Source organism: Sciurus vulgaris, assembly GCF_902686455.1.
Source record: "Sciurus vulgaris genome assembly, chromosome: 4".
NCBI lineage: Eukaryota > Metazoa > Chordata > Mammalia > Rodentia > Sciuridae > Sciurus > Sciurus vulgaris.
This window is the reverse complement of record NC_136464.1, coordinates 86,720,689-87,009,046: the sequence shown is the minus strand read 5'-3', so window position 1 is coordinate 87,009,046 and position 288,358 is coordinate 86,720,689. Positions and strand designations below refer to the sequence as shown.

Genomic DNA, 288,358 nt, shown 5'->3' with positions numbered 1-288,358 from the left:
ATGAAGAGGTAAACATTGTTATTGCAGTACCAGATAATTAACTTTTAGATCAGTGGAAAGTTGTTGATGTGACTTTATAGAGACTCATACAGTAGAAAAGGTGATGGGGAAGCAGTCATGTTCCCTGCAACTCAAACAAAAATATGTTTGGGGAAACTCTTTAAGTTTTCCTAGCTATACATTGAGGAGGATGTTAAGACTTCTGAACCAGGTGTTTTTTGTTTGTTTTGTTGGTTGGTTATTTTTTGGTACTAGGGTTGAACCCAGGGCCTTGTGTGTGCTAGGCAAGCATTCCGCCACTGAGCTACATCCTCAATCCCCAGTCTAATTCTTAAAGAAAACTCAGTAGATTTCATTTTTCTCTGCATTTGAGAAATACTTTTTAGAGATTGAATCTGTGTTATACTCAAGTGAAAAGAGAATGACCATGTCCCCAGTTTGCCTTTCTCTCCCATCTGAATGGGGAGAGCAGAGTGGCAGAGATAAATGAACAGGGAAATAAACCAAACCTTAATCCTTATGCAGTATCATGCAGTGGCTAAGCTTATGGGTTATTGCCTCAGACCTAGCTCTCATCATTGAAGACAAGGGACCTTCAATAAATAACTTAACTTTCTGCAGTCTCATATGGCTTAAAGGTAAATGAGATTGTTGTGGGAGCTAAAACAACTAATGTAAAACCCTTGCACAGTGCCCAGCACAGAGTAAGTAATATGAATGTTCACTTTTGTCTTTAGTTCTCTTATTGGATACCCAATCATGATTCTCATGTCCTTTTCTACCTTACCACACTCTCCTTAGTGCTCCATTCATTAATTTTTATGGTTCAGGATGGTCCGTCTGCTGTACCATACTGTTAAGGGTTTTTCCAATCTAACCTAGTCCCAGACCCTCTGACAGTTTTGTTCCATTGGCTTAACAAGAGATACTTTTGGATGCTTGACTACACAATAATTTATAAATGCCGTTGAGCCCATAATCATCAGCATTTATGATGCCAGGAATTTATTTCTTAACTTTGTATTTTTTTTTTTTTTAATGACCTGAAACACAAGTCATTCCTCCCCTCTTTCCGAGATCTGTGTGTCTTTCTTAGCTCTAAAAGAATGGAGAAATCCCCCTTGTTCTCTCTTTTTATCCTTTGCTCCAGTTTCTAATTCACAAAAAGAGATGTGAGTTGCTGTCTGACTGCTGCTGGGGCTCTCATGCCCATAGGAGCACCAGGTGGGGTCACTGAATGGTCCTCCATTCCCCCTCCTCCCACCTTGTCCTCAAGTTGCCCTTCCCTTGCTCCTTTCCAGTATTCTGTCTTCAAGTTCAGTGGTAATCTGTTTCCCTTCCAGAGGTAGAGAATGTAGTTAGAAAGGCTCTTATGGAGTGGGATCTCCTAGCAGTTAATGACTTTTTTCCCCCCAGATATGTTGTTTTCTGTTCTCGATGGAGACTTAACTCCCTTTGACATGGGAAAACAAATTTACATTTTCTGTTTTATGTATATGAAGCCATCATACCTCTCCAACCTTTGTATTTCTAGGATAATCTTTTTGGGGCTCCAGCTGCTACAAAGCAGACATCATCTCTACAAACTCATAGTCAAGAGAAAGTAAAACCTTTGGAGCAGTCCAAAAAGAAAGCATCTACTTTGTTGTTCAGCAGTGATGAAGAGGTGGGTTAAGATTTTGCCTGAAGAGGAGGAAGATAGTATCTGATGGGATTTAAGAGTTACAGCTAACCTGAACATTGTTGTTGTTATTATTGTTTTTACCTGCCTATTTCATACCTAGTGAAGTTCATTTACCAAAAAATGATGTTTATAAGGTTGTGTCTTTTCTTAAAGAAAGATATTTAGGGACTGGGGTCGTAGCTTGGTGGAGCACTTGCCTCTCATGTAAGGCATTGGGGGTTCGATCCTCAGCACCACATAAAAATAAAATAAAGGTATTTTGTTCATCTGCAATTAAAAATATATTTTTTTATAAAAAGAAAGATATTTAATATGTCTAATGCAATAATTTAAAATTACTCTGTTCAAAATGGCTAGAATAAGTGTGGCCCCTAAATTATAATACATGCTAATTCAGATGAGTTAGACCATGTAGAGAAGTAAAGATTTCTCACCCATTACAAGGTTTATGTCTGAGACCCTGTACCAAAAGAAAGATCAACAAGGGAAAAGCAAACAAGTTATTTAAATAAGTTTTAGGCTTCTTTAGAAGCCATCAAAAATAAAGACTCAGAGAAACAGGAAAACCTGCTAAGTGTGAGGAAGACATGCATAATTGTGAAGACGCATGATTGGGCAAAGACATATGATCTAGTGGTAATAAGCTGGGGAGAGTTTAGCAAGAACTGTTCATTCAGAGTTTTCTCTAGGATAGGCAAGCGCTCTACTCTTGAGCTCAACCTCAACCTCCCTGGATTTTTAATGTGTTTTATGTTTCAAGGACCAGTGGAATATCACTGATTCACAGACCAAGTCAGCATCTGACAGCAGGTCCAAAGGAGAACTCAGGGACTCAGGGACCAACCAGGGCCAGGAGGCCAAGGCAGTGAAAAAGACCAGTCTCTTTGAAGAGGATGATGAAGATGATCTGTTTTCTATTGCCAAAGACAGGTGAGACAGTCATTGTAAGAAATCATTCACTTAGTGTCTGTAGCAGTAAGGAAAGACTTTCAGTGCCCAAGATGTTCGGTGCTTCCATTCTTAATGGTTGCACCTCCTAGTCCCAACACAAGTGCAAGTGTAAATGTCCTTGCCTGTGAGAAATACTGAGAAATGTTTGTCTTGGATCCTTACTTGATTTTATCCATCATTTTTTTTAACCTTGAAATATTCTTTTACTTAGTTTGTCAGGGGTTTAAGTGTCTTTTTTGTGTTTGTTTTTTCTATGGATTACCCTAAAGATTCTATAGTTTGGTCAAGATTACATAAAAGTTTGTCATTTCCATAGAAATCACTTAGCACTGGAAAAACATCCTGTTAAGGGGATAGTTCTCTGCAGAACTCTGGTATCCTACTAGATGTCAGGAACCTTTACTGGACTGTGTGACTCTCCACATCGATACTTGAACAGAAACTGGCAGGAAAATTGGAACAAACATGGGCTGTGTTGATGTAACATGCTTCCTGATTAGTCGTAGATTCAGAATAAAACTCTTGCTAGTAATACTTTTTTCTCTTAAAAACTTTAAATGATAAATTTGAAATTAACATGACTGGCAGTAGCATAAAGAGGCAATTGATTGGACCTGTCAATCCTGTACCTTATGTGATTATGCTTTTAGGTAGATTTAAAAGTACCTCAGGCTCAGTGGTCGAGCACTCAGCTAGCATGAGACACTGGGTTTGATCTTTAGCACCACATAAAAATAAATAAATAAAATAAAGGTATTTTATCCAGCTGCAACTAAAAGTTTTAAAAAAATAAAAATATCTCATATTTCTATCTCCAAATATTATCCTCTCTTTAAGATTTCACCAGTTCTGCTTTAGGCTCCCATGTCTTGACCTCATTGGCTTCTGGTTCAGAATATAAGCTCTAGAATCCCAGTACCTGATGATAAATTCTGGCCTTGCCATCTGTTTGAATAGCCTTGGGCAAGTTGACCTAATTTCTTTGTGCCTCGGTTTCCTCATTTCTTGTCAAGTTTTTGAAATGAATTAAATGAAAATCAAATGCAAAATGCTGAGCACAATAGCTGGTATGTTGCCAACACTTGAATGTTGTCATTCATCATGATAAATGCAGGGGAAATATTTCATTCCTTTCTTTTTGATGCTCTCTCTCTCCTGGCACACTGTTCTTCCTTTTTAATCTGGCCAGCTTCTTTCAGAATATAGTGTAAGTCCTCTCTTTTAAGAAGCCTTCCTTGACCTGAACAGATAAGAATTAGGGTGGAGAGTGTAGAGCAGACTCAGCTCTACCTTCATGTTCTTCTCCATGACTCCACTGCAGTTGAGTGTTCTGTGTACTTTGGAGAAGTTACCTGTTTATCAGCATGCCCCCTGACACATTCATAGTCATAATGTGATCACAGTTATAAACTGAGCATCTCATTTATAGATTCTGGTGCCAGCCATGTACATTATCTGGTTTTCATTAATGCTTTCTCTACCCTACACTCATTCCATCTTCAGTTGTTCCTTAAGTTGTCTGTTGAATTTTATATGTGGGAAGTAATGCATAGCTTTCATCAGATTTCAGAAGAAAGTTTTACAGACAATAAGTGTAGGTGAGGATGTGGAAGAGTTATAAACCTCATATACTGCTGGTAGGAATGTAAAGTGGTACAAATTAGTTTGGAAAAAAAATTAGCACTTCCTCAAAAGGTTAAACAGGGCTGGGGTTGTAGCTCAGTGGTAGAGTGCTTGCCTTAGCACATGTGAGGCACTGAGTTCAATCCTCAGCACCACATGAAAATAAATAAATAAATTAATAAAATAAAGGCATTGTGTCAGTCTACCACTAAAAAAAAATTTATGAAATAAAACCCCCCAAAATGTTAGCGTTAACCATATGACCCAATAAATTCATTCCTAGGTATATACCTTAGAGAAGTGAAAATGTTAATTCAGACAGAAACTTTGACATGAATGTTCCTTGTAGCATTATTCACAGTAGCCCCAAAGTAAAAACAACCCAGATATTCATCAACAGATGGATGGATAAACAAAATGTTGCATAACCATACAGTGGACATTTTACTCATGAATAAAAAGGAATAAAGTAGTGATACTTGCTTAAGATGTGGATAAACTAGAAAATGTTATATTAACTGAAAGAAGCCAGTCATAGAAGACCAGAGATTCTATAATTCCACTTATATGAAATGTCCAGAGTAGATAACTCCAGAGAAACAGAACATAGAATGGTAGTTAACAGGGTTTGTGGGGAGAAGGGAATGGTGAGTGACTGCTGAAGGGCATGAACTTTCTCTTTTTGGGATGAAGCGTACACTGAGATTGGGGTGATAGTTACACAGTGAAAATATGAAAATATTGATGTGTATATACTTTGAGAGGGTAAATTTTTGAAAAAAGTAGAAAGCAGACCACAAGACCACTTCCCAAAGCTGGCTCTGGCCCTGTGATATGGCTAAGCAGTTGTCTCTTTGTCCTGGGAAGTAGGTATGTATACTCCCCGATTCTTCCTCTGCTGTAGGAGGTGGTGAATGCCAAAAGTGTTGGGTGTCTTGCAGAGCTAACAGCTAGTGCACCTTCACTGACTGAAAGTGACTGACAAGGGTCAAGATGATAAGGACCCTGGACTTAACTAACTTAAGTGACTCTTTATCATAGGTGATGAGGTAGAGACAAATTTCTCCTATTTAAAGTTTTTCTTATTTGCTTTCAACTGTATAAGATCAACAGAAGATGGTAGGTGGGTTGCTTTAGGTGTGGATTTAGAAGGAATATTGTTTTTGTTTTTAAATCACTTTTGCCCTGAGTTTGACATTTTGTTTGTTTGTATAGTCAAAAGAAGACCCAGAGAGCATCACTCCTCTTTGAAGATGACGCTGATAGTGGAAGCTCTCTGTTTGGCTCTCCTCCTGCATCTGTTCCTCCTGCAGTAACGGTATTCTTAACCTTGTAGACCCAGGAAATAGCCTTAAAGTTATGCTACATAAATAGTAATACCACCCTGAGTCAGCTCTGAAACTCTGACTTTGGAGGTTGAGTCTTAGGGAAGAACTTGTTTGCCTAGTTTATAAAGAGCTTTTTTGGTTAGCAGTGTTTTCCACATGAAGCACACATGCAAAGCCTAAAGAAAAGGATCCCTCCATGTCATGTAGCCCATTCAGTCAAGAGTAGGAATAAGAAATTGCCAGGAGAGACAGAGTTTAGTGGCATGGAGTTCTGCAGACATTAGACTAGGCCAGTTAAGGCATGTGTTAGTCGAGTTTCTTTCACTATGTCAAAAATATCTGAGATATTGAACTTACAAGGAGGGAATGTTTGTTTTTGCTTATGGTTTCAGTCCATGACCATTTGGCCCATTTGGCCCATTTTGCATGTGGAACTGTGGTGGCACAGTTCATGATCACGGGAGCACCAGGCAGAGGAAGCTGCTTACCTCATGGCAGCCTAGAAGCAAAAAGAAAGAGGAAGGGACTGGAGTCCCACTCTCTCCTCCAAGGATACATCCTGGTGACCTAACTTCCTCCCACTAGGTCCCCTAAAGGTTCCACCACCTCTCAAGAGTGTCACATGAGAATCTAAACCTTTTAACACATGGATCTTCAGGGAACATTCCAGATCCAAACTGTAGCAAGGCATAAATTACAAATTACCCTTTTGGGAACATGTTTCAAGGACTAGCTACCTCTTTGGTCCTATTTATGTTAATAGCTGATCAATAAAAAGCAAGAAAATTCTCTCATGTGCTACAAACAACATGTGTGAATCTTGACATTATGCTAAATGTAATAAACTAATCACAAAAAAAGATACTGTATGATTGTACTTATATGGAATAGCTGAAGTAGTCAGATTCAAAGATATAGAAAGTATAGTGGTGGTTGTCAGTAACTAAAGGGAGAGAGAAATGGGAAGTTGTTTAATGGTGTTGAGTTTCAGTGTTGCATGATGAAAAAATTCTGGAGATTGGCTGTACAACAGTGTGGATACACTTAAAATCTGTTGAACTATGCACTTCAAATTGGAAGAGGGCAAAATTATGTATTATGTGTTTTTTGTCACTGTATAAGTTTTTTTTTAGTTAAAGTATGTGATAAGGGGGGAGAAGAGCCATCAGTGGCTATCTGGTCTAACTACCCTTCCAGTGATTACTTCTGAATGGTATTACTCCCATAATCATGTAAGCTAAAAAATTTGACCATCTTTGATGTTAGTTATATCAAAAAAGACTATTAAAAAAAGAAGGGAAGGTGCCATTAGGATGTATTTGTCCAGGGAACCAAGGTATACTGGAATCCTGCCACTGGGCCATTGTTCACCCTTCCCCAGCACATTCTCTTTGTGTGGGTATCCATATTTGCACATAGGAAAAGGTGAGGACAAGCACTATCTTAATTTCAACTTATGATTAACAACCCCCAAAGGGAAATGTGGAGCTTCTTAGGCTAAGCTTTATGGAGACCGCCCCCAGCCTGAGCTATAGTGACCTGAAAGATCAAGAATCACTGCACCCAGAGCCTCCACCTTAGCCCCAGCCCACTTTGATGTGGCATGTATTAGAGGTGGAAAAACATACACAACAGGGAAGGAGGGAGAGCTCACACGCTTCCCATGTAGGAGTAGCCAGCTTCTCAAGTGGAATCCTCTGTACCTCCACTCCAGTGTTTGATGTTTGTTACCACCCTAGTTATGGGCGCCCAAATCCCTAGCTGCTAGGGACATTGCTGCTTCTCAGGGGTGCAGGTGAGGAAGGATAGAGTGATAGAAGAGCCTGGGGCTTCCTGGATTCTAAGGGTGGACATTTGACTCTTTTTCCATACCTCCAGATATTTTTGTTCAAAGTTTAAATTCCAAAGTAATGCATATCTTTTGATAATGCATATCTTTAAAAGGTTTAAAAAATGATGGGCAGTATGAAATTCCCATTCCATCCCCTTTCCACATGTAATTTTGGTAACATGTTGTCGATACTTTCATTCTGGTTTCTAGGCATCCACTTGTATTTTTTATTTAAATGAGATTACATTATATATTCTTATGCATCTTTCTTTATCCTGAGCATATTTTCATCCATAAATAGCACCTGTTCTTTTTTTACTACTTTATAATATTCCACAATAGAACTACTAGGACCCATGTAACCATTTCTCCATTGTTGGTGTAATCAGTTGGTCACTGTTTTCCTCTTATGGTAGGGATGTTTCTTGCCTTCCTTACTACCTTGCCGTCTGTAATGTGATTGTGAAGAGAATTTCTAACCTGGCGTCAAGGAGTTCACTAACTCCTTGTTGTTACCATAGTTCTCTCCATTTTTTTTTTAACTTATTTTTATTTGTCCATAGTTCTCTTTTTAAAGACAGATCTAGTCTTGCCATTTCCTTGTCTATCCACCTTAACTTAACCTGTGGTGCCATCTCATTACATTAGACTCTTCTTTTCCAGCCTCTCTCACATTGCACTCTACTTCCATGTTCTCTAGGTAACCCAGTCTGTTCCAGTGGTTTTTGACTCTTTTGTTTGGAAAATTCTTCATACTTACAGATGCAGTATGAATGTTAACGTGTCCTGTGAAAGGTACTCAGGGAAAGCCTGTACCAATTAATAGCTTTATTACTCTTATCTTCTTCAGCACCATCCTGTCAAGTGGGTTTGCACAGTCATGCTAGAAACTTCTAGCCCTGGAGAATCACAATGCCTCCTTTGACCCCTGGGCATCTGAGGAACTCATAATTATATCTTTGCTTCATGCATGCTTACGTGGTTAAAAGAGCCAGGAGATCTGGGAAGTTTTCTACCTGCAGTAGAGGATAAATGAACAATGATTCAGTGAATTTTGAAAGCTCTTCCAATCTATGGTAATTACGATCGTTAAGTAAACAGAAGGTCAAACTGGGCGCAGTGGCACACACCTGTAATCTTGGTTACCTGAAGGGCTTATGCAGGAAGAGCGTGAGTTTGAGACTGACCTGGAAAACTTAGACTTTCCCTCAAAATAAATAACAGGGCTGGAATATAGCTCAGTAATAGAGAGCTTGCCTAGCATGAGCAAAACCCTGGGTTCAGTCACCAGCATCATACACCACAAAGAAAACAAACAAAAAAAGAAGCTTAAGACATAAATGTTGAGAAGCTGAGTAATGTATGTAGCCTACACACTGTTTTTCTACCATTTGTAAAATAATCATCTTTAGACAATAGTAGATATGTATGTAGTTTTTGTTTCTTTGAATTTTGTTTAGACATCTTACGGTACAGAGGGGGGAAAAGGCAAATAGGTGTCCCTCCCCCAAAGAAGATATTTTAAAGTAAATTAAATGTGAGTTATTTGTAAATCTATCAAGAAAATAAATTTCAACTGGGAATGTTGGCTCAGAGGACTTGTCTCGCATTTATGAGGCCCTGGGTTCAATTCCCAACACCACAAAAGACAAAAATTTCATCTTGAGGATTAAGAGTGAGCTCATTTGCAAGAAGCTTTTAAAACCAATACCTTGGGTGGCATGTACCTTAAAGACCCGAGTTATGAAGGGAGAATGTTTTGCCCTACTTAAGTCTGTTCTTTCTTTCCAGTCAACTTACAGCAGAAATTTATGTAGTTTCTAGTGAGTCCAGCGTGTTTGATAACACTTCTTTCTTTCCTTTAATGCCTTAGGTATTGGCTTATCTTTTCTGAACTTTTTGTGAACTTCCAGTCTTATTTCAAGTTGAAATCACTTTGCATTTTAAGTTCTTGTCCTAACAATAACTAAAAATCATCCCTTTCTTAGTTTCTTAATTTGTAACATTTTTCTGATGTGGGTAGTAATGTCCTTCATTAGTTTTCCATATCTGCATTCCTTGCTTCAAAGCTCACTTTCTTACAGCATCTAATCTTGTTAGCATAATGGAGTTTCAGTTTTTTCCTTAAAAATCTGCTAATAATTTAGTTGCCCAAAAGGTGCTGATAACTCTAGGTGAATCACATAACTTTGGTTCCTAATCTATGAGAATCCCTGCCTCCCAAATAAGGAAGAGATGAGAGATAAACCAAAGGGCTTGCAAACTTGAGCACCTACTTGGTTTAAGATGTCATAATTAGCTATATGGTGTATGGTTCTTTCAAATGAACAGATTAGTAAATGTACGTTAGCAGTTAGAAAGAAAGTAAAGCAAGTGCCAGGTAGAGAAATAATGTTTATTCAATGAAGCAGCTGATTTACTGAAGAACAGGGAAACCATCATGTGTGACATGTGAGCTGGACCCTGTTGCAAATATGAGGATTTGCTTCTGCAGGCAAAGAGGGGAGTGTGGTATGGAAGTGTGGAAGTGTGCAGTAAATTTAAGAAATGTTGAGGAATGGGGAGGCACAGATGAGGAGAGGAATACAGACTAGAGTGTCTGTTGATTATCATTTGCTCAACGCTCCAGTTTTGGGCTGGAAGATGAAGTAATCTGCAGGGATTTTTATTTTAGCAGGACAGCTCTGGGTGATACTTAAGAGTTGAAATGTAGGAGAAGGGAGGCACACAGGCATCAGTGGCAAGGTCTCTTTTTAAGAGAGGACAAGGTGGGGTTGTCAGACAAAGGAGATAAAACAAATGTTTATCACAGCAGAAATGGAAGTGTGGTGGCCAGAGTGTAAGGGAGTAGTGTTTGTTGTTTCTCCCTGTTTTTGCCACCCCCACTGTTGTGTTCACTCTCCTTCCACATTTTACTTCTGTTCTAAGAGGACTGTTTTTGGTCTTTCTGTACATTGCCAAGCTCGTTGGGCTTTTTTTTTTTTTTTTTTTGGTGCTGTTGGTGCAAATTTAACTCTTCTCTTGGCAGAAAAAAGAGACCATCTCTGAGGTGCCACCTTTGCTGTTCAGTGATGAAGATGAGAAGGAGACACAAGTCAGAGTGAAACCCACAGATAAGAATGTCGTGAGTGCCAGAGCATCATCAGACTTGGGGAAAATTGACATGGCTGAGACGGCAGAAAAGGTAGCCTTTGTTCTTTTGTTTTCTAATATGTTTGTGTCTCTTACGTTGTAATGCACACAAACCCTTACATCTTTCCACCATAGGAAATAAATGACTCATTTCTGTGAAGACTTGAAAACAATGAAAAGTTTGAAGAAGACAGTCTGTGCTCTCATCCCTAGGGCACTTGATTTTTGTTTCCTTTTTTAGACACACATGTGCACACAGTGGTGTGCAGGCTTCTTGTTCTGTGTTATTGACATGTCATGTCATTGTTCATTTCTCAAGGGGGCTCTTCCACATCTTTCTTGTTTTTCATTTTGCCTTTCTCTTTGCATGTTTATTGTTTCTGGCTTCTCCTGTGTGCTGTTCCTATTTCCACTGGTTTTCTTCTAGTCCTTACCTGTACTTGAATTAAGATGCCAGAAGATTTTAGTTCATTCTTTTACATCTGGTTAATGTTGGCTGTGAATTACAGAGTAGTCAAATGTGTACTTTTTCTCAAACAGCTTTTGCCATCTCTTGCTGGAGGCCTTATGGCTTATGGCCACATCTGGAAACCCAGTACCAGCACTTGCCTTTGGTTTCTGTTTGTCTTATCTTTTTTCTAACTCTTCTTAAACTTTGTGTCCAAGCATTCAGATTTAGTAACTCTCTCAGGGTCTGTGTGAAGAACATTACATTTACTTTTCCCATGGAGGCTCCTTGGAGCTACAGTAACACAACTATGTATTTGTACCCAACCACTGGGAAGAGAAGATCTGAATTACCTGATCCTATCCTGTTCTACACTTGATACTGTCCTCTTCATTACTTGATTTTGTTGATAGCACTTAGCATGTTACCTTACACATGATAGGTGCTATTTTATAAAGTACATATTTCTTCAAAGAAGCATGTTTTTTCACAGTTCAGCCACTCTGAAATTATAATGCACCTCACAGTTAATGGCATGTGTAATTGGGAGTTGTTTTTCTTTCTTGGTGATACATAAATGATAGGATAATAGTGATACTTTTTTTAAATGTCTTTAAAAAATTCTTTTAGTTGTAGATGGACACAATATCTTTATTTTATTTATTTATTTTAATGTGGTGCTAAGGATCGAACCCAGTACCTCACAAATGCTAGCATGCTCTCTACCACTGAGCTACAACTGCAGCCCATAATAATGGTTCTTATGATCAGTGGTATCTTGCTTGAATTATGATACTATTCAACAAATAAATGTTGCATTTTATGATTATTTTAGAGATTGACCTAATTGCATATACAGTGTATTCCTTATACAATTTGAGTGTCTGGTTTTGCTGAGTACATTTCCCCTTGGGACTGCATAATACTTAAATACTAGGAAATACATGGTTTATTCCCAGTGATTGACATTTGTTGCTTCTGTGACTTAGAAGTTCTTTTCTAACTCATGAGCAACCTGTCTGCCTCAGGGTTCTAACTGTATGTCTACTAGCAGAGGGGCAGGGCCTGTGGTCTTAAAGTGATTGGAAAAATTACCTTTGATGGTAGATTATCTATACAAGACTTAATTTGAGCAGTCAATCAAGAACTGACCTCACTCAGCATTCTGTCACATAGGAGTAGGTACAATTAGCTCTAGGTCCCTGAGTCATGTTAATATGGCAGTTACTCATTGAGGACCTTGTGAGGCCAAAAGTAGGGTATTTATTCACAGTTATTGCTTTTTTTTTTTTTTTAATTGTAATTTTCCATTTTCAGGAAGGAATTTTGACTTCATCTGCTCAGGATGTAGCCAAGCATTCTGATTTATTTTCTTCATCATCTCCATTGGACAAAGGAACCAAGGGTAGAACCAAAACTGTTCTTAGCTTGTTTGATGATGAAGAGGATAAAATGGAAGATCAAAACAACATCCATACTCCACAGAAAGTAGGAAAGGTGAGCAAAAATGATAGTTTCACATCTTAAACAAAAGAATCTCATTTTATGGTATTCATTTTGTGTGAGTTACTGAAAAAACCTTAGCTTTCAGTAGAGAATATAAATGACTCTCTTGAGTTATTTAGATATTCAGGAATCCAAATCGGTGACTTTCAGGTAACACTATTGGGTAGGAGATTAGAATTTCACCTGCCTCTCTTGGGATTTATAGACCTTGTTTCACTTAGCAAACCTTTGCCCCTTGGCCAGTTATAGGATATATGAGCAATAGGAAAGGAAAGATAGGCCATATCTGTACACTCACATATGTCTGGCATTCAGTTTTAGATATATATGTTGTCGATGGACATTTTGTGTTTATCATGTGTCAGCATACTTTCTTTTTGTAAAGGGCTATATGGTGACTCTTCTAGCTGTTGCAGGCCATATGGGTTCTCTCATCGCTGCTCAGCTCTGCCATTGGTAGTGTGAAAGCAGCCCTAAAAAATACAAAAAGGATTGGACATGATTATGTTCCAGTAAATTTTATTCAAAGTAAGTAACAGTCATTCTGTGAGACTTATTAGTATCCAGATATTAAAACTAGAGTGAGACATCACAAGAAAACTATAGACCAGTATCTTTAATGAATATAGATACTAACGTCCTCAATAAAATGCTATAGTCAACCCTGTATATAAAAATATGAAAAGGATTACACAGCATGACAAGAGGGATTTCTCCCAAAAATTAAGGTTGGTCGAACATTTGAAAATTAACTGATAGTAATATATTGTATCAGTAAAATATAGGTTAAAAAGCACATGGTCACCCCAGTAAAGGCAGAAAATGTGCTTGGTAAAATAAAAACCTGTTCATGATAAAAACCCTCAATAAATTAAGCATGGAAGGAAACTTCCTCAACTTGATAAAGGACATCTGTGAAAACCCATAAATGACGATATACTTAATAGTGAAAGACTAAAAGATTTTGCTTTAAGATCACAAGTAGATAAGGATATTCACTCTTGACAATTCCAGTCAACTTTCTGCTGGAAATTCTAGGCAGGACAAGAAACTGAATTAAAATGCATCCAGGGCGATCCAAGATGGCGGACTAGAGGGTGACTGCATCTCCAGTCGCTCCAGAACCCAGGATTCAAGAAGGGGAGGCATTGAGAGACTCAGACTAAAATAGAACCACGGGGTGAGTCTCCCCCACCCAGTGAAGCTTAGCTGGGCAGCAGGCCCGGATTCGAGCAGCTTATTAGAGTAGGACAGGGCAGATAGAGTCTCCCCCAGGCAGCTCTGTGCACTCTGGCGGTGGGCTCCTCCCACAGGGACAGAATCTCCAGCCTCGCGGAGCAGGCCCCCCCGCCTGCCCCGGCCAGCTCCGGCCTGCCGACAGGTTGCTTCAGTGACCAGCACAAGGCGCCAGGGACTTCCCCATGCAGCCCAGCCCCCTCCGACGGGAAGCGCCTCTCTAGGCTAGCTTCTCGGGGCAAACCGCCCAGTGAGAGCCTGTCTACACAGAGCCAGCCACAAGTCCCCAAGCCAGTGGAGACCTCTGCCTGCAACCAGCCTCTGGGACCAGGGCTGGGCAGCAAGAGACCTCTCCAGGTCTCTCTCCCTGGAACCAGTAGCGGCCTAGGGGCAGCGTTCTTCGGAAGCACTACATTATCAAGTTAATCCAAGACTTCAGGCTACTGAAGGCTGGTAGGTGATACACTAGAAATCTACAGGGATACTATAAGCCAAGAGAGGAAATCTACAATATCACAGAGTCCCACTGACATCTGACCAATATGAGAAAACAAGGGAAGAAAATGTCTGAAACAAACCTAGATACTATATCAATAAAACGCAATAACCTATTTGCCTTTTCCCCCATCTGTACCGTAAGATGTCTAAACAAAAATCAAAGGAACAAAAACTACATACATATCTACTATTGTCTAAAGATGATTATTTTACAAATGGTAGAAAAACAGTGTGTAGGCTACGTACATTACTCAGCTTCTCAACATTTATGTCTTAAGCTTCTTTTTTTTGGTTGTTTTTTTGTGGTGTATGATGCTGGTGATTGAACCCAGGGTTTTGCTCATGCTAGGCAAGCTCTCTATTACTGAGCTATAAGTGAAGCAAAAGAACATTTCAATAAAGAGTTAGAGATACTGGAAAAAAAAAAAAACCAAACAGAAATCCTTGAAATGAAGGAAACAATAAACCAAGTTAAAAACTCCATAGAAAGCGTAACCAATAGGATAGATCACCTGGAAGAAAGAACTTCAGATGTTGAAGACAAAATATTTAATCTTGAAAACAAGGTTGACCAAATAGAAAAGATGGTAAGAAATCATGAACAGAATCTACAAGAAGTATGGGATATCATGAAGAGGCCAAATTTAAGAATTATTGGGATTGAGGAAGGCTTAGAGAAACAAACCAAAGGAATGAACAATCTATTCAATGAAATAATATCAGAAAATTTTCCAAATCTGAAGAATGAAATGGAAAACCAAGTGCAAGAGGCTTGTAGGACTCCAAATATGCAAAATTACAACAGACCTACACCAAGGCACATTATTATGAAAATACCTAACATACAAAATAAAGACAGAATTTTAAAGGCCACGAGAGAAAAGAATCAGATTACATTCAGGGGGGGAACCAGATTTTTCAATCCAGACGCTAAAAGCTACAAGGGCCTAGAACAACATTTACCAAGCCCTGAAAGAAAATGGATGCCAACCAAGAATTTTATACCCAGCAAAAACTTACTTTTCAGATTTGACGATGAGATAAGATCCTTCCATGATAAACAAAAGCTAAAGGAATTTACAAAAAGAAAGCCAGCATTACAGAACATTCTCAGCAAAATATTCCATGAGGAAGAGATAAAAACAACGTTGTAAATCAGCAACGGGAGGAACTAGCCTAAAGGAGTAGCCAAATAAAGGAGAAACCAAATCATGTCAAAAAACAAAAATGAGTCCAATGACTAGGAATACAAATCATATCACAATAATAACCGTGAATGTTTTTTGTTTTTTTTTTTATTGTAAACAAATGGGATACATGTTGTTTCTCTGTTTGTACATGGCGTAAAGGCATACCATTTGTGTAATCATAAATTTACATAGAGTAATCTTGTTTGATTCATTCTGTTATTTTTCCCCTTCCCCCCACCCCCCCACCCCTCTTTATCCTCTATACAGTACTTCCTTCCTCCATACTTGCCCCCCTTCCTAACCCTAACTCTAACCCTAACACTAACCCTTCCCTCCCCCCATTATGTGTCATCCTCCACTTATTAGCGATATCATTCGTCCTTTGGCTTTTTGAGATTGGCTTATCTCACTTAGCATGATATTCTCCAATTTCATCCATTTGCCTGCAAATGCCATAATTTTATCATTCTTTATGGCTGAGTAATATTCCATTGTATATATATACCACAGTTTCTTTATCCACTCATCAATTGAAGGGCATCTAGGTTGGTTCCACAGTCTGGCTATTGTGAATTGAGCAGCTATGAACATTGATGTGGCTGTGTCTCTGTAGTATGCTGATTTTAAGTCCTTTGGGTATAGGCCAAGGAGTGGGATAGCTGGGTCAAATGGAGGGTCCATTCCAAGTTTTCTAAGGAATCTCCACACTGCTTTCCAGAGTGGCTGCACTAATTTGCAGCCCCACCAGCAATGTATGAGTGTACCTTTCTCCCCACCTCCTCGCCAACACCTGTTGTTGCTCGTATTCTTGATAATCGCCATTCTAATTGGGGTGAGATGGAATCTTAGGGTGGTTTTGATTTGCATTTCTCTTATTACTAAAGATGTTGAACATTTTTCCATATGTTTGTTGATTGCTTGTAGATCTTCTTCTGTGAAGTGTCTATTCATTTCCTTAGCCCATTTGTCGACTGGATTATTTGAATTCTTGGAGTAGAGTTTTTTGAGTTCTTTATAGATTCTGGAGATTAGTGCTCTATCTGAAGTGATTGGCAAAGATATTCTCCCACTCTGTAGGCTCTTTCTTCGCATTGCTGATAGTTTCCTTTGCTGAGAGAAAGCTTTTTAGTTTGAATCTATCCCAGTGGTTGATTCTAGCTTTTATTTCTTGTGCTATGGGAGTCCTGTTGAGGAAGTCTGATCCTAGACCAACAAGGTGAAGATTTGGACCTACTTTTTCTTCTATAATCTGCAGGGTCTCTGGTCTGATTCCGAGGTCCTTAATCCATTTTGAGTTTAGTTTCGTGCATGGTGAGAGATATGGGTTTAGTTTCATTCTGTTGCATATGGATTTCCAGTTCTCCCAGCACCATTTGTTGAAGAGGCTATCTTTTCTCCATTGCTTATTTTTGGCACCTTTGTCTAGTATGAGAAAATTGTATTTATTTGGGTTTGTGTCCGTGTCCTCTATTCTGTACCATTGATCTACCTGTCTATTTTGGTACCAATACCATGACGTTTTTGTTACTATTGCTTTGTAATAGAGTTGAAGATCTGGTAATTCAATACCCCCTGCTTCGCTCTTTCTACTGAGGATTGCTTTAGCTATTCTGGGTTTTTTATTCTTCCAGATGAATTTCATAATTGCTTGCTCTATTTCTGTAATGTACATCATTGGGATTTTAATTGGAATTGCATTGAATCTGTATAGCACTTTTAGTAGTATGGCCATTTTGACAATATTAATTCTGCCTATCCAAGAATGTGGGAGATCTTTCCATCTTCTAAGGTTTTCTTTAATTTCTTTCTTTAGTGTTCTGTAGTTCTTATTGTAGAGGTCTTTCACCTCTTTTGTGAGATTGATTCCCAAGTATTTTATTTTTTTCGATGCTATTGTGAATGGGGTAGTTTTCCTAATTTCTCTTTCTGAAGATTCATCACTTATGTATAAAAATGCGTTGGATTTATGGGCATTGATCTTGTAACCTGCTACTTTACTGAATTCACTTATGAGTTCTAAGAGTTTTCTGGTGGAATTTCCAGGTTCCTCTAAATATATAATCATGTCATCAGCGAACAGGGATAGTTTGAGTTCTTCTTTTCCAATTCGTATCCCTTTAATTTCTTTGGTTTGTCTAATTGCTCTGGCCAGAGTCTCAAGAACGATGTTGAATAGAAGTGGTGAAAGAGGGCATCCTGCCTTGTTCCAGTTTTTAGGGGGAATGCTTTCAGTTTTTCACCATTTAGAATGATATTAGCCATGGGCTTAGCATGAATGGCCTTTACAATGTTAAGGAATGTTCCCACTATCCCTGTTTTTTCTAGTGTTTTGAGCATGAAGGAGTGCTGTATTTTATCAAATGCTTTTTCTGCATCTATTGAAATAATCATGTGATTCTTGACTTTAAGTCTATTAATATGGTGAATTACGTTTATTGATTTCCTGATGTTGAACCAACCTTGCATCCCTGGGATGAAACCCACTTGATCATGGTGCACTATCTTTTTAATATGTTTTTGTATGTGATTTGCTAAAATTTTGTTGAGAATTTTTGCGTCGATGTTCATTAAGGATATTGGTCTGAAATTTTCTTTCCTTGATGAGTCTCTGTCTGGTTTAGGTATCAGTGATATTGGCTTCATAGAATGAGTTTGGGAGGGTTCCCTCCTCTTCTATTTTATGGAATACTTTGAGAAGTATTGGAATGAGCTCTTCTTTAAAGGTTTTGTAGAACTCGGCTGAGAACCCATCTGGTCCCGGACTTTTCTTTGTTGGTAGGCTTTTGATGACTTCTTCTATTTCAGTACTTGAAATTGGTCTATTTAAATTGTTTATGTCCTCCTCGTTCAGTTTCGGCAATTCATATGTCTCTGGAAACCTGTTGATGTTTTCGAAATTTTCTATTTTGTTGGAGTATAGATTTTCAAAATAGCTTCTAATTATGTTTTGTATTTCAATCCTGTCTGTTGTGATATTTCCTTGTTCATTCCAAATTTTAGTGATTTGGGTTTTCTCTCGTCTTCTCTTTGTTAGTGTGGCTAAAGGTTTATCAATTTTGTTTATTTTTTCGAAGAACCAACTATTTATTTTGTCAATTTTTTGTATTGTTTCTTTTGTTTCAATTTCATTGATTTCAGCTCTGAGTTTAACTATTTCCTGTCTTCTACTACTTTTGGTGCTGTTCTGTTCTTCTTTTTCTAGGGCTTTGACCTGTAGTGTTAGGTCGTTTATTTGTTGAGTTTTACTTCTTTTATTAAATGCGCTCCATGAAATAAATTTCCCTCTAAGTACTGCTTTCATAGTGTCCCAGAGATTTTGATATGATGTTTCTTTGTTCTCATTTACCTCTAAGAATTTTTTAATTTCCTTCCTAAAATCTTCTGTTATCCATTCATCATATAATAGCATATTATTTAATCTCCAGATGTTGGAATAGTTTCTGTGTTTTACTCTTTCATTTATTTCTAACTTCAATCCATTATGATCTGATAGAATACATGGTAGTGTCTCTATCTTCTTGTATTTGCTAACATTAGCTTTGTGGCATAATATATGGTCTATTTTAGAGAAGGATCCATGTGCTGCTGAGAACAAAGTGTATTCGCTCTTGGTTGGATGGTATATTCTATAAATGTCCGTTAAGTCTAAATTATTGATAGTGTTATTGAGATCTATGGTTTCTTTGTTCAATTTTTGTCTGGAAGATCTGTCCAGTGGTGAGAGAGACGTGTTAAAATCACCTAGTATTATTGTGTTATGGTCTATTTGATTTCTGGAATTGAGAAGGATTTGTTTGACATACATGGATGAGCCACTGTTTGGGGCATAGATGTTTATGATTGTTATATCTTGCTGATTTATGCTTCCCTTAAGCAGTATGAAATGACCTTCTTTATCCCTTCTGACTAACTTTGGCTTGAAGTCCACATTATCGGAAATGAGGATGGATACTCCAGCTTTTTTGCTGAGTCCATGTGCATGGTATGTTTTTCCCCATCCTTTCACCTTTAGTCTATGGGTATCTTTTTCTATGAGGTGAGTCTCTTGTAGGCAACATATTGTTGGATCTTTCTTTTTAATCCAATCTGCCAGTCTATGTCTTTTGATTGATGAATTCAGGCCATTAACATTCAGAGTTATTATAGAGATATGATTCGGTTTCCCGGTCATTTGGTTCATTTTTAAAATTTTATTTATTTATTTGTTTGACACAACTTGTTTCCTCCTTTATTTGACAATTCCTTTAGGATAATTCCTCCCTTTGCTGATTTGCTTCTTTGTTTTTCATCTCTTCCTCATGGAATATTTTGCTGAGAATGTTCTGTAATGCTGGCTTTCTTTTTGTAAATTCTTTTAGCTTTTGTTTATCATGGAAGGATTTTATTTCATCATCAAATTTGAAGGTAAGTTTTGCTGGGTATAAGATTCTTGGTTGGCATCCATTTTCTTTCAGGGCTTGAAAAATGTTGTTCCAGGCCCTTCTAGCTTTTAGGGTCTGGATTGAAAAATCTGCTGATATCCGTATTGGTTTCCCCCTGAATGTAATTTGGTTCTTTTCTCTCACAGCCTTTAAAATTCTGTCTTTATTTTGTATGTTAGGTATTTTCATTATAATGTGCCTTGGTGTGGGTCTGTTGTAATTTTGTGTATTTGGAGTCCTATAAGCCTCTTGTACTTGATTTTCCATTTCATTCTTCAGATTTGGGAAATTTTCTGATATTATTTCATTGAATAAATTGTTCATTCCTTTGGCTTGTTTCTCTAGGCCTTCCTCAATCCCAATAATTCTTAAATTTGGCCTTTTCATGATATCCCATAATTCTTGTAGATTCTGTTCATGATTTCTTACCATCTTCTCTGTTTGTTCAACTTTGTTTTCAAGGTTAAATATTTTGTCTTCAGTGTCTGAGGTTCTGTCTTCCAGGTGTTTTATCCTATTGGATATGCTTTCTATGGAGTTCTTAATTTGGTTTATTGTTTCCTTCATTTCAAGGATTTCTGTTTGGTTCTTTTTCAATATCTCTAACTCTTTATTGAAATGATCTTTTGCTTCCTGTATTTGCTCTTTTAACTGTCGATTGGTGCGATCATTCAATGCTTGCATTTGCTCTTTCATCTCATCATTCAGTGCATGCATTTGCTCTTTCATCTCATCATTTGCTTCTCTGATCATTTCAATTACATACATTCTGAACTCCTTTTCTGTCATTTCTTCTGCCATGCTGTCATTGGGTTTTATTGATGTAACATCTAGATTTGTTTGCAGCATTTTCTTTCCTTGTTTTCTCATATTGTTCAGGTATCAGTGGACCGCTGAGATATTGCAGATTTCCTCTATTGACTTACAATGTCCCTGAAGATTTCTATATATATCCCCCCTTAGCCTTCAATAGGCTAAAGTCTTGGAGGAAGTTGATAATGCGGTGCTCCACAAGGAAGCTGCCTCTCTAGGAGTGGTGGCCTTCAGGTGGGGTATAATCACTGCTAGTGGGCAGAGGTGCCTCCACTTGTTGACCAATGGTCATCCAAAGGGGACCTAGGCTGCGGGCTGAGGCAAGGCCTGTTTGGGCCTGAGTCTCTGGTTTTACCGTCCTTGTGGGGAAACCTCACCCGGCAGGGAAGACTCACCCGGTGGGGAGGTCTTGCTGGTCAGTTCCCTCCTAGAGGTTCCCCTCAATTTACAGCTATCGCCTGGGCTGGGCTGCCTTCCTCTGCAAAGTTTCCAGGGGCCCGGCCCTACCTCCTGTGCCTGGGAGCCTCACCCTTCGCAGATGAATCTCCTTAGGCTGCCCCTCCTCAGAGAATCTGCCCGCAGGCCTGGAACCTTCGCTCCGCCCTAAGCCTGTCTCTGTGCAGCTCTTTCACCAAGAAGCCTCCTAGATCCTGGGACCCTGCTCTGCACCTAATCGCCTGGCTATGCGGCCCCTCCTCTGAGCAGCCACCTGGGGCCCCGTACAATCGCTCTGAGTCCCAGAGACCCGCCACACGCCTCTTCCTCCAGACAGCCGCCCAGTATTCCGGTGCGGTCATTAGGAGTCCAAGAAACTCACTGCGTGCCTCCACCTCCCACCAACCACCCGTAGCCCTGGGCAATCAATCACTCTGAGTCGAAATGACCCTCCCCATTCCTCCTCCTCCTCCTGGTAACCCCCCGGGTGTTCAGGAGCGGTCGCTCTGAGTGGCTCTGAATCCATGTGACCCGCTGCCCGGGTCCTCTGGGCAACCGCCCGGAGCTCTGGTGCGGCCACTCAAGACCAAGCGACCCACCACGCTTCTCCTCTAGGCAGCCCCCCTGTGTTCAGGCGCTGTCACTTTAAGTCCAAACAACTCACCACTCGCCTTCTCCTCTGAGCAGCCGCCTGGAGCTCTAATGCAGTCACTGCGAGTCCAAACGACCCGCTGCGCTCCTCTTCCTCCTCCTCCTCCTACTCCTCCGGGCAGGCCCCGGCGTTCAGAAGTGGTCTGAGTCCAAACAGCTCGCCACGCAGCCCCTCCTCTGGCAACCGCCTGTAGCTCTGGTGTGGTCACTCCGAATCTAAGCGGCCGCGCTCCTCTTCCTCCTCCTCGTCCTCAGGGCAGGCTCCGGTGTTCAGAAGCAGTCGTTCTGAGTCCAAACAGCTCGCCGCGGAGCTTCTCCTCTGGCAACCGCCTGTAGCTCTGGTGCAGTCACTCCGAATCCAAGTGGCCACGCTCCTCCTCCTCCTCCTCCTCAGGGCAGGCCCTGGTGTTCTGAGTCCACCCAGCTCTCCTCGCCACTCCTCCTCTGGGCAGCCGCCCATAACCGTGAATGTTAATGGCCTGAACTCATCAATCAAAAGACATAGACTGGCAGATTGGATTAAAAAGAAAGATCCAACAATATGCTGCCTGCAAGAGACCCATCTCATAGAAAGAGATACCCGTAGACTAAAGGTGAAAGGATGGGAAAAAACATACCATGCACATGGACACAGCAAAAAAGCTGGAGTATCCATCCTCATTTCAGATAATGTGCACTTCAAGCCAAAACTAGTCAGAAGGGATAAAGAAGGACATTACATACTGCTTAAGGGAAGCATAAATCAGCAAGATATAACAATCATAAATATCTATGCCCCAAACATTGGCTCATCCATGTACGTCAAACAAATCCTTCTCAATTCCAGAAATCAAATAGACCATAACACAATAATACTAGGTGATTTTAACACACCTCTCTCACCGTTGGATAGATCGTCCAAACAAAAATTGAATAAAGAAGCCATAGATCTCAATAACACAAATCAACGATTTAGACTTAACCGACTTATATAGAATATACCATCCAACAAAGAACGAATACACTTTCTTCTCAGCAGCACATGGATCCTTCTCTAAAATACACCATGTTTTATGCCACAAAGCTACTGTTAGCAAATACCAGAAGATAGAGATAGTACCTTGTATTCTATCAGATCATAATGGACTGAAATTAGAAATAAATGACAGAATAAAAAACAGAAACTTCTCCAATACTTGGAGATTAAATAATACACTATTATATGATGAATGGATAACAGAAGACATCAGGAGGGAAATTAAAAAATTCTTAGAAGTAAATGAGAACAAAGACATCATATCAAAATCTCTGGGACACTATGAAAGCAGTACTTAGAGGAAGATTTATTTCATGGGGCACATTCAACAAAAGAAGTAGACATCAACAAATAAACGACTTAACACTACAGCTCAAAGCCCTAGAAAAAGAAGAGCAGACCAACACCAAAATTAGTAGAAGACAGGAAATAGTTAAAATCGGAGCCGAAATCAACGAAATTGAACCAAAAGAAACAATCGGAAAAATTAACAAAATAAATAGTTGGTTCTTTGAAAAAATAAACAAAATTGATAAACCCTTACCCACACTAACAAAGAGAAAGAGGGAGAAAACTCAAATCACTAAAATTTGGAATGAACAAGGAAATATCACAACAGACATGAGTGAAATACAAAACATAATTAGAAGCTATTTTGAAAATCTATACTCCAACAAAACAGAAAAACTCGAAGACATCAACAAGTTTCTAAAGACATATAAATTACCTAAACTGAACAAGGAGGACATACACAACTTAAATAAATCAATTTCAAGCAATGAAATAGAAGAGGTCATCAAAAGCCTACCAACAAAGAAAAGTCCGGGACCAGATGAGTTCTGAGCCGAGTTCTACAAAACCTTTAAAGAAGAGCTCATTCCAATACTCCTCAAAGTATTCCATGAAATAGAAGAGGAGGGAACCCTCCCAAACTCATTCTATGAAGCCAATATCACCCTGATACCTAAACCAGACAGAGACACATCGAGGAAAGAAAAATTTCAGACCAATATCCTTAATGAACATCGATGCAAAAATTCTCAACAAAATTTTAGCAAATCGCATATATAAATATATTAAAAAGATAGTGCACCACGATCAAGTGGGTTTTATCCCAGGGATGCAAGGTTGGTTCAACATCCGGAAATCAATAAATGTCATTCACCATATCAACAGACTAAAAGTTAAGAATCACATGATTATTTCAATAGATGCAGAGAAAGCATTTGATAAAATACAGCATCCCTTCATGCTCAAAACACTAGAAAAAATTGGGGTAGTGGGATCATTCCTTAACATTGTGAAGACCATCTATGCTAAGCCTATGGCCAATATCATTCTAAATGGTGAAAGGGATACGAATTGGAAAAGAGGAACTCAAACTATCCCTGTTCGCTGATGACATGATTATATATTTAGAGGAACCAGGAAATTCCACCAGAAAACTCTTAGAACTCATAAGTGAATTCAGTAAAGTAGCAGGTTACAAGGTCAATGCTCATTAATCCAATGCATTTTTTTTTTTTTTTTTTTTTTTTTTTTTATTGTAAACAAATGGGATACATGTTGTTTCTCTGTTTGTACATGGCGTAAAGGCATACCATTTGTGTAATCATAAATTTACATAGAGCAATGTTGTTTGATTCATTCTGTTATTTTTTTCCCTTCCCCCCACCCCTCCCACCCCTCTTTACCCTCTATACAGTAGTTCCTTCCTCTATACTTGCCCCCCTCCCTAACCCTAACTCTAACCCTTCCCTCCCCCCCATTATGTGTCAACCTCCACTTATTAGCGATATCATTCGTCCTTTGGCTTTTTGAGATTGGCTTATCTCACTTAGCATGATATTCTCCAATTTCATCCATTTGCCTGCAAATGTCATAATTTTATCATTCTTTATGGCTGAGTAATATTCCATAGTATATATATACCACAGTTTCTTTATCCACTCATCAATTGAAGGGCATCTAGGTTGGTTCCACAGTCTGGCTATTGTGAATTGAGCAGCTATGAACATTGATGTGGCTGTATTTCTGTAGTATGCAGATTTTAAGTCCTTTGGGTATAGGCCAAGGAGTGGGATAGCTGGGTCAAATGGTGGTTCCATTCCAAGTTTTCTAAGGAATCTCCACACTGCTTTCCATAGCGGCTGCACTAATTTGCAGCCCCACCAGCAGTGTATGAGTGTACCTTTCTCCCCACATCCTCGCCAACACCTGTTGTTGCTCGTATTCTTGATAATCGCCATTCTAATTGGGGTGAGATGGAACCTTAGGGTGGTTTTGATTTGCATTTCTCTTATTACTAGAGATGTTGAACATTTTTCCATATGTTTGTTGATTGCTTGTAGATCTTCTTCTGTGAAGTGTCTATTCATTTCCTTAGCCCATTTGTTGACTGGACTGTTTGAATTCTTGGAGTAGAGTTTTTTGAGTTCTTTATAGATTCTGGAGATTAGTGCTCTATCTGAAGTATGATTGGCAAAGATATTCTCCCACTCTGTAGGCTCTTTCTTCGCATTGCTGATAGTTTCCTTTGCTGAGAGAAAGCTTTTTAGTTTGAATCTATCCCAGTGGTTGATTCTAGCTTTTATTTCTTGTGCTATGGGAGTCCTGTTAAGGAAGTCTGGTCCTAGACCAACAAGGTGAAGATTTGGACCTACTTTTTCTTCTATAATCTGCAGGGTCTCTGGTCTGATTCCGAGGTCCTTAATCCATTTTGAGTTTAGTTTCGTGCATGGTGAGAGATATGGGTTTAGTTTCATTCTGTTGCATATGGATTTCCAATTCTCCCAGCACCATTTGTTGAAGAGGCTATCTTTTCTCCATTGCATATTTTTGGCCCCTTTGTCTAGTATGAGAAAATTGTATTTATTTGGGTTTGTGTCCGTGTCCTCTATTCTGTACCATTGATCTACCTTTCTATTTTGGTACCAATACCATGCCGTTTTTGTTACTATTGCTTTGTAGTAGAGTTGAAGATCTGGTATTGCAATACCCCCTGTTTCGCTCTTCCTGCTAAGGATTGCTTTAGCTATTCTGGGTTTCTTATTCTTCCAGATGAATTTCATAATTGCCTGCTCTATTTCTGTAAGGTACGTCATTGGGATTTTAATTGGAATTGCATTGAATTTGTATAGCACTTTAGGTAGTATGGCCATTTTGACAATATTAATTCTTCCTATCCAAGAACATGGAAGATCTTTCCATCTTCTAAGGTGTTCTTTAATTTCTTTCTTTAGTGTTGTATAGTTCTCATTGTAGAGGTCTTTCACCTCTTTTGTGAGATTGATTCCCAAGTATTTTATTTTTTTCGAGGCTATTGTGAATGGGGTAGTTTTCCTAATTTCTCTTTCTGAAGATTCATCACTTATGTATAAAAATGCGTTGGATTTATGGGCATTGATCTTGTAACCTGCTACTTTACTGAAATCACTTATGAGTTCTAAGAGTTTTCTGGTGGAATTTCCAGGTTCCTCTAAATATATAATCATGTCATCAGCGAACAGGGATAGTTTGAGTTCTTCTTTTCCAATTCGTATCCCTTTAATTTCTTTGGTTTGTCTAATTGCTCTGGCCAGAGTCTCAAGAACGATGTTGAATAGAAGTGGTGAAAGAGGGCATCCCTGCCTTGTTCCAGTTTTTAGGGGGAATGCTTTCAGCTTTTCACCATTTAGAATGATATTAGCCATGGGCTTAGCATAAATGGCCTTTACAATATTAAGGAATGTTCCCACTATCCCTATTTGTTCTAGTGTTTTGAGCATGAAGGGGTGCTGTATTTTATCAAATGCTTTTTCTGCGTCTATTGAAATAATCATGTGATTCTTGACTTTAAGTCTATTAATATGGTGAATTACGTTTATTGATTTCCTGATGTTGAACCAACCTTGCATCCCTGGGATGAAACCCACTTGATCATGGTGCACTATCTTTTTAATATGTTTTTGTATGCGATTTGCTAAAATTTTGTTGAGAATTTTTGCGTCGATGTTCATTAAGGATATTGGTCTGAAATTTTCTTTCCTTGATGAGTCTCTGTCTGGTTTAGGTATCAGTGTGATATTGGCTTCATAGAATGAGTTTGGGAGGGTTCCCTCCTCTTCTATTTTATGGAATACTTTGAGAAGTATTGGAATGAGCTCTTCCTTAAAGGTTTTGTAGAACTCGGCTGAGAACCCATCTGGTCCCGGACTTTTCTTTGTTGGTAGGCTTTTGATGACTTCTTCTATTTCAGTACTTGAAATTGGTCTATTTAAATTGTTTATGTCCTCCTCATTCAGTTTAGGCAATTCATATGTCTCTAGAAACCTGTTGATGTCTTCGAAATTTTCTATTTTGTTGGAGTATAGATTTTCAAAATAGCTTCTAATTATGTTTTGTATTTCCATCCTGTCTGTAGTGATATTTCCTTGTTCATTCCGAATTTTAGTGATTTGGGTTTTCTCTCGTCTTCTCTTTGTTAGTGTTGCTAAAGGTTTATCAATTTTGTTTATTTTTTCGAAGAACCAACTATTTATTTTGTCAATTTTTTGTATTGTTTCTTTTGTTTCAATTTCATTGATTTCAGCTCTGAGTTTAACAATTTCCTGTCTTCTACTACTTTTGGTGCTGTTCTGTTCTTCTTTTTCTAAGGCTTTGAGCTGTAGTGTTAGGTTGTTTATTTGTTGAGTTTTACTTCTTTTATTAAATGCGCTCCATGAAATAAATTTCCCTCTAAGTACTGCTTTCATAGTGTCCCAGAGGTTTTGATATGATGTTTCTTTGTTCTCATTTACCTCTAAGAATTTTTTAATTTCCTTCTTAATATCTTCTGTTATCCATTCATCATATAATAGCATATTGTTTAACCTCCAGATGTTGGAATAGTTTCTGTGTTTTACTCTTTCATTTATTTCTAACTTCAATCCATTATGATCTGATAGAATACATGCTAGTGTCTCTATCTTCTTGTATTTGCTAACATTAGCTTTGTGGCATAATATATGGTCTATTTTAGAGAAGGATCCATGTGCTGCTGAGAAGAAAGTGTATTCACTCTTGGTTGGATGGAATATTCTATAAATGTCCGTTAAGTCTAAATTATTGATTGTGTTGTTGAGATCTATGGTTTCTTTGCTCAATTTTTGTCTGGAAGATCTGTCCAGTGGTGAGAGCGGCGTGTTAAAATCACCTAGTATTATTGTGTTGTGGTCTATTTGGTTTCTGAAATTGAGAAGGATTTGTTTGACATACATAGATGAGCCACTGTTTGGGGCATAGATGTTTATGATTGTTATATCTTGCTGATTTATGCTTCCCTTAAGCAGTATGAAATAACCTTCTTTATCCCTTCTGACTAACTTTGGCTTGAAGTCCACATTATCGGAAATGAGGATGGATACTCCAGCTTTTTTGCTGAGTCCATGTGCATGGTATGTTTTTCCCCATCCTTTCACCTTTAATCTATGGGTATCTTTTTCTATGAGGTGAGTCTCTTGCAGGCAACATATTGTTGGATCTTTCTTTTTAATCCAGTCTGCCAGTCTATGTCTTTTGATTGATGAATTCAGGCCATTAACGTTCAGGGTTATTATAGAGAAATGATTTGGTTTCCCGGTCATTTGGTTCATTTTTAAAATTTTGTTTATTTATTTGTTTGACACAACTTGTTTCCTCCTTTATTTGACAATTCCTTTAGGATAATTCCTCCCTTTGCTGATTTGCTTCTTTGTTTTTCATCTCTTCCTCATGGAATATTTTGTTGAGAATGTTCTGTAATGCTGGCTTTCTTTTTGTAAATTCTTTTAGCTTTTGTTTATCATGGAAGGATTTTATTTCATCGTCAAATTTGAAGGTAAGTTTTGCTGGGTATAAGATTCTTGGTTGGCATCCATTTTCTTTCAGGGCTTGAAAAATGTTGTTCCAGGCCCTTCTAGCTTTTAGGGTCTGGATTGAAAAATCTGCTGATATGCGTATTGGTTTCCCCCTGAATGTAATTTGGTTCTTTTCTCTCACAGCCTTTAAAATTCTGTCTTTATTTTGTATGTTAGGTATTTTCATTATAATGTGCCTTGGTGTGGGTCTGTTGTAATTTTGTGTATTTGGAGTCCTGTAAGCCTCTTGAACTTGATTTTCCATTTCATTCTTCAGATTTGGGAAATTTTCTGATATTATTTCATTGAATAGGTTGTTCATTCCTTTGGCTTGTTTCTCTAGGCCTTCCTCAATCCCAATAATTCTTAAATTTGGCCTTTTCATGATATCCCATAGTTCTTGTAGATTCTGTTCATGATTTCTTACCATCTTCTCTGTTTGTTCAGCTTTGTTTTCAAGGTTAAATATTTTGTCTTCAATGTCTGAGGTTCTGTCTTCCAGGTGTTCTATCCTATTGGATATGCTTTCTATGGAGTTCTTAATTTGGTTTATTGTTTCCTTCATGTCAAGGATTTCTGTTTGGTTTTTTTTCAATATCTCTAACTCTTTATTGAAATGATCTTTTGCTTCCTGTATTTGCTCTTTTAACTGTCGATTGGTGCGATCAATCAATGCTTGCATTTGCTCTTTCATCTCATCATTCAATGCTTGCATTTGCTCTTTCATCTCCTCGTTTGCTTCTCTGATCATTTTAATTATGTACATTCTGAACTCCTTTTCTGTCATTTCTTCTGCCATGCTGTCATTGGGTTTTATTGATGTAACATCTAGATTTGTTTGCAGCATTTTCTTTCCTTGTTTTCTCATGTTGTTCAGATATCAGTGGACCGCTGAGATATTGCAGATTTCCTCTGTTGATTTACAATGACCCTGAAGATTTCTATATATCCCCTCTTAGCCTTCAGTAGGCTGAAGTCTTGGAGGAGGTTGATAATGCGGTGCTCCACAAGGAAGCTGCCTCTCTAGGAGTGGTGGCCTTCAGGTGGGGTATATTCCCTGCTAGTGGGCAGAGGTGCCTCCACTTGTTGACCAATGGTCATCCAAAGGGGACCTAGGCTGTGGGCTGAGGCAAGGCCTGTTTGGGCCTGAGCCTCTGGTTTTACTGTCCTTGTGGGAAACCTCACCCAGCAGGGAAGACTCACCCGGTGGGGAGGTCTCGCTGGTCAGTTTCCTCCTAGAGGTTCCCCTCAATTTACATCTACTGCCTGGGCTGGGCTGCCTTCCTCTGCAAAGTTTCCAGGGGCCCGGCCCTACCTCCTGGGCCTGGGAGCCTCACCCTTCGCAGATGAATCTCCTTAGGCTGCCCCTCCTCAGAGAATTTGCCCATAGGCCTGGAACCTTCGCTCCGCCCTAAGCCTGTCTCTGTGCGGCTCTTCCACCCAGAAGCCTCCTAGATCCTGGGACCCTGTTCAGCACCTAATCGCCTGGCTGCGTGGCCCCTCCTCTGAGCAGCCACCTGTGGCCCCGAACAATCGCTCTGAGACCCAGAGACCCGCCACAGGCCTCTTCCTCCAGACAGCTGCCCAGTATGCCGGTGCGGTCACTAGGAGTCCAAGAAACTCACTTCGTGCCTCCTCCTCCCACCAACCACCCGTAGCCCGGGGCAATCAATCACTCCGAGTCGAAGTGACCCTGCCCGTTCCTCCTCCTTCTCCAGATAACCCCCCGGGTGTTCAGGCGCAGTCCCTCTGAGTGGCTCTGAATCCACGTGACCCGCTGCACGGGTCCTCTGGGCCACCGCCCGGAGCTCTGGTGTGGTCCTTCAAGACCAAGCGTCCCACCACGCTTCTCCTCCAGGCAGCCCCCCTGTGTTCAGGAGCTGTCACTTTAAGACCAAATAACTCACCACTCGCCTTCTCCTCTGAGCAGCCGCCTGGAGCGCTAATGCAGTCACTGCGAGTCCAAAGGACCCGCCGCGCTCCTTCTCCTCCTTCTCCTACTCCTCCGGGCAGGCCCCGGGGTTCAGAAGTGGTCAGAGTCCAAACAGCTCGCCACGCAGCCCCTACTCTGGCAACCGCCTGTAGTTCCCGTATAGTCGCCCGAATCCAAGCGGCTGCTCCTCTTCCTCCTCGTCCTCAGGGCAGGCCCCGGGGTTCAGAAGCGTCGTTCTGATTCCAAACAGCTCGCCGCGCGGCTTCTCCTCTGGTAACCGCCTGCAGCTCTGGCGCAGTCTCTCCGAATCCAAGTGGCCACGCTCCTCTCCTCCTCCTCAGGGCAGGCCCTGGTGTCCTGAGTCCACACAGTTCTCCCCGCCTCTCCTCCCCCGGGCAGCCGCCGGAGCCCCAGTGGCTGCTCCGAGTCCCAGCGCTGTGCCGACCGGCCTCCTCTATGGCGCTCCAGCGGGGGGAGGGGCGTCTCGCCGGCAGTTCTACTTCACAAAGTTTCCTGCGTTCCGGGACCCCCCGTCCCATCCGGGATGCCCCCCCAGGGGGTGAGAGTCACCCGGCTACTTTGAGTTGGTCCCAAGCGTCTCAATATCTCCTCTCTTGAATCCTGAGTTCTGGAGCAACACGCAATGCAGCCACCCTCTAGGCCGCCATCTTGAAAACCTGATCCAATGCATTTTTATACGTAAGTGATGAATCTTCAGAAAGAAAAATTAGGAAAACTACCCCATTCACAGTAGCATCAAAAAAAAAAAAAATAAAATACTTGGGAATCAATCTCACAAAAGAGGTGAAAGACCTCTACAATGAGAACTACAGATCACTAAAGAAAGAAATTAAAGAAAATCTTAGAAGATGGAAAGATCTCCCACATTCTTGGATAGGCAGAATTAATATTGTCAAAATGGCCATACTACCAAAAGTGCTATATAGATTCAATGCAATTCCTATTAAAATCCCAATGATGTACCTTACAGAAATAGAGCAAGCAGTCATGAAATTCATCTGGAAGAATAAGAAACCCAGAATAGCTAAAGCAATCCTCAGTAGAAAGAGCGAAGGAGGGAGTATCGCAATACCAGATCTTACACTGTATTACAAAGCAATAGTAACAAAAACGTCATGGTATTGGTACCAAAATAGACAGGTAGATCAATGATACAGATTAGAGGAAACGGACACAAACCCAAATAAATACAATTTTCTCATACTAGACAAAGGTGCAAAAATATGTAATGGAGAAAAGATAGCCTCTTCAACAAATGGTGCTGGGAAAACTGGGAAACCATATGCAACAGAATGAAATTAAATCCCTGTCTCTCACCCTGCACAAAACTCAACTCAAAATGGATCAAGGACCTCAGAATCAGACCAGAGACCCTGCATCTTATAGAAGGAAAAGTAGGTCCAAACCTTCAACTTGTTGGCTTAGGAGCAGACTTCCTTAACAGGACTCCCATAGCACAAGAAATAAAAGCAAGAATCAACAACTGGGATAGATTCAAACTAAAAAGCTTTCTCTCAGCAAAGGAGACCATCAGTCTAGTGAAGACAGAGTGGGAGAATATCTTTGTCACTCATCCTTCAGATAGAGCGCTAATATCCCGAATCTATAAAGAACTCAAAAAACTCTACACCAAGAATACAAATAATCCAATCAACAAATGGGCTAAGGAAATGAACAGACACGTCACAGAAGATGTACAAGCAATCAACAGATATATGAAAAAATGTTCAACATCTCTAGTAATAAGAGAAATGCAAATCAAAACTACACTAAGATTTCATCTCACCCCAATTAGAATGGGGATTATCAAGAACAGAAGCAACAGTAGGTGTTGGCGAGGATGTGGGGAAAAAGATACGCTCATACATTGCTGGTGGGTTGCAAATTAGTGCAGCCACTCTGGAAAGCAGTATGGAGATTCCTCAGAAAGCTTGGAATGGAACCACCATTTGACCCAGCTTTCCCACTCCTTGGCCCATATCCAAAGGACTTAAAACCAGCATACTACAGAGATACAGCCACATCAATGTTCATAGTTGCTCAATTCACTATAGCCAGATTGTGGAACCAACCTAGATGCCCTTCAGTTGATGAATGGATAAAGAAACTGTGGCATACATATACAATGGAATATTACTCCGCCATGAAGAATGACAAAATTATGGCATTTGCAGGCAAATGGGTGAAATTGGAGGATATCATGCTAAGTGAGATAAGCCAATCTCAAAAAACTAAAGGACGAATGATCTCACTGATAAGTGGATGAGGACTTATAAGGGTGGGGTAGGTGGGGTTAGTGTTAGGGTTATGGTTAGGTTTAGGGTTAGGGATAAGGAGGGTGGTAAGAATGGAGGAAGAAAGGACTCATAGAGGTAAAAGAGGGGTGGGAGGGGAGGGGGGGAAGGGAAAAAAATAACAGAATGAATCAACATTGCCCTATGTAAATTTATGATTTTTAATTAAAAAAAAAGACTATTACAGGCATCAGTTTCTATTAAAATTTTGGTATATGTATTTTTTCTAAATTGACAAAAAAAGTATTGTGTATAAAAGGTGACTTAAATTTTATTAGTTATGTTTGTATCATAAAAAAAAAATGCATCCAGGTTGGAAAGGAAGAGTTAAACTATCTCTATTTGTATATGGCACAACCTTATGTGTAGTATGCCCTAAAGAATCTACAAAGTGTCTGTTGTCTATTCAAAATAATTAATCTTAGCCAAGATTATAGAATATAAAATCAATATTTGAAAACCAGTTGTAATTTTATATGCCAGAAACAGTCTGAAAATGAAATTAAGAAATTAGTTCCATTAACAGTATCAAGAGAATAAGTAAAGTACTTAGGATTAAATTTATCAAAAGAATTGCAAGACCTGTATATTAAGAACTACAACATAGTATTGAGAGAAGTTAGAGACCTAAAATAGATGGAAAGTCATCTCATTTATGGATTGGAAGACTTAATAGTGTTAAGATGATAGTAGTCCCCAAATTTACCTACAGATTGAGTTTAGTCCATATCAGAATTCCACATTGTTTTTGCAGAAATGGATATGCTGATCCTAAAATTTTTATAGAAGTGCAAAGAACCCAGAATAGCCAGCAGTCTTGGAAAAGAACAAGGTTAGACTTATACTTTCTGATTTCAAAACCTACTTCATGACAGTACAGTACTGACATAAGATTAAAATATATAGATCAGTGGAAGAGAATTGAGAATTCTGAAATAAACCCTTTAGTGGTCAGTTGTTTTATTAAATAAATAGTGCTGAGACATGATAAGCCACATGTAAAAGAAAGAGGTTGAGTTGTTACATCATACTACATACAAAAATAAACTCAGAATGGTTCATATATATAAATGTAAGAACTAAAACAGTAATATATGAGTAAATGATTATGACCTTAGATTAGGCAAAGCTTTCTTGGATATGACATCAAAAGTATAAGTGACAAAAAAATAAATAGCCAAATTGGACTTCATTGAAATTAAAAATAGCTGTGCTTCAAAAAACACCATCAAAGCCAGGCATGGTGGCACATGCCTATAATCCCAGTGGCTCAGGAGGCTGAGGCAGGAGGATTGCAAGTTCAAAGCCAGCCTCAGCAACAGCGAGGTGATTAGCAACTCATACCCTGTTCTTTAACTAAAATACGAAGTAGGACTGGGGATGTGGCTCAGTGATTTGAGTGTCCCTGAGTTCAATCCCTGGTACCATTTCCCCCTCGCCCCAAAAAAACACTTATTAAGAAAGTGAAAAATTGTAACTCAATAAGATGACCCAATTTTTAAAAAAACAAAGGATGTGAATAGACATTCTACAAAGAAAATTCACAGATTGTCAAAACACGTGAGAAGATACTCTGCATCATCATTTGTTAGGGTAGTACTAATCAAAACCACAATGAGATGCCCATCAGGAAGGCTACTAGTAAAAAAAGGGAAAGTTACAAGTGTTGATGAGGGTGTGAAGAAACTGAAACCCTTATTTATTACTTCTGAGAACATGAAATTGTTCAACCAGTTTGAAAAACCATTAGGTGGTTCCTCAACTCGTTAAAATCTGGAGTTACCACATGACCCATCTGTTCCACTCGTGGACATCTATCCAAGATGAATGAAAGCATGTTCACACAAAAATGTGAGTGTGAATGTTCCCAGCAGCATTGTTCATAGGAACCAAAAGGTGGAAATAACCTGAATGTGTATCCACTGATGAATAAGCACACACAATGCTGTCTACCCATACGATGAATTATAACAGTCCCTCCTTTTCCAAGATTTTTCTTTCCATGTTTGTTACCACAGTCAGCTATATCCTGGAAATCTTAAATGGGAAATTCCAGAAATCTGTAAGTTTTAAGTTGTGCCTCATTGTGCATAACATGAAGCTCCATCACCCTTGTGATGCTCCATCCCCCCTCGATGTAGTTCGTCCCTTTGTTCAATTTATCCACACTGGATAGGATACTACCTGCCCAGTAATCCCTTAGAAGCCATCTTGGTTAACAGGTCAACTCTTACCATCTTGTATTGTTGCAGTGTTTGTATTTAAGGAACTTTTATTTTACTTAATATTACCCCCAAAACACAAAAGCAGTGATACGGGCAATTTGAATATGCCAAAAAGAAGTAATAGGAGTACTTCCTTTTGGGGAAGATGTAAGTATTACTTAAGAAGAGGAAAAAAGGGCTGGGGATATAGCTCAGTTGGTAGAGTGCTTGCCTTGTGTGCACAAGGCCCTGGGTTCAATCCCCAACACCGCAAAAAAAAAAAAAAAAAAAAAAAGGAAAAAAATCTTGTGCAGAGGTTGCTAAGATCTATGGTAAGAATGAATTTTCTGTCAAATTGTGAAGAAGGAAAAAAATTCATGCTGGTTTTGTTCTATATCTTAAACTGTAGAAGTTATGGCCACAGTGGGTGATAAGTGCTTATTTAAGATGGAAATAGCATTAGATTATAGACTTCCATACTCAAGAGGTTTTTGAGGCATTTACGGGGGACCAGGTCTTGGTGTGTATACCCCACAGATAGAGGAAAGCTGCTGATTTATTTGGCAACAAGAAGTATGAAGTAAATAGGTGGAATGAGTTCTAATTCTCTGTAGCACACTAGGGTGACTATAGTTCACAACAATTCATTACATATTTTACAAAGAACTTTAGGAAGGGTTTGAAGTTTTCTGATACATAGAAGTGGTAAATGTTCAAGGAAATGGAAATACTAATTACCCTTTTTTCATCATTGCATATCATATACAGTTATCCGGTTATCACATGGTGCACCATTAAGACAGAAAGTAGATGAGTGGTTGCTTGGGGCTGAGTGAAGTGGGTGGGCAGGAATGGAAAGTGACCTCTAATGGTTTGGGGTATCTTTGGGTGATAAGAATGTTCTTAGATTGTGATGATAGTGTTTGCACACCTGTCATGTGACTTTTATCTCAACAGAGATGTTCGGGGGAAAAAACTGGTTCGGCATCTTGTAGATTGCCAATCCTTTTTTATATCTAACTGAATAGTCCATACTGATTTCTACAAAAAGTTTTATTAATTCTTTGTTATAACAGCAGACTAACCCTATTTGTAAATGAGAGCTGCATATAGTGAATATAAATGATTTACTGTATTTACTCTATTTACTATATTAAACTGATTCTTCTATATTAATAATAATTGATTAATTAGTGTAATTTACTTTGACAAAAGTGGGATTTTCTTTGTCTGAATCTTTTAAGTTGTCATAGTAAAGAAATAGGGATGAATTCTACAATGTCAGATCTGAAGCATGGTATCTTCAAACCAAGTAATGTGAACAGTAATTTTTAAGTGTCTGTTATCCTAGCAGACAAAAAATAATTTTTACAGAGTCTGAACATAGTGGGATAGAAGTGAACAGGCATAGGAGATGGCTTGCTGGTCATACCTCTGCCAGTTCTTTGGAGTAGGGATACATGCTTGATCCATTCTGGTGTTTCGGGATTAAGTCACTGATGTCTCCTGTTCCTTTTTGGAATGAGATTGAACTTACTTAATATTGTTTGTATTCCAAAGTATTTCTCATGGAACTCATGGATTTAAAAAAAAAAAAAAAAGTTCAGGTACTACACAAAGGTTGAAAGATTATTTTTTCCAGATGTGCTTTCTGTATTCATAAATTTACTTTCCCCTATTTTTTTTTTATTGTAAACAAATGGGATACATGCTGTTTCTCTGTTTGTACATGGAGTAAAGGCATACCATTTGTGTAATCATACATTTACATAGGGTAATGTTGTTTGATTCATTCTGTTATTTTTTCCCTTCCCCCCACCCCTCTTTTCCCTTTATACAGTCCTTCCTTCCTCCATTCTTGCCCCGCTCCCTAATCCTAACCCTAACCCTAACACTAACACTAAACCTTCCCACCCCCCATTATGTGTCATCATCCGCTTATCAGCAAGATCATTCATCCTTTGGTTTTTTGAGATTGGCTTATCTCACTTAGCATGATATTCTCCAATTTCATCCATTTGCCTGCAAATGCCATAATTTTATCATTCTTAATGCGGAGTAATATACCATTGTATATATATACCACAATTTCTTTATCCATTCATCAATTGAAGGACATCTAGGTTGGTTCCACAGTCTGGCTATTGTGAATTGAGAAGCTATGAACATTGATGTGGCTGTATCTCTGTAGTATGCTGATTTTAAGTCCTTTGGGTATAGGCCAAGTAGTGGGAAAGCTGGGACAAATGGTTATTTTTGATAGCTCCATAGTATTCTTTTTTTGTAAATAAAATGGTTCAACCTTTTGCCAGCATAAGCGGAGCTGCAGGGGACATCTTTGTTTCGTCCATCTTTGCACTTGTGACTTTTGCTTAATAAATCCTTGGAAATATAATCATACATGATCTTTTCTGTTTTATCCAGGGTCAAGATTCTGATGCCCGTCCTAAGAGCACAGGTGTGTTCCAGGATGAAGAGCTCCTTTTTAGTCACAAGCTCCAAAAGGACAATGACCCTGATGTTGACCTTTTTGCTGGCACCAAAAAAACCAGGGTCAGTTTCTAGTGGATTCCTACATTATATGTTTGTTTGTGTTAGATATTCTTTCAGTGGCTCACCTAGCTCTGTTTGTAAATTGCTTTTGTTTTCTTTTGGATATTGAATCTAAATGTTGTCTATTGTAGTTGTCAGAGCCAAGCCCTGGAAGCCTGTTTGGTGATGATGAAGATGATGATCTGTTCAGCTCTGCTAAGTCCCAGCCTGTGGTACCAAACTTTGTTCTCAGTATCGGGGAGTGTGGGAAAGGAAACTAATACCCAGTTATAGGATGAAGGAAAATCATATTGTTCCCTAATATCAGAACATTAACTGACCCAGGCCCTCTGAATGTATTAAAAACGTCTTTGATTTTTTTAAATAAATGACTTCTTGAAAGGTCATTGCATACAATATGGTGACTACATTTTTGTGCCTTTTAGATAGAAAAATTTAAACCTGAGTTTAGCCCCTGTGTGTCATTTTTGCCTTCTGCCCTGCTCATTTTTTTATATACTATTTTCTTCTTTTTTTTTTAGTCGTCGTCTTCTGTTTTTTTTTTTTTTTGGTGATGCTGGGAATTGAACACAGGGCCCTTGCTCATGCTAGGCAAGTACTGTACCACTGAGCTATATCACCAGCCCTAGAAAATCTTTAGAATACTATTTTATTTTTAGCTAGTTCAACCCTCATTTGAAAAGGGACTTGTAAAACCCAGAAGCTAGGTTCCTTTTTTGCATTATGATTTTTCTTTAAAATTTTCAATACATGACAGACTTTGGTTCTTTTTCTTTTGAAGGTTTCAGAAAAAAAGAAGGTAATGAAAAAAGACCACTATGTTTCCTCTCTCAAGAACCAAAAACATCCAGAGTCCTCTCAAGGTAGCAAAGAGAAAAGCATATGGAAACCAGAAACACCACAGGTTAGAATTGCTCTCTCTAAGGACCTCCAGCGCTTATTTGCATCCCAGTACAGACCAATTCCATCATTCAGATCCAGAGTTATTCAGAGTTCTTTTAGCTGAGGAAACAAGTAGGACCTCTCTTTTTTTTTCTGCTGTGTTCTTTTATCCCCTATCGTCTCTTTTCTCCTTTCACATTCCAGAGTCTTATGATTCTGTATTTAATCATTATTATTTTTTGACTCAATTCCAAATTGAGTTCCAAGGTAAAGTTAAGTTAGGGTGAAGCCACCTTTTTCCCACTAGAGACCCATTTCTCCTCTGGGATCTCTTGGGAGTAGAATGAAATTTGAGTTAATATAAATCACATGTGATTTCCTTAATGACACTTGTTCTGAGATGGCCTTCTCATCAGCAGTCCTCTCAGAATTCCGTGGCGCTCCTTCTGAGAATAGGCCAGAAGTCTGGCCGGAACGTGTCCCTAGATATCTCACTGAGGCCACCGTGTCCTGAGCTCAGAAAAAGTAGGCACGTCTCCACTCACTCTCACCCCCAAACTCCACTTCTTTAGTGTTAGAAGTGGTGTGAGGCTGGGGGAGAGGTCCAATGTGCTCCTCTATGCCATTGTGATGGGTAGCCAGCAGGTCAATGATGCCAGCTGGTCAGGCTTTGCTGTTTTGATAGACAGCTCTTACAAATCCTATTCCTCATCTCTGTCTCCCTCTTCTTCATGTATATTCTGAGCCTCTCTACCTACATGCCAGAGGAAGGGGCACAGGTGAAGTGAGGCTAGTGAAGGTTTTTGAGGGCCTGGGAGGGATTTGAATGAATGACAGAGAGTGACAGGTTTGCTCTATCACAGATTTATGTACAGGCATGAATATAATCCCAGAGACACTTTGCTCCCTCTTTCCCCAATGAATTTTTAACTGAATGTAATTTCACACAGGATTCGTCAGGTCTCGCTCCATTTAAAACCAAAGAACCATCCACTCGGATCGGGAGAATACAAGTAATTATAATACATCTGGATCTTCATTGCTTGCCTTGTGGCATCTATAAACCTTTTTGGAATTTTCACTTTTTTCAGCTGCTGCCAAACGTTTCCTCATCTTTCCCCCCACTCCAACCACACCCCCCACTCCACCTAGTTGTTGCTTCTTGTGTGCTGTGTCTTTAACGTCTTTTCTTTGATCACAGTGGTGGGCACAGTTGTATGACCCTCTGTTCTAATTCTGAGACTAGATCAGGTGATTTTCCTACATTATTTTTCTCCTCTTGTATTCTACATTGTGTACACTGAATCTCATCATGTCACAGAAATAGTAAGAGACTGCTGTGTTAAATGAATACTGAGTTTCATTTTTCTTCTTTAGGCAAATTTAGCAATTAACCCAGCAGCCTTGCTGCCTTCAGCGGTTCCCCAGATCTTGGGAGCAAAACCTGTTTCGCCAGAATTGGTTTTTCCTTCATCTGAACCTGGAAGGAGCCACGGTCTGGAAAGTATGCCCTCTCTTCCTGGCAGTGGGGAGGCTGGTGTGAGTTTCGATCTTCCAGCTCAGGCAGACACCTTACACAGTGCAAACAAGGTGATGAAAATATCTTTGCCTACGCCTGCTTGCTTTTAGCCAGAACCTGGCTGCTTCTTTCTAGTCCATTGATAGAAATGCATCCTCAGTTCCACACTGAAGGAGATAACTCCTCCTTCCTTCAGCCCCTCCTACTTTTCTCCACCTCCCTAATTTTGTTTCCATTGTACGCTTTTGGCTTTTGTTCCATTTACAATGCACAGAAGCCACAGTGAAGTCTCACCTCTACCCCCATCTCACTTTGGTGTCTGCCATCTGGGACTTCTCACTGTGCAGAGAACATTCTAGTTTCTGGTTTGGTGTGAAAGCCCCTTTACAGGTGATGCTAAGCCTTGCCTCCAGCTTTCCTGCCAATCTTCCCACACTGCAGCCTGAACTCCAGACACGAGGCCCCATTCCCTGAGTACACATACTTTGTCCTGCTGATGCCTGCCAGTCATGCTGCTTCCTCACGTGGAATGTTCTTCCCCACCTGCAACTCCATGCAAACCTCTCACTTCTGTGGCATTCCCCTCCTGTCCCCATGTCCTGGGCTTCTTTTGAGAACCCATGGTAATTCCTTCTCAGGTAAAAAAAATCTGTCATACTGTTTCACCGAATCTCTGATAGACTCTGAACTCTTAGAGCTTTTCCTTCTATTTTAATGAGTTTTCTTTTTTCTATCCAGTCTCCCTTATCTTGAAAATCTTAGCTGATCTCTAAAGTGATGAGACCTAGAATGATTTAATCTTAGCAAATAAATTGTGTTTGCAGACCTGTTTCCTCTGTGCAAAGTAAAGTATCATTTTGTTGTAGTTTCTAGTAGCTTTTTTTGGTGTGTGGGGGGTAAGTTTAAATTAGCCACTTCCTAAAATTAATTGTGAAATTTCCTTGAAGTAGGCAGATAGAGTTAAATACTTGGCCCTAAATAGGTTGTACTTTATAGAACTTGACTTGATTGTGTATTTTGGAACATATCACAAATATTAAATCATAGCTATTGAGATACTAATGTTTCAGTGTTATATTGAGGGCTCTGGTTTCAGAACCATGTTTTTTACACATAATATTTAATGTTTGAATTTAGCGTTTGTTGACTTGAAGAAAACAACCTCAGGTTACCTCTCTTTGCTTATTGTGTCATACCTCCTTTTCCCTGAAGCCTGATTTAGATTAGCACCTAATAAAGGTTGACTCCAGAATCTCCCAATTCTATCTTGTTTTGAAAGATGCCCACATTTGAATTGAGAAAAGAAGAGATGCCTGAGAAGGTTTTGAGTCACAGAGCATCAATTTGCCTACTTTCTGGGGTCCCAACAACCACTGAAACTGAACCAAAAACTGCTGTCAAAAGACTCAGAAATGGGGGCTAGAGTTGTGGCTCAGTGGTGGGGCGCTTGCCTGACATGCATGAGGCCCTGGGTTCGATACTTAGCACCACATATAAATAAATAAAAGATCCATTGACAACTAAAAAAATGTTTAAAAGGCTCAAATGAAGAACACTAAAGGATTAAAAATTACTTAGTCTTGGAGGAATAGGAGCTAGCAAACTCCTTTGGAAATCTCTAAGAAATAACTTATTTTGTATTTCAGATAATGATTGATGGAGAACAGATAACCGTACAGTACTTCGTGTTACTGATTCTTTGCTATGTTAGCTTTTAACACTTTTTACTTTATCATCAGATCAGCGTGTGATTTTTTTTTTTCTTTCTCTCTCTCTCTCTCTCTCTGTCTCTCTCTCTCTCTTTTTTTTTGGTGCAATTGCAGAGCCGTGTCAAAGTGAGAGGGAAGCGTAGACCGCAGACCCGTGCAGCCAGGCGACTGGCTGCCCAGGAATCCAGTGAGGCTGAGGACATGAGTGTACCCAGGAGACCCCTTGCACACTTGGCAGATGGTGCCATTTCACCAAATGGCTGGCAACCCCAGCCCAGAGCAGCCAGTGGAGAAGTCTTTGAGGAGGCAGTGGCTGCTGCTGCTGCTCCACCTTGGGAAAACAGCCCTGTGCTTGCAATGGACAGAAGCCCCTTTGCAAAGTCCCTGGGTCAGTCCAGAGGCGAGGTTGACCTGTTCGATTCTGGGGACATATTTTCTAGGGGCCCAGGACCTCAGTCTATGGAGAGATCAAAAACTAAGGGGAAGGCAGCAGAGACCCTGGCCCACCCATCCGGGGAAGGTAAAGAAAAGAGCCCCCTCTTTCCTGCTCTCGTTGAGGCCAGCAGTGATGATGATCTCTTTCAGTCTGTTAAACCAAGACCAGCAAAGAAAACAAATCCCTTTCCCCTCCTGGAAGATGAGGATGATCTCTTTACAGATCAGAAAGGCAAGAAGAATGAGTCAAAATCTAATAACCAGCAGGACATCATATCAAAAACACAAGATATTTTTGAGGTAATAAAATATTTCATTCCTGTTTCTCTGTTAAGGAAAATAGCTGATTGACTCTTGTGCTATAGATTACATTAAGCTAGTTTTGTATATACCTGGATATTTAATGATTATAATTAGGATTTCCTATTAATAACTGAAATTTGCACAGAAATGTTTGAGTTTTTTGTTGTTTTGTTGTTGTATGTATGGGTAGTTCTTGACTGGTCATGATCCTTGATGAAAGTCTTGATTTTATTCATTCTTCATTCATTTTCTGGTACTGGGTATCAAACCCAGAGCCTCTAACATATTGGGCAAGTATTCTACCACTGAGATGTGCTCTGAGCCCCAGATCTAGATTTTGATAATTTTGATTATTTCATAGAATGTTGCTGCAGTCAGCTTCCTCAGCATGCCACTCTGTGACGTATATAAAGTCTATTGGTGCAGCTTGAATGTTTAACAACTGGTTTTGAGGAAATAGGCCCTGGTTAGACCTGCTAATTTAGCAAAGGCACTTGCAGCAAGGCCTTCAGTGACTGTTGCTCAGCAGGGTTTTTTTTTTTTTTTTTTTTTAATCATTTATTTATATGTGATGCTGAGAATCAAACCCAGTGCCTCACACCTGCTTGGCAAGTGCTCTACCCCTGAGCCATAACCCCAGCCCCCTCAGAAGATATTTGTTGAGCATCTGGGTCCTATAGGCAGAGTGAACTGAGACCATAAGAGCTCTGCTTCTCAGAGGTCTTAGGGAGGACAGCCAGATACAAACAGGGAGAGAGATAGTTAAGAAGTTTTTAAATAGCAAAAAGTGCCATGAAGAAAATTACCTAGGGAAGTGTGATAAATAGGGGTAGGAGACTGTCCTTTCAGGTAGAGCCTCACCATAGGGCTGATGTTGAATATGATAGAATAATGTGAAAGACCAAGGCTAAGTAGAGGAGTGCATTCATTAAGAAAATTTTTTAAAATTTAAAATTGTTTTGCTTGTTGTTTGTTTTGGTTTAACAAGGATGATATATTTGCTACAGAAGCAATTAAACCCTCACATAAAAAAAGAGAGAAGGAGAAAACTTTGGAATCCAACTTATTTGATGATAACATCGATATCTTTGCTGACCTAACTATAAAGCCCAAAGAAAAATCCAAAAAGAAAGTAGAAGCTAAGTCTATATTTGATGATGATATGGGTAAGTTTGTTTTTCTGTTTGATTTAGAGAATTGTTCCTATTCAGTTGCTTGTTCTGTCTCCTATTCCTTGTCTTGGCCCTTTCCTAGAAACTGTTCCCCAGTTGATTTTAGTTTGCTATGTAATCCTGAGTTAGGCTGAATATGGAAAAGTAATGGATAGTCATTTTGGTGAAACAGCTTTTTGGCAAGATAGACATTAAGGAATGTGAAAGTACCCAGAATTTAACCTTTATGTATATAACTAACTTTTATCTTAGTGTGCCCCTCCCAACCATCTGACAAACACTGTGATGTTATGAAATCAGGAACTGCCCCATGTGCTGATGCAGGCTGAGGTAGCCACCTTGGGTACCATGCAGTTGATTGAGTCAGAGTTCCAGATAGAGAGTAAGGGTCTTATTTCAGACTTGGGCAGTATATGAGGAGAGTAGGATTGCAGGGAAGTAGAATATACAGCAGACTTGGCATCTCGTTGTTTGTGAACATGCTACAACTTCTGTTTGGTTAATGGGCAAGCCAGATGCCTGGTAGTTATAAATGTTGGACTTCCTATGTATCCTGTGTCTAAGAGTTGGGGGTTAAGGCCAAATATATGCTTCCTATACTTTCCCTTCTTTCCTTCCCAAATCTAGACCTTGAGACTACCAGGGAGACAGTTGCTATTGCAGAGCCACATTGGGCATACTGCCCCAGCAAACTGTGTGCTGTCTCCCACCATGTGGAGTGCAGGAGACATCATTTGTTTATTACCAAAAATGTAATACATGCTTATGGTAACAGTCATATAATTTAGAAAATGTAAAAAGCAAAAAAGCCTCCGATTTAACCAATATTAGTAGTTTGGTTTGAGTCCTTTCAGACATGGTGATATTAATGTATATTTGTATACATATAAACATACACATTCTTTTTCCTGTTCTGCTGTTCCTTTTAGTCACCCCTTTTTTTTTTTTTTTTTTAACCCTTGGTGCTGGGGATCACACTCAAGGCCTCACACATACTAGACACCTACTCTCACATACTCTACCACTGAACCACATCCTCAGAGCCTTCTAACCACTTTGTAAATATCTTTCCTTGTCAGCACATGGAAATCTTCCTTGATTTTAGTGGTTGTGTAATACTGCTTTGTATTTAGCCATTAGCCTTTTAGTAATGGTCTCAGTCATTTCTGAATTTTCTCTGTTACCAATAATGGCTGTGGTCTTTGTCATTTGTGTGTACCTGTCTTTATATCCACATGTTGGAATCTTGGTGTTATGGTATCCAAGAAGTAATATTACTGGGTAAGCAGTATAATTAAGATAAGCTTTGGAGTGAGTAAAACAACATGGACATAGTCACAAAGACTTTACTCTTACCATTGATATACCTTGAATTAATGTATTTATTCTGAAAGAGAATGAATCCTATATTGGATTCGTTTGCATATTCTTAGTCACCTCTTTCCTTTTAAAATCTAAAGTGAAAAGAATATAGAAATAAGTTCATTGTCCCCCCAGATGGTAAGTTTCTGGTCTAGGTTAGAGATCCAGTCATCCTTTTTTCTTTGTTTTCAGACACATATACACACTTTTGTAGCTAAGATAACCTGTGCTCAAAGCAACCTGTGATTTATATTTAATTAATAACTAAACCAGAACTTCTTTATTTGTGTTTCTTGATACCTTGTACTGTTACCAGAAATGGTTCTTTGGTGGTTTGTGTGTGTCTTTTAAAAGCACCCATTTTCTTGCCTGTTCAGCAAATTTCTTTTTCTTTCTTTTTCTTTCTTTCTTTCTTTACTTATTTATTTATTTGTTTATTTATTTTTCTTTCTTTCTTTCTTTTTTAGATGATATCTTCTCCTCTGGTCTCCAGGCTAAGACAACCAAGCCAAAAATCCAATCTGCACAGGCAGCACCTGAACCAAGACGTGAACACAAGGGATCTAACATATTTGATGATCCCCTGAATGCCTTTGGAGGCCAGTAAAGCATTCAGAGTATCCATGTCTCACCCTTCAGCTCATTCTTCAGTAAAGGATGCTGTCTTAATGCTTATTGTTTTAACCTGATTATACACAAAGCAAACAGTGAAACAGTTAGCTCACCTTTTACCCAATATACTTAGTATTTTCTGCTGGGATTTTAACCATGATTAAAACTGTAAAACACAAATAAATGTTTCATGGTGGTTGGTGTGTTGTTTTTTTTTAATTAGCCTCAGCAGGGTCCTAAGATTAGAAGAAATCTATTTGTGGCTTTTATAGGTCTATAGGGAATCTGAAAGTAGCAAATGCTAGACAATGACCTTCAAGTGTTTGTTACATGGCAGGAAGTCCTAGCTTAGGAAAGGCCTTGGCAGAAGAAAGGGAAAGGAGATGAGAGATTATACTTCATGAGTCTTAGCTTCAGAGGTTTCTACTGAATTCCAAAGATTGCTCTGCAGGTCCTTTAAGGAAACTTTTGGCAAACTATGGCCCTCAACCATGTGGTTTTATAAAGTTTTATTGGAAACAGTTTCTGTATTGTCTATGGTTACATTCAACCTACCTGCAATGCTAGCATTGAGTAGCTGCAGCAGAGACTGAATGGTCCATGGAGCCTAAAATGTTTTTTATTTGCAAACATAAACAGTTTGCTGACCTTTGCTTTAAGTCATCCATTTCTATCCTTGGAGGTTTGCATTTTCTTGTGGAGTCAGCAGGGTGAACCCAGGTAATATTAGCAGGGAGATATACTTGAAACGGAAATGTCAGCCTCCAGAGCAGCAGTGTGCTGCAGAATTCTGCACTGATGGATATGTTCTGTGTCTCCATCAGCCAGTGTGGTAGCTACTTGCCACATGAATGGCTCACCCCTCCCCCACCTCCTAGCCACGTTTTGCTGTGCCATGTCTGGCATGATCTTACAGGCTAGCCAGGCCTCGCAAATGCTAACGCCATTAGCAGGTTCCTTGGACATGTTAAGATTGGACTGGGAAACTGGGCAGTGTTGCATGCTTATAATCCCAGCTATTTGGGACACTGAGGCAGGAGGATCACAAGTTTGAGATCAGCCTTGGCAACCTAACAGGACCTTAGACTGGGGGAGTTCCTCAGACCCACACAGCCAAAGATTTTGTATGGCTCTCACAGGCCAGCAGTGTGCTGTGCCCTTCTGAGAGTGGCTTGATGGCAGAAGAGGCACTTACCAATTGCCTTCTCCTCTTATACCTTTTATTTGTTTACCTTGTGTTCTTTAGGTTGTATGTTCAGTTTTCCTGCTCTAAGTTCAAGCCCAGTGTAGGACCTGACTCAGCAAGATTTGTCACCAAATCTATTCACCAGTCATTAGGATTGATTCTAGCGGTTCATGAAATTAGAGTTAAAAACATGCAAACTGCTATATTGAGAAGTTTGTAAAAGGAATGGCAAAAAAAAAAAAAAAAAATTCCTACAGTAGGCACTTTTCATGCTATTTTATTTAGTCTGTGTACTACCAGATCAGTAACGTCCTAATTTCATAGATAAGACTAAAATCTGGGAGAAAAAGTGGAATTATGGAACAAGGTTGGATTTTTAATTTTTTCTGAGATTCAAATTTGGCTCTTGTACTTAGAGCTGTTTAATTGTAAGAAACTCTTTCCTTCCTTAGCTTTATACTTCCTTAGCTTTATAGCTTCCTTAGCTTTTCAGAATTATGATTGGGGAGAAAATATATGAAGCCCCCTGTAACTATGTGGCACTCAAAAAATAGTACATGACACAAAATGAATGACTTAATCAGATTGTGGAGCTTCCAGTATTAGAAACCAAGACAAGTCTGCCTGACTCCAAAGCCTATGTTGTCAGTTCTCTGAATTTGGAATTAGGGTTGATAAAGTTTTTTATTAAAGTCTATCAGCGGCACTAGTACTTGGTTCTGTATATGAGGATAATGATCATGCCTCTGTCTTCAAGAAGTTTCAACCTATTCAGCATTAAGCAAGTGTGGAGTTTTAGAACCCAACCAATGGTGAGAATGACAAATGAAGGGCCTTACCATACACGCCCCAGTGTAATATCAGTAGTTTGGTGGATTGTGGAGGTTTTGAGAAGGAGAGTCTGGTTAGGTAGGTGTTGGATTCATCCTTGGCTGGTTCCTGAATCATAAAATGAGGATGAGTGAACCAGAAGTGGGAGTAAGATTATTTCCTTGTCAGTTGAATAATCCACTAGTGAAGTGGGTCAATGAGGTTGGAAGTTTTGTTAGGAACCACCTATGTGGAGAATGAAGCAGTGGGGCCCATGTTGGGTTCAAAGATTCATGTTGTCTTGAAGCTGGTTATTGCTTACACCCCAATTCAGCAGCTTGGAAAGTGGAACAGGAAAAAAAAAAAAAAAGAAAAAAGGTGGCTGGGATTTGGAATCTGCACTGCCCACTCTACAACCTGGTTTGCAGCCTTCCTAAGGTGGATGAGCTGTAAACAAATAAAGCCTACAGAAAGTTATCTGCTTTCGCCCTTGTCTTCAGCCAAGCATAATGTCCCCACTTCTCAGATGAGGCAACTGAGGCCAGAAATGCTAGGATGCGTTTAGGTTAAAGGAGGGAGATTTGTTGAACGTCCAGGATGTATTAGTAGTGTCCCAGGCTCTGGAAAAGCTACCACTGGACAGTGCCTGTCCGGGATCCACCTATCGCCTGAGGGTCATTAGCGGGTCCCAGGGAAGGCGCTCCAAGGCCCTGTTACATGCATGTTCCAGCCCCGCCTTTCGCCGCAGACCGTGTGGCCGGTGGCCAGCTGCTGGCTTGAACTCTAGTCAGGTGTTCACTGTTGTTGGTAATAAAGGCTCAACATCCGGGCCTCTCCTAACCGACAATCATCACTGAACGCAGAGGCCCCGGCGTCCGAGCAACCGCCGAGTTGGGCGGCAAGTCCCCACCCACTTCCCCACTGATTGGAGGGAGGCGTAAGCGCCGGCGAGCGATTGGCAGGCGGTGTCACAAAGGGCGGAGACGCGGTGGCCGCGGAGCGTTGCAGGTCGCGCCTGCTGCGGCGACGCTTGCGGACCTGCGCGTCCTCGTCGGCCTGCGTACGAGCGAGGGAACGGACCAGACAGCCGGTGAGGGCGAGCGGGCGAGCGTGCTGGATGGGGAGGGCGCCCTGGGCCGCGGGCCGCTGAACTGGGGCGCGCCGTCGCCGCCCTTCGCGGGGCTGGAGCGGCGTGCCAGGCAGCCGGGCCGCGCCCGGTCCGCAGCCCCCACTGTGCTGCCCGACTCCAGCCGTCGCCGCTGCCCTGGGATCGGCGCAGAGTGCCGCCTTTGCGCAGGGCACACACTCGCGGGTTGGTCCCTCCGCTGGCCGAAGCGGGCCACCCCGCTCTCCTGCCCCTAGGGGTGCTGTTCTCCAAGTCGCTGTTCCCACGGGGAGCGCGGCCACAGCCCTCCAGATTGAGGCCGGGGCGTCTCGGTAGCACCGAGGAGCAAGGGCTGCGCAGGTGATTTGTGAGCGTGCAGCGTGTATGTATATTGAAGGCTTGCGTAGGCGCAAACCCCGAGTTATTTCCCAGTTCCACTCGCCAATCTACTCCAGGCTGGAATTAGGTTACAGAGGTATCGTGGGGTTGATGTAATTTTGTAGCTTGCTTTTAAAACGTTAGGGATGTTTTCACACACCAGTAAATATAGATCTGGGTCTGTAATTAATGCACATCACATTGTGGGTATCTTTAAGTTGGGGGAAAAATTTAAAAGGTAACTACTCTTAGGTGATAAGCTTCTTAGAGCAGAGAGTGAAGCACATTCCAAGTCACTGACACATTTATTCAGTGCCATTATTTCTTTATGTATCTTTAACTTCCCTTTCATGTTTGGAGGTTGTTTTCAGAACTTTTTCAGAAAAGATGACATGTTTGGGGAATTTATTTAGAAATGGCTTCTAAATCATTACTCTTAATAGCTAGGTATGTTTTTTGAATTATTTGTAAAAATTCTGGACTACCTTTTTCTCCACCTGTCTCCTTTCTTTTCTACTTTTAAAGCTATTCTTGCATCATTTTCCATCTTTGAATCTTCATTGCACCCCTCCTTTTCCAACATCATGTAGCCCCCAAGATGATTAGTCACGCATAACCACATGGAGATGCCCTCTGTGGACTCAGCTTTTAGTACTGGGTAGGTCTGTGGCCCACTAGATTTTTTCATTTGCTCTGCTAATTCTCCAGTCTGGTTTAACCGAGTACATGATTTCATTATGTTTCTTCTAATGAAAAGTATGACTGTTTTCAAGAGGAAGCATTTTCAGTTGTGGGTACCATTCTTGGTTCTTTTTGTATATTACAAATAATTCCATTGACTGGGCCTAAATTACCATGGAAGTTCCAGCATAATTAATGCTTGTACTTTATTGCTCTTTTTTCTTATAATCTATAGTCACTATGTATTCTTGTTCTAGATGAAGGACTTCTAAATCTGTTACTTTCTACTCTCTCCCCAGATGGTTTATTATTTTCAGGGTATTGCTGTGCAAGAGCACTGTGCTGAAAGAAATACTCCTTGTATATTCTCTGTATCTAAATTCCTGAGATAGGCACTACTCACCTATGCCTTTCTTTCTGTAATGTTCATTTCAGCATACCTGACTTCTGTTGCCAGAGCTGCTACTTTGTAGGTGTAGGGAGTGTTGTTGTCCTTGAGCTAACAGACACTGATCATTCTGTAGTACACTCTTAGTTGATGTATCATGATAAGTATGTTTTTTGTTTTTTTGTTTTTGATACTACGGATTGAACCCAGGAACACTTAACACTTAACCACTGAGCCACATCCAGCCCATTTTGTATTTTATTTTGAGACAGGGTCTTGCTAGGTTGCTTAGGGCCTCACTAGGTTGCTGAGACTGCCTTTGAACTTGCAATTCTCTTGCCTCAGCCTCCTAAGTCACTTGGATTACAGTCGTGTGCCACCACACCCTACTAAGTATGTTTTTAAGAATCAACATGTTAACCAAAATCATATTTTAAAAGCAATTGTTTCAATGAGGGAACAAAAAGAGATTGCAGTTCTAGAGCTCCATATTGTCATTTTTCCTATAGACATTTTACTACCCTTTCCCTTTTTTTAAATTGATGCATTATAATTATAGATAATATTGGAGCTCATTTGGACAGTCATACAAACATGAAATGTAATTTCCTCCACTTCAGTCCCAGTCCCCAGTACTTTCCTCCTTCCCTCCCCTTCCTGTTTCTCTTCCTCTACTGATCTTCTATTTATAGTCTTTTAAAATATACATAAAGTAGAAATTCATTGTGGTATATTCATATATGTACATAGCATAGTTTCATTGATTTCATTTCACTATTTTTCTCCTTTCCCATCCCTTCCTCCTTCCCCTTTCTCCTTAATCCCCTTCTGCTTTGCTGATCTCCCTTCTGTTTTCATGGAATTCCACCCCCCCCCCCCTTTTTTTCTTTGAGGTATAGTGGGAATTAAACTTTGGACCTCACACTTACTAGGCAGGTGCTCCACTACTGAGCTATATCTCCAGCCAACATTTCACTGAAAAAGATATAAGAATAAATAATAAACCTGGGCAGCACAGTTCATTATTTAAAGCTTTTCTTTAATAATAATGGGCTTTTGCTAGTATTGCCAGCAATAACAGTAGCATAACAGCACTCAGAACAACTGCTGTTAGCAACAGCTTTTCTTCCTGTGATGCCATTTCTTTAGGAGCATTTGCAATTTGCCCAATGTATTTCAGGTTCCTTAGTAAATGAAATTTATTTCCTATTAGTATTATGAAAGCTCACACTATAACAAAATACATATATGTGCAGATCTGTCATGAATTGGGTACATTTTGGTGGGATCAGTACATCATTTCTGTGGGAAACCAATGTCCCTTCAAACAAACTTTTGGAGCATAACCAATATTTTATCTTTAAGATAAAATAATGCCTTACATATATCATAGTTTTTTTTTTTCTAAGGATCAATTGAGGAAGTGTTTTTCTTATTTAATTCAACAAACTTTCAGTTAGTACCAATATGTGAAAAACACTGCTAGATGATGGAGAGGTAAATCAAAAGTCTTTCCTCTCTTAAATAGCTTATAATTTAAAAGGGCAAGAAGACCATGTAAACAATAAAATTAATTGTTATATAATATAGGTAGTGGTGCAAAAGAGAATATAACTGGGCCTTCTGACACTCACCTATAATCTCAGTGACTCAGGAGGCTAAGGCAGGAGGATTGCAAGTTTGAGGACAGCCTGAGCAAAAAGGAAGACCCTAAACAGTTTAGTGAGACCCTGTCTTAAAAAAACACAAAAGCTTTGGGGATGTGGCACCCCAGAATTCAATCCCCAGTAACCCCCCCCCAAAAAAAAAAAAAAAAAAAAAAGAGAGAGAGAGAGAGAGCAAGCAAGAGAAACTAGATATAAAAGGTTTTGTGGGGTAGTTTATGTTAGAACTAAGTTTAATTTATGTATTTTGGGTGGCACTGGGGTTTAAACCCAGAGCCTCTTGTATGGTCCTTAAGATATATCCCCAGTCCCTTGAACTGAGCCACAGAGATGAGTAGGTCCTTCTTAGGTAGTAATGTGTGGGTATGTAGTGAACAGAGCAGAACAGGAGCAAAGATACAGAAGCTGGTATGTTCCAAAGCTGTAAGTGAAATGATTATAGAGGATAAATTACCAGAGGGTTTGGGGTGAGATATGCAGATAAGTAAAAAGGGGCTAGAAGGTGAGACCTTAGGAGCCTTTCTAGGGAGTCTGTATGTTATCCCATACCCACCTAACCCTCCCAGGGTACTGGGGATTTAATCAAGGAGCACTTTACCATGGAGCTACATCCACAGCCCTTTTAATTTTTTTTTTTTTTTTAATTTTGAGACAGGGCCTGGCCACATTGCCAAGGCTGGCCTTGAACTTGAGATCCTCCTGCCGCAGTCTCCTGAGTAGTAGGGGATACAGTTGTGTGCCACCACATTCCAGCCTGAATGTTAGTCTGTAGATGCCATCATAGGACCTTGTACTAAGAACTAACAGAATTAGTTCCATATTTTCAAAATAAACTATATTCCTCATCATATTTTATTAGGGAAACATAAAATAAGACACTACTACATGACTGCTTAGGATGACCAAAATTCAGAACAATGATAGTGTCATAGAGAATGTGATGGGGATGTGGAGCAACAGAAATTCTCATTCATTCTTGTGGGAATGCCAAAATGATATAGACAGTTTGGAATATTATTTAGTGTCTTCCTAAAAAAACTTAACATACTCTTATCATACAGTCCACAGTTGCACTTTTTGGGATTTGCCCAATTGTGTTGAAAACATATCCTTACAAAAACATGAATACAATGCCTATAGAAGCTTGTGTTCATAATTGCCAAAACTTGGAAGTATCTAAGATATCCATTAGGAGGTGAATGGATAAACTCTGTGGTACATCTAGACAATACAGTATCATTTAATATTAAAAGAAATAAGCCATCAAGTCATGAAATGATGTGGAAGAACCTTAAATGCATATTACTAAGTGAAAGAAGTCAATCTGAAAAGACTGTATATTGTATAATTACAACTATATGATATCCTGGAAAAGATAGGCTATGAATACTTTTAAAAGATAAGAAGTTGCTAGAAGTTGGGAGAAAGGAGGGATCAATAGGCAGACCACAGGATTTTTTGGGGGCAGTGTAACTACTCTAATGCTATCATTACAAATATGTCTTTATACATTTGTCCAAACCTGTAGTTTATAAATCAACAGTGAACCCTAATGTAAACAATGAATTTGGGGTGGTAATGATGTGTAGGTTCATCAGTTATAACAAATTTACTATGCTGGCACAGGATGTAGCTAGGAGGAGGGAGGGAAGGAGGATGGGTGAGCTCTTCTGTACTTTCTGCTCAATTTTGCTGTGTACCTACATATGCTCTTTAAAAAAAATAAAGTATTTAAAAGGAGAAAAATTTGTGTCTTTAACTTAGATTCATTTCTGTCATTGGTAAGATTTCACTTCGGTGCATTCTAAAGTCAAGAATAAACATTTTAGAACTTCGACCTTTTCTCCTGCGTAAACACAGATAATAGAGAGTACAGTAATTACTGAACAGTGTGATAAAGTGACACCCTATTCCAATTTTCATGAACTTTATTTCCAAAAGTTGTTTTAAAAGAAAATTGATGTATTGGAAGAATGAAGCACAGGAATCAAGGGTAATAGCTAGGCTTTGAAAATGGCTCAGTTGAGAGCTAATGAACTCCTGAAATTAAGTTGAAACTAAGTCCTAACCCATGTGAATGGAAAGGGTAACATAACAACATACAGAAATATTAAGAAGTCATATTGTCAAGATTGGTCACTTCCAGATGTCATGGGGTTGAAGGAAAAATCCAAAATGATTCCTAAATTTCTGGCCTGAGTGACTGAATGAACGGTGGTACTATTTAACAAGGTAAAGACTACAGAACAGAAGGAAGGTTTGTGGGAAAGATAATTATTTTTGGATACGTTGGATTTCAGGTATCTTTGTAATATCCAGAGTTCAGATGCCTGTCATGCTTTTAGAGTGGTGATTATTGATTATTATCAAAACCACAATTTTTAGATAACTAAACACATTTCTATTAAGATTATGATTTCAGTGATAGCTCATATCCATTTGGTAGAAAAAATGTATGTATAACACATTTTTTATTCTTAAAATCTTTAATGTTCACCTTGACCTGCTTACTCTGAGGCTTTACCCATCCTGAAATATATCCAGAAATTTACCCATCTTTAGGGGAACATTTCCCAACTGATTCTATAAAGCCAGTATTACCCTGATTACAGAATCAGAAAAATACAAAACTACAAATTATTATCTTGTGATTATAAACACAAATCCTCAGTAAATTGTACCAAACCAAATCCAACATATATGAAGGATTATGAATACGAATACAATTTAACCTGGAAATGCAAGTTTAATTCAACATACAAAAAATGTAATATATTAAATCATTAGTAATAATGAAAGTAATAACAGTAATTATAAAAAAACGATGATTATTTAAGTGGATACAGGAAAAAAGCATTTGACAAAATCTATACCCCTTCATGGTGTAAACAAAAACCCCAAATGCTAAAAAAGCAGGAATAGAAGGGAAACTCTGATCTGAGAAAGATTATCTATGAAAACCTCAGTAAACAGCATATCTAGTAGCAAAACTTAATGCTTTCCTCCTACAATCAGGAATAATACAAGGATATCAAACCATTCCTAGTCAGCTTTATAATGTAGATTCAAAGGACTTACTATAACCAAGAAAAGGAAATAAAGAGCATCTAGATTGGAAAGGAAGAAGTAAAACTATATTTACAGATAACATGATCTGGAATGTAGAGCTTATATATAGAAAACATTAAGGAATCCACTACAAAACTATTAGAACTAAAATAGTTATGCAAGTTGCAGGGCATAAAATTAATATATTAAATGAATTTTATTCCTGTATACTAGCAATGTAAAAAATAGGATAATTCCATTTATAATAGCACCAAAAAGAATAAAATACTTAGGAATAAACTAAAGTATACAATTTATATTCTAAAAAACAAAATACTTGAAAGAAATTAAGACAGACTGAAAGACTGGAAGACAATGTTGTTAATATGGAAATACTCCCCAAGAATTTTTATGTACAGACTCAGTATAATTCCTATCAAAATCTCAGCTGACTTTTTTGTAAACTAGGCATATTCATCCTAAAATTCACATGGAAATTTCAGGGGTATTAGAGTAGTGGTCTGGAAAGAGAAGAACAAATTGGAGGACTCAACATTTCCTGTTTCAGAACTTAAAGCCACAATAATCAAGAGAGTATTGCTGAAATAAGGATAGATATATAGACCAATGAAATAGAATTAAAAGTCTGAAATTAAACATATTTATAGTCAGTTGATTTTCTACAAGGGATGCAAGGCAATGGGGATAGGACAGCCATTCCAATAAATGTTACTGAAACAACTGGTTAAACACATGCAAAAGGATCAAGTTGGACTCCTACCTCACACCATACACAAAAATAAATTCGGAGTAACCAATAACTATAAATTAAAAGGTAAAGCTATACATTTCTTAAGAAAGTATATGTGAGTGAATCTGTTACCTTGGGTAAAGCTAAAGTTTTTAAATATGACCACAAAAGAAAAAATAGACAAATTGGAATTTATAAAAATTGATGACTTCTGAAATTGATAACATCAAGAAAGTAAAAGACAACTCACAAAATGAGAGAAAACATTTGCTAATAATATACAGGGTAAAGGGCTTTTATCTAGGATATTTAAACTCTTACAACTCAATAATTAAAAAAAATTTAAAAATGGACAAAGGATGCAAATTGAGAAATCTCTGTAGAAGATGTACCAATGGACAATAATCACATAAAAAGATGTCCAAAATTATTAGCCATTAGAGAAATGCAAATCATAGCCATGACATACTACTACACAACCACAGGATTGCCTTAATCAAAAAGACCAGAAGTATTGACAAGAATGTGGAGAATTTGGTACCCTCATTCATTGTTGATGGAACTGTAAAATGGTTCAGACCGCTTTGGAAAACAGTTCTATAAATTGCTAAACATAGAGTTACTACTGCAAAACTCAGCAAACCTATTCTTAGAAACACACACACATAAGAAAGGAAAATATGTCCACACAAAAATGTAATTGAATGTTCATCAGTAGCATTATTTGTAATAGCCAAAGACAGGAAACAACCCAAATGCCCATCAGCTGATGACTGGAAAAACATGATGTGTATCCACACAAGGGAATATTATGTACCCTAGAACATAAACGGACTTTGAAAACATGCTAAATAAAAGAAGCATTTCACAAAAGATTGCATATCGTGTAATTTTGCTTATGTCAACTGTCCAGAATAGGCCAATTACGGAGACAAAAAAAGTAGATTTGTGGTTGCCTTGGGCTGAGGGGCAAAATGGGGAAATTTGGGAAATATGGCTACAGGCATGAGGTTCCTTTTCAGGGTGATGAAAATGCTCTAAAAGTGATTGTGAGGAACTGGGGTATAGCTCGGTTGGAGACAAGTGCAAGGCTCTAGATTCAATCCCTAATCCCCACAACACATACACAAAAGTTGTCTTGATGATAGTTGCACAACTCTCAAATATGCTAAAAACCAATGAATTTTAAACAATGAATTTTGTAATGTATAAATTATATCTCAATAAAGCTATTTTATAAAAAAGTTTTCCTGACCGATCCAAGAAGATGTGTTTTATCCTTACAGTTTAAGGGCTTCCCCCTTTACCCAAGAGTTCATTGAGTAATATCATTTTATCAATTTGATTATTCCTGTGTTCCTAATTCCACACTTATAATTTTTTGGGGGGTGTTATTAAACCCAGGGGTTGATTTCCAATGAGATACATCCCCAGTTCTTATGTTTTATTTAGAGACAAGGTCTCCCTAAGTTGCTGAGACTGACCTTGAACTTGAGATCCTCCTACCTCAACCTCCAGATTGCTGTATTACACACATGTGCCACTGTGCCTGGCCCATACTTGTAATTATCTTACTACTTCTGTTTGATGTCTTTGCCTCTTCTACTTATTAGCCATTGTAGATTTTTAAAAAACCTTTTTTAGTTTTAGATGGACACAACACCTTTATTTTATTTATTTTTATGTGGTGCTGAGGATTGAACCCAGTGCCTCACATGTGATAGTTGAGCACTCTACCACTGAGCCACAATTCCAGCCCTCATTGTATGTTTTAAGTAGAGATCATCTAATATCTTTATTTTAAATTACAGTGCTGGGGATTGAACCCAGGGTCTTGTGCTTGCAACGCAAGCACTCTACTGACTGAGCTATATCCCCAACCCTCTTATCTAATGTTTTTTTTACCAATATTAAACTCCTTTTAATGTTATTTGTAGATATTCTCTGGAAATCCAAATGCTCATTGGTTATTTAGTGGTTCCTATTTTTAAACAATCTATTAAGATTCTTGTGATTCCTTTTGTCATGATTCAAATATGCAATGGCTGTGAAGTTAAGCTTTATAGATTTAGATGACATAATTTACATATTTTTTGGAAAAGGATATGCATACATTTTTGAAAATCTTATAAAACTAAGTTGATATGTTGAGTTTAAATATCAACATTAAAATGATTGTTTACCATACACTATATGTTAGGAATTGTTTTTAAGCTCTAGTAAGATACATTAAAGTATCAAAAACATACCTATTCTGCCTGATATGGTTAAACATGCCTGTAATCCCAGCAATTCAGGAGTAAGGAGGATCACAAGTCTGGGCAATTTAGTGAGATCCTGCCTCAAAATAAAATTAAAAAGGACGAGGGATATTGTCAGTGGTAAAGTGCCCCTGGGTTCAATCCTCAGTGAGACAGACATATGCACATACAAAAACATCTATATCTACGTATGCCTATTCTTAATTTTACAGTCTACTTTGAAGAGTGGTTTCAGAGGCAAGTGTGAAAAGTTCAGGATTAGTCATAAAGCATGAATTATGGTCTGGAAGATTCATGTGGGCCAGAGTTATTAAGACAATCTTTATGGAAGAATGAAACTTTCAGACTTGTTTAAAAAATTATTCTTTCTTTTTAGGTACAAAACTCAAAACATGAACAACAGTACATATTACCAATGTTCAAAGTTGATTTGGCTAGAACTGCAATACAGTTGCCTACGACATATTCTAGAGGAATTAGAAAAGTCAAAGTGATGGACAACAGAAAAGAGCCTCCATTCTTCAATGAAGATAACGTGGGACCATATTACTACAAACTCTCTTTCTGTGATACCATGGAACTCTTCATTGAAACATTAACTGGAACTTGTTTTGAGCTGAGAGTTTCACCCTTTGAAGCTGTTATTTCTGTGAAAGCCAAAATTCAAAGATTGGAAGGTACTAGTCTTTCTATATTTTTAGGATATGAGGATTAAATTTGCTCATCAGGAAAGTATAAAGTTTTTTTAATGGAGAAAATTTCAAGCATATGTTAGAAAGAATAGTATAATGAACCCCAGTGTGAACCTGTTTCCTTTCCATTCCTGTTTTCTCTCCACCTTGTTTCCTTTCCCCCAAATTCCTTTGAAGCAGATCTCTAGCATCATGTTAATGGTGTGATATCATATTTTAAAATAGTTTTTAGCAGGTTAAAAGGACATGTAAATTTTGTCATAACTATCTTAGGTAATTTTAATGGGAAATGCTTTTCTGGAAAATTGTCTATTTGCCTATATTTACTACCTTATTACATGAATATTTTTAAGGTAGTCTCATGTTTTCAAATTTCTGTTGCATCTGTTGTCATGGTGCTTTTTTATTCTAGATTTGTGACTTCTCTCTTTGGCAGTCTTGCCAGGAGTTTTTCTGTTTTATTGGTCTTTCCAAAGACAGCTTTCATCTGTGTTATAGCTGTTTATTTTATTAATGTCTGCGTTTGGCCTGCCTTTGACTTCTTTGCGCATAATCTCTACCTTTTCTTAGTATTAATTCATTAATTTTTTCCTGCTTACTTGAGGTTTAAATCACTCTTCTTTCCCTATGTTTCTGAGGAGAAAACTTAGACTTGGTATAAGATCATCTCTTCTAAAACATATATTCAATGCTACAATTTCTTCCTAGGCATTGCTTTTGCTGCATCCCACAAATTTTAATGTTGTATCTTCATTTTCATTTAGTTAAAATATTTTAATTTTTTCTCTTGAAACTTTTTCCTTGACCCATGCATTATTTCAAAATGTATTATTTCAATTCCAGACATTTTATTTTTTCCAGCTGTCTTTTTGTACTGATTTCTAGTTTAACTCTATTGTGATCAGAGACAATTCTATTCTTTTGAATTTGTTAATGTGTGTTTTGTGGCCTTGGATTGTGTTTGATGTTTGCTATAGTTGAAAGTGTCAGAGGCTTCAGATTCCTTAGCTTTATATTTTGTCTCCTCTGTTGTCTTTGGGTTACCTTAAGAACTCCTTAGAGTCTGTGTGTTGACGGACCTTTCCATTGCAATCTACAGTTAGTTTTCTGGTACCTTTTTAGTTTGGTGGTGAGGTTTTGGGGAGGGGAAATAGTCTATAATTTTATTATTAAATATTATTCTTTTAGTGAGTCTAAGTCCCTGGGCTTCAGCCTTCAAAATGTATATTGGCATCTGCCTTCCCTCCACTACCTAATCTCATAGGAAAGCTTGAAGGGCCTGGTCTCCAGTAAAGGTAATAGACTTTTGTTATGTATAGTGTTCTGGTTGTTTTACAGTGTTTATTTTCCCCCTGCCTGTGTCTAAGCTACAAGGGAGTCTTTCTTGGCTCTTCACAATGAGAACCTGGTAGAGTTGTGTAGAGATAAAACTCATGAAAATATGGAGCTCTCCCTAAGATTGTGGTCCTCAGGAATTTCTCAGTCTCCTGGTGGAGCTTACTTTTTATCTACCAGTCATCAAAATTACCATTTGAGTGTTCCTTCCAGTTTATGACTTCAGAGGCTTCTGCTTCAGGTAAGTAGCTTTTGGCTGTGAGTCTGTACATCTCTACAGATTTTAAGGTAGTAGTTTGCTTAATATCTTATTTCTGTGATGGTTCCAAGAAACCTTGTTGGTGTCAGTTCGTTCAGCTATTTTTTGGTATAGATAGGATTAACTCTGTACAAGCCCATATTTATGTGTTGGAGCTGAAATTGAGAATCTCGGCTTGTAATCATTTGTTTTACAATTCCTTTCAAAAACTGTGTTAGCTCTGCCCTAAAAGTTGAATTTCATCTTCATTAAATTCTTTGTTGGCAAAATATTTTTATTTTAAAGAATCATTGTCATTTGGGGGCTCTGCAACCATGGCAATATATAATATTAAATAACTTGATCACTTTTTATAGTTCATACACACTCAATATTCCAACTGGTAACATTGAACATGTTTTCATTTGTTTTTTAAATGAAAGTATAATTTACATATCATAAAATGTACATATTTGTTTACTCTGGCTGCCACATCAAAGTACCACAAACTGGATAGCCTAAGCAACAGAAATTTATTGTCTTACAGTTCGGGCCAGAAATCCAGGATTTTAGTGTGGATTCCTTAGTATGGGTTCCTTTTGTAGGCTATTAGAAGCTTTCCATGCCGTTCATTTAGTTTATGGTGGTTGTCTGTCAGTCTTTCTCATTTATTAATTGATCATACCATCTCCTTGCCCATTATGCACATCTTCTCACACCATCTCCATATTTTTGTCTTCAATTTTCCCTTTTTATAAGGACATATCATATTAGATTAGGGCCACCTTCCCTAATTCATTTGAACTTCATTGCATCTGCCTTTGACTAAGGTCACATGCTCAGGTTCTAATGATTAGGAATTTAACCTATGAATTTTGAGGGGACACAATTCAACCCTTAACAAGTGGATCGTTCTGCCAATATTGGCAAACATTTACAGCTGTGTCACCACCACCAGTGGTTAGTACATGTACATAGTACAGGCTGGGACCTGGTGGCAGGAGGCTGAAGTGGGAGGATCACTTGAGCCCACAAACTCAAGACCATCTGGGCAACACAGTGAGGCCCTATTTCAAAAAAACCAAAAACCAAAAACCAAGCAAACAAAAACCCGTACAGAACAATTCTCTTACCCATCAAAATTATCCTGTGTCCTTGCTTTTGTGGTCAACCCTTCTTTTGTACACAGCTCCTGTCAACCACTCTCCTATTTCTATTCCTGTATTTTGCCTTCCAAGAATTTCATATAAATGGAATAATATATACTGTCTTTTAAGTCTGCTTTCTTTCCCTTATTTTACCTTTTCTGAGATTTCTGCATATCGGTACATTTATCAAAACTATCCTGTTTATGGCCAAGTAATGGTCCAGCGTATGGTATCAATAGTTACTCATTCCCAAATTAAAGGACATTTGTATAGTTTTCAGGTTTTGACAATTATAAATAAAGCCTTATGAGCCTTCATATTTACATGGGAGCATAGGTTTTCATTTCTTTTGGGTAAATTCTTAGGAATGGAATCGCTGAGTTATGTAATGTGTATATTTAATTCCATAAGAAACTGCCAAACTGTTTTCCATAAACTGTACCACTTTGTATGAATAATATACAGTCATATGCCCTATAAGGTTTCAGTTAACAACAGTAGGTCTCATCACCTAGTAATGTCATAGCTGTCTTAATTTTAGGTATACTCTATGAAATTGCCCAATGACAAATCTCATAGAATATATCCCCATTGTTAAGCAACACATGAAAGTCCTAGTTACTCTGCTTCGTCATCAGTACTTATTATCTTCTGAGTTGTTTTTGTTTCTTTTTTATCATTCTAATAGATATTGGCACTATTTCACTGTAGTTTTAATTTGCATTTCGCTAATGATGTTAAACATCTTTTAATTTCCTTTCTTGTTATCTCCTAAAAAGTTCAGGCTGCTATAACAGAATACAATAAACTGGGTAGCTTAAACAATAGAAATTTATTTCTGAAAGTTCTAGAGGCTGGAAATACAAGTTCAGGGAACCAGTAGATCCAGCATCTGGTGAGGGCACTTTCTTGAGAAAAAAGAAAAAGAAGGTTTAATGCTTTGCTAGCAAAGGAGAAACACAGGGGACTCTTGTCCCAAAGGCTGTGATATTAGTCTGTGGTTTTCTTTTTCTATTTATCTTTGGCTTTAATATCCCAGGAATATTGGCCTGATGGAATGAGTTGGGAAGTATTCCATTCGCTTTCATTTTTAGGAAGAATTTCCGAAGGATTGTGTTAATTAATTGTGCTGTAGAATTCAGAAGTGAAGGCATCCAGTAAGATTTTTTGATTATTGGCTCAATCTCTTTACTTTTTATACGTTTAATTCTGATATTCTGTTTCTTCTTGAATCAGTTTTAATAGTTCTGTGTTTCCAGGAATGTGTTCATTTCTTCTAAGTTATATAGTTTGTTGTTATATAATTATTCATACTATTACTTTATAAGTAAGCATTTTTATTTTTTGAACTCAATGGTAATGTCTCACTTTCATTACTTATTTTTGTAATTTGAGTTCTCTCTTTCTTGGTCAGTCAGCTATAGTTTTGTCTATTTTGTTGTGTTTCAAAGTGCCAACTTTTTATTTCATTGTTTTTCTCCTTTTCATATTACTTATCTCAACTTTTATTGTTTGTTTCCTTCTTGCTTTGGGTTTAGTTTGGTTTTACTTTTTAATTTCTTAAGGTAGAAAACTTGATTTGAGATTTTCTTTTAATGTAACAATTTATAGTTATAAATGTCCTTCTGGGCACAGTCTCTGTATCCCGTTGTTTTATGGAGATTCAGAAGTACTCAGGAATAATCAGCTGCTTTAATAAGCCAAGTAGAAAGAGAGCTGAGAATTGAGTGTTGGATTTAGTAATCAGAGTTAATTGGTGATCTTAACCAATTATTTGGATGGAGTGGTAAAAGTGAAACCTGATTAGCAGTGAATTCTAGGGATACCAAAGAAGAAAAATTGGAGATAACTAATATGTACACATCTGGGGGATTTTTGCTATACAGAGAAGGCTAGAAAACAGGGCAAACAGGGGACTCAAATTCAAAAGTCTTCTTTTACATTATGGAAGAAGTAATAGTACTTTTTGTGTATTGATGTTTTAGTCAACTTTTTCACTGCTGTGACTAAGACACAACCAGAATAATTTTAGAATAGGAAAAGTTCATTTAGGGGGACTCATTGGTTTCAGAGGTCTCAGTCCAGCTGGCTCCATTCATCAGGGCTCAAGGTGAGGCAGAATATGGTGAAGAAAAGCAGCTCAGGTGATGATCAGAAAGCAGAGAGACTCTACTCATCAGATTCAAAAGATATACCCGGAAGGCATACCCCCAATGACCTACCTCCTCCAGCCACACCCTACCCGACTGCAGTTAACCACTTAGTTAATCCCCCTCAGGGAGTTAACTCACTAATTGGTTTAAGGCTTTCATAACCCAATCACTTCTCCTCTAAACCTTGCATCATCTCACACATGAGCTTTTGGAGAACACTTCACATCAAAACTATAACAACTGATAAGAATACACAAGTAAAAATGGAAAAAATGGAGTTAAAAAAGAAAACAAACTTTGGGACTGGGGGTATATACTCAGTGATACAGTACTTGCCTAGAATACACAAGGCTCTGGGCTTGGGCCCCAGCACTGCAACAAAACAAAACAATTTTGACCTACTTGTTCTATTTTTTAAAAAGATTTTTATATTGAAATAAATTTAGATTTACAAAAAAGTTGCAAAAATAGCACAAAATTTCCATGTACCCTTCACCCAGCTTCACCAATAATTGCCTAATAGTATAATTATTGAAACCATGAGATTAATTTCTCAGCCATGTAAGCACATCTTGTTTTCCCACTCTTGTCTTTCTTAGAGCCCAGAATCCAATCGTGCTTTTCACTTCTGTGAATCCTTAGTCTCCTTCCATCTGTCACAGTTACTCACTGTGCTTTCTTTTGCCTTTCTTGACTGACACTTCTGAAGACGCTGGTCAGATATTTCCTAGAATGTCTGTCAGTTTGGACTTGATACTTATTATTTGATTGAGGTCATACAGAAGAGGTATTATACTTTCCTTGTGATGTCAAAAGGTACGATGTCAATATGTAATCATATTTATAATGTTAACTTTGCATGATTAAGTTGATATCCACTAGTTTTCACACTGTAAAATTACTGTTTTTACTTTCGTAATTAATAAGCATCTTGTGGGAGTTAATCTGATACTACTACCCAAATATTCTGTTTTTTATCATTTTGCCCCATAATTTTAGCATCCACTGATGGTTCTTGCCATCATCCATTTCTCTAAGGGTACTTTAATTGAAATGGTATTTAGAAACCAAGATATAGATACTAGGTACTTTGACTATTGGATGCTATTGCTCCCAGGCAATGACAAGAATGTGAAGGACATTGTGTAAGGGACAGAGCTAAGAAATGTGATTATTTACTAAAACACATACACGTCCACACGCTTCTGTATCTATCCAAATGTGTATTTGTTAAAAACCATGAATTAATACTGATACCTCTGATTCCAGTCTAACACCCATGAGTTCATTTTAGCCTTTTTCCTTGTTTTTAACCTCTTTCTCTGATAAACTTGGTTCCATTATTTGTACTACTTAATTGTTCAATGTAAATTAATTAATTTACTATAAACATTAATTAATTCAGAATTGTTAACTGACATTCCTGTAAGCAACAAATTTTCTAGTAGTACAATATTTGCATATGATTCTTTTTGTCCTAGCTTACGATATATAGCCAGGACATTGTTTAGTTACCTCAGTTATTTTTTCTCTTACCCAGACCTTAAATTTCAATTCATTTATACTCACTTGTTACTGTTTATATACCATTTGGGGTTCCCCCACAGGCTTAATGATTTTAATTATTCATTTAAGGGTGCAGGTTGAAGTTGATGTAAAACATCAATTTGGTGCTGAGTCAGAACTACACAAACATTTCCTCATCCCTACTATTTTTTTCCCTTTCCCATATTCTCTGCCCCACTCTAGTCATCCCCTGTGCATAATCAGTCTTGTTGGTTTCTGATTTATCCTTTCTGTCTTTATTTTGCACAAACCAGTAAATATTTTATATAGCCTCTTATTTGTAACATGGGTGGTAATATGCTATAGTCTTTTGTACTTTGATTTTTACATTTAATAATTTATCCTGATATTATACCAAACTGGTTCATGGAAGTCTTTCTCATTCATTTTTCTTCACAGCATTTTTTCTTCATATCTGTATGAACTCCATTATGTGACTATATCATTGTTTTTTCAATCATTTTCTTATGTGTGGCATTTAGGTCATTTGTAGTATTTTACAACTTTAAATGGTGCTGCAGTGGATAGCCTTGTGCATATTTTTGTACATTGTAGGCATATCTTCAGGGTAGATTAAAAATATTGGAATTGCTGGGTCAAAAGGTAAATAAATGCACATGTAGTTTAGTTCTTAGGTCTCATCAAATAATTCCTCTCCAGAATGACTGTAGCAGTTTATTCTCACAACGATATCCGAAAATGCCTGTTGATGCACCACCTTGATATCAGAAAGTGTTGTTCTTTAAAATTTCCACCAACATATGTGTCATTTTAATTCTCTAATTATAAATGAATTGGAACATTTTAGTCATATGTATAAGGGCTTTTTTATCTTTTATGATAAATTGTTTATGTCTTTTACATATTTTTAAAATTAGAATTTATATAGCTTATTATATAGTAAGTTGCTTAGGGCCTTGCCAAGGTGATGAGGCTGGCCTTAAACTTGGCAATCTTCCTGCCTCAACCTCCCAAATTGCTGAGATTTTAGGCGTGCACCGCCACATCTGACTGTCCTCCAATTTTTAAGAATTTTTTTATATTAGGGGTATTAGTTTTTTGTGTGTGTAATGTCATACATATTTTCTCCTGGCTTGTCAGTTCTTTTAACTTTGGTTATATGGGTTTCTTTCTCATGAAATTTAAAACTTTTTTTTTTTTTTTAACCAGGTGAGGTGACACACACCTATAAACACAGTTACTCAGGATGCTGAGGCAGGAAGATTTCAAGTTCAAGGCCAGCCTCAGCAACTTAGTGAGACCATCTCAAATTTTTTAAAAAATTTTGGGCTGGGGCTGGGTGTGGTACATACTTGAAATCCCAGCAACTTGGGAGACTGAGGCAGGAGAATCACAAGTTTGAGGTAAGCTTCAGCAACTTAGTGAGGCCCTTAGCAATTTAGCAAGACCCCATCTTCAAATAAAATAAAAAGGAGTAGGGATGTAATTTAGCGGTAGAACCCTGCTAGATTCAACCCCTGGTACTGCAAACAAACAAAACAAAAAAAATTTTTTCACGCATAAAATACAAATTTTAAAGCAAAATTATCAACCTTTTATTGTCTTTTGCTTTTTGAGTAATAGAAATCCTTTCCCTGAACCAAAGTTAGAGGTATTCATCCATGTTTTCTTTTTCTTTTTGTAAGGTCTCAGTTTTTACATTTAGCTTTTTAATCCATTTGGAGTTCTTATGTATGGCATTAGGTATGTATCTAATTTTATCTTTTCCCATGTGACTACTCAGTTCCAATACCATTTATTTAAAAAGTTCATTTTGGGCTCAGTAGTTTGAGAGCCCACTTTTATTATCTGTGCATGGGTCTGTTTCTGTTTTTTTTTTTTTTTTTTAATGTGTCAGTCAGTACCACACTTTTGTAATTATAGAGACTTGATGCTAGGTTTTCATGTCTGGTAGGACTAGCAGTCACTGATTTTCTTTTATAGTGTTTCTAGCTATTCTTCATGTTTGTTTTCCATTTAACTTTAATATCACCTTGCCTCTTCTTTTTAAAGTTGATATTTTAGTACGATTGCATTACATTTAGAAATTAACTTAGGTAGAACTGACAGTGTTAGAATGTTGAATCATTCTAAGAACAGGGTTATCTCTCCTTTTCTTTTAAGCCTTTTTTTTTTTTTTTTTCGGTACTGGGCATTGAACCCATCGTTGCTTTGCCACTGAGCTACATTACCAAGTCTTTTGAGACCAGGTTTGCTAAGTTGCTGATAGTCTTGCTAAATTGCTGAGACTGGCCTTGAACTTGCAATGCTTCTGCCTCAGCCTCCTTAGTCACTGGGATTACAGGTATATGCCACTGTGCTAAGCTCTAAGTCTGCTTTTATGTAGATGTATTTAAAATTTTGTAGAAATTCATATTAAGTTTATTTCTAAGTATTAAATATGTTTATTGCTATTGTAGTAGAGATTTTTCTACCAGTGTCCTTTAATAGTTTGCTTTTTGCTTATTTGAAGGTTATTGATATTCATGTGTTAATTTTATAGCCTTTCATTTTACTGAAAAGTTTTCTTAGTTTTATTAAGGTTTCGCCAGGGTTTTTCAGATTAATTACATCTACCATATTATCTGGAGTAGAAATAGTTTTACTACTTAACATTTTTGGCCTCTAATTGATTTATTTTTTAAATTACATTAATATCTCTAGTGCTGTGTTCAGTAAGATAGTGGTCATCCTTACCATGTTTCTGATCTTAATAGAAGTGCTTCTAGTATTTCCTTATTAAGTTACATACTGGCTTTAGACCTATTTGGTACTACTTTAATACACAACTGTAATTCCATCTACTCAGGAGGCTGAGGTAGGAGGATCACAGGCTCAAGGGCAGCCTGGACAATTTAGTGAGATGCTGTCTCAAAATAAAATAATTTAAAAGGGCTGGGGATGTAGCCCAGTGGTTGAGCATCCTGGGTTCAATCCCCAGTACCACAAACAAACAAACAAAATCCCACTAATTCCTATTTTCTTGAATTTTTAAAATTATCATGAATGGAGGCATCTCAGTCTCCACTGGCCCCCCTCTGCAAATTTATCCCCAATAAACTTGTGTTGCTGAGCCACCTCTCCTCTCTGTGTCCTTTGTTTGGTTCTTACATGTTGGCGCTGAAACCCAAGACCAGTGTTTGAGGTTCCCACCAAGGACGGCCTCTTTGGGTCTTCCCTTTGACCTCTGTCTGGTCTCTTTCTTTCCCTCTCTCTTTCTACCACTTCCCCCTCTGGCAGCTCCAGTAAGGACCACTCACATTGTTGGACTTCACATCCACCACTGGCCATCGCTTATTGGGTGAGTGACCCCCTCTGACTCCTCTGGATTTCTAGAATCCCTGCTACAGTTTTTCTCTCCATGGATACTATTTCTGTGATAAATTCTAGCACCCAGTGAGAGAAACCTCCACCATCACTGAGTGGCAGCAACTTGCTTTCTTTGGGGATACCTATCAATTGTCATTTTATTGGTTGTTCCTGAAACAGCCTCAGAGAAAACAAAATTCTTGTGAGGATGCCTCTTGATTTGGGCTTTTCTCTCTGCCAGAGTCCTTAGAGGCCCTCCTTACCCCTTTTTTTCCAGGATAGGCCAGACCCCATCAAAGTCTCCTTGAGACACTCCGTTAGGGTACCTTTCCAAACATATCCAGACCCTGGGTCTTCAAGAAATAGTCAGACCTACTGCTTGGCACCAATACAAGCTGGACAGTAGCAGTCACTGGCCTGAAAGTAGCACATTTGACTTCCAGATTCTCTGAGATCTTGAAAACTTTCTCTACCATGATGGCAAATGGTCTGAGTTTCCCTATATCCAGGCTTCTGTCTAGGCCTGGTACCTCCACTCCTTCTCTCTGCTAAAACTGCTCAACTTCTCAAGGCATCCCTCTCTTGGGACCCCTCTCTCTTTGTGAGCTCTGCTTTCTTTCTATTACTTTAATAAACCCTGTTACTTTGCTCTATCTGATACTTGTGTTCATGAATTTCATTCTTTGAATTCATGAGACAAAGAACCCACCCATCCATCCACCCTGTTGCATTTATGAGGGTTTCCTTGGGATCTACAGAAGGGTGAGTAATATGGAAAGAAGAACTCTCATCTCTCTTTTCTGTTCTCTTTCTTAGTGAACAAACTGTCTTTAAACACCAGGTACCTGTCAACCAGTTAAAAATGACTAACATGGTTGCCAGTCTTAAGACTAGGGGCAGGCACGCTGGGCAGACTGGGCCCACTTTCCTTTGCTTAGGCCTTGGAAATGTCAGTCCTGACTTGCTTCGGTTTCTTTTCTGTGGGAGAGAATTGGTGTGGAACAGAGGAAGGCTTGAGACAACTGATGGTAGAAGACCAGAGAGCCTCCCTGACGCTGCATGAAGGTCTCAGGTCCAGAGTCTGACCAGGACAGCCCTCAGGGATAAAGTAACAACCATATCTGCCTTTCTGCTTCTGACTGACCCCAATGATGAAGGGCAACCTAACCTAATGGATTGTGAATTCCGAGATGGAGTCTTAGTTTGATCCAAGCTCTTTGAGAAAGAGGTGACCCCTTAATCACCAGAGTGTAAACAAAACATTCTCTCTCCTCTGCAGAAATGCTTCTTCTACATGTGTGTCCTGGTGTTCTAGCTACTACCAAACTACTGTATTTGTCCAACTGATCTTCAATTCTTTCACCTTCTCTCAAGTGTCTAAATGGAGTCTCTAGGGACCTTCAGGCTTTCAAATGCTTTCTGGGACCTAAACCCCAAGCCCATCCCCACCTATGGTCTTGCATGGATAAATTAATATATTTTGCTCCAGTTAACCTTGTTTTGTCTAACTGGAGTTTCTTTTTTTGTTCCTCTCTGTTTTTTTTTCTGCTGTCTTTAGTTAGAGACCAAGGGTTAACTCTCAAATAATGATAGAAAGGAAAAAGAACTGCTTCTTTGGAGAATACTAAAGAGGGAGATAAACAGTGAGGATGGTGGGAGTAGATATGTCTTCTTGGAGAATGGGTGGCCACCTGAACCTTTGATTTCTGCATCCACCAGGGTTGAAAGACCCTACTTCTAACATTACCAATTGTATAGGCTAACCTCATGCCTAGGTCATACTGTAACAATCTGTGACAAGCTCTCTTTTAATTTCTCTCTCTTTTTTTTTTTTTTTTTCAGTGCTGGGGATTGAACCCAGGGCCTTGTGCTTGCGAGGCAAGTACTCTACCAACTGAGCTATATCTCCAGTCCTTTATTTCAATTTCTAAATAGGCTAAATCTAATACACTTATATTATAACTTTTGTCCCTTACCTGTGGGGCATAGGATTGTTTCAGAATATGAATTTAAGAGTATACAAACTTGAAGGAAAAAGATTTGATGCTAAAGTCCAAGGTGAAAGGACACATTGAGGATGTAAACAAGTTATAGAATGTAAGTAAGTTGCAAAAGGTTTGTGGAAGGTAAATCTGAAAAATCTCTTACATGTGATTAAGTTGGCTATAATCAGCACAGTTAAAGTTATACAATAGTTTTTTTCTAAGGTTAACCTTTAATATGCAAATTCTCTATGTTTAGAAACAAGAAACGTTCCTTAAAGCATTGATCTGCTCTTATTTATCAAGATAATTTCTTATGTCTGTTAGGTTTCATTACTTACGGAAACTAAGTCTTAAATGGATTAGGGTTTGTACCTGTTTTAAAATCATTTAAATGATTACTTTGTAACTGATTAAATAAACAACTGTTATTTTAGGTTATTACAATATAGTTGACATCCTAAATATATGTGGCCAGAGATATATCTGAAAACTGTTTGAGCCTTGTCTAAGTGTTAATGTAAAAGTTTGTGGAATGTTAGTTTATGGAGGTTTATAGGCAATATAACCAGTAAGTACTTTCTTTTATACATTAAATCTAACATAGAATGCTATTGCCATTTGAATATCTGTTTCTAATCATTAACACTGTTTTCCAAATGTGTAACAGATTTAAGGCTATCCTATGATTTTTGCCAGTACTACTAACCCATGCAGACCTGTGATTATTGTTACTCTACACTATAGATTCTAAATTTTACTTTAAAAGTTAAACTTAGTTGGACTGGGGTTGTGGCTCAGTGGTAGAGTGCTTGCCTAGCACATGTGAGGCACTGGGTTAGATCCTCAGCACCACATAAAAATAAATAAATAAAGTTATAAAAAAGCACATGATTTCAGGCTAAAAAACGTTAAACTTATTTAATATAAGAACATCTGTATAATTGTGATTCTAACCATTACTGACTTCTCTGCATATTAGTTGTATTCATGTTCTTCAACTATACAAGCGTTTTAAAATATAAAGCTTAGGAGAGCATTTTACCAAGTTGGTATTCTCCAAATTGTAATTGTTGGTAGCAATAGTCTCCTTCAGATTTACATTGAAATAAGAAATTTGATTGGTATTATCATTTAATGTTTTGTAACTGGATAAAGCTAACCCGTTATCTGTAAGTTATATATAAAATTTTGTGTTACTCTTTACATTGTAATGGGAATTTAAATTTATTTTTGAAAGGCAAAAACTTTAATGAATATATATGGAATTTTATAAAGGTGTTTTTTCAACATCTCTGAAAGGTTTTTCTCTCAAACTTATAACCATTATTGTGATATATGATATTAATAGATTTCTTAGTATTGAACCAACTGGCATTCCTCAAATACATTCCACTTGGTTATAGTAAAAGACTTGCTTTATGTGCTTGTGGAGTCTGTTTGCTAATTTATATAGATACATATATATAAAATTGTGTATGAATATGTATGAGTGAGACTGGTCTGTAGTTTTTTTTAATTCTCTTAGATTTCATAGTTAATGGCATTTTCTTCTTTGTAGGTTAGGAAGTTTTCATTTATGTGCTTTGAAAAATTTTAGATCTTAGAGTTTACTTTATCTCATTGAAATTTTGTTGAAATCCTGTGAGCCCATCTGGGCCTGCTGCTTTTAATTGTGGTGTAGTTCCTGAATAACAACCCCTAGTTCTTCTAAGGAAATTTATCTGTTTAAACTTTCTAACTTTAACTTTGTTAATCTAACATTTCCTATGATATTATCTCCTTGATATTTATTATTATTATTATGTATTTTTTTATTTCTCTCCTTTTTTTCTGTTAAAGTTTGCTGAAAGTGTTTTACTTTGTTTTTTTAAAAAATAGGATTTTCCTTTTACTCCTTTTCTGTTTTCTGCCTCATTATGTTCTGTTTTCATCTGTATTGTTTCTTTTCTTATGTTTTTGGTTTACTTTGTTTTTTTTTGTTTTTTTTTTTAGATAAGAATTTAATTTATTTTTATTCTTTTATTTATATTTGTTTAATACTGGTAATTTTCTTCTAATAACTGTCGTTGATATTATTTGGTACTGGGGATTGAACCTAGGGACACTATACCACTAAGCTACATCCCCAGCCCTTTTAAGTTTTTATTTTGAGACAGTGTCTTACTAAATTGTTGAGGCTAACCTTGAACTTGTGATCTTCCTGCTTTAACCTTCTAAATCAGTTGGATTACAGATGTGTGTCACTGTGCCTGGCGCATTATTTTTAAATTCTTCAATCTTTATATATATTCTTTCAACCAATTTGTTAATTTTTGAATTTTGGATGCAAATGTGGTTGTTTTTCATGTATACAAATGCTTGAGTATTTTTAACTCTGAATGAGGTGTGGACTTAACAGTCTTCTTCTGCTTCATGGTTTCTTTTTCAGGTTGAAATTTTCCTTGGTTGATATGTGTGGGATTTCATTTTCTTGTTTTTACCATTAACTCTTATAGATCTGTTTTTTTTTTCCTTGCTTATTTTTGTGATCTTGGAGTGTTTAAAACAGTCTTTAAGATTGTTTGATGATGCGTTTTCTGTCAGTCTAGTATTGATCAGCTATCAAATAGATGTCTGTAAGATACCTTCCAATGATTTGGTGTTTATGGTGGTGGTGTGAGTCCCTTAATTTTATGGCTTTCTCTTGTCTTACAGGACTGTCTACATTTTCACCCTTTGTTTCTTTTCCCTCTGACCATCAATCTCTAAGAGGTTTGCAGGAAACTTCTCCAAGTAATCTTGGACCAACCCAGTTCTTACTCTTTCTCACATGTAGCTCTCAAAAATGACTGTAGAACATACTGGGGATAGAAAAGCCTGGGTTCATTCCAGGCCCTTGGGGCCCTTCAGTGCTTGAGCATGTCATGGCCCTAGGTTTAAAAAGTCAGGACAGGCTGCTGTGTGGAGCCCCTCAACTGCGGTCCAGGTGTGAGGCATACTTAGTCAAGACTCCATTTGCCCCAGGCAGCTTTTGTGATCTGTGAGGGACTGGTTGGAGATGAATACCAGGTTGCTAGGTTTTGCCGCCCAGCAAGTAAAATCCCACTTCCTGTAACTTGTGTGTGGGTGTTCTGACTCACTGAACTCTGGTAAGTTGGTAGCTAATACACAGTGAAACAGCTTCACAGGTTGCTCTCCTTATCTGTTTGTTTGTTTTGCCACCTAAAGAAGCTTCTTCAAATTGTAATTAGTGCCCTGATCTACATTTTGTAAATGTTCATATTTAGAGTGACCTTTATCTTCCTGGTGATGGTTTATATTGAGCTTAGAACTAATACTAATTCCCCCCTTGGTCTAAACCATGGTTTTTCTCAAATTGACCTTGTAAGGGTGGGAGCATGAGGCATTCTGCACTGAGATGGGGTGATTGATCCTTTTTATTTACAGTTATCTTGAAGTTTGGATATTCTGTATCTTCAAGTTATAATGTCTGATGACAGTTTCCATACAGATTTATTTTTCTTCAGACTATTCTTTTATTTGGAAGAAAATATTGACAAATGGGAACTATGGTCCCTTTTTCTTTAATTACCCAGAAGTTCTACTGATTCTCCTTCTATGGTTTATTCTAAATGCAGTTATGAACATGTTCTAACACACATCTGTCTGAAAAATTCTTTTAAAAGGCACAAGAAACACCATTGAGTCATTACAATATGCATAAAAACACATATACTGTTACAGATAAATATTTGTGTTGCCCCTTCTGACATACCACATTCTTGTGTTAAAGCTTTAACCCCCAATTGGAGTCTTTGGGAGGTAAATAGGGTCATAAACATCGTGCCCTCATGATGGGTATTATGCTTTAAATATATGTTCCCCAAAAGCTTGTGTGTAGGGCAATGCAAAAAGGCTTAGAGATGAAATGTTTGGGCTTTGAGAGCCTTAACCCAATCAGAGAATTAATCCCCTGATAGGGATTAACTGAGTGGAAACTGAGGTAGGCAGGGTGTGACTGAAGGAGGTGGGTCATTGGGATGTGCCTTTGGGGTATATATTTTGTCTTTTTTGAGAAAATCTCTCTCTCTGCTTCTTGGTGCAATGTTCTGAGCCACTTTGCTCCACCACACTCTTCTTCCATGATGTTCTGCTTCATCTCAGGCCCTGAGCAATGGAATCAGTTATCTATGGACTGAGATCTCTGAAACCATGAGCCCCAAAATAAACTTTTCCTCCTTTAATTGTTCTTGTCAGGTCTTTTGGTCACAGCATGAAAAAGCTGACTTAAACAATGAGATTAATGTTTTTATAAGAAGAGGCACCAGAGAGATCCCCATCTGTCTGCTCTTACACAAATAAAGTCACAAGTGTGCACAATGAGATGGCAGCTGCCTTCATGCCCAGAAAAGAAGGCTCAGAGTAAAACCTGCCTTGCACCTTGATTTGGGGCTTCTAGTCTTCAGAGCTGTGGAAAATAAATTTCTGTTGTTTAAACCACCTGGTCTGTGGTGTTTTGTTTTGGCAGCCTGAGCAGTAAGTTATATGTGTGTACACACACACACACACACACACACACACACACACGCAAACTTACATATTCTCAAATGCATGCACATTCACATGTTGCTTAATTATGTCAATCTAAAAGAGAACTAGGGAGATTTTCTAAAGATTAATTCGATTTATTTGGGAATAGAATAGCATTGCAATGAAAATATGCATGTCATACTGAACTGTGAGTATATTCAAAGAGGTTGAGACAAGGGGAAGTGTCTAAAACTTCAGAAATAAGGATTACATAAAATATTTTGAAATCATTATCCTTAGCCACAAAGATTTCTAACAAGTGTGGTGCTGGTCCTAGGTTAAACCAGGTAGTTGCTTGGCAGAAGTCTTTTAACGGAAGTATTTTTCATGTAAGGTTGTGGTTCTGGCAATCTTCTGTAATGGTTATCATCAGGCAATTGTGTGAGAACCCTTATTTCATAACATCCTGCCTTTATTTATCCTTTTGTTGTTGTTGTTAGGGTTGATAGAAGCAACTTCATTTTTATTCTGATAAAATTTACCAGTCACAAATTTGTTTTTAATAGTGGAAAAATTGAATAGATAAAAATAATCTCATAGCAGAGGATTGGGTAAATCATTTATGACAAATATATCTTGGAGTACCATCTAGTTATTTTAAAAATGTATATTTTTGACATGAAAAATGAATATAATGTAAAAAAAGTTAAAAAAAGTTAAAAAGTTAAGTGAAAAAAGTTTATTAAACAATTTTACAAAATACAATCCAACTCCATTAAAAAATAGACTTTACTAGATTTAGAATTGCACATACTTTTTATTTTCTGTATAATTTTTATATTATCTATTTTTTCACCAGTGACTTTTTATGATAGATATTTTTCTTTGGAAGAAACTTAAAACACTGCTGAATGGCAAAGTGCTTCCTGGAATGTGCAAGGATCTGGGTTTAATTCCCAGGACTACAAAAAAAAAAGTAAATTAATGAAAAAAATTATATGCATGCTGTCTCTTTAAGGGAAAATTTGTTTTATAGAATGAGTATCTAGACTTAGGCTTGCCATAAGTATTGAGGGTTAAAGACAAAGACCCATTCTATAATAGGGTTGCCAGATTTAGCAAATAAAAATACAGTAACTCTCTCTTAGAGCAAAATTGGTTTGTTTTATATATTTTAGATTCAGAAGGTGCTAATGGTAGAGGAACTCTAGTCTTTTTCAACATGCAAGAAAAAAAGCAGAAACTCAGAGTTTGATGACTTTCTCAGTCATCCACCAAGTGGCAGTCAGGAACTCAGCTCAGTCATGGACATTTTATTGCCTGCTAAAGGATGACTAGGTCTATTAAAAATAGAGTAGTTGAGTTTAGGCAGTGTTATTAACTGTCTCTTCAATCCAGCTCTAAAGCTTCAGTTACAAAATAATGTTCTAAATGTTGATTGAATGTAAACATGGTGTTACTTGCCCAAATTGCTTTATCTACTTATGCTGATGAAATTCTGGAAATTTGATTGAAAAAATGATCTTGGTGCATTAAATATTTGATATGATAATACTTTCAGAGTGAAATAATTTCTAGCTTAGAAATCTTTCTTTACTGGCATTCTCTTTTGCTGAGTATTTAGTTGATATTCACATCTACTGACAGCCAACACTTCTGAAGCATATTCCTCAGCAGCTGCTTTTGTTTTATGGAGGTTGATTTCTTAGAGATAAATCAGCATAAAGATTGAGTGCAATCTCTGAGGTACCCTTCACACTTCTGACCCACCACATACTCTCAGTGTGTCAATTTCTCTGTTCTTGGGTATTATTGCCCGTGAAATGGGGATTCTATTGGTGCCCACTTCACAAGCTTTCTGATACAGTTAAATTATGATAACATAGGTCAAGTGCATATAATAGTGCTTGGCTCATAGTAATAAAATCTAACACATTATTTCTGGTCTCCTTATTTCATAGCATCATGAGCAAAAGCAACTTGATACGTATGTTAGATATTTGAAAAATATTTTCATCAATTTCAATAAGAAGTGTTCTATAAAGTAGATAATGCTCATTCCTTAAATAATTTAAAGTTGCTTGGGACATTTAAATGTGGAGTTTATTAAAAAATAATAATTGAATTATTATGCTTAAGCATAGAATCTGCCTTAATTTTTTTTTTTTTTTTTTTTTTTTTGGTGCCAGGGATTGAGCGCTTAACCACACGTAACCACTGAGCCACATCCCCAGCCCTTTATATTTTTTATTTTGAAAAAGGGTCTCCCTAAGTTTCTAAGGACCTCACTTAAATTGCTGAGGCTAGTTTTGAACTTATAATCCTCCTGCCTCAGCCTCTCAAGTCACGGGGATTACAAGCATGTGCTACCACATCTGGCAGCCTTAATATTCTTTTAACATCATAGAAATGTAAAGAAAAGGTCTTGTGGACTATCACTTCAACATTAAAAATTACCAATAATTTACCTTTTTTTTTCAACATTAAAAATTATCAATAATTTACCTTTTTTTTTTTGGTGGGAATAGGGGATTGGACCCAGAGGCTCCATAGGCAAGTACTGTATGTACCACTGAGCTACACCCCAACCCCCATCCATAAGATACTTTTAACTCTGAATATAACCGAATGAATACTGTCTTTTGCAGATTTAGAACTATCTTTTAGGCCTTATACTCTTCAGGAATGACTCATGATATTTTGCCTTTTAATAGGGCTCACTAATTTTATACTTTGTTTTAGGGCCAGAGTGTTACTACAACATACTCTTCCAAAGTGAATGGATTAGACTTCATCTACTTTAACCATGATTTTTACCAATGATTCTATAAACTTTAGCTAAGCACCTAGCATTTAATTTAGAAATGTGTTTAATTTATTAGTACTCTTAGTGTTTTAATGGAATAGCTTTGTATCATACTCATTTAGAGATACTATTAAATTGTTAACATTCTTTATTATCACCTTCCCCTAAGGTATTCCCATCTGTCAGCAGCACTTAATTTGGAATAACATGGAACTCGAAGATGATTATTGCTTGAATGATTACAAGTGAGTGTAATTGCATATTAGCTGATTTGTAGGCATTCTGTTTTATGACTCCACACACCAGTGTTTTCTTCTGAATCCTTGGATTGTCTCTTTTGAATAGCTCCGATTTCTGGCTTTCACTATAAAATTCTGAACTATAGATATGTTGGGATGGTACCCCATCTTTGTCCTTTGATACTTGTGTTTTGTCTTTTCATTTTTTCGTCAAGCTGTTTATTTCCTGCATTTATACATCTTGCCTTCTTTAATTCTTTCTTTGAATATTGACCCATTCTCGTCTGGCCATGTTCCTTTTCCTTCCATTTTCCCAAGTTTTAGGAATGAGAGAATTGCTCTCCACCGTCTTTTCTCATTAAGCCCTGCTTCTGTTACTAAGCAACACTGTGCACTGGTGATGCCAAACACTTTCTGGCTTTTTGAGTCTTATTCTTCTTCATCTCACATAAATCATTATTCTTTTCTTAAGAAAAGAAGCAAAAAGATGAAAGGTGGTATATAATGGCTGGAAGAGCACTGGGAGTTAGAGACATGGTAGATTTGCCATTTTTCTATTTTCTATTATACTGAATAGATTTGTCATTGCCCAACACTTTGGGTCTTGGGTAAGCCTCTTTTCTTACCTGGGCCTCCTTCTCTCCCTACATGTAGAATGAAGAGGCTAAGCTACATGATTATGTAGAGGTCCCTTCCCATACTTTGAATTTCACATCATGTTTAAGGCTTATGAGAACTTGTAAACATTTTTGTTATTTATACAAGTAAATACATTAACATTTTATATTTAATAATATTGTTGTATCTTTTTATATTTTGTAGAGTAGGTACTGTGGCTAATAAACTGGCACATAATTAGTGTTATATTTAAGCTGAGTATTTTGATTATTATAGTTTGTTTTTGTGTTAACTATTCACAGCATTTCAGAAGGTTGTACCTTGAAGCTGGTATTGGCTATGCGTGGTGGACCTATAAATACTAGAAAAGGTAGGCATATAGTAAAGCAATGTGACAATCATTCTTCAAGCAATTTGACAATAAGAAACTTCAAGTCAACATTTTTAGCCAAGTTCATTTTATGCTTTATGTCTTAGAAGAATCACATTTGTTTCTCTAGGCATTATTTTCTAAAACCTAAATATGTAGAGCTTGGAACTCTGAAATATATTCTAGAAAGTGTAATGACTCCTGATCAATCCAGGGAGATTAAAAATAAATCTCACCAATATAGGAAAGAGAAATAGAATGATACCATATAAATATTATATTATCATTGTCTTTAGATTCATATTAGTCTTGCTTTGTTTTATCTACTGAGTCTTCAATTTCTGGGCTAATGATTTGCTATGGAAAATTCCAAAGTTACCTCTTGACCTGGTTTGAGAGGCAAACCAGGGTTTCATGAATATTCTCCTGGCCTTGGTTGAATCCTTTCTCAGAATGTGGGTGGTCTTCAGAGTCCATTTTTTCATTCAACAAATATATAGTGAGCATCTATAATATTTAGTGCCAAGTCCCAAGTGCAGTAAACATGGGAGACAAAGTGCATGCTTCATGACACTGCCTCAAATAAATGTATAAGAACTGATATAATTTCAAGTGGTTGTAAGTGCTATGCAGGAAACAAGATGATATGATAATGTCTATGGAAGTAGGATAGTAGGAAGATCCCTTGGAAAATATGACATGGGTAGAAATTTGATTAACAAGAAGATTCTAGGCACAGGAAAAGCTGGGTGTGTTCACACTGACCCTTGATTGAGGTATGTCACATCCCTATTAAATTGAATTCAGACCACTCCTGCTCCTCATCCTCTTGTGCACCTTCTTTTGGGGAAGGCCTTCACATTTGTTTGGTTTTTCATAAACCAGAGAACTGAAGGTTAAGTAATGATTATACTGCTAGATTACTTCCACATATCAAATTATATATTGCCTGTGCTTCATAACTTTGGTTAAAAAATAGAATTATTGGGCTGGGGATGTGGTTCAGTAGTAGAGTACTTGCCTAGCATGCATAAGGCCCTGTAATTTTAAGAAAACCAACAACAACAATAACAAAAAATTCAAAGATTATTACCACCCTTTTCTTAGCTACCTCAAGGGAATTTTATGAGAGCTGTTCAACTGTTTTGCTTAGGTTAGAGAAAACAAAGGTAGTAACTTTAGGAATGGTTAATTAGCACTCCTGGCCTTAGGGACTTTCTATGAATTAGATTTAAGAAATACTTTTAAGTAACTTTAGTGATGTTTATAGTAACAATTCTGAGGGTAGTATAAGAACCCTGTTTACGGAGCCATTATGTTGATACAGTTACATAGTGTTTAATGGCATGTGAATTCCATTGTTAATGTATTTTTTAAAATATTTTTATTAGTTGTTGATAAACTTTTATTTATTTATTTGTATGTGGTGCCAAGAATTAAACCCAGTGCCTCACACATGCTAGGCAAGTGCTCTACAACTGAGCCACAATCCCAGCCTGATTGTTAATGTATTTTTAAAAATTGATTATTTGTGTATAGTACTATCTTTAAACCAATGTATTTAATCAAAACATTTACTTTTTCTACTGAGACTAAAGTTATTTTATATGTGTATGAGAATGAGTATAAGTACTACCGATAGTGTTTTTTATATATGTATATATAATATTTATATTTCATATAGAGAATATTTATATATAAAATATATAAAGATATTTCTTTTTAAAAGCAAAAATGAAAGGCATTATATCACTACCCTTTATTAGTTGAACTTTTTATTTAATAAAGTTTTATTTTTCCAAATGTACAGTTGATTGGACCTGTTCATACATCTTCACCAGCAGCTGGGGCATCTCCACCCTTGTTATTTTTTGGTGTAAATTACTTGAGCTCTGTGCTTTGAAACCAGTTTGATAAATTCTTTACTGAGGAGGTCTGAAGGGTTTCCCTGGCCAGTCTCTGAGACCACAGCTGGGGATACAAGCTTATAGTTGGAAACTTCCTTACAGAGTTTGTCATGAGTAGTTTTGTTCAACAAGACTAGATTGTTGAGCTTTTCCCAAATTTTGCCTTTGAATTACTTCTTCTTTTTGGCCTTGTCCCCACATTTGTTCATTGGGTCCTTATGATTCTTGATCAACTTTTCAGCATCTTCTTTTGTCATACTTGGGCTCCATTGTGAAGCTCAGAGAGCAGAGACCACTCCTGGAGCCTCTTTGAAATGTCAGACAAAAAAGAAGCTCTGCTCACAAACAGGCCCAGAAACCTCTGCCCATTGTGCCTCTAGTAGTTGAAGCTTTGTAATAAAGTCTTCCTAATAATTTTTCCTGCAACTTTCTTTGCTGTGTTTGTGAATTTTAAAAAATCAGTATATTTAAAATTAAGTTTTTCATAATTTTACCTTTATTGAATTAACTTTTTTAAAATTGAAAGCTTGATATTTCCCACTGTGTGTCATTAAAAACTTTGCAAAAAGGAAAACTGGACCCAGATTTAGGACTTCTCCCTGTTGTACTCAAGAAATCATATTTTTATTGCATTTTTAATTTGTTCTTTTTAGTTACACATGACAGTAGAGTCAATTTTTATAAATTTATACAAACATGGAGTGTATCTTACTCCAATTAGGATCCCAGTGTTGTGGATGTACAAGTAATCATATTTGTAAAGGTAATTTAGTCTTGCTATTTCAAACTCATAATTTAGAAAGTACCTTTATCATTTGAGTTCCAGTAGTATTTAGCATTGTAATAATACTTTCTTTTCTAGAATTAAATTGTACCCTAAGTCTATAAGTGTTACTTTATAGCATATAAAATGCAAATGACTTTTCTTTTATGAAAGATGTGCACATACATGTGCACATCCACTGGTGCTTGTTCAGGAAAGTTTTCAATGTGGCTGTAGTAACAGTGTAGCAATGCCTACTATATTGGTATCTTAATTTTTACTTCTTAGTAATGTAATGTACAACATTACTAAACTTAAAAAGGGCAAGGACTTATTGGAAAATGTGTTTAATATTTATATATTTTGTGCCTGTCAAAGAGCTAATCAGAACATTCATAACAATTATTTTTATAAAATAAGCTAAATCATATTTCTGCAATTTTTATGTTTTATCAGTAGTGGTATTAAATTTAGAATATGGGAACATCTTTGATGTTTTACCTAATTACATTCAGATTTTAATTTTTTTTAAGCTGGTTTCACTTCTTTTTATTTGATATTTATTTATTTAGTACTGGGGATTGAACTCAGGGGCACTTTACCACTGAGCTATGTCTCCAGCCCTTTTTAAGTTTGGAGATAGTGTCTCACTAAGTTGTTGAGGGCTTTGCTAAATTGTTGAGGTTGCTGGCCTCAAACTTTCAATCCTCCTACCCAGCCTCCCAGGTTGCTGGGATTATAGGAATGTGACACCATACCTGGCTCACTTATTTTTAAAGAGTAGTAAAACATTCTGATTCTGTTAATAATAAAAGTTGTGCAGCTTACAAAATTGTTGCGTCTTTTAGGAGAGAACAAAAGTTTCTGCAGTATGACATGGGACAGGACGGGACTTTCCCCACTCAAACAGTTCTTAGACTTCCAAGTCTACTGGAACATTCATCCTATGAGCCAGCAATCTTTTGATACCCATTTCCACCACCAGGGGTAAACTCAGTGACTGCTCTGGAGGTGATCAGGTTGTAATGATGGCTGCAATATTATTCAAACCTGAGGATAACTCTGGACCACTAGAACCTACTAATTGTGGGGGCCTTCAGAGTGCCTTGTGTGTGCTCTGACTGGACACATCTGGACACACGGATACCTTTTAGGACAACTGTGGTCCTGGGAGGATCCTCTTCAGAAATAATATATTGATCATTCACACATTTCAGTTTACTATACTAAGTGACCCCTAATGTCTGAGTTCTAGTGTGTACTTTTAATTACCTGAATTTACATTAAGTAACAGATCTGGGACTGGGGATGTAGCGCAGTTGATCTGGGACTGGGGATATAGCTCAGTTGGTAGAGTGCTTAACTAACATGCCAAAGCCCTGGTTCAATCCTCAGCACTACCAAAAAGAAATAAAGGAAAAAAAAAAAAAGGGAACAGATCTAAGAATAAGTCAGCCATTATATAAAACTAGAAAAAAAGAGAACTTTGTGTGCTTCTAATTTCTTAGATACATCTTTTCCAGTTGTGCATGTGTACATGTTTATTTTTAATCTAAAATAAGTTGATTATGTTGCTCTTTAATCATTTACTGTTGGAATCAATATTTGAAAATACAGGAAGTGAAGGTTTACAGTGAAAATAACCATAGATAATGATGTCATAGAATCAACAAATATGTGGACTCCAGTAGCACACACATACACATGCACTCACACAAAACTCTTGTTTTAGTTAAACCCTGTCTTTGGACATAGCAGTATAATTATGTATTTTGTTTTTTCATATAATACAACATAGGAAATTCTGTATTAATATAAAAACATTAAATACTTATCCAAGGATGTCATGTACATATTATATGCACAGGGTGGTTGTTCTAATTCAATACATTATATCCTGTCCCTGTATCAAGATGCACAAAAGTTGATGTAAATTGAAAACTTGTTTATCAATTTTTCCATTTGTAGTTCCTGTGGAAGATCCACTTAGGGAGATGGCTGAGTACATGGATTCCAGTCGAGATGAGGTCTGGGAGAAGACCTCCTGCAACAAACAAGTTACATATTTGGTATACCGAGAAGGAGATCAATTGAATTTCTTTCGTGTAGTAGATAGGGGAGATGGCACTTTAACACCATTATCTGAATCTTTAAGGTAAATAGGTTTTCATTTGATGTCTCACTTAGAAAAGGAGAAGATTAGATGTCATACTCCATAAAATTTTATGTTTATCTTATGTTGTCAAAATGTTCTGGGTATATAACAAAATTGACTAAGTGTCATGATCTTTCCTCACCCCTCCCCCTAATATGTAATTCTGACATTATCCTTCATATGATTGATACTTAAAAAGTGATTTCTAAAACTGTGGTCTCTTTACATAATAGGATTTTTTTCTATTACTTTATGAAATTCTGAGATGCCTACTAGGTTATAGTCTTGTGGTAATGTGTTATTATGTAGCTGTAGAAAGTGTTAAACCTGATGTTGGTATGTTTTTTTCAAAATTTAACTTCACTACTTGAAGATGGATAAATCTCTTCTTTGTTTTTATGTTCCTACTCTAGAAGGGAGAGAAACACTACTTGTAAAATCAGAAAGGAAACCTCTGCAGGTATTTAGCTAGGCAATAGAAAAATCAGGAAATTGGACAAAGTATCTTCTAATTTTCTGCACATTCCAATTTACTCTGATTCTTTTTCTCCTTTTACTTTAAGTCATTAAATTTTACTGAAATTTTATCTAGTCATTAAGCTAGGCACTGCTGTATAAAGATGATTATACCTATTCTTCATTGAGCATACAATCTTTAATTAATAGTGTTGGTGATATAATCTTCATATTCTGGGAAAACAGATGAAAGGACCTTCACTTTACCTGAAACATGGAGGGTTAGGAACAACCTCTGAGAAGACGAGAACTTAATGAGGAGTAGAGGTTTGCCAAATAAAGGAAGAAAGGTATTATAGGCAACTAAAGTACATCTTACTCATCCCTCACTCAAAAAACAAGGAGGCAGAAGAGGAGGGGACGAGGGAAGGATGTGGGGAGGGGAGGAAGAGGATGGGGAGGAAGAGAAAACTTTTTTTTGGGGGGGTGGTCCTGGGGATTGAACTCACGGTCTTGTGCTTGTAAGACAAGTACTCTACCTACTGAGCTATATCCCCAGCCCCTGAGAAAACTTTTAAAGAAAAAAACAACTTGTATTTTGGAGAACAGTATCTGGGTCAGGAGCACAATACAGCTGGTACTCTGCTAAGAGTCTCATGTGCTGTACACAAGGTGTCAGCAAGACTAAATTGGCGATAAGAATCTGCTTTCAAACTCATTCATTCACATTGTTGACATAATTCATCTCCTTTCATTACATGATGGAAGGCCATAGTTTTTGTTGGCTCTTGGCTAGCAACTATCCTCAGATTCCATTTGATTAACTCAAGATGAATTCTTTTGGAGCCTATATTGTCACAAACTCCCTTTACCTTTGTCATAGCTAGTCATAGGTCATGTCCATACCAGATGGTAAGACTGTACAGGGTAGGAACACCAGAACTGGGAACCACAGAGGTTTCCTTAGGATTCTTCCCACCACAGAGCACACATGGAAGAAGGATTTTTGTATGTGTGTGTGTGGTGACAGAGAGAAGACTGTGACAAATGGGTACTGACTGTCCTCTGATGTATCAGGGTCTGGTTAGCACTCTAAACCATGGCATCCACATATAGGCTAGAAGTAGAGAGAGGGTTGCAATGAGGGCAGCTGTCTTGGGTCTTAGTAGAATTTATTTACATCTATTTCTCCACATGCTGGCTCACCATTGTTTTAGTTTTTTCCCTTAGTTCACTCTCTTTTGACTTTCCTAAAGAAGGAAATCTGGCTCCTCAGCTTAGCGTGAGGCTGGACAGCCTGGCATCCTGTTTTCCAGGCCTCTTCATTATATCATGTTTTCACATACCTTTTCCTCTTTGCTTAAAATGTCATCTCTTCTTCTTGCTTCAGATTTTCCCTAGCCAACTTTTAGTCCAAATTTCTTCATCAAATTTGATTAAAAATGTGTAATTGTTCCTCTCAAGATAATTCTGTTAGTTTTTTTTTTTTTTCTTCCTTTTTCCTTACCTAACACAATGGACAAAGAAGGATAAGGAGTAGATAGAAAGAGTAGTAGAAAACTGTCTTGTCATACCTGAAGGATATTTATCTTGTGTATTCCAGAAGGGGCTTAATTACTCTTCGACAGGGGCCACAAACTTTTTCTGTAAAAGTCCCAATAGTAACTGTTTTGGGATTGTTGGGCCAAGAGATAAAATAAAAGATATTATGTAGGTAGTTTTGTAACAAGAGAGGAAACAAATCTCCACAAAAGTTTACTGGCAAAATTCAAAAGATAAGAATAATAATTGTTCTAGGCATGGTGGCCCCATACCTTTAATCCCAGTAACTCAGGAGGCTGAGGCAGAAGGATGGCAAGTTTGAGGCCAGCCTCAGCAACTTAGAGAGACCCTGTTTCACCCTGTTTAAAAGGTTGGGGATGTAGGTCAGTGGTAAGCCCCCTGGGTTCAAAACCCAGTTCAAGAAAAAACAATAATCAAGCACTTTTTTTTAGTAATATAGGTCTACTTCTGAGAAGAAATTATTTTTAAGAGAGTATTTTACTTGATTGAGGGTGAATATTAGTGTTGCCTATCAAATTTGTAAAATCAGTCGCTAACATTCACCTCTTAATGTTGACTTGTAATGAGATTTTGTGATTTTATCTTTGAAATTTTTTTCACACAGATAAATACTGCCAGATATTGATATCAGTCTATGAGCATATGATTTTAATTGCATGTATTAATAGCATAATAATTAATAGTATAAGTTCTGTTAGATCTTCTCTTTGCTGTTTGCCTTTAGCATGTCATTATGTTGCAGTTTAATCACTTCCAATTGAAGACAGGTAGAAGTCCTCTATTGCACATTTAAATGGATTTTGAAATATGGGAGATTGCCTTTAAACTTGTACCATGGTGTAAAAACTTCTCTAGAGCTAGAGTTTGAGCTTAGAAAATGTATCTGCTGTAAATTTGTGTGGGAACATCGTTCTCACTTCATTTTAACTTTTGAAAGCACCAGGAAGTATTGCAACTTGTCCTTACATGTGATTCAGGCAACACAAGTTGTTGAAATGCCATTACTGCAGTTTAAGTTTCACATGTAAGCATTGTTTTGTCTTGTCATTTTAGGTTGAATTTGTTAGGAAACATTATCAAGTCCACAACAAAAATTAATTTCTAAGGCATTCAGTGTCTGATATTATGGGTTAAAGATGGTTCTTCTCATTCAAAAATGCTAGAGCTTAAAAGAATAATGTTAAGATCTGGAGGCAAAATAGTGGTAGAGCATGCACCTAGCGTGCATTAGGGCCTGGGTTTAATCCCTAGGGGGAAAAAAAAACAGGGAAAAAAAACAGTAAACCTCACAGTAAAACTTTATTACTGCTAAGCCATCAAACTAATCATGAGTAAGTTCATGGAACAAGTAAAGTTTACCATCTACACTACTGGTTTAATAATATATGGTAGCTTCAGATATTTACTGCAGAATACCTGCTGATGAATAATAAGGTTACATGTTCAGTAACTTTATTATTTTCCCAGCTTTTAACTTTTAAGCTTTTTCTCTGTTCCATACATGTTGCAGAAGATTTCACTTCAAGTTATACTGATTTAGTGTTTTAACCACTACTTATACAGGTGGAATATTCTCACCTGTAATCATTTCACAGTCTATTCAGAGAGACTAACTCTTCACTTTATACTTTGGTATTGATACCTCAAGTAAACAATAACACATGAGTAATATTGGTAACAAATGTATACTTATCAGAAGCCAAGGAAGATGGCTCAAAATCATTAGTTTGATTTTAAATTGAGTATTGTGATTGTTTCTGATATTGTGAGCTCTTCAAGAAATTGTTCTTCCTGGAAAAGTAGTCTTTAAAGAAGTTTATTTTCTCTGTACACATTTATTCAGCTGTTGTGATCAAACATCATTGCATCAGTTCATTATTGATAAACACCTTTTCTTGCTTGGCTAACAAACCACTTTGTTGGTTGTAACCTCATCTTCATCTTTTATTTTGTGAAGAAATTGTACTGTAATGAGATATTTCACTGTAAATTTCCTAATTTGTTCTACTGTTGCTTCCCTGCAAGTTGGGAATATTGCAATGAGTGCTTACTGTCATAATGTCTATAACATATGCTATGTCTTTTAGCATAGCTGTAGTGTCACTGCATCATAAACAAGACTTTACCATATAACTGATAACAAATGATCTCCTCTCCACTATGCCTTAAAATTGCAGCATTTAAAATCTACTTTTCTTGTTTTTACATTTTGGTATACATAAAAAAGTTATAGTGTAGCCGTACACATAGTACTCAATGGGATTAAATTATGACTGTGTCATGGTAATTTGTGATTTGCTAAGCTTCGTAGTGGTGAGAACTACATGCACTCTCTATCACAGCTGTTCAGCTCTGCCATTGTAGTGCAGAAGCAGCCATATATAATACACAATCAAATGAGTGTGACTGTGTTTCATTAAAACTTTTTTTATGGGACTGGGGTTGTGGCTCAGTGGTAGAGCACATACCTGGCATGTATGAGACACTGGGTTTGATTCTCAGTCCCATGTATAAATAAATGAATAAAATAAAGGTCTGTCAACATCTAAAAAATATTTTAAGACAATATTTATGAAGACAGATTTTAATTTTGAGCAGTTTTCATGTATTATGAAATACCATTCTTATTTTCAAATATTTAAAAATGTAAAAACCATTTTTAGTTCATGAGCCACCCATAATAGATGACAGGCCCCTAGCCATGGGTGCTTAACCTGCTTTAAGAAGAAACAGGAAGAACTGGGTGTTTTTTGGTTCATTCCCATCATTCTACCTTGTCGTTTTTTTTGTTTTGTTTTATTTTAAAGAAATATAAGGAGACATTGCACACTTAAATGATAACTTCTTTGCAAAACTCAAAATTAGCTCTTGGTTTTGAGATGAACAATATTTATGTTAAAATAGACATCACATTTTCCTATTTCTTATTCTTTAATCATTTTAAATTATTTAGCAAAAGTTTTATATAGCACTCAAGAAAATATGTAGAAATTCAAGAAAATATTGGAATATTTAAATTTACAAAGGTATTTTGAATAGGTTCATAAATTATTATGTCATCTTCATCTAGTGACATTTTTGCCATCTAAAAATTTGTGACTGACTTCTAACTGACCTTATGACACTGTGCTTTTTTTAAAAAAATTTTTTTGATAGACCTTTTTATATTTTATTCATTTATTTATATGTGGTGCTGAGACTCAAACCCAGTACCTCACACATGCTAGGCAAGTGCTCTATTAGTGAGCCACAACCCAGCCCCAGACACTGTGCTTTTGAGAGAAAATATAGTAATGTAATTCTTGGGCGGGAGAAGGTGAACTTAAAGGTGTCTTCTGTATTCTAAAATGCATCCAGTAAAATATTTATCTTGATTATTCTTTTAAACACATATATTCCATGGGAGAGTAGTTCTTTTCATGATAGTAAGACTGAGTCAAAAATTTCTTTCAATATTTGATAAGGGTAAAGTTAAAATGTCATAGCATAACAAAGGAATATTTAAATGAATTAAAAATATTGCAAAGTAATCAATAATAGAGTAAACAAATTATTCCTTCTAATTCCTCAAGGTAAACTGACAAAAATATTCATATACCCCTCCTTTTCATATGTGTTACCCTCAAGATAAAAGCTATCACACAGTATACTTCTGTCACTCATATGAGTGCACAAGGTTGATGAAGTACGATCTGTTGTTTGGTGCCTAGGGAAGCAGTTCTCTAAGTAAGAAGAATCAGCTTTGGAACAAGACAGAGGGGCATTTGATCTTATGCTCACCAGTTTTCTGGTCTTAAACCAAATCACTTACCTTTCTTAACTGCAATCTTATCATTTATAAAATAGGATGTAAAATCTACCTTATGTAGTTTTGCCAAGACTAGGAATATTGTGTGGGAAGTGCCTGATGTAAGCATTCAGCAAATGGCAGGCAACGTGACTACTTTAGCACTGCTTTTGTCCATTAGCATACGTAGGTTTACATAGCAATGGGCATCTGTTATAGGTAGCAGTGATAGTCATGGGTCAAGAACTGTACATCAAATGGGTCGTGAACACCAATTGCTGCATTTAGATTATTAAGGCTATCCTAAATTGTTTCTATTTCTTACAACAAGATAAAACAGAAAATATATTGTTAACCTCATACTTCTATAGCATGGCTACACATTTTAGTATTCATATATGTAAATGGGCCACTATGATTAATATATAGTTTGCTCTGAAGTTTTAATCATTCTCCAGGTCTGCTGAGAAAAGAGGGACTCCAAATATATCTTTAAAGCGTAAATAAATAACATGATAGTTGATCAGTAATTGAAAGTTAAACATGTTTAATAATTGGTGTCATGGCTTGACGTGGGAGTGTCTTTTTCTGTGTTAAAGTCTATACTACTCTTCGTAATTACGTTTCCAAACAGAAAAATTTTGTTAGCCCTTTTTAAAAAACTTATATTTTATTATTTAGGAACAGAAAATGTTCTGGATGACACCTATATACGCGTTCCTTTGTTTTCTTTCTTTTTAGTAAAAATCCCTTCAGGATAAAGAAAATCTGTACCAATTTCTTTTTCATTCTGGTTCATGGAATCTGATCAGCTATAGTCTAGGCTGCACATCTGTCAGCCTTGGCTAATAAAATGAAACCAGAGCATTCTTGTGGAAAGGGATTGTCCCTCTTTGGAAATGCTGTAGCAGGTTTCCAATGATCTTTACCAATGATTTGTTGAATTAAGAGAAGCTCAGGTTTTCTAGATTTTCAGTTGTACCAGATTGTACTAGAAATGTCCTAGATTTTCATGATGCAGTATTTATCACCATTTATTTGTTCTCCTGAGAAAAACATTTTTGAAATATATTTTCTTTGCATTTACAGTGACAAAAAGGATTTAGTGTTTTATTAGTAGTAACATGTATAGTTGCTGCTATTGCACAGGGATGATTTTTAATTTTTGAGCAGGTATCAAGCAAATTTCAAGAACTTATTATTTTCTTTGCAGAGGTGGTTCAGTGTATAACTTGTATACAGATGAGGATGAGGAAGTTGAGCCTTCTCCTTCTGGGCAACAGATCATTGAAAATTCAATAACTATGAATAAGATGAAGCTGCTGAAGGCTAAGATGGAGAACATGAATCTCAGCAAAAAGGTGAAGCTGTCAGCACTTGGCCAGGCTTTTCTCCCATGCAGGGCTCAGCAATGAGGTCTGTTGGTAATTGTGAACAAAAACTTATAAAATATTATTCATTTCAAGATTCTGGCCTCAGTTGTTTATCAATACATGAAAAGGCCAGTAACACATGGGAAAAGATTATATGGCACTTAATATAATTCATGATTTTTAAATTTCATGCTCTAGGCCAGGCAAGTGGTACATACCTTTAATCCCATCTACTCTGGAGGCTGCACAAGTTTGAGGTCATCCTGGGCAATATAGCAACATCCTGTCTCAATATAAAAATTTAAAAAGTGCTGGGGATGTAGCAGAGTGCTTGTATAACTTGTGCAAGGTCCTGCATTCAATATCAGTACAGTACCAAAACAGAACAAAACAAAAATATTCATAGCTCTAGAACTAAGAAGAATAATAAAAGATAGATTAAAGCTTAAACTTAATCTTGCAGAAATTACTTTTTAAAAATGCTGTGTAAATATTTACCTATTATGGATAACATCTACTATTTTAACTTGGATTTTATCAGTTTTCCAAAGTGATCCCAAAGTGTTTAAACTAATTTACATCTGTCCAGCAGTGAATGAAAGTTTTGATTTTTTTTTTTTGCATTTTTACCAGTGTTTGGAGTGGTTCTCCTGTTTTTATTTTTGCCATTCTGATTGGTATATAGTGATATTACACTGATTTTACTTTGTATTTCTCCAATGATCAGGGGAATTGAGAAGAGCATTTACAAAGAGAAACCATATTGTGTGCCATAAAATAAGTTCCAATAAATTTTAAAACATTCAAATCATACCAAAATAAATGCTCTAATTTTAAAGGAATAAAAATTATAAATCAATAACAAATAATTTGGGAAATCTTCTGATGTCTGAAAGCAACACATTTCTAAATAACTAATAGGTCAAAGAAGAAATCCAAAGAAAATTTAAAAAATATTATACCCTGAATAAAATATTCTGATAAAGTGGCAAATTGATTTTCAAAGAATATAAAACAATTCTTGCATTCTTGGAATGAACCACTCTTGGTTGTGGTTTATTCTCTTTTTATGTTGTTTTTATTTCCCTTTTTATGTCTTTAGATTTCATTACTAATGTTTTATTTAGGATTTTTACACTTAGGATTTTTCTTTATGAGAAAAATTAGTCTGTATTTTTCCTTTTCCAACATACAGCAATATTGAAATTAACACCAAGCACTTAAATTTATTAATCACCTAGATTCTTCCATGAACCTTGAATTTTTTTTATTCTTAATTTTGATAAATTAAGATAAAATTTACCGTCCTAACCATCTTCAAGTATACTCACCATTCAATGTGTTACGTATATTCACGTTTTTGTGCAATCAGTCTTCAGAACTTTATCTTGCAAAATTGAAACTCTGTACTCATTAAAAAACAACTCCCTAGCCAGGTGTGGTGGCACACCTGTAGTCCCAGCAACTCAGAAGGCTGAGCCAGAAGGATCGAAAGTTCAAAACCGGTCTCAGCAACTTGGCAAGGCCCTAATCAAGTTAGCAAGACCCTATCTCAAAATAAAAAAGTAAAAATAAAAAGGGTTGGGGATGTGGCTCAGTGGTTAAGTGCCCCAGGGTTCAATTCTCAGTTCCAAAATAAAAACCCAAATCTCTTAGTACTCATCTTCCCCAACCTCTGACAACTATCATTCCATTTTCTGTATCTAGGAATTTGATTCTTCATATAAGTAAAATCATGCAGCGTTTGTCTTTCTGTTACTAGCTTACTTCATGTCCTTAGGTTCATTCATGTCACAGTATATGTCAGAATTTCCTTCCTTTTAAAGATTGAATAATAATCATTGTATGTTTAGCATTTCATTTATTCATTTATCCATCAGTGGTCACTTGGGTTGCTTCCACATTTTAGCCACAGGGAATAAAAGTGCTATGAACATGGAAGTACAATATATCTCTTTGAAAACTTGCTTTCAATTCTTTTTGTTATATACCAGAATTAAAATTGTTGGGTAACATACTAATTCTATTTTTTTTTTTTTTTTTGTGGTGCTGGGGATTGAACCCAGGACCTTGTGCAAGTGAGGCAAGCACTCTACCAACTGAGCTATATCCCCAGCCCCAAAATCCTATTTTTAATTTTTAAAAATAAAAAAAAAAACTTCTCTACAGTGTCCATACTATTGCTTTTAGGGTGGATTTTTCTATTTATGTTTAAACTTTTTTTAACTTTTGGGATTTTGGTAGGGTTTACATTAAATCTGTAGACCTCTTTGGGTAGTGTTGGTCTCCCCCCACCTCATGGTTTACTTAGAAGTAGGCTCTAGTTTGCAAACAAGTTGCAATTTTGTGTACTTTTTTAGTAGTGATTTATAGCTTAATTTACCAGAAAATGTACTCAAAGGTTTTTATTCCTTTGAAAGTAGTTGAGGTTTGTGAATACAAGCATATTAGAAGTTCCACTTTTACCCTTGGAAAAACTGTATATTCTAATGTTGTATAAAATGTCTATCAGTTAGATCAGGTTTGTTAATTGTGTTGTTCAGATCTTGTTTCTGTATTCTTTCTGGTTTGTCTTTTTTTTTTTTTTTTTTGAGGTGGGGTTGTTTTCTCTATCAATCATTGAGAGAGTTAGGTCAAACTCTTCCTTTATAGTTGTGGATTTATTTTTCCTTTTAGTTCTTTATTTTTGCATTTTATATTTTGAAGTTCTGTCATTGGATCTAGTTTAGATTTTGGATTGTGATATCTTTCTTGAGGTTGAACATCTTTATTATTATAAAATGTTTTTCCTTACCTTAAGTAACACTTAAAATATCTAACTTTGGCTAAACTAGTTTTGTTTTGTTGTTTTTGCAGGGGATGTATGGTATCCTTTCCATTCTATGATTTTCAATCTCTGTTATAATTTAAACAGCACATGGTTTGGCTCATTTTTTAAAAATCTAAACTGACAAGCTTAGTCACTTATTTGATTTACATTTAATGTAATTACTGATGTATTCAGATTTTTCATCTATTTGTTATCTGTTTTACTATCCATTTTGTTTTATTTTCTCTTCCTTTCCTCATTTTTTTAAAAAAAATTAGTTATAGATGAACACAATACCTGTATTTATTTATTTATTTATTTATTTGTTTTTATGTGGTGTTGAGGATCGAACCCACTGCCTCACAGGTGCTGGGCAAGTGCTCTACACTGAGGTACAACCTCAGGCCCCTCCCCTCCTTTTTAATATTACTTTTATTTAATTCTCATCTCTATACTTTTTGTCTGTAATACATTCTTAGACTGGTTTATTTAAGTGGTTAACTTAGTATATACTGTGCTTCCTTGATTTATGCAGTCTAGTTAAAATGATTCCTGCTACTTTCTTGTTAATTCCCAAATCTTAGAACACCAACTTCATTATACCTCCAACTACTTTTGTGTCATTGTTGCCACGAATTTAAGTGTCTACATGTATTTTGAACCCCCCTCAATTTATTTGTTTGTTTGTTTGTTTATTTTTCACAGTGCTGAGGATTGAACCCAGGGCCTCATGCATACCAGGGAAATACTCTATCACTTAACCATATCTTCAGCCCCCTCAAATTGTTTTATATTGCCAATATTCAGTTATTTATAATTTCCTATGCATTCACCATTTCTTTTTATTTTATTCTTTTTAGTTTTATATCACAGCAGAATTCATTTTAATATGATTATATAAGCATGGAATATATCTTATTGTATTTAAGAGTTCCATTCTTATGGATGGACATGGTGGTGGGATTCACTGTGTTGTTTGCCTTTTCTCTTTTTTTTTTTTTTTTTCTTGTACCAGGCATTGAACCCAGGGTGTTTTATCACTCAGCCACATCCCAGCGCTTTTTATTTTTTATTTTGAGACATGGTCTCACTAAGTTTCTGAGTCTGACTTTCTTTGAACTTGGGATCCTCCTGCCTCAAACTCCTGAGTCACTGGGATTACAGGCATATGCCACCTCTCCCAGCTCATATTCACCTTTTCTGTTGCTGCTCGTTCTTTCCTGTAGTTATGTTTTTCTTTCAATGGTTATTTTACCTCTGTCTGAATTCTTTCTTTTCTTTTTTTTAAGGTTTCTGGCAATGAATTTTCTCAGCATTTATTTATTTATTTATTTTTGAAAAATGTTCAGTTTCTCAGAAATAAGACTAGTACAGTGAACATCAATATACACTTCACCAGGGGCTGGAGATGTGACTCAGTGTTAGAACATCTGCCTAGCATGTGCAAGGCCCTGGGTTCCATCCACAGCACTGCAAACACGCACACACACACACACACACACACACACACACACACATATTTTACCTGGATTCACTAATTAAAGCTTTATCACATTTGCTTTTTCTCCCTAATTTTCCTCCTGATTCATTTGGGAATTAGTTGTAGATGTTATGACACTTCATAACATGTATCATTTACCATGTATCTCCTAAGAGTAATGGCCTTCTTCTCCTTCCATACAATTAACATGTTCATAAAATTTGTCATTGATACACATTATGTCATCTGTATTCATATTTCCCAGATCTCAATTATATGCTTGATAGCATTTTGGTTTGTTTTCAATCTGAGATTCAATCAAGAATCAGATAGCCAGGCACTCTGGCACACATCTCTAGTTCCAGCTACTTGGGAGGCTAAGGAAGGTGGATTGCTTGAGTCTAGGAGTTCAAGGCTAGTCTGAGTAACATAGCAAGACTGTATCTAAAAAAAAAAATGAAATCTGCATTGCATTTTAGATGTAATGTTTGCTTAGACTCCTTTTATAAACAATTATTTCTTTAACCTTATTTGGACATTCATGTCAGATTTTTTTATTGTTTGTTCTTTTTAGTTATACATGCAGCAGAATGCATTTGGGTTCATTGTACACAAATTAAGTACAGTTTTTCATATCTCTAATTGTACACGATGTAGAGTCACATCATTCATGAATTCATACATGTACACAGGGTAATGATGTTTGTCTCATTCTGACATATTTCCTTCCTCCACCCCCACCCCTCCCCTTATTTCCCTCTACACAATCCAACATTCCTCCATTCTTCCCTTACCCCCACCATTATGTATCAGCATCCACTTATCAGAGAAAACAGTTGGTCTTTGGTTTTTTGGGATTGGCTTATTTCATTTAGCATGATATTCTCCAACTCCATCATTTACCTGCAAATGCCATAATTTTATTCTTCTTTATGGCTGAGTAATATTCCATTGTGTATATATACCTTAGTTTCTTTATCCATTCATCTCTTGAAGGGCATCTAGGTTGGTTCTACAATCTAGCTACTGTGAATTGAGTTGCTGTAAACACTGATGGGGTTGCAGCAATGTAGTATGCTGATTTTAAGTGTTTTGGTTATAAACCGAGGAGTGGGATTGCTGGGTCAAATGGTCCATTCCAGGTTTTCTGAGGAACCTCCATACTGTTTTTCAAAGTGGTTGCACCAATCTCCAATTCCACCAACAATGTATAAGTGCATCTTTTCCCCCACATCCTCACCAACACTTATTATTGCTTGTATTATTGATAATTGCCATTCTGATGTCAGATATTTTTGAAGAGTATAGGCCCATTGTTTTGTAGACTATTCCTCAATATGGATTTGTCTGACAGTTTCATCATGCAGGTTAAACATTTTTGGCATTAACACATTAGTGGGAACATAATGTCAATTGTAGTATTTTAATTACTTTTAAGTGTATAAGTTTTGTTAGGATACAACTTTCGTCAGTCCAAAAATAATTTAATGAATTTCTAGTTTTATTTCATGGAAATCAGACAATGCTGTTTACATTTCTACTTCAGAGTAGTTTTTATTCACTGAGAACCAATATCAATTTTTCATATACATTCCATATGTATTTCAAAAGGTGTTTTCTAACTTTTGTGTAAAAGTTTGATAGATATCTATGAAATCAACCTTAATGATAGGTTGTTTAGATCTTCTGTTTTTTTTTTTAATTTGTCCGCTTGATATTTTGCAGTAAGAACCATGATGCACGAAAGCTTTTATATAGAGAAATAAATTTATTATTTCATCTCCCATAGCTTTTGCCTTAAGGAGGTAGATTCTGTATGACTTGGTACATAAATACTAATAACATATTTTTATTGTGCTGCTAACTCTAAAAGGTTATAAAATACTTTATGTCATATTTTTAGCAACTTTACCCTTAACTTTCCTTGCCTAGTATCAGGACCATACATCATCTGATATATCTTTTGACTCCTACTTATTAATTGACCATCAGTGTACTTAAGTGATGGTGAACTTCTTTTTTCTCCCATTTAAAAATTTGCATTCTTTATCCCCACTGATACTTTAGTTTTAATGACATATATACCATACATACTATTAATCTTTTTCACTAAAGTTTCTCCATACTTTTTGGTTAGTAAATTCTTCAGAAAAGGCTTATAATAACATAAATTACTGAGTTTTTGCATGTTCAAAACTTTTTATTTACTCTTAACACTTAAATGGCAGTTCAACTGAATATTAAATGTGGTTTAATTTCCCTGGAGTTTAAAAATTGTTGCTCTATTATTGTCTTATTTTTATATTACCATTGAGAAATCCAACTGACAATCCCACTTTTTTTCTCTGTAAATCACTTACTTAGGATAGGTCTTAGAATTTGCTGTTCTGGGTCAGTTTTCATAGTACACTTGAGTCTTTTTTAATGTAAAGATTCAAGTCTTATTTCAGGACAATTTCTTATAATCTATGTATTAGTTTTTTAATGTTTCAATTATTTCTGTTCTAGGGACTTCCTTTATATACTTATTGGAATGTCTTTGAATCAACTACTTTTTCTCACATTTTAAATTATTTATTTTAATTTTCTTTCCTGTTTTCATATCTTTCCATAGTACTCTTTATTCTATTGTCCATTGTATCTTTAGTTTTGGGATTTATTGCTTGGTGTGACTTTTTTCCCCCATAGTACTAAGGATGAACCTTCCAGCTCTTTTATTTTTTATTTTGAGACAGAGTCTCCCTAAATTGCCAAGGCTGGTCTTAAACTTGTAAACCTTCTGCCTTAGCCTCCCCAGTAAAATGGGATTATAAGTGTGTGCCACTTGATATAACTTTTTAAAAAATACATGCAAATACAAACTTAAGGATATCTAATTCAATTGTAGTGTTGTGATGCAATTTCACAATTTCACTTAATTGTGTTGAGGGAGAATTTTAAGTAGCTGAAATGTTCCAGTTTTCATTGTTTTCTGTTTTATTTTTATAATTTTGTATGGATTTGGTATGCCTTTTTTTCAGATTTTTCTTGTAATTTTATTTACTTGGGTACATATTAACAGTTAATATACAAAAGTGAGAATTTTGTATATGGTAAAGTGAAATTTACTATTTCAGTAGCACCCTCTTGATAATACAGCAAAATGCAAGGTTTTTGCTTTTCTTTCTTTCTTTCTTTTTTTAATGGGATTGAGTTCAACCCCAGAGATACTCCATCCCTGAGCTACATCCCTAGTTCTTCAGTTTTTCAAATTTTGAGACAGGGTCTCACTAAGTTGCTGAGGCTGTCCTCTAACTTGTGATCCTCCTACCTCAGCCTCCTGAGTTGCTGAGATTACAGGTGTGCCCCACGACACCTGTACAGTTTTATTATTGTTGTTTTAATCAGTGGCACTCTTTTATTGGAGGGAAGATTTAGTGTTTTCTGATTTTTTTTTTTTTTTTTTTTTTTTTTTTTGTACCAGGGATTGAACTCAGGGGCACTTTACCACTGAGCCACATCCCCATCCCTATTTTGTATTTTATTTAGAGACAGGGTCTTGCTGAGTTGCTTAGCCACCTCAGCATTGCTGAGGCTAGCTTTGAATTTGCAGTCCTTCTGTGTCAGTCTCCCGAGCTGCTGGGATTACAGGTGTGCACCACTGTGCCTGGCTGTTTCCTGATTTTTATAATTCACTTTTTTATGTTTTTATTAGTGCATTATAGTTATACGTGACTGTGGGGTACATTGTAACATATTCATACATGCATATAACATGATTTGGTGCAATTCATTACCAAGTATTTTCTTTTTCTGTCCCTTCTCCCTCCCCCAATTCACTTCCTCTTCCAGTTTCCCTTGTATTTATTTAGTTTTAAAAATTTGGTGCATTATAATTTGTGGTTTACTTTCATTTCTCTAGGATCTTTGCTTTCCTCTTTACCTTTATTCTTCTTTTTAAACTTAAATGACATTTTTTTTTAGTTGTAGGTGGACATAATATCTTTATATTTATGTGGTGCTAAGGATTGAACCCAATGCCTCGCATGTTAGGCAAGTGTGCTACCACAGAACCACAATCCCAACCCCTTTACCTTTACTCTTGTCCTTCTGATTTACTCTTCTTTCTTCCTTCTTCCCATGAATAGTACTGTCTCCTTGGATACTAAATAATTTCAAGTTGCTTCCTTTTGATTTCCTTGGAGCCTATGTTAATCAACTTTTTGTCTCTGTGACCAAAATACTTGATAAGAACAATTTAGAGGGCTGGAGTTGTGGCTCAGTGAAAGAGCGCTTGCCTGGCATGTGTGAGTCCCTGGGTTCGATACTCAGCACCACATATAAATAAATAAAACAAAAGATTAATTGATAACTAAAAATGATTTTTAAAAAAAGAACAACTTGGAGGAGGAGAAGTTTAATTTAGACTTACAGTTTCAGAGTTTCGGTGCATGATTGGGCCCACTCCATCACTATGGGCCCATAGTGAGGCAGAGAATAACGACAGAAGGGCGTGGTGCAGGAAAATTCCTGGCTACAGGGAAGTAGAGAGTGTGGGGAAAGGTTCAGGGACAGATACAGGCTAAGACCACACCCCCAGGGACATAATTCCTCCAGCCACACTCCACTTGGCTACAGTTACCACCCAGTAGCTCATGCATATTATTAATCCTTCAAATGGATTAATCCACTGATGAGGGTACAGCTCTCATAATCTATTAATTTCTCCTGTAAACATTCCTTCGTTTCCCAGCATGTGAGCTTTTTAGGGAAATTGAAGATACAAAGCGTAACATAGCTCATGTTTGAAATCCCAGATCTTAGAATTGTTTTCATAACAAGTATATTTTCCTTTCTGTGGGTTCATTTTTTGAAGCTATACTTTCTTGCCTCTTACCACTGGTGCATAGGCTTTGCAGATGAGTCTTTGTGTATTTTTCTATTTACTGCTAGTTTGAACTTCATATTAAATGTTTCCCTGTTTGATGAAGGTGTGGGTTATGAGTGATTTTATTTGATTATATTATTTGTCTCTTTGGTTTTGGCTTTTTTGTTTGTTTGTTTTGCTTTATTTTGTTTTAGAGAATGTATGAAGATACTTAGATTTAGGCAACTGCCATTAACCTCTACTGTTTAGAAGTCATAACCTTCATTTAAAAAAATTATTTATGTATTTATTTGTTTTTCTGGTAGTAGGGATTGAACCCATAGATGGTCTTCCACTGAGCTACATCCTCATCACTTTATTTTTTATTTTGAGACAGAGTCTTGCTAAGTTACTGAGGCTGGCCTCTAACTTGTGATCCTCCTGCTTCAGCCTTCCAAGTTGCTGGGAGTAGAGGCAAGCGCCACTGTGTCCAGCTCATAACCTTCACTTTTAAAAAATACTTTTGGTGGATGTAGAGTCGCATACTGGCCAGAGAATGAGTCTAGGATAAAAGCAGCTACCAGAGGTAGCCCTTCTGTGTACAGGAATTATATATTCACTCTTTTCTTATAGCCTAAGAAAGTTGTCAAGGTAAAACCTCATCCACCTATAGCTCCTCGACCTTCTAGCAGTTCCACAGCAGCAGCGCGCCACAGGTTGCTAAGAGTCCTGCCACACATTGGGCAATCTTGTTTATCTTCTCCTGGAAATGACTGTGTACCGGAAACATCCAGGAAGGGAGCTGCAAGTTTGGCAACTCAGCCCCCTGCAGATAGACCCATTTCATCTCTCACTGGTGAAGCACTTAAGGAGAATAACTGGGAAAGTAACACACTATCTCATTCTAATAGTAGCAACAGACTGCCACCTCAGATGCCCCATATGGAGTTAGAAAATGATGGAGAGCTTGCTGGTTCTGTTCTCCATCTTGGATCATCCCTGCCCAGGCGGACAAAACACTTTTCAGGGAACTTGCCCTGTAATAACAAAGATGACACTGTCTTATTTCCAGCTTCAGAAAAGGGTGTACCTGAAGAATCACTTCTACCGAAAGTGGGGCCATTTGCCTCCTTTTCAGAAGGAAATGCTGTTGAACAGAGCAGTGGCTTAGAAGGCATTCAGAAGGCGAATACAGAGTTCCTACTCACTAACGATGACAAAGGGTCGAGAGCCACAGAGCAGCATATGAAGCATGTTGCACGAGTGTTGAGTGGTGAGGCAGTAGACACTACAGTTCTTAACCACCGCGAGTTAAGTCCTCACAAGAATGGACTCTTGTCACCACTTCGCTGTTCTGCGCCAACACCACTGCGTAATTCTCTCGGGAAACCACAGAGACAGTCCAAATGTTTGGAGTCAGAGAACCTCCCTTCTACTTCACAAAACACACTCAGGTCATTGGATGTTAGAACCATAGCTGATTCTTCTTTCTCTAGGACTTCTCGCTTTCGTGGTATTAAAGTTGATTCACCTGGGAAAAGATCTGATATTATTTCCAAAGTCGAGGCTCGGGACATCACAGAAATTGCCAACAAGGCTCCTAAAGAGCCCGTTGGTTGTATAAATAATGTCGGTTTTTTTGCTTCACTGGCGCAGAGCGCAAGCAAAGACAGTTTACAGAGCACACGTGGGGCAGGCAGGCTCCGGCCCTCTGGAATTGGTCTGTCTACAAACCTTCAGCATTTTCAGGAAGAAAGCCTTAGGAAAAGTTCTCCTCAGTCAGAATCTACAGATTTTTTTCTAGTAAGTGTAATCATTTCAACATGTTCCACTAGTTATCCTTGTAGTTATTCAGCATATTTAAAGTTTGATCATTGTTTACAGAAATGAGGGGCTGATTGGACCTTTTTCATAAGTTTCTCTGAAACCATTTACTCAGTTTGTAGAAAATCTTTTAAAAATTAAAAAAAAATTATGATAGAATTTCAAATAATGTTAGTCCCAATTGAGAAGTGTGATTTGAAAATAAGTTCATGTAAACAGTTCATCATATACTGCTAAATGCTAAATGTTTTTACTAATGTTTTTCTCAAAGTAGGGACTCTTATCTGAACCATCAACTCTCTTTCAAAGATAAATAATAAGCATCATATTACTAAAAGTGACAAGCAGTTTTCAAGTTATTTGTTAATTAAACAAAATAGATTAAATAATTTTAAATGGAAGCCCAATAGCATCTTAGTAATAAAATGCAAGTATTTCATGTTTGGTGATCTTTTCTATTCTCCATTGACTCACCTTTGTAGGTGTTTTGTGTTTTAATTGTAGTCTGCCCGTGGTATTGGAATGAATGGAAATAATGCAACAGCAGGGAAAAGAGTAGGTAAGCTACAGATCATTTTGAAAATAATATAAGGCTAATAATCACATTACTCTGTATAGTGTTGAATTTTCAAAGAGAAATGGGAAGAACATTTTCTATGGTATGTACAGAGTAAATTCTCTCCCTAAACTTTTTTCCAGTTCAGAAATTCAGTATGTGAACTGAATATTGAAGAATAAAACAAAAATTGAAATTGACATCCTTTGTCTGGGAAAAGGTATGGCCTATGTGAAAAGACAAGATTATTAAAGAATTAACATGTAGTTCCCGTCCCCCAGTGGCTGGCCACTCTTGAGTCCTGATGGGCTGCTGAATGGGTTTTGAGGAGTTACCCTAGAAAGATGTTTTTAACATCATGCTTCAGTATCAAGGGTAAGAATCTCTTTTTGATGGACTGATAGTTATTTCTGGATAAAAGAAAGGAGTAGGTGGGCTCAGTGACACACACCTGTAATGCCAGTGACTTGGGAGGCTAAGGCAGGAGGATCATAAGTTTGAGGCTAGCCTTAGCAACTTAGTGAGACACTATCTGAAAATAAAAAGTTTTTTTTTTTTTTTTAAGAAAGGACTTGGGATGTAGCTTAGTATTGAAGTGCTCCTGGGTTCAATTCCCAGTATCAGAAAAGAAAAAAATATTTAAAAAGAAAGGAGCAATTTCTAGGACAGGCCCTGTCTAAGACATAGTAGCAGGAATGACTATACCATTAGTATTTCCTCCTACCAATGGTAGCACCTTAAAGATGCACTGTCAGTCAGTATTTTCAAGGATAAGAGAAGCTATTTCTATCTTCTTTTGTTTTAGTACCCAGACCAGAGATGGGAAACTCATTACCCAAGATGTGCTTCCTTTGTACTTTATATATTATCGTTACCATCTGAGTTTTATATTTTTAAAGAGATACTTAGGATTTGTTTTCTGTTTCTATGCAAGGCATAATATTATGAAGTCTTAATATATCTACTTACTTTTTCAATTTTTTATGTGGTAAATATACACAAATTTTACTTTTTAAAAAATGTTTAAGCATCCAGTTCATTGTATTAAATATATTCCCATTGTTGGGCAACTGTCACCACCATCTGCCTCCAGAACTCTTCTCATCCTGGAAAACTGAAACTTTGTATAGGCACAATATAGGAAAACCCCATATCAAAAGAACAAAACAAAAACAAAAACAGAAAAAGAACCCCCAGCTCCTTATTTTCTCCCTCTCTGTAGCCCTCAGCAACCGTCATTCTATTTCCTATCTGGATTTTTTTTTGACTACTCTTAAGTACCATCTAAGTGTATTTGTCTTTTTGTGACTGGCTTATTTCACTTACCATAAAGTCTTCAAGGTTTGTCTATGTCGTAGCATGGTCAACATTTTCTTCCTTTATAAGGCTGATATTCCATTGTTTGTATATAGTACATTTTGCTTACCCATTCATCTGTCAGCAATACACCTGTGCTGATTCCACATTTTATCTACAGTGAGTAAAATAGTACTGTGAACATGATTGTAACAAATATTTCCTTGAGACACTACTTTAAATTCTTTGGGATGTATATCGGAAGTGGAACTGTTGGATCATACGGCACTTTAGTTTTTTCTTTTTTTGTACTGGGGATTGAACCCAGGGCATTATACCACTGAGCTACATCCTTAGCCCTTTGTATTTTTTATTTTGAGACAGGACCTTGCTAAGTTGCTGAGGCTGGCCTTGAACTTGGAATCTTCCTGTCTCAACTTCTTGAGTCACTGGAATTACAGGCATATATGCCACCACTCCTGGTTTATTTTTAATTTTTTTGAGGAACCACCATATTGTTTCCCTACTAACAGTGCACAGAATTCCAGTTCTCTACATCCTTGTTTGTACTTGTTTTCTGTTTTCATTTTTTCAAACAGCCATATAAGGTGATATGTTATGTGGTTTTGATTTGCATTTCCTTTTTTTTTATTTTTAAATTTTTAAATTTTGAGACAGAGTATCACTAAGTTGGTTAGGGCTTTGCTAAGTTGCTGAGACTGGTCTTGATTTGTGATCCTTCTGCATTGGCCTCCCAAATTGCTGGGATTTTAGATGTATGCCAGGACACCCAGCTTGATTTACACTTCTGTAATGATGAGTGATATCATTACTTCCCTAATTAGTGATGTTGATTGCCTAGTTGACTAAGTTTCAGATGTTTCTTGGCCATTTGTATATCTTTAGAGGGGCTAGGGAGTTAGCTCAGTTGGTAGAGTGCTTGCCTTATAAGCACAAGGCCCTGGGTTCAATCCCCAGCACCCCCCCCAAAAAAAAGAATCCTTGTATATCTTTAGAGAAATATCTATTTCTGTCCTTTATTCAGTTTTGAATCAGGTTGGTTGTTTTTGTGTTGTGGATTTTTAGAATCATTTATATATTCTAGAAATTAAGCCTTTATCACGAAATTACTTGTAAAGTTTTCTCCATTCTGGCCTTTTTACTTTTTTTTTCTCTTCTGGTGCTGGGGATTGAACCCAGGGGCATTTTACCCACTAAGTTTCATTACCAGCTCTTTTATTTTTATTTTGAGAGAGTCTTGCCAAGTTGCTTAAGGATTCACTAAGTTTCTGAGGCTGATCTTGAACTAGGCAACCCTCTTGCTTGAGCCTCTTAAATTGCTGGGATTATAGGTGTACACTATTATGCCTAAACTTTTTTTTGTGGTAGGGAGGATACTGTGGATTGAATTCAGGGGCACACGACCCCTGAGCCACATCCCCATCCCTATTTTGTATTTTATTTAAAGACAGGGTCTCACTGAGTTGCTTAGTGCCTTGACCTTGCTGAGGCTGGCTTTGAATTTGCCATCCTCCTGCCTCAGCCTCCCAAGCCACTGGCCTTACAAGCATGCTCCACTGAGCACAGCACCATGCCTAAACTTTTTACTCTTTTAAATGTATCTTTCGATGCATAAGTTTTTAATTTTTATGAAATTTAATTTGTCTATCTTCTCCATTGTTATCTGTGTCTTTGATGTCATATCCAAGAAATCCAATATCATGAAACTTTTCTCATGTTGTTTTCTTCTAGATGTTTTATAGTTATAGGCCAAACATTTAGATCTTTGCTCCATTTTGAGTTATTTTTTGAATATGATATTAGATGAGGGCCCAACTTTATTATGTTACAATTTAGGCATCCAGTTTTCCCAGTACCTTTTATTGAAAAGACTATTCTTCCCTCAGTAAAGGTTGCATCCTTGTTGAAAGTTATTTGACCACACATGAGGGTTTATTTCTTGGATCTTTATTCTGTTCCATTGGTCTATGTAATTTATGCCATTGCTACACTGTTTTGATCACTGTAATATATACACTTTAATGTTACAGTTTTTCCTTGACATACTGTGCTGCCCTAATTCACAATAAGTCTCTTAGTAATTTGCATTTCTCTCATTTACTCCATCAGCCTTAATGTAGGTTTCAGTGCTTTCTTCACTTCTTTTCTTGCAGCTCTTCTAAAACTGCTAATCCTGAGGTCACCAAAAATCTTCATAATTTCAAATTCAGTGGATGCATCTGTAGACTTACCTGACTTGGTTTTTGTATTTGAAATATTTTTTTTTTCTTTTTTTTTCTTTTGCGGTGCTGGGGATTGAACCCAGGGCTTTATGCATGCTAAGCACATGCTTTACCACTAAACTACATTTCCAGCCCTCTTTCTTTCTTTTTAATTCTTGGATGCTATGTTATTATAGATTTTTATTTTGAGCTATTATTTTTGCCTTTTTAAAAATTAATTTTTGGCAGTGCTTGGGATGAAAGCCACACATGCTGGGCAAGTGCTCTGCCACTGAGCCTTCATCTTTTTTTAACCTAAGTTTTCTTCTATACATCAACATTATTTTATGGAATTTTTCTTAATTCACATATACATGTAATACACATTTGAGAGAAAGCTTCAGAGAATAGTTGATAATTATGTCTTATAGGATAAATAGAATTTTAATAGGTTGACAAATGATGTAGAGCATTCTAGAAGAAGAAACTGAATGTGAATGGACCTGGTACATCATTCAGAGTTGGTATGACACGGTTAATAATAGGAAATGACTCTGGAAATTAGAAACCTTATCATATTGGACATGTAAGGCCTTGGATGCCAGTCAAAGGAATATTAGGCTGGCATATATTAGCAATGGTTCCTAGCATGGAGTAGATGACCAATAAATAGTAGTCTTTGAACATGTAGAAGGATATGTGGAGACAGTTCTCATAGGAGATGGCAGCAGTTATGTTTTTATTCCACCTAACTTATGTCATTAATATGTTCTTTATCTCTGCACATTCACAATAGTTCTTGAATAAAAAAATTGGAAAATATTGAGTTAAAGATCTCCTACAGAAAGAAAAATGAAAATGTGACTGCACTGAACTAATTTATCATCAACAGTTTTCTTCAACCCACCATTGTTTTAGAAAGAACGTTCTAAGTCTGAACTTCAAAGACAGTCGAAAATAGATGTGCTTCTGTTAGGTATCTTGTAATAGATGCCTTCCCCATGGGTCCTGTGCAAGTGCTTATTTATTTATTTATTTATTTAGGTGCTGAGAATTGAATCCACCTAAGTAGTAATTGTATCATTCTGATTTTCCTAGAAGAGACTAAGTTTTGGTGTAAGCTTTACTTAATTAACTCACTAAGTTCCTCCATTGGTCTTCTTGTGAATGCTAAGAACACCCTCTTACCACTGAGATGTACCCCAGTCCTCCTTTTTATTTATATTTTTAAGAGGTAGAATGTACCCCATCACCTTTGTGAAGTGTTCCTGGTAATTCTAAGTGTACTGAGAAAGAAATTTCTTATTGATTTGGTGCCCAGGAGCCATTAGGAGCCACTCAGCTAGTTGTTTCAAATTTTATTTCCAGTTTTGTGCAAGAACTGGGAACATATTTTATAGACTGGTAGTAAAGCAGACTCGATTTTGCTGGGCTTATATATTGAGCCACCCAAACTGGATTGTGGCAAAAGACATAGCATCAATTACTTGTAAATCCTAATTTTTAATCCTTAAAGGGTTTTCATAGTCTTTCAGCTGCCTAATAAATATTAAGCTAAGGTCTCCCATACTTTTTCATAGTAGAGACTAGATACTGGTACACTGACACTGTACCATTTTTCTTTTTTTTTAAATTTTTTTTTTTAGTTGTCTGTGGACTCAACTAAACCTTTGCTTTATTTTTATGTGGTGCTGGGGATCGAACCCAGTGCCTTACACATGGTAGGCAAGCGCTCTACCACTGAGTTACAACCCCAGCTGGTTTTCTTTTCATTCCTTTACTTGTTCTTATTATTTTTCTTAGCCTTTGACAAATGCCATCAAGTGTTTGTACTTATTCCATTATTTTAACAAGGATGGGCAGTAACTTTGAGTCTATCTGCTGGGATTTGTTGGCATTTTGGTCAGTTCTAAAGACATTTAAGTTAGTAATCAAATTAATTATTTCATTTACATAAGATATGCTGCCACCATCATCATCATCATCATCATCACCATCATTTAGTATTAGGATTGAACCCAGTGTGCTCTACCACTGAACTACATCCTCAGCCCTTTTCATTTTATTTTTTTCTTGAGACAGAGTCTCATTAAGTTGCCAAGACTGGCCTCCAACTTGGGATCCTCCTCCTTCAACCTCCTGAATCACTGCAATTGCAGGCGACCACACCTGGAGAGATATGCTCTTATTTTTAAGAAGAAAAAGAAAACAAAATCAAGTTACAATAGTATTGAATTTAGTAATTTATTTTTTGTGCTAGGATCTTGAGCATGGTAGGCAAATGCTCTACTACTGAGATAAATTCCCAGCCCCTAATAAATATTTTTTTGAAAGCTGTACTTTTTTTAGAAAGCAATACTGCATACTGTTTTAGTCACCATTTATAGTATATTTTATATTATTATAACATTTCATTTTTTTCAGAGTGCTTTTTACTTATGTGAACTGATTTGACTTTAAAACACTTAGTAACCTAGGGAGAAAAATATATGTTTTTTAACTTTAAAATGGTTAAATTGAAGTTTTGAAAGAATTAATGAGTTCCTCATAGTTGAGAAATTTGCTTTCCATGATAGCCTATGACTAAAAGACCAACTCCATGATCCTCTGGTGCTCCTTGATGCTGGCAGGATGACTGTTTTGTAATGACATTGTTCTCAGGGGGCTCATGAAGGACAACTTTGAAGCATTTTACTTGATCCCTTCAGTGTTTGGTATACTGTATGCAAGCTGATTCTCTTTGGATATAATCAGAAAAGTGTTGGTGTATACAAGAAGTCTTAAAAAATATTAGTCCTAGTATCAATAGAAACCTATCACATCTTTGAAAAAAAATTTGAGAAAACTACTCCTGCAACTTCATTTATAGATTCTGTCAATAATTTTCAATATAAAAATAATATAGAACTAGTGGCTGGGAGTATAGCTTACTTGGTAAAGTGCTTGCCTTGTATGTACAAGGCCCTGGGTTCTAATTGCCAGCACCACCAAAAAAAAAAAAAAATAGTATAGAGTTGGGTGTGGTGGCACATGCCTGTAATTCTAGCTACCCAAGATCCTGAGGCAGGAAGATCTCAAGTTTGAGGCCAACCTGGCCCTTTGGTAAGACCCTGTCTCAGAAATTTTTTTGAAAGGACCATCGGTAGAACTCAGTGGTAGAGCCCCCCTGGGTTCAATCCCCATTATGGCAAAAAAGAAAATGGTACAAATTAAATTCTTACATCATAGATGTTTACCATTACAGGAATGTGTCTTGTGTTTTGCTTAGAGATATTCACATTTAGAATTTAATGCCTGCATTAATCAAGATGTCCTTTCTCTAAACAGGAGAATGTACCCATCACCTCCCACCTGTGAAAGCCCCTCTTCAAACAAAGAAAAAAACAACAAAGCATTGTTTTCTTTGTGGAAAGAAAACTGGACTGGCTACTAGCTACGAATGCAGGCAGGTTGGCCAGCTGCAGAAGCTGAGATGCTTTCTCTGTGGTGAACCAGTGTGGGGATTATGCAAAATAAAAACATTATTTAAATTGGCTATTCATAACATCAAGCTGATGTTCAAATAGCAACCTCAGTTGATTTCCTAATTGACTGAAGTAGAGAGCAAGTAGATAGTTAATGAATTTCCAAAAGGCAAAAGCGGATCTTTCACTGCCCTTTAAGGTAGATTTAAACCAATGGGACAGAGTATACCTTCTTTGTCCTTTGTTAAATACACTTGGTTTTTGTTTGACTGTTATCTACAAGAATCCCTTCTTCAAAATTCTATTTTAAATAGAAAAAAAGGACTGAATTTAATTTACTGTGAATTTTAACAATTATATGGTTCACATTTCAAATAGATGACTATTTTTTTAATAATGTATTTTTTGTTCTCATAATTATGTCTTTCATTAGCATTAATTGATATTCTCCAAGGATGGTATCTGCCTTTAGGGTGAGGCCAGGCATTGAAAATAACTGCTGCTTTTTAGAATGTATCATGTTCAACTGAAAACAGCCTATCTTGTTGCTCAAAGCATTTGTTTTTAATTTTTTGTGGTATTAGGGATTGAACGACCTTGCGCATGGTAGGCAAGTGCTCTAACCACTGAGCTGTGCCCCCAGCCCTAGAAACATTTTTTTAAAAATCCTTTTATGGCTTAGTTAACTTTTACACAATTTAATTTTTTCATGAAGTGAAATTTCTTAGAAATTCAGAGTTCTTTCTAGGTTACTAAATATAAGAGATACGATGGACATATTTATCAGCTTTGGAAATTTTACTACTTCAGAAAGGTATATACCCTATTTCATTCCATAATGAATTCTTTAGTATAAACTGCATTCATAGGCAATTAACTTGTTCTTTTGGGAGGGATCTCTGTGCTTATAAGTGGAAGGGAAATGTCAGCACTGAAATTGCTAAGGAGAGATCCAAAGGGCTCCTGTTGGAATACCTGAAGTCAAGTGTCTCTCTCCCAAAGAGATGAACCTTTCATAGAAATGTGATTATTCACATAAACTCTTTTTGTGCTTTAGATGTGGAAACAACTTCTGTGCATCTCATCGCTATGCAGAAACTCACGGCTGCACCTATGATTACAAGAGTGCAGGGAGGAGATACTTGCAGGAGGCAAATCCTGTGGTTAATGCACCAAAACTTCCAAAAATATAACTCTTCCTCTGCACCTTATTGTTCTGCCTGAGGAATCGTATTATATTAACAGAAGAAATATTGTTTAGACTGCATTATTTTTGTTCGACTCCAAAAGATTTGCCAAGTAACAAAAGCATATAATGCATACTGTTGGAGGATGAGAACACTATTGTATTTGACCTCTTTATTTTTTGGTGAATCAAAAGTTTTAAAAGTAGTTTTAAAAACTTTACACCATAATGATTTAGCTTTGTTATTGCATGTCTGTGTTAAGTGTTTTATGTTTGATATTGCAATTTTACTAGACAAGTCTTCAAAAGGTGCACTTTAGGAAGTTAATATTGATTGTATAAACAGGCTTTAATGTTGTACAGAAATGAGTGGTTGTGTAATGACTCTACTCAAATTGACCAAGTTTTTTCTTTTGTTTGTTGGTCAGGTGGGGACTTTTTTTTTAATCCCATGTGTGGAAGTTTATGGGGTTTACTAGCAAGTTCTTATTTATTTCAAACTACTTTTTATATTAAAAAAAACCTTTGGCTTTCCAGTGTGGTTTTTAACACATATATATTTCTTCCTTATTCACATTGGCATTCAGATATGTATCAATTCCATAAAACACATCATGTTAATCATAGTATATATTTTTAAAGTACTACTTCTTAAATGGTAGTTTTAAAATAGATGTCCCACTTATTGCCATTAAATACAGAACTGCTTAATTTTCCAAAAACTGGGTACATTTAAAACAAAATGTCACAGCTTGGTTTATTTTTTATTCATTGAGTACTACTACCAAGAGAAATTCAAATAAACATTCAATTTCACTATGAGTTTGGTTATTTGATTATTTACAACAAATTTTCTTTTATAAATACTTTTTCTTGCCAGGAGCACCTGCCTATTTCCAGGGACTTGGGAAGCTGAGGCAGGAAGATTGTAAGTTTGAGGCCAGCCTGAGAAACTTAGAGAGAACTTGTCTCAAAATAAAAAATTTTAGAAAGGACTGGGGGTATAGCTTAGTGGTAAGAGCAACCCTGGGTTCATCCCTGAGTACTGCAAAAAACCAAAACAAAACAAAGACAGGAACCAGACAGTGATACATGCCTGCAGGCCTAGCTACTAAGGAGATGGGGGCTGGGAGGATCCTTTGGTTCAGAAATTCAGAACCAACCTGGGAAAAATAGCAAAAACAACAACAAAACAAACAAACGAACAAACAAAAAACCCCAAAAAACAAAACCATAAATAATGAAAGATAGCTATTTATTTTCTTTAATGTTTAATATGGTTCTAAGCTATCAAATAATTAAATTTTGCATCTAGTATTATTTTCCAAACTGTGACCCCTTGTCTACTCCAGAAACATGAGATAATTTTAGGTGTTAACATGAATGAACATTTTTTTTTTGATAGTACCCAAGATGGAACCCAGGAGTGCTCTACCACTGGGCAACATTCCTACCCCTTTATATTTTTAATTTTGAGACATGGTCTTACTAAGTTGCCCAGGCTGGTTTCAAATTTGCAGTCCTCCTGCCTCAGCCTCCCAAGTTGTTGGGATTACAGGTGTGTGCCACCACATCCAGCTGGATGAACATTTTTTACTAGTCATATATTTTAATGTGTTTCAGAAAAATATAATTGTAAGCAGTTTAAGTTGAAAATCAAGTGAAATACATTGATTTAATTTTTAGTAAGTTGATAAGCATGAGTACATATAACAAAAATGATAAAACACCTGGATGACTGAAATTTAGGAAATGAAGTTATGGTATTTTAAGTTTTCTTTAAAGGTTATGTTAAACTTTTAAAATGATTGATGGAAGTAATATGCACAGTTTTAGAAAACTATATAAGAGTAAAAATTATATATGAAAATTTCCTTGTAGACCCCAAACTCTTCTAATAATCAGTTTTAGTTTTCCTGGTAGTTTCCATCATAAGACCAGCTAGTGTGTTTTAGACACTATTTTCTTATATTCTGTTATTACTGATGAATAATTTATCCTTATTGCACATTAAGTCCATGCTTCTCAGTTTTTGTAAATACGTTGGCCTGCTCAGGCTCCCAACAAAACAGCCAACAAAATTTGTTTTCTCACAGTTCTGGAAGCTGGACTTCCTAGATCAAGGCCCAACAGGATTGGCCACCTTCTTAATATGTCTTCACATGTTCTTTTCTCAGTGTGCATGCAAGGAGTGAAGGTGAGGGAAAACTAGAGTGAAACAGAGAGACAGAACTTCTTGGATTCTTTGTTTATAAATCAGACAAGTTATGTGCAAAATAAAATGGTGGGACAGACATAGGATAAAGATAACCATTCCAAAGGGAAAAATAGATCAAAGGAAAGGGATGATAGGTCCCACACAGCTCCAAAATCTAGTAAGGAAAATCCCATTAAACGTTAGGTCTCAAGAATTGTCCTTTGTGGTCTAATGCTATGTCCTCCAGGCCCATTTGGGCAGCATGGAGTCATTCCTGAGACACTAGACAGTGGCATCCTGGTTGTTCCAAGGAAAAAGTCCCACCCTTTGAAATGGTGAAGGGATGTCTTGCCCACTAGACCCTGAGTGGCAGTGCAGCCTTGCCAATCACCTTTGAGATGTTCCTCTCTCTTTTTTTTTTTTTTTTTTTTTTTTTTTTTTTTAAAGAAAAACTCATATTCACAGCCAGATTTGCTCTATTGTCTCATCATGTGGAACCCCAAAAGACCTCTTCCACCTTTTATTCTTCCTGTTATTCCTGTTTCATTGAGTTCTAACTGACAGTGTTTCTAATGTGTATAATCCCATTTTTATTCTTGCTTTTGCTTAGGTGGCTGTTTAAATTTGTGCTTTACACCATACTAATTTTATCAAGTGGTGGCTCAGGCATACCCTTGTACTTTGAGAATAAGTTTTCTTATTTTTATTAATTTATTTCAATATGTATAGGCTGAGAATTTTCCAAATTGAGTTATAGGTCCTTTAAAAAACAACAAGGCCAAGCAGAGCACAAATTTATTAAAAGTGAAAGTGAAAGTACACTATAAAAGACAGCAGAGCAGGCAGAGAGAGAGAAGCTCTGTGTTTCTTTTTGCTCAATCTCTCTTTCTCTTTTTTTGCATTTTAAGTTTTGAGGAGAAATCCCTAAAAATCTCAATTATTCAATTTCATTGCTTACAATTTCTACTTTCTACAAAACATCGGAACACAATTCAGCCAAGTTCTTTCCATTTTATAACAAGGGGTTATTTTTGTTTTATAAATAAAATAAATAAGTTCATCATTACTATCTGAGACCTCACAAAAATGACCTTTAATGTCCACAACGTCCTTGAGCATTGTTTTCATGCTATGTGTTTTCTGTAATAAGATGGAGGCTTTCCCTGGAGCACTCTCCTCTTTTTGAGTTCTCACCTTTAATTCAATTGTGTTGTTCCATACAGTCTTATTACAACAATCTAGGTTTTTTCTAGCATTCACATCCAAACTCCTTCAACCTCTACTCATTACCCAGTTCCAAAGTCACTTTCTCATTTTTGGTATTTATTACAGAAGTGCCTGCTTCTTGGTACCACAATATGCATTAACCTTCTCAGGTTGCCCTAGTGAAATACCACAAACTGGGTAGCTTAAACAAATTTATTTTTTCACAGTTCTGGGTGCTGGAATTCCCAGAACAAGTCCAGGAGGTTTGGTTGCTGGTAAGGGCTCTTTTCCTGGCTTGTAGATAGCAGTCCTGATGGGCTGTTTTCTTTATTTCCTCCCTCCCTCCCTTCCTTCTTCTTTTTTTTTTTTTTTTTTTTTTTTTGAGTTGGTCTAAATAAATTGCCCAGGCAGGCTGGCTTCAAACTTTCAGTCCTCCTGCCTCAGCTTTCTATGTAGCTGGGATTATGGGTGTGCATAACTACACCCAGCTCAGATTATTGCCTTCCTGTGTGGTCCTCACATGGCCTTTCCTTAGTGCATGTGCCTAATTGATGGAGGTTTGGGGAAGGACTGAGATCACCAATGACTCTTCTTAATAGACTCCAGTCCTGTAAGATCAGGGCCCACCCTCATGACCCAACATAACCTTAATAATTTCCTTTTTCCAAATACAGCCACAGTGGGGGTTAGGGCTTCAACATGAATTTTAAGAGTACACCATTCAGATCATAATAGTTATTTTTAGTTACAGTAGTCACTTCAAATCCACCCACTCTACTGCAGTTACCTTAGTACAGATTACCATAACGTGACTTGAGCTATTGCAATAGCTTCCTAACTAGGATCTTTGAATTAGTTCTATATCCTTCATAGCCTTCTACAAAACAAAACAAAACAAAACAAAAAACAAAAACCATCTTGCGTTTTTTTTAAATATATATATTTTTTAGTGGTTGATAGACCTTTTATTTTATTTATATGTGGTGACTGAGAATCGAACCCAGTGCTTCACACATGCCAGGCAAGCACTCTACTACTGAGCCACAAACCCAGCCCACCATCTTGTGTTTTTGTGATTGACATTTTCTTTTCTTTTTTTTTTTTTTCCCTATATGGATTTATTTATTTAGGCACTGGGGATTTAACCCATGGGCACTTTAGTACTGAGTTACATCACCAGTCTTTTTTTAACTTTTTATTTTGAGATGGGGACTTGCTTAGCTGCTGAGATTGCCCTCAAACTTGCACCTCCTGCCTCATCCTTTCTAGTTGATAGGCCTGCACTACCACACCCAACTTCCATATGGTTTTAAATCCTAAACCATAGTATCTCTTCATTTTTGCCTTACAAAATGGTATGGAATTGTATGGTATATATTGTATGGTTTTGGTTATTTCATTCTGAGGTGTGGACACTTATTTGTGTTGCTTTTGGTTGTAGTTTATTTTTATGGTGGTGGTGTATAAATGTGAATTTATTCATCCACCTACTATTGATGGACATTTGGGTGTTTCTGGCTTTGAGCTATTACAAATAATGCTGCTATGAACATTCTTGTGCCTGTCTCTTGAGAAATATATGCATGTTTTTCTTTTGTGTCTATACATAAGAGTAGAGCTAGATCATAGGATGGTCCTTGTGCATGTTCAGTCTATGAGTTAATACTTAACCAATAGCTCAAAGTGGTTTTACCAATTTATTTTTCTGTCTATAACAGTTTGAGAGTTCTCTGCTTCATTTCCTTACCAATGCTTAGTTATCTTTACTTTAGTTATCCCGGTTTGTAAACAACTTTTCACATCTTCCTCCTCACCCCACCACTTCAAAATGTCGTTTATTTTGCAATCTTATAGATTTGGGGTAGAGTGGGACCTCAGTTTTGGAAAGGAGAGTATCTTTCTTGGGTGAGGCCATTAGAACCAAAGCTCACATCTGTCCTGTTTAGTACATACACATAGTACAGACATGATTTCAGTGTTCTGTTACCACATTGGATGCATGCTTTCACTTAGATTTTAGTTCACTGACTCTAGAGAAGTTTGTTCTTTCTTATTTTCTTTTTTTTAAAATAAGTACTTAAGTCAGGCATGTGGTGCATGCCTATAATCCCAGTGACTTGAGAGGCTGACAAGTTTGAGGCCAACTTCAGCAATTTAGCGAGACCCTGTCTCAAAAAAATAAAAAGGATTGGGGATATAATGCTCAGTGGTAGAAGACCACCACCCATGGCTTCAGTCCCCAGTGACAACAGCAACAACAAAAACAATATGTACTTTAAAATTTTTTATCCAGCATTCTCAGCTCAAGCCATGGCTTAAATAACTCATTTTGGTCTTATTTCTGAAAGCATATTTTTGGTTTTAATTTAACTTTTTTTTAGTTCGTTCTCTTAGTTTCTTTGTCAGTCTTAATCTTTTTCTTTCATGCTGTTGATTTTCCTCAGGTGTTTCAAGATTTTGTACATTACTAGAAAGTAAGAATGTGACTAGCATGGGTTGGGGCCAAGGAGAAAAATAGAAATATTGCCTAATTTTTGGTGACTAATCAAATTATAACCTAATATTTGGTACTGTGTTTATCAGGTAATCCTCTGTTGCAAATTTGTTCATTCAAATGCTTATCGAGGGCCTCCCAAGAGCAAGGGACAGTAATTAGGTGTTTGGGCTATAATAGTAAACTGGGCAGGTAGAGTTTACATGGCAACACAGACTTAACCATGTCATTATCTAATTATAATTTTAATAAATATTGTAAAGGAGAAGTATGGTCTAGGACTCCTTAGGTTGAAATTTCTTGAAGAGTAATAAGTGAGAATTAGCTAGGAAAAGGGAAGTGCTGGGGGCAAGAATCCTAGGAGGGAGGGACAACACACAAACACATACACATTCTCAAGAGGACTTTTTCTTTAGGCTTTACTTATTTATTTCAGGATGAGATGTGCAGCTAAGTGTCTTTATCCTTTATTTCATTGACCAGGAACCTGTTAACAAGGACATTTGATAGATCAAGGTTTTAGCTTTTCCATTATAGCAGTTCCAAGATGATGTTGGAAATGGAAATTGGACTGATGAGCTACAGTATCTGCTATAGATGATTAGATTTCAAAAGAGGAGAGAATGTAAGATTTGTTAGGGTACAAGGAAAATGTAAAGGAAGAAATCCTCATGAAGAGAATGCAGGGATACTAAATCAACCCCAAAGCTCATATCCAATCTGCTCAAGAAGAAAATAGAAGCCAGGCATGACGGCACACACCTGTATTCCTAGCTACTCGAGAGGCTGAGGCAGAAGAAGCTGGAGCCCAGGAGCTTGAGGCCATCATGGGAAATAAAGTGAGACCCTATCTCAAAGGAGCAAAAAGAGAAAGAGGAATCACTTTTTTCCTATATGTAGAATAAGAAAAAAGGAGAATATTTGAGATTTTAATAGTTTTTTAAAAAATATTTCTAGTTGTAGATGGTCACAATACTTTTTTTTTTTTTCCCCCATTCTTTTTTGTTTTTAATTTTGAGACAGGGTCTTGCCAAATTTCTGAGGCTGGTCTCAAACTTGCTATTCTCCTGCCTCAGCCTTTTAAATCACTGGGATTACAGGAGTGCCTCACCATGCCCAACTTTTTGCCCCTGACTTTTTTTTTTTTTAAATCCAAAATCTGTTTATTGGGATGTTTTCCCACTCATCTTGACTCAGGCTGTTTTTAATGCTGCTTCCTCCCGAAGAAACATGCTTCTGTAAGTCTTGCTTTTCCTCCTGTAGGCTGGCAGAGGACAGTGGAGCAGCCAACACACAAAACTGTGCGTGGCTAAAAACTGTGGTTATTTTATAGCATCCAGGGCATTTCACATCCATGAAATAGGAATTGGGGCTCTGTACCAGGCGCTTCTTGTGTTTCCTCTTCTCTTCTGGAGAGGGGTGAAGGAGTCTTTTGCAAGAGGCATGTTCTCATGGGGAGATCATCACCACCAGAAAGATCCACCCAACACTTTTTTAAATTTTGTTTTTGAAACAGAGTCTTGTCAAGCTGCCCAGACTGGTCTTGAACTTTCAATCCTCCTGGGTTACATTCCCAAGTAGTTGAGATTATAGGCATGCACCACTGGCCAGCTCACATTTCTTTCTTTTTTTTTTATTTATTTTTATTGTAAACAAATGGGAAACGTGTTGTTTCTGTTTGTACATGGAGTAACAGCATACCATTTGCATATTCATAAATTTACATAGAGTCTGATGTTTGATTCAATCCATTATTTTTTCCTTCCCCCCACCCCTCCCACCTCTCTTTTCCCTCTATACAGTCCCTCCTTCCTCCATTCTTGTCCCACTCCCACCCCCCATTAAGAGTTATCATCCGCTTATCAGTGAGATCATTCCTCTTTTGGATTTTTGAGATTGGCTTATCTCACTTAACATGATATTCTCCAATTTCATCCTTTTGCCTGCAAATTCCATAATTTTATTATTCTTTGTGGCTGAGTAATATTCCATTGTATATATATACCACAGTTTCTTTATCCATTCATCAATTGAAGGGCATCTAGGTTGGTTCCATAGTCTGGCTATTGTGAATTGAGCAACTATGAACATTGATGTGGCTGTATCTCTGTAGTGTGCTGATTTTAAGTCCTTTGGGTATAGGCTGAGGAGTGAGATAGCTGGGTCAAATGGTAGGTCCATTCCAAGTTTTCTAAGGAATCTCCACACTGCTTTCCAGAGTGGCTGCACTAATTTGCAACCCCACCAGCAATGTATGAGTGTACCTTTTTCCCCACATCCTCTCCAACGCCTATTGTTGCTTGTGTTCTTGATAATCGCCATTCGAATTGGGGTGAGATGGAATCTTAGTGTAGTTTTGATTTGCATTTCTCTTATTACTAAAGATGTTGAACATTTTTTCATGTATCTGTTGATTGCTTGTACATCTTATTCTGTGAAGTGTCTGTTCATTTCCTTAGCCCATTTGTTGATTGGGTTATTTGTATTCTTGGTGTAGAGTTTTTTTGAGTTCTTTATATATTCTGGAAATTAGTGCTCTATCTGAAGTATGAGTGGCAAAGATATTCTCCCACTCTGTAGGCTCTCTCTTTGCATTGCTGATAGTTTCTTTGCTGAGAGAAAGCTATTTAGTTTGAATCTATCCCAGTTATTGATTCTTGCTTTTATTTCTTGTGCTATGGGAGTCCTGTTAAGGAAGTCTGCTCCTAAGCCAACAAGGTGAAGATTTGGACCTACTTTTTCTTCTATAAGATGCAGGGTCTCTGGTCTGATTTCAAGGTCCTTGATCCATTGTGAGTTGAGTTTTGTGCAGGGTGAGAGATAGGGGTTTAGTTTCATTCTGTTGCATATGGATTTCCAGTTTTCCCAGCACCATTTGTTGAAGAGGCTATCTTTTTCTCCATTGCATATTTTTGGCACCTTTGTCTAGTATTAGAAAATTGTATTTATTTGGGTTTGTGTCCGTGTCCTCTGTTCTGTACCATTGATCTACCTGTCTATTTTGGTACCAATACCATGCCGTTTTTGTTACTATTGCTTTGTAGTATAGTTGAAGTTCTGGTATTGTGATACCCCCTGTTTCATTCTTCCTGCTAAGGATTGCTTTGGCTATTCTGGGTTTCTTATTCTTCCAGATGAATTTCATAATTTCTTACTCTATTTCTGTGAAGTACGTCATTGGGATTTTAATTGGAATTGCATTGAATCTGTATAGCACTTTTGGTAGTATGGCCATTTTGACAATTAATTCTGCCTATCCAAGAACATGGGAGATCTTTCCATCTTCTAAGGTCTTCCTTAATTTCTTTCTTCAGTGTTTTGTAGTTTTCATTGTAGAGATCTTTTACCTCTTTGATCAGATTGATACCCAAGTATTTTATTTTTTTTTGAGGCTATTGCAAATGGAGTTGTTTTCCTCATTTCCCTTTCAGCTGTTTCATCGCTTGCGTATAAAAATGCTGTAGATTTATGCGTGTTGATTTTATAGCCTGCTATTTCGCTGAATTCATTGATGAGGTCTAGAAGTTTTCTGGAGGAGGTTTTTGGATCCTCTAAATATAGAATCATGTCATCCGCAAATAGTGACAGCTTAAGTTCCTCTTTTCCTATTCGTATCCCTTTAATTTCTTTAGTCTGCCTAATTGCTCTGGCTAGAGTTTCGAGGACAATGTTGAATAGAAGTGGTGAAAGAGGACATCCCTGTCTTGTTCCTGTTTTTAAAGGGAATGGTTTCAGTTTTTCTCCATTAAGAATGATGTTGGCCATGGGCTTAGCATAAATAGCCTTTACAATGTTCAGGTATGTTCCTACTATCCCTATTTTTTCTAGTGTTTCAGCATGAAGGGGTGTTGTATATTGTCAAATGCTTTTTCTGCATCAATTGAAATAACCATATGATTCTTATCCTTAAGTCTATTGACATGATGGATTACGTTTATTGATTTACGGATGTTAAACCATCCTTGCATTCCAGGAATGAACCCCACTTGATCGTGGTGCACAATTTTCTTAATATGTTTTTGGATATGGTTTGCCAATATTTTGTTAAGGATCTTAGCATCTATATTCATCAAGGATATTGGACTAAAATTTTCTTTCCTTGATGTGTCTTTGCCTGGTTTGGGTATGAGGGTGATATTAGCTTCATAGAATGAGTTTGGTAGGGTACCCTCCTTTTCTATTTCCTGGAATACTTTGAGAAGTATTGGAATGAGTTCTTCTTTGAAGGTCTTGTAGAACTCGGCTGAGAATCCGTCTGGTCCTGGGCTTTTCTTGGATGGTAGATTTTTAATGGCTTCTTCTATTTCATTGCTTGATATTGATCTGTTTAAATTGTGTATGTCCTCCTGGTTTAGTTTGGGAGGAGCATATGTCTCTAGAAATTTGTCAGTATCTTCAGTACTTTCTATTTTGTTGGAATACAGATTTTCAAAGTAGCTTCTCATTATGTTCTGTATCTCAGTGGTGTCTGTTGTGATATTTCCTTTTGCATCATGTATTTTAGTAATTTGAGTCTTCTCTCTCCTTTCTTTGTTCGTGTGGCTAAGGGTTTATCTATTTTGTTTACTTTCTCAAAGAACCAACTTTTTGTTTTGTCAATTTTTTGAATAGTTTCTTTTGTTTCAATTTCATTAATTTCAGCTCTGATTTTAATTATTTCCTGTCTTCTACTACTTTTGCTGTTATTCTGTTCTTCTTTCTCTAGGACTTTGAGCTGTAATGTTAGGTCATTTAATTGTTGACTTTTCATTCTTTTCTGGAATGCGCTCCATGCAATGAATTTTCCTCTTAGTACCGCTTTCATAGTGTCCCAGAGATTTTGATATGTTGTATCATCATTCTCATTGACCTCCAAGAATTTTTTAATCTCCTCCCTGATGTTTTTTGTTATCCATGTTTCATTCAATAGCATATTATTTAGTCTCCAAGTGTTGGAGTAATTTCCTTTTTTTACTGTCATTGATTTCTACTCTCAGTCCATTATGATCTGATAGAACACAAGGCAGTATCTCTATTTTTTTGCATTTCCTAAGGGCTGCTTTGTGGCATAACATATGGTCTATTTTTGAGAAGGTTCCATGTGCTGCTGAGAAGAAAGTGTATCTGTTCATTGATGGATGGAATATTCTATATATGTCTATTAATTCTAGGTTATTGATTGTGTTATTGAGTTGTATGGTTTCTTTGGTTGGATTTTGTTTGGAAGATCTGTCAAGTGGTGACAGCGGTGCGTTAAAGTCTCCCAGAAATATTGTGTTGTGCTCTATTTGGTTCCTGAAATTGAGAAGGATTTGTTTGATGTACAGGGATGCACCATTGTTTGGGGCATAAATATTTACTATTGTTATGTCTTCCTGATTTATGGTTCCCTTAAGCAGTATGAAATGTCCTTCTTTATCCCTTCTGACTAACTTTGGCTTGAAGTCCACTTTATCTGATATAAGGATGGAAACCCCCGCTTTTTTACTGGGTCTATGTGCGTGGTAGGTTTTTTCCCATCCTTTCACCTTTAGTCTGTGGATGTCTTTTCTATGAGATGAGTCTCTTGCAGGCAGCATATTGTTGGGTCTTTCTTTTTAATCTATTCTGCCAGTCTGTGTCATTTGATTGATGAGTTTAGGCCATTAATGTTCAGGGTTATTATTGAGATATGATTTGTATTCCCAGTCATTTGGGCTTATTTTTGGTTTTTAATTTGGCTTGGTTTCTCCTTTGAGTGGTTTTTCTCTAAGCTAGTTCTTCCCTTTGCTGACCTACATTGCTGTTTTTCATTTCCTCCTCCTGGAATATTTTGATGAGAACATTCTATAGCGCAGGCCTTCCACTTGTAAATTCTTTTAACTTTTGTTTATCATGGGAGGATTTTATTTCATCTTCAAATCTGAAGGTTAGTTTTGCTGGGTATAGTATTCTTGGTTGGCAACCATGTTGTTTCAGAGCTTGAAATATGTTAGTCCAGGCCCTTCTAGTTTTTAGAGTCTGGGTTGAGAAGTCTGCTGCTATCCGTATTGGTCTCCCCCTATATGTAATCTGATGCTTTTCTCTCGCGGCCTTCAAAATCCTATCTTTATTTTGAATGTTAGGCATTTTCATTATAATGTGCCTTGATGTGGATCTGTTGTGATTCTGTGCATTTGGTGTTCTGTAAGCCTCTTGTATTTGATTTTCCATTTCATTCTTCAGGTTTGGGAAATTTTCTGATATTATTTCATTGAATAGGTTATTCATTCCTTTGGTTTGTTTCTCTGTGCCTTCCTCAATCCTAATAATTCTTAAATTTGGTCTTTTCATGATGTCCCATAGTTCTTGGAGATTCTGTTCATGATTTCTTACCATCTTCTCTGTTTGGGCGACTTTATTTTCAAGATTAAATATTTTGTCTTCATTGTCTGAGGTTCTGTCTTCCAAGTGGTCTAGTCTGTTGGTGATGCTTTCCATTGAGTTTTTTATTTGGTTTATTGTCTCCTTCATTTCAAGGATTTCCATTTTTTTTTTTTGAGAATCTCTATCTCTTTGTTGAAATGATCTTTTGCTTCCTGCAGGTGCTCTTTCAGCTTATTGGTATTATCATTCATTGCCTGCAATTGCTCTCTTACCTCATCCTTTGCTTCGCGAATCATCTTAATCATGTATAATCTGAAGTCCTTTTCTGACATTTCTTCTACCATACTGTCATTAGATTCTATTAATATGGAATCTAGATTTGTTTGGATCATTTTCTTCCCTTGTTTTTTCATGTTGCTCATGTATCTTCCCCTCTAGCGCTGCAGATCTGGGGGTATTGCAGATTTCCCCCTATAGGCTTATAGTGGCCCTATAGGTTTCCAAAACCCTTTCTTTAAGGGGAGATCAATATTAGCAGTTCCCAAAGCAGACACTATGCAATCCTAGACCAAATAGCCCCTATGGGGACAATAACATCATGTAAATAAGGGAGAAAGCGACTCTGAGGGAACAGGTAAACAGAAGGAAAAGAAAGCAAGAAACGTAAAGAAATAAAAACTTAAATATTTTTTTTTAAAAAGGAGAAAAAAGAAAATCTACTGTATAATAGTCATATTGTAATGAAACCTCCCAGTGTTCAGTAGCCCGATGTATGAGAATTACCTGAGAATGAGCTTCAAGCCTCCAGCAGGCGTCGCAGGATGGGATTTGCCCCATCCGATCGGAGCTACGGCTTCCAGAATTATCCAAGATGGCTGCTCTGGCTTCCAAATGTGTTGGCAAATGGGGAGCTGCAGCTCAGGGTGCACGTGGTCAGCTGGAGGTCCTGGAGACAGGATGCAGTTGGTCCAGCAGGGGTCTTGGAGGTCCGGTGTGTTTGGTGTGGTTGTGGGATCCTGGAGGACAGGTGCAATCAGTCGGTCTGGGGTCCCGGTGATAGGGCGCAGTCAGTTGGTCTGGGGGTCCTGGCGGCAGGGAGCAGTCAGTTGATGTGAGGGCCCCAGAGGCAGGGAGTGATCGGTTGGGCTGAGGGATCCTGGAGACAGGACTCAGTCAGTCCGGCCAGGGGTCCTACAGGGCCTGGCTGTTGTCTCAAAATGGCGGCAGCCACGTGTAATCAAACCTGCAGGTACTGTGACAGTGATCTTGCAGGCAGCTGGTTCTCCACTGGCGGTCTGCGGTCAGTCTGCTGGCAGCTGTTGGACGATCGGGAGGTGAACCTCGAGTGTTGGGTGATGGATAGGGGTAAGGCAGGCGATGGACAGGCGAGAGGCAGGCAAATGGCGGATGATAGACGCCTGACAGTGAGCAATCTGCTCTCAAAAAGGCGTCGATATGCTGGCAGACTGCAGGTCATCACAGCAGACAAATGGGGTAAAGAGCAGGGGATCGATAAGCAGCAAAAACTGCCTCACGGAGAAACAGATATCCTCTGCTTGAATCCGGCGTTGCGGAGCGACAAGGAACGCAGCCTCCCTCCCACAATACCTTTTTAAAATTTATTTTAATGTGGTGCTGAGGATTGAACCCAGTGCCTCATGTGTGAGGGAGCTACAGCCCCAGTCCTAGTTTTTTTAAAAAATCACATCCATAGTATTTAAATTTGGTCCTGGTCTAGTGGTTTAGGTCAGTGGTAGAAGTGCTTGCCTGACAGACACCTCATCCAGGTGGTTGAGGTCATTAATAGTTATAACTCATATTTTTGGTATGTAACCTTGATGTGATGAGAATGGTGTTTTACCTCTGTAGTCTTCCTCTCAAAACCTAACACCCCAGTCTGACCAGTGGAATCATGGGGAGAACAATTTCCAACTGAGGAACATTCTATAAATATCTGACTAGTATTCCTGAACATTATCAAGGCCATCAAAAACAAGGGAAGCCTAAGAAACTGTAACAACTAAGAGATGCCTAAGCAGATATGCTGACGAACGAGAGGTAGTACCTTGGATGGGCCCTGGCACAGAAAAGGGAACTGAGGAAATGAGAGTGAAGTGTGGACTTTAATGTATACTTTTGGTTAATTCACATACATAAGATGTGAATCAGAGAAAGTGGTTGTGAGATATATGGAAACACTGAACTATTTTTGGAAATTTTCTACAAATTTAAATTATTCCAAAAATAGTTTATTAAAAAGATCATGTAAAAAGAAGTGAAATAGAAAAGATAATAAGTGTCTTAAATATTATGGGTACAACAGAATAAGTCAACAGTGAAAAACTAGATGGATGTAACAGATTTTTGTAGGGAATAAAATGGGACAAATAGTAGGGATATATGTTTTCTAAATTATCTGATTATTTCATAACAAGTTCATTTTGGAGGTAGGTGAATCTCTTTAAAATATAAAGTTAAATTTCACATGCTGTGTTCTTGGACATATTGGTTTGCAAAATGTTGTTATTAAAGTGTATACCAACACACACCGCGAACTGGCGCTGAGTAGGCTCGGGGAGAGCGGCTGCGCGGGCATGGCAGCGGACACTGTAGCGGGCCCGCTCCGGGGAGTGGCAGTGGCTGACGGAGAGGAGAGTAGAGATAGCAGAATGAAGGCTGGCAGATCGGGTACCTCCACCGGGCCTCCTAGAAATTAAAAAGGCCGTTGCCTACAGAAGAAAAGAATGAAACGTTTAAGAAGGCATTGACCACTGGAGATACTTCCTTAGTGGAGGAGCTCCTAGATTCTGGCATTAGTGTACATTCCAGCTTTCGATATGGATGGACCCCTCTGATGTATGCTGCTAGCGTTGCCAATGTAAAGATGGTTCGGCTCCTTTTGGACAGAGGTGCTAATGCAAGCTTTGATAAGGCCTCCTGGAGCTCTGATGCAGTCCCTGGGAGTCCAAGCAACCCTCTGCGCTCCTCCTCCTCCTCCGGACAGACCCCCAGTGTTCAGAAGCGGTCTCTCTGAGTCCAAACAGCTCAGCCTGCAGCTCCTCCTCTGGCAACCACCTGTAACTCTGGTACAGTCACTCCGAGTCTAAGCAGCCGTGCTCCTCCTCCTCCTCCTCCAGGCAGGTCCCAGTGTTCAGGAGTGGTCGCTCTGAGTCCAAACAGCTCTCCTCGCATCTCCTCCTCTAGGTAGCCGCCCGGAGCCCCAGTGGTTGCTCTGAGTCCAAGCACTATGCTGAGCGGCCTCCTCTACGATGCTCCCAGTTGTCCGAGTTCACTGCTCCAGCAGGCGGAGGGGTGTCTCGCCAGGCAGCTGTACTTCACAAAGTTCCCTGCATTTTGGGACTACCGCCCCATCCGGGACGCCTCCCCAATGGGAGAGACTCACCAGGCTGCTTTGAGTTGGTCCCAAGTCTCTCATTATCTCCTTTTTTGAATCCTGAGTCCTGCAGCAACATGAAAAGCAGCCACCCTCTAGTCTGCCATCTTAAAAACCCCCAAGGGAAATTTTAATCTACCAAAAACTGTTTGTATTCAGGCAGTAAAGCAGAGTCATATGCTTCAACACTTCATTCTCTTGAGGAAAGGGAATAGGGGAAGTAAGTTAAGAAGTGCATTGTACATAAAATAAGAGGAGGAAAGGGATCCATCCCTAATCTCATGTTTTGGTGAATTAATCTTATGAGTGAGATTTCAGGAGATTTTGTAGAATTGGAGAGTGCAAAAAATATATAGAATATTTTAAAGGTGAATAAGTCAATTAGATATACTTTCTAAAGTTGGAGGACTTTTTCTTGCTTGGTTATTGTAGTTAAGCAGACTGTTTTGATGACTGCATGTTCTGCTTGTGGCTCTGAAGAACAGATCTTGAAGTGTGTAGAGCTGCTACTTTCAAGAAATGCTGATCCAAATGTAACTTGTAAGTAAGAGCCTTACTGTTGGTTCAACATGTTGAAGATACTTTTATCATCCTGTTAAAGACTTCATAATATGAATTTTTAAAAATCATAAACAATGTTTGTTTACTTGGCCAAATACTTGATGGATGAAATTAGGTCATAAGTTCCTAGTTTCAATTATAGGAGTACCAAGAGAAGTAGACCTTTTACTTTTACTTTTAAGAGGAATATTGTAGACATTTGGACAGAAAAGGAAGAGAGTACATCAAACAGTGATTTTCTGTGAATACACTCAAAAGAATATGATGATCGAGCTATAGAAGTAAAACATATTAAGTTCTTTCTCTGTAACAAGTTTTACACAAATAGTATGAAAGCATATTCAAATGGTTCTATTTACCAAAGACTTTAGCAATTAATTATACATAGAAAACAAGCAACAAATGTATCTTGCATCTGTTGAAATATCTATAGTAATAAAAATGAATATTTTATGTGTCTTTATGTAATTCCCAGATGAAAAAGATTTTGCTCTAACTGGAATGATTTCAAGGGTGGTCTGTTCTGCTGCCCAGGGGCCATTTGGCAATGTCTAAAAGGATTTTTGATTGTCACACCTTTAAGACATTATTAGCATTTAGTGGATTAGGCCAAAGGGGCTGTTAAATCTTCTATAATGTGTGGGACAGCCCTCCAAAGAATACAAAACCCAAAATGACAAAGTTGAGAAATCCTGATTTATTATGAAAAAGGCCAAGACTTATATAGCAATCAGTATTCAAACAAGTAAAGATTAAAAATAACTGGAAAAAATTCTATCTACATATTGTTAGCACATCAATTCACACGAATTTTAATTCTGTCATTTATGATATCCCTAATGAGGTATAACTTTTGAACACAGTTGCACCTTAAAATCAGGGCATGTACTTCAGGATACTAGCTGAAATACACTTCCAGATGTGTTGTGATTTTGATTTATATGTTTTGAAGTAGCATAAGATAAGACGTGCCTGTCTGGGTTCAATGGAAAATTAGTTTTATTGATGTACCTCAGTTTTAAAAATTTCTTTTACTACTTCTCCAAGATGTTATAGGTAGTCAAGTATTTACCATCTCACTCACTTACCATCTTCTAAATTCTGAATGTGAAGTTAAGCAAGCCATTATTATAGGTATTAGACTATTTTTCCTCTCAAGAAGTGTATATCTTTCAGATACACAGGATATATCTGGAAAAAGATATCATTTGAATTAAAATAACATGATTAGTATCTCATGATAAAATGTATAAAGCAATCATAATGTAAGGCAATTTTAAAACTGAAAACCCAAGAAAAGCTAGTGAATTTGAAGCAGTACAAGATTTAGACTGGTATGTAATCAAGTAAAATACATAATTTTACAACATCATTAAAGAAAGCGGTCTATTAACAGATATGAGAAATAACTTCAGAAATAAACTTCCAGCTACTTTGTCTTCTTTAATGTTCAAAGCTTGAACCAATACAGTTAGTGAATTGTGTTTTCTTCATAGTTCTGAAAAGAAAATTCCTCATGTCAAATAGTGATTTTTAACCTTCAGATTTTATGAGGATAGCAATGTGAATATACAGTGGGGTAGGGATCACATACGTCAATGTGAAAGGGAAAAAAATCTCAAGGCTCAAGAATACAGTGAAATTGGGGGAATTGTATAGACAAATTATATTATTACTAAGTTTCATGTAAAATGTGCCAAAAGATACATTAGGGAACCACTAGTCAGATATCAGGAAAACACATCTTTAGATGAATTTCCTTTCATTCTGTTGACATTCCCTTTTGTTGAGCAGCTCTTTTGCTGAGAAAAATAACCTTTCAAGAAAAATTGCACAAGTGAAGAGTTGGCCATGCAGCTTGTAGTTTTCATGAAAGCTGCATGGCCAGATACTTACTTGTTGCAAGAGACATTGAACATAGTCTTTTCTCATAAAGTGTGAGTAATAGCAGTCTTAGTGGTCAATCTCTAAACTAGAGGCTGAAGTCCCAGTTCTGATATGTAAAAGTAGCATGGAAACTATTCACTCTGTGGAAAAGTTCAAAAGATAGGGTCTTAGTTTGTACATAATATAAGGGAAATAAGAGGATTTACTTGTATTTGGAACAAAAGGACTGTTTTAGGGGTTTGTAGAAAATGAATTACTTGATTCAGATTACTTGGTTCCATTTGTACTAAAAGCCAGTAAATAGAACAATTAGAAAAATTAAAATTAATGAAGAAAAAGCTGTTGAATTTCCTATGCTTACTTAATTAGAAATCTTTCTGGAATGGTACTGAGAAAATTCTGTAATACTTTTCAAATTGTGTGTAACTTAAATACATGAAATACTTACATTTTATTCAGTTAGATCAGTTTTGAATAAAGCATTTAGTTTTGTATCTCACACCTAATTTGTTATTAAGTTCACCAACTGAATTAATAATTTGAGTTATTTTTTTAATTTCTAGAACTTGTTAAAATTTTGGTATCACTTTATAATTCATTATTCCCTGAAAATATTTTTAAGCTTTAGTTTAAAATTTCTTTAGCTAGACTGGGTGGTACACATCTGTAATCCCAGCAGCTCAGTAGGCTGAGTCAGGAGGATCACTTCAAAGCCAGCCTCAGCAATGGCAAGGCACTAAGCAACTCAGTGAGACCCTGTCTCTAAATAAAATACAAACTAGGACTGGGATATGACTCAGTGGTGGAGTGCCCCTTTATTCAATTACTCAGTAACCCCCCAATTTTCCTTTAATATGATAAACATATCTAGATGGAGCATTTCTAATTTCTGTAAGTTATTTCTGTTAGTAATGGGTATGATGCTTCTCATTCATGCCTAGGTGCTAGTCATTAAGTTTAAAATCTGAATAGAGGACTAACTATGAATCCTAGGAAGTTCCATTAGACAGAATTTTATACATTTTAAAAACACGTTTTGAGTACTGTGGGTCCATGACTGGTGTAATCTTACATTTGGGATTGTGGTAGTTGGCCATTTTGGAGTATACAACATGAAGAGCTGGGTTATTTCTGATTTATCCTTACCCTGAAGATATAGCCCTTTGAATCTCAGCTGAATTTGTCTTAAGTATGGCTTATCAAGCTCTCTACCTTGTATAGACCCAGGGCTTTCAGTTTTGTTCCCCTGATATATAGGTTCATGAAAATCAGCTGTGGCTCATTTTCCCATCTGAACTGGTACATGGTGTCAGGGAAAAAAACAAATGTGAATGCACACTTTACATCTTTGGCTTTTTGCTATCTAGATTTTGCTTACTTGGTATCTTAGTTCTATGGTTTTTAAGAAATTGAAATTTGTTTTTATTCAGCTCTTTTGTATGCTTTAAGATTTTGGACCGAATTCTGTTCTATTTATTACTAGAAATAAAATTCAGTATTTTGGACATTTTTGAATTATTTATTTGTTTATAATTATTTTGTCTATGTCAGCTCTGTTATTTGTTTTCCATGGAGTTTTCTTTTTTCAAGTTTTATTTAAAATCTCTTTGGAAATAATATTAATTTAGTATTTCATGATAGACTTTCCATAATTAGCACATAGGAATCTAGCTTGTTCTTTTAATTATATTTTCATTTATTATTTTCATTTTCCCTGCTTTTGGACTAATAGTAAAGAGCTGGCAACTCAAAATCTATTTTTAAGTATAACTCTATAGGACAAAAATCATATCTTTTGTTTCTCTTAGATATTTCTACAGAAGATACTTAGCACAGTATACTGTGTCAAGCCAGTATAGCAATTTACTGGTTTATTTATTTTGGCTTTAGGATTTTTCTTTGAGGGGGTTATGTTTTTTGTTTTTAAATTAAATTTTAGTTGAATATTTTCTGTATACCAAGCCCCATGTTAATTGTTTTTAAATATTGTCTAAATAATTCTTATAACTCAGGGGTAGAAATTATTTGTACAGGACAGAAACTGTGTGCACAAATATGTAAGTGCCTTTGAATGTAGCAGAAATGTGATAAGGATGTTTACAATAATTAAATCCAGACATCGTCTGCCAGTAGAATGTACTTATATTTCCCATTATTTTCACCTATATTTAGGAGTTTACAACACAAACCAGTTAAGCAGCATGACTTTTCTAATTGTTGCAAAATACATATTAGTGTCAAATTTCCTATATCGGAGTATTTTGTTTGTTTTTACTGTCTTTTTCTGTAAATTGTAGTAGATAGAGGAATATTTTCTAAACTTGAATGTTTGTAAATATTCAAATTTAAATATTTGTGAATTGTAGTAGGTAGTTGAGTATTTAAAGTCCACAAACTGGATAGGGAAGTATTGCACAGAAAAATGTTTTCACTTAATTTAGCTTAATTATATTTAGGCCTGAAAACAAAGTGGCCTTGATTAAGTTATTTGGGAATTGGCATTTATGATGTGGTGTGAACTTACTATTTATTTTCTTTTTATATTGATAATGCAGTAAAAATGGTATTATAAGTTAAAATCAAGAAGGCCTGTATTAGATTATTGAATACACAACATAGTGTGAAACACATCATGAATGGAGTTGGCATTCTTCTTGTTAAGATTAATAATAAAGCTGGAAATATTGCGTGTAATTAAAAAAAAAAAAGAAGTGTATACCAGGGCTGGGGGTATAGCTCAGTGGTAAAGTGCTTGCCTAGCACATGTGAGGCACTGGGTTTGATCCTCAGCACCACATACAAATAAACAAATAAAGGTGCTGTGTCCATCTACAACTAAAAAATATATATTAAATAAATAAATTTAAAAAATGCATATGAGGAACTGAGTGCAGTGATTCACATCAGTAATCCCAGCTACTCCTGAGGCTAAGTCAGGGGGATCACAAGTTCAATGCCAGCCTCAGCAACTTAGCAAAACCCCGTCTCAAAATAAAAAAAAAAATAAAAGACTGGGATATGGCTCAGTGGTAAAGTGCCCTTGCCTGGTTTCAATCTCCAGTATCAAAAAGAGAAAAAAGAAAGAAAAAAATAGTGTATAATAATATAAGACCAAAGAGCATTCTTTACACTAAGATCAATTCTAGTATCATTTTATGCACCATAAATAGTATTTATTAAGTTTTGTAGAATAGACAAAGCTGTAATTACTATATTCTTTATTTAAAAAAGTTTAAAGCAGAAATGTCTGTTGCCTGGGAAGACGAAAAATGAACTATAACTAATTTAAAACTTGGGAAAAGAAGTCAGAAAACCAATGGAAAGGAGAAAATAAATATTAAGAGGAAAAAATGATTACTGAAAATTGAATAAAACTGCATTTTTCCTGAAATATTTTAACCAAATTCACATCATCATTGCTTTAAGAAAGAACAGCAAGTCAGAAGCAGTGATGTACACCTGTAATCCCAGTGGCTCAGAAGGCTGAGACAGGAGGATTACAAGCTCAAGTCCAACCTCAGCTACTTACTGAGGCTCTAAACAGCTTAGTGAGGCCCTGTCTGGTATGTAGCTCGGTGGTAAATTGCTCCTGGGTTTGATCCCTAGGACCTCACCGCTACCCGCCCGCCAAAAACAAACAAACAAACAAACAAACAAAAAAACAAAAAGCAGATGGGCAAAATTAGAAATGAAAAATCAAGATTAACTGAAAGGAGTCAAAAAAATATTAGGGAAAGTTAGTCAAAATGAATAGAGCTCCAGAAAGATTTTCTTTGAAAAATTTCACTACAGTATTTAGTCATTCAGTAAATATTAATTGAGCATTTGTTTGGTATCATACCCTTTACTAAGTGCTGTGGACACAATATTAAACTCAACAACATTCTTACTTTCCTTGTGCATGTACCTTCTAGAAGAAAGAAGCAAAAATAAATATTTTAGATGGTGTATTAGGATCCTGCATCATTTGCTAGGGCTACCAGAACAAAAGGCCACAGATACTTGATTTAAACAATAGAAATTTACTTTCTCACAACTCTAGGGACTAGAAATCTAACATCAAGAGGTAAATAGTGTTGGTTCCTTCAGGATCATCTCTCCTTGGCTTACAAATGGCTATCTTTTCCCTTTTTTCACATGGTCTTTCTTCTATGTGTGTCTGTATCTTAATCTCTTCTTATAAGGACACCAGTCACATTGAATTAGGGTCTGGATCACCTCTTTAAAGACCTTATATCTTCAAATAGAGTGACATTATGACATTATGAGATACTAGGCATTAGAACTTCAACATATGCATTGGGGGCAGAGGCATAATTCAGACCATAACAGATATTTCTTATCCTGTGGTAACAAATTAACCCCCAAGGCTCAGTGGTTTAACACAACAAAGTTTATTTTTTACCCACACAAAATTCACTGACGCAGCTAATTTCCCAGGGCAGCTGCCCAATAAAGTGACTCAGCAATTCAGGCTGATTTTATTGTGTAGTTTCTCCATTGGTCTATGTGGTTGTTGCAAGGGAAGAGAGAGCTGGAGGGTTGTGTTTGGCTCTTAAATGCTTTTGTTTGGGTGTATAGATGTCCCTTTCAATCATACCCCATTTGTAAGAACTGGTAATGTGGCCCAACCTAATTGCAAAGGTGGAAAGGGGTACTGGCAAATGGAGATTTAATGAACTAGATTTCTCTGCCACTGATGGCATTACGCTAAGAACAAAAACCAAGTAGGGAAAGGTGGCATTAATGAGTATTGGATCCTTTTTCCCTATTAGAATTGTGAAACCAATAACAAGACCAAGCATAAAATGAATAGCGAAGGAGACTTATTTTTGGCAATAGGAGAAGTGGGAGATGAACTCCCAATCCACTCTTTGGGTTCAGGATATTATAGATTTAGAGTAAAAGAAATTAGGGGGAGGAATAGGCTAATAAAGAGGAGGAATATTCATGTGTTTTATTATAAAGAAGTTAGGGGTTGTCTTGGGGGGGGGGTCACTGTGGCAGTGGCCTTAGATGGAACCAGTTTCAGCTAACCCATCTGAAGAGGAACTTCTGGCCGTCAGTTTTCCTGTCCTCAAAGATAAATGAGATTAGAGTAGGGTCACCTACTCTAGATCAGATTTGGTCACACTGGTAGTACTGAATCTGGGCAGGGTGACAAAACCACAGGGAAGTGAAATGCTGGACAATGTTCTACTTTTTTATTTTTGAAGTACTGGGAATTGAACCCAGGGACTCTCTGCCACTGAGCTACATTCCCAACCCATTTTACTTTATATTTTGAGGCAGGGCCTCACTACACTATGTTGCTGAGGCTGGCTTCAAACTTGCCATCCTCCTGCCTCCAATTCAGGCTTACAACAATATATCTGGCAATGCTCTACTCTTGAGAAAACCAAGTAACAGTGAGGAAGCCAGGTAGCCAGAGTGAAGCCACTGAGGGAGCAATAGCACTAAGGCTAGATCATGGAGAACTCTCTAATCAAGAATTTTGGATCTTATTCTGAATTGGGAAATTATTGGGGTTAACATGTCCAGACTTAGGTTTCAAAAAATAACTTTTGTGATTGTATAGGAAAAAAAAAGATTTGTAGAAAAAAAGACCACCTCATAATAAGCAAGGATAGAAGTTGGGAGAAGAAAGATACAGCAATCATGAGTGTGGGAAATCAAGGGGCTGATACTGAAAAGTAGCACTCTCCTGGACTAATTGCATAATTGCAACAAAAGAGAACCAATGGCTAGTCTTTGGGGCACTATCTTCTCTCAAACCACCCTGGACTAATTGCATAATTGCAACAAACGAGAACCAATGGCTAGTCTTTGTGGCACAGTCTTCTCTCAAACCACCAGCATCTCTCTACATCTCCTCAGTCTCTTATTTTATTAAACGATAAACAATCAGAAATCACATGTGGCCAACAATAAATCTACTGAGCTATATGTACCTGTGTCCACTCAAAAGACAAAATTATAACATGTAGCTTAAAGATTTTAATTGGCTTTTACATTAATTTTTTTTTTCATGGAAATGGTCTTGCTATATTACCCAGGCTGGTCTCACACTCCTGGGCTCAAGAGATCATCCAGTCTGAGTTTCCTAAGTAACTGGGACTATAGGTGTACCATCACACTGGGCTACTGGTTTTTATTTTTGATTCTAGAAGTGGGCAGCACCTTATTCTATAAGATAGAATGAGTGTTCTGATAAGTTGAGCAGAGGAGTTTGGCTTTATAGACTGAAAAACACTGGAGAAAAGTGGAAATAGGACCAAAAGTAGTTTGGTGGCTTCAAAGTTACTTTCATTGTAAAGAGTTAAAGCAAAAGGGACTTAGCATTGGGCTAAAACTGGCCTGCTTGGGGTTCGTTTCTCTCTCTCTCTCTCTCTCTCTCTCTCTCTCTCTCTCTCTTTTTTGGAAGGTGAGATAAACCATTTGGTTTTGAGATAGAAAGTTCGAAATATATAAAGAAAACTGAGTCCCTGCTGTAATGTGTAAGGAGAAAACGTCCTTGTAATGTGGCAGTTTCTGGACAACTTGTGAGTTCAACAAAAAAGCCTGAGTGTAGGGACAGAAAGAGACTAAAAGGTATGAAGCACTGAATAAAATACTTTGTAAATTTCCAGTTCCCTGTAAGTTTTCTGGAATGTAGCAAATCAGGAACATAGAGATGGTTAACTTTGTGAGGCTCATCAGTCCCAGAGACCCTGAAGGAAGCTGAAACCCACAGGCCAGACCAGCTCCACTAATGGGGCAATACAATCTTGTTCAATATTTTCCAATCTCAAGGAATGTCCAGGCCCTTTAGGTCATATATATTACATCTAATTATGTACCTTAATAAAAACTGGGACCTTAAGTCCCCAGGGGCACATCTGGCTCTGCCATTCTACTCTGAGAATGCATGTCTTCACCTTTTGCTTTCTAATGAAGCTTGTTCGCTCTTTGCTAAGATCTGATGCATTCTTTAAATCTGTTCTGTGATGAGTCAAGAATCTGGAAGGTGCAAGAAGAAATCTCCTTTTCCCCTGAATAGACCTCCTAGGATTCCCTTATGGTGACAAAAAATCTTGGCTTGGTGACATGGACAGCATGAGTACCCCATTTTCATTTGGTCTGTTGGGCCTGGTGCAGGAGCTCAGTCTAAGCCAATGACCTATACATTTTATTCAACACCACTACCCCTTTCGTTTACTTTAGTGAAGGGTGACTCCTCCAGCTTGCTTCCTACAGCTGGGACTCTCTTCTGCATCAACATTCCCTTGTTACGCTGAGGTCAGTTATCTTACCCAACTTCTCAGTAGCAAGTGAGAAATTTGGGTAGTTACTTACCTTTTGAAATATTCTTCATTTAGCTTTCAAGACTTCAGTTTTCCTATTACCTTCCAATTTTCCTAAGTTTCCTTTGCTTGTGGTCTTATCTTGATAGTGCAACATGACTAGCCTTTGGATCTTTTGTTGCAATTATACATTTAATGTTCTAGGTCAGTGACTATCAGCGATTTTTAAACTGTAGGCCACAACTGTTACTTGTTTAAAAAATCAATTGAGTTGGGCTCAACAATTTTAAAGAAATAAGTAGAAGAGAAAGGGTATAATGCATCCCACATGGGAAGGGTAAATTTGCTTCTGGAAACTTTTAGTAATACATATGTATTTGGTTAATATATAAAAATTTATTTTGCATCCTGGTTTGAGGTCAGAGGTATTAAAATGACTGCTCTGTGTGATCTCTTTCAGTCCTGTAGCTTTAAATACCATTGGCATAATTTATACATTCTTCCTCCAAATTCCAGTCTACTAGCCAGCTACCAACTGCTCATCTTCATTTGAATGTCCAAGTGGCATGCCAGATTTAATATGCCCAAATCAAATTATTGATCCTGTTCTCCCATCCCTAATTAAACATAACCCGAAATTAAACATATCATTCATTTCCATCTAGCATAGCAATTTGGTTCTTTTGGTTGTACAGGCCAAAAACCTCAGAGTCAAACTTCACTTTGGTCTTTCATATCCATATTTAATCTGTAAATCCTATTGGCTCTACCTTTGAAAAGCATACCAAATGGTAAGTGAAACAAGACTATTGTCATCATAGCATAGGAAGGGTAAAACAAAGAGAATAAACAAGATAAAAGTCCTATATTCATGGTCATTAATAAAAAGCAAAAGGCATGCTATGATTAAAATGTGCCCTCCAAAGGTTAATGTGTTAAAGACTTGATCCCAGTGTGGCTCTGCTGGGATGTAGTGGAACCTTTGAGAGGTGGAGACTTGTGGGAAGTCTTCAGATCTTTGGAGGCATGCCCTTAAAGGGGATTGTATATGATCTCAGCCCCTTCCACTTCCTCCAACACTCTCCTCTCTGGTTATGATGTAAGTAGGAGGTTTTGCTCTGCTATGTGCTCCCACTATGATGCACTACCTTGTCAGAAGACCAAAGCTCTTCCCCCCAATCCTGCATCCTGATCTTGTACTGCATCCTCCGGAACCATGAGCCAAAATAAGCCTTTTTATAAGTTCTCAGGTATTTTGTAATAGTGATGGAAAGCTAATGCACACTTGGATTCGGAAAACTCAAATTCAATACTGGCTCTACCACATCATAGCTTTGTAACAAAGCTATGTGGGTTATTCATCTCTTCATTTGTTTGCAAGTTCTCCATTATTTTTTACATTCTCAGTTTAGTGGGAACACTAGTATATTCACTGTTTTAGATGAAATGCCGTTATTGAGTTGTATACTTCAGTGTATCTTGTCATACATAACTACATATTTTGTTTGTAACAATGAAACCCCAACTAAAACTCTAGAATACAGTTCATATGTTTAACCATTTGGGTATGACTGATTCTTAGGGTATTACTGGCCACTTGGCTCAAGACTGACTTTTTTCTAGAGTATCACTCCTATATCCCACAAACTTTAGGAGAAGACAGGCAGTTTCTCTATGTGGTATACATTATGGAAGTAGAGTGTATTAGGAGTCCCCAAGAGCACAAGTAGAAGGAATTTAGAAACTGTACTTACTAATCTCTTGCTACAAGGCCAGTAGTCCACCTTTTTTTTTTTTTTTTGGTACTGGGGATTGAACCCAGGGGCTCTTAACCACTGAGTCATATCCCCAACCATTTTAAAATTTTTATTTTGAGACAGGGTCTCATTAAGTTGCTTAGGGTTTCACTATATTGCTGAGGCTAGCTTTAAACTTGTGATCCTCATGCCTCAGCCTCCTGAGTCACTGGGATTACAGACATTTGCCACCACACCTGGCTAAAGCCAGCACTCCTCTTGTACTGGATACCTTATCACCTAAGAGTAACTTCCTTACTGGAAGGCAGCCTTATATTCATAGTACAAAGGATTCCTCCAATTTTTTCTTTGTTTCCTTGTTGGTGATCTCTTCCTCAGCTGTAGGCCAGATGGCAAGAATCTGGACCCAGGACATGGACACATTCAAATTGTCAGACTCCTTTCCCTCAGGACTCTGAATTTTTAAATTTTGTCTTGCCAAACACTATATATGGGTTAATATTTACTGAGTGCTGTGTGTGTTGGGCATTTTATGTTATCTTTTTTCTAGTATTGGAGATTGAACCCAGGGGCACTCTACCAGTGAGCTATATACCTAGCATGATTATTTATTTATTTATTTATTTAAGCTAAATTGGGTCTTGCTAAATTTCTGAGGGGCTAAGTTGCTGAGCTTGGCCTCAAACTTGCAATCCTCCCACCCCAGCACCCAGTCATTGAGATTACAGGCATGAGCCACTGGGTGTGGTTTTTTGGGCACTTTAGTGTTGTGCCAGCATTATCTCATTTCACCTCTGAACCTCTTTACTCAACAGATATTTTTCTTTTGGATTAACAAAGAGAGACAATCAAAATTGAAGTGAAAGGCCTAGGTAGTAATGGATAAGCCAGGACTCACTCTAGCTTTATCTGCATAATGCTTCTCAGTCCTGTTAAAACTCACCGGTGCCTCTGGAACCACGAAGGTTCTGCCACTTCTGACAGAAGGGCAGTAGGATTCTACATCCAAAAATCAGTCAACCAAACTTTTTGTTCACCAGACATGGTTTAGGCATAAAGTATACCAATGGAAGAAAATGATCCAGCCTTCTTGGAACACTTGGTGCCAGAAGCATTAGGTAGAGTCCAACAAATTGTGACAGATGGCCTTGATAACCTATTTTGTTATGGTGCATTCTAGCTTTGTTATAGAAATGATGGTTTTACTACTTTGTTACACTAATCTAGAGGCTATTTTGAGCCCACTGTTTTGAAACTGAAATTTTGCTCTATACTTAGCCAAGTATGCAAAATGATCAGAATTGTAGGGAGGAACTTGATAAACCATACAATAGGTCACTTCTAGACCCATCCCCCCAAAAAAAATTCTGGGATATTTGTGGGGATTTGCTAACAAATCACTCATGAATTTACTAAGAAATAATGCAAACTATTAGTCTTTAGTGCAATTTAAAACAAGTAAAATAGGCAGTGGTTTAAACTACTTCTATGAAGTTTTATTATGAAAACTGGAGTTGGTAGAAATAGTCACTAAAAATAAACTGACAAGTATAATCATGAAAATTTGATGTGGGCGAAAGATGAATCGTATTTATTTAGATATATCTATTTACACAGTGTAAAGACTAATCCCTAAGAAACTGAAAATATAACAAGTTGGAGACCCATACGCCTTCCTACCTACATCCCCCCTTTCTCTGGCTGGAAGGGGTAAGATGTGGGCATCAGTCTTTCACTGCAAATGAGAGAGTGAAAGCTGGCAAAAATCTATTCGTCGAGGCAAACAAAACCATTACCGACTCGCCCTTCCATTTGCTAGTTTCGGGTAAGAAAGTTTCTATTTCTTTCCTCCAAGCACATCATATTGACTGAACGAATTCTCTTCTTCCAAAATGCTAATAACAAGCAGTCAGGCCCAGGGTCACTAAAGGACGAAGCCAGGGCTGGGGTAGTCCTTCCTCTTTCTGATCGGGTGGTTTCTCCTGGTGGAACAGAGGGTCTGCTGCACAGCCGCTCTGCGCCTCAGCGCGCCCGCGGTTGCCAAGGCAACGCCTCCGAACCCCCCCTCCCGCTTCCACGGGCCAGGCCTGGCACGTGACGCAGGCATCACGTGACGGGTCAGTCAGCGTCCTCCCACGGAAGAGTGTAAACAGGCGCCTGGGGCCGTGTCTCCGCGAGCTACAGACTGGCGGTGGGGGCGGCGCCTGCAGCTCAGCGCCCACCTGAGGTGACTCCTGCGGTCTCCAGATCCGTTTCTGCCTCGCAGTCCACAGTCACAGCCGCACGCCGCCAAGGAGGCGGCCGGAGTCCCAGGCCCAGGCAGGGGGTGTGGCCATCTGACGCCGGTCCGCGACAGGTGGCGGGCAGAGTTGGCCTGGCCCGCGCGCTTCTTTGCCCACGAGTCGGGGGCCGACGCGGATTCGGCGGAGCAGCAGCGCGACTCTGGGCGGTTACCCCTTCCTCTCCAGGGACTCGGGTCTGCGCTTGGAGACGGCCGGAGCTTGGGCTGCCCGGATCCTGTGGTGTTGAGGGCCCGGGGTTGTGCCCATCAGTCCTGCCCCTGAAGGGCTGTGAGACCGTGGGTAAGTCCGTCCTCTCCTGGCAGTTTCCACATTTTTGGAATGGTTAGCCTCGACTGGTACTCCGTGAGGACCTTCCGAGCGTCTGACATGTGATTTCAAGAGAGATCTGCTTATGTTGAAGCTGCCGCAGGAAAAGCATAGGTAGGTATTTTGTTTTTTTAAATTGCTTTTCGTTTGTCTTTAAATTTGGATCTTCGCCCACGTAGGTGAAGTTTTAAATAGAAAACTTATTAAGGAGTGTCTTAAAGACTTTTTTTTTTTTTTTTTTTTTTTTTTTTTTTGTTATTTTCTTGTTTCCTTAATGCAACGGAACCTCCTTTTACAAAGAATCTTACTTGGAAGTTCCCCCTAAGTTGAAACTGGACATTTTATACCTCATTATGCTCGCGCGCCCCCCACACCCTTTAAGGATACTCAGCGGTGACAGGTTGAGAAGCTTCGTTGTGGAGTTGAGGAAATGTTTTGTGTGATGGATTTTGAATTTGAATTTCTTTTTTTTTTTCTTTTTATTCTTTGGTATCAGAGATTGAACCCAGAGGCACTTAACCACATCCCCAGACCTTTTTATTTTTTATTTTTTGGTACCGGGAATTGAATTCAGGAGCACTCGACCACTGAACCACATTCCCAGCCCTATTTTATATTTTATTTAGAGACAGGTTTCACTGAGTTGCTTAGCGCCTTGCTTTTGCCGAGGCTTTCAACTCGCGATCTTGCCTAAAGTTATGAGGCTGACCTCGAACTTCCGATCCTCCTGCCTCAGCCTCCCAAGCCACTAGGATTACAGGCATGCACCACCAATGCCTGGCGGAAGGTGAATTTTAAAAATTTTTATTTTTTTTATTTGTAGATGGGCACAATACCTCCATTCTATTTACTTACATGTGGCGCTGAGGCTAGAACCCAGTGCCCCACACATGTAGCCAACTGCTCTACCACTGAGCCACAACCCCAGTCCCATAAGGTGAATTCTTGAATGTGTGGTTTTCTATTATTTTATTTTTGCTTTCATTTGTCTGTGATGCAGTTAGAAAATTGTTGTATCCCTTATATTACTGGAAAGGGGTCTCAGCATTTCCAATAAAGACCTTTTTCTTCCCATCTTTTCTTGCATCGGAGTCCCAGGGGGTGTAAGTGTATGAGTCTAACAGTGAGATCTTACCCCTCATTGCTGGCTTAATTGTTCAGGCACAGAATGGGAATGGAAGACTTGTTTGAAGACAAATGGATTAGGACTTATACTGTAAAAAGCACGCACACCGAAAACGTGATTTATGAACTAAGAAGAGTTGTAGAATAATGTGAACATGCCCTTTTACTTTTTTTTTTAAGGCGGGGTCTCACCATGTTGTCTAAGTTATCCTTGACCTCCTGGGCTCCAGGATCATCCTCCCTCAGCCTGGTGGGACTACCACCACCAGCCTTTTAATTAAATCTTGAAACCCCAAGCATGACAATTTTGGATTTTGAGAAATCTGAGTTTAGGAGAAAATAACATGCTATTTCATGAATAGAATTTGAGGTGGTTATATGTAGGCAAAACAGCAGGATTTTTAAAAAATTAAGAGCAGTGCATAGTTTCCTAATTTGTTTTATTTTTTGTTGTAGATAGACACAGTACTTTTATTTATTTTTATGTGTTGCTGAGGCTTGAACCCAGTGCTTCACACGTGCTGGGCTCAACCACTGGGCTACAATCCCAGCCCCTAATTTTTTTTTATGTTTTTGGTTGTAAATAGTTTATATATGAAAACAAATAAAAATTGTGCTAAAATTTCTGAAAACAACCTAAATTTGAGTCTTGAAATGACTTTTTTTTTTCTGAAAAACCCCAAACTTTCCAACCCTACTTGTTCTCCAGTTCTGTGATTAACTCAGTACATTTTCTAGAGCAGTACAGCGTTCTGTTGATAAATAATCTTTGAGGAAATTCTTATGCCTTCTGATTCTACCCCCGTGCATATGTAAAATGGTCAGTATATGCATTATGAACATTTTACAATTTATCTGTTACCAACCTTATTTTTGCTAGAGTTTGATTTAGAGCTTGATGTTGTGAAATCACTCTTGTGCATGTCTTCTGATACAATCAGGTCACTGAGACAAGAGTTTCTGGATGTCTAGCTTCTAGGTTGTAGGGTAATGCATATCTTCAATTTTTCTACAAGTGTTAGTTATCTGGTTTTGTTTGTTTGAGATGAGGTCTTGTTATCTTGTCCGTGCTGGCCCTGAACAACTCCTAGCTCAAGAGAACCTTCTGGGGCTGAGGTGTAGCTTAGTGGTAGAGCACCTACCTAGTGCCCTAGGTTCAATACCCAATACTGCCTCCCCCGTGACCCCCCCCCCCCCCGAAAAAAAAAAAAAAAGCTCCCTGCTTCAGCCTCTGGAGTAACTGGGACTACAGTTTACAGGTGTGCACCACAGTACCTTGCTCTGTTGCTGCATAACAAATGGCCCCAAATTCAGAGGCTTCAGACTACACAAATTCATTATCTCATACTTCTATAGGTCAGAAGTGTGGTAGATGTGACTGGATTATCTGCTGTCGGTTTTTCCAAGGCTGAAATCTGGTTGGTCGGACTGTATTTTCTAGAAGCTCTGGAGATGAATCTGATCACAAGCTATTTATACTGTTGACATAGTTCAGTTCTCTGTGGTTGTAGGACTGAGGTCTGTTTCCCCACGGGGTGTCAGTTGGTGGTCATTCTCAGCTTCTAGAGGCCACTCATATTCCTTGTTCTGTGGTTTCTTTTATTAGTTTATTTTCAGAGACTGCAATTGTATGCTTCTCATGCTTGGAATCTCTTAACCCTCTTTTTTCCTTTCTGTTTTTGTGGTGCTGGGGTTAAAACTCAGGGTTTCACACATGCTAGACGTGCACTCTATCACCGAGCTACTAGACTGCCTCTCCTACCTCATCTCTTACTCCTTCTGGTACACTCAGGCCATTGAGACAAAAGCGTACTGAAGATAATTGTCTGCTGTTAAGGGCGCGTGTGATTAGATTGGGCCCACTTGGATATAGGTTACTATTTGTATTTTATCTGCACAATCACTTCACAGTTGTACCCAGGTTAATGTTTGATTGAATAACTAGGGTAGGACTCTTGGAAGAATAGCTTTAGATTTCTGTCTGCTGCACTGTATAAATTTTTATAGTGATTGTGCTGATATGAATTTATACCAATAGTATGTAAGTTCTTGTTCCATGTCATTGTTAACACTTAATGTTGCACGTATTTTTGTTTTTATCAACTGGTGGCTGTGAAGTAGTATCTGATGGTGGTTTTGTGTGTGTGTGTGTGTTTGTGTGTTTTTTTTTTTTTTTGTGTGTGTGTGTGTGTTTTGATGCTGGGAATTGAAGCTAGGGCCTTGCATGCTAAGCTTGTGCTCTAGTACTGGGCTGCACCCCCGACCCCTCATGGTGTGTGTTTGGTTTTGGTACTGGGGATTGAATCCCATGGGACTTTATCACTGGGCTACATCCCCAGCCCTTATATTTTTAATTTTGATTCAGGGTCTCCCTAAGTTGCTGAGGGTTTCACAAGTTTCTGAGGCTGGCCTCCTCTTCGTCCCCAGTAGCTGGGTTGACACGTGTGCACCAGTATTCCCTGTTTACATAGCATCTTGTTATACAACATGGTATTCTTTTGAGGGCAAAAGTTAGGAAGCCTGAGTTCCTTCTCCAACTTTCCTGAGTAACTGCTTAACCTCTGTCAGGGAATCTTTTCTCTGCCTTAGTTACTCATTTATAAAAGTGAGATGGGGTGTGAATTGGTTGGTTACTAAGATTTCTTTTCATTCTTCTATTTTTTGCCTTCCATTGAGTCTTAGTTGTATAACCTAAAGAACTAGCTGTAACACAGTTGATGAGGAGAGCACATTTTAAAACCTGGAGAAGGAAAAGGCTTGGGTTGGGAGGGCAAGATAATTTGAGGACTGATACATCTAGAATATTAAGACTTGTTTCACATGATTTAAACTAACACCTGTGGTTGAAAGACATGCACTTTTTTTTTTGTATCAGGGATTGAACCTAGGGGCCTTAACCACTGAGCAACATCTCTGTACCTTTTTATTTATTTATTTATTTATTTAATTTTTTTTATTGTAAACAAATGGGCTACATGTTGTTTCTCTGTACATGGCGTAAAGGCATACCATTTGTGTAATCATAAATTTACATAGGGTAATGTTGTTTGATTCATTCTTTTTTCCCTTCCCCCCACCCCTCCCATACCTCTTTTCCCTCTATACAGTCCTTCCTTCCTCCATTCTTGCCCCCCTCCCTAACCCTAACTCTAACCCTAACACTAACCCTCCCACCCCCCATTATGTGTCATCATCCACTTATTAGCGATATCATTCGTCCTTTGGTTTTTTGAGATTGGCTTATCTCACTTAGCATGATCTGTACCTTTTTAAATATTTAGAGACAGGGTCTTGCTGAATTGCTTAGGACCTAGTTAAGATGCTGAGGCTGGCTGTGAACTCGTGATCTTCCTGCCTCAGCCTCCTGAGCTGCTTGGAAGATGTGCACTCTTGATTCAGCATAATGGACATTTTTAAATGGTTATTCCTGTCCAGAGCTAAAATGGAACTTAAGTGGTGGGTGCTCTCTTTCACTGAAAGGACAGACGTCAAGGACTGACAGGCAAATGAGTCTTTAGAGACAGGTCAAAGTTGTTCAAGTCTCAGCTAGGGATGGCACTGGGTGACTTCTCCAACCTTCTGGCCTCCTATGGGTAGAAGTCATGGTGGCATGACAGAGTTGTTAAAATAATTGAGAAAAACTTATTTTAGTGTGTCTCAGTGACTCAGCTAAATTCTCTTGAGCTGAAATTTATATACTTATTTTGGCTGAAGTTCAGTCTATGTACTTACTGTTCTCAGTTTTGAAAATGTTGCTTAAGTCTTTTGTAGTATTTGATGATTCATCTAGGAAAGCAGCACAATTATTCTTTTGAGTGATCTTTGAGTGCTTGCCACTTTTCTCTTAAGCTTCGCGTTTTGAGTTTAGAGATACACAGCTAAATTTGTCATTGACTCTGTGGGTGCTCTGCCAGCTTCTCTGAAGGTGTTTACCCGTCTGGGCAATTTTGATAGTATTATCTTCTTACAGTTGCTGCTGTGAAGCAGTCTTCGAAGAAATACAAGATATATAGGGAACCAAAACCCTTGAGAAAGAGGCATTCTTAATAGTTTACTTAATTTATAATCTTCTCTTTCCCAATGCCTGAGGTAAAATTTTGGTCACCAAAGGCGAAGTTTTCTGACACTGCTATAGCATCTAATTGAGAAGGTTGTGCGTGTTTCTTTATATTTCTTAAACTATCTCAGATTTCCTTTACCCACTTGTTACCAGTGAATTGGGATTAGACTCCATTGCACTAATGGATACATCAATTTATGGTAGAATTTCTCAATCTTAACAATATTGACATTTGAGGTTGAATAATTATTTGTTGTGGGGAACTGTCTGTGCTTTTTGGGATGTTCAGTATCATACCTGGCCTCTTTCTATTGGATGCCAGTATCACTCCCAACAGTGGTGGCAACAAAAAGTATCTTCGAGACACTGCCAAAAACCCTGTGGTGAAAAATTGCTGCTGTTTAGGACCACTGACTTATGGATACCTCTCAATTGGCCTTCTGCCACGTTAAGGTAATTCTACTTCTGTCTGGTTTCTCCATGTTCTCAACCTTGCTTACAATCTTCTCTCCCCTGAGGGTGCTCTGCTCAGCTAATTAGGTGGAAAGGGGCCAAGTAGAAGGTGGAATCAGTAGGGAATAGGGCCAAACTAGAGTCAGGTGTGGCCCTGTGTAGTGACTGAGTTCTGCAAGGCACAGATGGGTGTGTTTGGGGGTGGGAGCTAATGATTAGACTGTTTAAATATACATCTTTTTGCATAGAAGTAAGCAGACAATGTTTATGGTCCTAGCACAGAACATGAATCAGGTATGTATTGTCTCAACTCTACCCTAGGCATTAGGTTAGGAAAGAAATCTGAGGATGTTTTCTCCTTAATGTTTTTACATGAAAGAAGAAATGAAAAGTGAAACTGCTTCTCAGCATATTTGATTTAGGTTTCAATTTGTGGTAACTAGTAGTTAGTCAGTTCTTTTACATGTAGGAAATGAGGTTGGAGTTTGTAATATATGAAGCAGCAAATGTTTACTGAGTGTAGCAGGAGATAGTGCCATGCCAAGTACCAAGGGAGCAAGACAGGCAGATGGGGAAGGACACCACCATGTAATGAATGGTTGCTCTGTTTTGGGTTGTTGGGACAGGTGGCAAGGGGTGGGCAAGTAAAATCTAAGAGATGATCTGGAGACTGGGACAGGTGTTGAACTTTCAGTTTGTATTTCAGTCACTGTTTGCTTTTAGTACTTCTGGGTATTATGAATTGTGTATTTTCTTAGTTAAGTCCATATAGAATGCCTCCTTTTGTAAACTTTATTTTCTTGATATTTATTGCATTATATTTCCCATTTTAATATATATATGTATGTGCATATATATATGTTGTTGATGGACCTTTAATTTATTTATATGTGAGGCAGAGAATCGAACCCAGTGCCACACACATTCTAGGCAAGCTCTCTACTACTGAGCCATAACCTCAGCCCCTGATAGGTTTATTTTTAGTTTTGAAGAACTTTTTCGCTTTTTCCCATAGTGGCTGTAGTAATATATATTCTCACTAACAGTGTTTAAGTTTTCCTTTTTCTCCATGGCTCATTGTTATTTATTGTTCTTTTGATGATAATCATTCTGACTGGGATGAGATGGAATCTTGATGAAGTGTTGATTTACATTTCCTGTCTAAAGGTGTTGAGGATTTTTCATATGTTCCTTGTGTATTTGTAGTTCTTTAAAGAAATATCTGTTCAGCTCATTTGCTTATTTATAGATTGAATTGCCTGATTGCCTGTTCTTTTGTTGTTCACTTTTTTTTAGGTTTGGTTTGGGGTTTTTTTGGATCAGGGATTGAACCCAGGGGCATTTAACCACTGGGCCATATCCCTAGCCCTTTTATTTTTTATTTTGAGACAGTGTCTTACCAGGTTGCTTTGGGCCTCGCTAAGTTGCTGAGGCTGATTTTGAACTTGCCATCCTCCTGTCTCAGCCTCCTGAGTTGCTGGGATTACAAACTTGAGTTTTTCTTTTTCTTCTTTCTTTCCTTCTTTCCTTCTTAAAGTACTGGTGATTAGAACCCAGGGGCATTCTACCACTGAGATACATCCCTAGCTTTTTATTTTTTAAATTTTGAGATAGTCTTTAGTTGTTGAGGGCCTCACTAAATTGCTGAGACTGGCTTCAAACTTGTGATTCTTCTGCATTGACCTCCCAAGTAGTTGGGATTATAGGTGTGCACCATGGTGACCACCTCTTTTTTGTTTTTATATAATTTTGATATTAGTACTCTGTTAGATGACTCGCTGGCAAAGATTTTCTTTCAGTCTGTAGTTTGTCTCTTCATTTTTATTTCCTTTGCTGTCAGAAGCTTTTTAATTTGGTGTAATCTCATTTGTCAATTCTTGCTTTTTATTTCCTCCTGAGCTAATGGGGTCCTATTCAGGAAATCACTGCCAGTGCCAATATATTCAAGTGTTTCCTCTGTTTTCCTATAATAGTGGTTTCAGGTCTTGCATTAAGATTGTAGATCCATTTTGAGTTGATTTTTGTACTGAGCAAGAAATAATGGTCTAATTTTAAACTTCTACATTTGGTTGTCCAATTTTTCCAGTACTAGTTGTTGAAGAGGCTGTCTTGTCTTCAGTGTATGTTTTTGGCACCCTTCTCGAGAATCAAATGGTTGTAGATAGTGGGTTTAATTCCAGGTCCTTTGTTCTGTTCCATTGGTTTATATATCTGTATTTATTTCATTACCATGTTGCTTTTATAAGTGTGACTCTGTAGTATATTTTGAAATCAGGTACTGTGATGCCTCCAGCATTGCTGTTTATGCTCTGGATTGCTTTGACTATTCGGGTTTTTTTTTTTGCTTCCATATGAATTTTAGGATTTTTTTTTCTAGTTTGGTGAGGAAAATTATTGATATTTTGATGGAGATTGCATTGAATCTGTAGATTTTTTCAGTAGTTTGACCATTTTAATAATATTTATTTTTCCAATCCATGAATATGGGAGGTCTTTACATCTTCTGGTATCTTCACTTTATTTCTTCATGGTTTTTATCAATTTAATTTTTTTCATGGTTTTCATTCTTTCTCCTCCTTGGATAGTTCGTTCCTAGGTGTTTTATTTTCTTTTTTGCTGATGTAGCAAATGGGATTGTTTTCCTGGTTTCTTTCTCAGTGAGTTAATTATGGGTGTATAGAAAAGCTGCTGATTTTTGTATGTTGGTTTTCTATCCTGCTACTGTGTTTAATATGTGTCTTTTGATGGAGTCTATTTTTTATTTTGGTACCAGGGATTGGGCCCAGGGGCAATTAACCCCTGAACCACTTCCTTGGCTTCCTTTTTTTTTAATTTAATTTTTAAATTTTGAGACAGGGTGTGGCTAAGATGCTGAGAGCCTTCCTAAGTTGCTGAGGCCGGTTTTGAACTCATGGTTATCCTACTTTAGCCTCCTTAGCTGCTGGGATTACAGGTGTATGCCACCATACTTGGCTGGTGGAGTCATTAGGGTCTTCTGAATAAAGAATCACATGTAAACAGGGATGCCAAGCATGATGGCACCTGCCTATAATCCCATTGATTTGGGAGGCTGAGGCAGAAGGACTGCAAGGTTCAAGATCAGCCTCAGCAACTTAGTTCCTGTCTCAAAATTAAAAAAAAAAAAAAAATAGAAAAGAAGTGGGGATTAACTCAGTGGCGAAGTGCCCCTAAATTTAATCTCCAATACCCAGAACAAAACAAAATCAAAATAAAACAACTGATAATTTGACTTACTTTTTATTATTCATATTCCTTTTATTTCTGTCTCTTACCTAATTGCTCTGGCTAAAATTTCAAGTACTATATTCAGTAGGAGTGGTGATAGTGGACATACTTGTGTAGTTTCTTGTTTTAGAGGAAATTCTTTTAGTTTTTCCTCCTTCAGTGTAATATTGACTTTGCATTTGTTGTATACAGCCTTTACTGTGTTGAGGTATGATCCTTTAATCCCTAGTTGCTTCATAGTTTTTATTATGAAGGAATGTTTAATTTTGTCAAAGGTTTTTTTTCTGCATCTCTTGAGATGATCCTGTGATTTTTATCCTTGATTCTATTAATGTGCTATATTATGTTTATTTATTTGCCTGTGTTGAACCCTCCTTGCATCCCTGGAATGAAACCAACTTGATCATGGTATGTGATCTTTTTAATGTGTTGTTGAATTCAGTTTGTAAATATTTTATTGAGATTTTTGCATCTGTGTTCATCAGGGATATCAGTCTCTAGTTTTCTTTCTTTTTTGTTGACATGTCCTTATCATTTTTTTTTAAGCAGGTAATACTGACTTGAGTATTAAGAATGAATTTGGAAGGATTAATTCCCCTTATATTTCATGGAACAGTTCGAGAAACATTGGTATTGTTTCTTCTTTAAAAAGCTTTTAAAATTCAGAAGTAAATCTTTTTGGTCTTGGACTTTTTTTTTTTTTTTCTTTTTGTTGTTGGGAGATGTACTAGTCAGCTTTTCTGTCATTGTGACCAAAATACTTGACAAGAAAAGCTTAAAGGAGGAAGAGTCTATTTTGGGCTCACAGTTTCTGAGGTCTTAATCCATGGAGGATTGACTCCATTGCTCTGGCCTAAGGTGAAGGGCGTGGTGGAGAAAAGTTAGCTTATGGCAGCCAGGAAGAAGAGAAAGCAAGTGAGATGCCAGGGACAAACTATAAACCCTAAAGTCATGCTCCTAGTGACCTTGTTTCTTTAGCCACATCCTGCCTGTATACAGTTACCACTCAATATAGTAGTACTTTTAAACTATTAATCCACTGAATGGATTAATTAATTGATCAGGTGATAGCACTCATAATCTAATCATTTCATCTCTGAACATTTCATATTGTCTCACACATGAGCTTTTTGGGGACACATCATATTCAAACCATAATACTGCTTTAACCTCTCAGTGATTGTTATTGCTCTGTTTAGATTTTTTTTTTAATATCCTCTTGGTTCAGTTTTGGAAGATCATAAAATTTGCGATCATCCTGCCTCAGTCTCCTGAGTGGCATGTACCACCGCACCTAGCTTTTTATATCTAATTAATGGATTATTCCTTTTATCAATATGTAGGGACCATCTTTTCTGACTGATTGTTCTGTAGTCCACTTTATTGAATATGAGTATAGTTACTTCAGCTTGTTTTCTGATTCCATTTGCTTGGAATATCTTTTTTCTATTCTTTACTTTCAGTATGTGTATGTCTTTGCCCACAAGTTGAGTTTCTTGCCAGCAGCAGACTGTAGGGTCTTACTTTTAAATCAGATTGTCAATTTGTGTCTTTTAATTGGAGAATTAATACCATTTACATTCAATTATTTTTGAAAGATATGTACTAATTCTTATCAATTTATTGTTTTTCTTCTGGGTATTTCAAATGATCTATGTTTATTACTTTCTTATTAATTTTGGAAGTTTGATGGTTTACTGAATTAATAATGTTTGAGTCTTTTCTAGTTCTCATTTATCAAATTCTTTCAGTGAGATTATTCTTTCCCATGTTCATGTTATTATGATTGTGTTTATTTTGCTTCCTCTTCTGTGTGCAGTATTCCTTTTAAGTATGTTCTGTAATACTGGTTTAGTGGTCATGCATTTCTCTAATTTATACTTATCTTGGAAGGTTTTTATGTTTTCTTTCAATTCTGAAGGAAAACTTTGTTGGATATAATCAGAATATAGGGTATGGGGTTATAGCTCAGTGGAAGAGCACTTAACCTCACATGTGTGAGGTTGACACTGGGTTCAATTCCCCAGCACCACCTAAAAATAAATAAATAAAAGTACATCTAAACTACAGCTAAAAATATTTTTTAAATTTTCCTTCAGGGTTTGAAATATGTAATTCCATGTACTCCTGGCTTTAAGAATTTCTTCTAAGAAATCATCTGTTATTCTGATAGGTTTGCCTTTATAAATGACTTGGTGCTTCTCTTTTGCATCTTTCAATATTCTTTGTTCTACAAGTATTTCATTGAATATGTTTGCTCCACCTTAATCTGTACCTCTGTTTCCTTGTCTGTACTTGAGATTTACATGTTTATTCTTTTAATCATGTCTCATAAACCTTGTATATTCTGCTTATAATTTATTTTTTCTTTATTGGTATCTGAATGTGATAATTCATCAACCTTGTCTTCAAGCCTTGGCATTACTTCTCCTGTTCGATTTAGTAAGTTGGTGAAGCTTTCAGCTGAGTTTTAAAATTTGACTTGTCAAACTTTCGAAGATTTTTTCCAGAATCACTATTTTTGAATTGTTCTTTCATATCTTGCACACTGTCCCTCCTAATTTATTCCTTTTAATTCATTAATCATTTTAATAGTCAACTTTGCATCCTTCGGAGAGAGCAAAGTCTGGGGATTATTCACCCCTTCTTCTTAATTTTGTGTTAATTTCTCAGCTGCCCTTCCTGCTAGTAGGAGCTAGTGCAGAATGTGACATTCCCTTGGTAGAAATCTACTTCAGAGAGATTAGCTCAACACACTTTCAGGCCTGGGGTGACATGGAGCACCACAGCACCTCCGGGTCATTGGCACTTTTTGTGAAGCTCTCTTGGATGGTGGGGCAACATTTGAAATGGGGGTGGAGTAGGTTGTGGAAGGCCCTACTAGTTCTGCTGCCCATGACTTTCATGGCCTTCTGAAACCCAGTTCCCACTGGTAATCACTTGTGCCTTCTCAGTTCTCTGAAATACTTCAGCTGGCTGTTTGAGCCACCCATCTTACAGGGGAAGCACTTCATGTTTCCTTCCATTGTCATCAAGCAACTTCTCATCGTATGGAGTTTTTAAGGGGTTCATTTCAATGGTGAGCCATTCCCCCAGCACAAAACCAAGACTTAAGAGATAACACCCACTGAGACAGTGTGTAATGCTTTCCTAGGGTTTCTGGGGACAGGAACTTGCAGCAAGCTGAGACATGACCTAATGATGGCTCCATGTTACAGCATAGTGAATACAGGCTGGAAAGTAAAGAGAACCTCTCTAACTTTAGCCTGCTCTTCAGACCCCAAATCTGCTATGTCCATACTGTTCCTCTGCACTGTGCTTGTGTTCTAGATGCATTCACTGAGTCTTCCCTTCCCTCTCTCCTACCTGTGTCATCAGCTGTGCTGCTGTGCCATCATGTTGCTGGGCCTTTAGTACTGAGGCACGTTTTCACACTCTGTTTAATTCTGAAACAGATTGAAAAAAAATTCAATGCCTGAACTTTTCCATGCCTCTTTATGCTGGTGAACCTCAGTCTTACCACAGTAACGCACCTTGATGAGAAGCTGCTTTCTAGTTGTTCTGATTACCACTCACAGAGAATTGGGCGATGGCTCTGATCAATCCATTCGCCTCTCTGACCTCATGATTTATAAAGTACAGACCAGTTGTTTTGTAGAATATTCCTTACTTTGTGTTTGACTGAAGTTTCCTTATGATTGTATTCAGGTTATGCATTTAGGTAGGGAGAAAAAATAAATGATTTTTATTTTCTTAATACAGTATATTAGGAACCACTTGATGTCAGTTTGTTTCAGTATTGGTGATAACATTGGACATTTGATTAAGTTGGTATTTGTCAGATTTCTCTATTGCCACGATACTGTTTTTTCCTCAAAGTTAATATATAGGCAGTATGTAAATATCCTGTTCCTCATCAAATGCTTACCCAGTTTTAGCATTCAGTGATGATTTTCCAAATCTATATTCCTTCTGTAGTTATTACCGTTCTAAGAAAGAGCTTTCCCTTTTCCTCTCATTTTGTGTTTATTTACCCATTCATTTATTTATTTCCATGATTTATACATATGACCTTATTTAATGGTCTATAATTAATTTCTCTAGTTATTTCCATATTCAGCATATACAAGATTTGGCCCTTTTGAATCCTTTCAAGCTGGTTCTTGTGCCCTTTTCATATTCTTTCACAATTCTTTGAACTCTTATTTACTTTATGGTGTAACAAGATTCCCTGGACTCATTTTGTATGCCCCAACTTTTGAATTAGCTTGTTTCAGAGGAGCTTTGTTCTTATTAGTGGGAATGGCATTTGGAAATTATAATCTGGTTATCTGATGCACTTATTGCAATTATTGTGTCATTACATGTAGGCTCCCTTAATAGGCAAATTAGGATATATTTATGTGTATCCTTATACACACATATCTTTGTTTTTCATTTATATGTGTGTCTTCATCTGTTAGAACTTCTATAACAAAATACCTGAGACTAGGTTACTTCTAAATAGTCAAAATTTACTTTTTACAGTTTTGGAGGCTGGAGAATTCAAGATTAAGGTGCCTATATTTGGTGTTTGCTGGGGACCTTTTTGCCTCATCCATATGTGGTGGGAGAGCAGAAGGGCAAAAAGGCCAAGCTAGTTCCCTCTCTCCCCTTTATAAGGTCCCTAGTTTCATTGATTATGGCTTCATCTTCGTGATTTAATCATTATCCCCACCTCTTAATAGTATCATATTAATGATTAAGTTTCAGCATTTGAATTTTTGAAGACAGACCTCAGCAACATCTTTATATATACATATATATTAAAAGTTATAAATTTATATTCATAATACCAATGTTAATCTAACACCATGGTGGAGGTTACTTGTAGTGTCCTCCTCCTGTTAAATTTCGTCAAGTAAGTTTTCTTAAATCTTGCCCATACTCACTGTGCAAAGATGCTTCCTGTTTTTTTCCTAGAAGTCTTCATATAATTTTGTTTTAGGTTTAGATCTGTGATCAGTCCAGGGTTATTTTTTATTTATGGTGTTAGGGGTTGAAGTTCTTTTTTTTTTTGGTACTGGGAATTGAACTCAGGGGCACTCAACCACTGAGCCACATCCTCAGCCCTTTTTTGTATTTTATTTAGAGGCAGGGTCTCGCTGAGTTGCTTAGAACCTTGTTAAATTGCTGAGACTGGCTGTGAACTCAGGATCTTCACTTGTCAGCCTCCCTTGCTGCTGGGATTACAGGTATGTGCCATGGTGCCTGGCGAAGTTCATCTTTTTTTTTTTTTTTTTTTTTAAATCTATGGATAATGAATTGTTCCAGCACCAAATGTGGAAGAGGCTTTCCATTCTTCTTTGAATTGCTTTAGTCCTTCTTTTGAAAATCAACATATTATATAAGAGTGAGTTTATTTTTGAATTCTTGGTTCTGTTCTCTTTATCTATTTGTTCCAAACCTTTTTGTGTTTTCCTCCTAGCTTCCACATATAAGAGAAAACATAGGTATTTTTTCTGATTGTGACTTCTTTTTCTCCAATTTATGGTTTCTAGATTTCATCTATTATGCAAGTGACATAATATCTTATTATGGCTAAATAAAACTGTATTGTATATACATACTATATTTTCTTTATCTGTTCATTTGTCAACTGATACCTAGGCTGGTTCTATAAACTTGATTGTTGTAAATTGTGCTGCAGTAAACATGGGTATGCATGTATTTATAAAATATCCTATTTTTCTTTTTGGTAGCAGGGATTGATACCAGGGTTCTTAACTACTGAGTCATATTCCCAGTCTTTTTATTTTTATTTTTATTTTTGAGACAGGGTCTTGCTACCTTGCTTAGGGCTTTGCTAAGTTTGTTTGACTGGCCTTGAACTATCCTTGCTATCCTCTTGCCTCAGCCTCCACAGTCTCTGGGGTTACAGGTGTGCACCACCACAAGCAACCTGACCTTAAATTCCTTTGGATAAATACCAAGGAGTGGTATAGTTGGATCATGTGATAGACTTATTTTTAGTGTCTTGAGGAAGCTTCATATTGATTTCCATTGTGGCTTTACTTATTTACATTCCCATAACAGACTGTAAGAGTTCTTTTCCTCATCCTATCCAGCATTTATTATTTGTATTCCTGCTGATTGCCCTTCTGACTGGAGTATGTTGGAATCAGTGTAGTTTTCTTTGGTGGGTGTGGTGCTCAGAATTGAACCCAGAGCTTCGTGTATGCCAGGCAAGTACTCTATCCCTGAGTCACATTGCCAGCCCTCAGTGTAGTTTTGATTTGCATTTCCCTGATGGCTAAAGATACTGAACATCTTTTCTTGTAATTGTTGACCATTTGTACTTCTTTTGAAGAATTGTGGAGGTAATTTGCCCATTTATTGATTTGGTTTTTGAATTATTTATATATTTTGGATATTAGTTCTCTGTTGGAGGATTAGCAAAGACTTTTCTTCCATCTGTTGGTTATCTCTTCACTTTGTTAATTGCTTTCTCTGCAGAAGTTTTTTAATTGGATGCCATCCCACTTATTTTTTCTTTTATTTCCTGAGCTATAGGAGCCTTTTCAAAAAAATTTTTTTAGTTGGCAATGGACATTTATTTATTTATTTATTTATTTATTTATTTATTTGCAGTGCTGAGAATCGAACCCAGTGCCTCGCATGCGCTAGGCAAGCGCTCTGCCACTGAGCCACAACCCCAGCCCCCCGTAGGAGTCTTATTCAGGAAGTTTTCCCCTGCTGCACTTGTTGAAGTATATCCCTTTGTTTTCTTCTAATAGTGTTTCACTATTTCTGACCTTATAATTAGGTGTTTGATTAATTTTGAATTTACTTTTGTACAAGGTGCAAGATAGGGATATAGTTTCATTTTTCTACATATGGATATCCAGTTTTTCCAGCATTGCTTGTTAAAGAAGCCTCTTTTCTCCAGTTTATGTTTTTAGGACCTTTGTCAGAATACAGTCGTAGCTATTTGGGTTCATCCTGTGTTTTTTTTTCCATTGGTTCATATGTCTGTTTTTATGCCGGTACCATACTTTTTAGTTATTGTGTCTCTTTTTACAGTTTGAAATTGGGTATTGTGATGTCTCTACCTTAGTTCTCTTTGCTCTGGATTGCATTGAGTATTCTGTTTTTTTTTTTTTTTTTGTTGCTGCTGTTGTTCTTCCATCTGAATTTTAGTTTTTTTTCTAATTCTATGAATAATATCATTAGTATTTTTATGAGAATTTCATTGAATCTATAGATTGTTTTTGTCAATATGATATGGTTATTTAAATAATATTAATTCTCCAGATCCAGTTTTTTTACTCATAGTATTTGGTATGTATTAGGTATCTTGACTCTGGATTCATGTCTTTCATGTATATTTGTTTTTTTTTTGTGGTACTGGAGATTGAACTCAGAGCCTCATGTATGCTAGCTATATTACTATTGAGCTATACCCCCATCCCATCTTTTATCTCAAAATTTGTAGCTTTTCTCTCTCCATGTAGTGTTTATTTTCTGTTCTATATATTCTAGGACTCAAATAGTCATATGTGAATCCATGTCAGTGTATTCTTCATGTCTCTTAGGCTCTCTTTAATATTTTTCATTTCCCAATGCTGAGTAATTTCTTAAAATCTGATATCTAGTTTGGTAATTCTCCTTCAACTGTGTCTAATATGCTGTTTAACTCATTTTTAATTTTAATGGTTACATTTTTAATTTCTAAAAGCAATGTTTTATTCTTTTTCAAACTGGACTTTTTTGGTACTTTTTGTTGTTTCCTCATTTTAAAATTCCTTGATTGACTGATTGATTATGGTATCAAGGATTGAACCCAAGGGTGCTCTGCCACTGACCTACATCACCAGCTCTTATTTTTTTTTTTTTATTTTTTTTTTTGAGACAGGATCGCCCTCGATTGTATAGACTGGCTTCAAACTTGTGATCCTCCTGCCTCAGCCTCTCAAGTTGTTGGGATTACAGGTGTGCATCACTACACCTGGCACTCCTTTATTTGAATACTTTATATGTAGTTATTTCGTATTCTGTGTTTTATAATTATATTATTGGAGGTCCGGGTTTGTTTTCTTTTTCTTTTGTGTTACTACAGTTAGAACCCATGGATGCTTTACCACTGAGTTACATTTGCAGCCCTTTTTTATTTCATTTTGAGACAGGGTTTTGCTAAGTTGCTCAGGCTGACTTCAAATATGAGATCCTCTTGCCTCAGCCTCCCAAGTCTCTGGGATTATGGCATGTGCCTGGCTTCTATGGCATCCTTTTCTTTTCTTCTTCTTCTTCCCCCCCCCCTTTTTTTTTTTTTTTTTTTTTTTTTTTTTTTTTTTTTTTTTTGGTGGAGAAGGGTACTGGCCATTAAACCCAGGGGCACTTTACTCCTGAGCTACATCCCAATCTAGAAGAGGGGATATTCTTTTGGAATTAATGTTTGCAGTTCAATTCCAATTCATTCTTACAGAGGACATGAACTCTGAGAATTCCACAGACCTTGTTAAGGACTATAGTTTCAGAAGCATGTAGAGAGAAGGGATTAACAGTGCACTTTGCAGAGCTGCGTATACCATCAGGAGTGACTCTGATGACATCATATGACTTTAATTTTACAGTGGCTATGATTTTGGCCACATTATAAGGTTACTTACAGATTCTTCTTTGCCAGAAGACTATGAATTCTTTTACATTTGGAACCTTTACCATTCATTCATTTATTATATGAAATACTTGATAGAGAGTTGCAAGCATCTTGAGGAAGGTCTTTAAAAATAATTTTTTACTGTGAAGTCTTTTTTAAATTCATTTATTTATATGCGGTGCTGAGAATTGAACCCAGTGCCTCACACATGTGAGGCAAATGCTCTACCACTGAGCCATAACCCCAACCCTTGACCAAGGTCTTTAGGAAGTTGCTGATGAGTTAGATTTGCAGGCAGTTTGAATGCAGCAACACCAGATATTCTTGAAAGAGTTGATTTTTGAGGATAGCTTTGAGGACGCTATGTACTGTGGGCAGCTCTTTGGCCTAAGCATTGAGGTGGTCCGGACAGAATGAGGATGTGGACTCTGCCTAGGAGAAGATGAGCATCCTGGCAATCAACAGTATGTGTTGGCGATGGTGGCAGGCTCTGCAGGGTGGTCCCAGTCCTATAGTGGTGCTTCCTGTGATGACTGTGTACTTATCTTCCCAAGAGGAAGCATCTTTTTTGAGCAAAACTGTTAACTATCATATGTAGTTTCTCTGATTTTTGTAAACAAGTCTTCCCTATTCCTCATTCCTGAACAGTAGTCTAGTTGCCTACTGCTGCTAGGATCCATGACTTGCTTGACACCCTTTTTTTTTTTTTTCTCTCCGTAGTAGCACCTGGGAGTGCTCTACTGCTGAACTACCCAGCCCTTTAAATTTTTTTGACTTTTTTAAAAAATTCATTTTTATTGTAAACAAATGGGATACATCTTTGTTTCTCTGTTTGTACATGAAGTAGAGGCATTTTGCGTAATCATACATTTACCTAGGGTAATTTTTTTAAAATTTATTTTTATTGTAAACAAATGGGATACATCTTGTTTCTCTGTACATGAAGTAGAGGTATACCATTTGTGTAATCATACATTTACATAGGGTAATGGTGTTTGATTCATTCTGTTATTTTTTCCTCCCCCCGCCCCTCCCACCCCTCTTTTTTCTCTATACAGTCCCTCCTTCCTCCATTCTTGGCACCCTCCCACCTCCCATTATGTGTCATTATCCACTTATCAGTGAGATCATTTGTCCTTTTTTTTGAGATTGGCTTATCTAACTTAGCATGATATTCTCCAATCTCACCCATTTGCCTGCAAATGCCATGATTTTATTATTATTCTTTATGGCTAATATTTTATTTTACATATATATATATATATATATATATATATATCTCACAGTTGCTTTATCCATTCATCAATTGAAGGACATCTAGGTTGGTTCCACAGTCTGGCTATTGTGAATTGAGCAGCTATGAACATTGATGTGGCTGTATCTCTGTAGTGTGCTGATTTTAAGTCCTTTGGGTATAGACCAAGGAGTGGGATAGCTGGGTCAAATGGTGGTTCTATTCCAAGCTTTCTGAGGAATCTCCATACTGCTTTCCAGAGTGGCTGCACTAATTTGCAACCCCACCAGCAATGTATGAGTGTACCTTTTTCTCCACATCCTCTCCAACACCTATTGTTGCTTGTATTCTTGATAATCACCATTCTAATTGGGGTGAGATGGAATCTTAGGGTAGTTTTGATTTGCATTTCTCTTATTACTAAAGATGTTGAACATTTTTTCATATGTTTGTTGATTGCTTGTAGATTTTCTTCTGTGAAGTGTCTCTTCATATTGTTAGCCCATTTGTTGATTGGGTTATTTGTATTCTTGGTGTAGAGGTTTTTGAGTTCTTTATAGATTCTGGAAATTAGTGCTCTATCTGAAGTATGAGTGGCAAAGATATTCTCCCACTCTGTAGGCTCGTTTTGCAATGCTGATAGTTTCCTTTGCTGAGAAAAAGCTGTTTAGTTTGAATCTATCCCAGTTATTGATTCTTGCTTTTATTTCTTGTGCTATGGGAGTCCTGTTAAGGAAGTCTGATCCTAGGCCGACATGTTGAAGATTTGGACCTAAATTTTTTTGAATTTTAAGATAGGGTCTTGCTAGGTTGCCCAGGCTGGTCTCCATATGGGATCCTCCTGTCTTAACCTCTCAAGTAGCTGGATTACAGGTGCTGGCCACAATGCCTGTCTTATTTGACACCATTTAAAATATTCCAGATGAGTCTAAAACAAGGTAATATACTGTATATAACTCTTTAAAAAAGAGTAAATTAAGATTTGTTTTGGATTCTTTATTTTTACCTATATAATTATTTATTGCCATAGTTGAATGAATTGGACAGGTGTTCTTTCATGGAGAAGTAAAATTCCTGTGTGTGCAGATGACAAGTTTTTATAAAGAATTGGGAAAGGGACTCTTACTTTTTCTTTTTCTCTTTGCTTCGTTTCCCTTGCAGATTTAAATATATCTTACCACTGTAGGTATCTTTATGTGAGACTTTTAATTAGAAGGAATGGTAATTCACTTCAGTGTTCTTTAAGAGTAGAGTGTTTTTTCTTGAAGTCTCAAGGAAATGAGCTGAATAGCTGTGAGTTCTAACACAGTTCTAGGGACCAACTACTCAGCCCTGCTGTTATTTTCATGTCTGTTTCATTTTCCCTTTGAGACCTATAGGCTTTCTGATCCTCAGATGATCTTTTCTGTTTCATATCTTCTGTTCATGGTTCTTAACTCCTGATGACCTTGGCCTTGATTGTGAATATTTAAGGATTATTCTTCTTCCATGTATTTTTTTCAGGTTCACTTCCCTGTGAGTTCTTGGTTTACTTTGTGGATTCTGGCCCAGTGTGTCTAGGTTCCACATGCCAGCTCACTTAACTAGCTTCTCTCCAGCCAGTGGCTTTACTGTTCTTGGGTCAAATGTCTGTGTTAGAAGAATGATAGGTCCTCCTATCCAGCTTATCTGCTGAGGTGCCATGGTGACTTGACTTACAAGCATACTTCTAAGCTGTTTAAAATTCTTTTTACAGATGTGGAAGGTGTAAAAATAAAAGCCCTCTAACCTAGAGAACTAATGAGTTTGTTGAATTGAAAATTTCTATTCTTGTGTAAAAACCATTCAGTCTAATGCACACTTGGAATTTCTTTGTTTCTGGGAGTCTAGCCAAGGAGGAAATGCAAGTTTGCAGTCATATTTTTAAAGGTTTTAATCTCAGATTAATATTCATGTTTATTGAAATATCAGTATCCATACAAGCATCTTAAATTAAGTGAAACAAGTTCTTACAGTATTAATTAGTAATACAAGAAATGGCTTTAGGAACCATTTCTTAAACATTCATATATATAGTCAAAAGAAAAAAAACAGCATGTTAATGGAGGGTAGATGTTTAACTGTCTGTCTACCACTGTGCAGTTTGCAAAACATTTCCCACTTTTGTTGTGGCATTTGCTCTTTTTAAGAGAGGTAAGTTGATAGGGATAGTAGGCACATACCTCAATATTGTAGAAGTATATATGCTAAACCCAAGGCCAACATCATTCTAAATGGAGAAAGCATTCCCTCTAAAAACAGGAACAGGACAGGGATTCCCTCTTCCACTACTTTAATTCAACATGGTCCTGGAAACACTAACCAGAGCCATTAGACAGAAGAAAGAAATTAAAGGGATACAAATAGTAAAAGAAGAACTCAGACTATTCTTATTTACTGATGACATTATTCTATATTTAGAAGACTCAGTAGAGAATTCCACTAGAAACTTCTAGAACTTATAAATGAATTCAACAAAGTAACAGCATATAAAATTAACACCTGTAATTCATTTGCATTCCTATACATCAGTGATAAATCAACTGAAAGAGAATTTAGGAAAACTGTTCCATTCACAATAGCCTTAAAGAAAATAAAATACTTGGGACTCAATCTAACAAAAGAGATGAAAGACCTCTACAATGAAAACTACAGAATACTAAAGAAATGAATTGAAGAAAACCTTAAAAGATGGAAAGATCTCCCATGTTCTTGGATAGGCAGAATTAATTTTATCAAAATGGCTATACTACCAAAAGTGCTATACATATTTAATCCAATTCCTGTTAAGGTTTGGTTGATGTTCATCATAGAACTAGAAAAAGCAGTCATGAAATTCATTTGCAAAAATAAGAGGCCTGGAATAGCCAAAGCAATCCTTAGCAAGAAAAGTGAAACAAGAAGCATCACAATACCAGACCTTAAATTATCCCACAGAACTATAGTAACAAAAATGGCATGGTATTGGCAACAAAATAGACCTGAAGACTGGTAGTACAGAATAGAAGACATAGAGACAAACCCACATATAAATATAATTATCTTATAGGAGACAAAAGTGCCAAAAATATACATTGGAGAAAAGATAACCTGTTCAACAAATGGTGCTGGGAAAACTGGAAATCAATATGTAACAAAATGAAATTAAGCCTCTATCTTTCACCCTTCACAAAAGTCAACTCAAAGTGGATCAGAGATTTAGGCACTAAAACAGAGATCCCATGACTACTAGAAGAAAAGATAAGCCCAAATCTCCATCATGTGAGCTTAGGAACTGAATTCCTCACCAAAACTTCTAAAGCAGTAGAAGTAAAATAAAAAAATCAATAAATGGGATGATGTTAAACTAAAAAGCTACCTCACAGCAGAGGAAACTATCAAAAACATGAAGAGAGAATCTACAGAATGGGAGAACGAGAGAAAAATCTTTGCCACCTGCACCTCAGAGCATTAATCTCCAGGATATATAATGAACTCAAAAAGCTTAACACCAAAAAAAAAAAAAAACCAAAACCAAAACCAAAAACAAATAACCCCATCAATAAATGGGCACAGGAACTGAACAGACACTTCACAGAAAAAGAAATACAGTCAGTCAGCAAACGTATGAAAAATCTTCAACATTACTAGCAATTAGAGAAATGCAAATTAAAAGTACACTGATATTCCATCTCACTCCAGTAAGAATGACAATTATCAAGAATACAAGCAACAATGAATGTTGGTGAGAATGTGGGGAAAAAGGCACACTCATACATTGCAGGTGGGATAGCAAATTGGTGCAACCACTCTGGAAATCAGTATGGAGATTCCTCAGAAAACTTGGAATGGAACCACCATTTGACCCAGTTATCCTACTCCTCAGTATATACCCAAAGGACAAAATCAGGGACATATCAATGTTCACAGCAGCTCACTTCAAAATAGCTAAGCTGTGGAACCAACTTAGGTGCAATAGATAAATGGATAAAAAAATGTGGTACATGTACACAATGGAATATTACTGAGCCATAAAGAAGAATGGAATTCTGGCATTTGCTGGTAAATGGATAGAACTGAAGACTATCATGCTAAGTGAAATAAGCCAATCCAAAAACCAAAGACTCCCCTCCTCCCGCTGGAGCGCCATAGAGGAGGCCGCTCGGCACAGCGCTGGGACTCGGAGCAGCCACTGGGGCTCCGGCGGCTGCCCGGGGGAGGAGTGGCGAGGAGAACTGTGTGGACTCAGGACACCGGGGCCTGCCCTGAGGAGGAGGAGAGGAGCGTGGCCACTTGGATTCGGAGAGACTGCGCCAGAGCTGCAGGCGGTTGCCAGAGGAGAAGCCGCGCGGCGAGCTGTTTGGAATCAGAACGACGCTTCTGAACACCGGGGCCTGTCCTGAGGACGAGGAGGAAGAGGAGCAGCCGCTTGGATTCGGGTGACTATACGGGAACTACAGGCGGTTGCCAGAGAAGGGGCTGCGTGGCGAGCTGTTTGGACCCCGACCACTTCTGAACCCCGGGGCCTGCCCGGAGGAGTAGGAGAAGGAGGAGAAGGAGCGCGGCGGGTCCTTTGGACTCGCAGTGACTGCATTAGCGCTCCAGGCGGCTGCTCAGAGGAGAAGGCGAGTGGTGAGTTGTTTGGTCTTAAAGTGACAGCTCCTGAACACAGGGGGGCTGCCTGGAGGAGAAGCGTGGTGGGACGCTTGGTCTTGAGGGACCACACCAGAGCTCCGGGCGGTTGCCCAGAGGACCCGTGCAGCGGGTCACGTGGATTCAGAGCCACTCAGAGGGACTGCTCCTGAACACCCGGGGGGTTATCTGGAGAAGGAGGAGGAACGGGCAGGGTCACTTCGACTCGGAGTGATTGATTGCCCCGGGCTACGGGTGGTTGGTGGGAGGAGGAGGCACGAAGTGAGTTTCTTGGACTCCTAGTGACCGCACCGGCATACTGGGCGGCTGTCTGGAGGAAGAGGCCTGTGGCGGGTCTCTGGGACTCAGAGCGATTGTTCGGGGCCACAGGTGGCTGCTCAGAGGAGGGGCCACGCAGCCAGGCGATTAGGTGCAGAGCAGGGTCCCAGGATCTAGGAGGCTTCTGGGTGGAAGAGCCGCACAGAGACAGGCTTAGGGCGGAGCGAAGGTTCGAGGCCTATGGGCAAATTCTCTGAGGAGGGGCAGCCTAAGGAGATTCATCTGCGAAGGGTGAGGCTCCCAGGCCCAGGAGGTAGGGCCGGGCCCCTAGAAACTTTGCAGAGGAAGGCAGCCCAGCCCAGGCAGTAGCTTTAAATTGAGGGGAACCTCTAGGAGGAAACTGACCAGCGAGACCTCCCCACCGGGTGAGTCTTCCCTGCTGGGTGAGGTTTCCCACAAGGACGGTAAAACCAGAGGCTCAGGCCCAAACAGGCCTTGCCTCAGCCCACAGCCTAGGTCCCCTTTGGATGACCATTGGTCAACAAGTGGAGGCACCTCTGCCCACTAGCAGGGAATATACCCCACCTGAAGGCCACCACTCCTAGAGAGGCAGCTTCCTTGTGGAGCACCGCATTATCAACCTCCTCCAAGACTTCAGCCTACTGCAGGCTAAGAGGGGATATATATAGAAATCTTCAGGGTCATTGTAAATCAACAGAGGAAATCTGCAATATCTCAGCGGTCCACTGATATCTGAACAACATGAGAAAACAAGGAAAGAAAATGCTGCAAACAAATCTAGATGTTACATCAATAAAACCCAATGACAGCATGGCAGAAGAAATGACAGAAAAGGAGTTCAGAATGTACATAATTAAAATGATCAGAGAAGCAAACGAGGAGATGAAAGAGCAAATGCAAGCATTGAATGATGAGATGAAAGAGCAAATGCAAGCATTGATTGATCGCACCAATCGACAGTTAAAAGAGCAAATACAGGAAGCAAAAGATCATTTCAATAAAGAGTTAGAGATATTGAAAAAAAACCAAACAGAAATCCTTGACATGAAGGAAACAATAAACCAAATTAAGAACTCCATAGAAAGCATATCCAATAGGATAGAACACCTGGAAGACAGAACCTCAGACATTGAAGACAAAATATTTAACCTTGAAAACAAAGCTGAACAAACAGAGAAGATGGTAAGAAATCATGAACAGAATCTACAAGAACTATGGGATATCATGAAAAGGCCAAATTTAAGAATTATTGGGATTGAGGAAGGCCTAGAGAAACAAGCCAAAGGAATGAACAACCTATTCAATGAAATAATATCAGAAAATTTCCCAGATCTGAAGAATGAAATGGAAAATCAAGTTCAAGAGGCTTACAGGACTCCAAATACACAAAATTACAACAGACCCACACCAAGGCACATTATAATGAAAATACCTAACATACAAAATAAAGACAGAATTTTAAAGGCTGTGAGAGAAAAGAACCAAATTACATTCAGGGGGAAACCAATACGCATATCAGCAGATTTTTCAATCCAGACCCTAAAAACTAGAAAGTCCTGGAACAACATTTTTCAAGCCCTGAAAGAAAATGGATGCCAACCAAGAATCTTATACCCAGCAAAACTTACCTTCAAATTTGACGATGAAATAAAATCCTTCCATGATAAACAAAAGCTAAAAGAATTTACAAAAAGAAAGCCAGCATTACAGAACATTCTCAACAAAATATTCCATGAGGAAGAGATGAAAAACAAAGAAGCAAATCAGCAAAGGGAGGAATTATCCTAAAGGAATTGTCAAATAAAGGAGGAAACAAGTTGTGTCAAACAAATAAATAAACAAAATTTTAAAAATGAACCAAATGACCGGGAAACCAAATCATTTCTCTATAATAACCCTGAATGTTAATGGCCTGAATTCATCAATCAAAAGACATAGACTGGCAGACTGGATTAAAAAGAAAGATCCAACAATATGTTGCCTGCAAGAGACTCACCTCATAGAAAAAGATACCCATAGATTAAAGGTGAAAGGATGGGGAAAAACATACCATGCACATGGACTCAGCAAAAAAGCTGGAGTATCCATCCTCATTTCCGATAATGTGGACTTCAAGCCAAAGTTAGTCAGAAGGGATAAAGAAGGTCATTTCATACTGCTTAAGGGAAGCATAAATCAGCAAGATATAACAATCATAAACATCTATGCCCCAAACAGTGGCTCATCTATGTATGTCAAACAAATCCTTCTCAATTTCAGAAACCAAATAGACCACAACACAATAATACTAGGTGATTTTAACACGCCGCTCTCACCACTGGACAGATCTTCCAGACAAAAATTGAGCAAAGAAACCATAGATCTCAACAACACAATCAATAATTTAGACTTAACGGACATTTATAGAATATTCCATCCAACCAAGAGTGAATACACTTTCTTCTCAGCAGCACATGGATCCTTCTCTAAAATAGACCATATATTATGCCACAAAGCTAATGTTAGCAAATACAAGAAGATAGAGACACTAGCATGTATTCTATCAGATCATAATGGATTGAAGTTAGAAATAAATGAAAGAGTAAAACACAGAAACTATTCCAACATCTGGAGATTAAACAATATGCTATTATATGATGAATGGATAACAGAAGATATTAGGAAGGAAATTAAAAAATTCTTAGAGGTAAATGAGAACAAAGAAACATCATATCAAAACCTCTGGGACACTATGAAAGCAGTACTTAGAGGGAAATTTATTTCATGGAGCGCATTTAATAAAAGAAGTAAAACTCAACAAATAAACAACCTAACACTACAGCTCAAAGCCTTAGAAAAAGAAGAACAGAACAGCACCAAAAGTAGTAGAAGACAGGAAATTGTTAAACTCAGAGCTGAAATCAATGAAATTGAAACAAAAGAAACAATACAAAAAATTGACAAAATAAATAGTTGGTTCTTCGAAAAAATAAACAAAATTGATAAACCTTTAGCCACACTAACAAAGAGAAGACTCTCGAGAGAAAACCCAAATCACTAAAATTCGGAATGAACAAGGAAATATCACTACAGACAGGATGGAAATACAAAACATAATTAGAAGCTATTTTGAAAATCTATACTCCAACAAAATAGAAAATTTCGAAGACATCAACAGGTTTCTAGAGACATATGAATTGCCTAAACTGAATGAGGAGGACATAAACAATTTAAATAGACCAATTTCAAGTACTGAAATAGAAGAAGTCATCAAAAGCCTACCAACAAAGAAAAGTCCGGGACCAGATGGGTTCTCAGCCGAGTTCTACAAAACCTTTAAGGAAGAGCTCATCCCAATACTTCTCAAAGTATTCCATAAAATAGAAGAGGAGGGAACCCTCCCAAACTCATTCTGTGAAGCCAATATCACACTGATACCTAAACCAGACAGAGACTCATCAAGGAAAGAAAATTTCAGACCAATATCCTTAATGAACATCGATGCAAAAATTCTCAACAAAATTTTAGCAAATCGCATACAAAAACATATTAAAAAGATAGTGCACCATGATCAAGTGGGTTTCATCCCAGGGATGCAAGGTTGGTTCAACATCAGGAAATCAATAAACGTAATTCACCATATTAATAGACTTAAAGTCAAGAATCACATGATTATTTCAATAGATGCAGAAAAAGCATTTGATAAAATACAGCACCCCTTCATGCTCAAAACACTAGAAAAAATAGGGATAGTGGGAACATTCCTTAACATTGTAAAGGCCATTTATGCTAAGCCCATGGCTAATATCATTCTAAATGGTGAAAAACTGAAAGCATTCCCCCTAAAAACTGGAACAAGGCAGGGATGCCCTCTTTCACCACTTCTATTCAACATCGTTCTTGAGACTCTGGCCAGAGCAATTAGACAAACCAAAGAAATTAAAGGGATACGAATTGGAAAAGAAGAACTCAAACTATCCCTGTTCGCTGATGACATGATTATATATTTAGAGGAACCTGGAAATTCCACCAGAAAACTCTTAGAACTCATAAGTGAATTCAGTAAAGTAGCAGGTTACAAGATCAATGCCCATAAATCCAACGCATTTTTATACATAAGTGATGAATCTTCAGAAAGAGAAATTAGGAAAACTACCCCATTCACAGTAGCCTCGAAAAAAATAAAATACTTGGGAATCAATCTCACAAAAGAGGTGAAAGACCTCTACAATGAGAACTATACAACACTAAAGAAAGAAATTAAAGAACACCTTAGAAGATGGAAAGATCTTCCATGTTCTTGGATAGGAAGAATTAATATTGTCAAAATGGCCATACTACCTAAAGTGCTATACAAATTCAATGCAATTCCAATTAAAATCCCAATGACGTACCTTACAGAAATAGAGCAGGCAATTATGAAATTCATCTGGAAGAATAAGAAACCCAGAATAGCTAAAGCAATCCTTAGCAGGAAGAGTGAAACAGGGGGTATTGCAATACCAGATCTTCAACTCTACTACAAAGCAATAGTAACAAAAACGGCATGGTATTGGTACCAAAATAGAAAGGTAGATCAATGGTACAGAATAGAGGACACGGACACAAACCCAAATAAATACAATTTTCTCATACTAGACAAAGGGGCCAAAAATATGCAATGGAGAAAAGATAGCCTCTTCAACAAATGGTGCTGGGAGAATTGGAAATCCATATGCAACAGAATGAAACTAAACCCATATCTCTCACCATGCACGAAACTAAACTCAAAATGGATTAAGGACCTCGGAATTAGACCAGAGACCCTGCAGATTATAGAAGAAAAAGTAGGTCCAAATCTTCATCTTGTTGGTCTAGGACCAGACTTCCTTAACAGGACTCCCATAGCACAAGAAATAAAAGCTAGAATCAACCACTGGGATAGATTCAAACTAAAAAGCTTTCTCTCAGCAAAGGAAACTATCAGCAATGCGAAGAAAGAGCCTACAGAGTGGGAGAATATCTTTGCCAATCATACTTCAGATAGAGCACTAATCTCCAGAATCTATAAAGAACTCAAAAAACTCTACTCCAAGAATTCAAACAGTCCAGTCAACAAATGGGCTAAGGAAATGAATAGACACTTCACAGAAGAAGATCTACAAGCAATCAACAAACATATGGAAAAATGTTCAACATCTCTAGTAATAAGAGAAATGCAAATCAAAACCACCCTAAGGTTCCATCTCACCCCAATTAGAATGGCGATTATCAAGAATACGAGCAACAACAGGTGTTGGCGAGGATGTGGGGAGAAAGGTACACTCATACACTGCTGGTGGGGCTGCAAATTAGTGCAGCCACTCTGGAAAGCAGTGTGGAGATTCCTTAGAAAACTTGGAATGGAACCACCATTTGACCCAGCTATCCCACTCCTTGGCCTATACCCAAAGGACTTAAAATCTGCATACTACAGAAATACAGCCACATCAATGTTCATAGCTGCTCAATTCACAATAGCCAGACTGTGGAACCAACCTAGATGCCCTTCAATTGATGAGTGGATAAAGAAACTGTGGTATATATATACTATGGAATATTACTCAGCCATAAAGAATGATAAAATTATGACATTTGCAGGCAAATGGATGAAATTGGAGAATATCATGCTAAGTGAGACAAGCCAATCTCAAAAAGCCAAAGGACGAATGATATCACTAATAAGTGGAGGTTGACACATAATGGGGGGGAGGGAAGGGTTAGAGTTAGGGTTAGGGAGGGGGGCAAGTATGGAGGAAGGAACTACTGTATAGAGGGTAAAGAGGGGTGGGAGGGGTGGGGGGAAGGGAAAAAAATAACAGAATGAATCAAACAACATTGCTCTATGTAAATTTATGATTACACAAATGGTATGCCTTTACGCCATGTACAAACAGAGAAACAACATGTATCCCATTTGTTTACAATAAAAAAAAAAAAAAAAAAAAAAACAAAACCAAAGACTGATTGTTCTGTCTGATATGTGGATGGTGACTCACAATAGGTGGTGGTGGGAGGAGTGAAGTTTCACTGGATTGGACAGGGGGAATGGGGAAACTGAGGGGAGATAGGAATGAGAGGGACAGTAAAATGAATCATACATAACTCTTCTGTGTTCATATATGAATACACAACCAGTGTAACTCCGTATCTTGTACAACCACAAGAATGGAAAGTTATACTCCATGTATGTATGATATGTCAAAATACATTCTGCTGTCATGTGTACAGAAAAAAATCTATAGAGGTAAAAAAAATAAAAGAGGTAAGCTGAAAAGCAAGCAGGCGGAAGGGCATGCTAATTTAAGAAATTAAGAAATGCCTAGAAAAAAAAAAAGGCCTGGACAGTTTTCATAGTTTGCTGATTCAGAGCACAGATTCTGGGCTAGCTGTGATTCTGGCCATCTAGTTTGACCCCTTGCTATCTTAGGGACCTTGTATATGCCAGTCCACTTCTCTGTGTTAGTTTCTGTATAGGATTACCTCATAGAGTTGTAAGTATTGCTTTAATTAGTGTATGTAAAGTGTGCAGAACCAGTCTGTGGTATGGTAAGCGCTCTGTTAATGTGTGTCCCTGTGTAGGCTCACTAGCAGTGATGGCAAACCTAAGTATACTGGGCTCTGAATCTTGTGATTGTTCGTATGTTGTGCTGTCTCTGGTGGCCAATTAAGTTCAGTGGCATGTTCACTAACTCCTCTTTTCCAGGTGAATAGAACACATATTTTCCTGAATAACTGAAATTGCCACAAATTTATTGAATTTAAGTCACACATTGTCTTTTGTAAGATCCATTTATTAGGAATATTTATTTTATCTTAAAAAGATGGGACTGTCAAAGCACAAATAAGACCTTATTATAAGTTCTATATTAAATTATACTGACTTTACCATGTATTTTTTTCATTTAATATTCATGTTATACTTTTGCATATATTTTAATTATTGCTGAGGTTTCTTTTGTTCTCCAGTTCTCTCCCCCCTTATCTCTACTTCCTGCCTGTGTGACTAGGCCTGGTTTTGCAGGTGAGATGCATAAAGTGAGGAGGAATGGGCAGGGGGAGGGCCAAAGTGATTCAACTAGGTAAGGGCCCAGGGTGCATTAATTAGCAGCTCCTGCCCTTGATAAGGGCAGGTTACTTTGGTAATCAATGGGCTCTGGAGATCCTTGATAGTCCATTCTTCCAGGGGCAGTCTCCAACTTCCAGAGGCAGATGATTTTCATGGCCTCCATTTCCTCGATTTGACCTGATCCCCTATTTCTACACTAACTGCCTGTCCCTTATCCTGGCTTCAGTACTGTATAATTATAAAAAAAGAAAACTAGTTAGTATAGAAAAAGTGAAAGTTCTCTAGTGATCCCACTTCCATTTCCTCTGTCTGTTCTCCAGCTGTACTGTTAAAGAGTTTGGTGTTATACAAAAATATGTGTGTTTGTGCACACACACCGCTGTTGGTACTGGAAGTAGAAATGAGCTGCTGCTCGTGTTCCTGGCACCAGAAACACAGGAAGCAAACATCCAGTATTGACAGGGCAACTATCATGGCTGTGGTTGCCAGTGTGGTCATTATCACTTGTGGTGTTGTCAGTTCTGTGGCTAATAGCTGCTTTTTCCTGTTTTGCTGATCCCTGGCAGTTTTATTGTTCTGCAGATCCTTTTTCAGAAGCATCCTTAACTTGTTACAGCTACCTTACTTTATGTGGTGTAGTGTGACTGAAGGAAACCATGTTGTCTTCCAAACCACAGTCATGTTCTGTGGATTTCTTTGGTTCAAACCTGGATTCCTACTTTAGAATGAGTGTGCCCTCTCCAGCCTACCCCGTGCCCCATGAGATTTCTAAGTCCTTTTTGTAAATCTGTCCTTGGCTGGCTTGATCCTGCTAATATCCCCAGTCCTTTACAAAATCTTGTGTCTCTTCTGGAATGGTCCTGGTGAAGTCTAGGCTGTAAGTTGTGCTTTGAAAGAACAGTGTTGTATAAAAGTGATTTTGAAAAAGAAGTGATTGACTAAGGGTTTAACTAATACCAAGTTAATTAGAACTTTTGAAACTGGCAGAAAAGTTTCAGTGATTATTTTACTTACATATTATGCTAAGTTATTGTTACCAAACCTTATAGCTAAGTAGTTGTTATTTTGTAAGCCAGCATAGGCATCTTTAACTTAGTTTGTTGAATGAGGCACAACTTTCCTAAGACCTTTCTATAAAGCATTTGTTAATTTGACTCTGTGTGCTTACCAGGGTTTATCACTGTTATAGCTTGTTTGTGGGAGTGGTAAGCCTCTGTTGAATGCAGCTATGAAAGGACTGCTTTGATAGCTGGGTGCGGTGTCCTCATAACTGCAGGTCTTCCTCTTCCTGTCTTGGACTTTTAGATTGACTCTGACATCACATTCCAACCCAGTCTTTCTTTCCTGGGGCTCATATGGGTCTTCTGTCCACAGTCATGCTTCAGACTTGTTGTTTCTTTGCTGTCATTGTGCTAGTGATCTACAAAGTGTGAATACTTAGAAGAATAATGCTTTAAATGCAGTTGTGGTAGCTAGAGGCATATGTAAAGTAGACTAGGCAATGAGTAGGGATTATTAAAAGCAATCGTCTTTGGGACTGGAGGTCTCGCTTAGTGGTAGAGTGCTTGCTTAGCATGTGCAAGGCCCTGGGTTTGATTCCCAAAATTGCCAAACAAAAACAGAAACAAACCATCTTTTGTCATTTAATGGGTATTGCTTCAGTTTTGTAAGATGAAAAGTTCTAGAGCTCATTTTACAACAGTGTGAACATACTTATCAATTTTTGAACTCTGTACACTTAAGCATAGTTAATTTGGCGAATTCTGTTGCCACAAGAAAAAATAATATCCTTTGTGGCTTATAGATTTAAAAGATTAAGTGTTGGGTTTTGATTTTTATCTTACTTTTCTGTACTTGGTTCTATTTACTTTTTTATTTTCATGGTGCTGGGATTGAACCCTTAGCTTGTGCTTTCTAGGCACCAAGCTACATCCTGAGCTCTGTTCCTCTTGTAGTATAAATTGAATCAATAGATTAGAGCCTTGGAGGAAGCAGAGCAGGGCAATGTATAGGAAACAGAATTAACTGATTTGACATTTATTAAGCACTTCTCATATAGTCAGCTGTATGCTTTTAGTTTATTATTCAGAGAAATAAAGGGCGTGAACCCCAGGGGACAAACAGAAGGAGTCTTACTACTTGAGTTGAAAGAACTATGGAAGCCTCTTTATTGTAAAGCAGGAAATCATGAAAAATTATGCATGCCATTACAGTTTTCATTAATGAAGTATGTAGATGTACAGTGTTCTATTGAATTTTCAAAACTTTATAATGAAAATTTTCAAACATTCACGAAAGTGGAAGGAGGAGTGCAATCTGTTACCAGCTGGTATTCTCTCATAGCCTCTTTTACTATCCCACTGCATTTTTGGAGCCAATTCTTGTTTTATCATTTTATTTATAAATATTTCATTACTCTCACTGAAAGATAAAATCTGTTTCTTAGACTTAATCCTAATACTATTATTACTCCCCAAGTGCTTTAACAATTTTTTTCAATACCACTGAGCTACACCCCCAGACTCTCTTTTTTTAAAAAAGTCTTGGAACAGATCTTGCTAAGTCCATAAGGCATGCTTTGAACCTGTGATCCTCCTGCCTTAGCGTCCTGGGTTGTGGGTTTACAGATGTGTGCCACCACACCTGACTTCTTTTACACTTTTATTATTATTATTTTTTTGTAGTTGATTCGTTTGAATCAGAATCTAAACAATGTAAAACAAGGTCCTGCCAGGTACAGACTGGTTTTATTTTTAGAGATTTGGTCTGATTTAGTTCCATTTTTGTTGCCAGAATATTCATAAGCCAGGTAGTGGTATGTGCCTATAGTCTCAGCTATTCTGGAGGCGGAGGCAGGAGGATCTTTAAGAAGTAAAAAAATGTACACACACAGTAGAGCATGGTCTTTGTTTCTAAGAGTACATAATATCTGGTTGTTTTTTTCTTGTGATGCTAAAAGCCACTTATAATTTTCATAAATTCATTATTTAATCATATGTTTGCATAATTTTGCCATTCCAACTTTAACATTCCTTCATTTATAAGCTGGAATACTTCTGTAGAGAAATTCTTCCTACAAATGATTTTTCCCCCCATAACTGTAGTTCATATAGAGATGATGGGCGTACAGGAAGAATCAAATGAATGATTAATTCTATTTTTAACTCTTAGAGAGTTCTTAATATTGCCAGAGATGGCCAATGATAATTTTTCCTTTATTTAAAAACTGTCAGTGTGCACACTTGAATTTTTAACATTAGGTTCATTGCAGTTATTTTTATCAATGATCACATTGTTCTTTGGACACCAAGAGTGCCTTCAGGTTAGCTTCTTGATCTTTTTGACATGAGTGCCTCTAAGAGCTTCAGGGGCTTGTTTTCTGATGTGACAAGATAGCAGCTTCATCTTGTATGTACATTTCCAACCATAGGTGTGGAGTCAGCTCTTTCTTTCAACCAGCCTTTTTTTCATTTTCTTGGGAAATTGTATAATTGTAATTATATTATGGATATCACAGGTTGGTTGTTGCCTGTAGGCTTTTTCAAAGCTAAGAAATATATTATTGTTTAAAGAGAAAATGCTTCATGAATTTCATACTGATTTTTCGAATACAAATTTAAAACTAAAGGATTTTACTGAAGTTCTTTGATTTTATATTTGTATTTCATGGTAAAAATCTTGGTTTCTAATAATGATACCATTACTTATTAGTAACTAGTGATTATGTAAACACTAATAAACTATTAATAACAAATGATGATGGAAGTAATTTTAGAACTGAAACTTTACCCCAATTCTTTAAAACATTTTTACACACAAAATTTTATGTTTTTATGTGGTACCATATGATACTTTGACATATGCTATTTTGTGTAATCCCAATTCTTCTTATTGTTAGAATAGATTTTAGCAAATAATAACCATTGCTTTGATCAAGTGTTGCTCCAAATAGACAAAAATTTAGCAAAAAGCATGTTACTATTTAATACTTTAAATGTGAATTCCATGTATTTCCTGTATTCAAAGTGATTACGGTAACTCCTGTTTTCTACAGGGAATCCAACAAAACATCAGTTTTTGTCTTTATTCTTCCTGTAGCAGTGACATAGTAAATTTTTTTTAAATTACATTAGGTTTATCTTGCTGTCACATTTAGTGAAGTGTAAATTGCACATTTGTTCACATTTTAACGTCTCTGAAATTGGCACCTAGGAATTCTAGGGGCAATCATGATCTAGTTGTATGAAACTTTAAAAATTATACAACATCAGAAATTGACTTCTCTAAACCAGTGCCTCCTGGCACTGCTGTGGAATTCCAGTGTAAAAGCACTTAAGACTTGCAGGTATTTTCATCTCTTTTTTTTTCCCTTCAGTATTACTATTTGTGGGTGTGTTTTTAAATTACTTTACAATTCTTTTCTTTTTTTGTCACCTGTTTAAACATTTATGCTTTGAATTTAATTTTCCACTTACTTTTAGCATTGCTTATATATTATTCTTTTACTTAATATTGATTTTACTCATTTTATTTTTTGTTATTGGGGATTGAACCCAGAGGTGCTTTACCACTGACAGCATTCGTAGCCTTTTGCATCTATTTATTTTTATTTTGAGACAGAGTCTGAGTTGCTTAGGGCCTTACTAAGTTCCTGAGGCTGACCTTGAACTTGTGATCTGCCTGTGTTGCTGGATTCTTGGTGTGTGCCACCATGCCCAGCTTATTTTACTTTTTATTACCTGTGATAATGCAAAGAATTGTAGATTTAAAATTAACAAACTTAAATATTTTGTTTCTCAGTATATTTTAGTCTGTAAGATTTGTGTTTTGTCATTTCTTCACTTTTCATAATTGCATATGTATTTTCTGCTAGGTTCTTTTTTGCATTTAAACATTTTAATTTGGATATTTTAAAGTAAGCTCATTGTTCTTGAAGTTAATAGCATTAATAGACTATGTTAGTCAGTTTTCAGTCACTATAACTAAATCCTGAGATAATCAGCTTGTAAAGAGAAAAGTTTATTTGGCTCACAGTTTAGGAGGTGGCAGTCTCTGATCAGTTGACTCTGTTGGTTTGGGTCTGTGGTGAGGCAGGACATCATGATGGGAATGTATGGTAGAACAGAATCACCTGTGCATGGTCAGGAAACAAAAGAAAGAACGAGGAAAGATCTGGAGTCCTACTATCTCCTTGAAGGGCATTCTTCTAATGACCTAAAGACCTCCTAGTGGTCCTCACTTCTTGAAGGTTCTACCACCTCCCAATAGTGCCACCCTGGGGACCAAGCTTTCAACATATGTGAGCCTTTGGGGGATATTCCACAGCCAAACTATAGACTAGATCAAACCTAAATAAGAAAGATTTGTTTTAGATCTTGTTTTCAGTGGGTGGGATATGTGGATGTTGTAGTATTACTCTTACCATGTTCCCAGAAATTTTTTAGCACTTTGAAGTTTAGGTTTGTTCTTCATTTTGATAAATGGAAGGGGCAGGGTAATCTTATATACTTTAAGGTTTATGTTTTATTACAGTGGGGTCTAGTGAGGGAGGAGAGTGGCCCAGATGTGATGTGCCTGTGGTGGAGACTTTTTGCTGGCCTAGTGAAGGGAAGGCAGCTTTGAGGAGGTACGTTTAGTGTAGAAGCACGTTTGTGCCCTTGTTTTACTGTGTAGATATGACTTCAGTAACTTGCTTCCTAACCAACATTGGTTTTTGTCTCAAAGGTTGAAATATCTTTTCTGTAACTTAAAGAATTTGAGTTTTCCTCTTTCTTAAGAGAGCATTTATAAGCAATTCTTAACAATTTGTAATTGTGGACTTTTAGAATTATTTTTAAAGATACTTAGATTACCTTTCACCATATTTGAATTCCATTACAATTTGAAACTATGTCAGATGTGGTCAATCTACCCCAAATATTTAAAGATCAGTGATTTATTCTCAATTAAAATGAATTATTATAAATTTTTAATTCATCTTTAGTCCTGAGAATTGAACCCAGAGATGCTTTACCACTGAACTACAACTGCAGACCTTTTTTACATTTTTTATGTTGACACAGGTTTTCACTAAATTGCTTAGGGCTTCACTGAGTTGCTGAGGCTGGCCTCAAACTTGTGATCCTCTTGCCTCAACTCTGAAGTTGCTGGGCTTGCAGGGATGTGCCACTTGTGTCCAGCAATTGAAATGAATTATATCAGGTTGAAAGATACTGGATTTTATTTCAGTGTTTTCTAAATTTCCAGTAGAGTTCGTGGTCAGCATTTGGAACAGTAAACAGAGTTGATTAATAGTTTTTGAGGTACCAGTAAAATTTCCAGCTAGTTCTGACTGCTGTCTGAGCGTGTTTGATCCAATCACTGCTGATTGAATAGATCTTTGTGATAGACTCCGGGCTAAAGAAATGAGAACCATGAGCTAAGCAAGGCATGTCTCTACCTTTGTGAGGCTTATATAGTCCAATAGAGGAGAAAGTGAGAATTACTTCAGTAACTGTAAAATTCCAGCTGTAATAGTTATTAATGATGTAGAGAGTCTTACTGATGCTGTGAAAACCTCTAAATGTGGAATCTCTTCTCTGATGAAGAGTTAATTAGATCATGAAGGGAAGGAAGAACATTGCAGAGAACTGCATATATGAAGAGCCTGAGAAGGAGCTGAGAAGTCTGAGAGGACTGAAAGAATGCTGCTGTTGTGATGGGAGAGGGGAGAGTATTGCAAATGAAAGGTCAAACCACAGAGTGCCTGGTGGGCTGCACTGAATGAGTATCTTGAGGTATAACTTAGATACCATAAAATTCACTCATTATAAGCATATCATTCAATGAGTTTAGTAAATTTAGAGTTGTGCAGTGTTTTAGTGTTTTGTTCCTGTGGTGAAAAGACCTGATGACAATTTTAGAGGGGGAAAAGTTTGTTTGGGGCTCACTGAGAGAGAGAGACGGGGAGAGAAGAGAGAGAGAGGAGGAGAGGGAAAGGAGAAGAGAGAGGAGAGAGAGAGGAGGAGAGGGAAAGGAGAAGAGACAGGAGAGAGGAGAGAGAGAGGAGGAGAGGGAAAGGAGAAGAGACAGGAGAGAGACACACACACACACACACACACTGAACGAGAGAATTTTCCTTACCACAACAAAATATAAACCCTAAATGCATGACCCCAGTGATCCGACTCCTTCAGCCATACCCTACCTGCCTACAGTTACCACTCAGTTAATACCTGATGGTGGTCAAACACACTGATTAGGTTGACTCTTATATCCCAATCATTTTTCCTCTGAATGTTCTAGTATTGTCTTACACATGAACTTTTGGGGTATACCTAATATCTAAATCATAACATACTCCCCCAGCCCCCCAAATTCTTGCTTGTCTCACAATGCAAAATACATTTATTCCATTTCCAAGAGTCCCCGTAGTTTTCAACAGTTTTAGCATTGCCCCAAAGTCCAAGTCCAAAGTCTTCTTTGAGACTCAAGATAAACTTTTGGTGTAAGCCCCTGTAAAAATCAAAACCAAGTTACATGTATCCAGTATATTAAGGCACAGAGTAAACATTACCATTGCAAAAGGAAGACATAAGAGCGTAGAAAAAAGGGATTCGGCCAAAGCAAGATTGAAATACAGCTAGGCAAAAAATTTCTGTAGTTCCTTGTCTGGCATCTTTATGTATGTTCTCTCCAAAGGACTTGTGTAACTCTGCCCCTATGGCTTTGCTGGTTGTAGCCTGCATGGTCTCTCTTTTGACTTGTTTTGGCTTGATTCCTATAGTTTTACTTGACAGATGTCCCATGTTATGGGCATTTCTTAATCTTGGGGTCTCCACTGCCGCTTTGGCTTCCTCCTCACATCTCCACACATTGCCCTCTCAGTGGCAGCCCACAGGGTCTTCAACCCTGCTGCACTTTGCTTGACCTCCCTGACCTTCCTTTGAAATCTTGGTAAAAGCTTTCATGATCCCCTAACTCCAACATCCTGCAATCTTATAGAACCACACCGTGTGGTGACACCAAGGTCTGCCACCAGTAGCCTAGATCTTGAGCAGTAGCCTAGTTCTCTGGAACTGTGACAGTAGTAGCCTCTGAGTGATGGGGTGGCTGAGAATGGTGAAACAGCTTTCTACTCCCCCCCCCCCATCTCCCCCCTGTACAATAAAGAGTACCACCATGGTCTGTTCTCAAGGGGATTTTAAAAAATTTTTACATCCTTGAGCCGGAGATGAATGTGGTCTTGCCAGTTCCTGAGATACCCTCCAGCCATCTTTCCTATTGTTTCTGAGTATTTTTTTGGGGGGGGGGCGGTGGGGGCGTACCAGGGATTGAACTCAGGGGCACTCGACCACTGAGCCACATCCCTAGCCCTATTTTGTATTTTATTTAGAGACAGGATCTTACTGAGTTGCTTTAGTTCCTTGCTTTCCCTGAGACTGACTTTGAACTTGCGATCCTCCTGCCTCAGCCTCCTGAGCCTCTGGAATTATAAGGCATGTGCAAGTGTGCTCACCTTCTGGGCAAAATATTTACATTTCTTTAGTGGCTATATTCCCTTTAACAAGCACATCTTCCTTAGTCCTGGTTTTACTTGTTTTCTGGCCAAAATGCAGGTTTTTCTATTTTTTCTGCTTTGCTTTCTATTCCTGATTATCGCAGTAAACTTGTCTAAAAGCCACCACCAATACCCATGCTACCTCTGCTGTCTTGGAAGTTCCTCCACGTTCATCACCTTTAAATTGAGCCTCACACCAAGTCTCAGGACATGGGCAACATTTAGACAACTTCTTAATCAGAATGTAAAACGTATGGCCTTTAGTTCAATTTTCAGTAGAGCCCTCTTTTTCCTCTAAAACCTCATGAACCCAATCTTTATTGTCTGCGATCCTATTGGCATTCTGGTCTTCTGAGCTCCCACCAGACTCACTCATTAAGCTCTGCCTATAACAATCTAAAGCTTTTCCATCTTGCATCTCAAACTTTTTCAAAATTCCTCTCAAATTCTAAAAAGTTTCTGAACCATATGGTCAGGTTAGTCACAGCAGTGACCCCACTTCTCGTTACCAGTTTCTGCTTTAGTCAAAAAGACCTGACAAGAACAATATTAGAGGAGGAAAAGTTTCTTTGGGGCTCACAGTCTCAGAGTTCTCAGTTCATAGGTTGCTAACTTAGCTGCTGTGGGCCAGAGGTGAAGTAGAACATCATGGCAGAAGGGTGTGGCAGAGGAAAGCTGCTTAGGACATGGCACCAGGAAGCAGAGAGATAGTGTTCTCCAGGGACAAAATGTCAACTCCAAAGGCACATCCCCAGAGGCCATCCTTCTCCCACAGTAGGCAGTCATTGATTGCTTTTTCTCTATGAATTTTCTCTTGCATTGATGGCAAGAAGTGGAATTCCTGATTTCTTAACTTAAGAAACTTCAGAGCAGTTTTCAAAAAGTATCTGTATCATTTCAGCAATATGAGGGCTTCAGTTTTTATATCAAGCCATTAGTATTGACTGACTTTTTGAATATAGCTGTTCTAGTGGGAGTATAAGTGGTATCTCAATGTGGTTTTAATTTGAAACATTTTTTATGAGTTTATTAGCTATTCATAGGTCATCTCGGTGAAATGTCTATTAAAATAATCTTTTGCCTATTTTAAAACCAGGTCGTTTTTGTTAGGGATCAGAGAATTTTGGCATGCTGAGCGGTTTGATGTAAAAGAAATTAAAAGACCTTAAGAGCAGGCTCAATATCAAGGTCTCTCTAATCTTCTTTTTTCCTCTCCGTGCAAGTGAAGGGAAAGGTTCTGTGTGTAATTTCCTTATCTGCATTAGGACCAGACTGCAAAAAGGAACATCACTGACTTTCATTCCCACTCTGAAATCCCATTATCTTAGAAAAGAGGATTGCGGACTGTAACACACTTGGACACATTGCTGTTACAAGATGTCTGTACCTGGTTGGAATTCCAAAGAGAATCATTTTACAAGGTTCCTCCTCAAAATTGTCTGCATTCCCTCTTCCCCAATAGAAAAAGTGGTATATAAGTTTCTGAATTATGCTTGGCTAGTGGGGAATTAATTGATTTCTTGCCTGTGATAAATACGTGTTTTCACTAATTATTCAGTCTTTGTCAGCTTATTCTAGCATAGCTTCAGAGGTTAGAGGGAAAATTTTCCTTTTCCCTATAGATTCTTGAATTGTAGGAGGTCTTTATGTATCCTGGATACAATTCTTTTATCAGATATATTGCCTTATTTTTCCCAGTCAGGAACTTAACTTTGGTTTAATTAATGGAATATTTAAAAGTGCAGAGGTTTTTAATTTGATTGTTTGATTTATCTATATTTTCTTCTTGAATAATATTCACAAAGGTAGTTGTTGAAGCCAAACTGATGAATTAAATTCCCCCAGGAAAAAGCAACACAGGATGAGAATTTAAGTTTTGAAGGACCTTAACATTTAATGTCTCAAATGTTAAGAATATTGTGTATGGAAGTCAAAAGAAGTGAGTGAATTTGTCAGATCAGGTAATAGCACTGTACAGTGTCTTTCAGGCTAAACAGCATGGAGAGCATTGAAGAGCATTGTGGACCTTTTTATTTTCTTATTAGTGTTGCAATGTGGGCCTTAATACATTGAATCCAGATTACAGTTACTTTAAATGTATGTGCAAAGTGAGAAAAAGACAAAGCTAAGTGTAGACAATTCCTAGAAGAACAAACTAGAAGGAAATGTAACAGGATGTGGGTGAGGGAGCAAGTGAAGTTTTTTTCCCCTTCTTCAAAAAAATTCATTGATAAGAGAACCTCCTTATTCAGTGTTTAAGTAGTGATTCCGGTATAATGCCAGCTTTGGAAAATATGTTGGCATAGGTGTTGATCCATTTAAGGTCATATGAATCTCCTGTTTGTCAACTCTTAGACTTCCTCTCCACTATTTCTTCAAAACAGCTTTAAAGTTAAAAAAAAATAGTGATACATGTATGTAGTTTTTTGAAAAATGAAATAAAGGCCAAATCTCACTTATTCAAAATTTCTGGGTCAGAAATAATTTGGAATTTAGAAAATTTCAGATTTTTAGAAAGGTAATTTGCTATGTACTAAGTGTTATGAAATAAGATCATTGAGATTTGGGTTAATACCCCTTAAGCCCATTACTGTCTCTTCACTGAAGTATGATTATACTGAACAGTACTGGTAGAGTCTCTGAGTAACTTCCTGTCAGTTTAAGTCAGCTTTTTGTCCTAAAGAAGTTCATATAAGATCAGTTCTTATTGTTAAATAAGTAAAAAAAGGCTTGGGTTTATTTCTTCATTTAGTAGTTTTCTGAATTTTAGACCTGAATTAGGTGACCCATAGTTGTGTGTGAAAACAGTGGTACTGTGGGCTGTTATTGTAGCTCAGTGGTAGAGTGCTTGCCTAGCTAGCATGTGTGAGACACTGGGTTCAATCCTCAGTACCACATAAAAATAAAGGTATAAAAAATACAATAACATCATAAAAAAGTAAAACAGTGGTACTTTGTTCTCCTCCACAGTCTTTTTCAAAAAAAAATATATTGGTTCTTTTTAGTTATGCATATCAGAATCCATTTTAATATAGTTATACAAACACGGAATATCTCTTATTCTAGTTAGAGTGCTATTCTTATGGATGTTCCTGGTGGTGGGATTCACTGTGTTGCTTTCATATATGTACACGCGAGAACTGTCAGATTCATTCCACTGTCTTTTCTTTGCTTATTCCCCCTCCCTTCCCTCCATTCCCCATTATCTAATCTACTGTACTTCTGTTCTTCCTTTCACCACCCCCCAACTCCCAAATTGTGGGTTAGCTTCCATCTACCAGAGAAAACATTCCACCTTTGGTTTTTTGGGACTGGCTTATTTCATGCAGGATTAGTCTCCAGATCCATCCATTTACTGACAAATGTCATAAAGCCATTTTTTATGACTGAATAATACTCCATTGTGTATGTATACCACATTTTCTTTATCCATTCATGTATTGAAGGGCACCTAGGTTGGTTGAATAGCTTAGCTATTGTGAATGGGATTGCTGTAAACATTGATGTGGCTGCAATCACTGTAGTATCCTGATTTTAGTCATTTGGATATGTGCTGAGGAGTGGGTATACTGGGTCAAATGGTGGTTCCATTCCAGCTTTTCTGAGGAATCTCCATACTGCTTTCCAGAATGGTTTCACCAATTTGCAGTCCTGTTCCCCCAGCAATGTATATGAGTACCCTTTCTCCTCTACGACGTTATCAGTATTTATTGTTACTTGTATTCTTGATAATTGCCATTCTGACTACTGGAGTGAGATGAAATCTCAGTGTAGGTTTTTTTTTTTTTTTTTGGAGGTGCTGGGGATCGAACCCAGAGCCTTGTGCTTACAAGGCAAGCACTCTACTGACTGAGCTATCTCCCTAGCTCCTCAGTGTAGTTTTAATTTGTATTTCTCTAGTTGCTGGGGATGCTGAGCATTTTTTCATATATTTGTTCACCATTTATATTTCTTCTGTGAGGTGTCTGTTCAGTTCCTTTGCTCATTTACTGATTGGGTTATTTGTTTTGGTGTTAAGCAGTCACGTCAGTGTTGGAATTCATGGACTGATCTGCAGATAGTCTTAAGTTCACAAATCCTTCTAGTTTTCTTTATCTCTTACTTTCTCTTGTGTACTACTTTCTTGACAACTTCTGTGATTTCATTTTCTGACCCTTGTATTGAATATTTAATTTACTTGTCATTTTTTTTTCAGGGTCTACTATCAATTTTATTTTAATATAATCTAAACATATACCATTTAGAATATACCAAGAAAAATTTATGTACAAGAGTTGATGCTATTACATTTGGATAAAATTGGCAAGTTCTATCTACTAGCATAGCCCAGGAAACACCACTGAGGAAACCTAATATATTGGAATAGATGTTGTGGTGTTTGGCCCACAGTTTGATAGCTCTCAGAGTTAACCTGAAGTTGTCAATGTTTGGTACTAGGTGTGAAATTTCATTGGTTACCCTGCAATCATTAAGACTTCTTATGCATCTTATATCTAAATTTTAAGCACACTGTCATCTCGTAGGTCCAAATCTTCTGAAATAGTCTGTAGTGCTAATCTTGCGAACAAAATATCAGTCTCTATTCCATCGAAACAAGAGTTTGATAACTGGTACAAATGCCTCTTCAACTGCTTTTAAATCCTTAACTTCTTGTAATTTCAGTTTATCATAGCCTGAGGTGAAAAAGTCACTTTGATCAACATATCTTGGTGTAGCACACAATGCATCATTATCAGTACCTTTTGTATGTATTCCTAATCTGTAAGATCCAAATGTAAAAAATTTTCCTCCAACATTTTCATTTACAGATTGTGGAAGAGTCTTACTTTCACTGATTTCTCATATCCACTCTTTCACCAAGTTATTTAATTTTCCCCAAATTAAAATCCTGCACTGCAGTTTCTCTTCCACTTTAAAAACCCAAAGCATAGTGCTTCTGTGGCAGCTGTGTTTGTTGTGATCCCTGTGTTGAAACTGGAAATGGCGTTGTCTCCTGCGCCAGCACCGCCCAGTCACTTCACCCTGGCATGATCCACTGAGGCTGGAGGGAGGGAGGGCCTACCTCAGCCCAGGGTCCATCCCCACTCCTGCTGCTTTAATCGCTTCTCCTCCTTCTTCTTGGTGCTAACATTTGCTTGTCATTTTTAATTTGAGTGCTTCTTATTTTATCCTCTTTTGTATTGTCATATTTTAGCTATATTGATGCCCTTATTTATATCTTTAAGAGGATATTAATTAACTTATTTAGAGAGTTTGATTTTTTTTGTTGCCCCAGTTTTCTTTGTTGTACGTTTTAATTTTGGTTCATTTGTTTTGGAGCTTTTCTGAATTTGAGTAGTAAATAAGAAAAGTCCTGGCACAGTTTCTGTGAAATGGGGCCACAAAGGTTAGATTGTGGTGAACTGAGTTGTGCGAGGTGAGAATGTGGAGACCATTGTAGACACCTGAGGAAGTTTGGTTGTAGATGGAAAAAGGATAGTAGCATTGCAAGCATTTTTTATTTTTGTTTTTAGAGGTTGAGAGATATATATCTTAAAATTCTGTATTGACATTGAATTTTAGCATTTGTTTATAGTGTCATCTAGTGACATAAAGTACCCATTCTGTGCGTTTTCCTTGGAGAACTGATATGATGGCGACTTTAAGGAGAGGGTGAAAATATGGGGAGGAAGCTGGATGACAGTTGAGGCCCCTGAATAGCCAGGTGAGGAGAAGGGTCAGAGAGTCCAAATTGCCAGAGCTGGGAAGACCTTTCCTTTGCATTACATAATATAATTTGCCTAGTTCATGAAAGGGTTTTAGACAGTTTGTAGGACTGATGAAAGGAACTTATAGTAAATATGGCTTAAACAATGAAAATGCATGATCTCATTGTCATACCCTGGGCATGTGGGCTTCTCCTACAAGGAAGTCTGTTTGAGAGAACAATATATTCTCTTGTGGAAAGCCTCTATACTACCTTGGAACAAGAGATTTCTGTTACAATTATGACAAAAAGAAAAATACATTTACTGATAGTACTTGTTTATTCTTTTCTGTGTACTGTAAAAGGTGATGGTTCCTGCCATAGATGTTTCTAGTATAGCTCCTGAGACATGTACTGAAAAAGGAGCCATGTAAGCAGCACATAGCCTTGTGTGTGCTGGGCAAAAGCTCAGATTTATAAGTAGTGGGCAAGTATTAACCTTTCTTGTCTGCTGTGGCATATTGCTGTATTCCTGCTTTCTAGCAGTTCATGTTCTGGGCTCCAGTTTTGTTGTTATGCAAAGGTCATTTCACTGCAGTTGTATTTTTTGTAGCAAGTATACCAACCAGAAACAGTGCGACATGAAAATAATTATAAAATTTGTCTTACTGCTTGTAGGAGAAGAAATAATTCAGTCTCCAAGATCAGTAGCTTTCTGAACAAAGTTTGATGTAATAACTCTGTGAAGAAAGACAAACTGTTCCTGTCATGCACAGAGCTTTTTTGGTTTTGTTTGTTAGCTGTTTTGATACTGGGTATCAAACCCAGGAGCATTCTATCTCTGAGCTTACATCCCTAGTCCTTTTTATTTTTTTAATTTTTGAGAAAGGGTCTAAGTTGCTGAGTCTGGCTTTGAATTTGAGGTCCTCCTGTCTGAAGATCCCGAGTTGCTGGGATTACAGGTGTGAATCAGTCATGCCTGGCTATAAAGCTGTTTTTTGAGGGATAGCCCTCTGCAAAAATATTAGAGGAAATCCTAGAAAAATTGAAAAGGATCAGAATATGAACCCTACAATGCTTGTAAACATTTTTGTCCTGAAAATATGCTTTCTTACTCTATTTCCATAGGGGAATTAAGTCAGAGTTCTGTGAGACCATTGGAAATGCATTCCTCACAGAAAATCAGCCCTTTTATGGTTGTTTATGTTCATATACAACCATAACAATTCTATTGCTAGCCTATGTGGCATGACTTCATCTTTTAATTTTAGCTCTTTAAAAAGCATACTTTATAAAAAAACAGATCTTTACAAAGGACCCGGAAAATGAAAGTAAAAGTCATTCATACTGCTTTATCATTAAGGTACTTATTAGCATTTTCATGGTATACCTCCTAGGATTTTTGCTTATGTGTATATTTACATGGCTGTTAATATAACATGTATTTAATTTTCAGCATCTGGTTCTTACCACATCTGTGCTTCTGTATTGTTTAAAATGACCACATAATATTTCCTCAGTTGTACTAATACCATAGTTTACATAACTTTGCCCCAATTTGGGTACTGAAATTGAAAATCTTGGTTTATAGATTTTTTACAGGTTTTCCTAGGCTCGCAAACATAAATTTCCCCGTGATTTCTGAGCCCTGTTGCTCAACAGTTTCCTTGATGGGTATTCTGAATTTATGATGCTATCAGAGGCTGTGAGAACACAGCCTCAACACACATTTGTCAGTGACAGGTTTTGCCATATTTTTGTCAGAATTTGTTAAGGAAAAAATTGATTTGTGAACTGTTGCCTTTACTTGAGTATTAAGATGTTAAGTTATTATCCATGATAATAAACTAAATTATGTAATGTTTTTGTGTCTTTGTCCTTATTTGTTGTTTAAATATTCAGTAGGACTCATCTCCTTATTGCTTTTTACCTCTTTTTTTAATTTGATTAGTTTATTAGCTTAATTTTAGGACCATTTTGTAATAAAAATTCTTGCTTTGATTTTGATGGATTTACATTTAACATGCTTCAGTTTAGGGAGAGCACATCTTAATCATTCAAATATACTATAAATCGTTATCTTTCCATGAAAAGTTCTTAGTTTTACTTTTTTGGTACTAGGGATTGAACCGAGGGGCACTCAACCACTGAGCCACATCCCTAGTCCTTACTTGTATTTTATTTAGAGACAGGGTCTCACTGAGTTGCTTAGGGCCTCACTAAGTTGCTGAGACTGGCTTTGAACTCATGATCCTCCTGCCTCACCCTCCTAAGCTACTGGAATTACAGGCATGAGCCACCATGCCTGTTTAGTTCTTAGTTTTTATATTATTTGCCTCTTATATTTTTTCCTTAGGCTTTTTTGTTTCATTGGTATACATTAGTGACGTTATTATGCTACACACACACACACACACACACATACACACAATGAATATACATATATACACATATATGTTCACATATATACATATGTATTGTATATATATTTATATATTTTTTCCTTGCACCAGTATACAGTACTGATTTTATACAAGTGTTTATGACTTTAACTGGTACCAATAATTCTTATAAAATTTCTTTGAACTTTAGCCTTTCCATTGTGTTGTGAAATTCTCTGTCTTTTCCCATGCTTGGGATTGAACCTTGGGCCTTACCGATGATCGGCAAGTACTCTGCCACTGAGTGATACTCCCAGCCCTTTATTTATTTATTTGTACCAGGGATTGAACCCAGTGGCACTTAATCACTGAGTAAAATCCCCAGCCCTTTTTCCGTTTTATTTTGAGACAGTGTTGCTAAGTTGCTGAGGCTAGCCTTGAACTTGCAATCCTCCTACCTCAGCCTCCCAAGCTGCTGGGAGTGTTTTGTACATTTGAAGAAAATTCTAACCATGTGATTATAACAGCAGAGATAATGTGCACATTTTGCTTTTTTTGGAATGTCTCTAAAAGTTGTGTTTTGTTTTCAGTTTTGGGAATTAAACCCACGTTAGGTTTTGCACATGCTCTACTGTTGAACTACATTCACAGCCCTTATTTTATGTTTTGAGGTAGCCTCTTGCTAAGTTGCCAGGCTGGCCTTGAACTTGAGATCCTCCTGCCTCAGATCCAAATAGCTTAGATTATAGACCTGTGCCATTGTACCTGACTGGAATGTCTCTAGGAGTTTTGCTGTGTATGTTAAATTTTGGTTTGAGATAGATTTTAAAAAGCTTTTAAGAAGGCTGGGGGAGAGCTCAGTTGGTAGAGTGCTTGCCTTGTAAGCATAAGGCCCTGGGTTCAATCCCCAGCACCGCAAAAAAAATAAAATAAATAAAATAAAAAAAAGGGCTTTTAGGGATTCTCCATTGCTACTTTGTGAAATTCTTTGTTGATGTTGGATTTTATCATTTGTTTGTAGCATCTAATGACATAAATGACTGATTGTGAAGACTTTTCCTGGAAAAGAAATTGTTTCTGTATGTTCAGGTGTCATGAATATGATGATAACTTCTGATCTGTTTTTGAACATACTTTGGATTTCCTATAGGTATGCGAACTTTGAACTTACCCCTCTTACCCTCCGCTCTTTTGTGCGTTCATGTCTTACAATGTTCAACCAGGACTTAGGGGACAGAGCAGGGTGCTGCTGGAATCTGGCATCTTGCAAGCAAGTGTGCCTGGGAGGAAGGCAGAGACCCTTCTTGGGTGATTTTTTTCCTCAGGGAGTCTGTGATATCTTTTTTGTCTTCTCCTGGCTCCGCTTCATCATCTGTTTGTCTATAACATTGTTGGAATGGGCAGTTCTTTCATTCATTTTGACCACTTGGAAAGCACATAGGAAAAAAAAAGTTCAGCCTTGCTGTTGTCTTCTTCATTAGGACAGTCTGTTACTCCTTAGAGGGATAGTATTGTCATCCTTGATTTCCCTTAGAGTCAAGTTACCTAGAGGTCCTAAATAAATGTCAGAAAGGATTTGAGGTCCCAGTTGTGGATATCTTGTTTTACATGTTACACCGAAGTATAGGGGGAAGAGAAAATAGTATTGTAAGACAAAGCAATCAAATAGACCTTTGTGATGCAGTGAGTGGAAATTACTGCAAATGCCTGAAAAGCCTATTGTTACATATGCTTTTATATAAGAGAGCTCTTATATTTGTGCACATGGCCACAGTCTTATTTGATCTTCACAGCAACCCTGTGAATTGAATAGACGTTATTACACTTGTCTTTTACAGTCAGGAAGTAAGAATTTAGAAATTCATCAGTTTGCCTAACCTCTCACAGTGCTAGAACTTGAGCATTAGTTTCTGTTTGCTGATTTTGTACTCTTTTCTGTTGCCTTTCTCAGAAATGGAAGGGTGAGAGAAAGGGAAGCAATGGGCATTTCCATGTCATCTGGATAAATTACATTAGGCAAATGACAAAGGGAAAATAAAAATTTCTTTTAGACCACTTTGTTTCCACATTCTTTTTTTTAATATATATTGTTGATAGACCTTTATTTTATTCATTTATTTATATGTGATGCTGCAAATTGAACCCAGTGCCTTACACATGCCAGGCAAGCACTCTACCACTGAGCTACAACCCTAGCCCCACTAAAAATAATTTTATTGAGTTATAGTTTACACTCATTAAATTAACTGATTTAAAGTTTATAATCTTATGACTTTCACTATACCCAAGAGCTATATAACCATCCCTATTGTAATTTTTAGGACATTTTCATTACTTTAAAAAGGAAACCCTTTTAGCCATTACTCCCTACCATTTGTCCTTTTCTACCCACCCCAGCTTTGTGAACCACCAGTCTACTTTTTGTCTCTGTGGATTTATCTACTCTGCAAACTCATACAAATGTCTTCATATGGCCTTTTGTGACTGGATTCTTTCACTTAAAATGATGTTTTTCTGGCGATTATCAAGAATACGAGCAACAACAGGTGTTGGCGAGGATGTGGGGAGAAAGGTACACTCATACATTGATGGTGGGGCTGCAAATTAGTGCAGCCACTCTGGAAAGCAGTGTGGAGATTCCTTAGAAAACTTGGAATGGACCCGCCATTTGACCCAGCTATCCCACTCCTTGGCTTATACCCAAAGGACTTAAAATCAGCATACTACAGAGACACAGCCACATCAATGTTCATAGCTGCTCAATTCACAATAGCCAGACTGTGGAACCAACCTAGATGCCCTTCAATTGATGAATAGATAAAGAAACTGTGGTATATATATACAATGGAATATTACTCAGCCATAAAGAATGATAAAATTATGGCATTTGCAGGCAAATGGATGAAATTGGAGAATATCATGCTAAGTGAGATAAGCCAATCTCAAAAAGCCAAAGGACGAATGATATCGCTAATAAGTGGAGGATGACACATAATGGGGGGGAGGGAAGGGTTAGTGTTAGGGTTAGAGTTAGGGTTAGGGAGGGGGGCAAGTATGGAGGAAGGAAGTACTGTATAGAGGGTAAAGAGGGGTGGGAGGGGTGGGAGGAAGGGAAAAAATAACAGAATGAATCAAACAACATTACTCTATGTAAATTTATGATTACACAAATGGTATGCCTTTACGCCATGTACAAACAGAGAAACAACATGTATCCCGTTTGTTTACAATAAAAAAAAAAAAACAAAAAAAAATGATGTTTTTCAAAATTCATCCATATTGTGTGTATCAGTACTTCATTTCTTTTTATTATTGAATGTTTCTATTGAGTGGATAATACAAAACAAGTTTTTGGGAAGTTTTCATAAATGGGGCAAATGTTTTTATTTCTTTTGGGTATGTATGCCCTAGGAGTAGAAGTGGTAGGTCATATGGTAACATGTTTAACATTTTGAGAAAGGATCAGACTGTTTTCCAAAGAGCTGCATATATTCTCATCAGCAGTGTCTTTAATTAGGGACATAATTAAAACGATGTTTCATCATTTACTTTACATTTCTCTGATGGCTAAAGATATTGAGTAACCATTTTTTATTGGATTGTCTTTATTAAATTTTAATGGTAAGAGAGTTTTTTTTTTACATATTTGGAATATAAATAACTTACTAGATACATGACTTATAAAAACTTCTTTCTATTCTGTGGATTATCTTTTTACTTTTAATTTTTTGGTGGTACTAGTGATTAAACCTAGGGGTTTTGCATATGCTAGGCAAGCACTCTGCTGCTGAGTTGAGTTGTCGTTGGCCCTTTATAAAAAGTTGTTTTGAGAGATAAGGTCTCTTTAAGTTGCTCAGACTGGCCTTGAACTTGTGATCCTTCTGTCTTAGCCTCCCAAATAGCTGGGTTTGTAGTATGCAAACCATATCCAGAAATCTTTTCACTTTTTCAGTACTGGGTATTGAACTTGGGTGCTTTGTCACTGAGCTATATCCACCACCGAGCTCCCACCCTGCCTTTCTGTTAAAATTTGAGACAGGTTATCACTAAGTTGGCCAGGCTGGCCTTGAACGTGCAATCTTCCTATCTTAGCCTCCTCAGTAGCTGGCATTATATAGGTGTGCACTACTGCAGCTGGCCTCTTTTCACTTTCTTGATGGTATCTTTTGAAGCACAAAAATTTTCATTTTGATGATATGTAGTTTGTCTTTTTTCTTTGTTATTAGGAAGGAATACACATTCATTCTTTTGCATGTGACTATTCAGTTATCCTAGCCCTATTTATTGAAAAGACCATTCTTTCACTATAGAATGGTCTTAATGTCTTGGTTGAAAATCAGATGACCGTTGTTGATACATGTCCTGGATTCTAAATTGTATTCTATCGCTCTACACATGTATTACTTTTGTTTTAATACCGGGGATTGAACCAGGGATTGCTTAACCACTAAGACATAACCTCAGCTCTTTTATTTTTTTAATGTCTTTATTTTGAGACGGCATCTCACTAAGTCCTTAGGACCTCATTAATTTCCTGAGGCTGTTCTTGAACTTTAAATCCTCCTGCCTGAGCTTCCTGAGTCATTAGAATTATAGGTGTGCACCACTATACCCAGCTCTGTTGATCGATCAATTGATCTTTTTATCTGTCCATCCATTCATCTTTATTGAATATTGTGATCTTGATAACTGTTCATTTGTAGTAAATTTTGAATTTGAGAAGTGTGAATCTTCTAATTTTGCTCATCTTTTTCAAGGTTGTTTTAGTAATTTTGAGTCCCTTGAATTTCCATATAAATTTTGGAACTAGCTTTTCATATTTCTGTAAAGAAGTCATCTTATATTTTGATTGAGATTAATTTGACTCTTTAGATCAGTTTTGGGAGAACTGCCATCTGTGTTAGTCAGTTTTCTGATGCTATGACAAAATACTGGAGATAAACAATAGGAGGAAAGATTTTTTTTTTTGGCTTACAGTTTCAGAGGCTTCAGTTCATGGTCTTAGCCTTTGGCTTTTGGCGCCATAGTCAGGCAGTTCATCATGGCAGAAATATGTGATGGAAGAAAACTGCTCACTTCATGGTGACCAGGATGGATGTGGAGAGGGAGAGAGGTAAAAGGGAGAGAAAAAAAGAGGGGGAGAGGAGGAGGAAAGTGATATGGACAAAATACATCCTTCAAAGGCATGTCCCCAGTGACATACTTCCTTCAGGTAGGCTGTTCCTCATAAAGTTTCCATTGTCCCCTAACATTGCCACCAACTGGGACCAAGCCTTTAACACACAAACCTTTGGAGAACATTCCAGATTCAAACTGTAACACCATCTTAACAATATAAAGTCTTCTGATCATGAATATAGGATTTTGATTTCCAGACTCAAGCAACTAGACTTAGTAGTCCAGTTCTTACAGATATGGATGTTTATTTCACGTGTCCCAAATTTTGTGAGTTAGCATTAGTGCAGTTGAAGTCCTTGTGTCCAGATCATTAGGCATAATACAGAAGTTTAACCATTGCTTTTAAAGATGAATTAATACAAAACAGATATCTGGAAATTATATAAAGAAAATCATATAATACCTGCTTTATACTTTTATAATAACCTTCACATTAAAAAGTGGCATGGTGGACTGGGATTGTGGCTCAGTGTAGAGTGCTTGCCTAGCACATTTGAGGCACTGGGTTCGATCCTCAGCACCATGTTAAATAAATAATTGAATAAAATAAAGGCATTGTGTACATCTACAACTGAAAAAATATTTTTAAAAAGTTGCATGGTCTGTTCTGTGTTTTGTTTATAAACTTAGGTTTATCTTCAGTATGTCTGGCATAGGAGAGGGATTGTTTCAAGCAAACTTATAGGTCTATTTTCTGAAGGTGGGGGTGCACATCTGAAGACTAGCTCCCAGATCTGGAGGTTTAAGAGCATGGTGTTGGCATTACTTTCTGGTGAGGGTCTTATAACATGGTAGATGGCATCACGTGGTGGGAACACAAGAAAGTGGGGAGGGCAAGAAGGTGGAGAATATAGGAGATGTTTCACATGGCAAAAGAATGAACAGAAGCAGTGAAAGTTGCTTTATAACAACCTGCTGTTGAGTAAACTAATGAAACCTAACTTGCTCTCTCAAGAAAGCATTAATCTCTCATAAAGACCATCATCTCTTAAGACCCCATCATCTAAATTCCTTTACACTGGGGACTAAGCTTTTTTAGTACATGAACCTTTGAGGGACACACAGTATCAAAAACCATAGCACATGATCATTCTCCTTCATTTACACATTGGCTGTTTTCATGCTAAAAAGTAGAGTTGATTAGCTGAAGCAGATTCAGCTACACACCTGAAATATTTATCTGGCCTGTTACAGGAAAAGTTTGCCAACAACTGGTGTAGTGAGTCCAGATTTTTGGAAGGTTAAGCATGGATCATAGATATATTGAATTTTTGTTAGACTTCTTAACCTCCAGTCTTACTATTATATATATTCAAGGGCAGGAGTTTTAAGGAAATATACCTGCTTATATCAGGATGAGTACTTGATCATGAAAAAAGTTTAACTTCAAAAATAGAGCAAATGAAGAAGGTGCTTAAACTTAAGTAGACAATGGAGAATTAATCTTTGTTATGCATGTACCTGATACACCAGCTTCTTTCAGGTACTCCCATTGTATTAGAGGAATGTTAGGATTTTCCTCCTAAAAAGTCATTTTCTGGACCTTTTTTTTTTTTTTTTTGATACTAGGAATTGAACTCAGGGGCACTTAACCATTGAGGCACATCCCTAACCCTTTTTGTTTTTTATTTAGAGAACTCACTAAGTTGCTTAGGATCTCTCTGATTTGCTGAGACTACTCTTGTACTTGTAATTCCCCTGCTTCAGCCTCCTTAGTTGCTGGGATTATAGGTGTGTACTATCACACCTATTTTCTGTCATTTTTGAAGATAAAGCATTTATCATTATCTCTTTAAGTATGAATATGAATATAAAGATAAAATGCCAATCTCATTCTTAGAAAAGTATTTTAGCTCAGTTATGTTTCTCTTCACTCCTCTTAGCTTGAAGTCCATGGCCCAAAATGACTCTACCATTGGAGACTCTCTTCTATAAAGAGGGAGACCGGATCAGAGGCTGGAATGAGCATGCCGCTGCATCAGATCTCTGCCATTCCATCTCAGGATGCCACTTCTGCTAGAGTCTACAGAAGTAAGACCAAAGAAAAGGAGAGGGAAGAACAGGTAATGGGAGAATAAATACCTTTTTAAAGTTTTCATTACAATAAATGATCTTTAGTTATGCTTAAGTTCTAAAGATCAGAGTTTCCTTAGGTAATATACTAATAAACACAAAATAGTTGCACTTAGAAGAGATTGTCTTTTGGTAGGTTTCTAGGTTTTCAGCGTTTTTTTTTTATGTAAACTTACTCTGCTTGTAAATAGTTATAAATGGTTATCTTTATTAGTTAAGTCTGTATGCCTGATTACTTCTGGTAAATCACTAAGACAAAGTTCTTGCCAGGTGCGTTGACACATGCCTGTAATTCCAGTGGCCTGGGAGGCAGAGGCAGGAGGATGGTGAGTTCAAAACCAGCCTGAACAGCGTTGAGGTGCTAAGCAATTCAGTGAGACCCTGTCTCTAAATAAAATACGAAATAGGGCTGGGGATGCTGCTTGGTGGTTGAGTGCCCCTGAGTTCAGTCCCTAGTAACACCCACCTGCCACAAAAAAAGACAGAGTTCTTTTGAATTTTCAGAACATGATGCAAAGCATGAATTTATTTGAAGAAAAATTTACTTGGTTCAAGGGGGATCATAGTTAATACCACTGAGCTTTTCTCTGCCCTCATACTTGTGATCTGGCTTGACAATTAGATATGCATTATAATCTGAGAAGTTCAGTATGGAGGATGTTAGGACTTCTAATCCCAGTCCAGGGGGTCAAGCAAATCTTCCTGGAGAAGATGGCATTTGTGTGGAGGAGAGCTGAAACAATGATCCGGAGTTAGGAGAAAGGGATAAGCAGAGTATCCCAGGTTGGGGAAATGCTCCATGCCAAATGCCTGAAGATTAGAGCAATGTGAATTTGAGGAGATTAAAATAAAATACTTAGCATAATAAAGGTCAGATTGGATAGTGGGAAGACAGGAAGCTGGAAAAACCGGCAGAAAGTTACCTTAAGGAGTTTGGATTTATCTGTGTAAAGATTTGAATGATCAAATTTTTGTTCTTAAAAGTTTCACTGAGACTGCAGTTTGGAGAATGAATTCAATAAGTTCTGGGGAGACTAGAGAATGATTTAATAGTCTAGGTATGGCACACTTTTTCTGTAAAGGGCCAGATAATAAAGATATATGTTGCTTATTAATGGGAATGTGGTATGCATGTATGAATATATCACAATGAATTCCATTACTATGTATAATGCACCAGTAAAATTTTTTAAAATTATAGGGATACATTCTGAGAAATAAACTATAAGGTAATTTTATCATTGTGCATACATCATGGAGTGTACTTGTATAACTAAGAGCGTCATTAAAGGAGTCAGTAGGCAATATAACCAAAACATTATTTTGTGGTGCCTGACTGTACTTTAGACTTTGTGGACCACTCATACCCACTGAACTTTGCTATTGTGGTATGAAAACACTTACACAGTTTGTCAATGTATGGACCTGACTGTGTTCCAGTAAAAGATTGTTTACAAAAACAGGTGGAAGCTGTATTTTGAAGACAGGCCAGTCTCTGAACATCATTGGCCTATGGAAAAAGGTGATGGTGACATCATCTGGGATTGAGTAATGAAGGTATTTAGTTTATTAATTCATTGGACTTGGTGAATATATGTGGGGAGGGACAGGGAAGAATCAAGGGTGACTTCCTGCTTTCTCCCTTGCCTTTACAATGTGCTCTATACACATATGCCAGTTAGTTCTTGTAGAATTTCTATTTCATAGTTAAACTGATTTTTTCCTAAGACTAAGATAAAAAATTAGTGTCATTCAGTTTGAAACCATTGTAGTTGATCGGACACCATTCTTCCCATCATTCCATAAAGAATTAAAAAAACAAATCTATCACATTGTAGCTCCTTTGAAGTAAATGAACTAAAATGAAAATTCCAATAAGTTAAAATAGATCTCTGCATTCTTAGTTTATGTTTTCCCACACCATTTTATTTTCTGAACTCTTGGGAGAAGTGTAACCAGCTTTGGTTGAAATGCCAGCTGAGGGTAGTGATAAGGTACATAATTGTTAGATGTAGTATTTTTTCCTCACTTGCTAGGGATAAAAGAAGACCCCCCCAATATCTTTCCCATATTCTATCAATGGAAGACTTATTTAAATTAATACTCTTTCTTATTTAAATTAATACTCTTTCTTATAACCCTTCTTTAACCCAAATGGATTTTTAAATATAATTAAATAGAATCTTACTTTAAGGTACCTGTACCAAGTTGAGACTGCCAATTTCCTTTTCATTGTAGGGTTGAATTTAGACAATAAATGGCTAGAATTTCTTGGTGTGTCTCTTAGTCTGCTCTGGCTGCTCTAACAAAATAACATAGGCTGGGTGGCTTAAGTAATAAACATGCATTTCTCACAGTTCTAGAGTCTGGAAGTCTGAAATCAGTGTTCCTATTTCCTGGCTTGTGAACAGTTGCCTTCCTGTGATATCCTCACATGTTGAGGGGAGAGAGGGAGCTCTTTCATGTTTCTTTACAGAAGAGCACTAATCCCATCATAAGGCCCCACCCTCAGGGCCTAATTTTTCCCAGATGCTGAATTTCCAAATATCATCTCATTGGGGATTAGGGTTCCAACTAGGAATTTGGAGGGGGTGAAATAGACATTCAGTCCAAAGCAGTGTATGAGAGTCCATGCATATCAGAAAGATGCACATGCTTGGTGTGAAATACAAAAAAGGAAGACATCCCATATTTTAGTCAAGAAGGGAGATTCTTTTTGATATATACCCTACTTTAGATTTCATTCTTAAGTGGATATTCAATAAATGCTTATTGAATTTATTTATTTCATAGTATGGTTTTAAAAGTTTAAATAAATAGCATTGACTTGTTGTATTCATAGTATTGGGATTTTGGTTGGTATTGGGAAGAAAGACAAACTATCCTGTTTCATCTTTGTGGGGGGAATAATTTGAACCTGGTGACAACCTGACAGTGCTGGAAATCATAGTGCCACTGTGCAGCTGTAGACAGTGGAATAGCAGTTAAGACAGGATCAGGCAGGACCCCCAGAGCTTAGTAGAGATTAGAGAAAGAAACTTCGCAGAGGCATCCTTTCCTTCCATCTTATCATTCATTGTTCTCAGAACTGCAAAGGCAAAATTTGTCCCTTATTTGTTTCAGGTTATTCCAAGGGTGAATTTATGTATGATTCTTTCTGTAGCACCTATTGGGTAAGCCTGTCTATAATTCTTCTATGGAGAATTAATGTACTTTCATAAAATAGTCAATATGATTGATGAGTAAGAAGAATGTTTTATAATCCATGAAAGGATTTCTGTTGCTTTTGCTTTCTTGAAGAAGTGTGTGTGTGTGTGTGTGTGTGTGTGTGTGTGTGTGTGTGTATATATATGTATTAAAGTTTTTATGGATATTGATCCATTGCTTTTAAAACTCTGGTCTGCATTTGGAAACTTGATTTGGTGGTTAAATATGCATCTTTTTTAGTGTGAGAGTATATATATATTTTTGGTAATACTGGGTATTGAACCCAGCACCTCTTTACCACTGAGCTAAATCCCTAGCCCCCTCTCTCCTCTCTGCCCCCTTTTTTATTAAAATTTTCAGACAAGGTCTTGCTAAATTGTTGAGGTTGGCCTCAAACTTTTGGTCCTTCTGCCTCAGCCTCCCAAGTTGCTGGGATTACAGGCATGCTCAACCACGCCTGGCTGTTGTGAGAATTTTCATTAGATAATGTTAATAAGATTTTTAAAATTTCTGTTTTTTATTGGTACATTATAATTATATATAACAATAGGATTCATTGTGGTGTATTCATATATATGTAACACAGTTTGGTCAATTTAATTCCCTAATACCTTTTCCTTCCCTTCCCCCCTCCCCCTGGTCCCCTTCTTTTACTCTACTAGTCTATCTTCTGTTTTTGCATCTTTAAAATATATGTGTTCCATATTACTGTCTGGTTAGGCATCACCATCTGTGAGATTATTTGCATGGCTTCTTGAATCTTCCATCTACCTTACCTGTGAGGGACTCAAGAGATTATCTGTTGTAGTCTGTTTTCTGTTGCTATAACAGAACACCTATGACTGAATATTTTATAATGAAAAGAAGTATAGAATAAAAGAAATACTAAATTCAAATTGATCAGTTTATAAAGAGAAGAGGCTTATTTAGCTCATGATATTCTGCCTCACCTCTAACCCCAAGGAATGGAGTTGGCTGTGTATGGACTGAGACCTCTGAAACCATGAGCCCCCAGATAAACTTTTCTTCCTCTGAAATTGTTCTCGTCAGGTCCTTTGGTGAAAAAACGGACTAAAACAGAGGGAAATCACTTCTTCCAGAATAAACTCAGCTTTTGTCTTTCTCACATAGTGTGCTATTGTGCACAGTCCTCACCATGTCTTCTCATTGGCTCATGCTTCTGTCTAGCCTTTCTGTGTGTGTTACCCATGTGGCCTAGGGGAACCCTTCTCTCTTCAGCTACATTATGAACTATGAGCTAGTGTGGCATTCTTTGTGCTGGCAAGATGACTGGGACAAAGTATGGTAAAGGGAAAAGGGAACCAGCTCAGCTGGGGCAGGGCTACAGGCAACCTCTGCTGTGTTGGGGTTAATGTCTCTTGTTGCAGGGGTGTCATCCATGACCCATATGATGGGTAAGGGAAAATTATCACCCCTTCATGCCCCTACCATTTCTCAATGCCTTAGGAGAGTCCATGCCCATTGGAGTCAACCCAGGTAGGTTTCTTCTTCCTTTGCAGTCATTCCTTTTCCTCTGAAGGCTGACTATCCACCCTCCCCTCCCTTGAGTGAGAAATTAAGGGAACCTTGTCACCTAAAGCAGAATACCTATGACTGAAATATAATTTCCTGAGAGCAAAAGCCTGGCGCATTTCCAATGAGTGGAGAAGAAAATTAAAGAATGAAGTAGTTGGGTAAAAATGAGGGATGCAGGATACAGGTGGAGAACATTGCAGGCGATTGGACTTCCCAGATGCACTGACAAGATGGTAGGAGTATGGGTTTTCCTGTCTTTGGTTCACTTCCTCTTGGAATTATGTTTTTAGTTGCAGAAAATTGACTGCTTCAGACATCATGCATTTGGAAATGTGTAAGCATTGACAAATTGGGGGAAATGAATGTTTTTCTGCTTCCTAGAAGAATACCAATGAGTTGAAAGGTTTATTTATAGCCTGAGACCAGGAAAATTCCCCTTTGAAACAGTTTATTTCCTGGCACTGGTACTCAAAGCTCCCTTCCCCCAGCTGTTGGTGATTTTCTTTGGTTTGCAGTAGCTGATCAGTAGCTAAATATAAATACTGGCCTGCCAATAACAAGGCAAGCTGTGTGCTGCTTTTCCTACAACCAGGACACTGTAGGACAGGTTTATACAAATAAAGAAGAAAATAATTTTTTTTGTTCCTTCAGACATCTGTGGTTAATTATTTACTTTTTCTACTTTTTTTTTTTTTTTAACGTAAGTCTGGGTGATAGGTTAGCATACCGGAAGAGCAAACAGATCCAGTAACATATACTGTCATTTACCAGAAAACTGAACTTTCATTCCTTGCATGCCAGCAAGTGTGGTTTAGAATCTTTACATTGCATATTGCTATAGGGCACTAGTGAAATTGGTTGCTGGAATGGACTAGTCATGAATTATTCATTCACTGCCTGGTTCCTTGGAAATCAGTTGGAGGAAGTAGTTAGTCCAGTTTGATCACAGGAGCATTAATTACACTAAGGGCCTTGAGTCCAGAGGCTGTGAGGATGGGCTTCTGCTGACTCTTGTAAGGCTGAAGCTGCTGTGTAGGCAGAGCTCAACCTCCCGTGTGGAGCACAGGCACCATGCTGCAGGGGAGAGCTGCACTGAGGATACACCAATGTATTCCTGCTGGGAAATGAAGCTTCAGGTAGGAGAAGAGCTCTGTCAGCAGTGCTAAGGTTTCTCACTGATTTTAGGGATGCTGTTTTTGTCCTTCTGGAACAAATATGTATAGAACTCAAGAGTTTTTCTCCCTGTTGAGGTATCCAATCTGAGAAGTTTATCAGTTTTTATCTTCAAGGGTGTACATTGTTTCACAAAAGTGTTCTTCAAAATTGTGGAAAGTATTTTTAAGCAAATAAATGTTTAAATGTATATATTATATATAGCATTTTTTAATGTAAAATCATCCTTTTAATGGGTGTAGTATTGCCCATTTAATTTTAAATCATGGATTTTTGAATCATGGCTTTGGAAAATCTTGAGAAAGACAGTTTAGTTCACAGTTTGGGTACAGCTGCAAGCTCTATTGATATTTTTTTAGAGAAAGTATTGTTTGCAGAAGCTACTTTGGTCCTTTCTGCTAAAACATTCATCCTGGGAAGATCTTTAGCTTCTCATAGAATGGAAGAATGCATAGAAGAAAGAACAAAGGGTCTTTGTTCTTTTGGTTGTTATTATTTACACTCTTTCTCTCCCCCCCCATGTGTGTGTTTTAAGCCGGACATATAATTTCATTTGGCAGGGCTGTTATAATGTTGCCATTTGCTTTTTGTCTGTTTGATTTTGTATGGATGCTGTCTCTGTTAACTTTGCTGAGCCTGAGATTCTCTTGCTGTGAGAACACAAAGATAGTAAGGATGAGAAGAACCACACCACCAAGGTATCTGAACCAAATTGGATATATTATTTAATCATTAAATATTATTTTCGGTTTTTAAACTCTACTAATGTCTCTTGAATATATGCATTGTGGGCTCTGAGATAACCAAGGAAGATCAACAGTTTCCTATACTGCTATAAGAGCAGGGGTCTTTATTTTGTTCACTCATCATTCCCAAGGGTCTAAAAAACTACCTGGGTCACAGTATTTGGTCAATAAATGTGTTTCTGAATGAGTAAATTCTGAACTGAAGACTGAAAAATTTCAGTAGCCTTTGAACAAAGGTTGCTTGTTCATACAGCACTGAAGGAAGTTGTAGTATAATTTTTGTAATAACTTTTATAGGAAATGGTTTCTTGTTTGTATTTCAATAGATTATTTCAGGTTCAAGGTTTTGCATACTTGATACATAATTTTTAAATGGCAATTTTTTATCTATATAATTTTTTATATAAAATTTATATAAATATTTTACTATTTATATAATTATAAATATTACAGGACTCAGAAAACCTTTGTTTTCAGCAAAGCTTTATTTCCTATTCAGAAAATAAAAATGAAAAATACTTCATAGAAAATGTACTTGGAAAAGATTGTATTCTTTTAAAATTATTATTTTTTTTTAAATTTTGAGAGAGTCTCATTAAGTTGCTTAGGGCCTCGCTGAGTTGCTAAGGCTGGCTTTTGAACTTGTAATTGTTCTGCCACAACCTTGCAAGTTGCTGGAATTACAGGTGTGTACTGCCACACCCAGCTTGGAAAAGATTATATCTAGTAAGGTTATGATTCTAACCATACCTTGTTGATGTACTTTTTTTTTTTTTTTTTCTTTTTTTTTTTGGGTGGTGTGGATCGAACCCAGGGCCTTGTGCTTACAAGGCAAGCACTCTACCGACTGAGCTATCTCCCCAGCCCCTGAAGTACGTTTAAAAAGCATTTATCAGTCTTATTTCAGAAGGGAAACTATGAATCAGTTTAATTTCAGGAGTTTTTAAACTGCAGAATGTGTGGTGTTCAGTGGCACTAAACAGAGCAACGTATTTCCTGTAGACACCACATTTGGGAACTCAGATGAACCACAGGTTACAAGGGGATATTAACTCTCTTCCCCTCTTCTTCCCACACAAGCTCACTTATGAAGGAGAAAGTGGCAATCTACAGACTAGAAGAATGGCCCAGAACAAGGCTTTAGTTGTTATAGTCTTGTGCTTGGCTGTAATCATGTATTTTCTAGTTGTTTGTTACTTTATAATTGCCCAATTAAAATTAAAACAAAAAACAAACCAAACAAAATGTGAAGCAGATAACTGTATTACTATAAATTTGGCTTATATTGCTTAAGCAGTTATTATTATTATTTTTGCTTAAGCAGTTATTGATTCATTTCACCTTTCTTTATATAAATCACTTTAGTCCATTTGTTGCAATATGGTTTTATAAATTGTAGGTTCTTCCTCCTTTTGTGATGTTATTTTTTCCCTGAAATTAAACTTGTAATTAAAGCTGTAATGACTGCATCCTAAATTTTGTTTTAAATTTGAACTTCTTATAAAATGATATTTGTACCATTTTATTGTTTCTTAAAATGACTGATTTTTCTTTTATTTTTGATAAGTAGATTATGGTGTAGATTATATCATAATTCTCGTGAATCCTCTTTGCTGATTATATTAGTTGCTAGGGCCATAACAAAATAGCACAGGCTTTAGCAACAGAAATTATTTTTTTCAAAGTTCTGGAGGCTAGAGAGTCCAAGATCAAGGTCCAATATAGTTGTTTCTGGTAAGGACTCTCTTTCTGGTTTGCAGATGATTGCCTTCTCTTGGTGTCCTCATGTGACCTTTTCCTGTGTACTCATCCTTACTGTCGGTTTCTCTTCTTCTAAGGACACTGGTCATATGGATTAGGGTCCCCATTGTTATGCTTCATTTAACTTTAACTCCTAAAGCTTTATCTCTGAATATGGTCACATCATGTGCTGGTGGGTAGAGCTTCAAAATGCAAGTTTGGGGAATAGTTTTGTCCTCTGCACTGATGATAATTATATTTTTTAAAGTAAGATTTCTAATAAATTTATTTTTATTCCCTTTCAGTATAAAAAATTGTAAATAATTTGAAACTAAAGCGCAGAGTCACAAAATGCACGCAGGGGGACTCTTATTCATGTGTGGGTTGTGCTGGGGATCAAACTCTCATGCATACTAGGCAAGTGTTATACTACTGACCCACATCCCCAGCACACTTAAAGCATCTGTAAGCTAAATAATTCTTGTTTCTAATGTATACATATAGAATTTATTTTAAAATTTAACTCCCTTTTCATCATCTTCCATTTCACTCCCATTTCATTTTCTTCCTATGCACTTCTCAAGTCAGTATTTAAGGAGGTATTCAATCTGCCCTTCCCAGAAGCAGTAGTTATAGGTAGGGTTGATTTAGAGCTATACCAGGGCAAAGTGTAGGTTTGATGTGGCAGAACTGTGTTTGAATTCCAGCTCCTCTGTCTACCCCCACCCCATCTCTGGGCAGTACTGAACTGGGGAACCTCGTGAAATTCCTGAATTTCTCTGAATCTATTTTTTTTTTTCATTTTACAAATGAAGATTGCACTTTGCGCAAAAGATTGGTTTCTCAACATGCATGTTAAAATAATTTTATTGGCCAACAGTCATAAGTAACATGTGCAACATATGTTCTTTCAGAGAATTACAATCAAAATGATGAAGATGACCAATTAATACCCAATAATATAACTGTAAACAAAATAACAAAAAATAATAAACATTGGTGAGGATGTGGAGAAATTGGGACCCTGTTCACACATTGCTGGTAGGGATGTAAAGTATTACAGTTCTTCAGCAATTAAACAGAACTACCTGCCATATGATGCATTATTCCCACTTCTAAATTTTTCCCAGAGAATTCTAAACAGATGTTTAAACAAAAACATGTATATGGATGTTCATAGCAACACTATTTACAATAGTCATCAAAGGAAGTCATCTGGGTAGAGAATCAACCCAGATGTCCATCAGTGGGAGAATAAATGAAATGTAGTAAATCCATGCAAGAGAATATTCAGCCATTATAAGAAATGAAGTGTTGATACTTGTGACAACATTGACGGAACCTTTGAAACATTATGCTAAATGAAAGAATCTAGTAACAAAAGACCATATTTTGTGTGATTCCATTTTTAGAAAATATCCAGAATACACAAATTTATAGAACATAGTAGTGATTGCCAGGGGCTGGGGAGAGGGGAATGAGAGTGACAGCTACAGAGTTTAGGTTTTCATTTTAGGATAATGAAAATGGTCTGGAACTAGATGGTGATGATGGTTGCATAGCATTGTAAGTGAGCTAAATATCACTGAGTTGTACACTTTCAAGTGGTTAGAATGGTAAATTTGATATGTATTTACCACAAGGAAAAAAATTAAAAGGGTGAGCTTGTAACAAGAAAAAAAAAAAAAAAGCCAATTTATGACATGTTTTAAAGAATTAATTTTACTCATGATTTAAGAGAGCCAGGCAAATATTCTACCAGTTTTAAAAAAAAGTCAAGAGAGCACCAATTTCTGTGGAGGAAAAAAATGTTGAGATGAATTACAAATGATTACAGAACTTTTTCCAAATGGGATGAAGTCTGTTAAAGTCACTCTAAGACATAATTTAGTATCTCAGAGGTATTTAGAGTTTATTTTCAACAAAGAGTTGCATATAGTTTTCCATTGAAATAACATTTTTTTCCCTCTAGATTCCCTGTTTTTTGTTTTGTTTTTGTTTTCAAATCAAACATATGAAGAGAATGTTTAATGGAAGATTTAAGTTAAACAGTTACTCTTACAAGAAGAATCTGTGTGACTATTACTTGAATTCTCTTATATAAACAACCAAAAATTTATGGGTTGAATATTGAGTGACTCACATTCTCTCATTTAATAATAAACAATACAAAAAACAATTAGAACAGAAGGAATACATTTGAGACCCACTAAATGCTGTTAGCAGTTAGGGAAACAGATAAGAAAATCAAGCTCTTGTGTTCATTCTTAGGATAAAACATAGAATACAAGTATTAATATTATTTTAATATCATTTGAGATAAATGTTAAGGAAAAGTAAAGCAACTTGAGGGGAATAGTATGGTTAGAGACTACTGAGTTATCAGTAAGAGATCCTGCCAGGTCATACTGATAAAATTTCATGTAATAGGAGAACAGATCCTGACACACACATAGGTGCATATACACATTCTTCAGGGGAAGAAAGAATGAATCTGAATAATGCATTTAAAAAAGCTCAACAATGTTTTACACTACCTTTTACCATGTCCATAGAATTTTACCAGTTGAATAAAGACAAAGAGAACTGTTAATACAAGCAAATATGTAATCAGTTTTCTGATTAAAATTTAATATCTACAGAAATTAGAAATTAGAAAATAATTACAAATAATTTTCATGTCATTGAGAAAATCAAATCTGCAATCATAACCTATTAATAATTAACAAGTAGAACACTGTGAGCTACAGACAAGGTTAAAAATTCCCAATATTCCATTGTGAAAAAGATTCCCTGATTTTGATTTTAAAAATCTCATCGAAAAGTTGTTCTTGATCACAAAATAACTTCTGATTAGATTCAACCTGTTTTATTTATAAAGACCCAGTGAGAATGGGCCTTCTTAAGTTGGCTTTGCTCCAACTTTCCTTGAGGACTTTCAGGTTGGATTTTTTCTTTTTTAAAAAGTTTTTATTTATTGCATTATAGTTACACATAATAGTGGGGTTCATTTTGACATATTCATAAATTTATATAGTATACTTTATTCCATTTCTTTTAAAATTTGTTTTAATTAGTTGTACATGATAGTAGAATGCATATACTCCATTTCAATCCCCAGTGCTTCCTCTTATACTCCCCTTTTTCTTTCCCCAGTACTTTTCCTCTAACTTTCCTTTTACATATTTATTTTTAAAAATTGGTACATTTTGTATAAAATTGGAATGCATTGTGATACACTTATACATGTACATAACATAATTTGGTCAGTTTGAATCTTTTAAATCTTATTATTTGTTGTCCTAAGGCTAGAAATCCAAGCCAAGAACTTGTTACCAGGTTTTGGCTATAGTACCTAAAAAAGTATTCTATATTTCTTGAGGTCCCCCAAATATCTTAAGGTTCCTGGGCCTCCTAGAAGTGATTCAGCTTTCTGTAATCACCTGTAAGGCTGGGAACCCTTTAAGCTAGCTTTTCCAATGATGGCTTTGCAAGTCCACCTTAGTTGCTAAAGATTGTCTGGTCATATCTGATTGAATGAGCATCATGAGCATCATTTTTCAAATGTGAGTGTCATTACAGATCCAATATTTCCAATTATGTCCTAGTGAAGACATCAAACAATATTTATGCAGATAGCTTTATTGCTGTAAAAATAAGAATATCCAAAAAGTGTCTGAATTCTGGAGGGCTAATGTAAGGTAGAATAAGATATCATGTACAAGTGTTTCATTTCACTTTACAAAAGCAGTGTTTAGTAAGTTATTATGAGGTTTAAGAGGGAAGAGAATGGGCTTCTTTATATGTCTGGAAGATAGAACATTCAAACAATATCAGAATAGTTCTAGCAAAAACTATAGTCATCCCTCATCAGTTCATTCAGCCTTATTAAGGCTGGCTGTGTGGTTAGCAGTGTTATGAACCCATCTTCTTGATAAGTGTCCTGGGAACCCTGGTTAAGTGTGATGGTAGTCTTAATTTATACTGTCAAATTTCCACATGTACTTCTCCATGGAGCTCTCACTCGGTTCTTTGGCCTGGAGCTGATTGCATGGACTTTGAGGGAAGCACAAGGCTTAAACAGACAGTATCCATAGATGACAAAAGGCCTAAAATGGTGGCAGGCAATTTATTACTAATAATTTTAAAAATGAAAAAAATCTGAGAATTTATTTCAAGAGAAATGAAATTGATAGGGACATGTGCATGTTTCTGGAATGTGCAAAACCAGGAATTGAAATCAATCCAAAAAAATTAGGACAAAATGGTTACAAACATAATAACTCTATATTAAAAATAGTCAACATTTTATACATTTTATGAAAACAGATGAATATAAACTGACCCTGGAGGTAGGCATTCAGGCAGTTTCTTGATCCTGGGTTGTGAAGTTTCCTGGGTTGTGAAGTTGGCCATGGCACTGTGAGATGGTTGGTAGACTATCTCCTACAGCACCTGATGTTGGTTTGACTAAAATGTAGCATTGGAGGATTTATTAGGAATATTTCAGGATATTAGTGTGAGGAGACTAAGTAATCATACAGCCTTGCTGTCTGAATAGGAGGAAAAGGTAGCTTTGCTGAGGGAAAAATGTTCAATTTTTTGTAATCCAGGGATCTAGAGCTTTGCAGAGCTGCCATAACCAAATTGTATGCTCCAAGGTAACGTTATTTTGTGCAAATGCAAGCAGGTCAAAAATGTAGCAGGAGGTATGGTTGGGACCCTGTGAAAGTCTAATGCATTTCTTTTCCACCCTCAAAATTTCTCAAGGAATCTGCATGCCAGGGGAAGCCATTCTTACTGTGGACATGACTGGAGTCCAGAAAGAGAGTCCACAAAGCAGTTTTTGGTACCTCTTGCTTGGGTTCAGAAGCAGTTAAATAAGGGGTTTGGGGTATGTGTACGAGTCCCAAAACTTTATGCCAAGGAGACAGAAATGCCCAGACTGAAAGACTAGACATGATTTCAGGTTGTTTACTAGCCCATGGAGTGGAGGAGAATTAAACATGCTAATAACTACAGACCCAAAACTGAAGGTAATGCAAAGCTAAGGTAGTTGAAAGCAAATATTAGGAGTTAATATTCACAGGAAATTCCAAATAAAATATTAAACCTGAAATTTTTCTTATACTCTTTCCCCCAAATAGAGCTCTGAGAGCTAGATGGATTTTGAGGTATTCCACATTTAGAAATCCCTTTTCCATCATTCTTATAGCTCACTGGGAAGAAATAGTGAGGTCTGTTGGATAGGGAAGTCAGCTATGAAGGTGTGGGCTTTTTTTTTTTTTTTTAATTTAGTGAGTTTGAGTGAATTCAGAAAAATATACAACTAGTATAAAGCTATCTGCAAAGTGGTTTCTGATTGCCAGTGTTGGGGGTGGTGGCAGTTCAACACAAAAAGAGAGAAATCAGGTTAATAAAATGATTTTTTAACTTAACTTTTAATTGATACCTTTTTTTGGTACTGAAACATCCTCTTTTGAACAGCATGATAATGCTTTTTTACTGTCACTATATGACAGAATAAAAGTTGGAACTGTTATATCCATCCCCAAATGTTTTTTCAGGTTTTACTGACTACTGAAATCTAAAAGTCTAAGAGTCACAGTTCTATAAGATTATGCCAACAAACATATATGATTACAAAAAAGATAGTACTACTTGCATAGTAATGATATAGCCATTTATATTTGTAAAGAGCAGCATAGTCCACCAATATAAGAATCCGTTGTTCAGTGTCTGATAGATATTTGTCAAACTTTACTTGGCCATCTGGTGTTGGGAAGCTATTTCACTAGGCATTCCTTGGTATTTATCATTTTTTTTTTTAACTTTAGAGATTTGCCCTTTCTTTGTATACTCTTTTTACTCTTTTTATGATTAACTTTCTGGACCCTTTGTATTTCAGGTTACCTGACTTTGCTCAGTCCCCACCCGTCCCACCATGTGTTGTATAACAATGAGTATTTGCTCTTTATCCTGTGTTCCTGGTACAGAGCTCCTAAAGCCCTTGGAATTTCTTGAGTGATAGAGGTTCCTTTTGTTATGCAAGAAAAAGAAATAAAAAGCCTTTATACTGGGAAGAAGTAAAATTATTTCTGTTCACAAATGTCATGGTCTTACATGTGGAAAACATCTGAGATTTCATAACAAAAAACTGAAGTAATAAATTCTCCAAAGTTTCAGAATATAATATATTAACAACAAACATTCCAAAAAGGAAAGTAAGAAAGCAGCCCTATTGACAGTAGCAGCAAAAAGCGAAAAATAAGTTTAGGAATAAATACAAGATGAAAGACTTCTATACAAAAACCTGCAAAGCATTGTTAAAAGAAATTTTAAAAAATGGTAAAACACTTGTTTTCATTGATTGGAAACCTAAGATTACTAAGATGACAGCAGCCTACAGACTCAGAATCTTGATGTTTTCTGCAGAAATAGAAAAATCCATCCTAAAATTCAGATGGAATTGCAAGAAACCCTCAATAGCCAAAATAATCTTGAAAAGGAAGAAAAAAATTGGAAGTACTTGATTTCAAACCTTGCTGCAAAGCTAAAGTAATTAAATTAGTGTGGTATTGGTATAAAGATAGATAATACAGAGTTGTGGAATAGAATAGAGAGCCCAGAAACAAAACCTTGCATACATGATCAAATGATTTTTGATAAGAATTCCAAAACCTCAGTGGAGAAAAGGACAGTGTTTTCTACAAATTGCTCTGGAGAGTCTGGATAGTGACATGCAACAGAATGAAGTTAGACCCTTACTTAATACTACATACAAAAAGTAACTTAAGATGTATCTAATATATAAAACTATAAAAATCTTAGACGGAAACAGGAGAAATGCTTCATCATATTGGAGTTGGCAAAAAATTATTGGGTATGACACCAAAAGCTCATGCCAAAAAATTAAAAATCAGTAAACCAGGCTATGTCAAAAATTAAAACTTGCATTCTATCAAAAGTGAAAAAACATGAAGAATGGAGAAATATTTGCATTATATATCTAGTAAGAGGTTAATATCCACACTCTAAAAAGATCTTTAAACTCAGTAGCAAGACTAAATAATCTGGTTAAAAATGGGCACAGTGCTTGAACATGCGTTTTTCTAAAGATGATTCACAGAATATACAGATGGCCAACAAGCATATGAAAAGATGCTCAACATCACTAACTCTTAAGTGCTAGTGAAAACCACAATGCAATATTCCCTTACAGCCATCAGAATCACTATAATACACGTGTGCGTGCACACGCGTACACACACAGGCGAGTTAGTGAGGATGTGAAGAAATTGGAACTCTTGTGCTCTGTTCATGGGAAAGTATGAAGAACAGTATGGCAAGAACTAAAATTAAGATAGAATGGTTACCATATGATCTATGAATTCCACTTCTAGGTATATTTGAAAGCAGGGTCTCAAGGAAATATTTGTAGGCCTATGTGAATAGCAGCATTATTCATAATAGCCAAAGAGTGGGAGCAATGCAGGGGTCCATTGAAGGATGAATGGATGAATAAAATGTGCTTTGTGTGTGTAATGTAATATTTAAAAAAAAAGGAATTCTGATACGTGCTACAACAGAAGATGTTATGTTTAGTGAAATAAATGAATCATGAAATGACAAATGCTGTGTAATTCCACTTATATGAATTATCTTGAGTTGTTAAAGTCATAGAAACCTATAGTAAAATCATGGTTACTACAGGCTGGGATAAAATGTGGAGTTTTTTAATGGATGTAGAGTTTCAGTTTGGTAAGATGAGAAAGTTCTGGAGTTAGCTGTACAACATTGGAAAATACCTAGGAATACTGAACTATATACTTAAAAATGGATAGGATGGTGAATTTTATGTTATTTAGTTTTCCCTAATTAAAATCTTTTTAACAAGGGGCTTGGGTTGTAGCTTAGTGGTGGAGTGCATGCTTAGCACATGAGGCGCTGGGTTCAATCCTCAGCACCACATAAAAATAAATAAATAAAGGTATTGTGTCCATCTACCAATATTTTAAAAATATTTTTAAAAAATGTTTTAACAAGGAATGTTAAACAAGTTTAATAATGTTTAACAAGTAATGGGAGCATATATGGTTGTGCATGCCAGTAATCCTAGTGATTTAGGAGACTGAGGCAGGAAGATCACAAGTTTGAGGCCATTTAGCAAAACCCTGTCTTAAAAAAATAAATGGGGGTGATCCAAGATGGCGGACTAGAGGGTGACTGCATCTCCACTCACTCCAGAACCCAGGATTCAAGAAGGGGAGGCATTGAGAGACTCGGACTAACATAGAACCAAGGGGTGAGTCTCCCCCACCAAGTGAAGCTCAGCCCAGGCGGCAAGCCCGGATTTGGGTGGATTATTAGAGTAGGGCAGGGCAGCTAGAGTCTCCCCCAGGCAGCCCTGAGCACTCCATTGGTGGGCTCCTCCCACAGGGCCAGATTCTCCAGCTTCTCAGAGCAGCCGCGGGCCCCCCCCCCCCCCCAAGAGCCTTTCTGCACAGAACCAGCTCCAAGTCCCTGAGCCAGCTCGCATTGAGCTCTGCCCTCAGGTTGCTTCAGAGACCAGGAGAGGGCAGCCAGGGACTTCCCCAAGCAGCCCGGCTCCCTCAGGCGGGAAGCGCCTTTCTAGGCTAGCTTCTTGGAGCAGACCGCTCAGTGAGAGCTTTTCTACACAGAGCCAGCCACAAGTCCCCAAGCCAGCGGAGACCTCTGACCCGCAAGCAGCCTCTGGGACCAGGGCAGGGCAGCCAGAGACCTCTCCAGGTGGCCCTGCCCCCCTCCGGCTGCAGGCTTTTTCCACTGGGCGATCCAAGATGGCGGACTAGAGGGTGACTGCATCTCCAGTCGCTCCAGAACCCAGGATTCAAGAAGGGGAGGCATTGAGAGACTCGGACTAAAATAGAACCACAGGGGCCAGATTCTCGGAGCAGGCCCCTCAGTGAGAGCCTTTCTGCACAGAACCAGCTCCAAGTCCCTGAGCCAGCACACATATGGTTTTCCAGTTTTCCCGGCACCATTTGTTGAAGAGGCTATCTTTTCTCCATTGCATATTTTTGGCACCTTTGTCTAGTATGAGAAAATTGTATTTATTTGGGTTTGTGTCCATGTCCTTTATTCTGTACCGTTGACCTACCTGTCTATTTTGGTACCAATACCATGCCATTTTTGTTACTATTGCTTTGTAGTATAGTTGAAGGTCTGGTATTGCGATGCCCCCTGCTTCACTCTTCCTGCTAAGGATTGCTTAAGCTATTCTGGGTTTCTTATTCTTCCAGATGAATTTCATAATTGCTTGCTCTATTTCTGTAAGGTACATCATTGGGGTTTTAATTGGAATTGCATTGAATCTGTATAGCACTTTTGGTAGTATGGCCATTTTGATAATATTAATTCTGCCTATCCAAGAACATGGGAGATCTTCCCATCTTCTAAGGTTTTCTTTAATTTCTTTCTTTAGTGTTCTGTAGTTCTCATTGTAGAGGTCTTTCACCTCTTTTGTGAGATTGATTCCCAAGTATTTTATTTTTTTCGATGCTATCGTGAATGGGGTAGTTTTCATAATTTCTCTTTCCGAGGATTCATCAATTATGTATAAAAATGCATTGGATTTATGAGCATTGATCTTGTAACCTGCTACTTTACTGAATTCACTTATGAGTTCTAATAAAAGTTTTCTGGTGGAATTTCTGGGTTCCTCTAAATATATAATCATGTCATCAGGAAACAGGGATAGTTTGAGTTCTTCTTTTCCGATTCATATCCCTTTAATTTCTTTGGTTTGTCTAATTGCTCTGGCTAGAGTTTCAAGGACAATGTTGAATAGAAGTGGTGGAAGAGGGCATCCCTGCCTTGTTCCAGTTTTTAGGGGGAATGCTTTCAGTTTTTCACCATTTAGAATGATATTGGCTATGGGCTTAGCGTAGATGGCCTTTACAATGCTAAGGAATGTTCCTACTGTCCCTATTTTCTCTAGTGTTTTGAGCGTGAAGGGATGCTGTATTTTATCAAATGCCTTTTCTGCATCTATTGAAATACTCATGTGATTCTTAACTTTAAGTCTGTTGATATGGTGAATGATATTTATTGATTTCCGGATGTTGAACCAACCTTACATCCCTGGGATAAAACCCACTTGATCATGGTGCACTATCTTTTTAATATATTTTTGTATGCGATTTGCTAAAATTTTGTTGAGAATTTTTGCGTCGATGTTCATTAAGGATATTGGTCTGAAATTTTCTTTGCTCCATGTGTCTCTGTCTGGTTTAGGTATCAGAGTGATATTGGCTTCATAGAATGAGTTTGGGAGGGTTCCCTTCTCTTCTATTTCATGGAATACTTTGAGGAGTATTGGAATGAGCTCTTCTTTAAAGGTTTTGTAGAACTCGGCTGAGAACCCATCTGGTCCCGGACTTTTCTTTGTTGGTAGGCTTTTGATGACTTCTTCTATTTCATTGCTTGAAATTGATTTATTTAAGTTGTGTATGTCCTCCTGGTTCAGTTTAGGTAATTCATATGTCTCTAGAAACTTGTTGATGTCTTCGAGGTTTTCCGTTTCGTTGGAGTATAGATTTTCAAAATAGCTTCCAATTATGTTTTGTATTTCACTCGTGTCTGTAGTGATATTTCCTCGTTGATTTCGAATTTTAGTAATTTGAGTTTTCTCTTTCTCTTTGTTAGTGTGGCTAAGCGTTTATCAATTTTATTTAGTTTTTCAAAGAACCAACTATTTATTTTGTCAATTTTTTGTATTGTTTCTTTTAACTATTTCCTGTCTTCTACAACTTTTGGTGTTGGTCAGTTCTTCTTTTCTAGGGCTTTGAGCTGTAGTGTTAGGTCGTTTATTTGTTGGTTTTTTTTCTTCTTTTGTTGAGTGCGCTCCATGAAATAAATCTTCCTCTAAGTACTGCTTTCATAGTGTCCCAGAGATTTTTTTATGATGTGTCCTTGTTCTTGTTTACTTCTAAGAATTTTTTTATTTCCCTCCTGATGTCTTTTGTTGTCCATTCATCATATAATAGTGTATTATTCAATCTCCAGGTATTGGAGAAGTTTGTTTTTTATTCTGTCATTTATTTCTAATTTCAATCCATTATGATCTGATAGAATCCAAGGTAGTATGTCTATCTTCTTGTATTTGCTAACAGTAGCTTTGTGGCATAAAATATGGTCTATTTTAGAGAAGGATCCATGTGCTGCTGAGAAGAGAGTGTATTCGCTCTTTGTTGGATGGTATATTCTATATATGTCCATTAAGTCTAAATTGTTGATTGTGTTATTGAGCTCTATGGTTTCTTTATTCAGTTTTTGTTTGGAAGATCTGTCCAGTGGTGAGAGAGATGTGTTAAAATGCCTATTATTATTATGTTGTGTTCTATTTGTTTTCTGGAATTGAGAAGGATTTGTTTTACGTACTTGGATGAGCCAATGTTTGGGGCATAGATATTTATGATTGTTATGTCTTGCTGATTTAAGCATCCCTTAAGCAGTATGAAATGTCCTTCTTTATCCCTTCTGACTAATTTTGGCTTGAAGTCCACGTTATCTGAAATGAGGATGGATACTCCAGCTTTTTTGCTGTGTCCGTGTGCATGGTATGTTTTTTCCCATCCTTTCACCTTTAGTCTGTGGGTATCTGTTTCTTTGAGGTGAGTCTCTTGCAAGCAGCATATTTTTGGATCTTTCTTTTTAATCCAATCTGCCAGTCTATGTCTTTTGATTGATGAGTTCAAGCCATTAACTTTCAAGGTTATTATTGTGATATGATTTGTACTCCCAGTCATTTGACTTATTTTTGTTTTTCGACATGACTTGGTTTCTCCTCTATTTGGCTATTCCTTTAGGGTATTTCCTCCCTTTGCTGATTTGCATCATTGGTTTTCTTGTTCCTCATGGAGTATTTTGCTGAGAATGTTCTGTAATGCCAGCTTTCTTTTTGTAAATTCTTTTAGCTTTTGTTTATCATGGAAGGATTTTATTTCATCGTCAAATCTGAAGGTATGTTTTGCTGGGTATAAGATTCTTGGTTGGCATCTGTTTTCTTTCAGGGCTCAAAAAATGTCATTCCAGGGCCTTCTAACTTTTAGGGTCTGGATTGAAAAATCTGCTGATATCCATGTTGGTTTCTCCCTGAATGTAATTTGATTTTTTTCTCTCACAGCCTTTAAAATTCTGTCTTTATTTTATATGTTAGGTATTTTCATTGTAATGTGCCTGGGTGTGGGTCTGTTGTAATTTTGTGTATTTGGAGTCCTATATGCCTGTTGTACTTGATTTTCCATTTCATTCTTCAGATGTGGGAAACTTTCTGATATTATTTCATTGAATAGATTATTCATTCCTTTGGTTTGTTTCTCTTAGCTTTCCTCAATCCCAATAATTCTTAAATTTGGCCTTTTCATGATATCCCATAATTCTTGTAGATTCTGTTCATGATTTCTTACCATCTTCTCCGTTTGGTCAACTTTGTTTTCAAGATTAAATATTTTGTCTTCAATGTCTGAAGTTCTGTCTTCTGGGTGTTCTATCCTATTGGTTATGCTTTCTGTGGGGTTTTTAACTTGGTTTATTATTTCCTTCATTTCAAGGATTTCTGTTTGGTTGTTGTTCAGTATCTCTAACTCTTTATTGAAATGATCTTTTGCTTCCCTTTTTTGCTCTTTCAACTGTCGATTGGTGTGATCATTCAATGCCTGCATTTGCTCTTTCATCTCCTTGTTTGCTTCCCTGATTGTTTTAATTATGTACATTCTGAACTCCCTTTCTGACATTTCTTCTGCCATGCTGTCATTGGGTTTTATTGATGTAGCATCTAGGTTTGTTTGAGAAATTTCTTCCCTTGTTTTCTTATATTGGCCAGATATCAGTGGGACTCTCAGATATTGCAGATTTCCTCAGTCGGCTTATAGTGTCCCTATAGATTTCCAGTATATCACCTCCTGGCTTCAGTAGCCTGGATTCTTGGAGGAACTTGATAACGCAGTGCTTCTGAAGAAAGCTGCCCCTAGCCTGGTGCTAGGTCCAGGGCTGGGGGCTGGCTCTGCATGGAAAACCTCTCACTGGGCCTCCTGCTTGAGAGCTGGCTGTGGACCGGGCCTGCCACCGGATGGAGCCTGCTGATCGGGAAAGCCTCTCGCTGTCCTGCCCTGGTTAGAGAAGCTGCCTGCAGGCCGGCCCGCCGCTGAGTCTAGGGGTGGGGGTTGGCTCTGTGCTGGAAAGCTCTCACTGGGCGGGCCTGCTCCAAGAAGCTGACTGTGGACCGGGCCTGCTTCCGGAGGGAGCTGGGCTGCTTGGGGAAGTCACTCGCTGCCGTGCCCTGCTCCAAAAGCTGCCCACTGTCCCAGCCTACTACCCAGGCCAAGCTTCACCCAGTGGGAGAGACTTACCCAGCGGCCCTATGTTGGTCTGAGTCTCTCTCAGTACCTCCCCTTCTTGAATACTGAGTTCTGGAGCGTTGGGAGATGCATTCACCCTCTAGTCTGCCATCTTGGATCCTCCATCAGTGTCATTCTTCTTTATGGCTGAGTAATACTCCATTGTGTATATATACCACATTTTCTTTTTTTTTTATATTTTTAGTTGTAGGAGGATACAATACCTTTATTTTGTTTATTTACTTTTTTTTTTTTTTTTAATGTGGTGCTGGGCTTGAACCCAGAGCCTCATGCATGCTAAGCAATCACTCTACTACTGAGCCACAACCCCAGCCCCCACAGTTTCTTCATGCATTCATCTATTGAAGGGCACCGAGGTTGGTTCAATAGCTTAGCTATTGTGAATGGAGCTACTGTAAACATTTATGTGGCTGTATCACTGTAGTATCCTGATTTTAATCCTTTGGATATGTGCTGAGGAGTGGGTATACTGGGTCCAATGGTGGTTGCATTCCAGCTTTTCTGAGGAATCTCCATACTGCTTTCCAGAGTGGTTTCACCAATTTGGAGTCCCCCCAGCAATGTATAAGTGTACCCTTTCCCCCCACATCCTCATCAGTATTTATTGTTACTTGTATTCTTGATAATTGCCATTCTGACTGGAGTGAGAAGGCATCTCAATGAAGTTTTAATTTGTATTTCTCTAATTGCTAGGAATGTTGAGCATTTTTCCATATATTTGTTGACCATTTGTATGTGTTCTTCTTGGAAATGTCTGTTCAGTTCCTTTGCCCATTTGTTGTTTGGGTTATTTTTTGTTTTGATGTTGTTTTTTGAATTCTTTACATATCCTGGAAATTAATGCTCTTTCTGAGATGCAGGTGGCAAAAATTTTCTCCCATTTTGTAGGTTCTTTCCTCATACTCTTGATTGTTTCCTTTGCTGTGAAGAAGCTTTTAAGTTTGATGCCTTCTTGTTTATTGATTATTGATTTTACTTCTTGCACGGTAGGGGTCTTATTAAGAAATTCTGTTTCTGTGCCTGTATGTTGGAGTGTTGGGCCTACCTTTTTTTCTAGTATATGCAGGATATGTGATCTACTCGCTAGGTCCTTGATCTACTTTTAGCTAAGTTTGTGCAGGATGAGAGATAGGGGTTAAATTTCATTCTAGTATGTATAGATTTCCAGTTTTCCCAGCACCATTTATTGAAGAGGCTGTCTTTTATCAAATGTTTGTTTTTGGCGCCTTTGGCTAGTGTGTGGTAGCAGTTTTTTTTTGTGGGTTTTTCTCTGTACTCCATTTTGCTCTGTTGGTCTTCTTGCCTCTTTTGGTGACAATACCATGCTGTTTTTGTTACTATGGCTTTGTAGTGCAATTTTAGGCTTGGTATTGTGATGCCTCCTGCTTAGTTTTTGTTTTTGTTTTTTTCTTTTATTATGCTGGGCCTCTTGTTTTTATAGATGAATTTTTTGAGTGTTTTTCTATTTCTATGAAGAGCATCATTGGAAATTTGATGGGAATTGCATTGAATCTTTATAGCGCTTTTGGTACTGTGTCCATTTTGACAATATTAGTTTTGCCTAGCCAAGAACATGGGAGGTCTTTCCGTTTTCTCAGGTCTTCCTCAATTCCTTTCTTTAGTGTTCTGTAAATTTTCATTTTAGAGGTATTTCACCTCTTTTTATTAGCTTGATCCCCAGGTATTTTATTGCAGCTATTGTGAATGGGATGATTTTCCTAATTTCTCTTTAAGCTGATTCATCATGGGATTATAGGAACGCAAATGATTTATGAGTGCTAATTTTGTATCCTGTTACTTTGCTGAATTCATTTATGAATTCTAGAAACTTTCTTGTGAAGTTTTTTGGATCTTCTAAATATAGTATCACGTTGTTGGCAAACAACTAGTTTTAGCTCTTTTCTTATTTGTATCTCTTTTATTTCATTCTGTTGCCTAATTGATCTGGGCTATTCAAGGGCTATGTTAAATTGAAGTAGTGAAAGTGGGCATAACTCTCTTGGATCTGTTTTTAGAGGGAATGCTTTCAGTTTTTCTTCATTTAGAATGATGTTGGCTTCGGGTTTGTTATGTGTATAGTTTAATAAAGTCATTAAAATTTTTTTTCAGTTGTAGGTGTACATAGTACCTTTATTTTGTTTATTTTTATTTGACCCTAAGTATCGAACCCAATGCCTCACACATGCTAGGCAAGCACTCTGCCACTGAGCTACAACCCCAGCCCCAATAAAGTCATTTTTGATAATGAAAGTTTTGTGAATTACTCAAGAGTTTTCCCCTTGATCTATGTGTAACATCAAACAAACTCAAGTTTTCCCTGATCAACTTCCAGAAATTCTTGACCCCAAACAGGAATATCATCTGTTTGCTTTTCTTTGTTCTTATCATCAGGAGGAGGGTCATACTTGTGGGTGTATCATTCAGTGGCCTCCTGAATTAATAGTTGTAGAAGAACTCAGAGTCTATCATTTCCATCTTCCATCTCAAATCTTCTAACATGGTCTTGATCTTCACAGATTGTTTGACAATTTCTGTGTCTTCCTCTAGCATCAACCTCCATCAGAATTGAGCATCTCAACTGCAGGCACGATGATTGGTTTCAAGAAGATGGTGACAGAAGACTAATGGGGGTGGGATGGTATCTGCACAAGGATACGAGAAAGAGGGACTACAAGCCCCTTTAGGTTTCTTTTAAGATATATCATCTCAGGATGAATTTTGTGAGTTTTTGTCTTTCTAGGGATATTTTTATTTCATCTGTTTTTGAAAGTAGTTTTTGCTGGATATTATAATCTTGGTTGCTGTTTTATTCTTTCATTTTCTTTATGGTACTCCATTATCTTCTGGCTTTTGTAGTTTCTGATGAAATTTCAACTCTACCGAATCGGTCAGTTGTCCCCTTTTAGTATTTTCTCCTTCTTTCCCCCAGCTAAATTGATTTTATATGTCTACATGTGAATCTCTTTGCTTTTATCTTTTGCTATGGTTTTATCCAGCTTCTTGGATGTGTAATGATTCTATCAAATTTTGAAAGTTTTCAGCCATTATCATTTTTAATATTTTTTCCTCTTTGTCCTCTTGTCTTGCTAGTCCCATTAGGTATATGTTGGGGCCGTTAATCATGCCCCACATTTCTCTTAGGCTCTATTTTTCTTCATTCTTTTTGTCTTCTGTTCCTCAGATTGCATAATAATCTCTAATGTTACTTCAGGTTTACTAATTCTTTCACTCTGCTAGCTTAAACTTCTGTAAATTCCCACAGTGATTTTTTTAATTTCAATTATTGTGCTTTTCAGTTTCATATTTTCTGTTATTCATTTTTACAATTTCTTTTTTTTAATTTTTGTTAGTTCTTTTTTTAATTGTAAACAAATGGGATACATGTTGTTTGTCTGTTTGTACATGGGTTAAAGGCATACCATTTGTATAATCATAAATTTACATATGGTAATGTTGTTTGATTCATTCTATTATTTTTTCCATTCCCCCCCACCCCTCCAACCCTTCTTTTCCCTCTAAATAGTCCTTTCTTCCTCCATTCTTGTCCCCCTCCCTAACTCTAACCCTAACCCTAACCCTAACCGTAACACTAACTCCCCCCACCTTCCCCCTTATGTGTCATCATCCACTTATCAGTGAGATCATTCGTCCTTTAGTTTTTTGAGATTGGCTTATCTCACTTAGCATGATGGTCTCCAATTTCATCCATTTGCCTGCAAATGCCATAATTTTATTGTTCTTTATGGCTGAGTAATATTCCATTGTATATATATACCACAGTTTCTTTATCCACTCATCAATTGAAGGACATCTAGGTTGATTCCACAATCTGGATATTGTGAATTGAGCAGCTATGAACATTGATGTGGCTGTATCTCTGTAGTATGCTGATTTTAAGTCCTTTGAATATAGACCAAGGAGTGGGATAGCTGGGTCAAATGGTGGTTCCATTCCAAGTTTTCTAAGGAATCTCCACACTCCTTTCCAGAGTGGCTGCACTAATTTGCAGCCCCACCAGCAATGTAAGAGTGTACCTTTCTCCCCACATCCTCGCCAACACCTGTTGCTTGTATTTTTGATAATCACCATTCTAATTGGGGTGAGATGGAATCTTAGGGTGGTTTTGATTTGCATTTCTCTTATTACTAGAGATGTTAAACATTTTTTCATATGTTTGTTGATTGCTTGTACATCTTCTTCTGTGAAGTGTCTGTTCATTTCCTTAGCCCATTTGTCGATTGGATTATTTGTATTCTTGGTGTAGAGTTTTTTGAGTTCTTTATAGATTCTGGAGATTAGTGCTCTATCTGAAGTATGATTGGCAAAGATATTCTCCCACTCTGTAGGCTCTTTCTTCACATTACTGATAGTTTCCTTTGCTGAGAGAAAGCTTTTTAGTTTAAATCTATCCCAGTTATTGATTCTTGCTTTTATTTCTTGTGCTATGGGAGTCCTGTTGAGGAAGTCTGGTCCTAGGCCAACATGTTGAAGATCAGGACCTACTTTTTCTTCTATAATCTGCAGAGTCTCTGGTCTGATTCCAAGGTCCTTAATCCATTTTGAGTTGAGTTTTGTGCATGGTGAGAGATATGGGTTTCGTTTCATTCTGTTGCATATGGATTTCCAATTCTCCCAGCACCATTGCATATTTTTGGCCCCTTTGTCTAGTATTAGAAAGTTGTATTTATTTGGGTTTGTGTCCGTGTCCTCTATTCTGTACCATTGATCTACTTGTCTATTTTGGTACCAATACCATGCCGTCTTTGTTACTGTTGCTTTGTAATAAAGTTGAAGTTCAGGTATTGCGATACCCCCTGCTTCATTTTTCCTGCGAAGGATTGCCTTAGCTATTCTTGGTTTCTTCTTCTTCCAGGTGAATTTCATAATTGCTTGCTCTATTTCTGTAAGGTATATCATTGGGGTTTTAATTGGAATTGCATTGAATCTGTATAGCACTTTTGGTAGTATGGCCATTTTGATAATATTAATTCTGCCTATCCAAGAACATGGGAGATCTTCCCATCTTCTAAGGTTTTCTTTAATTTCTTTCTTTAGTGTTCTGTAGTTCTCATTGTAGAGGTCTTTCACCTCTTTTGTGAGATTGATTCCCAAGTATTTTATTTTTTTCGATGCTACCGTGAATGGGGTAGTTTTCATAATTTCTCTTTCCGAGGATTCATCAATTATGTATAAAAATGCATTGGATTTATGAGCATTGATCTTGTAACCTGCTACTTTACTGAATTCACTTATAAGTTCTAAAAGTTTTCTGGTGGAATTTCCTGGTTCCTCTAAGTATATAATCATATCATCCGCAAATAGGGATAGTTTGAGTTCTTCTTTTCCTATTCATATTCCTTTAATTTCCTTGGTCTGTCTAATTGCTCTGGCTAGAGTCTCAAGAACGATATTGAATAGAAGTGGTGAAAGAGGGCATCCCTGTCTTCTTCCTGTTTTTAGGGGGAATGCTTTCAGTTTTTCACCATTTAGAATGATATTAGCCATGGGCTTAGCATAGATGGCCTTTATAATGTTAAGGAATATTCCCACTATCCCTATTTTTTCTAGTGTTTGGAGCATGAAGGGGTGCTGTATTTTATCAAATGCTTTTTCTGCATCTGTTGAAATAATCATGTGATTCTTGACATTAAGTCTATTGATATGGTGAATGACATTTATTGATTTCCTGATGTTGAACCATCCTTGCATCCCTGGGATGAAACCCACTTGATCATGGGGCACTATCTTTTTAATATGATTTTGTATGCGATTTGCTAAAATTTTGTTGAGAATTTTTGCGTGGATGTTCATTAAGGATATTGGTCTGAAATTTTCTTTCCTTGATGAGTCTCTGTCTGCTTTAGGTATCAGTGTGATATTGGCTCCATAGAATGAGTTTGGGAGGGTTCCCTCCTCTTCTATTTTATGGAATAGTTTGAGAAGTATTGGAATGAGCTCTTCTTTAAAGGTTTTGTAGAACTCGGCTGAGAACCCATCTGGTCCCGGACTTTTCTTTGTTGGTAGGCTTTTGATGAACTCTTCTACTTCATTACTTGAAATTGTTCTATTTAAATTGTGTATGTCTTCCTCGTTCAATTTAGGCAATTCATATGTCTCTAGAAACCTGTTGATGTCTTCGAAATTTTCTATTTTGTTGGAATATAGATTTTCAAAATAGCTTCTAATTATGTTTTGTATTTCAATCATGTCTGTTGTGATATTTCCTTGTTCATTCCGAATTTTAGTGATTTATGTTTTCTCTCGTCTTCTCTTTGTTAGAGTGGCTAAGGGTTTATCAATTTTATTTATTTTTTCAAAGAACCAACTATTTATTTTGTCAATTTTTTGTATTGTTTCTTTTGTTTCAATTTCGTTGATTTCAGCTCTGAGTTTAACTATTTCCTGTCTTCTACTACTTTTGGTGTTGGTCTGTTCTTCTTTTTCTAGGGCTTTGAGCTGTAGTGTTAGGTTGTTTATTTGTTGAGTTTTACTTCTTTTATTGAATGCGCTCCATGAAATAAATTTTCCTCTTAAGTACTGCTTTCATAGTGTCCCAAAGATTTTGATATGATGTTTCTTTGTTCTTATTTACCTCTAAGAATTTTTTAATTTCCTTCCTAATATCTTCTGTTATCCATTCATCATATAATAGCATATTGTTTAATCTCCAGGTGTTGGAGTAGCTTCTGTTTTTTACTCTTTCATTTATTTCTAATTTCAATCCATTGTGATCTGATAGAATACAAGGTAGTGTCTCTATCTTCTTGTATTTGCTTACATTACCTTTGTGGCATAATATATGGTCTATTTTAGAGAAGAAAGTGTATTCGCTCTTGGTTGGATGGTATATTCTGTAAATGTCTGTTAAGTCTAAATTATTGATTGTGTTATTGAGTCTATGGTTTCTTTGTTCAATTTTTGTTTGGAAGATCTGTCCAGTGGTGAGAGAGGCGTGTTAAAATCACCTAGTATTATTGTGTTATGGTCTATTTGGTTTCTGAAATTAAGAAGGATTTGTTTGACATACATGGATGAGCCACTGTTTGGGGCATAGATGTTTATGATTGTTATATCTTGCTGATTTATGGTTCCCTTAAGCAATATGTAATGTCTTTCTTTGTCCCTTCTGACTAACTTTGACTTGAAGTCCACATTATCTGAAATGAGGATGGATACTCCAGCTTTTTTGCTGAGTCCATGTGCATGGTATGTTTTTCCCCATCTTTTCACCTTTAGTCTATGGGTATCTCTTTCTGTGAGGTGAGTCTCTTGCAGGCAACATGTTGTTGGATCTTTCTTTTTGATCCATTCTGCCAGTCTGTGTCTTTTGATTGATGAGTTCAGGCCATTAATATTCAGGGTTATTATTGAGATATGATTAGTATTCCCGGTCATTTGGTCCATTTTATTTATTTATTTTGACTCGACTTGGTTCTTTCTTTATTTGACAATTCCTTTAGGATAGTTCCTCCCATTGCTGATTTGCTTCTTTGTCATCTCTTCCTCGTGGAATATTTTGCTGAGAATGTTCTGTAATGCTGGCTTTCTTTTTGTAAATTCTTTAAGCTTTTGTTTATCATGGAAGGATTTTATTTCATCATCAAATTTGAAGGTAAGTTTTGCTGGGTATAAGATTCTTGGTTGGCATCCATTTTCTTTCAGGGCTTGAAAAATGTTGTTCCAGGCCCTTCTGGCTTTTAGGGTCTGGATTGAAAAATCTGCTGATATCCGTATTGGTTTCCCCCTGAATGTAATTTGATTCCTCTCTCTTGTGGCCTTTAAAATTCTGTCTTTATTTTGTTTGTTAGGTATTTTCATTATAATGTGCCTTGGTGTGGGTCTGTTGTAATTTTGTATATTTGTAGTCCTATAAGCCTCTTGTACTTGATCTTCCATTTCATTCTTCAGATGTGGGAAATTTTCTGATAGTATTTCATTGAATAGATTGTTCATTCCTTTCGTCTATTTCTCTAAGCCTTCCTCAATCCCAATAATTCTTAAATTTGGCCTTTTCGTGATATCCCATAGTTCTTGGGGATTCTGTTCATGATTTCTTACCATCTTCTCTGTTTGGTCCACTTTGTTTTCAAGGTTAAATATTTTGTCTTTCATATCTGAGGTTCTGTCTTCCAGGTGTTCTATCCTATTGGTTATGCTTTCTATGGAGTTCTTAATTTGGTTTATTGTTTCTTTCATTTCAAGGATTTGTTTTTTTTTCAATATCTCTAACTCTTTATTGAAATGATCTTTTGCTTCCTGTATTTGCTCTTTTAACTGTCGATTGATGCAATCATTCAGTGCCTGCATTTGCTCTTGCATCTCGTCATTTGCTTCCCTGATCATTTTAATTATGTACATTCTGAACTCCCTTTCTGTCATTTCTTCTGCCATGCTGTCGTTGGGTTTCATTGATGTAACATCTAGATTTGTTTGCAGCATTTTCTTTCCTTGTTTTCTCATATTGTTCAGGTATCAATTGACCGCTGTGATATTGCAGATTTCCTCTATTGACTTATAATATCCCTGAAGATTTCTAGTATATCCCCTCTTAGCCTTCAGTAGCCTGAAGTCTTGGAGGAAGTTGATAATGCGGTACTGCACAAGGAAGCTGACTCCCTAGAGGTGGTGGCCTTCCGGTGAGGTATGTTCCCTGCTAGTGGGGAGAGATACCTTCACTTGCTGACGAATGGTCATCCAAAGGGGAAGTAGGATGTGGGCTGATCCAAGGCCAGTTTGGGCCTGTGTCTCTGGTTTTACAGTCCTTTTGGGAGAACCTCACCCGGCAGGGAGGACTCACCCGGTGGGGAGGTCTCGCTGGTCAGTTCCCCTCCTAGAGGTTCCGTTCAATTCACAACTACCACCTGGGCTGGGCAGCCTTCTTCTGCAATGTTCCCAGGGACCTGGATCTACCTCCTGTGCCTGGAAGCCTCGCCCTTCGCAGACGAATCTCCTGAGGCTGCCTCTCCTCAGAGAAGCTGCCTGCAGCCCTCGAGCCTTCGCTCCGCCCCTCAGTTTGTCTGTGCGGCTCTTCTACCAAGAAGCCGCCTAGGCCCTGAGACCCTGCTCTGCACCTAATCACCTGACTATGGGGCCCCTCCTCTGAGCAGCCACCCGGAGCCCCTTACAGTCGCTCCGAGTCCCAGTGACCCGCCACACGCCTTTTCCTCCGGGAGCCACCTGGTGTTTCCTGTGGTCGCTCTAAGTCCAAGTGACCCACCACGCACCTCCTTCTCCACCAGGCAGTCACCCAGAGATCTGGTGCGTTCATCACGAGTCCCAGGAACTCACTGTGCACCTCCTCGTCCCAACTGCCACCCGTAGCCCTGGTGCAGTCACTTCGAGCCCAAGCACCCTGCCGCGCTCCTCCTCCTTCTCCAGACAATCCCCCTATGTTTAGGAGCGCTTGCTCTGAGTCCTACCACTCACCACGCTGCTCCACCGGATAGCCACCCGGAGCCCTGGCGCAGCTGCTCCAAGTCCAAGCGACGTGCCGAGCCGTATTTCTCCTTCTCCTCTGGGCAGCCCCCTGTGTTCAGGGGTGGTCGCTTTCAGTCCAAACAGCTCACCACGCACCCTCTCCTTTGGGCAGCCTCCCAGAGCCCGGGTGGGTTGTGCTGAGTCCAAGCGCTGTGCTGAGCAGCCTCCTCTCCAATGCTCCCAGTTGTCCGTGTTCACTGCTCAGCGGGGGGAGGAGTGTCTTGGTCGGGCAGCTCTACTTCACAAAGTTCCCTGCGTTTGGGGACTACTGCCCCATCCAGGACGCCTCCCCAATGGGAGAGACTCACCTGGCTGCTTTGAGTTGGTCCCAAGTCTCTCTATATCTCCTCTTCTTGAGTCCTGAGTTCTGGAGCAACACGAAACGCAGCTACCCTCTAGTCCGCCATCTTGAATCTCTTCCATTTTTACAATTTCTGACCCTTTAGTGCTGTAGTCCATTTTATAGACATTGTCATCATATTTTTCTTTGCTTTTTAAGTGTTGCTCTCTATAGTTTTATGAACATATTTGTGATAGCTTCATTGGAACCTTCATATACTAATAAATCCAATATCTAGGCCCTCTCAAGGACATTTTTTCCTGACATGCGTCAGTTTCCTATTTCTCTGCATTCGTTATAAGATTTTTTGTTGTTGTTCTTCAAAACTAAACATTTTATCCCCAGCACTGAAGAAGACAAAGAAAAATCTAAACCTTTTAAATAAAGTTTCCAGCAATTCTGAATTACTTATTTGTTTGTTGCTTTCGTTGGATTGTGTGGTGATGTCTATTCATAATGTGTCCTCTGATGGTACTTCTGAGAACTGAGTACAACCTTGGATATAAAAACCTTTGAGTTGGGATGATGATGTTTTTAGCAGTGCTCTTTCTGAAGTCTCTTTGTGATCTTCCTGTTTTCTTTCTCTGTTGGTATTTCACCTACTTTTTAGTCTCACAAATTTCTGGCAGATTGCTCTGCTATTTCTGACAATTCTATGGATCACATAATGTTCCAGAGTCTGACTCAGATAAATTCTGATCTCTTTACAGTGACTGTTTTTTGAGGCCAATTTGTAAGGTTTCTTCTAAGCTCAGGACTCTTCTTAGTGGCCTCCATAATGGAGAGTGCAACTGGAAGGCCAAGGGAAACCCAAGGGAAGGGACTCACAAATGTCTGTCGGCCTGGCCTGGATACAGAGAAATGGAATGGAGCAGGAATCTCCTGGATCATCTGAGGGAGGGGGTGGACCTCAACCCGACGGGGGAGGCCTGAAAACCCTCCTGGGTTTTGGCGCCAAATGAAAGGTCAGATGTGGGTGATCAGAAGGGATCAGACCAAAAGCGGCTGAACAAGGCTTTATTGGGGTTTGACCCTTGGGCAAGATTCACCAGTCCTCTGGGGTGAAAGGCCAGGGTGGAGGGCTAGGGAATCTGTGCATGGGCCTTTATAATCCAGAATTGGTGGGGGAAGGCTTGAGGGTTTAGTGTCCCCCTGGGGTTGACTGAGGACGTGGTTGATTGATGGGCAGTTGCAAGTCACCACTAAGGTTTATCTGCTGGCATCTGATTGGTTGTACTTTGGTGCGCTTGGTCTGCCTGATACCCTGCTCTACGCACTTGCAGTGGGTCGCCAGTTGTCCTGTTCCCTCCCATGCAGCTGCTCAAATCCTACCTAATATACAATTCTTTCAAATAGCTATTGGGATATACCTCGTATTCTAAATACATACCTGTATAAAACTGGATTTTCTTCATTTTTTCATTCAAAACATTGGGGAGGAAACCATTCTTCTATGTATCCTTCTAGGTTCAAGGCTGGTGGCTTGTGAACCAAACTTGAAGAGTTTATTAGGGGAAAAATGTTCATTCATAGGCATACAGGAGCTCATAGAGAAGTAGCTTGCTAAATAGTTAGAAGCTTCTATACCTGGTGTAATAGGAGGGGGGAGAAAAAACATTAATGATAGAGACGAAAGGGTGTCTTTAGGAAAAACAAATGGGTTTCTAGGAGAGCAAATTGGAAGTAAAATAAACTTGTGATAATGTTTGTAAGTAGGGTGTTTTCTTTCCTTCTTCAAGACCATAAACCTGTCCCCAGAATGGGGAGTTATGGTGGGTTAGTAAACTTTCCAAGAGAGAATTAATGGTAGCCTCATTTTCCAGAAAGGTTTGCCTTTTGTTAGGTGAGGGCAGTATGGAGAAGGTTTCTCTGTATCTATCAAATCTCAAATGACTTCTGCTTAAAATAATTTTCATATGAACTCCAGGGTTCCATGTTGGTTCTCACAAAAGCAGCATATCAGGAGAGATTGAATGCACAGCACATATGAGAATCTAGCTGTCTTCTGTTAGTTACATGACAATGAGATTTACAAAAGCATGGAATAATGCCACCCTTCTCACTTAAATTTTTTGTTTGAGAAAATAATTATTTTTCAATGTTATTTTTATTAGCAGAGTTTATTATTGTTAATGCTGTGTTCAGATATATGTGTATATATATATATTTTAAATTGTCAGATTTGATTTCTAATACAACATATCAATAACTCATACACATAAACTAAAGATTTGGGGGAGATCCTTAATAATTTTTACAATTTAAAGGAGTCCTTGAGACCAAAAAGTTTGAGACTTCTGACATATACCTTTGTTCTGCGTGGTCTCAAGGTAACTGCTATACCTCTTGGCATTACATCCTTGTTCCAGGCTGAAGGGGGAGGAATTCCAGATAAATGGCCAGTACTTATATCAGGAAGCAAAATGTTTTCCCAGAAAGCCTCTAGTTAATATCTTTAAAAAGAACTTTCTTTCATATTTTTTTTTTATCCTCAAAGTGGGGTGGGAAAGTGAGACTTTTAGCTATTTCCCTTGCTACTCAGAGCATTGGGGTTCTGTTGGTAAGGATAGGTAGTAGTGTTTATAGACCATAGATTTTTTTTTAAGTGATTGGTTTTGACAGAGAGATCCTACTTGAAGTTGTGTTATTCTACTCTTACAAACTTGATTAGTCATTTCACCTAATTGTCTTCTTGATCTTCTTGGCTTCTGCTTTTTAGGGCATGTTTTTACTCTTGTGTGGATTCTTGGTTCTACACCCAGGGTATATTCTACAGGAGCTACACATGTCACCAGAGGGGTCCAAGGGTGTCCTAAGAAAGGGAGAGCTTAACTTAGAACCTCTAGCATCTTGATATTCATCTTAGAAAGAATTATAGGACTAGTTAGTAAGCAAGGCACAGGTAAGGATTTATTTAAGGACAGCAAAGGAATTCACACTCAGAGTGAGTATGGGTGACCCTCTTTTCTCAGAGGAGACAAGTTATGTGCCCAGGCTTGAACTTTCTGATTATGTGTGATTTGGAGGGTGAGTGTGGATCCTAACAGTTGAATTATGATTAAATTTTGCTGACTTGGAAAATATTTATAAACTTTCTTGAAAATCAGGTTTCATGGCAACTAAGTCCATGACGACCACTCCGTACTTGGAGGTCAAAATGTTCCTTTTTGGTAAAACATTATCGCCATTAATCACTCATGGGCATATTGTCTAAGTTCCTTGGGTGATAGTCTAATTAATATTGTCTAATGTCTTATAAGCATACATTGAATGTTCTGTTTATCTCTAACCAAAGCAGAAAGCTGACATAATGTGTCATATTTTCAAAGGTCTTCATTTACTGAAGACTCTGACCATAGACCCATTTTAGTTTAACTATCTCATGTGGACTTGTAAAACATCATTAGTGGGACTGTTAAATGATGAAATGTTCCTTATTTGCCTACAGAAGTTCTCACTGTCCTTGTGATTTAGTAACTTGTTACATTAACAAAACTTTGCTTTCTCCCTCAGACCAAGTCTTTCCCAATTTATGTATCTATTTTCTGATTGATTTATTTTTATTAACTCAGTTGTGAGCCCACTGTCATCTTTTACCCAGAAGTCTACTTGCATAGTAGTCATGATTTCCTTTTTAAAAAATAAACTAGCCTTTGTGGATTATTCTAGTCCAGATTTGGAGTGAAACTTGCTCCCCAAAGTGTGGGAGTCAACTTGGGAGCTTTTTGAAATGCAGACTCTGCATGCATCAAGACCTCACAAATCACAGGATCTCTAAATGATGAAGTATATGGAGTTTGAGAAACACTGGTCTAAGGGAAATGATGTCTGAGAAGAGGGGATGAGATTGTGTTCTAGTATTGAGCTCTAGTATTTAATATAAATGGAAAGCACCCACCAAAGAGATGTAGAGATGAGAGGAAGACAAGGAAGTGCCTGTTATCTCCTGGAACCTCTGAGGAAAGTACAGTGAGGCTTCCATTTCCTCATGGGTCTAATGTGGTAGAACCCATTAAACAGTGACTAAGTGTGTAAAGATCTTATGAAAATTGCTAAGTTTTTCTTATTACTTGAGCATTGTTTCTTAATTTTGGCTTGAACTAGAACTCTCTTTTTCCTTGTTATACCTAATTCCAGTTCTAGTCATTGATGTTTGACAAACTTTTCTTCTTTTCTTCTCATTAAAAAATATACTGCGGGGCATGGTGTTGCATGCCTATAATCCCAGAGGCTTGGGAGGCTGAGGCAGGAGGATTGCAAGTTCAAAGCCAGCCTCAGCAAAATCTAGCCACTAAGCAACTCAGTGAGACCCTGTCTCAAAAAAAAAAAAAAAAAAAAAAAGACTGGAGATGTGGCTCAGTGGTCAAATGCCCTGAGTTCAGTCCCAGTGGCCCCCCCACCCCCCGCCAAATATATATGTATATACCATTCTGACCATAGGATGGAATACTGTCACTCACCTCACCCTGATGTAATATTTATATGTACCTTTTCTTCTACTCTTCCTCCTCCTGGAATCAAACCTGGGGCCTGGGGCCTTGCACATGCTAGGCAAGCACTTTATCATTGAACTATATCCCTACCCCTGTATGTGCTTTTTCACATCATTTTTCAACTTTCTGCTTATCAGCACTTTCCTCATCAAATCCCTGCTTTGAAGCACTTTTGTGGTATACTGCCATTGGCCTAAGGACATGGGGCAGATTTATTCTTGTCTGTGTTCTATGCTTCACACAGTTTTTATGTATAGTAGTTAAGTAATAAGTGTGGAATGAATGAATGATTTAGACCAAGCCCAGCATTTGCTTTTTGGAAAGTTGCTCTTTTGTGGTTCTGAACAAATTTCCTCTTATGTTCAAATACATTGACATTAAATAGCAATGTTTATGGGAACAGTGTGTTCGAACCAAATTATTAATATCCTGCCTAGTGTTAAGGAAGCAGCTCTAAATATTGGAAGGTTTCAGACTTTAAAATACTTGTATCTTTTGGCACTGGTTTTCTTTTATTTTTCCAGTGTAAAATATTGATTTTTCTAATGAGAAAAACAGTAAAAATTTACATCATCAGATTTGTTAGGTTCACATGGAGTAAACAACAACTTTTAGCTCTCAGTCTGGATTTATGTTATATAGCTTAATAGTAGTCCTTTCCCCATCCCAGTATTTACTCTCTGTAATAATGAATATCAAAAAGTCTTCAGAGATTATTTATTTATTTCTTAGTACTACAGAACTTTTTTCTAGATTTCCAAATGGTGTCAAACTGGGTGTTCCTTTTTTAGATAGTAGATAATGTGACAATGGTTGTAATTGGCTTTCTGTATAGATAACCCAAAGTGTACAGTATCTTATCTGGTAATAAGTCACCAGTAGGTTAACCTTTAAGCTGAGATTCATAGCAGTACCCTTTGTTTATCTATATTATATTCTTAATTCAAGAATGAGACTTGAATGATTATAGATTTACATGTTTATGTGAACAGAGTCTCTCTATTCCTAGTGAGCAAATGTGTGAATAATACAATTGAATGAAATTCTTAATCAAACCTTGATCATTTACTAACAACTTTTTGGTGATATACTCCTAACACTTTGAGCATACTTGATAATTTTATTATTTTCTGTTATAATGAACTATTTGACTGGCTTAAGACATCACTAGATAGCAGTGCCTAAACACCTAATGGCAGTGCCCATATAATACACTTGAAGAAACCCAAACTTTTATTTTCATTCATATTTATAACATGAGGAAGTGGACAGGTTTGGTGGCACATGCCTGTAATGTCAGTGATTTGGATTGCAAGTTCAAGGCCAGCCTTGTTAACTTAGCAAAATTGCCTCAAAATAAAATTTAAAAAGGGCTTGAGGATGTAGCTCAGTGCTGGAGCACCACTGGGTTAAAACCCTAGTACCAAAAAAGAACAAAACAAGCAGCTCAGATTTATAAAATAAGGAAACAACAGACATATTTTTGTAAAGATAAAGAAAACAACACTGCCAGAATAGAAGTGCTGATTGATAGGCTACCTGAGAGATCAGGACATTTTTCTTCGTCAGCATGTTAGGGATAGGGAGTTTTAAAGCCAGGAATACAAAAACGAAAGCAGCCTGTAATTGGGTGGGTCAAGGAGACCCACTGTCTTCTTGGTTAGCTTTCATTATCTTCCCTCTACTTGGTGATAAGGATCAAATCCAGGACTTGGTGCATGCTAGGCAAGGGCTAAGTTGTCTTTAAGGAGGAGTTTGATTCAGTAGAATGACCTTCAAAGGAATTTTTTAGTGATTTACTAGCTTTTTTTGTACTTCTGATTGACGAGAGGATTTTAAGAGAAAATACATCATTTAAAAGATAAAAGTAAGATCTATTTCTTTTGTAATAATTTTTTACTTGTTTGGGGTTTGAGCAAGAATGAGTAGATTCAGGAAAAGTTGCTTTCTTTTTTTAAAAAATCAGACATATTTAGTTTAGAATATCAACTTTTTAAAACAAAGCCATACTGTAGAAGACTATTCTATTTGTTTGCTAGGGCTCCCATAACAAAGTTACACAGAGGGGATGGATTAAACAGCAGGAATTAATTTTCTCACAGTCTGGAGGGTGGAAGTCTGAGCTCAAGGTATGAGCAGAATTGGTTTCCTCTGAGTCTTCTCTTTTACTTGCAGACAGTTGTCTTTTCCATGTTTTCATATGGTCTTTCCTCTGTGTGTATCTGTGTCTCATTCTTTTCTTATAAGGATATAAGTCATATTGGATTTGTGCTCTCCCAAATGACTTCATTTTAACTTAATCACCTCTTGAGAGACTCCACCATCAAATATAGTCAGTCACATTGTGAAGTATTGGGGTTTACAACTTCAGTATATGATTTTGGGGGAGGAGAAACACAAGTTAGCCCATAATTATTTGTTAGGGAGGTTGCCCTAAAATCAGAAAGACCAGGTAGGAAATTATGTAGGAATTCCCATGAAGATAAATGAAGAGAATCTAAACTAAGGTATTGATAATAAAAATGAGAATGAGATTTGAAATTTGGAGACCTTAAGGAGACAGTAATTTGATAAAAAATTTGTGACTGAATGTGGGGGAGTGTGAGAGGGAGGGGGCAGTGTCCTCAGATTTCTGCTCCAGGAGAAGAAACAGACTTGAGGGAGATATGACCAGTGTGGTTTCTCTTTTGAGTACACAGCACTTTGACAAACAGATGACCCAGGTGGGATCAACTCTAGGGACATCCTACAATGACTCCTTATAACATGGACTATGCAGTTTCTCACCTTTTAACCTGCACTTGAATATATCTTAAGATAGTTATCACCCTCTTATTTTTATAATTGTTTCCAAACTCCCGATTTTTCCCTGATGAATTCCTTTAGGGTAGGGCCTTCTGTTTTGTTATTTTTTGCCCAGTTTTTCAGCATCTGATACATGGCTTCACACATCTAGTACATAATAGGAGTAGATTGTGCTTAGCAGATTCTAGTTACAGGAATAGTTTATTAGGAGGATTGTTACATTCTTTGCATGTTTTAATCAAGGCTCTATATTGAATACCTGTTTGGCTTTATTGCAGACTGAGAAGACTTTGGGACATTCCATGAGTCATTCAAGCAACATTTCTAAGGTAAAGTGCTGCAGAAATATATTATTTTAGTGCCTTGGGGCTTTTGTATTCTTATACCTTGCATGTGTTTGTACTCTTGTCTTTTAAAGACATCGAATTCTTGATACATTTCTGTAATCTGCTCTGGGACCATATTAGGTATGTGGCAGTTATGTTTTTCTAGTTAACAATCCTGAGTGTTATTTTGGGGGAATGACTTGCACACCCCCGCCCGAGCCTGTTGGGCCAGGCCGGTGGCACAGACGCGAAGGTGCCTGGGTTCCAGACGCTCAGCAGGTTGGCGGGGCTCCTGCGGGGTGGCCGCTGGCCACGGGACACACCTGCAGTCTTCACAGGAGCCATGGACCCCTCTGACCTGCCCGGACCTGAGCCACGCTGGACAGGCGGGGAGCAGGCGGCCAGGGGACCCAAGCCCACCCTCTGGACGCAGCATGCATGCAGGTGGCCACTCTGCCCCTGCAGGAGGAGTCAGGTTCACGGGGCTTTTATGAGTGACTCCATGTCCCCGAGATGGCCTGACCACCCTCAGCCAACACCCACAGGCAGAGGCTAGGCTGACCCCGTCTGCCAATCTCATGCTGCCCAAGGACATGCCGATGGCCCAGCTGACCACAGTCCACCCTGAGCTCCTGCAGCCTGGCTCAGAGAGGGTGCTGACACCCTGCATGGAGGTGGGGGTGCATTTCCCACTAAACACAGGAAATCATATTTTCAGGCAAAATAAATCTTAGTTATTAGAGAGTTTAAAACGTCTTCTTAATTAGAAATGCATTGGACTGAAAGTAACACAAAGCCAACTGTGGTGACATAAATATAGCTTTATCTGGTTCAGATGACAAGATGCCTGGAGGCAGGTGACTCATGGATAAGTTGTTCATAGACATTGCCAAGTGTTATGGTTTGGGTCTGTAATGTCCCCCAAAGGCTTATATGCTTGAAGATTTGGTCCCCAATGCAGCAGTGTACAGAGATGGGGCTTTGGGGAAGTGACTGAATCATGAGGGCTCTAACTTCATCAGTGGATTAATCTATTTGGTGGATTAATAATTTGAATGAACTATTGGGAAGTGTAAACTATAGGAGGTGGGACCTAGTTGGAAGAAGTAGGTCTTTGGGAGCTTATACTGGAAGCATATTCCTTGTGCCACCCCCAACCCTTTTCTTATTCTGCTTCCTGCCTGCCAAGAGCTTAGCAGCTTTCCTCTGCCACACCGTTCTGCCATGATGTTCTGCCTCATCACAGGTCCAAAGCAATGGAGCCAGCTGACCATGAACTGAAACTTCAGAATCTGTGAGCCAAAATAAGGCCTTCCTCCTTTAAGTTGTTTTTCTCAGATATTTGTCTCACTGATGAAAAGCTGAGTAGACACCTGAGCTCTTTTTCAGTGTTCTTTTGTACACTGTCATTCTCCTGCTTTTACGTGGTCTCACAATGAAAGCTAGGTTTCAAATAGTATCTGTTGATGTGATTTAGTAACATTTTATTTTGAAGGAAAGTTTCTTCTTTAATTAAAAATATTTGTAAATGACTGACTTAAAATGTCTAGAGGAAAGGTTAATGGGCATGGCCTGGGGTGTGGGTATTCTGATTGCCTTGGAGGATTGGTTAGGGGGTTACATTGACAGTGTGACTTTGAGAAAGGATACTTTTCTGAACTTTAATTTTCTGACAAGTTAAGTTATGGTAAGAATGCAACTTTAAAGGTTGTTGTGAGTCTTAGAGTTAGTATTGGCTCAGACCTGTGGCTCCCTCATTGCACAAAGCCAACAAATCTGACTCTTACCAGACTGTGTCAGATCCTGGTGATCATTTGGGTGTATTGGGCCTAAATAGTCCAGTGATAGCTATTATTATTTATTACTGATCAAGGGCAGAAGCATAAGCTTTTTTTTTCCCCCTTGGGTACTGGAGATTGAACTCAGGGACCCTTTGACCACTGAGCCATATCCCCAGCCCTATTTTGTATTTTTATTTAGAGATAGGGTCTAACTGAGTTGCTTAGTACCTCACTTTTGCTGAGGCTGACTTTGAACCTGTGTTCTGCCCCAGCCTCTCGAGCTGCTGGGATTATAGGTGTATGCCACTATGCCGGCTAAAGCATAAACTTTATCCTTTCTTCTGTATACATTATCATCATGTGCTGTCTAGTTCCTGGACACTTTTTAGGATCATAGGAGAATCTCAGAAGTGGTGCTTTAGAACTGCTCACAGAACTTTCAGGGAACCCCTCAACATGAAATTTTGTCACAAAGTATACCCCTCTGTAACTAAGAAAGTTAGTATGCTATATAACTGAACCAGTTCAGTGGGGCAAAGGGAATGTAGGCAGGGGACACTCTGGAAGTTGACTTTTTTCTTGAAAATGGTATTGTAGGATTTGTAAAATGAACCTGCTGTTTGTTATCATTTTTAGGCCATGACATATAAAACCCTGTCTTTAGTGTAGCAGACGTATTTCAGCAGATGCTTTATACCCTTCAGAAAAAAGGTACAAAGAAAGAAGGTCAGAATGACATGTCTTCTATTATCCAGAATTCTCATTGTCTCTGTCAGCAGACTTTTCTTGCCAATTCTTTGCCTCCATATGGGTTCAGCACCTTAGTTGGTCACCTGTAGTTTGTCTTTTAATTCTGCAGTTTTCTTCTTGCTGGTAGGACATTAGAGGTTGATAAGAGGGAAAAATAAACCTTAGTATGTCTCATAGTATTCCATCTAGATTGGATTTCAGGAGGTCATCAGATTTGTCACTTCTCCCTAGTGGCCCATCCTAGTCACTTAAGTGATTCATGTTACTTTTCCTGTTTTATTTTCAATAGAGCACTTACTGCTGCCTAGATTTTTGAATTTATTTTTTTTGCTGCTGCTTCATCCCACTTAAATTATGTTAGCATAGAGTCATGTCTTGTTTACTCCTAAATCTTCAGAGCCAATGACAGAATGTAACCCTGGAGGTTCCATGCAGTACTGAGTGAATGTTTGCATGGTATTGTTCCAGATGCTTTATAACTCTGCCTGTTGTTTTCCTTTTATTGTCACAGCCACCTCCCAGGCCAGGCTTCTTTTCAGCTCCCTAAGAATCTGTGTATATTTTGACTACTTCTCTGAAATCATTCTCTGTCTAGCAGCCTGTAAATGGAATCCTAATGCTTCTCCTTTCTCACCTTCATAGTTTTCATTGCATGAGAATAAGTCCTCATCTTCCCATCTTCCTACCTTCATCTATCAGAGTTCAGGTGATCTGACACTGACCACATGGAGCCTCGTCCATCCCACTGTCCCCTTGGTCATCATGATCTAGATGGTTATTACAGGTCAAGATCTTTTCTGTCTATGCACTTTGCACATGTTATTCCCTCTAGCTAGGAATGAAAGACTAAGTCTTGTTTTTTTCTTGAGGTCTTGGGCTCCTTCGAGGGGCTTTCCCTGGACACCTTCCTCTTAATCTAAGTTACCTTGCTCATTTGAGTATTTATTTTCCTCTTTTTAGCATCTATCACAGTTTATAATGATATTGTAGCAATGTGTAGAAGAAAATATTTTCAGAAGTAGCAGAATTTCCCCTTGGGAAAAGGCCTTTCTTGTTGACTGCCTGGAGAGACTGAGCGTGGATAAGCCGCACAGGGAATATACTCATGGAATGTTGGACATTGGAATGCACCTTCCGTTCATCTCCACCCTTGCCTTCAACCTTGCTGAGGCGTCCTTGACTATGTGGGCCTGCAGAGCCATCCTGGAGCCATATTCCTCAGCTCCATGTCCATACCCCACACACTCTCCATTCATTTCCTATGCTCCTGCTCAATCTTTGCTAAAGAATCAACTTAGAATTTTTTATCTTGTATAATATCTGAAATCACATTTGATTGGTTGGTTTTCTGACCTAAAATTAAAATGTAAATCAAAATATGTTCTTTGGTATATCACCTTTACTCAGTCACCTCTTGCTTTTCTTGATAATGTCCTTTGAGAGATAAAACTGTGACAAAGAAGGGTATTTGGGAGGCTGACTGGGTTGAGAGGAGGGCTGGGGGCTGGGTAAGCCACCTCCCATCTCTGCTGTAAGTCTCTGCCTATTGAGGGCCTAGCATTCCCAGGGTGCTAGGGGGCCATAAAATATAAGTTGATAGGATGCAGTAAGGTACTGAGCACAGACTCAGATGAGGTGAATGTCCTGCAGTATTGTGACAAGGACGTGCAGTGTAGGATTACATAAGTTAAGATGTTATATAGCACTTAATCATTGTTAGTACCAAACATTGTACTTTTAAAAAAATTTTTTTTATTTAAACAAGTGGGATACATGTTTTTTCTCTATTTGTACATGGAGTCAAGGCATACCATTTGTGTAATCATAAATCTACATAGGGTAATGTTGTTTGATTTATTCTGTTTTTTTTCCCTTCCCCCCACCCTTCCCACCCCTCTTCTCCCTCCACTCAGTCCTTCCTTCCTCCATTCTTACCACCCTCCTTATCCCTAACCCTAAACCTAACCCTAACCCTAACGCTAACCACTCCCACCCCCCATTATATGTCCTCATCCGCTTATCAGCGAGATCATTCGTCCTTTAGTTTTTTGAGATTGGCTTATCTCACTTAGCATGATTCTCCAATTTCATCCATTTGCCTGCAAATGCCATAATTTTATCATTCTTCATGGCAGAGTAATATTCCATTGTATATATATGCCACAGTTTCTTTTTTTTTCTTCTTCAGTCTCTTAATATTTTTTTATTTTTCTTTTAATTGAAAATCATAAATTTACATAGGGCAATATTGTTTGATTCATTCTGTTATTTTTTCCCTTCCCCCATCACTCCAACCCCTCTTTTCCCTCTATACAGTCCTTTCTTTCTCCATTCTTACCATCCACCTTATCCCTAACCCTAACCCTAACCCTAATGCTAACACCTCCTACCCCCCCTTATATGTCCTTTTTAATATATTTTTGTATGTGATTTGCTAAAATTTTGTTGAGAATTTTTGCGTCCATGTTCATTAAGTATATTGGTCTGAATTTTTCTTTCCTCGATGTGTCTCTGTCTGGTTTAGGTATCAGAGTGATATTGGCTTCATAGAATGAGTTTGGGATGGTTCCCTCCTCTTCTATTTCATGGAATACTTTGAGGAGTATTAGAATGAGCTCTTCTTTAAAGGTTTTGTAGAACTCGGCTGAGAATCCATCTGGTCCCGGACTTTTCTTTGTTGGTAGGCTTTTGATGACCTCTTCTATTTCATTGATTGAAATTGGTTTATTTAAGTTGTGTATGTCCTCCTGGTTCAGTTTAGGTAATTCATATATCTCTAGAAACTTGTTGATGTCTTTGAGGTTTTCTGTTTTGTTTGAGTACAGATTTTCAAAATAGCTTCTAATTATGTTTTGTATTTCACTCGTGTCTGTTGTGATATTACCTTGTTCATTCCAAATTTTAGTAATTTGAGTTTTCTCCCTCTTTCTCTTTGTTAGTGTGGCTAAGGGTTTATCAATTTTGCTTATTTTTTCAAAGAACCAACTCTTTATTTTGTTAATTTTTCTGATTGTTTCTTTTGTTTCAATTTCGTTGATTTTGGCTCTGATTTTAACTATTTCTTGTCTTCTACTACTTTTGGTGTTGGTCTGCTCTTCTTTTTCTAGGGCTTTGAGCTGTAGTGTTAAGTCGTTTATTTGTTGATTTCTACTTCTTTTGTTGAATGCGCACCATGAAATAAATCTTCCTCTAAGTACTGCTTTCATAGTGTCCCAGAGATTTTGATATGATGTGTCTTTGTTCTTGTTTACTTCTAAGAATTTTTTTATTTCCCTCCTGTTGTCTTCTGTTATCCATTCATCATATAATAGTGTATTATTTAATCTCCAGGTATTGGAGAAGTTTGTTTTTTATTCTGTCATTTTTTTTCTAATTTCAATCCATTATGATCTGATAAGAGTACAAGGTAGTATCTCTATCTTCTTGTATTTGCTAACAGTAGCTTTGTGGCATAAAACATGGTCTATTTTAGAGAAGGATTCATGTGCTGCTGAGAAGAAAGTGTATTCGTTCTTTGTTGGATGGTATATTCTATATAAGTCGGTTAAGTCTAAATTGTTGATTGTGTTATTAAGATCTATGGTTTCTTTATTCAATTTTTGTTTGGAAGATCTATCCAGCAGTGAGAGAGATGTGTTAAAATTGCCTAGTATTATTGTGTTGTGGTCTATTTGATTTCTGGAATTGAGAAGGATTTGTTTGACGTACATGGATGAGCCAATGTTTGGGGCATAGATATTTATGATTTTTATGTCTTGCTGATTTATGCATCCCTTAAGCAGTTTGTAATGTCCTTCTTTATCCCTTCTGACTAGTTTTGGCTTGAAGTCCACATTATCTGAAATGAGGATGGATACTCCAGCTTTTTTGCTGTGTCCGTGTGCATGGTATGTTTTTTCCCTTCCTGTCACCTTTAGTCTATGGGTATCTCTTTCTATGAGATGAGTCTCTTGCAGGCAGCATATTGTTGGATCTTTCTTTTTAATCCATTCTGCCAGTCTATGTCTTTTGATTGATGAGTTTCGGCCATTAACATTCAGGATTATTATTGTGATATGATTTGTATTCCCAGTCATTTGACTCATTTTTGTTTTTTATATGATTTGGTTTCTCCTTTATTTGGCTATTCCTTTAGGCTAGTTCCTCCTGTTGCTGATTTGCATCGTTGTTTTTCATCTCTTCCTCATGAAATATTTTGCTGAGAATGTTCTCTAATGCCGGCTTTCTTTTTGTAAATTCCTTTAGCTTTTGTTTATCATGGAAGTATCTTATTTCATCATCAAATCTGAAAGTAAGTTTTGCTGGGTATAAGATTCTTGGTTGGCATCTGTTTTCTTTCAGGGCTTGAAAAATGTTGTTCCAGGCCCTTCTAGCTTTTAGGGTCTGGATTGAAAAATCTGCTGATATCCGTATTGGTTTCCCCCTGAATGTAATTTGATTCTTTTCTCTCGCGGCTTTTCAAATTCTGTTTGTATTTTGTATGTTAGGTATTTTCATAATAATGTGCCTTGGTGTGGGTCTGTTGCAATTTTGTATATTTGGAGTCCTATAAGCCTCTTGTACTTGGTTTTCCATTTCATTCTTCAGATTTGGGAAATTTTCTGATATTATTTCATTGAATAGATTGTTCATTCCTTTGGTTTGTTTCTCTAAGCCTTCCTCAATCCCAATAATTCTTTATTTGGCCTTTTCATGATATCCCATAATTCTTGTAGATTCTGTTCATGATTGCTTACCATCTTTTCTGTTTGGTCAACTTCATTTTCAAGATTAAATATTTTGTCTTCAATATCTGAGGTTCTGTCTTCCAGGTGTTCTATCCTATTGGTTATGCTTTCTATGGAGTTTTTGACTTGGTTTATTGTTTCCTTCATTTCAAGGATTTCTGCTTGGTTTTTTTTCAGTATCTCTAACTCTTTATTGAAATGATCTTTTGCTTCCCAAATTTGCTCTTTTCACTGTTGACTGGTGCGATCATTTAATGCCTGCATTTGCTCTTTCATCTCCTCCTTCAATGCCTGCATTTGCTCTTTCATCTCCTCGTTTCCTTCCCTGATTGTTTTAATTATGTACATTCTGAACTCCCTTTCTGACATTTCTTCTGCCATGCTGTCATTGGGTTTTATTGATATAGCATCTAGGTTTGTTTGGGACATTTTCTTCCCTTGTTTTCTCATATTGGTCAGATGTCAGTGGGACTCTGTGATATTGCAGATTTCCTCTATTGGCTTATAGTGTCCTTGTAGATTTCCAGTGTATCACCTCCCAGCTTCAGTAGCCTGAAGTCTTGGAGTAACTTGATAATGCAGTGCTTCCGAAGAAAGGTGCCCCTAGCCCGCTTCTGGTTCCAGGGTTTGGAGCTGGTTCTGTGTGGAAAGGCTCTCACTGGGGTGCCTGCTCCGAGAAGCTGGCCGTGTGGGAGGAGCGCACCGCCGGCGTGTGCAGGGCTGCCTTGGAAGACTCTAGCTTCCCTGCCTTACTCTGATAAGCCGCCCCTATCTGGTCCTGCCACCCAGGCCGAGCTTCACCGGGTGGGGGAGACTCACCCCGTGGCTTTATTTTAGTCCGAGTCTCTCAGTGCCTCCCCTTCTTAAATCCTGGGTTCTGTAGTGACTGGAGATGCAGTCACCCTCTAGTCCACCATCTTGGATTGCCAACCTTATACTTTTAATGCTGAACCAAACAGAGCAGGGACAAGCTCTGTATGTACCTGTCCATAGAGAATATTCTTACAAAGGCAACAGACAAAGTACTGAGAAGAGGATTATAAGGAACTCAAGTTAGAAGGTTTACTCAGGGAAGGTGTGGCTGAGAAGAGGACACTTAAAGCAGGTTATAAATGGTGCAAGGAAGCCAGTCAGGATTAAACTATAGAAGAAAGATAGTTTGTCACATCCTGGGGAAATCCAGTACTTCAGGTAGAGAATGAAAGGCGGTGATAGCCATCATAGCACGCATTGCAGGTGCTAGGAAACCATGAAATTGTGTTGATTTCAGCTGTACCAGTGACTTCTTTGGCCTGAAATGTTTTAGAGGCAGGTTGGAATTCTTTTGAGGCGGGTCATGCAATTCCCTGAGGACATCTGAACACACTCTGTCCAACTGGAATTGCCTTAGATCCCAGGCATTGGCTGAGGCCAGGCTAATTCAAGGGCTGGACTTTCTTTGTTTCTTTCTTTTTTAAAATATTTTTTTAGTTGTCAATGAAACTTTTATTTATTTATTTATATGTGGTCCTGAGTATTAAACCCAGGACCTCACTTATGCCAGGCAAGCACTCTACCACTAAGTCACAACTCCAGCCCCAAGGTACTGGACTTTCTGATGCCTCTGCTGATGCCTTTTAGGAGAGGCATGTGGTGCACAAAGGGCAGCACACCAGATGTGACATAATTTCCCCCTGAGGGAAAACCTCATTCAACTCTGGGAATCAAACCTAGTGCAGATGACACAATTTTTGGAGCAGCACTTACCCCAGGAAGAAGGCAGTGGAATTATCAAGTGTGGATGTCACCTTCAAGTTCTTGGGCTGTGAGAGTTACTAAGGGCCAGCACCCCTGTTGACTGGTTTTAGAGCTGAGCACTGTTGTAATCTTATACCATGAGAAAAGTGCCTCTGGTTAATCAAATATTTTGGGTAAGTTAAACTGAACTTGTTTAATGAGCACTTATAATTATTATTATTCTACTGCTTGGCAAGCAGATCTCAGTGAATTTGAGCTTTGACTTGTTTAGATTCCTTGAATACTTTCTAGTTAGTGCTGCATTTAGTAAAAAGATATAGCAGGATGTCCTATGTTAGGACATCAGGATGGAGACTTGCTGACCCACTTTTGCATAGAGGCAGACCTGAATGTGGTCATCAAGGCCAGGGTTTGCTTCTCTTTGTTTTCAGATCCAGAGTTGACCAGACTGACTCAGTTACTCAGACTCACGGGTTACATATACGGCAGTGTGTTTCTTAATTTGTACTGAAGAAAACAACTATGCCAAAGACAAGAGACTTACTTTCATGCAGCAAAAACAAGAAGAAAAATTGGAGGAGTTGCTGGCATCAGGTGGTGGTGATAGCCTGCTCCATCTACATCACAGATACCAACCATGTAAACTCACAGCAGAACCTGGTGGGCAATGTTTGCTATTTATCTACTATTTCACAAAGTTGTATTTCCATATTTTTTTCTCCTGATTAGTTATAGCTTAATTTTTGGCTTAATCATTAGGTCAGCAAGTTTCTAAGTTTGCTTTCTCGTCTCCTAGAGGTAAAAAGGTAGGGACAAGTTTAAAAGAGTTTCATAGTGATACTGAGACATTCTTTGCCTTTTCTCTCACAAGGTGTACAGTGGAGTTTCCCAAGGCTGAGTGACATACAAGATGGTTATCTTCTTTTAGACGCTAATGGAATTATGTTCTTGTGTTTTAAGGTGTTCTAGTGTAGTGAAGATTGAAAGATGTAACCCATATAAGCAAAAGCTCTTTAGAGGGCCGTAGTCATTTTTAAGAGTGTAAAGGGGTCCTGAGACTTACCTTGGCAGTCTCCCCAGAGAGTAGCTATTTGATTCATTCAGCAAATGTTCATTGAATATTTACTGTGTGCCAGACCAGATGGTAGAAGCTCCGAAGTTGACATACTCTTTCCAAAACATCTCTCTATTCATCAAACCTTGTTATGTACCATGGAAGAAATAAATAGGGTGCAAGTACAGTGAATAATAGGGGTTTAAAGTCCCTTTTGAGGAGAAATCTGAGGAGGATCTACCTGTGTGAGGTAGGTATAGGATTGTTCTGGGAAAAGCAGGAGTTACAGAGCCCTGGGTTAGGGAAGACTGCTGTCTGCTGGGTCAATAACAGAGCAGAGTGGCCCAGCTGAGACTTCTAGCAGGTCTCTGAATCTTCTTTTAGATTGTGTGTATAGGTGGGGATATGCTTTAAAAAGATGGCTGATTTCTTTTGCAACCTTCTGACTCATTTGACTTAGGAGGAGGAGCCCGAGCATGAAGTTAGGGTCCTGTGTTCCCACTCATAGCATTGTCCCAGACAGTTGTTTCACCCTTGAAGTTTTACGCATCTTGGACCACGGCTTACCATGAACAGCCTGGGTGGAAACTTTTCTTCATCCCAGGTGTGTGGACAGTAGCTACTGCTGTGGAAACAAAGCATTTCATAATATAAAACCTGTAGGTTACTGTGTGGTCATCAAGCAATCTACATAGAAGTTTTGGAATAGAAGTATTCCTAGAATGGTGCAAGTGGCAATTCTGTATCTCGTTTGATTTTGATTCCTGCAGCAGACCTGTTGTTGGGTTGTTGGCTTGATTTTGAGATTATTGAACTCCTGCTCTGTGGTGTGCTCAGTGAAGTGGCACTAGAGCATAGTTGAGGGCCAGTGCTTTTGCCATTACCCCAGAATTCTCTCAAAGGGGTATTATTGGCAGTGAAAACACATTTTTATTGTATTTGAAAAGTTAAATATTTAAAGGAAGTTACACAGTAAAAGTTCTTTTGAATGATAACTCATAGACATAATAAGCCCTTTCACCGTGCTATTTCTAGTGATTTCGAACCTTATATGGTTACACTGTAGTTTCTGGGACTGTGAAGCCATCTTTGCCCCAAAATTGTTGCCTTTGATGTAATTTAATGAACATAAATTATTTTTTGCAAGATTGCCACATAGCATGGAGACCTTCTTGGAAAGGAAAGTCCTAAGAAAGTCCCTTCAGCTGCTGCCTTCCCTCTAGCAGTGCTGTGATACACACCCCTCATTGTGCTGGAGATATATTGCAATTCATACAATCTCAGCTCCTCCTAAGAGGCCAGAAAAGAATTCAATGTTAGTGATACTTGCTAGGCAATGCTAATGATAGTCATTTATAATGGAAATCCTTTGGGCATTCAGTAGTTCTTATTGTGCATTCTCCATGAATACCACTTTGTGTGTATGTGTAGTTTGTGATGGTCAGTTTAATTAATTGCCTTTGTGAAAGCTTGGTCTTGGCAGCCCTTCAGCAACAGTCAGCATGTATTTATCAGAGCAGCCACAGAGTGGCTTTTTCTTTAATTGTAGCTCATTTTTGAAGTTGAATACAACTGAGTATTTATTTATAGAAATCAGAGTCTTATAATGAAGCTTTGATTTTGACAGAGAAACTTCTGTGCTAAGCAAGAAATTTTTCAGAAACATAATTTCAATCTGCACATTTCAGTATCTTAACACCAAGTGAGACTTTGTGCTACATGATGTCATACCTGCTGAGCTAGAAGTTAGAAGATATCACCACTCTCTCTTAGTTTGGAGTGGGAGGACAGTAACCTTTAGCAACCTCCTCAGCAGGACACACAAATTAAAGGTGGTCTGAAATTTTTTCTAAAATGTCCCTCAGAGATGTTCTACCGTTTTGCCTGGAATCTGTGAATATCTTGAGATGTTTATTCTCGTGATCATTTTTTTTTTTTTGTCATATAGCATAGTTGACCCTAGAGTAGGGAGATTATCTTGGATATACATGATCCCAGTGGAATCTCATGAACACTGAAAAGCAGAGGAATTTCTTCTAGTTAGTGACAGAAGAAGTTGGATTGATAGTACAAGTGGGCTTTGAAGATTTGAAGGGTCCTGTGATGGGCCATGCATGCAACCCTTAAGTGACAACCGGCAAGCAGACATCAAGGTCCTCAATACTCCAGAAAGAGGGAGACCCTGTATGGTGTCTCATGTGAGACAATGCAAGAATGTTCAGAAGTTAGATGATCAAATTATGAAAAGTAGGTTAAACCACAGTACTTCACTGCAGAAGACATGTTTGGGTAAACCTAAGATGGTGGCTGGCGTTGAGCTAAGAGGTGTGGCGCATAGTGTTAACACAGCAGGATCTACTTTTGCCTAATTAGTTACTGTCTTTGTGCTAGTGGTCAACAGATGTTCCTCATTCTTAATTAGTCCCGCAGCGCATGCCCCAACCATGCTACTTAATCCTAAGCTGATTGGCTGCCTTAGGTATATAAGACACATCTATAGGAAGCACCAAGGATAAGCAGCTAGCAGTAAGGATAAGCAACGGTTAAGCAAGCACCTCTGAATGATGGCAGAACGTAGGTTGCAGATTGCAGAACGGAGAAGTAAAGCCACACCTCTAGATAGCACAGTGAAGGATGCAGGATGTAGGATGCACCTTTAAGAAGAAGCAGCAGGAATTAAGAAGATATAGATCTCTGAAAGTGTAGTCTCTCTCTCTTAAGCAAAGTCTCTCTTTTATGCAAAGCCTCTTTCTCTTTTTCTCCTCTCAAAGCCTTTCTTCCTCTATAAGCTAGGGAACAAGTGAACAAGCAAGAAAGCAGTACACTAAAGAGAAAGATAATAGAAGTAGCTCAGTTTCCAGTCCACCTCCGATAAATACCCGCGCAATTGTTGCTGCAGGCGGTAACAAATTGCCGCCGGCAGGGACACATCACGGTAACTATAGGCATGCAGGGTGTGGTTAACGGATGTAGGTCACTTAAGGTGTGACTTTGAAGTTTATATTTTGTCTTGGTGAGTGGAATTCTCTCTCTCTGCTTCCTGATGCCATTTTGCTTTATCTTAGGCCCAGAGATATGGAGATGACCAATGATGGACTGAATCTCTGAAACCATGAGCCAAAATAAACTTTTCCTCCTCTATGTTGTTCTTGTCAGAACTTTTGGTCACAACAATGCATAGCTGACTAAAACCCTGAGCAGAGAGTCCTAGCACACTGTGTCTGGACTTCCGGCTCATTGAATTGGTGTGATGATAGATTTGTGTAGTTTAAACCATTCAGTTTGTGGTACTTTGCTGTCCAGCAAGAGAAAACTCAAAATAGGTTAAGTTGTTTGTGCAGAGGAGAGACCTCTCTTAGGAACTGGCAGAGCAGTTCACTTCTGAAGTTCTCTGAACTGATGGGCTACACGACTCCTTTTTATTTTTTTAAATACTATTTTTAGTGGTAGATGGACACAATAAACTATTTTTTTAAAATTTATTTTTATTGTAAACAAATTGGATACATGTTGTTTCTGTTTGTACATGAAGTAACAATATACCATTTGCGTAATCATACATTTACATAGGGTAATGGTGTTTGATTCATTCTGTTATTTTTTCCTTCCCCCCACCCTCCCACCCTTCTTTTCCCCCTATACAGTCCCTCCTTCCTCCATTCTTGCCCCATCCCACCCCCCATTTTGTGTCATCATCCGCTTATCAGCGAGATCATCCGTCCTTTGGTTTTTTGAGATTGGCTTAACTCACTTAGCATGATATTCTCCAATTTCATCCATTTGCCTGCAAATGCCATAATTTTATTATTCTTTATAGCCGAGTAATATTCCATTGTGTATATATACCACAGTTTCTTTATTCATTCAATTGAAGGACATCTAGGTTGGTTCCACAATCTGGCTATTGTGAATTGAGCAGCTGTGAACATTGATGTGGCTGTATCTCTGTAGTATGCTGATTTTAAGTCCTTTGGGTATAGGCCAAGGAGTGGGATAGCTGGGTCAAATGGTGGTTCCATTCCAAGTTTTCTAAGGAATCTCCACACTCCTTTCCAGAGTGGCTGCAGTAATTTGCAACCTCACCAGCAATGTATGAGTGTACCTTTCTCCCCAAATCCTTGCCAACACCTATTGTTGCTTGTATTCTTGATAATCACCATTCTAATTGGGGTGAGATGGAATCTTAGGGTAGTTTTGATTTGCATTTCTCTTATTACTAAAGATGTTGAACATTTTTTCATATGTTTGTTGATTGCTTGTAGATCTTCTTCTGTGAAGCATCTGTTCATATCGTTAGCCCATTTGTTGATTGGGTTATTTGTATTCTTGGTGTAGAGTTTTTTGAGTTCTTTATAGATTTTGGAAATTAGTGCTCTATCTGAAGTATGAGTGGCAAAGATATTCTCCCACTCTGTAGGCTCTCTTTTCGCATTGCTGATAGTTTCCTTTGCTGAGAGAAAGCTATTTAGTTTGAATCTGTCCCAGTTGTTAATTCTTGCGCTATGGGAGTCCTGTTAAGGAAGTCTGATCCTAAGCCAACAAGGTGAAGATTTGGACCTACTTTTTCTTCTATGAGATGCAGGGTCTCTGGTCTGATTTCAAGGTCCTTGATCCATTGTGAGTTGATTTTTGTGCAGGGTGAGAGATAGGGGTTTAGTTTCATTCTGTTGCATATGGATTTCCAGTTTTCCCAGCACCATTTGTTGAAGAGGCTATCTTTTTCTCCATTGCATATTTTTGGCTCCTTTGTCTAGTATGAGAAAATTGTATTTATTTGGGTTTGTGTCCATGTCCTCTATTCTGTACCATTGATCTACCTGTCTATTTTGGTACCAATACCATGCCGTTTTTGTTACTATTGCCTTGCAGTATAGTTGAAGGTCTGGTATTGCGATACCCCCTGTTTCATTCTTCCTGCTAAGGATTGCTTTAGCTATTCTGGGTTTCTTATTCTTCCAGATGAATTTCATAATTGCTTGCTCTATTTCTGTAAGGTACATCATTGGGATTTTAATTGGAATTGCATTGAATCTATATAGCACTTTTGGTAGTATGGCTATTTTGACAATATTCTGCCTATCCAAGAACATGGGAGATCTTTCCATCTTCTAAGGTCTTCCTCAATTTCTTTCTTCAATGTTTTGTAGTTTTCATTGTAGAGATCTTTTACCTCTTTGGTTAGATTGATTCCCAAGGTTTTTTTTTTTTTTTTTTTTTTTTTTTTTTTGAGGCTATTGCAAATGAAGTTGTTTTCCTCATTTCCCTTTCAGATGTTTCGTCGTTTGCATATAAAAATGCTGTAGATTTATGTGTGTTGATTTTATAGCCTGCTATTTTGCTGAATTCATTGATGAGGTCTAGAAGTTTTCTGGAGGAGTTTTTTGGATCCTCTGAATATAGAATCATGTCATCAGCAAATAGTGACAGCTTAAGTTCCTCTTTTCCTATTCGTATCCGTTTAATTTTTTTAGTCTGCCTAATTGCTCTGGGTAGAGTTTCGAGGACAATGTTGAATAGAAGTGGTGAAAGAGGACATCCCTATCTTGTTCCTGTTTTCAAAGGGAATGGTTTCAGTTTTTCTCCATTAAGAATGATGTTGGCCATGTGCTTAGCATAAATAGCCTTTACCATGTTCAGGTATGTTCCTGCTATCCCTATTTTTTCTAGTGTTTTGAGAATGAAGGGGTGTTATATTTTGCCGAATGCTTTTTCTGCATCAATTGATATAACCACATAATTCTTATCTCTAAGTCTATTGACATGATGGATTACGTTTATTGATTTACGGATGTTAAACCATCCTTGCGTTCCAGGGATGAACCCCACTTGATCGTGGTGCACGATTTTCTTAATATGTTTTTGGATACGGTTTGCCAATATTTTGTTGAGGATTTTTGCATCTATATTCATCAAGGATATTGGTCTAAAATTTTCTTTCCTTGATGTGTCTTTCCCTGGTTTGGGTATGAGGGTAATATTAGCTTCATAGAATGAGTTTGGTAGGGTACCCTCCTTTTCTATTTCCTGGAATACTTTGAGAAGTATTGGAATGAGTTCTTCTTTGAAGGTCTTGTAGAACTCGGCTGAGAATCCGTCTGGTCCTGGACTTTTCTTGGATGGTAGGTTTTTAATTGCTTCTTCTATTTCGTTGCTTGATATTGATCTGTTTAAATTGTGTATGTCCTCTGGGATGGTTTGGTTTGAGAGGAGCATATGTCTCTAGAAATTTGTCAATGTTTGGTAGTTTCTATTTTGTTGGAATACAGATTTTCAAAGTAGCTTCTCATTATGTTCTGTATCTCAGTGGTGTCTGTCGTGATATTTCCTTTTTCATCACAAATTTTAGTAATTTGAGTTTTCTCTCTCCTTCTCTTTGTTAGTGTGGCTAAGGGTTTGTCTATTTTGTTTACTTTTTCAAAGAACCAACTTTTTGTTTTGTCAATTTTTTGAATTTTTTCTTTTGTTTCAGTTTCACTGATTTCAGCTCTGATTTTAATTATTTCCTGTTTTCTACTACTTTTGCTGTTATTCTGCTCTTCTTTTTCTAGGGCTTTGAGCTGTAATGTTAGGTCATTTAGTTGTTGACTTTTCATTCTTTTCTGGAATGCGCTCCATGCAATGAATTTTCCTCTTAGTACCGCTTTCATAGTGTCCCAGAGATTTTGATATGTTGTATCGTAATTCTCATTGACCTCTAAGAATTTTTTTATCTCCTCCCTGATGATTTCTGTTATCCATGTTTCATTCAATAGCATATTATTTAGTCTCCAGGTGTTGGAGTAATTGTTTTTTATTTTGTCGTTGATTTCTTCTCTCAGTCCATTATAATCTGATAGAACACAAGGCAGTATCTCTATTTTTTTTGCATTTCCTAAGGGCTGCTTTGTGGCATAACATATGGTCTGTTTTTGAGAAGGTTCCATGTGCTGCTGAGAAGAAAGTGAATCCGCTATGTAGTGGTGACAGTGGTGCATTAAAGTCACCCAGAATTATTGTATTGTGGTCTATGTGATTCCTGAAATTGAGAAGGATTTGTTTGATATACAGGGATGCACCATTGTTTGGGGCATAAATATTTACTATCGTTATGTCTTCCTGATTTATGGTTCCCTTAAACAGTATGAAATGTCCTTCTTTATCCCTTCTGACTAACTTTGTCTTGAAGTCCACTTTATTTGATATATATGGATGGAAACCCCTGCTTTTTTACTGAGTCCATGTGTGTGGTAGGTTTTTTTCCAATCCTTTCACCTTTAGTCTGTGGATGTCTTTTTCTATGAGATGAGTCTCTTACAGGCAGCATATTGTTGGGTCTTTCTTTTTAATCTATTCTGCCAGTCTGTGTCATTTGATTGATGAGTTTAGGCCATTAATGTTCAGGGTTATTATTGAGATATGATTTGTATTCCCAGTCATTTGGGCTTATTTTTGGTTTTTAATTTGGCTTGGTTTCTCCTTTGAGTGGTTTTTCTCTAAGCTAGTTCTTCCCTTTGCTGACCTACATTGCTGTTTTTCATTTCCTCCTCCTGGAATATTTTGATGAGAACATTCTATAGCGCAGGCCTTCCACTTGTAAATTCTTTTAACTTTTGTTTATCATGGGAGGATTTTATTTCATCTTCAAATCTGAAGGTTAGTTTTGCTGGGTATAGTATTCTTGGTTGGCAACCATGTACTTTCAGAGCTTGAAATATGTTGTTCCAGGCCCTTCTAGCTTTTAGAGTCTGGGTTGAGAAGTTGGCTGCTATCCATATTGGTCTCCCTCTATGCGTAATCTGATGCTTTTCTCTTGCGGCCTTCAAAATCCTATCTTTATTTTGAATGTTAGGCTTTTTCATTATAATGTGTCTTTGTGTGATCTGTTGTGATTTTGTGCATTTGGTGTTCTGTAAACCTCTTGTATTTGATTTTCCATTTCATTCTTCAGGCTTGGGAAATTTTCTGATATTATTTCATTGAATAGGTTGTTCATTCCTTTGGTTTGTATCTCTGTGCCTTCCTCAATCCCAATAATTCTTAAATTTGGTCTTTTCATGATGTCCCATAGTTCTTGGAGAGTCTGTTCATGATTTCTTACCATCTTCTCTGTTTGGGCAACTTTATTTTCAAGATTAAATACTTTGTCTTCATTGTCTGAGGTTCTGTCTTCCAAGTGGTCTAGTCTTTTGGTGATGCTTTCCATTGAGTTTTTAATTTGGTTTATTGTTACCTTCATTTCAAGGATTTCCATTTGTTTTTTTGTTTGTTTTTTGAGAATCTCTATCTCTTTGTTGAAATGATCTTTTGCTTCCTGAAGTTGCTGTCAGCTTATTGGTATTATCATTCATTGCCTACCTTTGCTCTTTTATCTCATCCTTTGCTTCGTGAATCGTCTTAATCATGTATAATCTGAAGTCCTACCATACTGTCATTGGATTCTATTAATATAGAATCTAGATTTGTTTGGATCATTTTCTTCCCTTGTTTTTTCATGTTGTTCACGTATCTTCCCCTCTAGCAGTGCAGATCTGGGGTATTGCAGATTTCCCCATATAGGCTTATAGTGGCCCTATAGGTTTCCAAAACCTTTTCTTTAAGGGGAGATCAGTATTAGCAGTGCCCAATTCAGACTATGCAATCCTAGACCAAGTAGCCCCTATGAGGACAATTACAAAATTGTCATAATAAACAGAATGAGTTCAAATATTAACTTCAGTAAAACAAACAGATTTGCAATAAGATTTGCAGTTTCTAATGGAGGATAAAGAGGATGCAGAGGGATGTAGAATGTGGCTGTTAATGGGATAAGAAAAGAAAGAAGTTCTATATAATAGAAAGAGTGAGAGTGTAATCAAAAGAAATTGAATATTAGCATGCAAAAAAGGGAGAAAGAGACTCTGAGTGAATAGGTAAACAAAAGGAAAAGAGAGCAAGAAAAGTAAAGAAATAAAAACTTTAAGTTTTTCAATAAGGAGAAAAACGAAAATCTACAGTATAACAGTCATATAGTAATGAAACCTCCCAGTGTTCAGTAGTCTGAGGCATGAGAGGTACCTGACAATGAGCTTCAAGTCTCCAGCAGGCGTCTCAGGATGGGATTTTTCCCACCTAAAGATCGGAGCTCCAGCTTCCAGGATTATCCAAGATGGCCTCTCTGGCTTCCAAATGTGTTGGCAAATGGGGAGCTGCAGCTCAGAGTGCGGACGTGGTCAGCTGGAGGTCCTGGAGGTGGGGTGCGGTTGGTCAGGCAGGGGTCCTGGAGTTTGGGTGTGTTTTCTGTGGTTGCGGGATCCTGGAGGCCGGGTGCAGTCGGTCTGGGGTCCTGGTGATAGGGCTCAGTCAGTTGTTCTGGGGGTCCTGGCGGCAGGGAGCAGTTAGTCGATGTGAGGGTCCCAGAGGCAGGGAGTGATCGGTTGTTCTGAGGGCTCCTGGAGACAGGGCTCAGTCAGTCTGGCCAGGGGTCCTGTGGGGCCTGGCTTTTGTCTCAAAATGGCGGCAGCCACGTGTAATCAAACCTGCAGGTACTGTAACAGTGAACTTCCAGGCAACAGCAGGCAGCTGGTGCTCCCCTGGCAGTCAGGGATCAGTTTGGTGACTGTTGTCCGACGATCGGGAGGTGAACCTTGAGCGTTGGGTGATGAATAGGTGTAAGGCAGGTGATGGACAGGCTAGAGGCAGGCAAATGGCGGATGATAGGCGCCTGAGAGTGAGCAGTCTGCACTCATAAAGGGCGTCGACATGCTGGCAGACTGCAGGTGGTCACAGTAGACCAATGGGGTAAACAGCAGGGGATTGATAGGCAGCAAAAACTGCCTCACCAAGAAACAGATATTCTCTGCTTGAAACTGGAGTTACGGAGCAACAAGGAACGCAGCCTCCCTCTAGTCTGCCATCTTGGATCTCCCCTAAACTATTTATTTATTTATTTTTTTTAATTGTAAAAAAATGGGATACATGTTGTTTCTCTGTTTGTACATGGAGTAAAGGCATGCCATTTGTGTAATCATAAATTTACATAGGGTAATGATGTTTGATTCATTCTGTTATTTTTTCCCTTCCCCCCACCTCTCCCACCCCTCCCACCCCTCTTTCCCTCTATATAGTCCTTCCTTCCTCCATTCTTGCCTCCCTCCCAACCCCCATTATGTATCATCATCCGCTTATCAGCGATAAACTATTTATTTTTATGTGGTGCTGAAGATAGAACCCAGTGCCTTACGTGTGCTAGGCGAACACTCTTATCACTGAGCCACAACCCCAGCCCCTACATGGCTTCTTGATTGTGCAATCTTCTTCTTTTACTTATTGTGATACTTTGTGTTTTCTTTGTTAGACATGTAGTCATGCAGTGACTTTCAGTTTCTAATCATGATCCTTAGTAAGAGAGGTTTAACATAGAAACCTGTTCACTCACACATAAAACTAAAACACAAAATCCCCTTCAGAACACTTCATACTTCTTATGTGAGATACACTCTGAACACTTCTGTTTTACTCCATTTCATATTTTTAAAATGTAGTTCATGACTCACTAATCAGTTTCTTCACCTGTTATCCTGGAGTTGAATGATTATTGCAATTGGCTGTGCTTCAGTAGTTTCGTTTTACTTTTATTTTACTATTATTTTGTATTTTGTTTATTTTCTGAGTTTTATTTGTTTTTATTTTCTATTGGTTCTTTTTGGTTATATACATGATAGAAGAGTCCATTTTGATATAATTATATAAGCACAGAATATATTTTATTCTAATTAGGACGCCAGTGTTGTGGATGTCCATGATAGTGGGATTCACTGTGCTGTATTCATATATGTACATAGGAAAGTTATGTCATACTCATTCAACTGCCTTTCCCATTCCTATCTCCCACTCCCTTTCCTTCATTCCCCTTTGTCTAGCCCACTGAACTTCCATCCTCTGCCTACCCTGCTTGTGGGTCAGCATCTATATATCAGAGAGAACATTGGACCTTTGCTTTTTTTGGCATTGGCTTATTTCACTTAGCACATTAGTCTCCAGATCCATCCATTTACCAGCGAATATCATAAAGTCATTCTTCTTTATGGCTAATATTCCATTATGCATATATACCACAATTTCCTCGTCCATTCATCCATTGACGGGCATCTACGTTGGTTCCATAGCTTAGCTATTGTGAATTTTGCTGCTGTAAACATTGATGTTGCTGCATCACTGTAGTATGCTGATTTTTACTCCTTTGGGTATATACTGAGGAGTGGGATAACTGGGTCAAATGGTGGTTCCAGTTCAAGTTTTTCGAAGGCTCTCCATACTGTTTTCCAGAGTGGTTGCACCAGTTTGCAGCCCCACCAACAACGTATGAGTGTACCCTTATCCCCATATCCCTGCCAAAATTATTGTTACTTGTATTTTTGATAATTGCCATTCTGAAGGGAATGAGGTGAAATCACAGTATAATTTTAATTTGCATTTCCCTGATTGCTAGAGATGTTGACCATTCATATTTCTTCTTTTGAGAAGTTTCTGTTCAGTTCATTTGCCCATTTGTTGATTGGCTTATTTGTTGTTTTGGTGTTAAGCTTTTTAAGTTCTTTGCATATCCTGAATTAATGCCTTATCTGAGGTGTAAGTGGCAAAGCTTTTCTCCCATTCTGCAGGTTCTGTCTTCATGCCCTTGATTGTTCCTTTGCTGTGAAGAAGCATTTTAGTGTGATGCCATCCCATTTATTGATTTTTGATTTTACTTCTTGTACTTTAGAGGTCTTATTAAGGAAGTTAGTTCCTAAGCCAACGTGTTGGAGTATTGGGCCTACATTTCTTCTCATATATGCAGGGTTTCTAGTCTAATGTTTAGCTCTTTGATCCCCTTTAAATTGACTTCCGTGCAGGATGAGAGATAGAAGTTAAATTTCATATGAATTTCCAGTTTTCCCCTCACCATTTGTTGAAGGGGCTATCCTTTCTCCAGTATATATTTTTGGTGCCTTTTTCTAGTATGAGGTAACTGTATTTATGTGGGTTTGTCTCTGTGTATTGTATTCTGTTCCATTGGTCTTCATGCCTTTTTTGCCAATACTATGCCGATTTTGTTACTGTGGCTCTGTAGTACAGTTTAACTTCTCGTATTGTGATGCCTCCTGCTTTGATAAGCTATTTTTAAATGAAATTTTTTTGTAGGAAATATTGCTCAGGTTAAAAGTAGCATAACACTTCTGAAGAGTGCCTATGGAGAATCAGTGTTCCTCTTACCAGATGCCAGATCATCTCTGTTGATTGGATCATATGTGAAGGTGTCAGCACAGATGGCAATGGTTTCTCTGCTTATTTTGCTGTGTATCCGTTCCTGGGCAAGCAGACTTCCTCTTCCTTTCTTATGACTGACTGGTATTTCTTCCTATAGATGTAATAGTATTGCCCCAATTTGCTGGTGGGCATTTAGGCTGATGTCACCCCTTTGCTCTCATAAACAGTGCTCTTTAAATCCATTGGTACAAATGTTTCAGGATGAATTCCTAAAAGAATTGCTGGGACAAAATTAATGTGCCTTTGTAATTATGAGGGCTATTGCCATCTTGTGGAGTGATAGGGAGGAGAGAGACGTGAGTGGTAGGAACATGAGGTAAATGGAATAATTATTTAAATTGGACCCATTGTGTTGACCCCCGCGCATGCTTTCTTTTTTTAAAAAAAGCAATTTACCTGCAGGCCTGCCTAGTTTAACTTAACTGGATCTGTTAGATTCTTCAGCAAACAGCTTATTATCTGCAGGAGAAATGCAGGCCTAAAATGCCAATAAAGGAACATAATTTACCCCAAAGTAGGGAACTTTTGTGACCCTTACAAAGACCACATCCCAGAACTCAGGAAGATAAGGATAATTTCCCCTAACCATCTGTATGAACAGGTTCCAGTTAGAACTGGTCAGCACGGGCTAAAGTGACCTATAGTTATCATATGCAGTGGGGACATCACAGTCTGATATTATCCTGTTGCCAGTACAAAATCAAGAGGTAATCTTGGGCAGGACTCTCTGAAAACTTCCCTGAGACTCCCTAAGAGAGCAGGAGGAGTGTGCTTTCCTCTTCTGAGAAGCTCTGCTCTCTCCTTTGAGAGTTTCTCCTTTTCCTTTTTCTTACTCCTTCTAATAAATTCATGCCAGTTACTCTGAGTGACATGTCTAAAGTCTTTCTGGTGTCATCTCAAGAATGAGGGTTTGAAAATGGGGGGTTCTCTGTGGTTGCCTCGCTTTTACGTTAGGCCTGTGTCCTGTAACATGAAGGTTTTACATATGCTTCCTGCCAGCAATGTGTAAGCATATTTCCCTACACTTCTGCCAACATAGTTATTTAATTTTTGTGTTTCTTTTGGTATATGGTGTGATGGTATCTTATTATGGTTGATTTATACTTCTTACTGTGAGAGAGGTAAAGAATCTTTACAAGTTTTAAGAGCTCTCTGCATATGCTTTCCCATTTCTTCTGTTAGGTCATTGTTTTGAAGATACTTGAAAACATGAGCCCTGCCTCTTACCCTCCTTATCAACTCCCTACTCCCTGGCTTATAAAACAAGCTAACCCAACCAGACCATTCCTTGTGGTCCTATACCTACTGATACAAATCACATCAGAAAATTCACTTTGGCTAGGAGCTTGAGACCTCAGTGTTAACAAGTAGCTTTGCTCGTTTATGAAAAGAAGGTCCAGTGGAGGTTTGTAATAAGAAAAGAAGAAAGGGTGGTAGAAAAGGAGGCTAGGCAGTAATCTAGTAAAACTGGAAATCCATATGCAACAAAATGAAACTAAACCCCTGTCTCTCACCCTGCACAAAACTCAACTCAAAATGGATCAAGGACCTAGGAATTAGACCAGAGACCTAATAGAAGAAAAAGTAGGTCCAAATCTTCCATCATGTCAGCCTAGGACCAGACTTCCTTAACATGACTCCCAAAGCACAAGAAATTAAAAGCAAGAATCAATAATTGGGATAGATTTGAACTAAAAATCTTTTTCTCAGCAAAGGAAACCATCAACAATGTGAAGAGAGAACCTACAGAGTGGGAGGAAAATCTTTGCCACAGACACTTCAGATAGAGCACTAATCTCCAGAATCTATAAAGAACTCAAAAAACTTTACACCAAGAATACAAATAACCCAATCAATAAATGGACTAAGGAAAATGAGCAGACACTTCACAGAAGATCTGCAAGCAATCAACAGATATATGAAAAAACGTTCAACATCTCTAGTAATAAGAGAAATGCAAATCAAAACTACCCTAGGATTCCATCTCACCCCAATTAGAATGGTGATTATCAAGAATACAAGCAACAATAGGTGTTGGCGAGGATGTGGGGAAAAAGGTACACTCATACATTGCTGGTGGGGTTGCAAATTGGTGCAGCCACTCTGGAAAGTGGTGTGGAGATTCCTTAGAAAACTCCGAATGGAACCACCATTTGAGCCAGCAGTCCCACTCCTTGGCCTATACCCAAAGGACTTAAAATCAGCATACTACAGTGATGCAGCTACATCAATGTTCATAGCTGCTCATTTCACAATATCTAGATTGTGGAACCAACTTAGGTGCCCTTCAGTTGATGAACAGATAAAGAAACTGTGGTATATATACATAATGGAATATTATTCAGCCATAAAGAAGAATAAAATTATGGCATTTGCAGGCAAATGGATGAAATTGGAGAATATCATGCTAAGTGAGATAAGCCAATCCCCAAAAACCAAAGGTCAAATGATCTCTTTGATAAGCGGATGATGATACATAATGGGGGGGGTGGGAGGGAGGGAGGCAAGAATGGAGGAAGGGTGGATTGTATAGAGGAAAAAGAGGGGTGGGGAAGGGGTGTGGGGGGAGGAAAAATAATAGAATGAGCCAAATATCATTACCTTATGTAAATATATGATTACACAAATGGTGTGACTCTACTTTGTGTATAACCAGAGAAACAACAGTTGTACCCCATTTGTGTGCAATGAATCAAAAAAAAAAGAAGAGGAGGAGGAGGAGGAAGAGGAGGAAGAAGAAGAAAAAGAAAGAAGAAGAAGAGGAGGAAGAGGAAGAAGAAGAAGAAGAAGAAGGGGGTAGGAAAGAAGAAGAGGAGGAGGAGGGGGAGGAAGGAGAGGAAGGGGAAGAAGGAGAACAACAACAACAACTACCACCACCACCACCACCTCAGGAAGAAAGTGACAGGAAAAGAAGGCATGCAGTCATCCTGCAGTGAAGAGAGTGGTGTGTTCCTGCCACCTATTGAGGAATGTGTGAGGATAGGCACTCCAAGGGCAGCAGGTTTTCCTAGAAGGAGACAGAAGGAATGAGAAGCCAGGTTCTTTCAAGGATGAATGGGAAGTTTTCTTTTCCCCATATATCTTTGTAGCCTTGTTAAAATCATTCAAAACAGTGAATCTGATAGGAAAGACAACCATTAAGAGGCTCAAGTATAGCCAAACAAATTATCTGAAAACGTCTGTCATTCCTGAGAAATGAAGTCAATTGTGATTTAGGCTTGGGCAGATCCTAGAGGTTTGCTTTGGCAGAATTGATGACAACATCTTAAGAAGGGGAAATTTTCATGAATTTTTTTTTACATTCTTTTCATGGCTAGAAAGTCTCTTGGGAACCTGGAAAGTGCTTCAGGAACAAAGGGCTTCAGTGTATTTTTTTGTCCTTATTGGTTTGATTTTTTTTTTTTTTGGTCACATTTATATTTTCTTATCATAGTCAGTAGTACCTTTTGTCATAAATTGTCAGGTCCTTCATTATCTGACCTCATGGGGGAAGAGTGGTGCAGGTGCTCCTAGAATCAATTTTGTTGGTACAGACCTTTGAGGTGGTACTGCCTCCCTGGCTCCCGAGTGTCACCCGGCTGTGCTCTGGAGCTTCTAAGAGGGGATTGCTGGCCTTTGACTTACCACAGCTTGCCAAATCTGGCCATGAAACTGTATTAGAAACTCTAGGCTTCTTTTTTGTTATCAATCAGGCTAGTCTTGTAGATCCTTGTTGGTAGGTAGATAGATTTTACTCAGCTTAATGCCAATAACAGATCAAGCTCTTAAAGTTGCTCTAGTGAGTATTCCATATATGGATTGGTCTTGAACTTTGGAATGTGTGCTCTTCTTTAGCTGGTTTCTATGGGAACTGTGATGTCCCCACCATCCTCTCTCACTTTATTGCTCTTGCTGGAAAGGAAAGTCAGCATTCTTTCAAGTTTATATTTGTGTAAAGTAATAGTAGATTTAAAAAATTTCTTTGAAATTTATAATCTGATAAGGAGACTTTGTTATTGGGAGCTTTGTTGAAGTTTTTGGACATTACGTGCTGAGAGCATCTTGCAACATTTTTCAAGAGGTTATTAAAGAGGGTCAAATTAAGGCAGGAAAGTAAATAGAATAAGATCCTGAACAAAATTGGGCAGCTGGCTAGAGTTGTGGCTCAGTGGTAGAGTACTTTCCTAGCATGTGTGAGGCACTGGCTTTCATTCTCATCACCACATATAAATAAATGCATAAAATAAAGGTCCACCAACAATTAAATAAATTTTTAAAAAATAAAAAAATAAAAATTGGGCAGTGACAGGGTCTTCCTGTCTTGCCACACACCATTCTTCCTTGGGAATAATTGCTGCCACTTTCTCACCAGCCTTGGTGTTTTCTGCCAGTGCAGACACACCTGTGTGAGTTTCCTGCAATGCATCTGAGATGGGAACAATGTGGGCAAGTGCACACAGGTCCCTTTATATGTGGATAGTTGACTGCCTCCTTGATGAGGCCTTGTTCTGCTATGAATTCTTGCCTGTCACTGGGCCTTGCTGTTCCTACTGCATGTTCTTACCCCAGGCACTCATGGATGCAATCATTATCCCTGATTTCCCTTTTGATGTAGATTACTTGACATTCAGAAGGAGAGTGAGAGGAATTTTCTCTTGATTTCAACCTCTTGAGACCTGCCTCCTCCCAGAACATTGACCCTGGTTCAGTACCAATCTGAAGATTAGATTACACTCTCTATCCACAAGGCTTGCCTTCCTTTCAGAGGACAGGAAAGTTTATGTGGTTCTAAGATCATGTTCTTTCTAAGAAAAGGGGGCAGGGAGGTTAACTAGTTAATTCCATGTCTTCTATCCATTGTGGGGCAGGGGCTTCCTTCTATACCTCTGTGCCAGCAACTGAGCTTGACCTACAACACAGAGGAGGAAGAGGTGACCTCATAGCAGTACAAGGTCATGAGTGCAACTGGACATTACTTCCTTTAGGTCCACCCGGATGTCTCGCATTTTTCTCCCATATACTTTGATCAACCTGTATTCTTTAGGATATGTTTTTGGCCTTTATGATATGTTTTCTGTCACTGTACAAAGCTGGTCACTCTCAGAAGTAAAGGGAGGCAGCAAGAAGTTCATGAAAGTTTCCAGTGTCAGAATGGTGGTAAGATTAGATATCAGGAAACAGTCAGAGGTAAGAGTTGGGGCACTTAAGCTCTCAATCTGCTTCCTTGTAGTAATTAACAGAAAAGCCCCTGGTACTGAAAGTATTTTGTGTTCATTTTGGAGCCTGAGTATTCCTCAAGGGGTGGAACCTGCAATGGCTGTTCTGGGATGAGGCTGTAAGAGAAAGAGGAGGATGGCTTGTATAGTTGGGGCTATGGAATACAGGGTATAAACAGCACCCTATCCACATGGATCCTGAGAACCCCTCTCATTTTGTTTTTGGAATAATCCTGAGAAGTAGTAATGGAAGTTATTTTGGTATATCATTTTCATGTCTCCAAATGAATTAAACTTTAGATTCTTAAGAACTTTGACCATTAATGCTTTTAAAGAAAGTATGTCCAGTGTCCATGTGTACATTTGGTTAATAAATGTGGATTCTTGGGTAACTTAGAAGATGTTAACTAATTAACACTGGATGATTTCCTTATACATATGCAGCCTGGCAACAGGTAACTTCTTGGATCAGGTTTCTTGAGGTTTATGAGGTTTAAAATGATGTTTAATCTTGTTCTGGGAGTAGGAATAGTGATACAGCAAACATGGTAGTCATGTTTCTTTCCAGGCTGGTGGGTTTGCTGCAGAGGGTAAGGGTGGGGACAGGAGTTTCTGGGAAGTGACAGTTCCATTCCAATGACTTGACACTAAGAGTGGGGGCTAGACCTCAACTAGGGTCAGTGTGGAGCTCCTCTTGAATCAAGGTGAGTGGTAACATGGGCCTAAGAGACTCATAGCACTGCTTCCTGGGACTAAGGAAGGAAGAATGTATTTACAGTCACATACCACATAATGATACTTTTGGTCAGTGACAGATTGCATATATGGCATTGGTCCCATAAGATTATAGTGAATCTGAAAATTTCCTGTCATCTAGTGACAGAAATCCTAATGTAGTGCAGCATGTTATTTGTGTTTGTGGTGATGGTTGTATAAACCTGCTGTGCTTATACAACTGTGTACAATAATGATAATAAATGACTGTTACTTGTTTATGCACTTATACTACACTTAGGTCATTATTTTAGAGTGTACTCCTTCTACTTATTAAAAAATTAACTGAAAAATAATATTCAGTGTTGTGCCAGCAGCAGCCTCATATATCTCATGTTTACCATATCTCTAGATCACATCAAGAGGCCACATCAAGTGATTGACCTGTGACATCTAGGTTTGTATAAGTCCACTCTATGGTGTTTGCATGATGACATACTCTTCTAGCCACACAGGTGGACAGTGTTCCCATTGTAAACAACACATAATTATAAAAAAGGCATGGGGACCCTGGAGGCTAGAGAGTGTGTCATGCTAAAACTTAGCCAGGGCCCCAGAGAGGCATGCCTGGGAGGCCGTAGGACTCTAGTGATGGTTTTGCATATTCAGGTCAGCTCTTCTTCCTGTCTCTATTTCTCTCCACCCACTTCTCTTCTCACTGTGGTGCTTTCTCTGTCCTAGGTCTTTTCCCTAATTTTGGCTTATTCTTCACCCCTCAGAGGTCCTATTCTATCCTTTGAGCTCTTCCCTCATGTTCTTTCAAATTTAAATTCTTGATTATTTTTCTTAATTCACAATTCTAAGATTGGACTTCTTGGGAGCATTCTATGTTTAGCCCTCTCCTAGCCTTCAGGCCGATCTGTGGATTGGTGGTCCCAATCAGGTAGTCTCCTTTATAAAGAGAGCTTTGACAGGGTAGTGACCAGCAGATGGGCACTGTGCACGAAGTTGTGAGGTAGGAGAGTGCTCTCAAATCCACCAGCCTTGAATAGGATTGTCTTGAACCATGCGAAGGAATTCTGGGAGAGCCCAGTGACAGCAGGCATCCTGCCTCCCTAATCTTTTCATTCGCAATCTTTTCATTCGCATAGTATCTTATAGTACTAGGTTTCTTGACTTATTTATGAACTTATTCAAGTGTAGATGCTTAGGAAAAAAAACATCCTTTCATCTCTCAGGAGTTTGGAAGTGATGCTTTGTGGTTTCAGATATCTCTTGGCTACACTTTTATCCACAGTGTCATGTACACAGCTCAGTTGTGCCAGAGAAGTGGGATAGTTTGCTAAAAGACCAAAGAAATACCTGGACATGACATCCAAGATTTATGCTTATTGAGAAATGCTCACAAGGAAGGTCCAGTGGCAAAAGGGTGGGCAGATGGACCTCTGCTGCACACAGTGCCTCCAGTACCTTGCCAGAGAGTAGTGCCTCCGACCCCTTTCCACTCTGTCCAGGGGCAGCCACCTGGATGAGCACTTCTGCCTCCACAATGCTCTGATGTGCACCAGTTACCACAGGAGAAGGGGGTTTATAGGTTAGGTTACAGAAGTGGTGACATCAACCTCAGCTTGCAAGGTTGCTTGTATGGCCAACATCCCAAGGAGCAACTACCCTGGTGTACATGCAGAAAGCAACTTTCTTCTGATAATGTTAAATTATTCTTTTTCCCAGCGTGCATGAGAGAAAGCTAGTGTCCTTCAAGATAACATGTACCTGGACATTCTATTCCAATCCAGACCTGCTCTCATTGCTTCCTTAATGTGACTAGCTATTTTTGGGGGTGGGGGGTGTGGAACAGAGAAGGAGGCATTCAGGACAAGGTAATCACTGTCTCTCTTTTCTCTGAGGATGATACTCTCCATCTCCTATGTGCCTAAGTGCCCTTACAATATTATTGTACCCAGCTTTTGCAATATCCCTTGGGCAGCGCAATATGTACATTGTGACCAAATCCCTCATCAGACCCCTGCTATGAGAGCACATAACGTGAATACAACACACATATAGGAAGAGATTATAACCAAACATAAACAGGATCAATACTAAGTCTACCCTTAGCAGTAATATGGGTCTGTAAATTTTTAGGGCAAAAGATTTATGATGATAATTATCAAGGATATATACATATATATACTTATGTACACACATATAAAGAGATATATCTATATATATCTGTGTATTTCTATTATCAATCTGTGTAAACTTTGTTTTCATGAGGGCACAGTTTTCCTCCCTGTGATTTAGGCAGCATCTAATAGCATTCTGCTCTGAACTAAACTTTCACATTTGGGTAATTTTTTTTTTTTTTATTAAGCAAAGCTATGACTCTGTTAGAATTATTTCGGGTGGAGTAATATGTTTAGCTACATCCTCAACCTGGATGCTTGAGAAGTACAATGTGGGTAAGACCACCGGGCAGCTTGGGTCACTCCATGCCTTCTTTTCCTGTCACTTTCTTCCTGAGGTTTGTTCTTTCTTCTTCTTCTTCTTTTTCTTCTCCTCCTCCTCCTCCCTCTCCCCCTCCTCCTCCTCCTCCTCCTCCTTTCGTCGTTGTCGTCTTCTTTTGTCATCATCTTTGTCGTCTTCTTTGTCGTCTTCATCTTCTTTCGTTGTCATCTTCTTTCATCTTCATCTTCTGTTTTCGTTCTTCTTTTTTTTTATTTGGTGGTACTGGGGATTGAACCTAGGGGCACTGTATCACTGAGATACATCCCCAGCTATTTTTATTTTGTTTTGAGACTGGGTCTTGCTAAGTTGCAGAGAGGCTGGTCTCAATCAGAATTCTCCTGCCTCAGCATCCTGCCACTGGACCAGGCTTATGCCTGACTTTTTCCTTGTCCCTTTTAGTAGTGGTTGTACACAAAGTGAGATGTATGCAAGTTGGAATATAAGGTCTCTAGTTATAAGGCAGATATGGCTATTCATGGGTGCCACATGCTTAAAACCATTCCTAAGGGGGAGAGATATGCTCCAGTACATGCTGTTTGACTTTGCCATCCTTATATAGTCAGTATCTTTGAGTTTAACGGTTAAATTACATTGGTTGATAGGGATCCAGCCCATATTTATAGAGGATACAGAGTTGTTACTGCCATTGTTTCTTTTTATACAGAGAACTCTTCTCATTTCTGTGTTGCATTTAGCTACCCTAAGCTGTCAAACACAGTGTATCCCAGAAAAGGCTTAGTTATGTTCATTTGTTCTCACACCAAGTAGAAGATGTGATATTTAGTATTGTGAAAAGAAGGTAAATTTATATTCAAGTCCAGAGGGCAATTGTCAAGCTGTGTCTGTGAGTAGTGGGTGTTGCTCCAACTTTCATTTGCTTCTATTTTACCAAGGCATCTGGTTGCAGATGCCATGGGATACTAATGGAGGAGAACAGTGGCAGCTCACTGCATACCCAACATTTCATCGTATTCTACACTTCTGCAATGATATTTAATGATTTTGCAAATAGATTAGCTCTAAGGATGAAATGTAAGATATTTTTACAGGTGTTAATAGAGGCAAGTCTTGATTATTCAACAAAATATAAGCAACCTGATCTTTCTGAGTGAGAAGTACTAAGCCTGTGGCTAGTCCCCAAATATATAATGCCGTATTTCTTGTCTAAATGGTCCCTTTGGTTTTGGTAGGTACTTCCATAATGAAGTATTATGGAATATACTTCTTTATTATTCTCCTTTAGGGATTTAAATTCTTGGTTTATTAAGTTTTTCTATTTCTATGTCTTGTTCTAGTTCCTTTGCCTTTGGACCTATGAATCCATGCCATAGAGATCCTTTAAACCATTTCCACAGCTAATAGACTATCTGGGTTCATTTGGCAGTGCCTGTGGCAGTGGCATTGGCAGATTATTCTTTCTTTCCATTTGTGGAGTATAGGTCTCTTTCTTAAGCATCATCATTTGAATCCAAATCTACTATGTGAAGTTGTTTGGTTCTTGTATTAACATCGGGCAGGCAGGCACTTGGACTTATGCTGCTCTCTTGTTTGTTAATGGCTGATGGCCATCCATAGTCATTTGGTCCCCACTGCAAATAGTCCATCTTTTATATGTAGTTGCCATTTTAGTGAGTGATTTATTCATGTAATTAATCCTGCTGTAGCTGGGTTATGAGATAAGTGGAAATGCCAGTGTATGTCTAAAGTCTCAGCCCATTTATGCACCATGTTGTCCGAGATTGTGTCCCTTTGTCACTGTCTATATCTGTAGGGTGCCACACATGGTATCAAGTGTTTGAAAGCTGTGTGTGGTCCTTCTCTAAGCATATGCCTGTAGTAGTGCAGTGTGGGTGTCTGCACATGTTTGGGCAAGCTTATAGACTTCTGATGGGGGCAAGGAACTGATGAAATCAACCTGCCACTATAGTTCAGGTTTCCCTCCCCAAGCTACACACGGAGACATTGGTCATGGCTGCTTCTAAGGCCACCATGATAGACCTTGTCTAAACCATCACAGTAACTAGAAAAATCAAATTCATAGGACTGTTCTTAGACTAACACGCTCAAAGTTTACAATTGCTGTACAAGTATGTTTGTTTGAAAATGTGCTTGTGTTACCAGTCCCACTAAGTTCATTTACTAAATGGCACAGAGGTCTTTTAACATCCGTGCTAAATGTGGAGTGAAGGTGCATCAGTACATTAATGATTTCAAATGAGATGCATCTCTTTATGAGTAGTCAGGGTAAGGAAAGCTTAAATTTACCTATACAGAAGCTGGTATCACTGAAGTCTTATCCAACCAAATAACCACAAGTATTTGACACATAACCCAAGTTTTTGCAACTTGGAAATGTTGACTGCCCATCCTCTCTCTGGGAAATGCACCACCACCTTTGGGTTACATCTTCTGGGTGGGGAATAGACACAGAAATTAACACTGTATCAGCAATATAATGAAACATTGATACTATGCCAAGTTTTGTCCCCTAGTCCAGATCAACTGCCTCCATCCCTTGACATATGGTTGGGCTATGTAAATATCCTTGGGGAAGAATTTTGAAAGTCAATTTTTGCCCTTCCCGTATGAAATCAAATTTCTCCTGGCTTTCCTTATTGAGCCCCTTGCATTTCCTTTGCTCACTCTTTCTCCCACTTTATCATCTATATTCTGTATCTCTCACTTCCGAGCTTCCTAATCTTTTTAGTTTCCCCCATATCAGTTACAGCCTGTGCTGCTTGAGAAACTGAAAGGCCCACCAAAGGACTGAGGATTCATAACAGAGTTCCATAATATTTCCCCAGAGCCATTTGAAGAATGGTGTCCTTTATTCCTGATCTGAATGTTTCATTAGGACCATTGTATATTTCTACATAAATGGCACACTTCATCCCTGTCTCAGGAGGTCTTGCAGTTCTTCATTGAATTGCCATCTTGGTATGCTATAGGTAAATCCCCCACTGGGGCTGCTTTATTTTTATTTTTTGGGGATTGAATTCAGAGTTACTCAACCACTGAGCCATATCCCCCGCCCTATTTTGTATTTTATTTAGAGACAGGTTCTCACTGAGTTGCTTATTAGTGCCTTGCTGTTGCTGAGGCTGGCTTTGAACTTATGATCCTCCGGCCTCAGCCTCTCAAGTCAATGGGATTACTGGCATGCACCACTGTCCCCTGCTGGGCTAAGCATTTTTATAGGCTGCTGTCATCCAGGACAATAGATATGTATGGTTCTCCTTAACAGTTAACTGCAGGATAGGATGTGTGGTGCCTGAGGCAGTTTTATTCATTTTACTTCCCAAGAACAGTGTGCATTCAGCACCAGTATCCCAAAGCCACACAGCCATACTGCTACATTTTCCTTGGTTTTCTGCCTAAACTTGTTTTCTCTAGTTCTACCACTTCAGCAGTAATATAATCTTTTGGGAGATATGCATGTTCCAATTGGGAGGGGGCAGATTCTCAATATCTACTTTCACTGATTGTGACTGATTTGTCTCTACATTTTTAATTAGGGCCTGTCTGGCCTTTAGTACTGGTACCTCCATTTGCTCATCCCAGTGCTTATATTTTCTTCTGAGATGCTGGGTTCTCCAGTTCTTTTAAGTAATTATCATCCTTACTTTAGCTCATGGTAGACATTTACCTTTCAGCTTAGTAAAGCAGAAGGCTTGAGTTTCTAAATTCTCATCATTATTCTTCATATAAGCAGTTGTTGCTCAGTAGACCCTGCTTGAGTTAAACTTGTTACACATTCCAGTTTCAGTTCTTCTTGCAGTTGCTTAATACAGGATTGGGCCTAAGCTCTGCCTCTGTTACTACCTGCACTATGTGGAGGGGTCACCACATAGTTGCTGCTATTTTACATACCTCTTTCTTTTTTTTAGACCATATTTCTTGTCCACAAACAGTAATATCTCCCCTGGTCCCTGGGGTGTTTTTAGGCATCCTCGTACTTGTGTGCTGGCCCCTAGGTACCCCCTCCTCCTGTGGTAACTGATGCCTCCTTTAGAGGGAGAAGTGCTCATCCAGGTGGCTGCCCCTGGACAGAATGGAGAGGGATGGAAGGCACTACTCTCTGGCAAGGTACTAGAGGCACTGTGTGCAGCCGAGGTTCATCTGCCCAGCCAGTTGCTACTGGACTTTCTGGGAAAGCACTTGTTCAGCCTTTTGCCACTGTACCATTTCTCAGTAAAACATACATCTCAATAAAATGAAGTTCACAAAAAAGCCTTGTGCCTCATAAGCCATCTCTGAGTATTTCCTTTAGTTTCTTAGCAACCTGCCCCACTATCCTGGCACTTCTGTCCTCTCGCACTTCTGTCACACCATCCAACTAGGACATCTGCAGGTAACACTGCTTCACATGCTTCCGTGGCCCATATGATTCTGGATAAAAGGATTAATGTCTGTAGCTTCTCAATTTTCCATTTGTTTGATCAGTCTTCCTTTGGTCTAAGCAGTTGGTCCAATTTTATGTGCTGTTTGCTCACCAGATTACCACACCAGTCTCATTTCTAAACTTTGATGTCTATTCTCTCTTAAAATTGTTTTTACTTTCTGTGTTTTATTCCACTGTTCTGCATGCAGTTCCAGTGCAGTGTTTTCTGACACATGGAAATGGAAAGCATTTTGGATGTTACCTATGGCATATGTTCCCTTTAGAGCTGCCATGTTGTTTTAGTCAGCTTCTTTGCTGCTGTGACTAAAAGATCTGACCAGAACAATTATAGAGGAGGAAAAGTTTATTTGAGGGCTCACAGTTTCAGAGGTCTTAGTCCATAGAAGGCTGGCTCCATTCCTTGGGGCTTGAGGTGAGGCTGAACATCATGGCTGGCAAGGGTGGTGGAGGGAAGCAGCTCACATTATGGTGATCAGGAAGCAGAGACAGACTCCACGCTTCAGATACAAATAATATACCCCATAGTCATGCCCCCAATTAACCACTTCCTCTAGCCACACCCCACCTGCCTCCAGTTACCCACTCAGTTAATCCCATCAGGGATTAATTCACTTATTAGATTAAGACTTTCAAAACCCAGTTATTTCTCTTCTGAACCTTCTTGGTCTCATCTCACACATGAGCTCTTGGGGGATACCTCATATCCAAACCATAGCACGTTTTGGCCCTCATGGGATCTCTTTGGTCCCCTTGCCGACCTGCTCTCCTATCCATAGCCCATTTGTGCCAGGACAGTGGGGCAGGTTGCTGAGAAACTAAAGGAAATACTCAGAGATGGCTTATGAGGCACAAGGCTTTTTTGTGAACTTCATTTTATTGAGATGTATGCTTTACTGAGAAATGGTACAGTGGCAAAAGGCTGAACAAGTGCTTTCCCAGAAAGTCCAGTAGCAACTGACTGGGTAGATGAACCTCTGCTGCACACAGTGCCTCTAGTACCTTGCCAGAGAGTAGTGCCTCCTATCCCTCTCCATTCTGTCCAGGGGCAGCCACCTGGATGAGCACTTCTGCCTCTAAAGGAGGCATCAGTTACCACAGGAGAAGGGGGTTTATAGGTTAGGTTACAGAAGTGGTGACATCAACCTCAGCTTGCAAGGTTGCTTGTATGGCCAACATCCCAAGGAGCAACTACCCTGGTGTACATGCAGAAAGCAACTTTCTTCTGATAATGTTAAATTATTCTTTTTCCCAGCGTGCATGAGAGAAAGCTAGTGTCCTTCAAGATAACATGTACCTGGACATTCTATTCCAGTCCAGATCTGCTCTCATTGCTTCCTTAATCTGACTAGGTTTTTTTGGGGGGGATCAGAGAAGGGAGGGCATTCAGGACAGGTATATTACTATTTCACTTTTTTTCAAGAACAGTGCACACAGATAAGAATAAAAGGAAGAGTACTGTTGTATTTGTTTTACCTAGGTTTGTGAGACTTAATACATATTCCATACTGAGCAGTAGACATTGTTAGATTTTTCTACTCACAACCATTCATGAGAAGATGGTGTTTCCACTTACCTCGGCTCCTGCCTGAACACTGACTGGGCTGTGTCATTGCAGGCTGGGAGTCCTCCTTCAGCATCAGCTCCAGTGTCTGCCTTCTCTCGCACTTCTGTCACGCCATCCAACCAGGACATTTGCAGGTAACACTGCTTCACATGCTTCCGTGGCCCATATGATTCTGGATAAAAGGATTAATGTCTGTAGCTTCTCAATTTTCCATTTGTTTGATCAGTCTTCCTTTGGTCTAAGCAGTTGGTCCAATTTTATGTGCTGTTTGCTTACCAGATTACCACACCAGTCTCATTTCTAAACTTTGATGTCTATTCTCTCTTAAAATTGTTTTTACTTTCTGTGTTTTATTCCACTGTTCTGCATGCAGTTCCAGTGCAGTGTTTTCTGAGTATTGTCACCACAGTCCTGTGCAGTCTGCTGTTGTCTTGAAAGCACCTCAGTACCAGAGTTCTCTGACAGAAGGGCTCACTGTGACAGTTATTTGTAAAGACACATTGCAGGCATCAAAAAGCAATTCCTTTGGTTCAGAATGGTTTTGGGCCTTGAAGCCTGCTAAGAATGCCAAAGCCAGAAGAACACTAAAGTTTTCAAAATCCCTAAATGATGTATGTGAGAAGAACCAGGATACTTTGGAAAGCTTTGACTATGTGGAAAGAACTTGTTCTGAAGGAAAATTGGTACTCCCTCAAGATCCATGTCTTAGAATTAACAGGTTTCATTTTAAAGGAAAAAGAGCACTGAATCATAAATCTCCTGGCAGTTCCAAATGTTTTTGTGTCTCATCCCTCTGTGCCAACCATTCTATTGCCTCAGAGGTGGAAGCTGGCAAGGGGGGCATGCACAACCTGATTTTGGAAGAGAAAGAACATGGTGAGGCCGGGTCCAGAAGCCAGTGGCTGCTCCAGTACCTGTTCTTGCTCTCCCGTGGCTCTAGCACCAGCAGCCTTCGCAAATTCCACGAGCTGGAGAGCCATGCTGCTTACCTGCATGCCGCCAAGTCCTCCAGTGGGCTGGCAGGGAGCATGGGCTTCTGGTCTGACGAAATGGGAGACGACGACGTCTTTGAGGACAGCACGTCCACCAAACTGAAGTGCAGGCTTCTGCGGGCACCCCTCTGCTCAGTGGAGAAGGACAGTGACCTGGATTGTCCTTCTCCCCTGTCTGAAAAATCCTCCCCCATCTCTCCTGTGTCCACCTCAGGGGATGCCTGCAGGTTGGTTTGCCAGAAATCACCATTCTGGCCATCTCTACTCACACCTTTATAGACTCATGTTGCTTTTAATATGTAAAGTTTCAGGAAAACAATACAGTTGTAGCCATTTGGGGGGGTTAATTGTTTTCTTGGAGTATTGTTGCCATTTGAAAAACTAATTTTAAAAGAGGAAGCTACACATTATAGGCCAACCTGATCCTTCTCCACTAAATAAAAGTAGACTTTGCATAGGGAAATTGTAAAAAAGAAAATAGTATTTCCAATTTTCCAACTTGGTGGTTCTGCAAAAGCATTTGCTGCCATCCCAGCCTCATTTTTACTCCTTTGCAGCTCCCTGAAATGTGTGTTGGGTGTAGCTGCTCTCCAGTAGCTCCTTCCTGCTTTCCTCTTAACTTAGGTGTGGCCACCCCTGCCCAGTCCTAAATCCTATTTTTCTGTGCAGCATTCTTGTCTGGTCCTAAGGCTTGCCTCACCCAAACCAGCCTTTACCGTCTTCCCCTCCTTGGTACCTTCTGTTACATTTCTCAGAGCCGGATCAGAAATCCTGTGCCTGAAATAAACAGCCCAAGAGTCCGGCCAGTCAGGGCCTGGCTGCTTTCAGGACACGTGTCCCTGCTTATACCCCAGCTGTTGGAAAAGACCCCTGTTTTCAAAAGCCTGATTAAGTTCCTTGAGGTTAGTGGTTACATCCTGCTGCATGCTTCGTTAGAAATAATGACTGTTTTAAAATTAATTTTTGCTCAGTACTATGAGTGGTCCTGAAACAAAAATTAAATTGTAGCATCTCATCATGGTGAGTTTTTAGGTAGAGAAGAGATAACTGTGATCTCTGTTTACTCCATGAGAGAGGGTGGGATGGTATACCTGTAGTGTGTGAGGGTGAGGTCAGTATTAAAGTTAGAAAGCAATGATCTTTTAAGTCACTGTGGTATTTTGGGGAGGGAGACTGCTGGTTTTATTTTACATAGAAATTTTTCTTAAATTATTTTAATGTTTTATGTTCTAGAAGATGACTTCCTATTGCTTTAAATTCATCTTTCAGTGAAATTCTTTTACCCCAAAATGATTGCTTTGTCACTTCTTACATCATTTTTTCCCTCTTTGTTGCCAAATGCCATCCTGACTTTCCATGTTTGTGCGGTAAGCTAGATATTTTAGTTTGTAGTATTGTTTTTAGTTGTGCTTGTATGTTTTCGTGCTCATAGCCACTTCTGTGATGTTTGTTTCTGAAAGTTTTCTTTGGTGAATTGAACTTCCATTGAAGTGTCATTCCTTGTCCTGGGACTCTTCTTGCACTGATTGATTTTCTTCCCACTGTAGGATCTGCCACTGTGAAGGAGATGACGAGAGCCCCCTGATCACCCCCTGCCACTGCACAGGAAGCCTCCACTTTGTGCACCAGGCCTGCCTGCAACAGTGGATCAAGAGCTCTGACACGCGCTGCTGTGAGCTCTGCAAGTATGAGTTCATCATGGAGACCAAGCTGAAACCTTTGAGAAAAGTATGTGTGAGGAAGGAACATTCCCAGAAGTGCTTAACACTCTCTTGAGATGAGTCACCTGGATAAGTTGGTGTTTCAGACCATGGAGCCATAGTGTGCCTGTGTTTGTTTCTTTAAAAAGCTGGCTGGTGCTTACATTCACATTGTAGATTGTTGTTTCTGTTACAGATGTCTAAGTTCCTCCCCTTAGGAAGAAGCTCTTTGCCACCATTCAGTTATAATGCTTCTCTTTGATTTGCAGTAAGACTGCTTGCTTGTCTGTGTCAGTCACCTGGTCCTTGGCCACAGACTGTCCTGTGACATCTTAGTCAGCATTTAACTTTGTATGTATTAACTGTTAGTGTCTTGCCTTTCCAGTGAAGTCTGAATATTAGAGATTAATGTTTCTCTCTAGCATTAAGCCTGGCATAGCACACAGTCAATTTGTTTGTGTATACCTGTGACAAGTATTTACTGGATGGGAGGGTGGGTGAGTGGGGAAATGCAGCTGTCTTCAGGGCACAGGTTACTGCTCCCTTTTTAGAGAAACTCTGTGATGCTGACCTACCATTCAGATGTTGACCGTTTCATCCATCTTATGTGCCCAGCAAAGAAGGTTTTGTTTGGAAAACTAAAAGCCTATTTCTATCTTAAAATGTCAACATATAATTTGCCAAGGGAATCACATAATCAAATAATGGCATACAGTGAGGCTGATTAAATGTTAACTTATGTGACAGTAGAGCATGTCTGACATGCAGAAAAAGAAGTGCTATTGTGAGCATGCCTCGGGGTGAGGAGGTAGGGAGCATCAAAGAAAGTATGACTTTCGCAGCAGATGTGGAAGGATACATGGGCTTTGAGGGCAAAGTGAAGGACTTTAGAGAGGTCAAATTGTCTAGAGAAAAGCATCCACCAAGGAAGGTCATGAGTGTGAGCACTTCAGAGGTATGAAAGAATGGAGCTGTGGGTACCCTAGGAAAAAGCAGTAATCAGTGGACAGGAGACACCAAAACACTGTGTTTTAGGTAGGAAGTCCAGAAAACTTGCTGGTTATAAAACTTCAGCAGAAAACAGTCAGATGTTACAGAAGGCAGGCTTATATTACTGAAAGAAACATTTTGCCACCTGTTCTATGCTAATCTCTCAAGTGATTCTCTCTTATGGCACTTGGATAATTTAGATAATCTGTGAGGCTCTATTTTCAGCTTACCTTGCATAGAACCATCTGGATAGAGGCTATGACTATCTTTGGCAAGGAACATGCAGAGTTTTTACACTTTCTTCTTTCTTTCTACTTTTATGTGTTTTCTTCTGATTCGGAAACCAGTAAATGAAAAAGACATTCTGGCTATTTGGAGTAAATTAATGTGCTCCTAGAGGAGATGGCACTGGCAGAGTCTGCTTGTACCAGGAACTCTTAGCATCGATGTCAAGCTGTTGCTGCCAAGGTAGCAGAGGACCAAAGAGTGAGCGCCTTCCGCCATTCACCTTCACAACATAGTGTGACCCATCTGCCAGTGTATTGTGGCATCATCAACCCTCTTCTTCTGCTTTCCATATCAGTCAGCAAGCCAGGGAGACCTAAAACAGCACCTGGGTTTTGGACCAACATGTTGTTTTCATTAGGATTGAAATCACAGAATCCTTTATTAGGCCACTTAGTGTCTGCTTGTGAGAATAAGCAGTTGGTGATGATAATTCAATGCTCATCTTGATCCCAGTTTCTTTTCATTGTGAAAAATGTTGGCTGTTTCTGGCACCTGGTTGAAGCCCAGTGTCTTAAAAGGAACAGCTTTGAGTATATGAGTATTGGGTAAAGTCATCTAGTCTAGGGAGAGGGAGGGTATGGAGAGCTGATTGTAGCCATCAACAATATTCTCACTCCCATTATACCCATTTACTCTGAGCCTGAGCCTCACACTTTGCATGTCGCCTTTCCAGTGGGAGAAGTTGCAGATGACAGCCAGCGAGCGCAGGAAGATCACGTACTCGGTGATGTTTCATGTCATCGCCATCACCTGTGTAGTCTGGTCTTTATATGTGCTCATCGACCGTACTGCTGAGGAGATCAAGCAGGGGCAGGGAACAGGTGAGAGCTCAGGCTGAGAAGTAAGTGCTGCACACAAGCCCTGGAGAGCATGCTGGGGTCTTGGGATCAGTGTTGTTCTAGCCCTACTGTGAACATCTGGGTTTGGGGAGTTGGGCATCAAGTAGGAGGCACCAAGCATCCTTTTTGGATGTTTCTCAGGCTAGTTTAAAACCCATTCAGAAGAAATGAAATCATGGAATGTGAGAATCTCTAGGAATGACCTTCTGAGAGAACAGGATAAAAGGTGTTTGATGTTCTCTTCCACCCCACTTTTGAGGAAGGAGGATTTGATGAGCGAAGAATCCACTGATTATGAGAGTTCAAAAGTTGTATTTTATTTACTTCAGATGTTAAATTTAAACTCTATTTAGAGGCTAACTGAGTTTTTCCCTTCCAGGAATCCTAGAGTGGCCCTTTTGGACTAAATTGGTGGTAGTGGCCATTGGCTTCACTGGAGGACTTCTTTTTATGTACATTCAATGCAAAGTATATCTGCAATTATGGAAGAGACTCAAGGCATATAATAGAGTGATCTATATTCAAAATTGTCCAGAAACAAGCAAAAAGAATATTTTTGAAAAATCTGCACTAACAGAGTCCAATTTTGAAAATAAAGATGGACATGAAGTCTGTTATTCCGACACAAACTCTTCTTCTTGCACAGAGCCTGAAGACACTGGAGCAGAAATCATTCACGTCTGATGTTGTGGAGGGTATTGTTTTGTGGACATCCATGAAGAGCTAAAGGAAATTGTTTACTGCCAATTGTGTACCTTTCTTATGTCCTTTAAATAGTATAGACTGGACACGTGACCATTGCCTCTTTTTTTGAATCCTCCTTGACATATCTCCTGGAAAACCCTCCTGTGTGCTGGGCATGGGTGAGTCCCACTTCTGCCTGGCTGTTCTGTATGATTGAAAGGGAGGAGGAGACTTCATGTAGCCACCATGGGGAGACTTACTTGGGGAGCTGGCTGAGTTCTAACTCAGGGTCTTGAGAAGTATGAGGTAAATGCCAAACCAGAAGGGAGAACAGGAGCAGAAGTGGGGGACAGCCCTGGTATGCAGCTATCCCTGTCCCAGAGCTAAGCATTGGGAATGTCTGGCAGTGATGAGATAATTCCCTTCTCACTAAAGAGTGCTAGGGATATGGGATGGAAACAGCCCTTACAGGCAAAAAATTCTGCCCTCTCTTTACTGATGATGCCACATTGGCCCTTAACAGATGAAGCTGTGGTGCATGGTTCACTGAGCAAAACAGCACTTTACAGAAGAGAATCTTTATTTTGTAAAATGTGTCTAGTGGAAATGACACTTAAAATTGAGTGTTGCATTTAGAAACCTCTTCATTACCCTTGTTATCTCTTTTACATAATAGATCTGCAACTCTTTTTGCCTTATATATTCTAAGAAATGGGGCATCTGTATGTCTGAAGACACTGATGACTTAACAGGAAGGCAGACAGGTCTGAGGCTTTGTCATAACAGCGTTCATGGGAACTCATGGATGCTAAATGTCAGGTTGCATAATTCCTATAGTTTTGAGCCTGTTTTATGACAAGTCTTTATTTCATAGGCCTGACATGTACATTTTTTGTCTACACTGAAAAAGAAGGGTTTTGAGATACAAATGGAAGGAAAGGAAGTACTTAGAACAAAACTACAAGACTGAGTATTTAAAAAAATGATTACCAGTAGATTTCTCCAGTTGGTGCTGGTTTTATGCTGAAAGAGCAGACACATATTGTGTGCTCTGAATATGTGCACTGTAGGTGCTTCTTTCACCTGTCTGATGTGCCGGCTCTTTCTGGGGAAGTTCTGTGGAGCCACTGCTGAGAGCCAGAAAGCAGGTTACTGGCTCTGGGATGAAGGCCAGGATGAGCAGCAAAGTGAGCAGCACTGTGTCACTGCTCCCCAGCCAACATCCACCCATCATTGCCTTAACCAGACTGAACAGACAGGATCCTTTAGGGGCCCTTGATCCTGCAGCTGGTCTGTTCTGTCATCAGGGATTACCTCTTGCACCATTTTTCATAAGACAGACAAAACCAGAATCAATACCATCAAATGACTTTTGTTTCTCTAAAATGTCTGCTTATAATTCTGTTTTTGAAGCCCACTTTCGTAGTGTTAGGTAAAGAGTTGACTGTGGGAATTGGCCAGGACTACAACATGTGTGCTCAGATGCTTATTCTCCAGGGAACTGTCATCCAGCTGCTAGCATCTTCAGAGCCTCCTTAGAATGGTGCAGGGTACTGCTTGGGGTGGTGGGTCCTGCCCACAGTCTCCCTGAGCTTTGGGTGCCTCAGATGTCCTGTTAGAAGGGTAAGCAGTGGTGTGGGGAAATAGGTGATTAGAGCACTTGCCTAGAATGTGTGAGGACCTGAGTTTGATCCCTAGCCCTGCACCCCACCGCAAAAAAAAAAAAAAAAAAAAAAAAGATGAAACAAATACGATTCTGAATGATCTCATTACTGTTCAGAGTGGAAGCCTTGCAGTTGGGATTGAAGGTTGGAAAGAGGATAGGGGCTCTAAGCCGTGGGCGAGATCCTGAGATCTCCTGCGCGCGCGCGCGCTCTCTCTCTCTCTCTCTCTCTCTCTCTCTCTCTCTCTCTCTCTCTCTCTCTCTCTCTCTCTCTCTCTCTCTCTCCCCCCCCTCTCTCCCCCCCCCTCTCTCTCTCTCCCCCCCCTCTCTCTCCCCCCCTCTCTCTCCCCCCCCTCTCTCTCCCCCTCTCTCTCCCCCTCTCTCTCCCCCTCTCTCCCCCTCTCTCCCTCCCTCCCTCCCTCCCTCCCTCCCTCCCTCCCTCCCTGCAACCATGGGGGAGTGGTAAAGTGAAGACAAGTATAGATTTTTAAGTGTGAATCCCTCTCCCTCATAGAAGCCCATATGCTGAACTTGAAAAGCACTGAGTTTATGTAGTGAAGAAAGTGTGTTTAGGTAGGGATAGTTCCAGCACCTGTGTTCTGGCAACTCAATGAAGCAGATCCAGCCAGGATATGCTCTGCTTCCCTCTAGTGGTAACTCTGGATCTTCCCAATCTCCTGTAATCTGTACCCTTGCCCTCTAAGTGCTTTTGAGGGACAATTTAAACCATTTTGCCTTATTTTTCACCAGGCTTTATGGGAAGATGACATTTGGCTAAACCAAACAGAAACCCGGGCTGAAGTCTCAGGGCCAGGAGGGCTGTTACTTGTGGGCTGTGTAAGGGAGAAAAGGAAAGCAGTCTCAGAGGTGTCATTGGCCAGCCTTCTCTCTGGCTTGACCTTTATACCTCATAAGTCATGGTACCAGTGGTGGGCTTCTGACTTTGGCTGCCAGCCAAAAATTTGGATATATTGCCCAAGTTTATTGCAAGAATTTCCTGGAAATGCAATCAGAGGTCTCTTACTCCAGTCCTGTCGCCCCCATTCTTTTTTTTTTTTTTTTTTTGCCTCAGTGTGCTTTTCAGTCACATAGACCTAGTTGCCGAATCTGTATGTGCTTTGTCTGGTCTCAGACATGCAGGCCTCAGGCAGTGGGGTGGTTCAGCTGCCCTGGGTGGTGCTTGTAGTATGGGTTACTGTTACAGCCCTGGTGGTGGGCTACAGAGCTAGGGCCAGCAAGGTGAAAATCCACATGCTATGGATGTGGCTGTACACAAAAGCACATTTGAAATACTGCCCCTTTGGAATCTCGTTTTATGTGTACAACTTCATTCTGTAGCCCAAGGAAAGACAGAGACATAAGGAAATAAAAGCATTTGTCTTTGTTTTGGAACTAAAATTGTTCAAGTTGTGCAGCTGATTGGTGCACATTTAGATTGAATGTTTATAGAAAGTCAATTGTTAATAAAAACCACATTTACACTGATATGTGTGATGTAGTTCCTAAAAGGCATTTTGCATTTCAAAACATTTTCTTAGAAAACTTATAGGAATATAATTGTCTAGTTTTGTATCTCTTTATGTATGTTTACTATTTCTCAGAACTTGCAAATGCTCTTTCATATCCCACAATCCCTCACCCAGTTCATTCCTTAGATCTTTTATAACTCATTGATTGTTGTAGCAATCAACTTTTAAATTTTTGACATTTTCTCTGCTTTGATAGCCTTTTTTATTCAGACACAATTTATTGACATACCTTCCCTTACATTATTGTTCCTGTTCAAAATGTAAACAGCCCAAAGCAACATCTGTTAAAATTACTCATACAGAAGTTTAGAAATTTGTTAAATTCTTATGAGGAGATAGTGATACAGTCAAAAAAATGTCCATCTGGTTCTCTTCTGGCTGTGGGGTGAGGTGATTATGTAGAGACCAGTCCATAGAGCTTGGTGCCCTGAGCCAATTGGGGAGTCTTAGACTATGGATTTCTAGGCTTAAAAGGTAGTTATTTCAGCTCCTCCACTTTGATACCTGTGGTTTGAATAACTGGAGCATTAGTAACTGTTGGAGGCACTTTGTTTTCTCAAGTTTCTTGAGTTTCAGTATTGATATTTGTGCATCTGCTGGGGTGGATATCTCTTTTGCTATTATGTGAGGGTCTTTTTTAGTGAGATGCTTTCTCTTTATTATGTGCTTCAGGCTTGGTGAATATCTGAGTCAAAATTCTCATTCATTGTGATCACAGTGCAATGATCAATTCCTAGTACCTCTTTGAGAGGAGATAATGATCACTAGTAACTGCCCAATTCAGGGCAAACCTTATACTAATAAACCATAAAAACTTACTGAAGGGCCTGGAGTTGTGACTCAGTGGTAGAGCCTAGCTTGTGTGAGGCACTGGGTTCAATTCTCAGCACCACATACAAATAAATGAAATAAAGGTCTATTGACAACTACAAAAATATTTTTTTAAAAAAACTTACTGAAAAGTTTTTTGTACCCTGCTAGTCCAAAATGGGAGTAATATTCTAGAGTAGCCTGAAATATTAAATATTAAAGAAAGTAAAATGGCCATTAAATTGTATAGGACATGAAAAATAAAAGGAGAAAAAGTAAAATGAAAGGGGTAGTGGTGACAGAAACAGATTATGTGAGGAGGAAGAAAGTGTATGAGAAGAGTAATAATTCCAATAAAGATTAAAATGCTTAAAAACACATAAAATTGGATTAAAGTGTGCAATATGAAATAATGGAAGAAAAACCTCTCAACACAGGAGTCGTTACCAATGAATTTTTATAAAAAAATATTGAGTCTAAAATTATTCCTTGGTGAGCTATTTGAAATGGATAGATTTCCTACAGGGTCTTTCAGTTTGGATTCTGCCAGGTTTTGGGAGGCCTAGTAAATGCTCACGCCTCCTCCTCTTGTCCTCTTTAGTTTCTCTGGGTGTGGAAGTAGCAACTCTACCAGCCATCTCTGTGCTGGGTTGGAGAGGTTTATTTTTAGTTTTTCCCCCCATCTATCTCAGCTTTCTACTTCAAAAACAGCACAGAACTTACATCTTAGATGCTATCCACATAGACCTAGTTCTGCCTGCCTCTGGTATAAACCTAGGTGGGTCCCACAGTTCCTTGGCACGCTGAGGAAGCTTAACATCTCTGGAGAGTCCAAGCAATGACTTCTGATTGTCTGTGACCTAGCAACCAGGTATTTCCTTGGCCAGTGCTACAGGCTTGTGTGCCTGCCTGTAGAAATGCTGTGTGCACCAGGATTATCAAACTGGTTTGAGCTCAACCATGTATATTTGGTGTGTGAGACTGGGGGGCCCTTGGCGGACTCATGGGATAGCAACTGGAGTTCAGGGTTAGGTGTGACTTTTGTGTATTATACTAGATTCCTGCAACCTTGCTGTAGTTGCTTATTTTAGGACTATTTTTGGTTTGTTCTTTTGGATTTTCTACATAGATGATCATGTCACCTTTTAAGAAAAACACTTTTATTTCTTCCTTCCCATTCTGTATTCCTTTTATTTCCTTTTCTTGTTGTACTGAATTAAGTAGGACTTTGTAATGTTTTCAGCTTTCTTTTATGAAAAATTTTTCAGTAATTTTTTGTTGGTTCATTGTATATAATGGGATTCCTTGTTACATATTTGTACATGCACACAATATAACCATATAAATTGGCCAATATTATTCCCTACTATTTTCCCTTTCCCTTCTCTCCTCCCTCCTTCTAGTGTCATTCCTCTGCTCTACTCATCTCCCTTTGATATTTATGAGATCCCTCCACCTTTCTCTTTTCATTTTTCCTTTCTAGCTTCCACATGTGAGAGAAAATATACAACCCTTGACTTTCTGAGTTTGGCTTATTTAGCTTAACATAATATTCTCAAGTTCTGTCCATTTCCCTGCAAATTTCATTCTTCTTTATGACTGAATAAAACTCCATTCTGTATATGTAGCACATTTTCTTTATCCATTCATCCATCGACGACACCTGGGTTGGCTCCATAGTTTGGCTATTGTGAATTGTGCTGCTATAAACATGACTGTGTGTACCACTGTAGTATGATTACTTTAATTCTTTAGGATAAATACCAGGAAACGGTATAGCTAGGTCAAATGGAGGTTCCATAGCTAATCTTTTGAGGACTCTCCATATTGACTTCCATAGTGGTTTTACTAATTTGTAATCCCACCAGCAACATAAAAGTATTTTTCTCCACATCCTCTCCAGCATTTATTATTGTTTGTATTCTTGATGACTGCCAACATTGTACCTTCAACCCATATGAATATATTTCTTCTAACAGTTTAAAGCATTATTTTCCTTGTCTTTGTTTTCCTATGCTTAGTTTATACTTGCTTCTCTTATTCCCTATTCTTCCTCTCACACTGTCTGCCACTACTTCAAATACCTACCCCCATCTGCCTTTTACTCCTTTTTACCTCAGTGTGTTTCTTTTTTCTCACTCTTTTACCCAGTCTTCTTCTTCTCCCTTTCAGCCCTCATATAATGTTACAGCAATTTTAGTATATTCAATAACTAATTCTTCAACCTGTTCCAGAACCAAACTTCAAGTTTATACCTGGATTAGAGGGACTGTGAAGAAAAATACCGAGGTTTTTTACTTTTCATAATATTGAATAGTATGTGACTTGGCTCTGAAGTGGCTGTACTAAATAGAGTTCAGTGGCATCTCTCAAGGTGAACCTGATACTGGAATTAACAGAGGTCACACGCTGAGTTAAGTTGTCAATACCTGGATATTCATCTAACCCAGGTCTCATAAGAGAAAGCTCATGAAGTGGCCCCTTGCTTAAAACAAGAAGCTATAAATCTCAATTCACAATAGCTAAACTATTAAACCAACCTAGGTGTGCTTCAACAGAGGAATGGATAAAGAAAATGTGATATATTTATATACACAAAATTGAATATTAGCCATGAAGAAAAATGAAATTATGGCATTTGCTGGTAAATGGATGGAACTAGACTATCATGCTGAGTGAAATAAACCAGTCCCGCCAAACCAAAGGCTTAATGTTCTCTCTGATATGCAGTTGCTAACACACAATAAGGGCATTGGGCAGTAGGGAAGGATAGAAGTACTTCAACTTAGACAAAAGGGAATGAAGGGAAGGGAGGGAGGATTGGAATAGGAAAGACAGTAGCATTAATCAGACATTATTTTCCTATGCTCATATGTGAATACATGACCAGTGTAACACTGTATCATATATAACTACAAGAATGGGAAGTTTTGCACCATGTATGTGTAATATGTCAAAATACATTCTTCTGCTATAGATAACTAAAATGAATAAGTAAAAAGTAAAAAAGCTATAATATCCCCAAAAATGGGTTGACATACAATTGAAAACAATGTAACAAATCAGACAATCCATAACATTCAACAACTGACTCCATTGACACCATTGTGGAGGAAAGATCAGAGAAAAAATTCAGATAATTCATAGTTAAAATGTTCAGTGAGCTAAAAGAAGATGTAATGAGTGAAATTAGAGAATATGTATAGGAAGTGAGAGATCATGCAAATAGAGATTCTGAAAATAACCAATTCAACATCCCGGAAATGAAGAACTCAAGAAATCAAATTAAAAATTCAATAGATTAGACCAGCCTTGAAGATTTTCAGCTTTGAAGACCAAGTATTATAATCTTGAAAGTAAAGTTGACCAGAAAGAGATGTTAAGAGACCATGGTCAGAATATTCAAGAAATCTGGGATGACTAGATCAAGAGATCAAATTTAAGATCATTGGTGTAGATGAGGCTTTGAAAAATACAAACTAAAGGGATGCACATTCTTTTCAATGAAATATTATTATAAAAATTTTCAAAACTTGAGATGGAAATCCAAATACAAGAAGCATATAGGACTCCAAATCATAATAGATTCACTCCAAAGCACATTATAATGAAAATGCCTAAAATACAAAATAAAGGTAGAATCCTAAAATCTACAAAAGAAAAATGACTGGTTACATTTAGAGGTTAATCATCTGAATTTCAACTGCTTTCTCAATTCAGACCCTAAAAGCCAAAAGGACTTGGCATAATATATACCAAACTCGGAAAGAAAATGAATGCCAACCAAGATTACTATACCCAGCAAAATTAAGCTTCAAAATTGAAAATGAAACAAAAACCTTCCATGACAAACAATTCAAAACCAAAAGGCCTGACTACAAAACATACTCAATGAATTATTTCCCAAGAAGAAATAAAGAATAAAAATGAAAAACAGCCACTTGTGTACAGAGTTGAAATGCAATCTGCTTTTGTGTATAACTGATTAGAACAAATAAAAAGATACAAAGAAACAAAAAAAGCTGGCAGAGGGATGCATTACACTAGAAGAATAGTTCATTGAAAGAGAATCAAATCTACCAGGCATGGTGGTGAATACCTGTAATCCTAGCAGCTTGGGAAGCTGAGGCAAGAGAATCACGAGTTCAAAGTCAGCCTCAGCAAAAGCAAGGTGCTAAGCAACTCAGTGAGTCCCTGTCTCTAAATAAAATACAAAATAGGGCTAGAGATGTGGCTGAGTGGTTGAGTGCCCTTGAGTTCAAACTCCCTCAAAAGGAGAACCAAATTTAATTAAACATCAGAAATAAATCAAAATGGCAGGAAATATACTCCTCGGTATATATCCAGAAAATCAGCCACATCAGTGTTTTATAGCAGAATAATTCATAATAGCCAAGCTATGGAACCAGCCAAGGTACCTTTCAACAGATGAATGAATAAAGAAAATGTATATATACACAATGAAGTATTACTCAACCATAAAAAGAGTGAAATTATGGCATTTGCTGATAAGTGGATGGAACTGGAGATACTATAAGAAGTCAAGTGAAATGAGCCAGACTCAGAAAGCCAAAGGTCAAATGTTTTCTCTGTTAAAAATAAAGGGGAAAAAAAGCACGAAAGAATGGGAAAGGGGGATGTATGGATTCTGTCCAAAAAAGGAAGACTGGTGGGCTTGACGAAGGGAACTGAAGGGGAGGGAGATGAATGAGACAGGATAACAGAACAATAGAGTAATGAGTCTAACCTAACTTTCCTATGTACATACATGAAAATGCCACAGTGAATCTCACCAACATGTATATCCACAAGACACTAACCAAAAAGAAAGAATATATAAAAGCAAGTGACAGAAAGATCAATAGAGAGGGAAGGGTGGGAACTCAGAAAATGAGAATGTCAGTCTGTGGAGAGTAAAGAGTAGGCTCATGAGGTCTCAGCGGAGGAGAACTCTACAGGAAGTTGTGGAGTATTAAACTTCCAGTTTAAATCTATTAAACTTCCAGTGATGTTCTTCATAGAACTAGAAAAAGCAGTTAGGAAATTTATTTGGAAAAATCAGAGCCCTAGAATAGCTAAAGCAGACCTTAGTGAGAAGTAATGCAGGAGGCATCACAATACCATACCTTAAATTATAGTACATCACTATTACTACAAATACAGCATGATATTGGCACAAAAATAGAACAATGGAACAGAATAGAAGACGTAGAGACATACCCACTTAAATATAGTTTTGTCATATTAGACAAAGGTGCCATAAACACACATTGGAGAAAAGATGGCCTCTTCAACAAATGGTGCTGGGAAAACTGGAAATCCATATGTAGTAGATTAAAGTTGAACCCCTATATTTCACCCTGCCCAAAACTCCATACTTTTGGTTTTTACAGGGGCTCACTGAGTCTGCCTTGAATCTCAGAGGAGAACTTTGACTTGAACTTTTGGATATTGCTAAACTAATGCATTGTGAGATAGCCATGAGCCTTTTGGGGGCCAGGGGTGGACTATTATGATTTGGATGTGTGGTGTCCCCCAAAATTTCATGTGTAAGACAATGCAAGAAGGCTTAGAAGTGAAATGATTTTATTATGAGGGCTTTAGACCCAATCAGTAGATTAATCCCTGATAGGGATTGAGTGATAACTGAAGGCAGGTGGTATGTGACTGGAAGAGGTGGGTCATTTGAGGCACGACTTTGGGGTACATATTTGGTATCTGGTGAGTAGAGTTTCTCTCTGCTTCCTGATGTGATTCCTGAGCCACTTTCCTCCATCATACTCTTTCACCATGATGTTCGGTTTCACTTCAAACCCTGAAGAATGGAGCTGGCTGTCCTTGGACCATGACTTCTGACACTGTGAGCCCCCAAATAAACTTTTCCTCCTCTAATTGTTCTTGTCGGGTCTCCTGGTTGCAGTAGCGAAAAAGCTAAAGCACTCACCATTGCAAGCTGGAGTGAACTAAAACTGAAGCTGGTTAAAATAGCTCTCCACTTTCCTTCTCATCCATAAAAGAATGGGAAGTACTGTCAGTTGGAGTTTCGTCTGCATGGACTACATTGATGCACTGCCCGGGTGGGGCTGCTACAGAGTTCTAAGAGGGGAGTCCCAGTGACTGGGACTTAGGTCTAATAAGGTCTTTGGAACTTTGTTGGGTGGTATCTGCTTTGGAGAGATGAGGTCAACACACCACTAGGGTCAGGCAGATGGCTATTTCTGCTGGGAGTCTGGATCTCAGGAGCCTCCCCAGAATTCTCACAGAGCAGGGGAGCCAACCTTCACAAGTCTCATACTTCACTGCCCATAAACATGGTCTTACCAGGCTTAATCACTCCCTTGTTCAGTTTCCCAACCCTCTTAGTCACATGAGCCAACAGACTCAGAGAAAGTCAGTTGCTCTTCTCTCCATATTTCTGTCATGAATCCCCCTGGGCAGTCTTCTCTACTGGCCACACCAGTAGACGCTTGTTGGAACTGTATGGCAACATTTGCTCTTATCTCCTGTGCTCCTGCAGCAGCAAGCCACAGCATGATTGACTCGAGATGGCTCTTGACCTCAGCTCTCCACTTGCCAGGTGAGATAACAGAGTACTTTTCAAGTATCAGTTCACTCTGCAGCTTCTGGAACAGCTAGTTTCAGGATGCTTTTTGTTTTATAGGTCTTTCTGTGCCAAATTTGTTGTGTTTCTGTTTTCCCTCTCCTCTGTAGCGAAGCACTCCTGCATGGCTCCATGTACTCTTTTTCTTTGTTCAGTGCACACAAATTTCTGAGTACTCTCTGATCATCTGTTATTGAATCTCAGTGAATTCCTTCTTTTACCCACCTTGCTTAGAAATACTCCCATGGCTTGAATTCCAAGCCACAGATCAAGTGGAAATACAGCCTTTCTCTTATCTGCTATCTTGAATCTTTTTATGAAAATTCTTAAGCATAAAAAATTCAATAATTGTAGAATGAGAATACACTTACCCGAGATTCTGCAAAATAACATTTTTCTCCATATGCTTTACCACTTATCAGTATCTATTCATTACTCTATCAACTTGTCAACTTATATTTTATGCATATCTAAGTAAATTTTAGCCAGAAGATACTTGTCCCCAATCACTTCAGTCTTCATCATTAACTAGAATTCAGTATTTATTTTTAGATAATATTTACAGACAGTGAAATACATTAATCTTAATTGCACCTTTGATAAGTTTTGACAAATGTATCAACCTATGTAATCCAAACCCCTCTCAAATATAAATACATACATATATATACGTATGTGTGTTTGTGTGTGTGTACATATAGAACATACTCTCAATCCTGAAATTTCTGTGATTCTGCTTCACAGTTCACACCCATCTTCATCTCACTTCTTTCAATCCATACCACCATCAGGGATTGGTCTTAGTCTATCCTAGAATCTAACTTTTTAATGACATCACATGTAAGGTTCTTTCAGTCAGCATAGTGCATTGAGATTCAGTTAGCTTATCGCTTTTTTTTGTTTTTTGTTTTCTTTTGGTACTGGGGATGGAACTCGGGCACTGAACCACTGAACCACATCCCCAGCCCACTTTTAGTTTTTGAGACAGGGTCTCACTAAGTTGCTTAGGACCTTGTTGAATTGCTGAGGCTGATTTTGAACTTGTAATCATTTTGCCTCACCTCCCGAGCTGCTGGGATTACAGGCATGTGCTGTGTGCCAGACTAGCTTGTCCCTTTTTATTGAGTCATTTCATTTGTAGGGTCAAATTTCTCTTTGTTTGTTTTTTTATTGCTGGATGTTTGGACTATTTCCAGACTTCGGCAATTATGAATAAAATTGCTAAAAATATTTTTCTACAAATATTTTTGTGCATCTGTATTTTCATTTCTCTTGGGTAAATACCTAGGAATGGAATGCTGGTTGAGATGGTGGGAGTATATTTAGTTTTATAAAAAACTGCTGGATGTTTTTCCAAAGCACGTATACAATTTTACTTTCTCACCAACAATGTGTGAGGGTTCTAGTTATTTTATATCTTTGCCAACATTTAGTACTGTCAGTCATTTTATTTTTAGGCA

The 288,358-nt window shown here is 38.0% G+C and overlaps 3 protein-coding genes and 2 pseudogenes across 17 annotated transcripts in view; 3 read left to right on the top strand and 2 right to left on the bottom strand.

Moving 5' to 3' along the window:
* Positions 1–45,812, top strand: part of WASHC2A (WASH complex subunit 2A) — a 78,799-nt gene extending 32,987 nt beyond the window's left edge. The window contains exons 18-31 of the mRNA XM_079136481.1: positions 1–8; positions 1,535–1,666; positions 2,445–2,614; positions 5,474–5,576; positions 10,446–10,601; positions 12,315–12,494; positions 37,494–37,622; positions 37,754–37,834; positions 38,404–38,526; positions 39,455–39,517; positions 39,882–40,094; positions 41,847–42,467; positions 43,459–43,636; positions 45,472–45,812. The exon at positions 1–8 is cut by the window's left edge and continues 94 nt beyond it. Of these exons, the coding sequence (XP_078992607.1) occupies positions 1–8; positions 1,535–1,666; positions 2,445–2,614; positions 5,474–5,576; positions 10,446–10,601; positions 12,315–12,494; positions 37,494–37,622; positions 37,754–37,834; positions 38,404–38,526; positions 39,455–39,517; positions 39,882–40,094; positions 41,847–42,467; positions 43,459–43,636; positions 45,472–45,611 (2,297 nt within the window). The 3' untranslated portion in view covers positions 45,612–45,812. The remainder of the gene's footprint in view (positions 9–1,534; positions 1,667–2,444; positions 2,615–5,473; positions 5,577–10,445; positions 10,602–12,314; positions 12,495–37,493; positions 37,623–37,753; positions 37,835–38,403; positions 38,527–39,454; positions 39,518–39,881; positions 40,095–41,846; positions 42,468–43,458; positions 43,637–45,471) is intronic.
* A 2,740-nt stretch (positions 45,813–48,552) lies between these two features.
* On the top strand, positions 48,553–111,266 carry ZFAND4 (zinc finger AN1-type containing 4). 10 transcript variants are annotated; one of them, XM_079136463.1, is made up of 10 exons: positions 48,553–48,702; positions 58,265–58,565; positions 77,799–77,874; positions 78,789–78,856; positions 83,495–83,681; positions 90,701–90,848; positions 100,629–101,798; positions 102,324–102,378; positions 109,221–109,338; positions 110,415–111,266. In XM_079136463.1, the coding sequence occupies exons 2-10, from the start codon at positions 58,304–58,306 to the stop codon at positions 110,548–110,550; spliced, it is 2,220 nt and encodes a 739-aa protein (XP_078992589.1). In that variant the 5' UTR covers positions 48,553–48,702; positions 58,265–58,303; the 3' UTR covers positions 110,551–111,266. The 10 variants fall into 10 exon arrangements, 8 of the variants coding, with proteins under 8 accessions (XP_078992589.1, XP_078992586.1, XP_078992587.1 ...); XR_013763211.1 differs by lacking the exon at positions 110,415–111,266 and adding an exon at positions 102,657–102,750 and having other exon boundaries at positions 48,578–48,702; XM_079136457.1 differs by lacking the exon at positions 48,553–48,702 and adding an exon at positions 48,717–49,077.
* A 6,378-nt stretch (positions 111,267–117,644) lies between these two features.
* Positions 117,645–117,885, bottom strand: LOC306659186 (small ribosomal subunit protein eS27-like; annotated as a pseudogene). Its single transcript has one exon. The product of its transcript is annotated as a small ribosomal subunit protein eS27-like (transcript).
* A 21,232-nt stretch (positions 117,886–139,117) lies between these two features.
* On the top strand, positions 139,118–278,120 carry MARCHF8 (membrane associated ring-CH-type finger 8). 4 transcript variants are annotated; one of them, XM_079136470.1, is made up of 9 exons: positions 139,125–140,228; positions 194,674–194,853; positions 234,059–234,109; positions 270,854–270,936; positions 271,176–272,021; positions 273,342–273,522; positions 275,446–275,593; positions 275,991–277,300; positions 277,331–278,120. In XM_079136470.1, the coding sequence occupies exons 2-8, from the start codon at positions 194,752–194,754 to the stop codon at positions 276,293–276,295; spliced, it is 1,716 nt and encodes a 571-aa protein (XP_078992596.1). In that variant the 5' UTR covers positions 139,125–140,228; positions 194,674–194,751; the 3' UTR covers positions 276,296–277,300; positions 277,331–278,120. The 4 variants fall into 4 exon arrangements, with proteins under 4 accessions (XP_078992597.1, XP_078992596.1, XP_078992595.1 ...); XM_079136469.1 differs by having other exon boundaries at positions 139,737–140,369; XM_079136471.1 differs by lacking the exon at positions 194,674–194,853 and having other exon boundaries at positions 139,118–140,369.
* LOC306659332 (poly(A) polymerase type 3-like) lies at positions 183,374–187,195 on the bottom strand (annotated as a pseudogene). The gene has a single exon. The product of its transcript is annotated as a poly(A) polymerase type 3-like (transcript).
* Positions 278,121–288,358: the final 10,238 nt, after the last annotated feature.

Coding starts and splice junctions, on each gene's coding strand:
- MARCHF8 (XM_079136470.1), top strand. CDS start 194,752: ATGAGCATGCCGCTGCATCAGATCTCTGCCATTCCATCTCAGGATGCC. Junction 194,854..234,058: donor AAAAGGAGAGGGAAGAACAG/GTAATGGGAGAA, acceptor GCTTTATTGCAG/ACTGAGAAGACTTTGGGACA. Junction 273,523..275,445: donor AGCTGAAACCTTTGAGAAAA/GTATGTGTGAGG, acceptor TCGCCTTTCCAG/TGGGAGAAGTTGCAGATGAC.
- ZFAND4 (XM_079136463.1), top strand. CDS start 58,304: ATGTTCAAAGTTGATTTGGCTAGAACTGCAATACAGTTGCCTACGACA. Junction 90,849..100,628: donor ACATGAATCTCAGCAAAAAG/GTGAAGCTGTCA, acceptor CTTTTCTTATAG/CCTAAGAAAGTTGTCAAGGT. Junction 109,339..110,414: donor GCTACTAGCTACGAATGCAG/GCAGGTTGGCCA, acceptor TTTGTGCTTTAG/ATGTGGAAACAACTTCTGTG.